Genomic DNA, 254662 nt, shown 5'->3' with positions numbered 1-254662 from the left:
AGATGTGGGATTTCATTCCTATTTATGCACTACGCCTGTCAGAGCATCCCACAGAACTGCTTTTGGGAGAGTGGCTCAGCTAAGCACAGGGAAATCCAACATTTCCTCAAAGGAAGAGCCACAAACCCACAAAATAAGTGATTTATTAAGATTATCCTTTAACTGAATGCACTGCCCTCAGAGGATAGGAATCGTCTGATGGATTTAGGGATGATTTAGGGCAGATTTAGGGATGCTGCCATCCATCCTGGCCATTCCTGTGGCACAGGAATTGCTGTGCTGGGCACACGGCAGAGGTGGCAGTGGGACCCTCCTCCCCCCAGAGCTGACAAAAATCTGACCCAGCCTAACACAGAGCAGGCCAGGCTTTGTTGTTGGGTGTTTCTGTGCACACAGCTCTGAACATATCCTAAACATCCCAAAACTCCAGCTGTGACCAGGCCCTCCAGCCCTTCTGTTGATTCCATGAGTAGGAGACGCCAGCTTTTCCCGTGGACACAACTGACTCGAGCGTGTTGTGAGCAAATCCTGCAGAATTCTTTCCTTTCTCCCAGAGCCCCAACACATTTTTATAGCCAGAAACTGCAAGACCACAATAAGGAACATGCCCTCAAATTATCTCGCAGCACTCAGCATCAGCTGTATCAGGTTAACAACGCCTGAGCCAATTCCAACCCAACATTTCGGGGATCAAGTGTCCAAATTTTTGTGCAGCACAGCGATGAAGGCTCGCTCACACGGGCTGGGATTTTGTCCAAGCGTTTAAGGGTGATTTAATTTAATTGTGAATGATGCAATAGACATATGGCTGGGAAGCTATATGCCAGGAAACATGTTTTCTATAAGTATTTTAGCAGGCAGATGGCACACAATGGTTTTGGTGTAGTCATTTCCTCACCTCTCAGAAGTTACTATTTTGGACAGATGAAATAATCCCATTCCCACCATCGTCCCAAGGCAGCAGCACTGCTGACCTGGAGGATGTGCAGTGTTGGAGGGTTATTTCTGTGCAAAAGCACATCAAATAAATCAGCCTTACACCCACCTCCCCAGTGCCAGTTGTGTTTCAAAGCATTTTAATAACTTTCCCACTTAAACTGAAGGAGCAATAACTCTCCACAGCACTTCCAGAGGCACGTGGAGGCACTTGGAGCAGGGCCACAGCACGGGGAAACCCCAAAAGACACAAATTCAGCATCCCAACCCTCGGCAGACTGCCCCATTCCCAGACAGAGCAGCTCCTTCTGGAAATGACTCCCCTCCCCTACACCCAGCACGCTCAGCCCCCAAAAACTGCTGATGGAGGAGGAGGACGAGATGCTGCAGGAGGAGATCCAGCTTTGGGGATGGTGGGCAGCCAAGCAGAGCATGGAGCTGCAAAGAAAATGGGATTTAGTGAAGTTTGGGTTGTTTCTCCTAGGAAAATGCTGTTGTGATCACATCCGCTTTGGTGCAGCACCAAATCCTGGTCCTTTCCTTCCTGGAACCTTTGGTTGTCTGCAAGAGAGCACAAACTCTGCCCTGAGCAGGCAATTCCTGAGGGATGGATGGATGGGACTCAGTTCCTGAGGGATGAACAGGTGGGATTCACCTAAAAAAGGGCCAAGAGCCCCAAAGCTGCCCCGGCAGCATCATCCTTATTGTGAATTCCTTAAAAACTTGTCACCCGTTGTTTTTCTCGTGCTGGGATTTGCACGGTGGTGTAATTATCTTGTAACTCTGGGGGCAGGAAATTTCCTTCAGAACCTCCATCCCAAGGCTCCTGCCAGGGCATCCTTTGTGGAAAGGCAGCTCTGGAGAGGCTGCTGCCTCAATTTCTGCACCAGAGTGTCCTGAAGCACAAAAGATCCTGAGAGGTCTCCCTGAATCCTTTTTTTTTTTTCTCCTCCAGGCATTCCCAGGACTTCAGTGAGAGCCTTTCCCCCCTCAGCACCAAAACCACAATTTGAGGGGGTTTTTGGGTGACTTGCAGGGCTGTTGATGGATTTTCGTGTGCCCTCAGCTGAGTTTTTGCCGTTCTGATGAGGAGATAGCATCTCCAGGGACCTCCTTCTTCCCGTCCGAAATCCAGGAGGGATTCCTTCCCAGGACAACAAAGGGCTTTATTTAGCCCTGGAGCTGGGGCAGCCTCGCTGGTTTCCTGCCTCTGCTGCCCCAACTCTTCCCAGGTCACTGCGGCTCTTCCAGCCGAGCATCTCCCGCCTCCGTGCCCATCCTGTGCCAGAATTCCATTCTCCCACCCAAAAACTCCTGCTCCTGCGGCCGGGAAAAGCATCCCCTCCCTGCTCCTTCTCGCCTTGTTTTTCCAGGCAGTTCCTCCTGACTCGCTCCAGGAGAATATTCCGAATATTCCGAATATTCCCCAGGGGCTCCGGCTCGGATTTGCAGCCTGCCCCTGCAGCGGGGTCGCAGCGCTGCCAATGGCCGAGGAGGCAGAGAAGAGCATCGCCTTCCCTCCATCCCGCAGCAGCCTCAGAGTGAAAGTCCCAGCCAGAAAACCCTCCAGCAGATGGTTTGCCTGTGTGTGCACCGCGTATTCGCTTTATTATTTGAAGATATTGATTTTAGCAGAATGATCATCCCGAGCAATTTGTTTTAATAGACCGCTTTTATTAACAGTGTGTTAGACTTGCAGCAGCCATGAATCTTTCTTTCTTTCTTTTTTTTTTTAAGAATTCCAAGTGCTTTTTGGAATAAAATGTATGAGCTGAAGAGCAGAAGTCTGAGATTCTGAAGGTTTTTTTTTTTTCAGCTGTTTTGTCTTGGAGAAATGATTCTGCCCTGTGTAAGTGGCTAAGTAGTAGCTGTGCAAGAGGGTGATAAATAGCAGAGCACAGTTAAATGCAGTTGGAAGGGTTATGAAGAGGCAAGAGTTTGCTCCAGTTAAAAAAAATAGAGAAAAAAAGATAAGCCTTATATATGTATGGATTTTAATTCTAAAACCAGTATTTCAATTGCTGTCTCATGCCTGGAAGGGTCCAAGGCCAGGCTGGACAGGGCTTGGAGACACCTGAGAGAATGAAAGATGCAGGAGTGGAGCTGGAGGATTTTCAAGGTTCCTTCCAACCCAAACCAGCCTGGAATTTGATGATAATCCCGTGGGAAGAGTAAATGAGTGAATGACCCATCTCTGCAGGGTGCAGCTGTACCCCTGTGTGCCATCAGCTGCACCAAGTGGGATCTTGGGCAGCTACTCTCTGTGTGTTGAGGTACCAAGCCACCCTCAAAATCTGGTTTTCTTTTTTTAATTTTTATTTTTCTGGAAATTTCCCCGTTAGTTTGAATGTTCCGAAATGAGTTGAATATCCCAGGAGCAAGAGGGAGCTGCAGGAATGTGAGAGGGCAGAAAGGAGAGGACAGAGCTGGACATTCCTGTCCCCATCTGTCAGAGCCTCCGATGATGCCAGAGTCTCGTTAACCTGATTTCATTAATTGCTTTCCCCTCCAAAATGTTTAACTATAATAAACAGCAGCACCATTAAACACTGATAAAAATCATTAAAGCATAAGTCTGGTAATTCAGGGCGAAGATTGGCTCCTCCATCCAGGTGTGCAGCCTGCTAATTGCAATTTATTTCTCTGTTTTTGGGCGTCATAGGAACATGTGAGCTGGATTCATGGCTGGGGCATGAAATCCGTCTTGTGGATGCTCCAAGTGAGCAGAGTCTGAGAGGGATGAGATATTTAATTTAAAATTTAATTCTGAATAAACACTCTTTGCAATGCTGCTCATTCTAAATGCAATTATGGAATCGTGGAATTGTTTATATTGGAAAAGAGCTTTGAGATCAACATTCCCCAGCATTGCCAATGCCAGCCATGGCCTCACGTGCCACATCCACACACCTTTTAAATCCCTCCAGGGATGGAGACTCCACACACCTTTTAAATCCCTCCAGGGATGGAGACTGCACACTGGGCTGTCTTTTCCAATTCTTGACCAACCTTTTGGTGGAAAAAATGCCTCCTCTTGGCTGCTTTTCTGTGTTTAATTTATTGTCTTTACAAATATACTTCAAATGCAGCCACCTGATGGGTCTCCTTGTTGATCCCAAGTTTCCACTTGCCAGAAGCCTGGCTGGCTCCTGCTGAGCATCCCCTGTGCCCAGGGAATTAGGGGAAGAAAATCTCACTTCCATTGCCTTTGTTTCCAGGGAGAAACAAAGGCAATTCCCCTCCAGCTGTAATTCATGCAAAGGAAGCACAGCCTTAAAAATACCAAAAAAACAAAAAAACACAACTTTGGTGGTGTTTCTGAGAGAGAAACCAAAGGTGTAATTAGGAAATAAAGGGATGGCTTTGAGTAAATAGCAGCTGAGTGCCAGGAGCTCCTGGAGCAGCAAGAGGGGATGGAACCCAGCAGAGGGGATGGAACCCAGCAGAGGGGATGGAACCCAGCAGAGGGGATGGAAATGCAGCAGCAGAGGGGATGGAACCCAGCAGAGGGGATGGAAATCCAGCAGAGGGGATGGAACCCAGCAGAGGGGATGGAAATGCAGCAGCAGAGGGGATGGAAATCCAGCAGAGGGGATGGAACCCAGCAGAGGGGATGGAAATGCAGCAGCAGAGGGGATGGAAATCCAGCAGAGGGGATGGAAATCCAGCAGAGGGGATGGAAACCCAGCAGAGGGGATGTGAGCCCAGCAGAGGGGATGGAAATGCAGCAGAGGGGATGGAACCCAGCAGAGGGGATGGAACCCAGCAGAGGGGATGGAAATGCAGCAGAGGGGATGGAACCCAGCAGAGGGGATGGAAATGCAGCAGAGGGGATGGAACCCAGCAGAGGGGATGTGAACCCAGCAGAGGGGATGGAAATGCAGCAGAGGGGATGGAACCCAGCAGAGGGGATGGAAATGCAGCAGAGGGGATGGAGCCCAGCAGAGGGGATGGAGCCCAGCAGAGGGGATGGAAATGCAGCAGAGGGAATGGAAATGCAGCAGCAGAGGGGATGTGAACCCAGCAGAGGGGATGGAACCCAGCAGAGGGGATGGAAATGCAGCAGAGGGGATGGAAATGCAGCAGAGGGGATGTGAACCCAGCAGAGGGGATGGAAATGCAGCAGCAGAGGGGATGGAACCCAGCAGAGGGGATGGAACCCAGCAGAGGGGATGGAAATGCAGCAGAGGGGATGGAAATGCAGCAGAGGGGATGGAAATGCAGCAGCAGAGGGGATGGAACCCAGCAGAGGGGATGGAACCCAGCAGAGGGGATGGAAACCCAGCAGAGGGGATGTGAACCCAGCAGAGGGGATGGAAATCCAGCAGAGGGGATGGAACCCAGCAGAGGGGATGGAACCCAGCAGCAGAGGGGATGGAACCCAGCAAAAAGCAGCGGAGCAGCCCTGGGGGACGGGGCTGCACAAGGCTCTGGGCTCCACCCCAGCAATTGCTGCTGCTGAAGTGCTGCTCCTTCCTACCTGGGAAATGAGGTCCCAGAGGGACGAGGCTTTTCGGTGTTCAAAGGAGGATTTGTTCAAATGCAGGGACGGAGCATCCTCGGTCATTACCGACTCCTGCTGCTCCGACCCGCTGCTCTGCAAACCGCCTCCCAAGCCTCCTTTTGTCTGGGGCTTGAAGTCCTGTCCTTGTTCTTAAAGGGATAAATAGAAAAGAAACAGGAATCTAAGAGCCACTTCTTTGGTTTGTCTCCTGAAGGGAAGGATGCGACAGCAAAACTATTTTAACTGCAGTGCCAGATGACCTGAAAAAATGACAGGGCTCTGCCAGCAGTTACAAGTCACAGCTAAATTCAGACACCACTTATTTATTGATGTGTTTGTACAATAGGAGTGGCTGGGAAGGCTGCAGGCTCCCAGGTACCTTCTGATGGCTCATAATAAGCGCAGACAACACAGACCCGTGGTGAATAATAGAACAAAAAGCTCCCGGGATGGCTGGGAATCAAAGTGCATATGGAAGTAGATGGTATCCAGTGAAACCTCCCGGGAAGGGGAGCGAGGGGCAGCTCAGGAGGAGTGGGACTCACTCACACTCGGTGGGAACATCCCACAGAATTAGCATTTTAAATCACTCTGCTGTTTTACCCCACAAATCACGGGGTGTCTCACACAGTGCTGCCCGCAGGCTCTGCCTGAAGGAGCACTGAGAGGGGGTTTGGGTGGAATATGGGGAATAAATCCTTCCCTGTGAGGGTGGGCAGGGTGCCCCATCCCTGGCAGTGCCCAAGGCCAGCTTGGACAGGGCTTGGAGCAGCCTGGGACAGTGGAAGGGGTGGGATGGGGTGGGCTGGGATGAGTTTTAATGTCCTTTCCCACCAGGCCATTCTATAACTCTGTGAATCCATGGCTGCATGAAAAGGCATCCAAATTGTGGGCGCCACCCCAAACGTTTCTTCTCAGTCTTGAGGTGCAAAAATAGATTTATGAGAGAATAAAAAAACGCACTAGGAATGACCAAGGTGCAGAACTTCCTGCAGGAGCAGTTAATGACTCTGGGTGCTCCCAGAGCAGCTGGGAGGGCTCCAGGCCCAGGAGAAGCTTTCCTGGCACAGCCCAGTGTCCCCTCCACGCCCAGGGTGGCACCTGGGTGGCCACAGCAGGGTCTGAGTGCTGCTCAGTGTGGTTTGGTGGGACTGAGGGAATTCACACGGGGAGTTAGGGATGAGGAATGCTCTGAGCTGAGTGTTTTTTCCACCTAAAAGGACTTTCCCTTCCCTCCTGTGGGACACAGCTCCCCCAGCCCCATCTGTTATCTCGGGGAGGCGTTGGTGATGGGAGGTGACGCTGCATCATTTGCAGAAAGCTCTGGGGTGGCAAAGGCCACACGATCGATGTGGGCAGGCTCAGGCTCCACCACTTAGCAGGAATGCTTCAGAGAGAGCCTTGGAAATGCAGAGCCCGTCCTGGGACCTCTCCCGGCCTGTTTCAGATTAATTGTTACACGTTTGCAGGTCTGTTTTTACGGAGGAAAGGAGGTTTGTTTGCTTTTCCTCCCCCTGGAGTTTAACCATCATCTTTTCTCATTAGGAAGGTGGCAGGAGGTCAATAGAGGCTCCTGCCTGGGTGAGACTCCTCCGTAATTTGGAAGGGAAATTTCCAGAGCTGCAGTGCCCGGGGCACCTTGCACAGAGTGTTTGAGAGGAACTCTGGCCCACACAAGCCCTTCTCCAGACCAGCTCCTTGTTAAACACAAAAGCTTTACAATTACCCAGGCATAGGGGATAAATTGTGGCTCTGCTGCTCTCCAGGATCAGCTGCTGCCTCCCTGCTTGTGGAATTTTATTGCCAAGCCCAGGAACAAAGGACAGCAAACCTCCCCAGGCAGGGTTTGTCAGCCCGTCCTGCCCAGAGCACGGGTCGAGAGCTGCCTCCCCTCCCTCTGCTTCCTCCTCCTCGTCATCGCTCTTTCTGCTTTTTGATTCCCTTAATTATTTTGGAATCTGGAGAATAATCCACAGTCAAATCCTGCAGAACAAATTGAACGTCAGGTTTCCAAGCCCTCCCGATAAAGCAGATGGCATCACAGGCCCGTGAATCTCCTCCCAGCTTCCAGGGCATCCAAGGGCTGACAGATTATCCATTAAGGGGCAGATTAATCCTGAGCTGCACAAACAGAGGGAAGGAAAAACAGGTTTTTGTCTCCCAAACAGGGAAGAGGAAGATGCTGGTGTGGAGAGGGGCAGCTCCAGCTGTGAGGAGCTTGTGGAGCAGGAGAGGAGCCCAAGCCTGGGTGTGCTCCAGCCCCCCAGGGGCCAGGAGAAGAAAAATAACTTTGCACTGGGCAAGGCAGGGCTGATTATTTCAGCTCCTGGTTATTTCTCTCCTTTTTCCAGCAGGGCCCAGCCTTCCCATGGATCCTCTCCCCATTCTTTTTCCTGCTGGCCATTTTAGCCAACTCTCTTTGTTCCAGCAGCGGCCACCCCACAGCCAAGTGAAGGGTTTTTGGTGTTCCATGAACAGGCAGGGTCCCCCCAGTGCAGCATCAATGCCATCCCCTCCCCTCCCTGCCACTGATTTGCTTGGCAGGTGTGAAATATTAATTGCCTCGCATGGGAGCTTGGCTCACTGTCTGTCGCGTTTGACTGAAATATCATTCTCTGCTGCAAATATAATTACTGGGGGTCTGGATTTTAAAAATAGCCTCTCGCCCGTCTGTTAATTAGGAGCCACGCTTTGCTACACAACGAGATATTTTGGTTAATTATAAAAGAGAAAAGGACAAATTTGTCACGTCTTTTGTTTCCGTTGCGCCGCGGCTCCCGGTGGCGGCGGAGGGGAGCTGTGATGGAGCTGCTCAGCCGACAGCACCAGATGTCCCCAAAACGGGGAGGGGGCCAGGGCTGCTGGGGGCTCGCAGCTGAGGGGGTGCTGCTGCCCCCCCTCAGCGCAGAGGAGTTCCAACAAAGGGAGGAAAATTCACTCAGAGCACAGAGCTTCGCCCAAATCCTCCCCACGATGCCCAAGGAGCCTCATGCAAACCTGAGTTATTCTTATTAAATGTCCAAAGGGCTGAGCTGAGGCAGCTCCAGCGCCCAGCAGAGCCTCTCCTGCCCATCCTTGGGCTGCCGGAGGTGACACAGGTGACACAGGTCCATCCTTCCCCCCATCCTTCTCCAAGTGAGAAATTCCATCTTCTCCAGATTGCCCACACCACTCTTGACACCCATCCCTGGTTTCTTCCTTAAAAAAAGAGGAAAAAAATCCCTGTCCAGCACAGAAGGAGGTGATGAGTTTGGGAATGGTGAAGGTGCTGGCAAACCTCCCCTCGGCCTAATTAATGATGTGTTAATTACCCCCCAGGAGATTCAGGATCAATAGAGGTGCTGCATTCCTGCCAGGCAGCAGCACAGGGAGAGGGAAGGGCCCAGAGTGGCTTTGCTGGCCACAGGATCCCAAGGAATTCCCAGTTCTTGGCCACGGGATCCCAAGGAATCCCCAATTCTCAGCCACGGGATCCCAAGGAATTCCCAGTTCTCGGCCACGGGATCCCAAGGAATTCCCAGTTCTCGGCCACGGGATCCCAAGGAATCCCCAGTTCTTGGCCACGGGATCCCAAGGAATCCCCAATTCTCAGCCATGGGATCCCAAGGAATCCCCAATTCTTGGCCATGGGATCCCAAGGAATCCCCAGTTCTTGGCTTGTGCCAGACACCAGGCACCATTCTGGTCAGGAAAACCCATTTTAACACATTGAAGTTGTGGAAATAAGCAGATCACCCCAGGGACAGGGAGGATGAGGAGGAGCCAACAGTGGGAATTTATGGAAAATCACCTATTCACGGTGCCATGGATTCCCTCCTCTTTTCCCAAGTTTTAGTCCTGGGTGTATAAAGGATCAGCAGCTCTGCTTTGCCCTAAAATGCACTGATAGATTGTTTCCTAATTATTTATGTAATTATCCAGCATTTCAAAGAATCCATGATAACAGCTCAAATTGATGTAGTAAACAAGGATAATAATTATTCCAACAATATTGAACGGCTGTTCTGTCAAATAATCATTTCATATAGATGAAGAAGGCGTTCAGAAACAGCACCATAATTCATGATGCTTCCAGATTAATGTCACCAGAGTTCCTCATCCCGTTCCTGGAGACAGGCAGAACTTTCTGTATGGAAAATTAAATATGTATACACAGAGCATATCGGAAGGTATCATACATCAAACTCCATAAGAAGCAATACAAAGAGAGGGGAGAAAAAACCCACTTTTTTAGCCTGGAATGGTTTTGCAAGGATTTCACTGCTACAGAGAATTCTGCAGGTATCAAAGTAATCAGGAATAGAAAATGTTGTCTCTAAAACAACAGCCTGGAGGACATCTTTGGGTTCAAATTTCATTCCAAGTCTTCCCTCAGTAGTAGGTATAATAATAATAATAATAATAATAATAATAATAATAATAATAATAATAATAACAATAATAATAATAGTTCCAAAAGAGCACTGGAAAATCCCACAAAATGAACTGCAGCAAATCTGCACTTCCCTTCTCCTCCTGCTGATCCTTTAGGAACACTCATAAAAGTGGCACAAATTTCATGTCCTTGTGATGAAGACTGGAAAATAAAGCCTGGTAAAAAACTGCCTGTGAATTATTGAAAGTGTAGCTCATTATAACGGGAGAAATGAACCTTTATTTTCAGTAAGTGACACAGGAGCAGAAAAACGTTGGGATAATGATGCTCAGGCAGAGCAATTATTTTTTTTTTGTGATAGAGAAGCATAAAGTTGATCACTTTGGTCACTGTCTGACTGGGGTTGTGGTGTGCCCAGCTCGGAGATCAATAAATCAGGAGGGTTCCTGGAGCAGGAGCTTCTCCCTGCTCGGAGCTGAGGTGCTGGGGCGTGTTGTTGTAGGACACGTGAAAGCACGACACGAGCCACTGCTGTTTGCAAGGTAAAGAAGAGAATTTATTTCTCTGACTTCACCTTTTATACTTTCCCAAAGGTGACAGTGGATTGGAGAGTGAATGGGCCACCTCTCCAAAGACGTTGGACAAACCACCAGTACATCAAGTTTCTCCACCCCCATAGAGGAATGCAAAACGATATGTTGTTTATAGAAATGGTGTGGGAAAGTTCTCCAACAGAATGTCAACTCAGAAGGCTTTAGGAAATCTTAAGAATCAGGGTGACAGGGGTGGGTGCCTGGGATGCTGCAGCCTCACCCTGCATCCTGTGCCCGAGTCTCTGACAGCCCCAGCTCCTCATTTCACAACTGTCTGACACAAACACTGTGATTTGGACAAAAGCTCAGGGTTTGCACGTCCCACCCTTGGCCGAGTCCAAGCTGAGGGTGTGAGGCTCTTGGTACTGATCAGAACCAGCTGCTGCAGCAGAGAGGGGAATCTGGGGGCTCTTTTTTGTACTGAAAAGGACAACAAAAACCTGCAGGGGCTCGGGCTGTGTGGCTGGAGCTGTGCTGGGCTCACCTTTCAGGGGGATCCTCCCCAGGGAGCAGGGGGAAGAGCAGGGAGCTGTGGCACCTCTGCTCCTGCTCTTTTCCCAGCACTCCTCTCCCCTGGCTCTGTTTTGGTGACACTTCCCCCATAACCCGTGTCAAGAGTGACGTGACATAACTTTTAGCAAGGGGAAATTTAAGGCTTAAGTGCCTTTAAAATGCTGGCATCAGTCACCAGGCTGTGCTCTCTCTCTCTGAATATTACACCCATTATATGTAATTCTTTCTCCTCTTGGAGAAATATTAGCATGTACTTTTCTCCCTGTCAGTCATTTCTTTTGACCTTTGCACCAGCAGCCGCCTCCAAGAGGGTCCCATTCATTCTGATGTGCCTCCCTGAGCCTCTGTGAGCAGCACTGGGGAGCCAGGTGGGAGCAGGATCCTCCTGCTTTACCTGGGAATGTTCCCTCCAGGGAATTCCAGGCCCTTCTGGCTCAGAGGGAGGCTCCCCTCACTCACTGAGAGGAGCACACTCGGAGCAGCCCACGAAGTTGCTGAAATGCATTTATCCCGTTTACTTCACGGGTTTCTTTCTGCCACAGCAGCAGCTGGTCCTTGCAGCGTCGTGGCTGTGCTCTGGGGCTCCCATCACATCTCCAAAATCCAGCCCTTGCTGGCCCTCATAGCCCAACTCCTGCACTGCAGAGCATCAGGGCAACTCAAGGGGCTGATCCAGAGCCCCTAAAGCGTTTTGGGGTGAGAACCATCCCCCTGAGCTCATAAATTCTCACTGAATTTTACCTTTCTTTTCCAAATGAGGCAAAAACCCCTTAAAGCTCAGAAGGAGGAAGATACAGAGCCTTGTCCCAGCCCCAGGTGCCACTCTGAGGACGAGCTTTCAGATTTTAAAGCCAGTCCATTTACAATCCCCTGCCTCTAGACACAGATCAGGATTTTTATTCTTATTCTTTGGTTTTGTTTACCATTTACCATTTGTTTACCATTTGTTGCTCTGCTACAGATGCGGATCTGAGCTGGCAGCTGGGCTGGGAGGCCGGGACATGGCAGATCATTATTCCAAACCTTGTCCTCGGCTTCATCCCCGGCGTCTCCCGAGCTGGAGAGGGCTGTGTGTGTCCGTGTGCCCGGGCTCAGGAGCACATTTGGGCATAAACAGGCAAAAGTTGGGCCAAACAATATCAGAAAGTTCTGTGCTAAAGCAAACTGATACAAACCCGATCTGAGTCCGGCGTCAGTCCCCACCCAGTGCGAATCCCCGGATCCCTCCCAAGCCTGGCAGCGCTCCTCTCCCACCCCAGCTCCGAGGCAGCCGCTCCAGGAGCAGCGCAAACAGGGAAAAACGTCCAGGGAAAAACGTCCAGGGAAAAATATCCAGGGAAAAACATCCAGGGAAAAACATCCGGGGAGAAATGTCCAGGGAGAAACGTCCAGGGAGAAACGTCCAGGGAGAAACGTCCAGGGAAAAATGTCCAGGGAAAAAGGTCCAGGGAAAAACATCCAGGGAGAAACGTCCAGGGAAAAACATCCAGGGAAAAAGGTCCAGGGAAAAATGTCCAGGGAAAAAGGTCCAGGGAAAAACATCCAGGGAAAAACATCCAGGGAGAAACGTCCAGGGAAAAACATCCAGGGAAAAACGTCCAAGGAAAAACGTCCAGGGAAAAACGTCCAGGGAGAAACGTCCAGGGAAAAACATCCAGGGAAAAATGTCCAGGGAAGAACATCCAGGGAAAAATGTCCAAAGAAAAATGTCCAGGGAAAAACGTCCAGGGAAAAACGTCCAGGGAAAAACGTCCAAGGAGAAACGTCCAGGGAAAAAGGTCCAGGGAAAAACGAACTCTGGGAAGCCACCAGATGGCAGCCGGAGCGGCAGGATGAGAGCATCCGGAGCACCTGCTGCATCCCCTGCATCTCCTGTACCCCCTGAACCTGCTGCATCTCCTGCATCTCCTGTACCCCCTGAACCTGCTGCATCTCCTGCATCTCCTGTACCCCCTGCACCTCCTGCATCCAGAGCGCCTGCTGCAGCCCCTGCACGTCCTGCAGCCCCTGCACGTCCTGCATCCACTGTGCGTCCTGCATCCCCTGCACGTCCTGCATCCCCTGCACGTCCTGCATCCCCTGCACGTCCTGCAGCCCCTGCGCCTCCTGCAGCCCCTGCACGTCCTGCATCCCCTGCACGTCCTGCATCCCCTGCGCGTCCTGCATCCCCTGCACGTCCTGCTGGCACGGGCAGCGCCGGGGGGCACGGGCAGCGCCGCTGTCCCAGGCTGGGGGCACGGACCGGGCGTCGCCCCCGGGGATCGGAGCTGCGCCCTGGGCGCCCGGCAGCAGGAGCGCTCCGCTACCATCAGCCGCGCGCATGAATTATCCCTGTAATTACAGCGTGCGCAAATGGCCCCGTGTTAATCACTCCAGGACGCTAATTGCTGCGGCCGCCGCCCCAGCCCCCGTTCCGCCCCACAGCCCGAGGTTCCGCTGCTGCTGCAATCCCTGCCCTGTTTGCGGCGGGGATGTGCAGAGGGGGCTCCCCAAAACCCGTGCTGACCCCACTGCCGGCCGGTGTCCCCGAGAAATCCCCTCGCTGCCTCCGCGGCAGGCGGTGGCCGGAGCCGTTTGCTCTAATGAGGCTCTTTTGTGTTCTGCTCCCGCGGCTCTGGGGCCGCAGTTGTGGCAACAGATGCTGGGGGAGAGAAGTTCCAGTCTGGGAGCTCTGGTCCTGCTCATTACAGCCTCTGCGAGAGGCCACTTGCACCCCAAAGCTGCTGTTTAATGAGCCTCGCTCAGCAGCCAGCATCAATTAATCCTCAAGCACCTCGGCTGGGGCTTGATAAATGCAAAGCCAGTGAGTTAAAGCAAAAATAAATGAAGAGCAAACCCTCCTGAAATGCCCCTCCACAGCAATCCTGGGCTGTGCCATGGGGTGCTGTGCGTGTATCCCACACCCCACTCCCTGTCCCTGCAGTATTTCAGAGGGTTTTTCCCTGAAATGCAGGGCGAGGAGGAGCTGCAAAGCCGCCCAGAGTGGAAACAGGGACCTGTGCAGATGTGCTCAGGGCTCGGAGCAGCTGCGATCTGCCAAAGCAAGTGGAAAATGCGAGAGAACGTTTTACAGCCCCTCGCAGGGCACAGGGCCGGGCACACGCGTGGGCAGGGCTGGCCCCAGCCCCCAGGGCCCCTCGAGTCCTTGCAGGCTTGGAGCAGCGTTTTTGTGTGCTGGAAGGAGAGGATTTGCAGCTCTCAAATCCCCCCTGCCAAAGGCTGCTTTCATCCCCAGAGCAGTGAAAGGCAATTGAGGGGGACTGAGCCGAGCTTTGAGCTGCAGGGAGGCCACAAAGCACTCGAAAGTCTCCTTCCCTTCTAGGTCAGTGCTTTGCAGACGGGTCAGGGATCCACCTGCACGTTTAACCCCTTTTTGAAGTGAGAACCCCTCGTTTCCAGGGCTCGGCAGAGGTGGGAAAGCTCAGTGCACTTCAGAGCTGTGCAGTGGATTTTTCTGCCCTGCAGCTGAGCTGAGTTCACCGAAGGTGCCCCAGCTGCACAGGGGTGACTGTGGCAGTGCCACCACGGTCAGGATCCCTGCTGGGGACAGCAGCTTCAGGGCTGAGGTGAAGCCACACACCTGGGAGCAGTGCAGGGTCACCTGCCAGCTGGGGCTGGCAGCTGTCAGACATTCCCAGAGGTGCTCCAGGGATCTTCTGGCATTCTTCACCCAGCAGGCCTGAATGTGTTCCCTGCTGTGGGTTATAAGAATTCACTCTTACACTCTAATTTAATGAGGTGTCTTAAATGTGGATTTAATCACGGCATTAAGGTAATGGTCACTGCGCTCCCACTGCAGAGTGCAAACATCTTTCCTGAGCAGACAGCTCTGCTGCATCCTTATTAATCCAAAAATCATCTCCATATTAATCACTCCACAGATTATTACTCTACCCATATCCATTGCCAAGCTGCTAATCCTCCAGCTCGTGCACGGGGGGCATTGGCTCCCCACCAGCAGCTCCTCCGCAGAGGGAGGGAGGGAAGGAATTCTGCCTTGTTCCAGAGGTGCAGCCTCGGGAGCTCCCCAATGCACGGCTCCCCGCCAATTCATTAGTGTGTGTGTGTGTGTAAATGAGGTGTTTGTTTGAGCCCTGCAATTAGCACTGCATTTCCTACACCCGCACCCTGCCCAGGCACAGCGAGCTCCAGCAGCTCCGGCCCGGGAGGTAACAGGATGCAGGAGTTACAGCATCTCCAGAGGGCGATTTGCCTTCCAGAAACACTGGTCTCCTTAATTCCCAGCAGGGGAGGTGAATTCCATCCTTCAGCACGGTGAGGGCCATCATTCCTCGCTCCCAGTCCTTCTGGAAGCATCCAGCCGTGCTCCCGTGCAGGGAAGAGGCCAGCCAGGCACGCAGCATCCTCTGAGCTCCCTCCCAGGGTGCTTGGAGCATCCCTGCTCCTTGATCCGTTCCTTCGGTGCTTTGTTCCGTGCGGCTTGCCTTGAGCCACGTCCCTCCCAGGAAGGGTTTGGGCACGCTGCCCCGGTCTCCACCAAGGCTAAGATGTTATTTGAGCACATATAAAACATGCACGAGGTCCGTGACCCGGGCTGTAAATCCCTGTACGGCCCGAGGCGATGCCTTTGTGGGCAGCTCAGAGGCAGCGCAGGTTCCCGCTGCAAAAATCAAATGAACGTCAAAAGAATCCTAAAAAACGCGTGCGGGAGCGCCTCTCCCCTGAGAGCATCCCGACACTTCCCTTTGTGCGGCGGAAAAAAGGAACTTTTAAGCATTCCCATCTTCTCCTCAAAGCTCAGCCTAATTGAGTGCGAACAAAGGAGAAAACGCTTTCTCCTCTGCAGGCAGGCGGCGGCTGGAGCGGAATGACAATGCCAGGCTGTGAGACAGCCAGCCCCGGCGTCACCCGGCAGCTCTGCCACCCTCCGGCGCCCGGCACGGGGGTCCGTGTGCCCAGAGATAGCCCTGGCATGTCCTGGTGGCTCCTGAGCATCCACTGCCACCTCAACACGGGGGTCTGTGTGCCCAGAGATAGCCCTGGCATGTCCTGGTGGCTCCTGAGCATCCACTGCCACCTCAGCACGGGGGTCTGTGTGCCCACAGCCAGCTCTGGCATGTCCTGGTGGCTCCTGAGCATCCACTGCCACCTCAGCACGGGGGTCTGTGTGCCCACAGCCAGCTCTGGCATGTCCTGGTGGCTCCTGAGCATCCACTGCCATCTCAATGCAAGGTATCCGTGTGTCCAGAGATAGCCCTGGCATGTCCTGGTGGCTCCTGAGCATCCACTGCCATCTCAGTGCAAGGTATCCGTGTGTCCAGAGATAGCTCTGGCATGTTCTGGTGGCTCCTGGAGAGCACTGCCACCTCAGCACAGGGGTCTGTGTGCCCACAGCCAGCTCTGGCATGTCCTTGTGGCTCCTGGAGAGCCACTGCCACCTCAGCACAGGGGTCTGTGTGCCCACAGCCAGCTCTGGCAGCTCTGCCCAGCATCCCAGGGACCCCCGGCCATCTCCCACCCCTTTGACATGAGGGGTCCGTGTCTCCAGCCAGGATTAAGGAACGGATCCATCTCTGGTGTTTCTGCAGTGCTGAGGCTCTCAAAGTGGAATTAAATCTCCCAACACCCTGGCACAGGTGCCCAGAGCAGCTGGGGCTGCCCTGGATCCCTGGCAGTGCCCAAGGCCAGGCTGGACAGGGCTTGGAGCAGCCTGGGACAGTGGGAGGTGTCCCTGCCAGGGCAGGGGTGGCACTGGATGATTTTTAAGATAATTTCCACCCCAACTCATTCTCTACCATTATTCCTGGTGCTCAGCCCACAGACAAGCCCATTCCCAGGAGCAATAAAGGCGAGCAGGCATCATAAAACTCCAGTAATCAAACGTGAAAAGAACAGCCCAATTCATTAATAGCCAGACAAGCTGATAGAGACATTCCTAATTATCAGATATTACCATGGAGTTCATTTTTACCTGAGTTGTTTAAGCCTGACCATCCTCCTTCCCTTTTCCTACACACGTTGCCCTGGGGCAGCATTGAACATTTGTAATTAGATTCCTTCACTGGAGTTAATTATGAGGTGACAATAAAGCCTGAGTGGTTCCCATTTTCCTAAGTGTAATTTGGGAGTAAAAACAACCCCTTTGTTTTGGCATCAATATTTGTAATTTTAAGTTTAACATGAACCTCGGGGTGTACTCTTGATCCAAATAGATACAGACACGTTCACGTTGGATTATGCTGTACATCTATTTTATATTGTGTTTTATACTTTCACATTATTTTATATCCACTTGCCTGCACAGACCTGTCAATATTCTGGAGCATAGACAAGACTTCTCTTCAGGATGATCTCTAAATTAATTAATGAGTTTTCATCATGTCAATGTCAGACTGAGACAACATCGATATTTTGCAGATTCCAGGCTGACCTGGCAGCCAGGGTAATGTTTTATGTTTTATTATTATTACTTTAAAATTTTAATTAAATTATACTTTTTATAGCCCCAGCAGGTGAAGGGTCCCAAATGTCCCTTGGAAAGAGTCTGGAGTTGAGAGGGGGGGATTTAATGTGGGTTTTAGTGATCTGCTCCACTTTAAGCACTGAAGTGTCCAATAACACAGAATTAAATTTCCATAACAAATGAGTTGGCCACTTAAATATAGCCAGACCCTGCATAAATAACGAGCAGGGTTTTTGTGGCCGTTCTTGCCAGTCTGAGATCACTGTCTGATTCCATACAATTCCATGTCACCCTCCAGCTAAGCACTCACAGAAGGGAAAAGATGCTGAAATTTAAACAGGTCAAAATTAATGCCACGACTGTATTTGATAATTGGAAGTGTCACCTCCATTAGCTCGCCCTGATAACCAGGCTGGAAAAGCCAGCGCCAGGACGTCCAAAATCTGCTGCACAATCTGCAGAGTGACAGTGATTAAATCCAGGAGCATCCCACGCTCTGCAGGTGGAACAGGAGCTGGCCAAGGGGGTGCAGGGGTGGCCGGGACAAAGTGGGGGGTGAGGGGAACCTCCAGGATATTCTGCTGCTCTTTCAGCCCTGGCACCCCCAAACTTCCAGTGGAAATTCCAAACCTGCTGTCCTGACTCTTTCTTCGCTCCTCTGCCCTGGATGTGGGGGTGATGGAGGGATCCAAGCCATCTGCATTTTATATAACCTTTATTAAGCATCACTTGACCTTGTCAGTGCCAATAAAGGCCTGTGAAGTGCACGCCAGATAAAATGTAATTTTTAATTGAGTATCCTTATTACATCTATTAACAAGGTGCAGATGAATACAAATGACCCCCATGGTCGATGCTGTCGATTCGTGTTGGAATTTCTTTCTCCTTTGCTGAGCTGAAGGAGTCAATAACCTCCCAAAGGGTCACAGGGAGTGGAGATTTTCCTGGCAGCTGCTGTCCTGCCTCCAGGCTCCATCCTACAGTGCAGTGGCCATGAAGAAGCCAGTACAGGATCAGCATCACTGAAGGTAAAAAACCAAAATGCATCTCCCCCAGCCCTTAGGAAAGCTCTGGGAACCGTAGCTCCTATTTAATTCTTTAAATTTAGACTTACCCGAGGCACAGGTGAAAAACAGGAGGCTCCTCTTTTATTCCTTGATTCACAAATCATGTGAAAACTCTGCTCCACTTTGGGTGGCCGCAGCACTGGAGTGGTTCCAGGGCTCCCAGCAGCAGAGCCCATGGGAGGCTGGGGAGGTTAAAACCTGCTGGTTTCCAGTGGGACACAGCAGGATGTGGCCAAGCTGCTCCCCTGAGGTCCGTGTCAAGCTTTGGTCTCAGTTTGAGGGAAATAAGCTGGAATGGCCTGCCTGAGGAGCAGAGTGCTGCTCTGACATGATGGATTTGCATTCCCTTCAAACAGGAGCAGCTTCCCCTCTCCCCATCAGCCCTGCACTAAAACCAGAGGATTCAGGCAAAAACTCCATCCTGGGGCAGCACTGAATTCCCTGCTGTGACCCACAGTGTGCCAGGCCTTCCCCTTCTGCCTTAGATTTATCCTTTTTAGTACCTAATTTGGAAAGGAAAAAAGAAAAACCACCCCTTGAGATCCTCCAGGAAAAGCAGTGAGACCTCTTGTTCCGTATCCACATGCTTCTTCTTTAATGCTTCCTTAAGGGTCTCCGTTTTTCTGTCACTTATCATCATCCAGAGTAATTTTGGGCTGTTAGAGAAAGTTCATTGCTATAATTGCGACCATATTGGTCATTAAAGTTGACAGACAGCTGCTGGAGAAGTCACTCGCTGCTCCTGCTCCTCAGCAGATGCCTCTCAGCGTTTGCTGAGATGTTGGCTTGAATTTATGAAATGGAAGAAAAGCGTTTCCCCCCAAGGACTGAGCGTTTCAGAGAGGGGAAAGCACGAAGAACTCACCCAGGTCTTGGTTTACAAGCAAGGTTTGCTGCTCCTGCTCCAGCTGGAGTGGAAAGAAGTGGAATTCCATGCAGGCCCTAAGGCTGCTCCTGCCTGCAGGTGTTGGGGACCCCCATCCCGGCTGCACCCCAGTGTGGGAGTCCAGGGCTTCCCTCTGGCTGCCCTGGGACCCTGGCAGGGGTCAGGAGCCCCCCTGGACAGAGTCCCCAGAGACACTGGCTGTGATCTCTGTCCATGGAAAAGAGTTTTCAATCTCGCAGGATCAATTACCAGCTCTGAGTGTTTGATATCAGTAATAATTAAGTGTGGCACGGGTGCAAAAGTAAAATTTTAGGATTCTAGATGAGGGGTCCAAAGGGGACAAGATGGAGGAAATTGGGTGTGCCTTGTCCTTTTTCTCCTTCTCCATGCCCTCCATGTCTCACTGTGGTGTTGGCATTTTTCTGTTGGTTCAGGCTGGGGACACACTGTCCAACGTAGGTGACAGATATTGGCACGTTCTTGTAAATGCAGCCCAGGGAGTTTCTGGTATTTAATGTTTGTCACATCCCACTGAGGGCAGAGCCCCACACGCTGCCCTGCAGGACAGAGCTGGGCAGGGCAGCAGAACATGTGAGAGATAAACAGAATAAACAACCTGGAACCAGCACAGACCAAATATGGCTTCTGCTTTGGCAGGGGGCTGACAGACAGAGACTTTCTACAATCCCAGAATCATCAATACCTCAGATTCCATCACCCCAGTTTCACCATCCAGGGGTTATTTCCAGATATCCCATCCCTGGCAGTGCCCAAGGCCAGGTTGGGCAGGGTTGGGATGGTGGAGGTGTCCCTGCCCATGGCAGGGGTGGCACTGGATGGGTTTTGAGGTCCCTGCAAACCCAAACCAGTCTGGGATTTCCACTTGTCCCTTTCTTGCTGCTGGGATTCAGTAAATAAATATTCCTCACACAATAAATGCCACACAGCACATGCTGGAACAAGGAGCCACTCAGGAGGGCTTTTTTAACCAGTAAACTTTATTTATATATAACAACAGTACAAAGTGAGTCCTTGGCTTGCAAAATAGGAGTGTTTCATATTTACAATAGGTACACAATAATATATTAGAATAATAACAAAACCCCCTTTTATTTCCTTGGAACATTTTTAAATACTTAAACTTTCTTACATTTTTTTTTTCCACAACACTTGTAAAAACAACAAAAAACAGACAATCATCTTAAAAAAAAAATATAATACAGAACTCCAGTGTGTCAAGTATAACGGGGAGGGGAGGAGCCAGAGAACGATACGGTGGAATGGGCACAGATACAAATCAATTCCTTGTTCTGCCAATACACAAATCCCCTAAAAACTGCTGGGGGTTGTAAGGAGAAGGGGAAGAAGAAATCAGGATCTGTTCCATGGCTAATACCTCTACATTCTGTGACGTTTTTGGGGGGACTCCAGAAGTTTTAGTACCTGTACATTCCCTTCCCCTTGCTGCTTCTCCCAGCGGCCCCCAAGGTACCATCAACACCAAAACTCAGCAGTAAGAGAAGCACATTTTTACTGCATCTTCTGAAGCCATGAAATAACATGGCAAAATCAGCTTTTTTCCCTCCCCATGGCTCCTCGTGTACCTTGGTGTGCCCAGTCCTCGGGATGGGAACGCCGGCTGGAGAAGCTGTTGCATAAACTTCCAAGCTTATTCCAAAGAGAGGTATTGAAAACCCCAAAGGAAAGGCCATACAGGAGATGCCCTGTTTGATCTGGCAGCCTCGGGAGGCCCGGCGAGTTTGGGGTGTTTGGGATATTTATTGTCCGTGCAACTGGATGGACCCTGTGGGGCTTTGGAGCACGTTCCTCAAGGCTGCAGCAAGGTCACAATCTTTTCAGGGTTATATTCCACGGTTACAAAGGAAGGAGAGGGATGGGAAACACAGGGACAAGGGGGATCTGAAAGAACGAGCACAGAGACACTGCCATGCCCACAGCACAGCCACAACACCGCTGGCTGCCACCCCAGCAAGGCGGGCACCGACACCCTGGAGGGATGGAGTGGCTTTTCCAGCATGGAGCAGCGGGGCTCTGCCAGCCTGCACTGCCCCACCCTTCCACCTCCCCATCTCTGAGCCCAGCACGGCCCCAGCACCCCACAGAGCACCCCGGGGTGCAGGACACGCACCACAGACCCCCAGGTTTCTTCCAGAAGGCACCGGGCACCACCCATAGCTGGGGTTCTGGCTTCTGCTCCATTGCCTGCCCAGAACAGGACCAGCCCCCCAGTCTGGGGGAATTCAGGGTGAAGGGGCTTTGCACAAAGCCTTCCAGACAGCCAGAACTGGTCCAAAGGCTCCCATCCTCTTCCCCTGCAAAACTAACCTGGCCAAACTGCTCTGAAGCTGCACATTTGGGGTTGCTCAGCTCAGCAGCTCCCCAGCAGCACACGGGCATCTCTTACTCTGATGGTTTCCCCACTGAAGGTCTCATCAGGAAAACCAAACCATCCTGCCCACGCAGGTGGCCTCAGAGCTGTCCCCAGAGCTTTGCCCTCAGCCTCTGACCCGCTGGTCTCTGGTTTTGGGTGCAGGCTGGGTGTTTTTGCCAAGGACGGGACTGTGCTCCGAGCTCTTCCTCACACACAACTCTGTACAATGTCACAGCCCCCTGCACTATTGCCTTGCAGTTCCTGGTACAAATGTGGATCTGGAATAGGATGGCTGAAGCTCTGTGGCATTTTAATGCATCTTTGATGTCAGTTATTTACCCTCCTCAGAGCATTTTTTCTTCTCTCCAGGGCAGAGTCACACGTGAGCTCTCCCTGATGGCCCAGCTTATTCAAGTCAGTCTCTTTTAGTTTCATTTAGTTTGGGGAGCTGAGTCCCTGTGACAGGTGAGCTCTGACAGCAATGGAAACTGGATGGAGAACAGCCAGTGACAGGAGAACGTGGCTGGGCTGCTGCCAGGGAAGGGGCTCGAGGCTCTGGAGCAGCACAGGGACCGTGCTGGGAGCTGCTCTGCCCTGTGCCAACCTGGCCTTCCTCATCCCTGCTGGCTTCTGGGGACTTCTTGGAATGCGACCTTGTTTGGAGGCTGTGCCCACTGGAGCAGGGGCTGCTCTGACCCTTTTTTCACACAGACTTAAACACCAAGACCCCCACGAGGAGCTCGGAGCCAGCAGCGTGCAGGATGCAACCCCAGAGCCTCAAACCCTCTCGCCTTTGCCCTCCACGTGCCCACCCAAACTGTTTCCTACGTTGGGACGTTTTCTGTGGAGTCCAGTGGAAGGCAGGAGGGAACACCGACGTGGGGATGGGCCACCAGGATTTTAAGACAGAGTGTGGAAGGCACTGCTGTGATGAAGGTCTCTGCTGCACTCACCATCCCCAGCGTGTCACAGCCCCAGCCCTGTGGGGAGGCACCACTGTTCCCACGGCCATCCTTCAGGGAAAAACCTGAAATTCCAGCCCTGGAATGCCGCTGGGCTGCAGCGAGGCCGTGGCAGCAGTTTTGTTCCTCAGCGCTGCTCCTCACGGTGTGTCCTCACTGCTGCAGACGGGATAGCCAGGCTTCCCAGGGATATCCATGCAGGATTTCACAGGTCTCCAGCGCTTTGGCCGTGCTGATCCCTCCTGCCTCCCTTTAAATCCACCCTTTCTGGCAAAGCGTGGAGCTGTGGTGGCTGTGGCTCCTCCGTGGGGCTCTCGCCTTGCCCGCGAGCTCCGCTCTCCTCTGCGGGGTTTTAATAAAGGCTTCCAAGGTGGAGAAGCGTTTGATTAGCACCTCGCTCCCCCTCAGAGTGGGTGCTTTGATAGCTCATGAGCAGAAGATTAAACAGAATTATTCAAGCGGTGACACCAGGCGGAGAGATCCCGGCGAGTGACGTCTCTCACTTTGATGTTGGAATACCTGAAACGGAGCGAGCTGGAGACTCCAAACTCCGAGCGGCCTTGCAGGAGGAAGGGGGCAATGAGAGGGACGTGAAATCATTTCATCTAAGGCAAGTGCCCCCTCCTGACCAAACCTCCAGTCCAGTTTGCTGCGAGTGTGAAGAAAACATCATTTTAAGATCTGAAGCTTCCTCTTCCCGAAGGAGGAATGGAAACGTTGGATGCAAACAGGGCAAGAGATTCCCAGCGCTCTGCCCCAGGGGGATATGTTGCTTCAATCCATATAATTGCCTGTAAAGATCCATAATTAATGTCAACCACCATGAGAAGATACTTGGCAATGTATTTCTAGGCCACCCCTCCAGCCAGGACTGTGCTGCTCCCTCTGCCATCCTCCTGAAGCTTTTCCAGATGATGGAAGAGGTGTTTTTGTTGTTTCCTTCGGAATTCAGTCAGAAGTGTAAGAGCTTATGGGTTTGCAAAGTGCTCCTGCTGCTCCTCCCTTTTTCTCTCTGCTCAAATGGTCCCACAGCACAGAAGATGAACTCAGCTGTCCCCTTGTCTCCTTAATGTTCTCCCAGAGAATCCAGGGGGTGTGTGGGGACCTCCACTTCTGCTGAGAAAATACAGGGGAGTGGGGAGTGACACAGCCTTGGCTTGGGGGGTGCTCCTGGCCAGAGGGGAGAGAGCAGGAGGAGGAAAGCAGGATTGAAAGCTGCACAAAAGCCTCTCAAAGAGATGCAGAGAGGAGCACCATGAGGGCTGTTGGGCAGGGACACTGTCTCCAGGCCCAGGTGATGCACAGGCAGGCCTTTGCTTTGGGCCGTATTCTGTGAGTCCTGCAGAGGTAACTCCCCAGACTGATATTTGGAAGTGTCTGGAAATCGTTCAGGAGCTTTTTGGAGCGCTCTCTTTGGGTTTCAGAGTACCATGAGAACTTGGTGAACCCAAACCAACAACCACAGCTAAAACAGGTCTGGCAATCCATCACCTAAGCTGTGTGATGGATCACTGTGAACAGCAGGAACAGAACCTGCAAAACACCTGCAGGATTTCAAAGCCTGACCCTCTGCCATGTCCTGTGGTACCTGCAGCAAAGGGCAGGCCAGTAGGGACTGCTCCAGTGGCATTCCTGGTGCTGGGCTCCGCAGTGCCTGACTTTTAGTAGGATTTTTGCACATTTTTTGCCTCAGAAATGAGATTCACCGTGCAGGAGTGGGATCCCTGGGAAGGGAACTCTCAGATAACAAGCAGTACAAACACTGCTCTGCCTTTCAGTCTCTGTTTCTGCCACTCTCCCCCTGTCTCAGTAAATCCAGTGCTCAGGCTGCTGTAAATGTCAAGAACTTATTGCACAAGGTTGATTATTATCATCAGTATTTTCTGCTTTTCAGAGAGACTCACAGAATTGGATTACCAAAAGAAAGTGGACTTGGCATGGCTTTTACTGAATGGTAATTAAACCAAGTTTCCTGAGTATTTCTCTACGTGCTTCTCCCCTCCCCTGGTGCTGGACTGCAGGACACGGAAAGGCAGCAGCTCTCTGGGAGCCCTGCTGGGCTCCTCCAGGCAGGAATAGTGGAGGAGGGGGATGGAGATGGAAGTGGATTTTCCTTCAACACACACTGGCTGCAAACGAAGGTCCCAGTCTGGTGTGACGCTGCCTGGGAACACCAGGAATTATTTTGCTGCCACTGCCAAGCTCCTGCAGCCAACTCTTGTATTTCCATCAGGCCTCCTCTCCCTGCCCTCCCCACTGCAGCCTGCACGCGTTTCAATATTTACTCCAGAGAGAGATATTTACAGCATTCCTTCCCCTCCTGGCACTCTACAAAGGGACACACATAAGCTTTGGTGTCTTTGAAAGAAATAACACTCACAAACATTTGCCTGTCCCTGGCCACAGGAACGTGTGCCGTGGGGGCCAGCAAGGAACTGAAGAGAACAACGAGACGCCGACACAGAGACACGACAGCAGAGCTGGCTGGCCCGGGGGTGCTGGTTAAGGTTTGCTCTTGCCTGGAGCAGAGATTTCTCTCCCTTTCCCAGTGGAATTGCAAATCCTGGCAAATGCTGCTGGAGACACCCAAAGGGAGCCTGTGCCCAAGGACTCCGCACATCCAGCAGAAAAACAAAGATCTGCTCTGCCAGCGTCCAGGCTCTTCAAGTATTGTCACCGTAAACATTGGGGTTTGGGGGGGTTTGCTGTCAGAAATTGGAGGTGGCTGCTGGAGACCCCCAAAACCGACCCTGGAGGTGTCAGCCCAGCTCTGCCTTGGCTCATGCGGCACTTGCAGGAGCCAGCAGTGGACACTGCTGGATCACCACGGACATGCTGGACACTGCTGGACACTGCTGGATCACCATGGTCATACTGGACACTGCTGGACACTGCTGGATCACCATGGTCATACTGGACACTGCTGGATCACCATGGCCATACTGGACACTGCTGGACACTGCTGGATCAGCCAGTGAGGTGGGATGGAGGTGGAAAAGGAAAGAGCAATGAAATTCAGATCTTCTTCCCTCATTCGACAGCAAATGCGATTTAAAAAAAAAATATATATAGACACTATATAAATACATGGATAAAGCTGGGTTTCAAGACAGGTCGGATGATCGGATGGTTTTGCAATTCAGGTAAAGCTCCTTCTAGTGCCTCTAAGTCACTCAGCCACGGGACTATTTTCAGGCAAAACTGCTATTTTGCTTCTGTGAAAAGGTGTGGTGCAAACTTGTGCTCGTATTTGTTGTAAGAATCCCAACCGAAGCCATTTTGGTTTTCCAGACGTTCCAGTGGGTGTGAGAGTCTGCTCGCAGAATGCCTGAGCTGTGTCCTCGGAAGGCTCTCAGGGACAGGATTCAGGGCTGATCCTTCTTGCCAGGATTATCTCTATGGCCTCTGTGGTTTTTGCTCTATTTATTTTTTTTCCTTTTTCTTCCTTTTTTTTTTTTTTTTACAAAAAAACTCCTTTAAATAAAGTTTTATTTTCTAATATACACTAAACAATTTTCATGCAAAGCAGCACTCGTGGAGACATCCAGATTTTCCAGGTTCTTTCCTTTCTGTGTGCACTCGAAAAAATGATCCACCTTGCTTGGACTTTGATTGAGATGCTTCATCTTCCTCCCTTCCTGCCCTTTCAAACTGGATCCTGTATGATTTTTGAACACAGCCAGTCCTTGAGGCAGGCTCTGCTCTCTCCAGAGGAGCCTTGGGGGTGTGTCCAGTGCCTTCCTTGCTTGTTCTGCCTCCAAATTCCCGGGAGTCCGTGCGATCCTCTGCCCTTTGCCGTCCGTGGCCTTTCTTCAGCTCTCGAAGGACATGGCCCCAATGAGTTGCTCTACTTTGTAAGCCAAGCGCTGCCTCCGAGCCTGCTCATCCTGCTCCAGAGCTCCGATGAGCTGGGGAGAGAACAGGAAAAGGGGGAAAAATTGAATCAGGGAGAGAAATCAGCGTGAGAGAGGGGGTAGGGGAGGTGGGTGGGCAGTGAGATGTGAGCAGCTCCATGTGAGGAGGTGTGAAATCCCAATAAAATAGCAAAACAACGAGGCTGTCGTTGGTTTGTTGGATCCCTCAATACCCACCCAACAAAAACCACTCTGGTGCCTTGGACTCCACATTTCTTGTCTCGTTTAGCACGAAAGTGATGAGATTTTTCAACCCTAATGGGAAAATAGCCGTGGCGTTGTATCACAAATGGCTACATGCAGTTCAATGACAAAACCCTTCCGTTTCACGGACATAATTACAAAATCGGTTCTTCTTGCAGAAATGAAGGGGTGGAACAGATGGCGAGAACTTGGTTTCAAGTGATGCATTCATTAAAGGAGCTCAGGCTGCCAGGAAGCCTTTGCAAACAGGAGCCTGTGCCACTACCACGGAGATTTGGACCGTGCTGCTCCCAAAGGACACCGAGGTTTCTGGGGAGCTTTGATGGGTCAGGAATATTTTCCACAGCACTGGGTGCATGCCAGAGCTGAGGTATCCAGCTGCTCCCACAATATTTCATCTCTCAATCCTCCTGGGGAGGATGCTACAAGTGTGGCCAATCCCAAACCCCTCTGTGAGTGAAGGGAACAGCGGGGCAGGAGCGGTGCCAGCTACGGCCGGGCTGCAGCCAGGGAAGGGAGGGCAGGGAGCTCTGGCAGGCAGCAGAGGATCCCTACACAAGCCAGCACTGCAGCTGCTCTCCCACACACCTGCCACGGCGCCCTGTCACCCCCAGGACACCGTGGCCCAGGGGGCACCATGGCCCAGGGGACACCATGGCCCAGGGGACACTGCTGCTTAGAGGACACCATCACTCCAGGGGACACCACCATGGCTCAGGGAACACCATGGCCTAGAGGACACTGTGGCCCAGGGGACACCATCACTACAGGGGACACCACCATGGCCCAGGGGACACCATGGCCTGAGGAACTCCATTGCCCAGGGAACACCATTGCCCAGGAGACACCATCACGGTCCAGAGCACACCATCACTCCAGGGGACACCAGTATGGCCCAGGGAATGTTGTTTCCTAGAGGACACCATGGCCCAGAGGATACCATGGTCCAGGGGACACCATTACTCCAGGGGACACCACTATGGCCCAAAGAACGCTGTTGCCCAGGGGATACCACCACTCCAGAGGACACCATGGCCCAGGGGACACTGCTGCCTAGAGGACACCATCACTCGAGGGGATACCACCATGGCCCAGAAGACACATGGCCCAGTGGACACCATCACAGTCCAGAGCACACCATCAGTCCAGGGGACACCACCATGGCCCAAGGAACGCTGTTGCCCAGGGGATGCCACCACTCCAGGGGCCACCATGGCCCAGGGGACGCTGGTGCCCGTGCCCACCTCCTCGCTGTACTTGCTGACATAGGAGTAGATCTCGTTGAGCGCGCTCAGCATGTTGAACTCCACGGCGTGCAGGCGCGACTGCTCGGCGAGGTAGGCGTTCATGTCCTGGTCGCTGATGGCCGGGAGCTTGGCGATGTCCGCGTAATACCTGCAGGAACGAGGGCCAGGGCAAACGTGACGAACAGGAGCGCCCCAAATGTCCCTGCTCCCCCTGGGATTTAAGCTAAGCTCTGCAGGAATAAGAACATCTTCTGCTTTGTGTTTACATCCAGCAAAAGAGGATTCTGGGCTGTGATGAGCTGAAAACAGGAGCAGCGATGCTTGGCGGGGCTGAGAACCACCCTGCAGCACCACTGGTGGTCCTTGTGCTTCCCTTCCGCTCAGGATGTTCTCTCCTGAGATCCATGGGGATTCAGAGCACCCTGCACCCACACTCCCACGGGCTGCCCTCACCTCTCCACCCAGCTCTTGTAGCTGGGGATGTCCTTGGCGTACAGCAGCTTGTTGGAGGGGGAGTCCTTGCCCAGGCGGTGCTCCGAGGTGGAGCAGGAATCCATGAAGGTCTGAGCCACCACGGAGAGGCAGGCGTCCGTGATGCTGCCCTTGTGGATGTCGAACACGAACTGCGGGTTTTTGATCACGTTCACCCAGAAGCGGAGGGGAAGGCTGGGAGGCAAAGCCAGAATTGAGAGGAAATGAGAAGACAAAGGCAAGGCAAGGGCGCTTGCTGTGGATGGTGCTCCCAGGCAGAGCACCAATGGTGGGAAGAGCAAGAGAAGAATTTAAACAGGAGCTGGGCCAAGGCCACCAAGCACCAGTTAGCCCAGATGGCTGCTGGTGCATCCTGCCATGCCCGGGAGCTGCTCTGGGCTCGGATCCCACACGGAGCAGTGGAGATGAGCAGGGCAGAGCTGGGCAGTCTGGGGGAACTGGGGGAGCATCTGCAGGAGGAGCCCGTTAGGAGGAGCTCAGCAGGGCAGGGCTGCAGTGTGGGGTGAGCCCTGGCACTGAGCAGTGCTCAGCACCCACGAGCTGGCAGCAGGAACCACAGGCTTTGTCCCCAAATCCTGGGGCCTTTGCAATCAAAGGGGAATTATTATTCCTTTTTTTCTTCGGCTGTATAGCAGGATCAAAAAAGCAGCTGCTGCTTTCTATTACCTTTCAAGTCGCAGCTCTCTCTGTCTCTCCAGCTCGCTGAAAGGCTGCAGCCTTAACTCTTGCAGTGCTGCAGGAGAGCAGCTCAGCCCCAGCCACCCCAGCTCCCTCTTCCAAGCTTCCCTTTGCTTCTGCCTGCTCCAGGGGCAGCCTTCTCCCACATCCCCACCAAAATTCCCTTTCTGGAAATGCTGCAGAGCTCAGCTGAGATGGGGAGAAGGAAGGTCCAGGCCTGGTGGGGCCTGTTGCCTCCGGCAGACCAAACTCTGGTGGTCATTGCTTTCTTTTTTTCTCATAATTTCTTGTGATTCTACAGTTTTTATCCCAATAACTCCATCTTCTAAGGCTTTAAATGAATTGTTTTGAGCTTCCCACTGCCTTAGCAGGGAACCAGCTTTTGCAGCCATGATGATTAGAGGCCTTTTAAACCACGAGGGACTCAGGGGAAAATACAAGGTCTTCAGGGAAAAACCATTCGTTGTGCTTTTTTATTCCTTTCTCACAGAGGTAAATTTCCAACCCACAGAGGTTTTAATCCTAAAATAGCAGCAGAGGCAGAGATGTGAGAGCTCCCACTGTTTGGAGAGGCTGGTCCTGGCTGCAGCCCATGCCTGAGGCATGCAGAGCCGGCTCCTTCTCCCTGTGCCACCTCCTGCTGGTGCCCAAATGCTCCAGGTGCTTCCCGAAGTGATGGGAAAGGTGCACTTGTGGCACAGCAGGGCCGTGCAGCCACTGGAGCCTTGCTTCCCACTCTTCCCAAGGTCCATTCGGGCAGATCTGCAGCCCGAGGGCAGCAGCCAGGAGTAAGGAGTAGCCAGGCTACCTCCCTTCCCTTCCAAACCAGGATTTTAGGATCCTGTGAACACTGGCAGCCCACAGAGGCTCAAAGCCCAGCTTTGTGCCCCACTTTGGGGCTTGGCAGCCCTTCCCAAAACAATTCCCCACACCTTTTTTTTGCCCAGAATCACGGAACACCCAGCCTGCCTCCCTGCCCTCTGTGGCAGGCCCATTCTTCTCTCTCAGAATTTTTCACAGAGGAGCACAGAGGAAAGAAAGAGAAAACAATTTCTATTTCTGCTCCTTGTTTTCTTAGTCGAATGTGCTTGGAGAATTGTTTACCTGGGGTGATGGCTTGGTTGGATTCTGGTGAGGATTGTTGGAGCCTGGTGGCCAATCCAACCCACTTGGGGCTGGGCTCTCAGAGTGGGTTAGTTAGTTATGGTACTTAGAGTTGTTAGTTAGATCTGGTACTAACAACTAACAACTTAGATTGTTAGTTAGATATGGTACTTAGAAAAGTAGGTTTGTAGTTCCAGTATATTAAAAATAGTATATTGATGTATTATAGTACAGATATAATAAAAAAATCATCCAGCTTTCTGTTACCAGTTGCTCTTCCAGGTGTGCCGGACGTCGGTGTCGTGGATGCCGTGCTTGTCGGCCTGCTCGTCCAGGAAGTCGAACATGTACTTGATGGCGAGGGGCAGGGCGCTGCCGCGGTGCACCGTGCTGAACAGCGTCTCAAACAGGTCGTCCACGAACTTCTGCAGCGTGCCCTGACGGCAGGACGGCAAATCAGACAGCTTCCAACCGCTTCTTTTATTGTTTTTAGGCAGGGGCTTGTTTTCGCCTCTGCTCAGGGTGGGGGAAACTGAATGGAATCGAATTGAACTGAATTTCTCTTAAAAGGCTCAGTTACAATGAGGGTTTGAGGATTTCTGGGCTTCAGTCAACAAAAAGGAGATTCCCAGAGCCAGAAGATACAAAGGGGATAAATGAATATTGACAAACATCACCCCTGGTGTGAACAGAGACACCTGGTCTGGGAAATGATTGATAACAGAACCAAAGCATGGGGACCAAGTTAGCACTGAAAGGATCAATAACCAATAGGAAATCGAATACTAAGAATTGGGCAATTTAGAAGCAGCAAATGTGAATTTCATTGGAGGTTTCATGTATAAATATGTGAAAAATGGGGTAAAAACCCATGTGTGATGGAATGATTTTCACTGCACAACCTAGCCACGTGTGGATGAAATAATTTCTATTGCACATCCTGGCCAGAATAAAGTAATACCTAATTCTCTAATATTGAAAAGATGCTGTTGGAGAGTTTCTGTTTTCCCTGCAGTTTTGGTGACAGGAGCAGCAATCCAGGGGGCGAGGGGAGGGACAGGCACTCCCCTGCCCAAGCAGTGGTGGCAGGAAGGGACACCAGATGTTACCAGACCCAAAAAGTGCCACCACAGATCCCACGGGAATAACTGAGGTCAGGGTCTTTTGAAAAGCTCCAGCCTGCAGCTACTCACTCATTTACTCTTTATTTCTAACCTGAGATAATTATTTTTTTTTTGCTTTCCAAAGCACAGCTATGTTATCCACGCTGATAAGCATGTGGGGAAAGGCAGGAAAACCGTGCCTGGTCGAGGGAATGGGTAAATATTTCCAGGCACTACTTCATTCACCAATTTGTGAACAGTTTTAACAGTTTTTAAGAAAAAAAAAAAAAAAGGAGAATTGCAGCCATTGCCTTGAGTGTGAGGAAATCTGGGCTGGACTCTCCAAATGCCAGGAAAACCCAGCCAGGTTGGGATCTGAGCAGCACCAGGACCCCTCGCTGAGCTTCCCCAGGAGAATTCAGCTCAGTTACCTTTGTCGCCAGGAGCCTGGTCAGGTAGATCTCAGAGACCATCTTGCTGCCCCTGTCCCCTTCCTTCTGGTCGCCGTGGTCGTGGTTCTTGACCAGGTGCCAGACCTTGACGCCGCTCTCCAGGTCGGGGGTGATCATGGGCGCGCGCGAGCGGAGGCTGTCGGGGCTGCCCGTGTAGCGGAACGTGGAGTCTGGGCAGGGAGACAGGCTGCTCACCCCTTCTGCACCTCCCTCAGCACCCTCACCACGGCTGGACACACCCAAATTGTTGGCACTGGGGTTTTTGGGGTTTGTTTTTTGGTGGGGAAATGAAATGGAAAACCACCACGGTTCTGTTTCGCGCGCGTTCTCGTTCTGCGCCGTCAGAGTTTGGCGTTTGCCCAAAATCCGTGTTGGTCTCCAACAAAAAAACCTCAAAATTCAGCTTTTTTCCCTCCCCTATATGGCCTTTCCTGCCCCATTTGAATCCTTTCCTGATGAGAACTCCTCGTACAGAGGACACAGAAATCCTCCCTGACTCACGGCTCACACACACGACCCCGGGCACCGGCTCCCGCAGGAGCAGAGCCCTGGTTTCAGGATTTTGTAAATAATGAGGAGCTGCTCAGCACAAAGGGCAGGAGAAGCTGCTGAGCTCGTCCTTGAGGTTTTCAGGGGAGCAGTGAGGACTCAAGCTGAGCATCAGCAGCAGAGCCTGAGGCCAGTCCTGCACCCTGCGCCATCCCTGGGCTGAGCAGAGCCAGCCTCATGCTGTCCCTGCTGTCCCTGCAGGGAAAAGGGAGCTCAAAGGGCACCAGACACTGCCCTGAACTGCTCAGAAACCATGGGGGGATGTGGCACAGGAATTTAGATATTTCACTTCCCAAAGAATGTCCCTCCCTGCATCCCCAGCGTGTCCAGGACGAGACACGAGGCTGAGGAGCCCAGAAGTGCCTTGCTGGATTTCCCTCCTGCTACATTTCTTTGTTCTCTGGGAATCTCATGCATTTTCTCAAGTTTAGCCTTCAGTTCACTGCTCACCCTCCTCGTCAGGAGTGTGGGGATCGATCGTAAATCAGCTGAGGGAAATACTCAAGTCATTACCAAAGTAGCTGGATTTTCATCCCTGATTAAGGCTTAGATAAATGAGTGCTCCAACTGATATAATTAAGGAGACAGACAGGGGGACAGCTCAGGAAGCATGCAGTAATTCTATTTTTAAACATATCTCTGCACTGATATATAACAGGGGAAGTAAATAAGTATCTAATTTAAATTCTGCCGGCACAATTAGAAATATTAATCTCAACATGAGCAATGATGGCTCGTATTTGTGCTTTGCAAAAGCTTTTGCAGCTGACAGAGATCAATGAGCACTGAGGGCTCAGGCTGCGAGACCCAGCCCTGCTTTTTCCATCAGCTGGACTATGGGATGTGTTGGACACGTGTGGACCTACACTGGCAGGGAGAAATGCCTTTTCTCCTGGTTTTTACCTCAAGACTCCCCTGGTTTTGGCTCCTCAGAACACTTGCTCGAGCTAAAAACCAACATTATTTTGGGAGCTATAAACAAGAGGAGGAGATGGGTTTGTCGGGAGACTTTTTGCTGGTAAAACACTCTGTGAAATGAACGATAATGAAAGATCAGCACTCGAGAGATTTTGCCACTGCTGCCTTTTATGGAAGTCTATTATTACAATTATTGTGGATTTAGTGCTCCAAGCATGCACCTGGCACCTCGCAGGCTCATTTTCTCAGGCTGCAGCATCTTCAGGGACCCTCTGGAATGTGCTGAGCCCTTCTATTATGCAAATCCGGAATTCCCAGGTGTGCACATCCCTGCACTCTGTGCTAAGATTGCCCTTCCCCATTTGTGACCCATTAGCTCAGAGCTCAGGATCCTGCCCTCGGGGAGGAACAGGGGAGGATCAGATAAATCAGGTTTATCTGTGGTGCTGCCCTGCTCAGGGGCTCAAAGATCCTCTCCTGCACCACCCATCCCCTCTGAGCCCTTGGAATTGTCCCAGGCCCCACATTCCCAAAGGCTGCTCTTAGCTCTCCTGTTCTTGGCATTTCCCTTTCCCCCTTCTCACCTTTCCTGGTCCTTTTGCTGTTCTCACAGCTGGAAAAGCCTTTGCAATCCAAACCAGCAGCCAAGGATGTCTTTCTGTTTGGATTTACATTTGTTTTGGGTGGTTTTTTGGGTGGAGCTGATGCTTTTTCCCCACTGACATGCCAGTGTCAGCCCATGAGCCGTCCCTGCCCATCCCAGTTCTTACCATATCTGCTGATGGAGGTGCGGGAGATGCTGGCAGAGGCAGGGATGTTGTAGGAGGAGGTTTGCTTGGGAACCAGAGCCACCACGGAGCGGTCTGACACCTGGGGAGGCAAGACAGCACCAGGTCAGGGGATCCCAGGCTGCTGATCCAGCAAATCCTGGGAAGGGCAGCCCAGGACACACTCCCAGCCTGGCTGAGCCCCGTGCTGGGTCCGGCTACGGCCGGAGCTTGAAGGAAATGAGGGATAAATCAAAGGATGTGGTGAAGATGCTTTTGGTCGTTCTGATTTAAGATCACGCCTTACCCAATAAAAATGAGAATCTCAAGAATTGTTGTGATCCAATTAAAGTAACAATGCAGAGGGAATAAAAGGGCTGTAATAACGTTATGGGCCATAAAACATTCCTATTAAACCATTTTTTATTTTAGCAATTTTTACGAACTTTAAAAGTTTGATTTACAGCGGAGCAAGTCATAAAGCCATCTTTCAGGGTATTTAATTGTTATCCCTTTACTGCTCCAGAGAAGGAATTAAACACTGGGAAGTCAAACTATAAATGAACATTAGCACTAACAAGGTTTTGTTACAGCAGATTTTAGTAGCCATGTTTAATTTTATCCTCCCTATAAATCTGGTAGTCACTGGAAGTTTTCTAACTTATTCCCCTTAATTAAGGAGCTGCAGGTTTCCAGGGAATGGGCCTGAGTAGCTTTTAATTTTGAACTTGTGACCTGTGGTGCAGCACAGTGAGGGAGCAGAGAGTCTTGCCAGGGCCCAGCAGATATTCTTTAGAGGCTCAGCACAAAAGAAATGCCTCTTCCTGCTGCAGGAATTGCCTTTTGGGGCTAAACCCTGCATTATCTGCTGGGAGTCTGGTGATGGACTCAGCACTGACCCTATGAAAGGAGCTTTTTGCTCCCCCAGCAGCTCCAGAGCTCTGAACACTATCTGCAGCCCCATCCAGATGAAAGGTTTCACTGAAATCCGAGTTATTATTGTTGCTGGTGATAGTGGAAATAATAGTTACTTGTGTTTCGTGGCACAAAAGTGAGATTTTTCTACACAAAACACTCCAAACACCTCCATAATTTCCTTTGCTGCTCCTGCCTCACTTCATCCAATTTATTAAGTCAGTGGAAGAAGTGATCAGTGCTGATATTATTTTCTTAGGCTGTTCTTAGCTGCCACTTCAGCTCCATCTCGCCAGGGAGAAACTCGAGCCCAGGGTGCTCCTGCGCCGGATCCGTTTCCACCAGGGCTGTGCTTAGGTGGGAGAGAGGCACTAAAACCTCCACACACACACACACACACAAACACATGCACACACACACACACACACACACGAGCCCTCTCACCCAGTAAATTTTGGGTGGAACGGCTGCTGTCAGCTCAGCCCCAGCAGCCTCAGGTGGAGCCCGCAGCTCCCCCGGGACACGCTCCCAGCCGCTCGCCCGCTTTACAACTTTATAAATATTCTGATTATTCCACAAGCTGGAAACACAGAGCACCATAAAGACAGGGGAAAGGAGACCTGGGGGGGGAAGGAGGCAGCCCAGGCATGGAGCTGTGTCTGCGTGGGGCAGCGAGGCCGCGATGGCGATTCCAGCGCCACATCCACACCACCTTCACTTCCTAAGCCTCATTTTCCACCCAAACCTCCCCCTTCTCCTCCTAATTTTTCATTTAAAGCCATTTCCTGGTCTCCTGGCCTCTCCAGACTTGCAGAGGCTGACAGGTATTCATGCTCTGTTGCCTCTGAGTTAACCCTGCGTGAGCCACTGTAAATCATTCGATATTAAATTCAGTGTTTCATTTTTCCTGAGTGAAACCACACGGGGTAAGACTCTCCCATGGAGTTTAATAGCCATGAAACCAAAAGGATACGACACAAATGTAATACAATTCCCTGCCACGTATAACAGCTCCGGAGAATTTAACAAAGAATTACACTTATTTAAGCTACACATCTATTTTTATAAATGAAGAAATAAGCAGGAGGCGCACAGTGCTCTCTATAATTTCATAAAGTGGTTCAAAACTATTAGGAAGGTGAACATTTCTCTTTAATTCCAATTTGGGTTTTGTATGTGAAGGCTTCCCATGAAAAATGCATTCGATCAGTTATTGTATCTTTGTGATTCTAATGCAGAAAACAAAAGCAGCAAAATCCAGCATCCAGGTGTGGGGCACAGCGAGGAGGAGGAGGAGGAGGAGGAGGAGGGTGGTTTGGAGCCCTGGAGCTGCAGGAATGGATCCCAGGGATCAGGGAATGAGCAGCAGGAGGGCCCTGCAGCCTGCCAGGTGCAGCACCTGTCCCAGGGACACACCTGGAGCTGCGGGATGGAGCCGGGCTGAGCATCCCCAGCACAAGCCCAGGGATCTCCCTGCCTCCAGGGCAGAATAAAGAGAAAACAGCTCCGAGCAAAGGGCGGGCACAGCTTTGCACAGCAGCTTGCATTTCTTTCCCAAAAATCTAGAAATCACCTTTCCTGCTCCTCTGGAAATCCACGTTTCTGTGAATGGTTTGAGCCACACCAGTTCACGTGTCACCCTGCTGTTCAGCGGTGAGAGCACGTGGAACTCCAGTGGTTTTATACCCTCCTGCAGCCAGGCCTTTACCCAGTATGAGTTTCACTGCGTAATCCTGGAACATCTGGTTTTGGATACCTAATGAAAACTTCTACTCCAACAGAAAAAAAACCCAAATCGGTGAGAATTAAAAAAACCCAAACTAACTAACAGCAATGCATACATATATATATGTATATAAACTAACAGCAATACATATATATATAAATATATATATTTAGTTTATATATATAAATATCTAGTTTATATATATATAATATTTAGTTTATATATATAAGATATTTAGTTTATATATATATAAACTAAAAGAACAGCAATATATATATATATGTATGTATGTATGTATGTATGTATGTATGTATGTATTGCTATTAGTTTATATATATGTATTGCTGTTATTTTTTGGCAAAAGCCTCACCTTGACAGCATTTCTGCTGCAGTGAAGAGAATTTGGCTTCTCTTTAGTGATGGAGACAGCTCCGCTGGGCTGAGCAGAGCCTCGTGTCCCTACCTGGCTGGATGTTTGCCTGCCAACTTCTCCTTTCTTCCAGAGCAAACCTGACATTCCAATGGCAGCAAGAGCTGCAGCATCTCGAGTGCTGCGAGGATTTTGTTTATTTTGAGGGGAAGCTTTTGGCTCAGGCTTTCCCACAGGCACTGGAACAAAAGTGCTCCCTCCCCCAGCACCCAGCACACATCAGACAAGCACAGCTTTCACTTGTGACTTCCTCACGATGACTTTTAAAGATCAAGGCATAATAAAGTCTCGCTGCTTCCCTGCATGTTGGTTAATCCCTTGCAACTGTCAGGTAAAACAGATTTTTAGGAACAATGGAATTAATCTGCGCAACTCCTCTGACATTTTACGGAAATCTGTGTTTAAATCCTGCGGGCTGCTCAGAAAAGTTGACCCTGGAGGTGCTTTTTAACATGCACTGTGCATATTGATGGCACTCTCCTGCCTGGCTCCCTGGTTGCAGGGCTCCTGTCAATACTGGCTCCCGTTCAAGTCCCCCAGCGTGAGTCAGGCTGATGGACTGGAGATGCTGGATAAACAGGGAGAGATGCCAGATTAAATACTAAACACTTCTGGGGAGGTGGTGATGGACAGGAGTGGGTTACAGTCCCAATTAATGCACTTATCCCGTGTTGCAGACAGGCTGGGAGGGAAAGCTTTGACTCCCTGCAGCCAAACCTTCCTCAGCCCCCTCCTTGCCTCTCCTCCCATCTTTTCCTTTGATTGCCTCTAACCCAACCTTCCTCAGCTCCCTCTCTTCCCACCTTTCACACCGTGAGGAGCCCTGTCCAACAACCTCTGCCCTATCCCGAAGATGACAAGGATTTCTTAGGCCTTCTCAGCCACCCTGTCTGAGCATTTCACCACCTGGCTCCACTTTCCTGTGACTGTGCCTCCCCTGCTTCCCTCCAGGCTGTCCCAGAGCCCAGACAAAGTCCTGAGCCCCCCATGTTGCCCTCCCCAGGCCCCTCATCCCCAGCAGTGTCAGCTCAGCCCTTGCACTGCTCCCTCTGCCTCTCTCCCATGGCCGGCAGGTTTAATTTACCCGATTTTCACCCCTGCTGCCTCCTTTGAGCTCCGTGTCAAGGTTGCTTTCCCCCCTAATGCTACAGCACATGGAAGCCTTCTGGTTTATCACCCAAACGTGACCTGCCTGTCTGCCTGGGCAGAGCAGGCACCTGGGAATGAGGTTCCTGCTGCTCTTTTCCCTGCTGGGAGCTCTCAGCGGGGCTGCTCCCTCACCTGGTAGTGCACCAGGGTGTTGAGGCGCTTCCAGTCCCCCTCGATCTTGGTGGTGATGTCCTCATCCTGCAGCACCACGCGGGCGATCCGGCCCTGCCGCCACTCTGGGGACAGGAAAAAGCCACGCTCAGAGGGGGCCAAGCTCTGCAGACCCCACCAGGAACGGCCCCAGCCCCTCTGATCACCCCCTCCCACCCACCGGGCAGGGCAGCTCCTACCCAAATCCATGTCAACAGCTCTCGGCCTCTGGGAGTAGGGGACGTTTTTGTACACGGCATCCAGGATCTTCTCCTTGACTTGGGTGATGGTGTCGCAGTTCAGCACCTTCACGGGGATCTCCGGGCTGTTCTCGTTGTCTGGGTTCACACAGTTGAGGATCTGCAAGAGAAGAGCCACCCACGCTCTAAAGGAGAGCTGCAACCCCGTGTCACAGCTTAAAACACCCCAGTGCAACCCTGAATGCATCACTGCTATTGCACCTGTAATATTTACATAATTATTGCTGGGAGGAGCCCTGGATGCCCAGCTCCACTGGCTGCAGGGCAGTGCCCAGAGCACAGGCAGATAAAACATTCCCCTCACACCTGCAAACTGGGGCACACCTGCCTGGGACACGGGTCCTTACTGCCCAGCAATGCTCACACCTCAGGCAGCGCCCTCAGTCCTGCTCCCAGGCCAGCCCGGCTGGCTGGGGACAGCAGATTTGTCACTCACCAGCGTCTTGTACTCGATCTGCTGCCGGATGAGCTTGTCCTCGCTCAGCGAGTACCGCGCCTCTCCCGTGATGGCATCGATGGGGCCCTTCTCCATCTGCTGCTTGATGGCACAGTAGAGCATGAACAGGGGCTCCCCAGCACATTCCTGCAGCACAGGAGGACACGGAGCCGCTCAGGGTGGAGCTGCCTCTCCTCCAGTGCCAGCCCCGTTGGCACAGGGCTGCCCCAGCGCAGCTCAGCCCCACTGCCTCGGTCCTGAGCACATCTGCAGCCCCCAGCAGCTCCTGGGGAGCTCAGCCAGAGCCCCGAGCTCCCCTTCTCCGTGGCTGTGCTGTCTTTGGCAGGGGAAATCCCTGCTGAACCTATATGGCTGTAAAAAAATGAAATTTGGGATCTCGATCTCACCATTCACTCCCCTGGAGCAAACTCGGTGGGGCTTCCAAAGCCACAAATAAAGCTAAAAACTATCGAAGCTGAGGCACGAAGAAGTGAGAATTTCCCTCAAGTACCACAGAGGTGTAACAGAACCTCCTTTAGTGGGAATTACTGTGGGAGACCCGAGGCTGGGGAAAGCTGTGAGCCTGGAGCAGCAGCCCCAGAGCAAATTTCCACCTCTCCTTCCCTGCTACTCCATCTTTCGGAGCCTGACAGAAGAGTTGCAGCCCGGGGGTGGCTGGAGGGTGAGACAGCAGAGCTGGGGTCCCACTCCACCTCTCCTTACCTTGAGGAACCTGTGGAGCAGGAAGGCAAACCAGTTGGTCAGCATCTTCTCGGCCACTGACTCGGTCCTGGGGGAGGCAGGAGGGCACACATCACACACGGAGCCCCCACAGCTGGCACAGCGCCCTGGGCAGCAGCGCGGGGCCAGCGCTGTCCCTGTGGCTGTCCCTGTCCCTGTCCCTGTCCCTGTGGCTGTCCCTGTCCCTGTCCCTGTCCCTGTCCCTGTCCCTGTCCCTGTTCTATTCCTGCCCTGTCCCTGTCCCTGTCCCTGTCCCTGTCCCTGTCCCTGTCCCTGTCCCTGTTCTATTCTTGTCCTGTCCCTGTCCCTGTCCCTGTCCCTGTCCCTGTCCCTGTCCTGTCCCTGTCCCTGTCCCTGTCCCTCTCCCTGTCCCTGTCCCTGTCCCTGTCCCTGTCCCTGTCCCTGTCCCTGTCCCTGTTCTATTCCTGCCCTGTCCCTGTCCCTGTCCCTGTGGCTGTCCTGTTCCCTGTCCTGGTCCCCGTCCCATCCCTGTCCCGTCCCTGCACCGCAGCCAGCCCGTTCCAGCCCGATGGGATGGTGACATCCAGCCCGGTGACATCCAGCCCGGTGACATCCAGCCTGGTGACATCCAGCCTGGTGACAGCCAGCCCGGTGACATCCAGCCTGGTGACAGCCAGCCCGGTGACACTCGGCTCCCCGCACGTGGTGCAAATTACAGCCTGGCTCAGTAAATCACTGGGATTTTCAGCGCTCCTGGCAATCAGGGACAGCCGAGTGACAATGGCAGGGAAATTGCAGCTTTCTCCCCAGTCCCACCCCGTGTCCTCTCCCCGCTTTGTGCCCGAGATTATCTCTAATTTAAATACAATGGCTCCTAATGGCAGCTTTGAGCGCTGCCTCTGCAGGACCCGGAGCTTTCCCTTAAAGCTCCACAGCCGCTTTTCCTGGCACGGCACGGCTCCGGTGGGGGTGTCTGATACCGGAGCCCCAGCCCCGTGCAGGGGACAGCTGCTCTGCCGCAGCCTGGCACCTCTGACCACGACCATGCCCAGCTCTGACCACGACTCTGTCCACCTGTGACCACAACCCTGGCCAGCTGTGACCACAACCCTGGCCACCTGTGACCACATCCCTAGCCAGATGTGACCATGTCCCTGTCCAGCTGTGACCACGTCCCTGTCCAGCTGTGACCATGTCCCTGGCCAGCTGTGACCACATCCCTGTCCAGCTGTGACCGTGGCTTTGCCTGGCCCAGCAGCACCACCCTTCCCCTCCTGGACACCAGGATCAGGTCCAATTCCCAGCAAGCAGAGGGATGAATGGAATTCCCGGCCTCCTTTCCTCTGGGGACTGACGCCTCTGCCCTGCCATGAACCTGACCTCCTCCCTGACCTGGAGAGGGTCACATCTTGCCCCTGCCCCATTTTTCCGAGTTTTCCCCTTAAATGAGGTGCTGCCTCTTGCTCTGAAACCCCACAGCATTCCAAGTGCTTGGAATTACACACCGAAGAAGCACAGGGCTTGGTTCCAAAGACAAGCAGATCAAGAATAAACAGGAACCAGAGATTTCAACAAAAAAAACTGACCCCAGCCAGCCAACAGATCTGGGGTAGCATCATCCATCATCTCCTAGGATGGCAACATCTGTCAGGAATTTGTGAAAATGTCTGCAGATCCCCAAAGAATTTAAGGCTGAATTGATTAACTGCCTAAAAATTCACCCTACAAATTGACACACACATCGTTCTCCGGCTTGAAATATTTCAGGCACCCAATTAAAGAGAAGAAGCAGCAGTGCCCTTCCAAACAGCCCTAGAAAATGGGAGAGGCAGTGACACAAGCCACAGAAGAGGTGAAAAACTCAGGAAATAATACATTCAGGACTTCAGGGGGAATATTAATTTAATAAACTATGTTAATAGAATATTAAATGAAGGACCAGCAAGTCTCCCAATTAGCCCTCCCTGGGAAGCTGCTGTGCCCTGTCCCTGTGGGCTGCTCAGGGCCTGACACCAGCTCTGCAAAAAGCACTGAAATTGGAGTGACAGAGAAGCTGGGGCGTTTTGGAGGGGAGAATGGGATGGGGTGGGATGGGATGGGATGGGATGGGGTGGGATGACCATGAGATATTTGCAGTGCCTCAGTCCTGGGGACAGCCAGCAATGGAGTCAATGCTGGGTTCCCCTGGTTCAGAGGGGCAGCTCTTTCCCTTCCTGGTGCTGGGAACTGCTGCATGGAGCATCCCTGCCCTCCTCTGCCTTGGAAATGGGAAATTCTGCCTCACAGCCCAGGGCCTGGCCTGTCTCCTGCACACAGAGGGCTCTGCTGGGTCCCCAAATCTGCTGAGCCCCCAAATCTGCTGAGCCCCCAAATCTACTGCCAGGTTTTGAGCTGCCCCTACCAGCACCGCTCTGTGCCATCGCTGGCCTCTGGATACTGTTAAAGATCTGCTCCAAAAATAAAGAATAATCTCCTGGAGATCACCAGAGCAGAAGAGAATCCCTAGACTTGGAGCAAACCCTTCCTGTGCTGACCACAGAAGGATCCAGAGATGATTTTCCAAAGGAGCCTGATGCCAGCGCCCAGCTTTGGCTGCTCTGGCAAGAAAACAAACCTAAACAAAACGAGCTGGGAGAATCTAAAAGATAAATATGTATTTTATTAATTCTTCCTGCTCCATGTAGGTCTCCAAACTGCTGCTGCCAGCAACCAGAGCAGCTGTTTGATTTAACATCAACTTTCTTGCTGTCTCCCGCGAGGGGCAGTCGTGGAAGAAAGAGAGAGGGGAAAGCGAGGAAGAAAGAAAGAGGGAAAGAACTGAGTGTCAGTTATCAACTGCTGCCACCAGAGAGCCCAAAACATTTTTAAAAATACTGTTTCACTTCATGGCTGATCACTCCTTATTAAGCCACAGCAAGGAGCTCCAGGCTGGGCTGGAACAGCCGGGCACAGGGGTGGGATGGGGCTCCAGCCTGAGGTTTAATAGGACCTGCAGTGTGAGGACAAGGAATAAAGCTTTTAAACTAAAAGGGAGTAGATCCACACTAGATATAAAGCAGGAATTTTTATAAGGTTGCTGAAACACTGGTCCAAATTGCCCAGATTGGTGGTAGCATCCCTGGGAAGATCCAGGCTTCCTGTGGAATGGGTAAATCCTGGTGCAGGACAGACAGCCCGAAGGACAGACAGGCCGAAGGACAGACAGCCCAAAGGACAGACAGCCCATGGCCCTGACTCCTCGCTGGCTGTGCAGGGAGGAGGGGCACAGCCCTTATCACCATCCCTGTGTTTTTTGGAGCGCCAGGAAAAGTCATTATTGATGGCTGAGGCAGAAGACGCCTTCCCAGTGACTCGTCAAACCACGGGGGAAATTAAGGCGGCTTCCTTTGCCAAGATGAGTTATTGCCTCCGCAAACACAGCCAGATTTAAAGCAATTTCCTGTCAAGTATATTCATTGTGGCTGCAGGGACCCCTGAAATTTTCCTGGAGCTGTGAAATCCTCCTCTCTCTCCAGTGCGATGCCAGCAGAGCCCCGGCACAGCCGAGGGGCAGCACTGGCCAAGGCCAAGGACGTGGAGAACAGGGGGAGCCTTTTCCTTGTGCCCACTGTTATGCTCCACATTAATGCATTTTTCCCCTATTTTCTTGCTGGCACTTCCCAGCTCTGCCTTGGGTGAGTTGCTCAATCCATCCTGAGCTCCTGGCCCGCTGTGGCACACGAACGCTGCTCTCCAGCCAGGCAGAGCCAGAGGATCTGGTTTGAGACCCTGTCCAGCCATCTGTGAACTCCCACATCCCGGAGTCAGGCAAGGAAATGGATGGGAATCCTCCATGGAGAGCAGCAATTCTCTTCCAACCCCCTGTAGAGCCCTCAGACCACAGAATCCTGGAATTAGGTAGGTCGGAAAAGACCTCTGAGATCATCAAGTCCAACCTGTGTCCTATCCCCACCTTATCTGTCGCTGTCAAGGCAGGATGGGAATGAAGAGACTTTGATTAGAAGGCTGCTGAGAGTAAAACTGATTTATTCAAAATACTGCTCTTTTATACAGAGCTTCATGAGGACCAACTCTATTGGTCCTGGAGTGAAAACACTTCACACCATTGGTGCAAAGTGCTTGACGCACAGTGATAGAACTTAACTATAAACAATGTGAACAACAAGAGAGATAAAGAATTATTTACATTATTTCCTAACCCTTTCCCAGGCTTCTGCCTGGCTAGAAACTCCCGTTTCTCTCTTGGACTGAATCTGATACTCACCTTATCAACACGAGCAGACCCTCCAGAGACTGCACCACCTCCCTGGGCAGCCCTTTCCAGGAAGGAACTCCTCCTGAAAATCCCACCAGCGTGGCCACGCCGCCCACAGGACCCGTCCCCTGCCCGTGCCCGGCCTCACCTGCGCAGGAGCAGCTTGGGGTGGTTCTTGTTCTCCAGGTTCTTCTCGATGAGGTCGGAGAGCAGCTGCTTGAGGACGTCGGTGGCGTACTCCAGCTTGCCCTGCAGCCCCGTCATGATCAGCGAGGCCACGTTGCCGCGGTCGCGCATGGAGAAGCTGCGCTGCAGCTCCAGCGTGCGGATGAAGGTCAGCAGGAACACCTTGTTGTTGAGCAGCTGGGCAAAGAGCTTCAGGGCCTTCTCCACGCTCTGCTGCCCGTTCCCTTGCACCTGCAGGAGGAGATGGTGGCCGTCAGCTGGGTACGGGGGGACAAGGGACAGCGGGGCAGCGCTGCCAGCACCGGGGGAATCACAGGAGCAGGGAACGGTTTGGGGGGAAGGGACACTAAAAATCTACTCATCCCACCCCCTGCCATGGCAGAGACACCTTCTGCTATCCCAGGGTGCTCCAACCTGGCCTCAGACACTTCCAGGGATCCAGGAGCACCACAGCTTCTCTGAGCACCCCGTGCCAGGGCCTGCCCACCCTCACTGGGTGTAATTTCTTCCCAAGATCCCGTCCAGCCCTGCCCTCTGCCAGTCTGAATCCATTCTCCCTTGTCCTGTCCCTGCAGTTCCTGATGAACAGTCCCAGCTCCAGCTCTCTTGTCACCCCTTCAGACCCTGGGAGGTGCTGGGAGGTCTCCACACAGTTTTCTCTTCTCCAGACTGAACATTTCCAACTCTCCCAGCTGGTTCCAGCCTCCTGAGCAATTCCTGGCCTCCTCTGGACTTGTTCCATGCCCTTCTCACGCTGGGGGCATCAGAAATGTGCACAGGAAGGTTGCACTCATCCCTCAGGCTCTCAGCATCCCTGGATGTGGTTTTTGGTCCATCTTGAGCAAACCTCCCCCTCCACAGCTGCTCTGAACCCTGGCTGGGAGCTGCACACCAGAAAGCAGCAGCGTGGAGCCCAACGGCCCCAGAAATGACACCCACTTCTGCTTGTTCTGCACAAAAAGTGACACTCTTGTAAGTAAATTAAATACTAATTTAGACTATTGCTTTATTATGGGCCAAGTGTAAAAAATTAATTGAGGCTTTCAGCCAGTTGTGGATTCAAGTAATTCATTACGAGTGAAAATGATGAACGGCACGAAGAAACTCTTTACCAAACATCTTGGAGAGTTATGTATTGGTTTTACTAACGTTACATAATTAAGCAACTGTGTAATTGGCAACACATTTATCACTTCTGCAATTCTGTTTTTCATGAGTAGAAAAAGAAAAAAAGCATTCATATTTGTTTGCTGGAGTGTCAGCTTCTTTGGCAAGTCCAACAGCAAACCTAATGCATGGAGCTGGAAAACTCAGAGCAGGAATGGACTGGGAGAGGCTGCTCCTGGTTTAGCAACTCACAGCGACTGCTGGGTGCTGGTGGCCGAGGAAAGGAACCCAAATTTTCACCCAAATTTGGATGCTTTAATGTGGGAGTGCCTGCCTGCAAAAGGAATCCAGCCCTAGAGCAACCAGGACTCCTCCCTCCTACACCCACCCTGCTCTGTGTGGAGGAAACCGGATTTCAGGATTTTCTGGGGCAATCCCAGACCCTGAAAAGCTGAGCCGAGCCTCTGGAGATCCCACACGGAGGATGGCAGCTCCATCCCAGGGTGGCATCACAGCCCCACCCCAAGGAAGGCCAGCAGCCCCAGCCCAGGTGTGAGGTGATGTTCACAAAGCCCCATCCTTCTTTTGGCCCCCTCCCAGGTGCACTGATGGACCCCTGTGCATCCCAATTCCTCCCTACTCCCAGTGGAAGTTTTTTATATGTTTTTGCACATCCTGGTGGGAAAACCAGGGAGATGGAAGCGCTGGAGAGGCTGGAATGCCTGGGCATTCTCCTTGCCCTCCTGTGGACACGCGAGGGAACAGCAGAGGATCTCCGGGCAGGATGCTCCGGGCAGGATGCTCCGGGCACTCATCCATCCCCTGCCCCACCAGGTGACTTTGGAGGACTTTAAAGCATACCACAACTGCTCTGCCCTGCTCTGCCACTGCCCTAGAGCGATATAAAACCTCATAAAATAAAAATAAACCAACACCAGGGAGGAGAAGCCGAAAGGAATCCGGCGATGTGGGGGGAGATGAAGCTCCAGGCTGGGAGTTAAAATGAACCCGGGGCTCAGCCTGCTGACCCCAGGGCACCCGAAAACGTTTGGTGTGGAGCCCTGAAGGTGCTGCAGGGCTCGGGGGAGCTGGAGAGCAGCAGCAGAGCCGAGTTTACCTCCAGCTCCCGCAGCACGGGGTGGTCCTCGATGCCCGGGAAGAGCACCCGCATGGCGTAGGTGCGGTAGTCCAGGTAGGGGATCCCGGAGCGGTCCAGGTCGCTGGTCAGCTCGTTGATGTCCGTCTGCAGCTCTGCAAAAGCTGTTCAGGGGGAGAGAACGGGACAAGGACAGCTCAGCTCCTCAGCTCTGGGCTGGGCTGGCTGCCTGCTCTGCCCGGGGCACGGCTGGAGGGGCAGCTCGGGAAAGGATTCCCTGGAGCTCAGACACCCCCGGAGCTCTGACACCCCCGGGGACCCCGTGTCAGCAGCCCAGGGTGGGAGAGCAGGCTCTGCTCCCACAGACACTGAGAACAAAGCTGTGGTTCATTTGTATGCGCTTCACACCTGTGCACACACACCTAAAGCACAGAGAGACAGAGATCTGTTTTCATAACTTGGCACCTCCCTATTTTCCTTCTTGTTTTCCTCCTCTATCAACAGTTGCCAAGATAATCAAATCTGATGCAGATCAAATCTGAGCTGCTGCAGGGGTCAGGAAGGGATTTATTCTTCCTCTCCCAACACCGTGTTGTACAGCTGGATGTGTCTCCTCGTGTTCCCTCTCCAAAGTGTGACACGCTGGCTCAGGGAAGCCTCTGTTCCCAGCTGGGCTGTGCCAAGCTGAATCTGTGGTTTCTCCTAAATACATCTCAATTTTTGTGAGCCTGTGCTTTCAAGGCTGCCCTTGAATTCAGCTGAACAAATCCAGTGCAATGCTCTCTCTCCGCTATGAAATGTGCAGTTATTTATTTTACTTTGATTATGCCCCTTCGCAGGTGGGAGGAGCAGGGAACAACAGCAGCACCCCCCAAAAATCCACCTTCACCTGCGGGGTGAGGAGGGCTCGGCTGCCTCCTTGCAAGAGACAGGACTTGTCCATGTGGAAACCATCAAGCAGCAGCTCTGGATGCTCCAAGTAACACCCAAAATTTAGGCATGGTGCCTGAGCAGGATCAAGCTCTAATCCTTCTCTGCACATCAGAGCCGCGTCTGCTGCTCATGTGCTGCTGGCTGCCACCCTCCCGCGGTGGGGCAGGGGTGGGAACCCCATGAGAAACCCACAAACCCCATGGGAAACCCACAAACACCAAGGAGCTCCCCAAGGAGCACCCAGAAACCCCAAGGAGCTCCCACAAACCCCAAGGAGCTCTCACAAACCCCATGGGAAACCCACAGACCCCAAGGGGCACCCACAGCCTCCAAGGAGCACCCAGAAACCCCAAAGAGCTCCCACAGACCCCAAGGAACTCCCCAAAACCCCAAGGAGCATCCACAAACTCCATGGGAAACCCAGAAACCCGAAGGAGCACCCACAAACCCCAAGGAGCACCCATGGACTCCAAGGAGCTCCCCAAGGAGCTCCCCCAAACCCCAAGGAGCTCCCCCAAACCCCAAGAAGGTCCCACAAACCCCAAGGAGCTCCCCCAAACCCCAAGGAGCTCCCCCAAACCCCAAGAAGGTCCCACAAACCCCAAGGAGTTCCCCCAAACCCCAAGGAGTTCCCCCAAACCTCAAGGAGCTCCCCCAAACCCCAAGGAGCTCTCACAAACCCCAAGTAGTTCCCACAAACCCCAAGGAGGTCCCCCAAACCCCACGGAGCTCCCACCCAGCTCCCAGCTGCACACCCTGGGGCACTGGCAGAACTGGGACCCCGCTCATGGCGCTGCAGCCCCCGGGGACGCCCGGCCCCGGCAGCACTGACCCTCCTTGCACTCCAGGGCCACGCGGGACTCCAGGTTGTCCATCTGCATCTGCAGCCTCTTGAGGGTGAGGTCGTTCTCACGGGACTTGCGCTTGTAGGCGATGAGGACGATGATGACGATGATGAGGAGCAGGGAGCCGCCGGCCGCGATGCTGACGATGGCGGGCAGGGTCAGGAGGCTGTCGGAGACGATGCTCACGGAGCCGGGGGAGAAGGTGACCCCCCCGACACGCACCTGCAGGGCACAGCACGGGTGAGCAGCACCTCGGGGCGTGTCCCCGTGCCACCACCCCACCACGGGGCCCTGCAGGTCCTGGGGAAGCTCTGAGCCACCTCTGCTCAGGAACAGAAACCCCAAACTGCCTCCAAACACGAGGGGGCTGCTTGCGCGAGCACAGGGAGGCTTCAAGGGATGATAAATGTGCCAGCCCTTCACTATCTGGGCTTTGTTCTTATTATCTGATGGCTCCATTTGACTTTCATTTTATAAGCTTTCAACTCCTTTTGGTAAGCCACGGACGTTAACAAGCCCCTGATCATTCCACTGACAAGAAAGCAGAGTGACTGCAAGGGCAGAGCAGAGAAGGGAGCAGGAAGCCCCACGTGAGAGCTGTGCAGCAAACAGGCTGGAGTTTACACCAGGACAGGCTTTCCTTGGATGTGCCCTGGCCACAGATGTGAGCGGCTCTCAGCCCGCTTGCGCTGCTGGGAGTCACGCTGTGATCATCTGAATATGTTTTGGATGCTGAACTTCAAGGGAAATAAATCACAATTACAATCTCATCTGGGCTCTGCTCAGGCAATTCGGCAGCTGGGGCTTGGTCTGCAAGAGGAGCAGAGGAAGCAGCAATGCCCAAACCCCGAGCAGAGGGAGGCACTGAGTGCTGTCCTGGATGAGGCTGTTGAGCCAACCACTCCAGCCTTCAGATGTTCCTGGCTCCTGCTTCGGGAAAAGGCAAAACCTTTCCATCCACTTGGCAGCTCAGGTCTGTCTCCGTGGGCTGATTAAACCCCTCCAGGAGAGAACACTGGGAATGGTCTCAACTTCATGCAGAGGAAGGATGGCACCCAGTGCCAAAGGCACTGCCAGAAAGATTTTGTTCCTTCTAGAAGGCTCCGAGGGTTCCTTCTAGAAGGGAGTGACTCTGAGGGAAGGACAAAGTCTCTCCATGCTAATCCACACCAGTATTTTAAACTTCCAATCAGACGCCCATAAAATTGAAAATCCTGCTGGGGATTGTGTATCCAGGCGAGTCGGGGGGCTGGAGGAGGAGGAGGACGGGTGGGCAGGAGAGGGGAAGGGGATGCTGGCGGGACACGTGGCCCCTCACCGTCACTCTGTGCTGCCCGGTGAGGGTGGGGGGCTCGCACAGCAGCTGCGTCTCGGACACGGTGACGGCGCAGGGCGTCTCCCCGATCAGCACCGTGTAGTTGAGCTTGGCTCCTCCCGGGGCGGGTGGGCACAGGTTCCTGCCCTGGGGAACACGGGGACACAACACCGACACACATGCAGCACATCGGGTCTCTGTTTGGGGCAGCCCATCCTCCGCAGCAGGGAGAACCCCCTCCCTCCTTCCCTCCCTGGGGCTGCCATGAGCTCCCCACGGGCTGAGCGAGGCTCTCCTTACCTTCAGGATGATGGGCGAGCCCGGCTTCTGCTCCAGCACCCCGCTGGAGCTCAGCATTTCGAAGGTGGGGTTGGGGTAGTAGATGAACTTGGTGTCGTTGTAGACCAGCAGGGACTGGACGTTGTTGAAGATGAAGCCGAGCTCGTCCGGGCGCTCCACGGCGTCCAGCCCCGGGCGGTACTCGGCGCTCAGCGGCGGCGCCAGGCAGGCCAGGGCCGTGGCGTTCACCACCCTGCACACCTGGAGTGGAGAGGGAAGGGATTTCAGAGACACGGCAGGGAACACTCTGCATTCACCACCCTGCACACCTGGAGTGGAGAGGGAAGGGATTTCAGAGACACGGCAGGGAATGCTCTGCCCTGGTTACAGCTCTGCCCATGGCCATGGTGTTCACCACTGTGCACACCTGGAGAGCTGAGGGAAGGGGATTTCAGAGATATGGCAGGGAACACTCTGCCCAGAGCTCTGCCCAGGGCCGTGGCGTTCACCACCCTGCACACCTGGAGTGGAGAGGGAAGGGATTTCGGAGACATGGCAGGGAATGCTCTGCCCTAGTTAGAGCTCTGCCCATGGCCATGGTGTTCACCACCCTGCACACCTGGAGCCGAGGGAAGGGGATTTCAGAGACACAGCTCTGTCCCGGGCTGCACCGCCAGGCTCTGGTGGCTGGGAAGCCCAGTGGGTTCATGCTTAGCTGGGAATGTTTAATCCAGGCTTGATGGTCTCGGAGGTCTTTTCCAACATTACAGATTCCGTGAGGCATTACAGCCGTGATTTGGGGTAATTTGCTTCTCCTCCACTCAGCGTGAAGGCACTGGGGTGGAGATGGAGGGTGAGCCCAAAATGAGCCGTGTTTCAGTGGAGCTAAAAGCTCACACAGCAGCTCTTACTTATTTTTCTTTGGTTTTTTTTCCCATTTCTTTCCACTTTCCTCCTCTCTAGCTCTGAAGCAGACCCCTAGGGAATACCTGTTCCCTGCTGCAAATGGGTGATTAGAGGCCATTCCCAAATGCCAGCCAGGGAATGTGACACTGGTGGGCAGGAGGGAACATGAAGGTCATCTCCTGCTGGGCTTGGACACCCACAGCTCCTCCAGCCCTCAAAGCAGGGAAATCACTGATTTATGGGGCTCTTGCCTTGTAAAGCAGCAAGAGCCCAACCATTTGGCCTCCCTCCATAACTGAAAGATTTAATTTCACTCAATTTTGTGTCTTCAGAATTATTTTTGTAGCGCTATAACTGCAAGTGCTAGCAACAAAATTAGATGTCTTTTTAAAAAGAGCTCAGATGAAAAAGGTCTTGAGGGGGAGAAAAGGAATAGGAAAAGACCGCTCAGTGATTTGCCCTTTCCAAGAGAATACAGACTCAGTCACGAAGATCACTGCATAGAAACAATATATTCCAGTTTTACTTGGCCAGAATAATTCCTGAAGTCCTGGGAGTACAATTCTTACTTGCAGCACACACAGGACCCTCTCTTAGTCCCCATTGAGCTGGGGGTTCACCTCAGCTTCTCACTCAGGGGCTGAGAGAACACAGACAGGGGAAGGAGGCAATTTCACATTTTTGCGTGTCAACTTCCCTCCTCCCAGTGCCCCCAGTTTTTGGGAGCAGCTTTTGCCACGGCAAACCTCACCAGACAGGCAGCCCTGGCAGCAGCACCCCCACCCAGGGGCGCAGGGTGATGCTCCCAGCCCTACTCACGTTGACGAACTCCTTCCCGTTGTACTTGACGCGGATGCGGGGCTCCTGGATCACGTCCAGGTTGGAGCCCGTGACAGTCAGGGGCGTGTGTCCGCTGTGGGAGGCAGGACAGGCCTGGTCAGGGCTGGGCTGTGCCCAGAGCCTGGGCCCCAGAGACAAGATGCCAGCAGGGCCAGGCTTGAGAGGGTGAGCACAGCCCCGGGCTCCCAGCAGCAGCCGCCCCGTTCCCCACACTGCCTTTTGATTATCACCAGCTTCTCCCTTCCTTGCTGGCTGCTGGGTTTGTTGTGCTCCAGAACCACAAGAAGGAGACTTTAACGAGCTGCTGTGCCCTCCTGCAGCAGAGGGGGTGAGCTGGGCTTTGGCCGAGCCCCCAAACTCTTGGTGCAGGGTTTGCTGTCGCTGCCGGGCTGAGCACAGCCTCCCTGGTAACCCCAGCCTGAGCTGTGCTGAATGCAAACCCCACAAACACCCAGCCCTGACCGGTTCAGGATGCTGGGTGGGATGTGCATTCCCAAAAAGCCACTTTTTTGGCCTGGGTGTGTGCTGAGGAGCCCCCAAGCAGGGCAGAGCCGAGGAGGCGCTGTCAGAGCTGTTACCTGGCGATGCTCCACTCGGGCTCGATGTGCTGCACCTTGGGGTCATCGATGTACTCAAACAGCAAAGTTCTCTCCAGCTGAGCCCTGTCCACGCTGACAGAGACTTGAACAGCCCCCAGGCCGTGGGCTGAGGGCGCTGACACACACACGATCTCATTCATGGATCGCCTGCACAGGAGGGGAACGGGCAGTGTTAATGGGGTGGGGGTGCAGGGGCAGAAACAGCTTTTGTCCTGTCCTGGGGCAGCTCCTAAAGGGCTGAGCCTACAGCCAGCCCAGACTGGCACCTGGGAAGCTGCTGAGATGGGCAGGGGGTTTGGCATGGAGGGCAGGGTGGGGAGCTCTGCCCCGAGCTCTGCCCAGCGTGAGAGCAGCTCAGGCTCCCTGAAATCCTTCTCTGTGCCAAGCTGCAGCTCCCGCATCCCCCTGAACCCGCTGCCGTCTGCTGGGCCCGTGAAAACAGATGGCTGCCTTTTCAAGGGGATGCAGAAGCTCAGTGAAAAGCCAAATTCCTCCCCTCCCCACGCCGGTGCACACACCAGGCTCTTGTGTGCAGCCCCTGCCTGGGAAGGGGCGCCGCTGCCTCGCCTTTGTCTGCCCATCAGAGCGGGGTGACCCCGGCTCAGCCTGCCTGGCTGGGCACAGCATACCATCTGCTGCCACCAGAGCCCCGGAGAAGGTGGAGGCAGCGGCGCAGTGAGGCACTGCCGGAGCACAAAGGCACCGGTGGGTGGAGGGATGGAGAGGGGGAATGAGATCTGAGCATCCAGAACAGAGCTGGGAGGGACCACACGGCTCCTTGGACACCGATCCTACAAAAAGTGCTGGAGGCACATTCCTGGCAGGCCAGTGCTCCTGCACAGCCACCTGTGGTTGTCCTTCCTGCCCAAACCTACCGTGGCTCGCTGGAAAGTCAGTGCTTTTTCTGTGCCTCCTTTAGTTTTGGGTTCCCCCAGGGGAGAGGACAGGCGGGTCTGCAGCACCTCACGGCCAGTCTGGTACTTAAATCAAAACCTGGCACTCCTGAATGGGCAACCTTCACCACCCTCACCACCCTCAGAGGCCTGTGCAGGTGCCTGGGTGGCTGAGGCTCAAGTGCAGCGTGTCCCTGCTCCCAGCAGAGCTCTGAGCGTGGCCCTGCCAGGGGGACAACGTGTGCTCCTTTCTGGGCGTCCTTACACACCCCCTGCCCTCCCTAAGGAGCACTGAGGACATTTAGGAGGGCACGAACAGCAGGTACCACATTGTTCCTAGCTCACACCTTGGCCCTTCCACCCCCACATCCGAGGGGACAGAAACAACCCCCTCAAACCTCAAACCAGCTGCACTTGAGCACTGCTGCAATAACATCCACCCCTTCCTGCCCAGCCCCGGCTCCTTTCCCTATCCTCACTTGATTTTGTCGCATCCACCTGGGTTTAATTTAGCCACAAAGGCTAATTTTAATCTTCCCTGTGTGAGGATGGGATTCTCCAGCCGAGTCTCGGGGTGGTCCTGTGCAGCCTGCCGGGTTCCTGCCCTGCTGCTGCCCAGCCTGTGCCTGCCTGGCGCTGGCACGAGCTCGGAGCGGCGCAGGGCTGCTGGCAGAGCAGCTCCCGGCTCCCTGTCATCAGCTAATTAGCTTTCTGTGCTATTATTGTGTCGTCATGGTGAATCTACCCACTCCTCCGACCAGAGAGGGGAGAATGGGGGAAGCTGTAATTAGAGGGAATCTCATTAGGAGCCGCTTCATCTCGTCAGGCTCCCCCCACGCCCTGGAGTACAATTGGAGTTCGCTGCCTCCAAAGAGTGCGAGGCAAAGCAAGTGCACAGCGAGGCCACACGTGAGGTTTGGGGCACTGCTCGCTGTCCTGCTGCTTCAGCACAGCCAGGGAACCCAAAGCTCCCCCAGGTTTTGCAGGTCAGGAGCTGCAGGTTGCCTGAACAGGATCAGGTATTTGAGGGATGTCGTTCCAGGGCTGACCCTGCACTTCTGCTGTCCCTGTCTCCATCTGAGGGAGCAATCTGGCACCTTTGTTTTGGCTGTGGAAGGAAATATTGGTGGGGTGGTTTCACTGCTTAACGCCTGGAGGGCTGAGCTGCACTGGAAGGTTCTGGAATGCCCTGAGCACCATCCTGGGATGGATCCAGAGCAAGCCCTGCTGATAACCCAATGTGCTCCCACACCTGAACGCCCACAGCTCCCACGTCCAAGAACCTCTGAGGCTTTTGGATGAGAAATTCACCTCCAGGGATCTCTGCTGTCCCAGAAACTTCCTCAGCTCCTCCTGGGCAGCCTGAGTGAGGATCTGGGAGGCAGAATCCCTTTGGATACCTGGTGGCCACCCAGGCTGTGCCCACTGCCAGCAGGGTGGGCAGGACTGTGTACTGATACACACAGAGGTAAGCCACACATCTCTTTTTTTAACTAAGCCCCAGGAAAACCCATTAAACCCTGCAAATGTCATCTCTGTGTTTACACTGCTGGGGAAAAAACAAATTTGCCATCAAAACCCCAGCAGAGATTGATGGCTGTGCAAGTTCCTCAGCAGGAGGTGTGAGCAGACCCTCGCCTTGCTCTGCCCTGAGGATCCCAGACCATTTTTAGGAGGTCGAGGCACCTGCAGCAGTGGCTACATTAAAAGCAATGCAGGTCTGTGAAAAGAGAAAGGAGATATTTCATATAAATGTTCCATTTTCTTCCGGGCAGCCAGGCTGGGGGCAGGTACTGATGACCAATATAAGCATATTTCCATCCCAGTGGTGTTTCACTGTGATTTTCAGAGCAGTTACCATTGGAACAGCATTAAAATGAAATAATGAACTGCACTGACACCGATGAATCCCTCCCTTGCCATGCAAGCCTCCATCACAATAAAAGAGAAGATGGTTTCATGCAATAAAAGAGGGAATGGGAGCCTTAGGGGCTCCCAGATGGATTTTTGCACATTCAGCTCCAGCAGATCCGTGCTGGGAGGGCAGCGGGAGGTGCTGCAGGAGCCCGTGCTGGTCTCTTACGCGTGGAATTCGCAGGTCTGGTTCCCCAGGAGCACGGACACGCGGCTGCCAGCCCCCAGGTGGTGGCCAGAGATGGTCACCATGGTCCCTCCTGACTCCGGGCCGCGGCTGGGGCTCAGGAAGCTCACAGCTGGGGTCTGCAGGAAGGAAAGGACAGCTCATAGCTCCTGCTGCAGCCAGGAGCTGCTGCGGCTGCCTGTGACAGTGCAGGACATCCCTTGGACAGCTTGGACAGAGGGCTCGGAGCAGCCTGGGCTAGTGGAAGGTGTCCCTGCCCATGGCAGGGGTGGGACAGGGTCTTTGAGGATCCCTTCCAACCCAAACCAGTCTGGGAATTCCACAATTCACTGTCCCCACAAAGCTGTGGGAGCCCTGGTTCATTCACAGGGCGAGCTCTGGATCCTGCAAGCTGTGCTTGATGAGTGGGCCACCAAAAATTGCTCAACATCGGGGGGAAAGCCCCATAATAAACCCAGCAATTCCAGAAGTGTGTTGTGGAGCTGAAGCCCCTCCGTGTGGCAGGCTCAGCTCCCAGAGGGGGGCCACACGTGCTGTGCCCAGCAGGACACTCACCACGAACATGTAGTGCTGCGCCGACTTGGCCGTGAACTCGGGCTGGCACTCCCCGATGCACAGGAGCACTGGGCCGGAGCTGATCCCTGGAAGCGCCTGGCCCATTTCACAGACGATCCTGGAAGCAGAAATGCCGCAGGGAAGCTTTGGCAGGAGGTGCCAGCAGTGCCCTGCACGATCCTGGAAGCAGAAATGCCACAGGGAAGCTTTGGCAGGAGGTGCCAGCCGTGCCCTGCACGGCTCCATGCCGCCTTTATTTCTCCTTCCTCTCCCCACCCCTCCTTTTTAACTTTGATATCTGCCTCTTTGGAAGAAGTTAATTACTGAGTCTATTTTTAACCCGTGTAGTAATTTAAAGGGGAAAAAAAAAATCAAAATTAGACATAATTATTACAAGCTGTAAACTCCAGAGCAAAGCAGAGCACTAATGGCAATATATTAGCCAGTAGCAAAGTGAGTGCGAAGTCCTCAGAGTAACAGATGAGTTCATTAAGGGAACAGCTCACACTGCAGACTCCCAGTTAATCAAAACTGGAGAAACCTGCTGGGAGATGATAGAGACAGCCCTGGAGAGCAGCTCCTGCTGGGGGACAGGGCTGGCTGCCCTCGTGGTGGTCACAGGAGCTTGTCCCCGTGCTCCTGGTGCGGTCCTGCTCAGCCCCACGGGCACATCCTGAGGCTGGGAAAGCTGCAGGGCCAGGGAGAGCAGCTGGGGTTAACCACAAGTGATGGATGAATGACCCCAAAATCCCAGGGCAAAGCTGCAGGGCCAGGGAGAGCTGCTGGGGTTAACCACAGCTGATCACTGTGGATGAATAACCCCAAATCCCAGGGCACGGGGGATGTGTGACACCAGCTGGGGATGGGATCAAGCGGATGCCAGTCATGCCAGCAGGTCTGGGGGAGGTTTTCAGAGGGGCATCAGCTGGCAGGGCTCTCCAGATGGACCTGGATGCTGCTTGCTCCCACAGCAATGCTGGGAAGAGAAATTCAAGAGCATCCCTGCAGCTCTGGGAAGCTGAGGGCGGGAGGAACCTGCCCCAGGCTGGAAATCTGAGAGGGGGATTGGAGACCTGGGGGTGGGTAATTGGCCTCAGGGAGGAAAAGCTGGAGGTAGGAGTGACCTGCCTGAGGCAGGAGGTGCAGTTCCACCCGGGAGGAGATACCGGTGGGGGTCTGACCCTGGCACTGGGAGCAGAGAAGAGCCAGAGCAGCCTCTGCCTGCTGAGGCTGAAGGAGAAGGAAGTGCTCACTCCTCTGCCCATCACACACAAAGACATAAAAGGCCCCAGTTTGGGGAGGCAGCATTTCGAGCTGCCTTCGGCAGTACTAAATTCACTGCAAATAAAAAATAAAATAAAAGAACATAAACCACGAAGACTGAAGGAAATAAGAAGCTGCTGTGCACAGGTGATGCCAGGAGGGCCGAGGAAATGCACACATGCTGGTAGGGAGCTGGAACGTGCACGTCCTCCTTGCTGCACATCAAAAGGGGCTGCCTGGAGAGACGCTGCCTTTGGAGAGCAGGGATGGAAGCGTCTCAGCTCCGAGCCTTTCCTCTGCCACTCTGCCTTTCAAGCAGGCATCGCCCTGCACCTCTCTGCCTGTTACTGCTTCACCTCTCCCTCCTCCTCCTCCTCCTCCTGCAGGCTGGCAGCGGGGAGAGGAGGCCACTCTGAGCTTGGGGCAGACAAAGCTTGGGGGGTGATTCCTGGCACCCCAAGGGCAGGAGAGGAGTGGGGAGGTTCTCCCTGCTGCAGGGGAACACCAAACCCTCAATCCTGCGGGGCAGGGCCGGGTGTGGCACAGGGCACAAGTGATGGGGACACCTGGTCCGAGTCCTGCTCCAAGCCAAAGCCCCAGCAGGTACCTTGTTACAAAATGATGCATTCGGCAGAGCTGTAGGGTGCTGATTGCCGGGCTAAGTGGCCCTTTCACCAACATTAACCTAATTGCTGGCTGATAGATTGCGGGGCTGGAGCATATGGCAGAGTCATTACAGTCTTGGAATTCAGTCTGCCCACAGAACCCTTAAGAGGGTCCTTTTATCTGTATTCATCTTTAAAAGGCAGCTCTCATGCTAACGCTTGCTGTTATCTGCCCAGGGTAAATGTTTTAATGATGTTAACAAACTTTGAAAGCTCAAGAGCCGTAATTAGAGTCATGATTATAAAATCAGGGTTTCATACCATCAAAGGGGGATAATTTCATAATCTTCCATCCTTTATTTGAAAAATAAAATATAACGAAGTACTGCTCAGCAGAACAGCCCCAACTGCTCACAGTAAGCTTGGAGCCATTCCTGCAGCAGCCCCGAGCACCCTGCACCCCGTGATGCCACATTCCCTGGCACCCTGCCCTGCCCCTCGCTGCTCCAGAGGGATCAGCAGTGCCCCTCCTGCCTGACAGATGGGGAAGGAACACCAGGAATGGACAAAACCCAACCAGGGCCACCACTGCTGACAGGTCCTGGCTCTGCTGGGCTCCAAGTGGGAGCCACCAAGTGCGTTTCCCAGCAGAGGACGAAGCTGGGGCAGATCTGAGCTGCTGGGACCACCTGCGGCATCTTGGACAGCCCCACACTCACAGTCCTACAGGGCAGGACACCATCCTGTCCCCAGCAGGGCATGACACAACCCAAGGACACACATCACCCCTTTCTGCTGTCCCACCCAGCGCAGGTGTCCCCCAGCACCCCCCCAGCCCCGAGGGGCGGGAGAGGATTGGGTGCCGCGCCGTGGGGCCTACCCGCCCGTCCCCTGGTGCAGGCCTGTTCTCTAATTTTGGGCTGACATTTTTCTTAGTGAAACAAATGGATTGACTGCAGTGGAGCCCACTCGGATTCCAGGGCTGTCACCGCCTCGCCCGCCTAACAAATGGCTGCGTGCAGCCGGCGGCGCCGGCGGAATTCCAAGCGGGATGGGGAGGCGACGGCAGCAAGGTGCTCATCAGCAAAGGTGCTTAGCCAAGCAGGAACCGGGCGTGCAAGGAAACAGAACCTTTAATGAAAGCTTCGAGGGCTGCTTAACCCCTGCAGAGAGAGTCCAGAGTGTGGGAATGCGCGGGAATGCGCGGGGATCCCTTCCCATGCCCCCTGCCCACCTCCACAGCCCTTCCTGCAGGTGCCCGGGCTCCGGGTGAGCTTTTGGGCTCCTGAGCGTTGGCCGGAGCTCAGGGAGGAGCTCTGCGGCGCCCGGCCCTGGGGACGCGCGCTGGGGACAGCGGAGGGGACACTCACTGCTCGGCCACCACGTAGTGCTCGGGCAGGGGCGTGCACTGCACCCCGGCCACCTGCACGCCCCGCGCGATCTCCGAGAAGTCCAGGCCCAGGTTCACGCCGCGGATGGTCACCCTCGTCCCTCCTTCCGGGGGCCCCGACACCGTCAGGATCTGCAGGGAGACAGGGAAGCCCAGGTGACGTCCCCACCATGCCCGTCCTTCAGCCCCGCGCCCGGTTTGGAGCCACTGCTCCTGCTGCCAAACCAGCCAGGGCCACCCCTCATGGCTCTTCTGGATGTCCTGGAGGAGCCCAAGGATGCTGAAATCCCCCTGTGCCCTGCTCCAGGAGAGGACTCCAAGGTCCCTGAGCTGGCCAAGAAGAGTGGGCAGTGCCATTCCCAGAAATCCTTGCAGAAGGGTAAACCTGGCTGCTATCTCTATCCACAGCAGGGTAAGTCACCTTCCAGAAGCAGCTTGGTGCTTGGAGAACTTTACCTTCTGCCTTGGCTGTTCTCTGAATGTTAATGTCACATTTTATTAGTGACTTGGCACCTCAAATGACTTAAAAATGTTAAAGGGTGAGGTGTGTGCTTTCAAGCTGCCTGTTTATAGCCTGCCTCAGCCATAATCATCCCTGCTTCCCTGGACTTGCATTAAGGACAATCTCCTCTTCAATTAGGAGTATAAATTTCAATAATGCATGGTCACAAAATTTGGACCCAGGACTCTCAGACAGTTATCCTGAATCTGCCACCGCTCTGTTGTTGCTCTTGGGTGAGTTTCTAATCTTCCCCGTGCTGCAGCTGTTATTAATAAATAAACACAATCCATAATAATGCAATTTAATTAATTTAATGGATAAATCTTGTTTACGCTTCTTTGTTCCACCCTTGTCTTTGGCAAAAAAACTTGAGCTCTTCAGAACGTTTTCCTCACTGTTTCCAGGTGGATGGGTGGTTTTTTCCACCTCCTCAGGAGTGAGGAAGGCAGTGCCACCAGGACACCCCATCCCAGAGACCTGCCCCACAGCAGCCTCCGTGGGACACCCCTGTCCCCATCACTCCTGTGCTTCCCAGCTCCCCACAGCATCTCCAAAAAGACATCCAAGATCTTCCAGAAGGAATCCCACCATCCCCACTAAACCAATGGCCACATCCACTTGGTTTTTGAACACTGCCAGGGCGACTCCAACACTTTCCTGGGCTTTCTGTCCCATTTTTGGCTGAGGTTATTCCAACTCCATGCACCCTGCCAGAGCCACCATTCCACCCCCTCCTTCCTCCACATCCTTTGATTCCCACCTCCCTCTCCCCTCCACCGCCTGATGGAGGTTTTTAATTTATTCACCATGCACTGCCTGTTGTGCTGCTGTTCCCTGTAACTCACACCATGGCCTGTCTTGTATCATTTAGCTCTGGGAAGCTCGACGTGCTCATAAACCCACTACAAAACCAAGCTGGGTTGTGTTACACCGAGTCCTGGAGGCCTGGCAGTGTTTACATCGCTGGTGGGGAATCACCTGAACTCGCCTGGCAGTTACAACTGTCCTCTGCAGCCCTGGATGATGTTAAAATCCATTTACTGGGGCACTTACTCCGCCGTCTCGTTGCCTCATCACTGCTCAAAAAAAAAGAAGTCGCCGCTTGCCATTTCCTGACCTGAGCAGAAGCAGCGGGGCCGAGCGGCCTCCTCAAACAAAGCCCAGCTGATGCTGTATTTTAAAAATGTCCTGACCTGGAAAATCCCCAATATGGAACTCCACTCGACCTAGATTTTAGTGGCCACTAATTGAACAGTTTTGAAGTAACTGTGCCATAAAGCAGCCCCAGGGTTAGAACAGATGCATTCAATTAATTACAGCTGGAGAGATTCAGTCAAAATCGCAGAAAGAAGATAAGTCTTAAAGGTCCCGGTGCACCCAGAGCTGGGCACCCTCCGAGCAGCATCCCGGGCTCCTTGCTGGGGTGAGGATGAGGCACCTCCAGCACAGCCAGCCCCTGGTCTGCCTGAATCCCACTGGGCTGTGCTGGGAGCTGCAGGGCTGCCAGTCCAGATTTCTGATCTGAGACACACAGCATTAGCCAGAAATATTCCCCAGTTTCAAGAAAATTGCTTCACTAGACTGGCTTTTCACTTAGAGCTCTGTGGAGGATGAAAAGGGCCTGCACAGGCAGCTGAGAAAGAGCAAGGCCACTGCCAGGAATTGGACCTTTGCTGTTTAGGAATCTGCACCTCTGCTGGAAGTTTTTTCAGGTTGTTTGCTAAACTGAAGCAGCTTGAAGGTGGCTGAGCAGGGTGTGGGAGGCAGAATTACCTTGAGCAGGTCTCCTCTCCCCACTGTAGGAGGCACATCCCAGCCCAGCCCCTGGAACAATGCTGGCCAGGAACAGGTCTGGGCAGTCTGTCCCAGCTGGACAGGGCTGCTCAGGGGTGCAGCTCTGTTCATAAAACGGACTGGCTACAGGGATGAGGGGGTGCCAGGAGCTCGGTCAGCCTCACACCCTGCCCTTGATCAGGGAAGGGTCGCAGGTGCCCCAGAGCACTTCTCTTTTTGCTGCTTTTTACCTGAAACCAAGGCAGGGACCCCCGAGGCTGGGATCCAAGGGGCCCCTGAGGCTGGAATCCAAGGGATTCCCATGGTTGGGATCCAAGGGACCCTCAAGGCTGGAATCCAAGGGACACCCAGTGCTGGAATCCAAGGGATCTCCAAGACTGGAGTCCAAGGGGTCTCCAAAGTTGGGATCCAAGAGACTCCCAAGGTTGGGATTCAAGGGACCCACAAGGTTGGGATCCAAGGAATCCCCGAGGTTGGGATCCAAGGGATTCCCATGGTTGGGATCCAAGGGATTCCCAAGGTTGGGAACCAAGGGACCCCTGAGGCTGGGATCCAAGGAAACCCGATGTTGGGATCCAAGGGATTCCCATGGTTGGGATCCAAGGGACCCCCGAGGTTGGGATCCAAGGATCCCAGGCATCCAGGAGCCCCAGCCCAGTGCCAGAACCCTTCCCCCCGCAGCCTGCAGAAGACACAGCTCCACCAACGAGGGATAAATGTTCTCAGTGTCATGCCTTGCTGCTTGAATCTTTCGGCATGTCTGACATGAAGCAACATTTTGCCTGCAGAAGAAGTCGCTGCGGAGCCGGGGCTGGCCCGGAGCTGCAGGAAGCAGGAGCCCTGCACAGCAGCCCACAGCATCTGTTCGGGTCTGCACCCGACCAGCGGCACAGCCCCTGCCCCCTCCCCAGGCCCATCCACCTCCATCCTCTTTGTGCTTTTCTGCTCCTGCTCCAAGGCCTGGGTCCCAGCTGATGAGCCCAGCGGGGAAGCCGCACATGAGCATTGTCATCCCGGCATGATCCCTCCTGCCTCTGCCTCGGCTGATGGCACATTCACAACCTAATTGTTATCTCAGCAGAGCAACTCCATTATTCAGCCTGACACTGCCCCCCCTTCAGCTGTTTGTTGCACTGATGTTATATTAATGAGGCCTGCAAATAAATGAATAGGAGATCAGAGCGCCGCTTGTTCCCAGAAAACTGATTTTTATTTATTTATTGCTAAGGCCACAGACCGGGTGGAAGTTTTAAGCTGCTGAGGGGACATTGCTGGGGAGGGCTGAGCCTCTCACGCAGTGCAAGGACTGCAAATATCCCACTGCTCATTTACTTTTAGAACTATTAAGACACAATCTCTTCTTATTTATGCATCCCCTGAAGGCACTGGCGCCTGGGAGCCAGGCCCTTGACCTTGGGCTTGTCACAAAGAGTGAACCTGGCCAGATGAAGCAGGAGGAGTGGAAACCAGCCCATATTAAAGGATCTTATAGTCTGGGTGATCCAGGCTGCAATGTGAGCTGCAGCATGAGAGCAAAGTCCTGTCACTGCTGGTGCCCAAGGGATGGGGGACCATCACCAGTGCCAGCTCTGGACCTGCCAGGGCCAGGTCAGCCCCAGCAGGGCAGGGTGTCCTCCCAGCTGTGCAGCTCTGCAGCACTGGGCACTGCAAAACGGCACCCAAAATCCTGAGAAAGCTGAGATGGAAACAGCAAGGAAAGCTGGGGAGGTCTCCTGGTCTCCTCCACAGCCTCACTCTGAGGCTGAGACAGACCTGGGGATGGAGTCGAGAAATCTGTGACTGCAGAGCTCTGCTCTTTTCTGCTTGGACAGAGCCCAAAAGTATTGCTTTCAAGTTGGACAGTGATAAAACACTTGGTGGCAGTGCCCTGCCTGCAGCCAGCTGCCAGAGCCAGCCTGGCACTGCTCACATGCAAGTCACTTGGTGGCTGGAGCATGGTGCTTTTCTCCTTCTCTGCCCAGCTCAAGGAGGGGCAGATAAATAATTCCAAGATTTCTTTGACTTGACAGCTTTCTGCATGGTTTATGGGGAAGCAAATCTCAGTAGAGGATGTTTTGCTTCCTGCAGCATAATCTTGTGCAGCAGAACAGAACTTGGGCAAGAGAAGTTTGGGTTCTGCCCAGTGGCAGGGCAAGGGGAGGATCCAGGGAAGCCTTTAAGGATCATTTTATCTTTTGGTAGGACAGCTGGGACTTGGAAAACAAAGAGATCAATCAAGCAGGGAAAGGACAAGGTTCCAACCCTTTTTAATGCTTTCCCATCCCTGCACAACCAACCCCAGCAAATCCCACCACCTCCACTCTGCCCTGCACAAAACACTGCACAAGAGAAACACCTGCAAGGGAAACACCTGCCCAGCAAAGTAGGGCAGGAGGCCTAAGGCAGAAATACCAAAAGTCTGGTGAGGTCCCTGAGGATGGATGGACCCTCTTCAGCAACATCATTCTCCTGCCAGCCCTACCCAGCCCTGATACAGCAGCAGCCTCGGTGCTTCCTCCTCTCCTCTGTAGAAGGAGGTTGATGCCTCCCTCCCACAGGATCTGAGCCAGTTTAGTTAAACCAGTGTAGAAACTAATTTAATTTAAGAGGAGATTTCCACACTCACTTGAGTTCTGATCCAGCTGGCAGATTTTGGGTGCTGAGCAGCGCTGCCACCAGCATTAGTGTAAAAGACAACTCTGCTCCTCCTGTGTTACACCTTTTGCACTGTGGACGCACACCCGGGGCAAGGGAGGCATTTTTTGGGGGATTTAATTAACTGAGAAACCCAAACCTTCCTTCATTCCCACCTGACAGGAGCATCATTCCTCACAGCGGCGTTAACGGAGCGAATGCAGTTTCACTGCTGAAAATGCTCCTGGGACACATTTTGCATCCCTCAGTGGGCTGAACAGAAATATCAGAACCACCAACTCCAGACTAATTAGCTCCCTGGTTTAATTAGCATTCCCGCCACAGTCCGTGGCGGTCACCGTGGCGTGGGTGGGGTGGAAGCTGCAGACTAAAACCGTCCCAGAAAGTTCCGGAGTGTTTTATCAGTGTTTTATCCGCGTTTTGTCCACGTTTTGTCCATGTTTTGTCTGCGTTTTATCCGCGTTTTGTCCGCATTTTATCTGCGTTTTATGTGCGTTTTATGTGCATTTTATCCGTGTTTTATCCACTTTTTGTCTGTGTTTTATCTGCGTTTTGTCCGCGTTTTATCCATGTTTTATCTGTGTTTTGTCCACGTTTTATCCGTGTTTTGCGGGGCCGGGGGGATTTTGGGACAGCAGAGGGGCCGGGGCGCGGGCTCACCTCGGTGATGCGCGGGTTGGAGCACTTGACGTTGTGGCTGGACCAGTCGAGCCAGGGCTGGGCGCCGGGGGAGCCGCAGTGGGGCCGCAGGGTGCACCTGGCCTCGCCGCTGCACCAGCCGCACTCGAACTTGGGGTCGGCCTTGAGGCACAGCCCGCAGCTCTCGCGCTGCGCCGCGCACTTGTACAGGTGCACTGCGGGGACAGGAACGGCTCAGGGCCCGGGGCTGGGGCTGGGGATCGCCTGGGGACATGGGTGGGACTGGGGGATTGCCATGGGACATGGCTGGGACTGGGGATCGCCTGGGGACATGGGTGGGACTGGGCAATCTCCTTGGGACATGGGTGGGACTGGGGGATTGCCTCGGGACATGGGTGGGACTGGGGGATCTCCTGGGGACATGGGTGGGACTGGGGGATTGCCACAGGACATGGGTGGGACTGCGAGATTGCCTCGGGACATGGGTGGGACTGGGGGATCGCCTGGGGACATGGGTGGGACTGGGAGATTGCCACGGGACATGGGTGGGACTGCGAGATTGCCACGGGACATGGGTGGGACTGCGAGATTGCCACAGGACATGGGTGGGACTGGGCGATCTCCTTGGGACATGGATGGGACTGGAGGATCTCCTCGGGACATGGATGGGATTGAAGTGTTTCCTTGAGGTACAACTGGGATATACCATTGAGGTATAGCTGGGTTTGAGGGACTTCCAAGGGAAGCAACTAGGATGGACAGATTCTCTTGGGATACAGCTGGGATTGAGGTATCCCCTCAGGACACAGCTGGGATTGGGGTGTTCCCTTGGGATACAGTTTGGGATTGGGGTATCCCCTCAGGACACAGCTGGGATTGGGGTGTTCCCTTGGGATACAGTTTGGGATTGGGGTATCCCCTCAGGACACAGCTGGGATTGGGGTGTTCCCTTGGGATACAGCTGCTCCTGGACTTGCCCACCCCAGCACAAGCTCAGCTTTGCCTCCCCAAGCCGCAGTGCCCCTGCACAGGTGGGTCCCAAAGCCAAGGCTCGGAGAGCAGCAGCAGGAGTGCAGGGAGCTGCTCTCCTCCTCAGGGTGACCCTCAGTGGCCACGATGTCTCTGCTCCTCTCCAGCCCCCCACCAGCCACGGCCCCGAGGCAGCTGAAGCAGATTTTACCTTTCAGATTCTCTGGGTTGTCAATGACGAAGTTCCCGTTCCAAACCACGGCAAAGTCCACTGCCAAGTTGCTGATGTCCATCCCATCATAGAGGTACTGCAGGGTGAGATCCAGAGTGAAATGCTTGGGGAGACAACTCTCCCAGACAAAGAGGTTTTTTTGAGAGAAACCATCTTCATTGCCTGCTTAAAAACACCTGCTGGTGCCTCAGACACCACATTTTTACACTTCATCTCCAGGGTTCTGCTTTGAGTCCCTTCTCCTCACCAGGAGGAGATAATTAAATCAGATCTAGTCCTTGTGAGAGGTAACAGATTAATTACTCCACTGGCAGTGGCTGCTCTCATCACTCAGCCTCTGGCTTACCAACACAGCCCCTCCAGTTAACCAGACTGGGACTGCTGCCTCCAGGCTGCTTCTTGCCCAGTTTGTTCACCCCAGTGTGACTGGGAGCTCCAAACCCCACTGCAGAGCTTTGCAGGTGGAACAGGAAACAGCTGAGCAAAAAGAGATGGTGCAGAGCCCCAGCCTCCATCTCAGCCTGCTCCGGGATAGAACTGGCTTGAATTATTCCCCTTTTTATGGCTGAGTGAGGCTGGATGCTTCAGCTGAATTCCCAGTGAATGCTGACATTCCCATTATCACACCCAGCACTGGCCAGGCCTCACTCTGGTGCTCTCTTTAGGTCAACCAAGAGCTGCTAAAATGACTTCAAGAGGTGAGTGAGCATTGCCATCCTCTCCGGGATGAAGGAGTGGTGGATAAAGCAGGGCAGGCTGCTCTCCTGTCCCTGGGCAGGAGCTGTGCAGTTTTAACTCACGTTTGACTGTACTGGTTCACCCTGCCTGGGTTTTTCTAAGCTTTTTTCAAGAAGCTGTGAGTCCAGAATGGCCCTCACACCCTCCCCCTACCACTTCCTGTCAGCCCAACAGCAATAAAAGTGCTTCTCTAATGCTTATAAATCACTCTGGATAGGAAAAGTACTATATTCTATTAATACATTTATTATCCACCAAGCTGCAAGGCCCAAAGATGGCCAGCGATGTATAAATATCCAGTAAAACTTTTAAAAATTCAAAACTTCATTAACAATTTAAGACCATCTGCACTGAATATTCAAGTGGACCCTGTTCTGCTGCCTAAAACAAACTGACTGTGCCCTTTTTGCCCAGGGCCCTTTCCGAGCACACGGTGAGCAGAGGAAGGTCCCTGCTTGTTCCCCAGCTGTGAAGGGACACAGGAGACACAAATTTGGGCCGTGGATCAGGATGGGGGTGCCTGCGTTTGCCATTTGTGTTTTGGCACCCCAAGGCACCCACCAGGGTGACTTTGGGGTGCCCACGGCGAGGCTGAGCCCCGTCCTGTGGAAATGGGGATCACCGTGCCCTGCTCCCGGGCAGCATCACCCGTGGATTCCCCTCCCCAGCCCTGCTCTGCTCTCTCCCCTGGCAGTTTCCCTCTCCCCCTCCTTCCCCACTGCTCTGCTCATGCAGCCACCGTGACCTGGGATCTGACAGCTCCCCGATAAGGGGTCTGTGATTCTGCTTATCTCCCTGCTGTGAATTAGCCTGCCCTAACACCTCCTGCATTCCCTCCTCCTCCTCCTCCCCTCCCCAGGCTGACCCCCCACGGCAGCCAGGGCATCTCCTCCCCCGGGTGTGGGATTCCCTAAAATCAGAGGGGTTTGGGCATGTTGCACAAGGCAGGCCTCAGAGACAGCAGGATGGTGATTTAGAGCTAAGCAGTAGCTATGAGATTTGTCAGCAGAAAAATTATACAAGAAGTAGAAAGAAATGACAAATAGAACAAATGTCTGTGTATGAATGCTTGGGCAGAATAACTCCCTAAGTTGCAGAGAAGTATATATGGTGAGATACTGGGAAGTTTTAAGCTTAATAATGGAGCTCTGTGCATTGTATCTTAAGGCTTACAAGCAGGCATTGTATTGAAAATTAACAAGCATTGTTTTAACCAAAGGTATGTGTGCTTATACTGGCTGGATAGAACTACTGTCAATATGCTTTTGCTTTGTGTGATTGGCCAAAAAGCTTTTAAAGTTGTAACATTGAGTTCTTAGTCTGCTGCCTGAGATGTGAGCTGCTGGCATCTTCCCATTGTCATAACCATGGAATGAGATGCTAAAAAAGAAACAGCTCGAGACTGGAGACGCGTTCCTCAGCAGCCCCGTCCCGCTGGTGCCTTGTGCAGCCCCCAGCCAAGGACAGCAGGCACTGTCCCAGCTGGGACTGGGGGTCAGAGGGATGTCCCAGCTGGGACTGGGGGTCAGAGGGATGTCCCAGCCCCCCAGCCCTGCTCACCGAGCTGTTCTGGCACTGCACGCTGGAGCTGTTGAAGCGCAGGGCGGGCACCCTGTGCACGATGCCCTGGATGCTGAGCACGCACTCGTAGCCCCTCTGGCCCGACTGGGGCTGCGGCAGGTTCCTGGCCTTCAGCGTGATGGGCTTCACCTCTCCCACCGGGATCAGGATCTCCTCCGTGGGGAAGAGCTGGGGGCAGTCCTGGGAGGCAAGGGGAGAAGGTGGGAGGTGGTGGTGGTGCCTTAGGAGTTCAGCTTTTGTGGTTTTGATCTATTTGTAACCCCGCAGTTCTTCAGCGTGCAACTCCACACACACTGAGAGCTGCTGTTCTCCCGTTTTGGTCCCATTTCCCACGTTTGGGAAACAAGGACACCTCACTGTCTCAGGCCCCCAGAGATGCAAACAAAGCCATGCCACCTTCCCATCCAAACCACTTGTGATTCTGTGAAACACTGCTGCACAGATCTCCAGTTCGCCCAAGCACAAACCAAATGTCTAAATGAAACCCTGAGACAGACCACAAAAAAATGACTTATCAGCTCCTGGTAACTGTGTGCCATCCCTCCTGTGAGATCTCAGCATCCCAAACATTATCTCTGCACAACACACTGGGAAATACGATTTTTCTTCAATTTCTACACCAGGGACTGCAACAGCATGAGACAAAGGCTCTGACCATCAGCTGTATTTACATTCTGCTCAGCTCTAATTTGCTTTGATCTCATGGAACAAGGTACCTAAGTACCTGTAAGCACCTGACACGGAATGATTAATCCCAGGCTAAAGCAGGAGTTTAGAACAAACACGTCTGTCTCTGTTCCCTCTCCAAATCCCAGGCTGGCATCCCAAGCCCTTTGCCCTCCAGCCTGGGGATGAAAGGAAATCCTGCTGCTGGCCATGGCAGGCACCATCCTGCCCAGGATCCTGCTGGGACAGCGTGTCCAGGGGCAAATCCCCCCTCCCCAGGGCAGGCTTCCCCTCAGCTCCCAGCCAGGGCCACGGGAAGTTGTTTGAGCACTGGCTGCAGCGAGCTGTAAATGAGAAACAGATGCTGTGCTCTAGAGGAGCCTCTAACTTAAACTGCAGCCTCGTAAACCTTTTTAGTGGCACTTTTCCGTATATATATTTTATTTTATTTCTAACGGGGACTTTCACGGATTAACAGCCAAGAGTGACTTCAAACTCCATCAGCTGCGCTGGGGAGGGAAGGGAGGCCCTTTCCTGCAGTGGAGTGGGTTCACAGGCTGGAAGGGAATGGCATTCCCTGCTTCCCACTGACCCTGGCTCCATGGACGCAACCCAGCTCATCACCAGCAAACTCCCTGGATTCTCAGCATTTCCCATCCAGCTCCTCCAGGCTGACTCTGCACATTCCTTCCTCTCCTGAAGCACCTGTGCCACCTTCCACTCCACACCTGCCTGCATGGAAGGTTTGCACTGCACCTCAAAGTCCCGTGGAGAGCAGCAGGAGACGAGTGAGGGAGAGGGGCCCAGCCCCTGGAATGCCCCTGGGCTGGAAGGAAAAGCAACCTGGAGCTGCAGAATCCTTCACCCTGTCACTGCTGGAAACAAAAAATCTCCGCTTGCATCACCAGTGGGAGAGCTCCAGTGCACAGTCCTGAAAATAATGAATATGTTATGGACCATTATCCTTCCTGGCCAGCTCCGTGAGGCGACTGCTAAGGAAAAGCTCCTGCCTTCCCTGGGAAGGGAGTGGGAGAGGACTCCCATCCCCACATCTGCTCCCGGTGCTCAAAACGCTGGCAGCAGAAATGGTTCTGCCATCATTAGAGACGAGTGGAGCAAAATAGAATTTTTACTTTTAAATTTATTTTCATTCCTTTGGTTCCAGCAGAAGGCAAATGTCACATTGGGATTGTGGCAAGCGAGGCAGGCGCAGCCTGAGCAGAAGCGAGGCGGCCCCTCCGTGCTGGCTGACAGCTGCAGTGATCACACTAACAAGGGATCCACATTTGGGGATGGAGAGATCCGTAGGAAGATGCCAGACTCCAGAGAACCCCCCTGCTCGTGGGCAGCCACCCTGCTGCGGGCAGTGGCTGCTGAATTGCTCAGCTGAGCGAGTGGAGCTGCTGGGGCTGGGCCGGGCTCGGGTCAGCTCGGACCCTGCACGTCCTGTGAGCCATTTCCAGCCTCATTGCTCAGCTTTCAGGGCTTTTCTTTTTCCAATTTGTTTTTTAAATTGCTGCCTCAGTGATGGGCACCTCAAATCTCTGCACAGCCACATCCCTGAACCCCAAATCTCTGAAAATCCATATCCCTGTACCCAAATCCCTACACAGCCACATCTCTGCACCCCAAGTCCTTTCAAGCTCATGTCCCTGCACCCCAAATCCCTGAAAATCGATGTCCCTGTACCCAAATTCCTGCACCGCCACATCCATGCACCCCAAATCCCTGAAAACCCCTGGCCCTGTACCCAAATCCCTCGACAGCCATGTCCCTTCACCCCAAATTGCTGAAAACCCATGTCTGTGTACCCAAACCCCTGCACAGCCACATCCCTTCACCCCAAACCCCTGAAAACCCCTGTCCCTGTACCCAAATCCCTGCACTGCCACATCCCTTCACCCCAAATCCCTGCACTGCCACATCCCTGCACTCAGCCCCTTCCCACAGACCCTGAGTGGAGTTTTGGATCTCCCACGGCTGCTGCAGAAGAGCCTGGCAGGGCACTTTGTCCCTCCACCACCTCTCCCAGCTGCTCCCCGGAGGGAAAGCCAGCATTCATGGAAATTATTTTGTTCAGGTGCTGAGCAGGGTCTCTATCCATGCGGATTCCCCTGACAGGAATTTCCCAGTTCATGGGGAAGGGGCTGGCAGCACCAGCCCTGCTCCTGCTCCTGTGTGGCCCTGGCCAAGGTCCCCGTGTCCCTGCTGTGTCAGCTCAGCCTGGGTGCTTCGGGAGAAAACACCGAATAAAGGCGGTGGAATACACAACTTGTTCCATAATCAGTTTGCTTTGTTTTTTAATTCATGAGAGGTAAATCCTGCAGCGAGTTAGAAAGGCCATTATTGCCTCCTCTCGCTAAACAAACAGGCAGAATCCTCTCATTATCCTCCTTGACTTCCCCGAGCCAGAATAAACACGGATCAGATCTGCTGCAGGAAGACAAGGCTCCGATGTGGAGTGGCACAGACTCTCGGGGAATATTCTGCCTGTGAAGTATCAGCACACACAATTTACAAAGACATTTTATGCTTCTCCAACACTTTTTAGCCTCAAAGACTCCAAGGTCTATAAATACCTTAAAGACCCGCGTTCTGCAGCTGTCTCTGGAGCAGAACAGAGCACCCATGGTTATTATTTGTGTTTAACCGAGCAGTTTTAGTAGGTCAAACCTCCTTGCTCTTATTTGGGAAAAAAAAATTGCCTAGAAATGGCAGGCAATTCTTCTGACTACGGGATTTAGCCCAAATGGCTAAATAGACTGTTTTTGTACTTTTCATCTTCAAAAATCCCCCGCAAACTCCCCACAAATGTTAACTCGCTGCACAGTATTTTAGAGTTATAAACATAACCCGATCTGGCACGTGAATGTAAACCCCCTGTTCACAGCCGTGTTCCAATGATATAAATTACAGTCCCTGTCACTCATGGAAACACATTATCCTTCATTTATGCCACTGGAAAGGAGAGCAGACCCTGTTCCTTGGAAACCAGAGATGAAAGGAAGGCGGCTGGAGCCCAGCCTGGTAAATTCCTTCCCCACACCATTAGCCCTGAGCTGCGGGCACGTGCCATAACCTGGGCCTGCTCCATCAATTTGGGAGGCAGGGGGATATTTGGGGATATTTCCAGCCACGGAGGGAGCCTCTCCCTCCTGTAAACAGCCCTTGGCACGGGACGGGTTCAGGCAGGAGCATCTCCCTGTGCTCCACAGCCCTTCCCCAGCCGGCTCCTTCCCACCCATGGCACGGGTGATAAAAGCACTGCCACAGCTCGAGCTGAGGGAGTTTTGCTGAAACAGAGCTTTGAGTTCCTATCTCAGGCCAAGGCATCTCCCCAAAATCAGGTGTGACCCTGCAAAGCCCTTGGCTGGCTTTGGTGGCCTCTGATGGGCTCTGAGGCACCTCCGGCTCATCTCGGCTCTGCTGCCCTGGGGATTGGCAGCTTCTGGTTGTGTTTTCTTTCCTTCAAGGCACATCAAGCAGCACTCGGCACCCAAGGGCACAGCCAGGGGCGAGGGCGTTGCCATAAAATCAGTGGGAATTCAAAGGAGCACTGAAATCCCCGGATCTGAAACTCTCTGTCCCCAGATCTGTTCCCCCAGTGGAAATGGCATTATCAGCACACGCTGGACATCAAAGAGAGACGGGCTCTGACATTCTGGGGAGCTAAGAGGATTTCTTTGGTCCTAGCTCTCCTCTGGGATGGGGTGGAAGGATGTTTATGAATCCACATTCCTCCTCGTCTGGACGCTTCAGACATTTAGAGAGAGACATCATCAAACCTCACACACACACAACCAAACCACATCAGGAGCATCAAAATGGTATCACTGCCTTGGTCTGTGGTTTTGGGAGGTGGGACAATCAGTGCTCCATGAGAATCTCTTGGAGAAATCCTGATTTAGTGGGAGCAAGGTCTGAGCAGGCACTTTCTGCTGACAGTGAAGACTCTGACCAGGAAAAGGATGGGAAAAGAATTGCTTCTCTAATTATTAACTCCTAAAGAATTGTCTACCTGGAAATGGAGAGCTCAGAGGAGTTGGGTTCCCCCATCTCAGAAATTCCCACGAGAAGGAGGGTACCAGGAGCAGCCAGCTCTGTCCTGCAGGATCCCTCTGCTGTAAAGGCTGTTAAATATCTGTATTCATTGACCGGTGACCCCAAACAATGTGGGCCACTTTTCCTAAAGCACCCACACACCTCTGGGGCTTCCTCTGCTCCCCACATCTGTCCCTGAGCTCTGCCCTTGGATGTGAGCAAACAATTCCTGTGGGCAGGGCAGCTGGAGGGGTGAGGAAAGCTCTCTGTATTTCCAGGGCAGGCAGCACCCAGCCCTGTCAGTGGGGGCAGAAGCTCCAAGGAACAAGAGCACAGCTCATGAAGAAGGAATTTCTCTCCCCCATCTCCTGGTGAAGTGGCTGAGGCTTTGAGCTCTTCCTCCTCCAGACAGACAACTCCTGGGAGCATCAAAGGGAGCTCGTTACACATCCAATCCCACTGGGACGCCAGTTCTGATGGGCCAGGAGTAAAAGGGAATATTCAAGATATTTTCCCTTGAATTAAAGATAAAGATGTGAGCAAATTTGCAGGCCCGTGTGAACACGTGTGTAAACCTTACGTAAGGAGAGGCACAGGGGACTGAAAGTAGGGCACAGACACGGAGATCACCCGCTCCAAACACCACTGGCTCTGCTGGGGAGGCAGCCAGGCTGGGCACAAACAATTCCCTGATAGATCAGGCCGTGGCATAACGATCTGAGTTGGTTTAGGAGAGGAAACTCTTCATGAGGCATTCACTAATTTCTGTTGGTGAAGGGCCCATAGCAAAGGCATTATCACCGTGCTGTGTGTGAAGAGGAAATTCATGGCTCCTAAACAAGCACACACATTTATTTGGGGTGGTTTTGCCCGTGCTCAGAGGTCTGGGGAAGAAATGATAGAGAGCACTCGTATCATTATCATCAGCCCTTATCAAAGCTAATCACCAGGAGGGTGGGAGATCCCAAAACATCCCTGGAAAGAAACAACCTCTGCAAGATGAAGATGACAGAAGAAGTTCTTTGGAGACACACAGCCCTGTGATCCCAGCAGGAACTTCCAGGAACACCAACTGCTCCACTCGCTCCCTCTGTGTGATCCCAGGCAAGTCCTGGGTGCTCCCAGGAGCACAACAGAGATAATGGGATTGTCCTGCTTTGGCAGAGACTTGTCAGACACTTCTGAGATCTCTGGGTCCCCAGCCCTGAACTCCAGCTGTGCAGCCTAGGAGGACAGGGATGCTTGGAGTGTGAAGGAGAACCCACCCCCATCACTCAAGAGGAGAAGCAAAGGGTTTTGCTTTCTCTTGATATGCAAAAAGGAAGTTTCTTGACTTTGAACTGGATGGAGAAAGCTTTTGGTTTGTTCCTGGGCTGGATGCTTCTCTTTGGGCATCCATTCCCATCCCAGGCACACTGCCCATCCTTGCATTTGCAGATTCCCAGCCAGGTCCTTGCACAGGCAGCTCAGAAGTGACTCTCTCCTTTCCCTCTGGATCTCCTGGCAGCATTGTAGCCAGGAGAGTAAACTCCCAGAGGGGAGTTTACTCCTGGTTTAGCAGCAACCTGGCTAAACCTTCAGTCACTCCTTTTTGACAGCTCAGGGTTTACACCACAGACTGATCTCTTCTGTTTTCCTCAGTGCCCATCACTCACTGACAAGGATTTGTCTGGAGACTGGCACACCTTCCTCTCCTTTTCTTTCTCTTATTTGTAGACGTCCTCACTGCTGCCTTTCCCACTTTCCAGGACTCTCAGGATTTCCAGAGCATCTTTTAAACCATTTTCCCCTCGCAGCTTTAGGACCTGCACTCATTTCAGGTGCTACAAAGCTGTTTGCAGGAGCAGAGAGGGGCAAAGACCAGGAGCCTGCCAGCATCAGGAGCCCATGAAGAGGAAGCAGGTAGGACAAGGAGGGCAGAAACCCCAGAGCAAGGGCTCCTGGTGTTATAAATGTTCAATTTGTGCTAACAAAGCCCTTTCCTCCATGGATCCCTCAGCCCTGGGACACACAGGAGAGCTGGCAGAGCCTGCACGGGCTGTGCCTTTCCAAGTGTTAAAAGCATTTTTGGATGGGAGCCCCACACCTTTTATGAGCTGCTAAGAACGACGGCTCCGGGTGCATGCCTGGAACCCAGATCAGCTCCCTTTTCCAAACCCGGGGCTGTGCCTTTGGTAATTCCCTCCTCCATCAGCCACACTCAGGCTCTGCCACAAATCCCAGCCCTGGCAGTGCCAGGCACCGGCCAGCCCAGGCAGAGCAAAGCCCTGGAGCTGGGGCTGCCCGCAGAGCTGCTGAAAGCTGCTGGGTCTGAGGAGGCTCTGGGAGCCCTGGGGGGAAGCAGCACCCCAATTATTGTCATTAATGAAGCTGGGCACTCCCACCCAGCAGGGGAAGGCTCAGCCCTGGTGCTCAGATCAGGGCAGCACTTCAGTGACAGCAGCACTTCCCTGCTTTGAAGCTGCATCCGCACTCCCGGACACCAGAGAGACCCACAGACCTCACAGGAACATGGTCGTGCTGCTTGTGGCATGGAAGAGCAAAGGAAAAATCCCAGCGTGGTACCTCGGAGACGTTGATCCTTCCCTCCTGGAAGGAGCAGGTGGTGGGGTCGTGGGTGCAGAGGTTCCGGTACTTGCACCAGTGGCAGCGGAAGGCGCTGTTCACACAGGACAGGCACCTGGGGGAAAGGAGGGGTCAGCACAGGGCTCAGCACCTGGCCAGGGCTGCAGTCACCTCCAGGCCTTGCCAGAAATCCAGCCTTCCTGGGAAAATCATTGCTGTGGGGGAGGGTGGTTTGGATAGAACAAAAAAACCAAGAAACAGGTTTGGGAAAACACAGACGCTCAAAAGACAGAGCTGGGGCAGGCTCACATGTTATTCCAGAGCAAAATGCAAGCTGGGATTTTATTGCACGTCGTTGGGTTGGTGTAAAACAGAGCAGGGTGTTGCACAGGCACCAGGCTTGGGCTTTACTTTTAGAAAAGAAGGCAAGCCTGGCAAAAATGGGATCAGTTGTTCTGCAAGTCAGGAATGCTTCAAGTCAACAGCAGCACTTCTGCCTGGCCTTGGAGTGCAGAGGGTGCAGCAAGTGCTTTTGATTCATGACAGGGAAAAAAAATAACTGTTTATGAAATGTTTTTGAAAGAACACAGACCCTTTTCAGCCCCAGGGGACCCAGCTGCCAGCAGAGTGGCTGGGTGGGTTTTGTTCCCCTCTCGCTGCTGCCACAGAGATGCAGGAGCTGTGACAGCTGCTGATCCTGGCAGTTGCCACCTCCTCCATCTCCGAGGCCACCCCGGCTGCCACGTGGCAGCTCTTGGTGGCACAAGGATCAGCTGTGCCCGTGGATTCAGCCCCGTGCCGTAGCCTGGCTCAGGGCACCGTGGTGCTGCCTGGAGAGGGAAGTGCCCGGGACGTGCTGGAGCAAGGCCAGGCAGGCAGACAAATGCCACCAGGGAAGTGGCAGCGTGGCCCGAGGCGTGGAGCCCTGGAAGAGGAGCAGAGCAGCTCTGCAGGCAGGGCAGTCTGTGCCAGCTGGGCACAGGAGCAGGGCAGTGGGTGAGCTGCTGCCACCAGAGCAGCTCCACTGACTCAGTTCTGCTCTGCCTCTGACATTCCTGGTGACCTCGGTAGCCAGGGGAGCTTATTCCAATCATGCACAGGCAAATCCAGGGGGGAGCACCCACTGCTGCGAGCTTGTTCAGTTACTCATTTGTCTGACCCATTTCTGCCCCTCTTTGGGTCTGCAGCACCTCACCTCACCTGGCCTGGCCTCCAGCATTCCCAGCAGGGGCTGGGGAACTCCCAGTTTCTCCTCTGGGGGAGGAGGAGCTCCCTGGCCACCCAGGCCAGTGGTTTGGTTTGGTCTAGTTTGGCATCCCATTCCCATCCCATCCCCAATCCCATCCCCATTCCCGTTCCCATCCTGTTTTCATCCCCATCCCCATCGCCATCCCTAATCCCATCCAATCCTATCCCCATTCCCATCCTGTTTCCGTCCCCATCCCCAATCCCATCCCATTCCCATCCCCATCCCCATCCCCATCCCATTCCCATCCCCCATCTCCATCCCCATCCCATCCCCATTCCCGTTCCCATTCCTGTTCCCATCCAAATCCCATTCCCATCCAAGCCCATCCCCAATCCCATTCCATCCCCAGTCCCATCCCATCCCCATCCCCATTCCTATCCCCATTCCCATTCCATTCCCCTCCCAATCCTATCCCATCCCCATCCCGTTCCTCTGCCCAACCCCATCCCCATCCCGTTCCCGTCCCTCCCGGCTCCAGCCGCGCTCAGTTGCGGGATCGCGCAGCTTGGGGGCAGCCGCAGGTTGAGGTTGTTCCCGGCTCGCTCCTCCGCCTCCTCCGGGGCTCCAGCTCCGCCCGGCCCGGAGCCCCGCGGAGCCCGGGGCTATGCCCGGTACCCAACCACCCCCGGCACCGAGCCACCCCCGGTACCACCCCCGGTACCACCCCTGGTACCGAGCCACCCCCGGTACCGAGCCACCCCCGGTACCGAGCCACCCTCTGGAACCGAGCCACCCCTAGTACCGAGCCACCCCCGGTACCGAGCCATCCCCGGTACCGAGCCACCCTCTGGAACCGAGCCACCCCCGGTACCGAGCCACCCCCGGCACCGAGCCACCCCCGGTACCGAGCCATCCCCGGTACCGAGCCACCCTCTGGAACCGAGCCACCCCCGGTACCACCCCCGGCACCGAGCCACCCCCGGCACCGAGCCACCCTCTGGAACCGAGCCACCCCCGGTACCGAGCCACCCTCTGGAACCGAGCCACCCCTAGTACCGAGCCACCCCCGGCACCGAGCCACCCCCGGTACCACCCCTGGTACCGAGCCACCCCCGGTACCGAGCCACCCTCTGGTACCGAGCCACCCCCGGTACCGAGCCACCCCCGGTACCACCCCTGGTACCGAGCCACCCCCGGTACCGAGCCACCCCCGGTACCGAGCCACCCTCTGGTACCGAGCCACCCCCGATACCACCCCTGGTACCGAGCCATCCCCGGTACCGAGCCACCCCCGGTACCACCCCCGGTACCACCCCCGGTACCGAGCCACCCCCGGTACCACCCCCGGTACCGAGCCACCCCCGGCCGGTGCAGCTCCCCACATCTTTCGGGCTGGATTCCGGCTGTGCCGGGGTCGGGAAGGGGCACTCACAGCTGGTGGGCGCTGCAGTTGTAGAACTTGAACTCGGTGCTGACGAAGGTCCTGCCCGTCTCCCGGGACCTCAGCTGGAGCACGACACCGAACCAGTCTGGGGACAGAGCAGAGCCCGTCGCTGCCGCCGGGGCCGGGGGGAGCAGCAGGGCCGGGGGTTCCACTGCCCACCGCGGAGCCCCCGCTGCTGGGGCACCTCGGGGTGTCACCTCCCACTGCCCTGCAGCCCCCCGGGTGCCTCTGTCCAGCAAAGCCTCCAAAAACCAGCCCTGGTGGCAAAATGCAGCAGAGATGAGGGGTGAAGCTGCCTTTTGGACCGTCACCCTGTTCCCTCATTCACTGTCCAGTGTAAAAGGTTCTGAGAGACAGCCCAGGACCAGAATCCTGGAATCACGGAAGGGTTGGGTTGGAAGGGATCCTCACAGACCCAGTGCCACCCCCTGCCATGGGCTGGGACACCTTCCACCATCCCAGATCGCTCCAAACCCCATCCAACCCCATCCCTGAGCACTTCCAGGGACTGGGCTCCACAGCTTCTCTGGGCATCGTCTCCCAGAGTTATCTCCTAGAGCAGGAGCCACTGCTGGAAGCAGGTGAAAAGCAGTGCAGCTCTCTGGGAGCCTGAGCTCTGGGGTAATTACGAGCAGATTGTTCTTTTGGGGCTGCTCTGGGCAGCCTGTCCTGGCCCTGCTGCCACGGGGCTCTGCTCCCTGCAGTGTTCCCCAAGGCTCAGCTCCATAAAATGCCTCAGAACCACAAAGGCATCACCAGGGAGGCACTGTGGACACCTGGAAGGATGCCAAGGGGAAAATGAGCTCCGAGCCAGCGGTGCTTCAGTTACAGGAAGAGAAAATATGACAGTGGTGACATTAATGAGGAGCCAACCCAAGGATGGGCACCGAAACAGAGAAACTGCAGCCACCTACTCGTGGGTGCTGAGCCAGGCCCAGGGGACATCTCTGCTTCCCAATTCACCCAGCCTGGCAGGGCTGAGAGCTCCTGGCCAGCCCTGAGCCACCCTGGAGGGGACAGACGGCTCCTGTGCTGCCCTGGGAGCTGTCTGGCAGCACAGGGAGGGAGTGAGGACAGGGCAACACTCCCTGCTGCTGCTGCCAGCCTGTCCTGCCCTGCGTGGGATGCATTTCCTGGGCATGAAGCTCCCTGGGTTCAATGGCTCTGAATTTCTCTGGCACAGCCCCAAAGGCTCGGCTCAGCCGATAGTCCCAGAGCTGCCCGGCGCTGTCTGCCACCGTGGCACTGCCCAGGATCCATCACTTACCCTGATCCTCGGGGATGGCAGGGACATCCTTGGCTGCTGGGGACACGCAGAGCACCTGGCTGCCCGACACCTGCCCCTCCACCTCGCTCAGGTTCCCGAAGAGGCAGCTGACACCGGCACTCAGGTCTGGGGCATCACTCACCCGCAGGCTGAGCTGCAGCAGGGCACCAGGGAGCAAAGCAGAGCTGTGAGCAGGCAGGGCAGCCCCAGTCGCCTCCAATTCCCACTCCTGGCTCTTTTCCCCTTCAAAATTACCCCCTCAAATCACCCAGCTGCCTTTCCATGGGGAAGGGAGGAGGAAAAAGGAAGGCAAGGATGTTCTTTGTGGATACAAACCCACCTTGGGGTGGCAATGGCAGATTTTTGTCCCCTGGCTGCTGTGCAGAAGCTTTGCCACCCTCAGTGCCTGTGCCAGGACCCTGAGAGCTGCAGTGACCATCCCCAAACCTCTGAGGTCAAACCACCCCTGTCCCCTGCACCGATGGGGGACACCAGGACAGAGTCCCCAGTGTCCCCAGCATGGCTGGGGAGTGTCCCCATGGCAAAGCAGGGCCTGGAGGGCTGACCCCCCTGTCCCCACAGCATTTTTACACGGGGGGCTGGGGGCAGCAGCTGCCACGGGGGCGTGGGGGGCTCTGGCAGCGACAGCTGGGAAGCTTCGGAGAGCCAGGCCTGAGCACAGCTCACAGAGGAGCTGCTTGGGAAACAAAGCCTTGCCTTTCACCAGCTCCAGAGACAGGGAAATGTGAGCTGAGGCACCAGGGGAAGGGGAATTTGTTTCTGCCACCCCCCTCCATCCTCTCCCCCGGCTCGGGTGACCCCTTGCCTCCCCCATCCCTCTGCGAGCGTGACTGCGTGAGAAAACATTTGTGCCAGAGGGAAGGGGGAAAGGCTGGAGCGTGGAGTGGTCCCTGCTGGAGGTGGCTGTCCCCTGTCCCCTGTCCCTGCCCCTGCCCCTGTCCCCTGTCCCCTGTGCCCTGCCCCTGTCCCTGTCCCTGTCCCTGTCCCTGTCCTGTCCCTGTCCTGTCCCCGCTCACCAGGAGGCTGTGCTCGGACACGGAGATGCTGCTGGGCTGCACGGCCACGCTCAGGCACTGCCCGATGCTCCCTGCGAAGCGGAACGGCTCCTCTGCCCGCTCACAGCGATCCCTCGGGGAGCACCTGGCAACAGGAGCACTGAGAGCACGGAAAACAGCCCCGGAGCACTGAAAACACCCCCCAGAGGACCAAAAACACCCCCAGAGCACTGAAAACATCCCCCAGAGCACTGAAAATACCCCCCAGAGCATCAAAAGCACACCCAGAGCACTGAAAACACCTCCCAGATCACTGAAAACACCTCCCAGATCACTGAAAACACCCCCAGGGCACAGAACACACCCCCCAGGGCACAGAACACACCCCAAACCCCTGGGGAGATGCTCCACAGCAGGACATGGTGATGCCCCAGGTAGGGAGCAGGTGTTGGGCACCAGGTTAGGACCAAAAATATTCCGTGTTCAGCAAAACCACAACGCCTGAGTATCCCGTGAGTGACTCCTGCAGCGGGACAGCATCCAGAGCTGCTCATCCCCAGTGCTGGGGGTGCCGGGGGTGCGGGGTGAGCCATGGGCTCATCTGCACACCCACTACAGCAGAAAGCAGCAACAGGCAGGGACAGGATGATGCCTCGGTCCTAATTAAAAGCACACAGCTCACTAATCATCTCCTGCTGGAGCTGGGGGTGACACCCAGCCAGGGGTGGGAGCTTCCAGCTGCTGCCAGCAGTGCTTGGCAGCTCCCAGCAGCAGGGATGGAGCCTCCGAGCCTGCCAGGGTGGCTGGGGCTGAGCACTCCACGTGCTCCAGCACGGCTCCTCAGCCCTGCTTTTACTGCAGGTGTCCCTGGAGCAGGGGCAAATCCAGCTGCTTCCAGCAGGCACCCACTGGGAGCCACGGGAGGACGTCCGTGCTGCAGACCAGGCTGGCATCCCTGCAGGATTTCCTGCTTTCTGTCATCTGGGGAAAATCCTTTCTTTCCAGCCTCCCCTCCATGGGTGCAGATGACAAATTCGCCCTTAAGGTCCCTTTGAAGCCCAGCATTGTGGGATTCTGTGGAACAGTGGGGGTTTGCTTTAGATGGAGGTAAGTGAAGTTTCCACCCTCCCTTTCCAAACCACCCCCATGATCCCCAACAAACGCTGGGGCTGCTCTCCTCACCCTCTCCCTTTTGTACCTTTTCCTTTGGAGCATAAAGGAGCGAAATATGAATGGTGCCAAAGGAAGAAATATCGAGGTTTAAGTGAATCTCTGAGATAGCCTTAAAGTGAGCTCTTGACTGGAGCCTTTATCTCATTGACTCGCTGGAATGGCTCTTTTTTATCATCCTATTTATGGCCACAGCCCCAACAGAGATAAATAGGCCTGGAGACAATAAGACACTTGCAGAGAGCAGCACGGGGAAGTCTTGCAGGCTTCGCATCCCACTGGGCTGGAGAGATCCTGTAACAATCCCCTGGAGGCCTCTGATGGCTCCCGAGGAGCAAAGGATCCTTCTGTCCATGCAGAGGGTGAACAAATCACCTCCTGCTCCACCCTCAGCCTTTCGACACCGTGTGAGCATCACCCCCTGACCCAGCACCCTTCCAGGGAGCAGCTGGAAGCAGGAACGGGTGAGAATGAAAGGGAAGAGGTGACAAATTAAACCCAAACACTCCAGCACTTGGGGCCTCCACACAAAGCTGACAGGGGCTTCGAGGAACAGCAAGATAAACTCAATTATTTACAATTAAAAAAAAAAAAATAAAGCTAAAAAATGATCACTGCTCCAAAGTGCAGATGCTTGAAGAGAGAGCTGAGAAATCCCATGGGGAAGAGCCCTTGTTGGGAATAGGTTGATGCTGAAATGTCACGGCCAAAAGGGCAGAGGAAATGACACTTTTCTCTCCTCTTGTCATCGAGGGTTTTGTCTCTGCAAAATGAAGATAACAACCTTTACCTGCCTCCCAGGTGGCTTGTGAAGGCTCAGCTCATTAGCATGGGGGAAGTGCTGGCTGATCCTCGCAGAGGAGCTGCTGCAGGGGCAGCACCAGACAGCCCCAGTGCAGCTCCTGCTGCAGCACCCCCTGCCCGCCCTGCTGCCCCCGGGATGGAAATAATTCCCTTCTGACAGGGGGTGGAAATAATTCCCTTCTGACAGGGGGTGGAAATAATTCCCTTCTGACAGGGGGTGGAAATAATTCCCTTCTGACAGAGGAAGCCTTTGGGACAGGACTGCACGAAGGGTGGCTCAGCTGTACGGCTGGACAGGCTCGCTCGGAAAGGAAAAAAGCCAAACGACCCCAAAGGATGCCCAGAGTGCTGCGGGATGCTCCGAGCTCTGCTGGTACCCCCAGCACCCCCCGAGAGGAGCCTGTGGGATGCTCAGGGGCAGCTGAGCTGCTTCTCCTGCCCCTCCCCGAGGTGGCCAGGACCCCGACCCGCGGCGGGGAGCTGCTGTGCCCCGCAGCCCCGGATCCAGGCCGGGTTTGTGGAGGAGCCTGCAGCTCCCTGCAGCACCTGCTCCCCAGGCAAGGGGCCAAGCCGGGTCCCTGAGCGCTGCCTCCCCATCCCCGTGCACCAAGGGGCTGCTCAGAGAGCTGGCATGGCGCCGGGGGCATTTCTGTTCCTGCTGCAGCCTCCTCCCCGAGCTCGCTGCCCGGTGGGCTCCTTCCGCCCTAGGAAGTGCTGGTTTTTATGGCAGGCCGGAGGAAGGAAGGGCACGGACACCTCCTGAATGCAGAGAGGCTTTCCTGGAGCTGCCCTGCAGAAAAGCACCCTCAGCCCTTTGTGGCAGCTCCCGGCCCTGCTGCCGGATCCCCCCGGAGCAGCCGGAGCCGGGATCCCCTGAGCTGCCCTGGCGGGGTTGAAATCTCCCTTTTGGGGCTTTAAAGGGGCTCCGTGCTCTGCTCTGCTGCTGAAACCTCGCTGCGAGCAAAGCCCCGCTCACAGGGTCATATCTGCCGTTAAAAATTCCACATTATTTGGGATTTGCACCTGGGCAAAGAGCAGGAGGGTGAAAACACCAGGAGGGATGTGCAGACCAGCAGGCCTCCCTTGCCACCAGTTCAAATCCTGGTTTTCCATCGTGTCCACATCACCCTGGGATGTGACGAGTTGATTTCCCTTCACCTCTCCTCGGGAGCTCAGGGATCTCCCCTGACATTCCTCCCAGGGAATGTCCAAAGGGGAGAAAAATGGACTTGAGGAGCTCCAGCCTGACTCTCTTTGCTTTGTGTGGGAGGCTCCGGGAAGCTCCGGGAGCTGCTTTTGTCACCAAGGAATGGCCAAGGCCACACTTACATGTGGTGCAGGGAGCACCAGCCGCAGTGGGGGTCCCCCGAGCTCAGGCACTCCTGGCAGGTCGTGTACTGCTCACAGGACTCCACGGGCACCCGGGACACCTGCAAGGAACACACACACTGAGTGCTGCTGTCCCCAGCACGGCCAGAGCAGCCCCAGAGCCCCCTGCGCCCCTCAGAGCCACACTGCAGCAGATCCCAAAATGAGTTTGTTCCCACATCCAGGAATGGGAATTATTGGGGGCTGGGGGAGTCCTGGGCATGCTGAGCCCCAGCTCTTCCTCGGGTTTTCCTGGGACCCCGCTGACAGAGCCTCCCCGGGGCTGGAGCCTCCCCTCCCCTCCCCTCCCTGATTTACTGATTCACGCTTTGCTGCCTCACCCCGCACCCGGGCAGCTGCTGCAGGGGATAAATCACTGGCATGGTGGCAGCTTGTGGGGTCTGGGGGGTGTTTCACTCTGAGCCCTTCCAGCAGCAGCCACTGGGGCCCCAGGCCTGGCCCAGCTGTCCCCTCCAGGCAGGGATGCCACAGGTGGGAGAACCCCAAAGGCTGCTGCAAACCCTCTCCCACCACAGCACACGAGGAAGGTCCTGCCTGACGCCGAGGAGCAGCACGGTCCTGACCTATTTACCAGCACTGAAACCCCCAGAGGCTTCAACACAGCACCAGGCTTCAGCCACAGGTCACTGCCTGGCCCCAGCCAAGACATCGGTAACCTTTTTAACCACTTCAACCTTTCCAACCCATCCTGTTCCACCTCCAGCATTTTTAACCACTTCAACCTTTCCAACCCACCCCGTTCCACCTCCAGCAGCAGGGTGGGCTTGCATCTCCAGCTCCTGTAGTGTTCCCTCTACAAAATGTGGAAGAAATTCCTTCCTGTAAGGAGGCACTGGAACTCAAGAGACTGTGGACTCCCTGTCCCTGGAGGCGTTCAAAGCCAGGCTGGACAGACCTTGGCACGACCTGGGACAGCGGGAGGCCTCCAGGTGATTTTTAAGCTCCCTTCCGTCCCAGGCAGTTCCATAATTCCGCGATTTTATTCCCATTCCTCCCAGCTGCTGCAGATAATCCTCTGCCAGCCTCCCCGTGTGAGAACCCCTGGGCTTGGTCTGGGGTCTCATGTGGTGATGAAATCTCTCCTCCAACCTGAGCTTTCAAAGAAAAACTCCGCAGCCTCTTGTTGTTCGGTCTCAAGGCAGTTTATTGTGAGTTATATAAAAGATTTTCTTCTCGGGCTACGGCTGTTGGGTCAGCAGCCCAGGCAGAGGCACACACACACCCTGACATCCTCTCTGTCTGTGTCTTCTTCTCTCCCCACCCAGGGCTGCTGCTATCTTTTATATGATATATTATGTGTTATGTTTACAGTTTTCCCCAATACCTATTACCTATGTTAAATGGTGCTTTTCTACTCTAAACCAATCTGTGAGTGCCAACATCACCGAGAACATGGAGGCAAGGAAGAAGAAGGAGGAAGGACAGGATCAGCCCACTTTCCTCCATCTTAGAACTTCTGACCCCCATGTACAAAGTAAACACCCCCCTGTACAGGTGCTAAAACCCCCCTGTACAATACTAAAAAAATTTCCCCTCTGTTTTGTAACTACTTTTACTATACTATCTAACCCTTTGTGACTGCTTGTTCCACCTTCAAAGCATGACTCAAACTCAAAATCACAGCTGTTTGCAGCTGCCTGCCAGGGTCTCAAATGCTTCTGACCGAGGCCTGGAACCTCTAAAAATGTCTGAAGGACATTTTGAGTTCCAGCATCCCCACGGCTCTGGGGCCCCCGGAGCGCTGCCTGCGACTGGCTGGGAATCCCAAGGGGCGCTGGATGCTCCGGCTCCGTCCGTCACAACAGCACCCGGCTCGCAGCGGCCGCGCTGAAAGGAGCAGTGTCTGCCACACAACAGCCACTGTCCCACCGGGTGCTGCTGGCACAGTGAGAGCCCAGTTCCTCTCCGAGCACCGCACCAATAGGGCTGCTGTTCTTCTTGTTTCCTCAGCCCCGCTCGACAGCTTTTCCTGGAACAGAAATCGCCGGGGTTGGGGTTTTGTGGCCGTGGTGGAGCCCTGGGGAGAGCGCAGGGCTCGCTGTGGGATGCTGGAAATGAGGGACAGAGCTGGCAGTGCCTTCAGCTGGATGGGGAGAGCTTTGGGAACGGAGAGCAGAAATTCGGGTCAGAGGTGCGGATGGAGGGCTGGGGTCTGGCTGCTGGCTGCAGAGGGGCTGGGTGCCCTGGCAGGGGCTGTGCCCAGCTGGCCACAGGTGATGTGCTTTTTGCTGCTTTGCCTCCTCCTTCCAAGGAGCAAAAAAGCACTTTACAGTGCTAAAATAAAGCTAAAAATGATGGGGTGGGAACTAGCCTAGGGGCCTGATGACAGAAGAGCCGCCCAGGATGCCCAAACAGGGCTCATTCCTGCCCAGGCCCAGTGAGCTCCCAGCACTTCCCAGTGCAGACCATTGCTGCAGCTCTTGGCTGCAGAACCAGCAGCAAACACAGGTTTTTCACACCAAAAAGCTCCCTGTGGGAGACACCAGCCAGCACAGGATGCGCCCAGGGATGTCGCTGGGCTTCCCCTAAAATCAGCCCAGCACGCTGAGCAGCCTGGGGGTCAGGACAGCCCCAAAATCCCCCAGCACTGCGGATCCACCGCTCAGAGGGAGGCTTGGCAGGATCTGTGCCCGTGATTTAAATGCAGCTCAGGGCTTGTTTCATGTTTGTGAGGAGCTGGATGCTCTCGCTGCGCTCTATAAATAACGGAGGGTTGGAATTATGTGAATAAGAGTTCATTAGAGATGATTTGATGTTGAGCGCTTCGTTTCTTTTTCTGCTCAGGAGCTGCGGCTTCTGCACATGATAATTCTTTAAAAACCACACAGAGGTTTTGAACAGTGTCTCTGGAGGAGCATCTGTGTGAAGGACAGCAGCCAAGGATCCAGTGCTGCTGGGGATCTCCTGGCTCCTGAGGGCACAGCCCTGCTCCCCCCAGCCCAGCTGTGACCTCTCTCCCTGCCCTCCCTGCCAAAATGGACCTGCTGCTCAGCCATGAAATGAAAAAGCCTCATTATTACTGTCACTGACTGCCTGACCTCTAACACCAGCAAAATAAAATACATTAAAAAAACCCACAACAAAACAAACAAACAAAACCTCAAAAAAACCCCAATACAGACTCTCCAAAACACAGGAATTTCTACTCTGCCAGCCCCAGGAACAAAAAACTGTAAGAAAGCAATTCAAAATAAATAAACAAACAAGCGAATAAATATTAAATAAATACTAAATAAATAAATAAACACAGCCAAAGCAGAGTTGCCACAGCTTTTGCGTGCTACCAGCCCAGGCCTGTGACCTGCTCTGGCTGGAGACAGCCCCTGGAGCATCTCACAGCCACAGCAGGCTGCCCACAGACCCCTCAGGGGGCTGGAGTTCAAACAGAAAATCTATTTTTAATGACTTTGGAGAGTGGAGTAGAGATGCCAACTAGTTCAGTGTAATTAAAGCCATCTATCACTCACTGAGCAGGAGCCCAAAGTTGATGAACTTTCCAATGAGATTTGATTCTTTCCTTTATTCATGAGCAAACTCTGCTTTGTGCCGGGGCAGGAGACGTGAAAAAGTGTGGGAAGGAGCAAGGAGGACGCCTCAGCTCAGCCATTAATGTGTCAGGGTGACAGGGAAAATAAAGTCAGACTTTCCCAAGGGCTGTGAAAAGTCTGACAGACTCTTCCCCCTGCTCCTCCTCCTGTGCCTCCAAGCAGAGCTCCAGGTGCAATATCCTGCTGGGCACCTTTGCCAAAAAAATCCCAGTGTGCAGGGTGGGAACGCGCTGGCTTTGCTGAGCAAGGCACGTGGCTGCAATCTGCCTCGGGCTGTGGAAATCCCTACCTGGAAACTGGTTCCAGACTGGAAATCCCTACCTGGAAACTGGTTCCAGACTGGAAATCCCTACCTGAAACTGATTCCAGACTGGAAATCCCTACCTGGAAACTGATTCCGGATTGGAAATCCCTACCTGGAAACTGATTCCGGATTGGAAATTCCTACCTGGAAACTGATTCCAGACTGGAAATCTCTACCTGGAATCTTATTCCAGATTGGATATCCCTACCTGGAAACTGATTCCAGATTGGAAATCCCTACCTGGAAACTGATTCTGGATTGGAAATCCCTACCTGGAATCTTCTTCCAGATTGGAAATCCCTGCCTGGAAACTGATTCTGGATTGGAAATCCCTACCTGGAAACTGATTCCAGACTGGAAATCCCTACCTGGAAACTGATTCTGGATTGGAAATCCCTACCTGGAAACTGATTCCAGATTGGATATCCCTACCTGGAAACTGATTCCAGACTGCAAATCCCTACCTGGAAACTGATTCCATATTGGAAATCCCTACCTGGAAACTGATTCCAGACTGGAAATCCCTACCTGGAATCTTCTTCCAGATTGGAAATCCCTGCCTGAATCTGCTGCTCCTGCCTGGTGGAGATCTCAGACACACCCAGAGTGTGGAAGGACCAGGAGCCAGTGGGATGCAGGAAATGCATCCATGGGGCACAGCCAGGCCACAGAGGAGAGGGGAAAAGGGAATTTTAAGCACAAATCACCGAGGAGCATCCCAGGGATGCTGTGGAGCTCCCAAAGCGGGGAAGGGCTCCAGCATCCATCCCTGTGGCACAGGAAGGCCCGGAGCAGGTGAGGGGCAGCAGCTCTGCTGTCCCACGCCCCCAGCACAGCAGGGAGGTCTGAGAGCCCCCGCCGGGCTGTCAGAACCAAATCAACGCCGGGAAGTTCTGGCAGAGAGGCAGCGAGTGGGAGAGGACACGGAGACAACGTTGCCATGGCTACGAGGGGATTATTTAATTACAGCACTGCAGAGGCACCGGAGAGCCCCTTCAACTCTGATCCAGGCAGCCTTTGCAGCCTTGGCTTTGCTGCTACAAGAACCTCATTAACATCTGAGGAGGACAAGCTGTGCTGGAGCACGGGGACCCCGTCACTCTCCCAGCGAGGGATCAGATCTGCTGCAAACATTCCCAACCCTGGGCACCCCCAGACCCTCCCCGTGCCCTGCCAGCCCCCCGAGGGAGGCGATGGAAGCAGGGACAGCCTCCTCTGGGAAGCAAGACAGACTGAAAAAATAGCAAATATCCCGAAGTCAGGCTTGCTGAAGCAGGAAAATCGCCCTCAAGCCAGAGTTTCCTGCCTCCATGCGGCCCAGCATCGCGGCAGGGCTCGGAGCAGCCTCGTGTTCTGGCACACGGGCTCCTGCAGACAAACACTTTCCTGTGGTTTACCACGGCTCCAGTTAATCATCACATCAATATGGAACATCTGAGCGGGGTTTGTTGGAATAACAGAGTGCCAGGCAGAGATCCCAGCCCCGCTCCCAGCGGCAGCGCAGAGGGGAAATGATTCCCATCTCCAGCGCGTGACCGTGCGTGGCACGCTGCCTCTGCTCGCCCTGGCAGCCCCTGCCCTGCTGCCAGCAGGTGACAGTGACCCTCCGGGGCTGCAGGGTGGGCACGGGGGCAGCTGCCCCTGCCTGGCACCGGCTGGGCCATCCCTCACCCCTCCGGGCTCCCAGCTGTGGCCGGGGGCTCAGCCCAGCCTTTGGGGTCCCACTCTGGCATCCCCCCCCTGCTCGGGCTGGCACAGCGGTGCCAGCTCGGTGTGGCAGCCACAGAGTGCCTGGGGCGCCCCAGCTCTGCCTCCTGCTGTCGGAACTCAAAATGTCCCTCAGACATTTTTGGATGATCTGGGCCCAGGTCAGAAGCATTTGAGACCCTGGCAGGCAGCTGGAAACAGCTGTGATTTTGGGTTTGAGCCATGGAATGAGTTACCAACTTTGCAGGTGGAACAAGAAGTCACAAAAGTTTAGATACTAGAGTAGAAGTAGTCACAAAGTAGACGGAAGAATTTTTTATTATTGTACAAGGAGTTTTAACACCTGTACAGGGGGGTTTTTGCTTTGTACATGGGAGTCAGAAGTTTTAAGATGGAGGAAAGTAGGCTGATCCTGTTCTTCCTCTTTCTCCTTCCTCACCTCCATGTTCTTGGTGATGTTGGCACTCACAGATTGGTTTAGAGTAGAAAATCACCATTTAATATAGGTAATAGGCATTGGGAAAAACTGTAAACATGTCACACGTAATGTACCATATAAAAGACAGCAGCAGCCCTGGGCTGGGGGAGAGAAGAAGAAGACAGCAGTCAGAGAGGATGTCAGGGTGTGTGTGTGCCTCTGCCTGAGCTGTGAGCAAACCACAGCAGCCCCAGAAGAAAATCTTTTATATAACTCGCAATAAACTGCCTTGAGACCCAACAACAGAGACTGCTGAGCCTTTCTTTGGAAGGAAGGTTGGAGGAGAGACTTCCAGCACACAGAGCCCCTGAACCAGGGCGGGGTTCCGACATCCTGCCTGGCACAGGACACCTGCACTGGGGCTGGCACGCACGGCACCTCCACTGCTCCTCAGTGGTTTGTGGTTAAAATCCCCCTCTGCCCTCTCCTCTGTGTCCTGGCTCTGCCCCTCATGCCTCTCCTGTGCCCGCTGCCTCCAGAGCTGGGCAAACACCCAGAACCGGGAGGGAATCCTTCCATCTTCAGCGCTGAAATGGAATCTGGGGCACAGACCTGGCTGAGGAATGCACAGGAGCTCCTGGAATGGCAAATGCAGCCAAATTCGTGGATTAAACAATGAGGTGCAGGCTCCTCTGAGCTGCTCCTGCCCCGGGGTGCTGGTGACAGCTCGGTGTCCCCACACAGGGAGGGCAGCTGGGGAGGACAGGACCCCCACAGATCCTTCTCCTTTGGGACCCTAAACCACTCATTTTCTTGCAGATCTGACCCACAGAACCTCTCCCTGACAAGAAAAGGGGGGGATGAGGGTGCCAATAATGAGGAATGTGATGCTAAAGGTCTCCCCTACAGGGACAGAGCTCTGCTGTGATGGATCCACGTCCCTGGATCCCTGGGAAGACACCACACCTCAGGGGAGTGACCATTTCACTCCTGACTGCACAAAAAGGGTGGAAGGAGCTCCTGGAAGCCGTGATCCAGGCAGGACCTCCCCTGCTCCTCACCTGCCAGGGTGCCACAGCCTCCCTGCTCCCGTGGGAGGCCCCTGTGGGATTGCAGGATGATGTTCCTGGAGCAGCCGGGGCACAGCCCCGTGCTCCTGCCAGGGGCCATCACCGCTGCCATCACAAGTGGCTCCAGGACGTGTTGGCACCATCTCCTGCTGCCACCCCGCCGTGGCCACCAGCTGCTGAGCACTGCCCTTTGATTGGCCCAGGCCTCAGGGGAACTAATTAATCAGGATAAAAGGGGGGCAGCCTTCCAAAATTTCCGGGCTCAGGTGGGGATCAGTCCAACACAGCAAACTTTCATCTCGCACCAGCTCACGGCCTCTGAGTCCTGGGCTTTGCCCGGCTGCCATGGAACTCCTGGCGTGCTCCCTGCAGTCAGCTAAAAGTTTTAACAAAAGCTCAGAAAGTTAATTAAGGTGAATAATTATAAAGTGTGCGCTTCTTCCCCTCTCTGTTTGGCGAGAAAGCAGCAGAAATGCAATTCGGAATGGCTTTGGAGCAGTAACCAATGTAATTAGGTGTTCAATGAGTGCTCACCACTGGGCTCTGCTTATAAAAATTACTGTTTTACTCCCAGCATTTTGCCAGAGAGGCGTGAACAGCACAGAGCTCCCCTTCCCCGGGACTCTAATTAGGCTTGGACGCCTCCAGCTCAGGGCTGCCCAGCCCTGCAGGTGATGCCTGGGCTCCCCCCGGCTCCAGGAGGGGAGCAGAGACAGGGACAGAGCCCCTGGCACTGGGCAGTGGGAGAGATTCCACTCTGGGAGGGTGGCACACCCTGGCACAGGTGCCCAGAGCAGCTGGGGCTGCCCCTGGATCCCTGGCAGTGCCCAAGGCCAGGCTGGCTGGGGTTTGGAGCACCGGGGACAGTGGGAGGTGTCCCTGCCATGGCAGGGGGTGGCACTGGATGGGCTTTGAGGTCCCTTCCAGGCCAAACCATTCTGTGGTTCTGTGACACCCTGAAGGTGGGGATGCCTTAGAGGGGAACACACCCTGTGAGGAGCCAGAGCAGCCAGCTGGAAGCACCCTGAGCATTTATCAGCAGCATCCCTGCTCCGAGCAGCTTCCCGGGCTGCGTGGGCACGCTGCAGCTGCAGAGTCCCAGCAGGGATAGCCACGCTGGGGAGCACAGGCAGCAGCTCTGCTGAGGAGCCCTGCATCCCGGGCTGTGGATCCCAGGCAGACTGTGAGTGCCTGCAGTCTGTTTCTCCTGGCTCCCAGGAAAAGCACACGCCAGACAGCAGAGCCCCTTCCCCCAGGCTGCCAGCCTGCAACTCACGGATTCACTTCAGTCCTTAAAAAGGATTGTGGCAGGCTAAGATAAAACAGTATAGTTTAAAATGATAAACAGACTCCTAAATGGGACTGGAGTCTTAATGAAAACAGTAATGAATGAATGAGGCAAGCAAATATTCCCCATTAATATTAGACAGATAGATTAGATCCCTGGGTGCTGCATTTAAAACTGACATGAAATTACTTCAATTACTCTGCATTGATAAATAACAAGGCCGTATTTACTGTTAAAACACATTTCCTCCACGCTCCCCCATGCTTGCTTTGGCTTCTGCTTCTCCAGAGGGAGAGGGGATCACTGAGAGGATGGGAAATGCACCGGGCTGGAGCTTCCCCCTGCCCACGGGAGAGCTGTGCTGCTCAGCACCCGGCCAAGGTGCTCAGGGCACCCGGCCAAGGTGTTCAGGGCCCCTGGCCCGGAGGAGCAGCCCCATCAGGCTCAATCACCACCCTCAGCCCTGCTGTTTCAGCCCTGGCAGTGCTGTGCAGGAGGCAGAGCAATCACTGACAGCCACTTCAAACCTGATGCTCGCAGCATCCTTCCCTCTCAGAGAGTCACGCCGCTTCCCCTTGCTGGTGGGTACAGCTGCTCAGCATCCTCCTTTCCACGCTGGGAAAGTGAGATTAACCTGATCAGAGGCCTCTTCTGATGAAGAGATCATAGATGGATAATTCCTGGGTGTTTGCTGGCATTTACATGCTAATGATGAAAGGCACTCTGGTAAAGGTAATGTCAACACGAGTCCCTTGTCCTTGCATCTCAGCCTCCAGCCCAGCCATCTGTTCTCAGGGTTCAAAAAGCTCTGGAGAACAGGTTGCTGCTAGAAAAGCTGCAAAAGCTCTTCCCAGCTCTGCTGCCTCAGCCTGTGAAGCTCCATGCCTGGCTGGAGTGTCCTGGAAGGCTGGGGATGCTCAGAGCACTAAAGCACACCCGGCTCTGCTGGCAAACCACCGATGTCTTGCTGCTAGAGGATCTGAAATATCTGCTAAAAAAACCCTCACTCAGCCTCATCACATGTCAGTGTACAAGAAAGACATAAAAGATCTCATTTCAGGGGTACAGGAGCAGTGAAGCATCCAGAGATCCTGAGCCCAGGTCACTGCTGCAGATCCAACATCCCAAATTTCCTGAGGGAGAGGAGGGGAATAACTCCCTGCTTCCTCCCAGCTGGGATGCAAGCCCCCGGGGAAAGGCCAGCCAGCAGCTCCAGGGAGCTGCAGCTGAAATGCTGCTGCTGGGGGATTCTCTGAGTGTGGGAATGGGGCAGGAGGGCCCAGGGGCTCTGTGTACCAGGCAGGGATAAATTCACTTCCCAGGAGGCAACAAAACTCAGGCTTGGTGCTTCCCCAGCCGAAACCAGGGTAAAACAGCCAAGTGGAGAGGGAGGAGTGCCCAGAGCTCTTCCCAGAGCTCAAGGGCTGGATGACCTTTCCAATACCATACCTGTATAAATCTTACTTAATGAAATAAAAAAAAAAAAATACGATGAAGGTTAAATCATTCCCTGCAGCAGATTTACACGGAAAACAAGGCCTGCTCAGATAGCGGTGGGTTTACACAACAGCCCTTTAACATTCCTTTCCTAACGACTGGGGTGACTCCTGAGCAGCCCTAACCACAGCATGAGTGATCCCAGCCCCAGCCAAGGGCAGCGTGCCAGGACGGAGGCAAAGGAAGCAGCTCCAGCCTGGGCTTTCTTAAACACACAATTGGGGGTTTTGCTGGGTCACGAGTCACAGCACGGCGGTTTTCCCCCATCAAACCCTGCCCACAACATCCCCGGCCCTCGGGACATGACTTCATTTGCGGTGCCACCACAAGTGAGCTCTTTAAACACCCCCTGCCCTCGCCTCCCCTCCAGAGCAAACACGGCTGCCTGCGGCTTGGAAGAGCCCCTGGGAAAGTGGAAGCACCAACCACAGGCCTCCCGGTGTGGGAAAGGAAAGCTGGGATGGTTTTTGTAGCCAGGCTAGAGGGTTTAGCTTTGATCTTTACCTGCTTCTCCTTGGGCTGCTGTTGTGCTGCATGGGAGATGCGGAATCAAAGTGCAGCTCTGGGGCTGTGGCGCTGCTCTGACGGGAGGCAGGGCTGGCAGGAGCCCCGAGCCTCCACTCAAACCCCAGAACTGCTGCATTAACACTCCCAGGGCTGCCACGCTGCTCTGACGGGAGGCAGGGCTGGCAGGAGCCCCGAGCCTCCACTCAAACCCCAGAATTGCTGCATTAATACTCCCAGGGCTGCCACACCGAGGCACTTGTCCCTGGCAGCCACCTCAGCTCCTGCTGTAAGCAGTTGCTTTGACATTAACTTCTCAGTGGCCGGATCTGGCTCTCAGAACGGTGGCGTTTTGGGCAAATAATGCCACGAGACTATTTCTGCTCCACCGGAGCCTGAGGAACTTGTGCATGCATTTCCATAAATATCACTGGCGCCAGTACAGCACCAGACCCAACAGACTGCGAGGGGGATCCTGCAGACTGCTGCCGAGCCTACCTACAGATAGCTCCAGGAAAAGCTCTGGGCAGAGGGCAAAATTCACCAACTTCTGTGGGGAATGGAGCCCTCAGCTCCCAGGGAGGCCGGGAACAAGGCGAATTATTACCCCAGGAGGCTGGAAGTGGATGGCACTGAGCAGCTGGCAGGGATCAGTTCATTAAGGACAGCAAAAAGCAGGGCAAGAGCTGGTGGATCCACGACCTGCTCTGCCTTCTGCCTCTGGCAGGGAGCAGGGCACAGGGACCCACCAGGGCGGCTCTTTGTGCCGCGTGAAAGGTGTGAAAGCACCACTTCTGGACCAAACGTGGTCCCTGGCGTGATGCTCGTCAGCTGCAAAGCTCCCACCGGGGGCGAGTGCCCCTGGCAGTGCCCCAGCTGCCGTCCTGCTGGGAGCAGCTGCTCCAGGGGCATCCACCGCAGGCTGGCTGGCAAGGGACGGGGTTAATAGTCCCACTCCACGTGTGACCTCTCTTCCCCCTCTCCAGAGCTCCTCATTACCCAGCTGAAGCAAGAGGGGCAGCCTGGGGCTCTGCCAGCCCCGGTGCTCAGGCTGTGCTGATGGCATCGATCTGCGCACGCCGGGAGAGATCCCAGGGAAGGCAGCTCCTGCCATCCCACCCAGCTAATCAGGGCCAAAACCCGAGGAAAACACGGCAGCAGCAGCGGGTCCCCCCTCGGAACAGGAGAGCAGCTCGCGGGGATGAATAAAAACGCTGCTAATGAAAAGGTGCCCGCCACGGCTCGCTCCCCGCTGCCCCGGCAGCCTGACAATTGGCAGATGAACCTCGGTGCTTTATGTGCTCCCCCTCTTTATTCTCTCTCATAAAACTGGCAGGAGCAGGGGTCGGACAGAGCTGCCGGCGGCAGCTGTGCTCAGGATGAAAAATGAGCAGCACATGCACGGAGGCAGCTGGAGCGCAGCGAGGGACCCCGGGGTCCCCCGGGTTATTTCCCCCTCTCCAGAGGGGCCCTGAGCTTAACCCTTGCATTCCTGTGCTGGAGCAAAGCAGCCAAAGGCACAGACCCGGGTCACGCCTGGTCCCCAACGTGGGGTGCGTGTCCCGGGCCTGCAGAGCGTTCCTGGAGATGCCAGAGGAGCTGCAGCCCTGCTAGAACAGGCATCGTGCCACCCTGGTTTTTTAAAAGTTTTAAAGTTCTTTTAAAAGTTTCCTAAACTTTCTTATGTTTACAAATTTCTACTAATGTTTCTCATGTAGTGTTCATATAAATAATGATTATTTTATATTCTTCTTTGTAAGAAGACAGAAGTAATAGACTGTTAATTTGACCAGTGTGGTTGGAGAAGTAGCAATTTCATCCTCCAATTCATTTTTAAAGTTCTATAAATTGCGAGGTCAGAAATAAAATTATCTCCTTTTTTTCTTTTACATCTTAAAGTAAGTAGGTGAGTTATTTCACATCACAGTGCAGCAGTGCTCACACAGCACAGCAGGGCACAGCTGCTGCCAGCAGCGAGGAAACACCGTCCCAGCTCCTGGGCGAGGGAGGGCACTGCAGTGGGGCACAGCACGGGTGGAGGGCCCTGTCCATCCCCAGAGCCTGCTGGGCTGGCACTTTCACAGGGCACACAGGCAAGGTGTGCCCCAAATCGCTGCCAGCACTCTGTGCCCGGCCCAATGTCCCCAAGCCACCCATGCCCTGCCACCCGGAGCTGCCTTTGCCTGGCGGGGAGCAGGAATGTTCTGCTGTCCCACAGAGCCCCTCAGTGCCTGGCCCCCTGCCACCCTGGCATGCAGGGGGACGGGGAGGCCACATTTGGTTTGCCCTCCTCGCTGAGGAGCCGGCCCAGGCCGTGTCCTGCCGCCCACCGTGGGCAGCAGGGTGGGCACAGCCCCACATCTGCCCACTGCCAGCAGCCTCCCAGGCCGTGCTGCGCCTCAATGCCGGCTTTGTTCCCGGGCCTGGCACGTCCCAGGGTGTCAGTGACACTGAAAAGCTTTGACTGGCCCTTTCTGTTTGTTTTCTTGGCACGCGCAGGCATCGCTCCACTGGCCCAGCCTCGGCTCTGCCCCGCGCCTCGCGTGTGCCCGGCAGGATCGCCGAGCGGCAGCTCTGCCCAGAGAAGGGGCTGGGCACCCGCTGGTGCCATCCGGCCCCTCTGCCTCCTTCAGTGCCCATTTCCCTCTGCCTGCTTTTCCAGCACAGCACCCCGCATCCCAGAGTGGGCGACCAGTGCTGGGCACTGCCCAGGGAATGGGCACGGCCCCGAGGCTGCCGGAGCTCCAGGAGCGTTTGGGCACTGCTCCCAGGGATCCACGTGTGGCATTCACACTCTCTGGACACAGAGACACGATTCTGTCTCTCAGGAGAAGCACAGGGAGAAGAAGAGAGAACAATCTTTATCTCTGCTCCTTGCTTTTCCCCATGTGGGATGTGGTTGGAGATTGTTCACCTGCAGGGATGGCTGGGTTGGATTCTGGTGAAGTTTTTGGGGTCAGTGACTGATGGGATACAGCTGGGTTGGACTCTCAGCACAGAGTCACGAGTGTTTTGTTAGGTAAGTAAGAAATAAGTATGTAGAATAGTATAGTCTCTCTTTAAATAGTATATTAATGTAATGCAGTGTATTTTTAATAAAGCTGTCCTTCAGCCTTCTGATCTGGAGCAGACATCATCATTTCTTCCCTGAGCCGGGGTCTGCCACATTTTTATGATATGCACAGGGTGGGACTTTGGGGTGTCTGGGCAGGATTTGGACTGGATGATCCTTGTGGGTCCCTTCCATACTTGAGGATTCCATGAATCCTGGCTGGCAGAGCTGCAAGGTTCATCCCTCAGAGCCCACATCCCACGAGATGCTGCCTTTCCAGGGGAACTCTGTGGCAATGCTGGGGACATTCAGCACAGCCAGCCCAGACCCTGCTCAAATCTTCTCCAGAGCCACAAAGGCTGCTGCACACAGGGCAGGCACACGAGCAGCCCTCAATTCCCCATTTCTGAGCCATTCAGGCTTCTTCAAACTGTTCAAACACTGCAGAAACCTGGGAGGAACGTGCCAGGCATGGCAGGTTTGTGTAATTTTATAGAGCCTTGGAAATCCAAAGCATCTGAGTGCCCTAAGTAGCTTTAAAGGTCATGGAGAGGTGTCATTGTGCTTCCACAGCCTGGCGAGGGCCCTGCCTTGTGTTTGCTCCAGGAACTCTCCGCAGTCTCCACGGCTTTTTAGCAGGGATTGCTCTCCAACTCCATCACGCTGTCCTTGCCAGTCAATTTTCTGCTACTCCATCACTTTCCCATTTGTATATCATTACACGCGGCTGTCAAAAATAATTTAGGAACCTGACGGGCAGCGTGAGGAACGAGCCATCCTAAGCATATCCCAAACTCCCGAGTTCTGGAGGAAAATGAGCTCTAAGCCCTTTTCCCACAGAAGGAGCCGGGCATGGCTGGGTATAGGACACGGGTCTGTCCCCACCCATGGACACATCAGTGGGGACCAAGGAAACATCTCAGGAGACACCACAGCCAAGCTCCAGGGCCACAGCAAACCCAGGGAATGCTGAGAGCCTCCAGAACACAAGGCTGGATCACTCTGAGGGGATCCTCCCTCCCCGCTGTGCACACCAAATCAGGCTGGGCTGAGGTTTAACACGTTGTTTGCATTGGAGACTGGAAAGTTCATTGGATTCTCCCAGTTTACTCCTCTGACAAGGCATTTTGCTTTTCCCATAGGGAAGACAGAGCTGGGCTGGCCCTGCCCGTGGCAACCTCGGGCATCTCAGCCTGTGATAAGGTGCCAGACTTGGCTCAAGGCTGAAGAGGAGCCCTGAAGGGATGGTTTAGACTCCAAGAGCAGATTTACAGCAACAAGGGCATCCTGCTTCTCTCTCTCGATTCCCAGGCTGTGGAATTCCAGTGCAGAGGGAGCCTCAGCAGCACTTTGTACAGGCAGGAAAAGGATCAGAGAATCGTGGCCTGAGCTGAAGGGACCCACAAGGATCAATTCCAAACCCTGCCCTGCACAGACACCCCAAAATCCCACCCTGGGCACCCCTGGCAGTGCTGTCCAAATGCTCCTGGAGCTGTGGCAGCCTCAGGGCTGTGCCCATTTCCTGGGGAGCCTGGGCAGTGCCAGCACCTCTGGGGGAAGAACCTTTCCCTAAAATCCAACCTAAAGCTGCCCTGACAGCTCCAGATCAAACCCCTGAGTCCTCTCAGGGCACCCACAAAGGGGAGCAGCCACTGGAAATTTGGGGGTTTGTGATGGGTTTGCTGGGGAGGCTTTTCCTCCTGCACGGGAGGTGTCAGCAAAGCCCTCAAAAGCCACCACAGACAGATCCAGCCAGGACCACTGCAGCTCCCATTCCTTGGAGGCTTTTCTTCCTCCCAAGGATGAGCCAGGCTGCTTCTCCCCATCCACAGCGAGCCACGGCACAAAGCTGCTGCTGCTGCAATGCTTTAACTCATTTTCATACATTTATGCTGAGACTAAATTTGTCCCTGCATATTTTCCTCCCAAGCCTAGTAATCAGTAGTGGAAATAATTTGCTGTTGTCTGCTCTGATGTTGCCATCTCTTGCACACATCCAAGTGACAAAGACATCAGGCCCTCAAAGTCCGATTGAAGAATAATTGGAAATCCAAAGTGGCACTAAATGTTATTTTCTAAATAAAATGCATTAAATTACAGAACATGAGGCTGTCAAGCATTAAAAAAGATTAGTTAGAGGCGGAAAAGAAGTATTGTTCAACCCTTCAGAGACTTCATTACATGCACAGGATACCCCTGTGTTCTTTGGGACAGGCAGGGGAAAGGGAAGGCAAAGCTATGGAATATTTCCAGCAGCCTGTGCTGTCCCAGATGGGCCTGGATGCCTCTGCATGGCTGAATTTGCATCTCACTTGTTGGATAAATATGTAGGGAGACAGATATATGGATATATAGATAAATATAGGTGAGAAAGGCAAGATGGGCAAGGGAAAACCAGATAAATCAAGAAAAAGCAGAGAGCAGAGCAATCCCTGCCTCCGTGCCTGCAGGGAGGATGAGGCCCAGCACAAGGACAGGCTGGGACAGGAGGGATCCCGGATCTCTGCAGGGATGGGGATGGCAGCCAGCCCCGGGTGTCCAAATCACCCCAAACCTGCAGAGAAGGGACAAATCCGGGCACAAATCCAGCAGCTGGAGGCCAGGGCTGTGTGTCTGCCTGGTCTGGGTGTTAATAAACCCAAATATTGCAGCAGCTGCGCTCAGAACCTCAGCAAAGCCCAGCCTGGCTGCGGAGCACAGAGACAATCGTATTTCATCCGGTAGGAGCTGCTAAATTCACACTCAGGGCAATAAAGGCACAGCCAAACAAACATGACCCGAGCGGGACCCATGGCTGGGGCAGGCACGTCCCAGCCTACACAAACAGGAGAGCTGAGGTGCATTTATCTCAGATCCCTGCTCCCAGCAGCTTCCCCAAACAGCTCCGGCCCCTGGAAAGAGCACCCAGAGCCCAGCAGGCTGCAGGGGCACACAGAATTATTTACATGGCTGCTCCCCCTTCCTGCACAAGGATTAAAGGCCAGGTGAGGTTCCTTTGAGTGGCAGTTTTTATTTTGGTTTTGTTTTTTTATTGTGTTTTTTTTTTCTAAAAGAGAAGGCAGTTTTCACCTGGAATTATGGAGGTGCAGATGCACCAAAAGCTGCTGAGCTGGGGCTGCTCCCCGGGTGGAACACCCCCGTGCTGGGGGAGAGGGCAGAGCAGCCCACACACAACTGGAGATGGATTTATTCCAGCCCAGCTGAGGGCTGGGCAGCCAAATCCCACTCTCCCAGGGTTTCATTAGCTGGGAATGGCTTTCTAACGAGATTTCCACAGCCCAGCCTGGAGCCTTGCTCTGCACCCAAAGACAATAACCACGGGCAGCTCAGGAGGGGCCCCTGTTCCTCATGTCCCCCATCCTCCAGCAGGGTGACCCCACAAACCCACTGCAAAACCTGCCTGGCAGCAGGGCTGCAGCCTGAGCTGGCCCCAGCAGGAGGATTTATGGATTTATGGCCCTGGGGGCACACCCAGTGCCTTGGGAAGGATGGCTAATGGCCAGCTGGCATCTCAGAGCCACTCCGGCCACTGGGCACTCCAGCTGGATGAGCAGCACTGCTCTCCATGCCCACAGACACCTCAGGAGGGGACCTGGGGGCTGCTCTGGGGCTCTCCCTGCTCCTGTGGTGCCCCTGCAGCCCTGCGAGGGCAGGGAGAGCCCCAAAACCAGCCACCAGCCCCTGGGCACTGCCAGCAGCACCCTCGGAAGCCAGGCCAAGAAGGGCAGGGGCGATGAGCTTCTGGTGCTACAGCTTCACAATCCTGCTCGTGCCTTAAAATGCCCCTAAAATAACCAAAAGTCAGCGTTTGGACACTGCTCTCAGTCATTGGGTGGGATTTTGGGGTGTCCTGTGCAGGGCCAGGACTCAGTGATCCCTCCCAGTTCGGGGAATTTTGTGATCCCCTTATTCCCTTGGAGGGCTCAGGTTCTTTTTGGGTGGGATCCAGCTGTTCTGGATCTCTGCATCGCCCAAACAAATCCTGAACCCAGCCCCCAACCCCTCCTGCTGCCTCTCAGGGAGATTTCTGCCACAAATCCAACACTTCCTCCAGCATCCTGCTGGACCAGGTGCCAGGGACGAGCCCCGGCCACCAGCCTGGACCAGGCAAAGGCCTAAAATGGAAAAATCCAGCTTGTTTTTACTGACTGGAGCCTGCGCTCCTCTCTGCAGGCACGGGAATGCTGTTTCTGGCACAGCTTCTCCAAATAAAAGTGTGGTCAGCTCTTTTTTGGACGCATTTTGAGCAAATTGTTTTTGTGGGCAGCGCTGTCTGCTCACTCGCACCAAGGCCAAGCCACACAGGGAGGGTTATTGTTAAACTTTCCCCTGCTCACTCCACAAAGAAAATTAAAACAAAAACACTTAGAACCAGCTCTTAGTGAGGTGTTAATAGCACCCAAGGCACCGAGAGTTGTGAGTCCCTTAAATGGATGGGGAAAGGCCCAGAACAGCTGCAGGGGGCAAAGGAAACTCCCTGCTGCTCCCAGCGCTGTCCTTGCTCCAGCAGTTTGGGGGGAATTGCTCCCCTCGGCTCCAGAGACTGCCCAACCAGACAGGCAGCACTCCCTGCCCAAATCCCACCCTGAATCTCCAGGGATTGTGGCCAGTTTGGTTCTGATGTGGCTCTGGAGGCCGTGGCACCAGCGGGGTTGTTAAGGGTGTCACTAACGAAGCAAAAGGCACATCCTGCCTCTGAGAGCCTGAGAACCAGGGAATGCTGGAATGGTTTGGCTTGGAAAGGGCCTTAAATCTCATCTCATCTCATCTCCTTCCACCTCCACCAGCCCCATCTTCTCCAGCACCTCCAGCCACCTCAGCAGCTGAGAGCCCCTCAGCGCCTGCGGCTCCTTTTTGTCCCCAGACCCCCCTGTTCCCCCACTGCTGGGATGGCATTCCCAGGGGGGCTTTTAATTCAATTATCTGGAATGAAATGTCTCTGGAGCCCCCCACGCTGCCCTGCCCAGCAGCTCCTGCTCTGCACAGCCTCTGCCTGAGAGGGAAACCCAGCACAGGCAGCCAGAAGGGCACGGAGCAGATAAATAAATATGTGCCGCAGGAGGAGCTGGAGAGATGCTCTGAAGTACAGCCAGGGAGGAGGGGAGGAGGCAATGTGTCCCTGCTGCTGGTGGCACGACTCCAGCAGGGTGCTCGTGCCTTTAGAACACCCCCAAACCCACCCAGAGCCGGTGCAGTGCGAGAAGCAGCTCCCTGAAAACCTTCCCCCTGCTCCTCCCTGACCTCCACAGCCTCCCTGGCCTCAGCAACGCACATCTGGAGCACTGTTTTGCTCCATCTGAAGGCCAGGTGAAGCAGAGCTCCCGTGCCAGCTTCCAGCACACTCCAGAACACCTGTGCCAGCTCCTGTGGGCTGCAGGGACAGCCATCCTCCAAAAAAAAACCAGCCTTTTCCTGCCTCCTGAGAGGAGAAAACACGCAGCTCCCCCAATTCTAACACAGGCCCTCCTGGCAGCAGGGGTGGGCTGTGCAGTGCTCCTGTCTCTCTGTTCCCTTTGCAAGCACAGCCCAAAGCTGCTGGACCAGCCCTCAGCACAGCTTTAAGCCCCAGATTCTGCAGCTGGGATGAGGGAAGCTGCTCTGTGTGCACCTGGGAGGGGCAGAGCCCTGGGGATGCTCTGTGAAACCGGGGCTCCCACGCAGGAGCAGCAAAACCCGCCCTGAGCTTCGCTTTTTTTGCCATCAAACCCAGAGGTCTGGCTCTTCCACGGTTCAAGGAGGTTGGGAGGAAGGAGAAGAGGCTCAAGGTGGGGAGGAGAAGAGCCCAAGGTCTATAAATACTCCCAGGGAGCTGCTGTGCACCTGCAGGGCTGCCAGCACGGATCAGCCCCTGCTCAGCCAAGCCTGGAAACGCCGCCGGCCACGGCCACTTCCAGCTGCTCTGCAGGGAGGGAAGGAGCTGCCCCAGCTCCCCAGGGACCAGCCCTGGTGCCCAGCACACCCGGGTGCCCTGCCAGCAGCATCCCCTGCCTCGGGGACAGGCACTGGGGCGTCTGCTGCAGCTTCCAAGGGCATTATTGCACTGCAGTCAACTTTTCGTGGACATTTACCCATTCTAGAGGCTCCCTCCAAGGAGTGCACAGGAATGGCTGCAGCTGGGAAGGTGATGCCTGGATTGATGGGGTCTTTGTCAATAACCTGGCACTGCAGAGCACACCCAGTGCCTTCTCTTCCCTCCTTGCAGCATCGACCTGGACAGAGTGAAGTGAGGAATGGCCCTTGGCTGTGGGGCTGAGGGTCTGGGGGCTTTCCCAGGATAGGTCACGCAGCATCTCTACCCTTCAATCCTGATTAAAAAGTGATATTGCTGCTCCATCTCGTAGGGAGGATAAATCTGGGAGTGAAGAACAAAACGTTCACAGCCTGGTGGTGGCTGCTGCAGAGAAACCAGTGGAAAAGGCAGAGGGGAAATAAAGAGGGAAAACAACAATCCCCCTGTGTGAGCAGCACGTTCCAAGCTTGATTACAATAAAAATAATTTCTTTAACACCCACACAGAAAGCTCCAGGCCAGGATTGCTGCTCCCCCTCTCTGTCTGGCCCCCAGCACTCTTGGCAGGGCTCTGGGCAGGGCTGGGGCAGGGGGAGCAGGCAGTGTTTAGTCTGCCAGGCACATTCCTGCTTGCTGCTCAAATAAATACAGGATTATTGATGGAGCTGCCTCCCCTCCCCAGCAGCAGGCAGAAATGCCACAGTTATGGAGTGGCTCCTCGGAACAGCACGGGGATGGGGCTGGAGGGACCTCGGGGATGGAGGGACCCCCGAGGCTGGAGGGGTTCCTGTTCTGCCCCAGGGCTGGTGCTCAGCATTTCCATTTGGGATGCTGAATGTGTTCTCATCCCTGAGAAATCCGTGTACCTCCCTCCAGAGCCACGCTCCAGAAAATATCAACACTTTTTGCCACAGCAAAGTTATAATGGGAAATATTTTTCCAGAGGAGGAGGAGGGAGAGCAAGAGCAAACCTCACCAAAGTTGTTTTTTTTCTGCTTTACAACCAGCCTTAACTTTTATATTTAGTCCCAGCTTGCAAGACCATTCCAGCCACTTTCCCTGGGGCACATCCATCATTTTCAACCTATCCGGAACCTGCAGGACCTTGAGTCAAGCTGCACCTCATCTGGGGAATTTTCAGAGCCTTCAGGGGAAAAGGAGAAAAACGCAAAGGGTTTAAGAGTCAGGGTGGATTTGAACTCTCTTAAATCCTTCTGCCCCTTTGAGCCTCTGATTGAGTTCAAGCAGGAGCTGGAAGCCTGGAGAGGTCAGTGCTGGGGGGTTCCCAGCCCACACAGCCACCAGAAAAATCCCACATTGTCCCTGGATTTTGAGGGGACCAGGCAAAGCCTGATCCAATGGAAGCACTGCAGGATAAACTTTGACCTTGGCAGAGTCAGACCCAGGAATGGTTTGGGTTGGAAAGGATCTTAAACCCCCTCCAGTGCCACCCCTGCCATGGGCAGGGACACCTCCCACTGTCCCAGGGACACCTTCCACTGTCCCAGGGTGCTCCAAACCCTGCCCAGCCTGGCCTGGAACACTGCCAGGGATGAGGAGAACACTTCCAGGGATGAGGCAGTCCTCCCAGGGACCCAGCAGGAGCAGCTCCTGCACACTGTGTGCACAAACCCCACGGTAATAAAGCACTACTCCCCACCGCAGCCCTTTTTCCATTTCACCCTTCGCTGGATCATTTTATGCATCTATTCCCATTGCTAATTCAAACTAATTAAAGTATAAAATAGAATAATTTGTGCAATTTCAGAGCTCCCCTCAGCATATTGTGAGTTATGTCTCCTTTCTGTTGGTGCCTGATGTGAGCAATTCCCGGCCTCGCCGGCTCAGTGCCCGCCAAATTCATCTGCTGGGGACACAAACTATTCCAGGAGCACGGGGATGGGGGACGAGGGCAACTTTAAAGAGGAAGAGGAACCCAAATTTGCTTTTAAATTTCATAGCTGAGCACTGAGTGTGACACTGCAGATCTCTCCTTCAAGCCCTTTTCCCTCCTGGGGACTCTGCTCTCTCCTTTTTCTGCTGGTGAGGAAGGCCTGGGTCTGTCTGTCCATCCAGACAGGAAATCCTGCAGCATTCCAAACCCAGCCTTGAACATCAGCATCCCCCACAGAGCTGGAGGAGGCTCTGGATAGCCTGGGACAGTGGGAGGTGTCCCTGTCCACTTCCAGTGGATGAGCTTTAAAGTCCTTTCCAACCCAACAAATTCTGGGACTCCATGAACTCTGCTTCTTACTGGATGGAGCAGGGGTGGTGGCACCAAATTTGGAGGGACACCAGAGCTCCCCCCAGCTCCTGAGGATCACAGAATCACACAGAATAATAGAGACCTCTAAGATCATCAAGTCCAACCTATGCCCTAACACCACAATTAGACCATAGCACCAAGTGCCAAGTCCAGTCTTTTGTTAAACATATCCAGAGATGGTGATTCCACCACCTCCCTAGGAAGACAATTCCAGTACTTTATTATTATTTCAGTGAAATTTTTTTTCCTAATATCCAACCTATACCTTTCCTGACGTAGCTTGAGGCTGTGTCCTCTTGTTCTGCCAGTTGCTGCCCGGTGGAGGAGATCAACCCTCACCTGTCTGCAACCCTGCAGGAAGGATGCCCCAGGTCCCTTTAGAAACCACAGCACTGGGGAGCTGAGGCTCTGTGCCCGTGGATGTGCACGTAAGGGAAATTCTAGAAATACCTCAGCACTGTGGCGGCTCGCCTGGAAATGAAACAATGGCTCTGTGGAAGAGGAGGAATTGGAAAGGGAAGCAAATGCCGAAGCAAACACGTGGGAACCCTGTGGCTGTGACTGGCAGGGGAAGAAACAGGCCTGATACAAAGAAAAAGCAGAGCAAAACAAACAAACTGAACAAACTGCAGGCAAAGGCAGGCAGCGTTTGAAAGGAGCCAGCACACGAGCAGTGTCTGCAATAAAACTCACGCAGCAAGAACAAACCCGCTGCCCCCCACTCACACAGCAGCCTCTTCCACCCAGGAAAGTTCATTCTTCAAGGGTTCCTCACCTCAAAGGTTCTGCCCCGAGCTGCCCGCGTTTATTTTGTGTCTGGACAGACACCCCAGGGTCTGGGGGGCACGGGGGGCACTGGGGCCAGCAGTGAGCCCCAGCAGGTCCCACCTTTTGGGCAGTTGGCGTTAATTAACACATCCTCCTCATCAGGAGGCAATTGTTAATGAGCGTGGACAAGTTTTCAGCGGAATTTCTTAATTATTCCTCATTGAGCACGGGGAGGGAAGGGGGAAAAGGCAGAGGCGGCGCTGAGTTGGGAATTTTGGGAGGGAGGAGGAGGAGCTGTGCACACACCCCAGGGGCACAACCTTTCCTCCAGGGGCTCCTGTCCCTGTCCCAGCCCATGGGCACAGGATGAGCAGGTGGAGGGGACAGGGAGGCAGGATTTTGGACACCACTGGTGGGATTCAGCTGAGCCCTTCTCCCTGTGCCAGTGTTCAAAGTTGGCTGAGATTATGTCCAGCTAACTGGCTGTTCAACTAGCAGATAATGTAGTTAAAAATTTAATCAGTTCATTTTTTCCCTCTTGATGACTCCAGACCCTTTTATCCACATCTCCTGCATTTTTTATCATGTTTTCTCAGTTCTTTTCAGGACACCATCAGTATTTACAGCTCTGCTGCTCCAGGACTGATGGGCTCCCCTGTTTTTCTCACCCTCACTCCAATCCAACTTCTCCTAAATCATCTGGGCAGCTCCTGTCTGCCTCCCCCTCCCTCAGCATGCAGCAGGTTCAGCCCAAAGCAAAGCAGTTTGCACAGAAACCTCTCGGGGTTACAGGACAGGGGAATGCACAACAAATCATCCCCGGAGAGCTGCAGCTCCTGCCACGGGGGCACTTGCAAAGCAAATATTTCACTGCTCCCAGAGCAGACTAAAAGACAGTTTCTTTACCTAAAGCCAGAGTGATGGATGTGGAGGGGGAGGGAGGAATTCAGACAGTGGAAAAGTAACAGGTCTGGGAATAAACGAGGAGGAGCTGTGGCTGCCCCATCCCTGGAGAGCTCAAAGCCAGTTTGGATGGGGCTTGGAGCAACCTGGGGTGGAATGAGACGAATTCCAAGGTCCCTCCCAACCCAAACCATTTTGTGGTTCTCTGATTCCATCAGAGAACACAAAGCTGTGCCCTCCAGAGGCACAGAGGGCACCTCCAACACCCCTGGAGCAGCACGGGCTCCCTCTGAGCTCTGCTGTGCCCGTTGGTACTCAGGGGGTGGCTCTGGGCTCTTATCTCTGCCTGGGCAATGCTGAGGTTCCCAGCCAGGGCTGCTGTGTCCCATTGCCCAGAAAAGCAGAGGGAAATCTCCCCCGTGGCCAAATCAGCCCTGGCTGGGCTGGGAGCAGCTCCCGAGGCAATGGAAACTGCAGGGATTGTGGAGGACATTTCTGCAAGGTGAATTTTGTGCTTGCAGCACCCTGGGCAGGTGCCTGCTGAGGAGGGTGCTGCTGCTCCCCCAGCACCTCGCCCTCAGGGCATTTCACAAATGGCTGAGGGGTCATGGTTGGGAAAAGAGTGGGAGATTCTCGATGTCTCGGGGTTCTGAAGGTCAGGGTGACCCCGAGATTGTAAGGAGTTTTTGCTTCCCTAGCCCAACACAGCCAAAGGAGGAGCCTGGAATACTCCAATTGCATTTCAAGGTTGTTTATTTCTTACCTAAACATTCTCTCTCTGACCTGCTGAGCTCTGCCTAGCAAGGAGGCCATGGCTTTCTGTCTGCCCTCAGGGCGGTGTTTACCTTTTATATCAAAAGTCTGTTTACAATTTATTACCAATTCCCATCACCTATGTTAGACTGTGAATCTCTGTCTTAAACCAACAGAAAAGTGTCACCATCACAGCAAGACATGGAGGGTAAGGAGAAGGAGAAGAAGGTCAGGACATGCCCAAATCCCTCCATCTTGTACCCCCTGAACCCCATTCTAAAAATCTAAAATTTCTACTTTTCCACCCTATATTAATTCAACTACCATGCTACTCAAACCCTTGTGGCTTGTAGTTCCTCACACAAAGTTTGCAGCTTTTTCCACAGGCTAAAATGGAAGCCACAGGTGTTTTTGATTTTGTGCCAAGTTCTGCGAGCCCCTGGTGGGGTCTGTGGACATCCAGGGCAGCTGAGGGATGAGCTGGGCTCCGACAGGAAATAAGGAAGGGGAAATTCGTGTTGGCACAGTTGTTTTCAGGCAGGGAAGAGGCAGTGAGGGCAGAGGCAGAGCCCGCTCAGCTCCAGCTCCTCTGCCCCTGCACTGCCACTGCTGCTCCTGCCAGGAGCCCTGATGCCCAGGCTGGGTGGGAAGGTCCCTCCTGGGGTGTTTCCCTCACCACTAACACGAGGATCTTCCTCCCAACAGCGTTTCCTGCAAGCATTTAGATCCTGCTGATGTGAATTCCACGTCTGCATCCCTTGATTAGGTGGTGGAATCTTTTGGAGCTGGCAATCCCTGCCCCGGGTTTGATTGAGCTCCTCTCGCTCCTGCCTTAAAAATAGCCAAACTCCTTCTTCTGAAGGAGCTGCGAAAATCTTTGGCCCCAGTTTTGCTGATGCTTACATAATGGCTGTGCCCACAGCCCTGGGGGGAGCAGCAGCCAGGGCAGAGCTGCTTGGGGAGCAGAGGGGCTCCTGCAGCCTTGGGGCCATCAAATCACCCAGGACTGATCGAGCTGGGGCTTTCAGACACCGAAAAAACCCAAGTGCCTCGCTGGCACGCAGACAATTAATGCTCCTGGGCTGAATTACAGCACCAGCAGCCCTTCTCCTGAGAGCCTCTGCCCTTCCCCCTGGAAGGGAGCAAGCAGAGATTTTCTGCACGTGCAGGGCTTGTTGGTGTGGGCTGTGTGACAGACTCAGTGACAAAATGGGAATTTTTAAATCGGGGGCGTTGGTGGCCCCACATTTGTCAAACATTGCCATTAACCCCTCACCTGCTGTTTGATCCCCACGTCTCACCAGTGAAGCAACAACGTGACCAACTCCATGTCAATATTTTATTTTTTTGTGGTTTTTTTTGTGTTTTGGGTTTGGATTTTTTTTTTTTTTTTTTTTTTGATAGAAACTGTTAATTGAATTTGCCTGTGAAAAGTGAGGCAGCTCACACTGGGCAGTGGCTGAGGAGACCCATGGTCCCCTCACTGTGGCTGTGCTGGTCCCCCCACCACAGAACCCATGGTGAATTTGGGGATAGGACCCAAAACCTGGGATTTTGGGGAGATTAACTCTGCCAGCACCTGCCCAACCCAGTGCTATTCCCACCCTGGAACCCCACAAAGCTCCTGCAGTGCCACCCATCTCAATCTCCATCATCTCCATCATCTCCATCATCTCCATCCAGCTCTCCCAGAGCCTTGCTCAGCCTGTGTGCAGAAATGGGCTTTGTTTGCTCCACCAGCACTGAGAAATTAATTCCTGCTTCAAACACTGTCAGAACCAGCTCTTCTTTCCCCTCTGAGTGTTTGAAAGGAGGTGCTGTGGGAAGGGAACCTGAAAGCTCCTAAAACCACCCTTAAACCGAGTGGTTCAAGAGCTCTCTGAGTGCCTGGAAGCAAAGTTTCTTTATTCCTCTCTCCCCCAGACTGGGCTGTGCAACTGTTGCTTCTGTGCTTTGTGGGAGTGAAATCAAATGTCAAATATTCTGCTTTGGAAGGAGTTGGCAGCGAGACATGAAAGGCTCAGGGAGAGCTCAAAAAAAGAGGGAGGAAAAAACTGGAGCAAAGCACAGACAGGGCTGGGACAGGAGCCAGGGGATGGGGAAGGGCTGTGCCTGCAGCCACAGCTCCAGATCTGAGCAGGGAGAGGCTCTTTTCCCTGCATTTCTGCACAAAGCTGGTCCTGGCTGCTGCCTGCACAGAAGGGAGCTGGGCTCTGTGCCGAGGAGCTCCCTCCATCCTTTGGGGAGCATCCCCACAGCCCCAGGGCTGCACCCAGAGCCCTTCTGGGGCTGCACCCAGAGCCTGGCCTGGGGCTGCACCCAGACCCCGTCCTGAGGCTGTCCCCATGCCCAGACCGTGTCCCAGGGCTGTCCCAGGGCTGTCCCCATGCCCAGACCCCGTCCTGGGGCTGTCCCCATGCCCAGACCGTGTCCCAGGGCTGTCCCAGGGCTGTCCCAGGGCTGTCCCAGGGCTGTCCCCATGCCCAGACCCTGTCCCAGGGCTGTCCCAGAGCTGTCCCAGACCCGTCCCAGGGCTGTCCCCCTGCCCAGAGGGGCTCAGGAGGTGCCAGCAGCTCTGTCGGGGGCACCTTGCCCAGGTGAATCGCACAGCCCCCGCCGTGCCTCGAGGGCCGTGTGTGGGCACAGCACTGGCCTGGCTCTGTCTCAGTATCACACCCCAGCTCTGGGCAATCCTCCCCCCACGCTGACTGCAGCACAGCCCTGCAGGGAGCAGCTGCTCTCCGTGGCAAATTTCGGTTTCTTCTCCATTTCCAGCCTTCAGAGGCCATTTTTTGCTGTGTGCTCTCCGTCCTTCCTGCACCTCCCACCATTCACAGCCTGAGCCCCCTGGAGCTGCTGGACCTCCCTCCTCCTCTTGCTTCTGACCCTTTTCAATCATCAGCCTCCTTTATAGAGAGCCAGGGAAAAATATATTCTTGGCTGCACTTTGCTGACCTATCAGACTGCAGGATGGGGGCACTGGGGTCGCAGGAGCTGACAGGATCCATATGCATCAGGTGCTGGGATTTTGGGACCCAGAGCACGCATTGCTGCAAGGGCAACGGGCAAATCCTGTGGCAAATCCTGCAAGGAATGAGAGGCAACAGCCCCCAGCTCCTGGAGCCTCCCCAGGGCAGAGCCGTGGCTGGAAATGGAATTAATGTTCCAGGAATGTCCTATTATTTGCTAATTCTCTTCACATCTTTTTGTTTCACAATTAAGCAAATTAGTGCTTTGATGAATATTAAGACGCTCTTGCCTCATAAAAGATGAGTTAGAGGCATTCCCCCTGGACTTTGCTCCTAATGAAAACAGTTCCTCAACTGTTTGAGATCCACACTGGGTCCTTTCCTGCCTGGTGGGAGCATGGGCAGCACGTGCTGCTGCGCAAAGTGACCAAGAATTAACATTGAATCAAATAATTCAATTGCAAAGTTTGCACAGATCCTCATTATTGCCATCTAATCCCCGCCCAAGCTGCGGTGGGATGAGAAATCTGTGGCTGCTCATGCAAGTGTCTGTCCCTGAGTGGCTCTAACAAGCACAAAATGCTTTCTCAGCCTCAGGGATTCGCTCACTCGAGGCTTTCAGCAGGGAGAAGACTTTGCCCTCTTTTAAACATTTCTTCCCTGCTTTCAAATGGCTTTATAACCAAGGAAAGGATTTCCCAGTTTTTTCTTTTCTTGCTGTAGGTCAGAAATGCAGTTCTGCTGGCTCTGGGAGGAGCTGGGAGCTCCCAGTGCAAGGCACAGGGAGAGCTGCTCTCCACCTCAGAACATCCCTGGCCACACCAGCACCTCCCTGCAGAGCTCAGGGCAGCTGGGAGGGAGGACGGGTGGAAAGCTGTCACTGACCAGGGGTCTGCTCCAAACAGAACAATTTAACAGCACCCAGACACCTCCAGGTGCAGCCCCTCCCCTGCCTGCAGCGCCCACAAGGCTCCAGCCCTTTTATCTGAGCCCTCAGGTGTGAGGAACAGCCAGGAAAACGCTCAGCAGGGCCCGTGAGCCCCAAAATCTGAGTGCTGGGGGCTCCATGGGGTTCTGTGCCTCAGAGAAGAACAGAAAGCCCCAGATTATTGGCATCACTCAGGCTCCCCCAGCAGCAGCCTCCCGGGGACTGCCAGCCATCAAATCCCATCACAATCACTCGGGTTGTGCTTTTTTGGGGTGGGCAGCACCCCGGGGCAGGAGCAGAGGGAGGTTAAGGGGGCTTGGCCCTGCCTCGGTGCAGCAGCAGCATTTGCTGGCAGCCCCTTCAAACAGGCTGGGAAATAACAGACAAAGAAACACGGAGAGAAAGCAAGGCAGCACCAGTCCAGCTGTTCCAGGGAGAATTAGTTCACAGAAAGGGCGCTCAGGCCTCGGCAGGGGCTGCCCAGGGAGCTCTGGGGTGCCCGTCCCTGGAGGTGTCCCAGGAATGCTGGAGGTGGCACTCAGGGCTCCGGGCTGGGGATGAGGTGGGGAGGGGGCACAGGATGGAATCGATGACCCTGCAGGGATTTTCCAGCCTCGGGGATTCTGGGGTTCTGTGCTCAGGGATGCTCCCAGACATCCTGCACGAGCCCTGGAACCCCTGCAGCTCAGAGCCCCAAACCAGCTCCGTTCCCACCACTTCCAGCCAGGAACCAGCAGGTTCAGCTCTCCCCCAAGCACTGATGCCAATCTCTGCTCAGGGGCAGAAAACCCCCAGCTCCTCCCGGCCCTCCAAGTGTTGTCCCCATGGCAGCACCTCGGGGACAGCCCCAGAGCTCAGGGATGAAGGAGGGGAGCTGGGATCCCCATGGCAGCACCTCGGGGACAGCCCCAGAGCTCAGGGATGAAGGAGGGGAGCTGGGATCCCCATGGCAGCACCTCGGGGACAGCTCCAGAGCCCAGGGATGAGGGAGGGGAGCTGGGATCCCCATGGCAGCACCTCGGGGACAGCTCCAGAGCCCAGGGATGAGGGAGGGGAGATGGAATCCTCATGGCAGCACCTCAGGGACAGCTCCAGAGCCCAGGGATGAGGGTGGGGAGATGGAATCCTCATGGCAGCAGCTCAGGGACAGCTCTGGAGCCCAGGGCTGAGTGTGAGGAGCTGGGATCCCCATGGCAGTACTCAGGCACAGCTCCAGAGCCCAGGGCTGAGTGTGAGGAGCTGGGATCCCCATGGCAGTACTCAGACACAGCTCCAGAGCCCAGGGCTGAGTGTGAGGAGCTGGGATCCCCATGGCAGCACTCAGGCACAGCTCCAGAGCCCAGGGCTGAGGGAGGGGAGCTGGAACCCCCGGCAGGGCACAGAGCAGGCACTCACCTGGCGCTCCGACATGACGTACAGGAACTTGTGGTCGGTGGAGAAGGCCATGTCCCGCAGCACCGGGCTCCCGTCCTTGAACACCGGCACCACCTCGTACTGGATCCCGCCCTGGGGCGGCCCGTCCGCCCGGATCTGCGGGAGAAAACACGCACGGCTCAGAGGACACCAAACCCCGCTTGGCTTTGGGGGGTGGCGGGGTCAGGGGAGGAGGGAGAGGTGGGAAAAGGAATGAATTCAGAAATCTCAGCTTCAGCCTGCAGACAGAGCAGCTTGGAGCTGAGAGGAGCAGGAGGCAGCACGCGGGAGTGGGAGCTGGAGCAAAGGTTCCGTCTCCACTGCAGCCAGTGTGATTTTGGCAATCCAGGAGAAATAATGAGAGTTTTGTTGTTGCAAGGTGAGCACAGAGACCAGCAGTGAGCTATGATTGACCATCCAGGGGGAAGGAAAATTGTAAACTTTTAAGATTCTCTCTAAAATGAACCTGAAAGGAGACCACAAAACTCTACAGCCAACAGCAAAGCCAAGACACCGCAGAGGTATTTTTTAATTCTCTAGACACCTATGGAGTGACACTTGGATAATCTCCATCACCTCTTCCTGCCACGGAATCCTCCTGGAGCATCATCCCTGCTTAAAACCTGGAGATGCTGCTGCCACTTTCCCGTCTGCAGGACTCAGTGAGGTGGAATTCCACCTGTGAGAATTAGGATGGTCACAGCCCCCGTGGAATACCAAGAATTAATTAGAGGCAGAATCACACCAGTATGAACCAGTGCCTCACTGGCTGCTGCCCCCTGAGTCACCCACGCTGCTCTGGGAGCCACCAGCCTGCAGCAGGGACAGAGGGACAGAAATCAGCAGAGGAATAAAGAGCAGGAGCGCCGGGCTGTCAGGGATCCACAGCCAGCACCGCAAACTGATTAATGGCCAGACGGGAATGGAAACGCTGGACATGAAGGATCAGCAGCCTTTGTGAAAAACAACTGTTTTCCAGAGCTCCCTCAGGGCGCCAGCAGCTCGTTAAACTCAGCTTCCTTCTAGTAATGAGGTCAGACAGGGCTAATAAAGAGAGATACCACCGGACAAGGCCGGCGCAGACCAATTCCAACTGGGAATTCAGCTCTGGGCTGGAGACAGTGCCCGGACAGCTCCTGCAGCCCGGCTGAGGGCTCGGAGCTGTGCCTGGAACGGGAGCCTGGGATGGCCCTGGTGCCTGGAACAGGAGCCTGGAATGGGTTTGGTGCCTGGAACGGGAGCCTGGGATGGGCCTGGTGCCCGGAACGGGAGCCTGGGATGGGCTTGGTGCTTGGAATGGGAGCCTGGGATGGGTTTGGTGCCTGGAACAGGAGCCTGGAATGGGTTTGGTGCCTGGAACGGGAGCGTGGAATGGGTTTGGTGCCTGGAACGGGAGCCTGGGATGGGCTTGGTGCCTGGAACGGGAGCCTGGGATGGGCTTGGTGCCTGGAACGGGAGCCTGGAATGGGCTTGGTGCCTGGAACGGGACCTGGGATGGGCCTGGTGCCTGGAACGGGAGTCTGGGATGAGCCTAGTGCCTGGAACGGGAGCCTGGGATGGGCCTGGTGCCTGGAATGGCAGTTTTGGGGCACAGCACAGGGTGCTGGGCGCTGCCTGTGCCCACCGAGGCCAGGGAGCAGCCCTGGGGCTCTCAGGGACTCTGTCACCGTGAGGTGGCCCCAGGAACAGGACAAGGTTCCACCCTCGCTGGGTGGGTGCTGAAGCCCCAGGTCCCCCAGAGCCCCCTGGCACAGCCCAGGCCGAGGGCACCCCCTGACACCAGGATGCTCTGCTGCATCTCTTGCTCAGGGCTCGGTTTCCGTGGCAACAGATGATGATGTCAGAGAAGAGCGATGATTTCTGTGGACGAGGAAGAAGAAAGGGATCATCTCACACAGCAGGAAGCTTCTTGTTGACGTTTGGAGAGGGAAATAATTCCTCTGCTTCACGTATGGGTGCCCTCCCGGGGCCTGGCAGCTGCTGGAGCAGGGGTGGGACCGGTCCTGCACCTCTGGGCTCATCCCCTGCTCGGGCAGGGGAGCACAGGGACGGGGCTGGAATGCAGTGGTCCCATCTGGCTCTGTCCCCTCCCTGTCCCTGACAGTGTGATGGGCGTGGGAAGGGTTCGGGAGAGGGGCACGGAGGGAAGCAGGGCACAGGTGGAGCGCAGGTGTGGGCAGAGGCAGCTCAGCGAGGGACAGCAGAGCTCGGGAGGACACACCACAGGCTGCCAGCTCGGACAGGAGCCCGAGGAGCTGCCCGGGCCAGCCCCAGCCCTTCCCTCCTGCTGGGTGTGTACAAATGTCCCCTGAGAAGAGCCAAGGATGCACTGTGCAAATCCCAAGCGATCCCTGCTCGCAGCCCCTGTGCAGGAGCAGGATGTGCTGGGTGCAGGGAGCTGCAGCCCTGCAGGGCCGGGCTCACACTGAGCTCTCTAATACCCCCACAATGCAGCTGCAGGCTAAGCTGCCCTTTAGCACCAGAGATTAGCAAAATACCACATTGTGGCTCCGTGTAGGAGCCACTCAAGGATCTAATCTGACATGAAGCTGCAGCACAGCTCGTGTAGGAAAGTTCCCCTCAGGTGTGGAGCCCAGGCAGTGCCAGCGGTGGGACAGCTCTGCCTTCCCTCCCAGTCCCTCCCAGCAGGCTCCCATTAGAAGACATCGAATCTCTTTGCAGGAACTTTCCACGATTAAATTACCTGTCTGTTTTCATTAGCGGTGTTTCCACCAGGCTGACTCAGGATGGAGTTCCTGATGCCAGAAAAAAACAGCTGAATAAGCCCATGCATGAGGGGACTGATCCCCCAGCCCGGACCCTGCAGCAAGGCCACCCATGAACTCCTGAGAGCTGCAGCTCCTCCCCACCTCTGCAGCTGCCTGGGGTCCCAAAGCACTTTGGGCTTCCAAAAGAGCCAGGGAGGCAATGGAGGGGCTGGAAAGAGCCAGGGAAAGAGCCAGGGAGGTGATGGAGGGGCTGGAAACAGCCAGGGAGGTGATGGAGGGGCTGGAAAGAGCCAGGGAAAGAGCCAGGGAGGTGATGGAGGGGCTGGAAACAGCCAGGGAGGTGATGGAAGGGCTCCTGAGAGGATTCCCAGGGCCAGGAGCAGCAGGCACTGCCTGAACTTGCTGGTTTTTGTAAAGGCAGTGAAGTGAAAATCTTGACCTGTGTGACACTCCTGGTCCTGCATCCTCTGACCCCCACAGCAACCTCCAGGAGGGGAGGATCCACCACTGGAACTGCAAATTTTTACCCAGAAAGTTTCCACTGGAGAGGTTCTTTCCTCCTCCAGGCCTTTATTTCTCTCTCCCACCCTTCTGCTCCTCCAGCCTGGTGCAGGATGAGGCAGGGAGGATGGCAGAGGCACCATGCAGAGCCTAATCAGCAGCCCCATGGCTTTAATTTATTACTGCATGAGAGGCTCGTTTAGAACAAAGCTGCCAGTTCAGGAGATCATTCCCTGAAAAGACTTTTTATTTGAAAAGCTGTCAGCTCACACCTTGTCACAGCCCTACTTGCAGCAGCAGAACTTTAATAACATGCCACCTCATGCAAATGAGCTGCTAATTAATTAAGTAGTATTCTTCCGGGATGGGTTCATTAGAATGAAATTTGGGCTGGCGAGGCTGGATTGCTTTGGATGGTGCTTTAAATCAGCAGCATTGTCTTCTCCTGGAGCCCCAGCTCTCCCTGCCATGCAGAGAAGGATGCTCAGGGGAAGGAGAGCGGGGCCGGGTGCTGAGCCTCAGCTCTGTGCTGGACACAAAACACGAGAGCAAGCCCAGAGCTGCTGTTCTTCTGGTGTTATTTAGGGCGAGGGAGGCACCAGGATTCTGCTTGTCACAAACCATTTGCAGCTCTTGCCCAAAGCCCCCAAAATAGCCTTGCATCTGTGTTATCTGTCCACACCTCACCTGTGCCCTTCCAGCTGAATAATCCTGCACAGCTCCGTGTCAGGCTCTCTCTGCCCCCAGGAACATCCTCCTCCAGCTCTGCATTTCACAGCTGAAGGGATTGGTCTTGCTTAGTTTGCTTTGTTGACCTTGATTGGCCATGTAAAATGGCATCAAAAGCCACTTAGACAAGACTGTCTAATGTGAAGTTTGCTCTAAACGAGCTTCAGTGAGTCGTGATTCTCCCCAAGGAGCAAAAAACTAAATGACTGTCAAAAATTGCCACACAAAAACCCTGTTTTCTCCAAAGCCACGGCTTCCAGCTGATCAGGTGGGAGCCACAGAGTTCCTCAGGAAATATTATTCTGTTTCCTTTTTGAAAACATCATGTAAGCAATATGTTTGAAATGGCTTCGATTTCCTGCCCAGCACCTCCTGGGGATGCTGGAACACGAGCCAAACTCGGAGCTGCCGACGGCCGAAACCCAGAAGGAAATAAGATAATCCAAATTTTATTGTTTTTGGGGTTTATAAACCCGTGGATAAAGCCTGCCTGGTGGTTCTGTGCCGCTCTAGGCCAGGCAGGAGCCATCAGGTGAGCAAGGAGGCCGTGCATATTTTTGGTTTCACTCGTGCATGCAGAGGCAGTCGTGTGTTACTGATCAGATCTAACCTTGCTTGGGCAGAGGATGTGAGAAAATTCCCGAGCCCTCAGCTTCGCTCAGATCCCGGGCAAGGAGCCTCTCCCAGGTCCTGCTGCTCCCCCAGGGCACTCCTGCCCGGCAGGACAGAGAGCTGCAGGTGGCAATGGGCATTTTCTGGTTAGAATTTGGGCAAAGCCTCACAAAGGGCTCAGTCCCCATGCCCAGCCCTGCCTGACCCGCACAGGGAGCAGGAGCAGCCCTGCAGGGAGGTGCTGTGAGGACGCAGAGCCCCGGGCGAGCTGGCACTGCCCCAGGGCTCCCTCCAGCCCTGCCCAGCCTGCCTGGGCTGTGCAAAGTCCCAGCAGGGGCTGGCTCCGTGTCCAGGCTGCCTCCTCACCCCTGGGCACGCAGGAGCTGCAGCCATGTGTCACCTGCAGGACGCACCAGGCAGCGCCAGCAGGGGCCCAGGGACATGGGCTGGCTCATTCCCTGTCCTGGAAGCACTGAAGAATCCTGATGGGAGGCTCTAAGGTATAAATCCATGGGGCTGAATCTCTCCCTGTCTGCTCATCCACGCCCCAGTCTCCATCAGACAGAGGTCTGAGTTGGCTCAGGTTCCTGGTGTGTGAGGAAAGCTCCTCCTGCCCCTCTGAGCTGCTTCCCCTGTGCTATTCTGGGGCAGATCAAGGCTAAAAATAAAAATAAAAAGCAAAATCTCTTGCATCTCTGCACTGTAACTCCCTAAGCCTTCGGCACATGCCCTTTGCAGCATCTCAGGATTGATCAGCAGATAAGCAGATGAGCTGGCTCTGAATAATCTGTGGATGCAACACATGGAACGCTGCTCAGCACGGCCTTGGATGCAGTGGGGTTTGCTGGGCTGGGCTCAGAGCACATGTCTGTCCCTGTCCCTCTGTCCCTCTCCCTCTGTCCCTGTCCCTGTGTCCCTGTGTCCCTGTCCCTGTGTCCCTGTGTCCCTCTGTCCCTGTCCCTCTGTCCCTGTGTCCCTCTGTCCCTGTCCATCCCTGCCCTGGGATGTTGGAGCTGCAGCTCCCCAGAGCTGGTTCAGCCCTGCCCTGCCCTGCATGGGTGGCAGGATCAGCTTGCAGGTCCTCAGATACCCAAATTCAGAGTTTAATAGTTTAATTCAAGTTCAGCTGGGGAGGGGAGGCACCCGCAGGAGCTGGTGCTCTGTGTGCAGCTCTGAAGCTGGACTCGGGGCTGGGTTTGGCACTTGAAGCACTGTGAAATTCCCTGCAGGGCAGCCTCAGCCCTGTCCTGTCCTGGCAGGGCACCCAGAGCTTCCCTCTGCAGCCCTGCACGGGGACATCCCGCACAAAGAGCTGAGAGCAGAGCAGGGCCCGCTGCTGGCCCTGCTGGCAGTCCCAGGGCACTCACTGGTGCCACAGCTCGCTGCTGGTGCCCACGGGGACATGAGGGCAGGTGGAGAAGCAAAGGCAAAGCTCCAAGGGATCTCAGACACCCCCAGACCAGGAAGAGGGAGGGGGAAAGGGGCTGTGGCTGCAGGGCTGGAGCTGAGGGTGGGTTTGGAGCACACCAGCAGCACAATGTGAACGCCCAGGTCCAGTAGGGCACAGCAGCCTGAGCTGGCTTCGTGCTGAGAGGTTTTGCTTGTAGACCCTGAGCAGAGGAGAGGTGGGACAGAGCTGCCCCAGAGCTGTCACAGAATCACACAATCACAGAATCACAGAATAAAGAGGCTGGAAGAGACCTCTAAGATCACCAAGTCCAACCTATGCCCTGAGACCTCAACTAGACCATAGCACCATGTGCCATGTCCAGGCTTTTTTAAAACACATCCAGAAATGCTGATTTTACCACCTCCCTGGGAAGACAATTCTAGTATTTTAATATTCTTTTGGTGAACATTTTTCCTAATATCCAACCGAAACCTTCCCTGAGAGCTCGAGACGGTGTCCTCTGGTTCTGCCCAACCCCATGGAGCAGGACAGAGGCAGCTGTGCCCCCAGCCCTGCTCTGCTTCCCCAGCACAGCCAAACCCTCCTGGTGCCCAGGGCAGCAGCAGGAGATGGGCTCAGGCTGGGGCAGGGATGGCAGAGACAAAGCCCCAGCACATTCCTGCTCTGCTCCCATCACTGACCTGCAGATAAACACATGGCTCCCACCCTAATCCCCTGCAGCCTCGTGAACATCAGCCACGCTAAATTTTTCATGTAATTAAGAGAAAAACCCTAATCCAGTGTAATTAGCTCCCTGATTGCCAACGTCAGGCAGCAGAGCAGTGTTTGAACAGCAATTCAGGTCTAGCTGGTTAGGCAAACACTGCGTGTGTGGCTCAGTAATTCAAGCCTGGAACTCCCCCTGTGCTGTCCTCACGGGTCCTCACAGCCCTGAGAGCTTTCATTGCTGCCAGGGGCCTCATCTGCCCCAAAGTGCTGCCCCAGCGAGCTCCAGTCCCATCCCCCAGGGCTGGGCATGAGCAAGGCCAGCAGCTCACCCAGAGCCCCTCTCTGCTCTCTCGGAGTGGTACCCCCATCTCGGGATTTTGGGGCAGCACCAGCCCTGCCTGCCTAAACTCAGCATCTGAGAGTCACAGCTGAGACCCTGGTGGAGAAACCTGCTGTCTCCTGGTGGGGGATGCTCAGCGCCAGCCCCCCAGCCAGGCAGAGCTGGAGTGACCACACCTCCGAGGGGTTTTGTGCTGCAGATCAGAATTTATCCCAGCCACCGAGCCCTCACGGCTTGCAGTGATATTTTTCTCTTTCATTCATATACATGAAGGCAAAATTTTAGGAGTGAAATGTTTGAATTTTGGGAAGGGGAAGCAGATGGGAGAGGAACAGAGAATGTGGATGTGTGTGCCAACAGGGAGGCAGAGAAACCAAGAAAGCACAGAGACAAGACACCTTCACTTAACCGTTTCATCCATCCCCAGCAACAAGGAGCTGAGCTGCTGAAGCCACTGTCAAATATTTCCATTTCCCTTTCTTTCAAACTACAGACACCTCCAGCTCTCAGCAGTCACACCTTCATCTTCAGACTCAACACCATTCTCTCGAAACACAGGTTTGAAATTGATATTATTATAGGAGCGTTTGTTGAGTGTCTCATGGAGGATTTTCTCCCTCACCCTAGGCCGTGTCACAAAGGGCTTTTCTGCTTTTTGAGAAAGGTCTTGGGGGTTTTGGTTGCTGCTGCTGTAGAGGCAGAGTTTTTGTGCCTGGGACACTGCAGACCCCAGAACCAGCCCCTTTGTGTGAGGAGTGAGCTCAGCACCATCACACAGCCCCGGCCTCGCAGCCCGAACCCCACAGAGGTTCCGAGATCCCTGCAGGGGCAGGAACCCAGCCTTGGTGTTGGTGCAGCCAGCCCAGGAATCTCGGGAGTCCTGGGCTCACCTCTGGCAGGAGATTTGCAGGAGTCAGGGAGAGGTGTCGGGATGCTGAAAGGGGCAGAGGGAGGTGAGGGAGGATGGGGAGCTGCTCAGTCACCTGCAGACAGCTTTGAGGTGACCTCAGGGACCCCACCGGGGCTGTTTTCCATCCCCTGCCCCAGGAGCTGCAGCTCTAACAAGGGCAGGGCTTCTTTGAATTGCTCTCACTAAAAAGAGACCAGGTATCAAATGTTCCTAAAGCTTTTAAAACAAGAGCTATGCACTGAGCCAAGGCTCAGAACTGATATGGAAAGTTACCTCCCAGGACAGATTTTCCCAGCGAGGGAGTGCTGGCAGCCACAGCAGCCTCTGTGCACGAGGCCACTGCTCAATGCCAGAGGAGCTGAGCTCCTTGCCTTGCTCTTCCCATGGCTGCAGAGCCAGCACAGCCCCCCTGCACACCCACACATCTGCAGAGAGCAATCTGCTCATGATTCCAGGCCCCGTGCTCTGTCACTGCCATGATCTATTGCTCGTGTCGTGGTTTGCACTCAGCTGTGAAGAAATCTCGCCGTGACCTAAAGCCACGAGACTCCAATTTTCCTGGTGCTGGAGGCCTCTGGCCTGGCCAGCCCAGCCCAGCAGGTCTCTCCCTGTCACTTTGTGCTTCCAGAGCCTGGCTGGGAGCCGGGTCCTGCTCTGAGCATCTGGAGCGCTGTGGTTTGTGCCTCCACCAAAGGGCTGAGGCAGCCACCAAAGCCCCTGCTCTCAAGGGGCTCTGTGCCTTGAAAATGCATTCTGAAGCAGCTCCAAACCCTCCAGTTTTCATTATTAATATGACTCCTTTCATCAAAGTCCACTCATCTTTCTGCTTTCTATTTCTGTCCCTACCCTTTCATTGTTTCCTTGGTGCTTCCATGGGAATGGCACCGAGACCCCGACCCGGCAGCAGGAATTCATTCCATCAAAGCTTCCTCCTGCAATCGAGGGTTTGTTGTGGGGTTCCCCCCCTCTTCGTTTTAATTCCATCTGTATTTAATCCCAGACAAACACAAACAACAATCTCAGCTCCCTAAGGCCATCGCTTTCTAAATCAGTTACAGCCAACTCCAATTAGCAGGCAGGCAACATGAGCAGCTCCTGGATCTTTGGGAACGAGCCAGCCCAGAAGGTCCTTTTACCCAGACTGTCCCTTTTTTCCTTCTGAAGGACTTGCACCATCATTAGAGGCACAGGCTGCGCAAGATAAACCCCCTCCCCTTTGCTTCTGCCACCGCAGGGATGGTGTTCCACGGCCTCATTAATGCTGTTTGCGTTCTGTGCTCCAGCACCTGAGTCTACCTGCAGGCTTTGATTTATAAGAGGATCCCAAAGGCTCTACAAGTGCTGGAGAGAGACTTCATCGGTCACTTTAGCTTCCCTCTCAGCCTGCACTTGAAACTGCTCCTTAACAGCCTCTCTGAGCTGGGCTGAGGAGAGGCAGCTCCTGCCAGGCACAAACCTGACCCTTCCAGGCATGAGAGGATCTCTCAGAGGTACCCTGGGGAAGCCTCTCCCTTCTCAGGCCGTGACAGAATCTCCTGGAATTACCCTGGGGAAGAACCCGCCAGCCCTCAGAGGAACTCACCACACTCAACATGGAATTATTTGGTTGAACCTGACTGTGAGTTCACCGTCCTCAGGTTGTGTTGGTGGGAATTGTCTGATCCTGCAGGCTGGTGGGATTTTCCTGGAATTACCCAGACAGGCACTAGTTCTTTAGGGCTCAGAGCTGGTGGTGTGCCCTGCTCTGCTGCTGCTGCCCCTCTGGAGGGTGCTGGGGCACTGGTGGAGCTCAGTCCTTGGTGCCCTGGCTGAAGGGACGTGCCCAGGCAGGACAGTCTCACTGTCCCCCCCAGCCACCCCTCCCTCCATTAGGGAGCAGTTTCAGGCAATGATTTCAGATGAAAATCTGTATTTCAGTAACGATGGGTGTGCTTTGCTGCTGGACTCTATCAATGTGACCACGGAGGGAAGGACAGAACCCAGCTCCAGGAGGTGTCACTCCCTGCTGGGACACATCTGTCACCAGGGCTGGCCATGGCCAAAGATCCCCCCTCTCCTGTGGAACACAGAATCCTGGAAAAGACCTCCAAGACCACCAAGCCCAACCTTCAGCCGGTGCCACCGTGCCCACCAAGCCAGGTCACAGTGCCACCTCTACTCCTTTGGTGAGCGCTTCCAGGGATGGCGACTCCACCATTCCCTGGGCAGCTGTTCCGATGTCTGAGCACTCTTCCAGTGAAGAAACTTTTCCCAATGTCCAACATCTCCTCTCTCTCCCCAGCGAGGGCAGCCGTGGCACGGAGTGGGCTGTGCCCAGCCCGGCCCATCTGGAGACGCCGCTGGCTTTCCCTGCCCTTCCCACCTGGCGGGGAATGCAGGAGGCAAATTGGGCACTGCTGGGCTCCAGCTCAGCGTGCTGCCAAGGGGACAGACAGGGAGGGAGAGAAAACCTCCTGCATTGCTGCAAACCCCTTCTCCAGCCACGCTTCCCCAGCTCGGCGTCCGGGCTCGCTCCGCGCCGGCAATCCCGCGATTTCTGCACACGCACGCCTCCCCAGCAGCCAGGAAAAGGATTTCCCCACTCCTGCCTTTTCCTGCCGTGCAGGGCTATCAGAGAGAGCAGCGTGTGCAGGCAGACTGATTTATCCACCTGCCCTACCTGGCAAAACTGATTGGGTTTGACAGACGTGCCGGGATGTGCCGGCGCGTTAACGACCGCTTTAGCATGGAAACGAGCAGAGCTGTGCTCCTCACTGATGTTAGGAGGAGAAGTTTATCTAAAGCATATTTTATGGCTGTGCAGAATGTATTAGATCAGCAGCCTCAAGAAAAATCACTACAGGCTCCTTCCTTAACAAATACACACAGATTTTTAAAATCAAATAAAACAAAACCTCCCCCGAACAAAGCATGACACGTTTTACAAACCAAATTCTCTGCTGCTGAGGTGACTTCAGCTCTTGGGTGAGGACTGAAGAGATCACCAGGAAGGAGAAAGGGGTGAGAAGCACCCAGTCCAAACCACACAGCCCATCCCTGCGGATCAGCCATTCCCAGGACCTGCCTTCCCTCTCCAAGCAAATGATTTAAGTCCTGTTATTTTCGAGAGATCTCGAGACAGAGCAGCATTAATGGGCTCCACTGTCTGCAAAGTGCTCGTGCTTAGACACCCGCAAAGCTGAGCAAGAGAGGCACCAGGCTAAAAAATGTTCCCTCTCAAGCAAAACAGACTCGCACTTGGATTGCACAGAAATTAAAGCAACAAAAGGTCTCTGAAGCCAATTGCCATCTAGCTGAGAAACAGGCTTGACACTTTGTACACCCATCTGGCAAGGACATACTTTCCATTTCAGCAAGTGCGAGGATGGGTGGACAGCGAGGGGAATGTGAGAACAGCAAAGAAAGGAGAAGAATGCAAACCTGCGGGACAACACTGCTGCCCTGTTATGAATACTGTACTCTATTCATATGAAAATCCATACGGCTGCTACTGTTGCGTGCACCCTTCTTACACAGCATGAAATTAAAATTCCTCCTCAGTCTCACATTGCCAGCACTACAGAGCAACTCCAGAGCAGGCGAGCAGACAATTTATCCTTTGGCTTCCTCAGACGGGCTTGTGCTGGGATTGGAAGCCACTGGGGTGAGGGAGATGAGTCCATTGCCCACGGTGACAGATTCTGCTTCCCAAACAAATCCCAAAGAAATATTGCTGGCCTCGAGTCTGGCTGTTGGTGCTCCTTTCCCAGCGCGGTTTCACGTGTGTAATTCCCCCCAGGCCCCCCTGCCACTTCCCTTCTTATCTTCCCAGAACAAACTCAACGTGCGGGCTAATTTCAAGGAGTGTTTCACCCAGAGTCCAGCCAAATGTCAGTGGATCTGCTGGAAATGCAAATTGAGACAATCATGCAACAGAGGAGGGCTTATGGATTGTGCAGGAGGGCAACAGAAGGCAAATAAAAGCTGACAGGGAGAGGGAGTGGGGAACAAATCTCCCGTCTCAAGCTGTTGAGCATTTGCACAAATGCCCATTGAGCAGCAAAGACAGATTCCCAAAAATGCCCAAATCCCATTGATTATCCCTGCTAAATTGCCTGCGTGTCTCCAAACCCCACCTCTCGCCGAGCTCCTAAACCAGCATTTCACTCCCACCATTCCCACCCACTCCACGGGGTGTAAGTGACAGGGAAGAGATGGAGAAGGGATCTGGAGCAGAGCTGAGGAGCCTGGGAGGTTTTTTTTTTTTGTGGTTTCCCAAATTCCAAAGAGCCATTGAGTTGTCAAAAGCAATTGCAGCTCTCACAGAAAGTGTTTTATTTTGTGCTTTTGAGAAAGTCGGGATAACTGTGAGATCATCTGGGGACAAAGTGAGGGGAAGATGCTGGAGATGAGAACTTGATTAGCTCAAACCCAGCCACAAGAGCTTTTCAGATACAAGCAGATTTGTTCATTATGTGTGTAAAGAAACAGCAAGCAGGAGGACAGGATCTATACTATGTGTTGTAACATGATATAGAATGAATCCCCTCGGGTTACAAAATTCCTTATAAATTGTAAGGGGATGGTATCTGCTGTGTTATATTTTATCACACTTTCTGTCAAAATATCCCTGGCAGGGAGCCTTTTTGGAGATGCAATAGGCACCAAAGCTTTGTTTGGGGAGGAAGATTCGGACTAAACAGCAGCAAACTCCAAAATGCTCCTTGGGAGAGCTTAGGAGAGAAACCCCTTAGAGGAGGGTTAGTGGGGTCTGGCCGTGTTAAATCACATCATTTCATGGCTTTGCCCAGCCCCATGTGGAGCAGGGATGCTCTCAAGTTCTATTAACAGCGCTGCTAATGTGGGCTGGCTGCTCCCACCCGCCCTGAGCCCGCGGGGAGCACAGGACACTTCCTGAAAGCATCCCGGAGAAGTTTGGCACCTCCCGGGTGATGCGGGGCAACGCTCACAAAGCTCAGGTGGCCACCAGCCCGTGGAGCAGAGCAGGGCAGGGCTGGGCTGCTGGTGCCACTCGGGCTGGGGACACCGCGTGGGGACACCGGGCTCCTCCCGGCGCGCTCACGCTTGGCCGCTCCCCGCACTTGGTGAGGCGCTCCGGTGTTTTTGGCAGGCACTGAGCTGGAAGGAAAAGGCTCTGATTATCTCCTCCAGCACCTCGGTGCTGACCCAGAGCACTGACCCCTTTCCTGTCACTCTGCATTTGCTCTGGATGTTTTACGCAGCGAGGGGGCAAAGGCTCCACGATTGATCCTGGCTGCATCCGAAGGCTCCGCGTGGTCCCGGCCTCGTCTCCCAGGAGCTCGGGGCTCTCAGCTGCCTTAGGGGAGGGATTTGGGGGCCGTGCTGGGGTCAGGACCTCCAGCACAGGCTGGGCAGTTCTCATTCACACAAAAGCTTCTCCATTCCAGGGTCTGTTTAAAGGCCATAAAATGCAGCCTGCGTTTACGCCAAAGTCATCTTTGCCACGCCTCAGAATGGTTTGGGTTGGAAGGGAACCTAAAGATCATCTGATTCCAAACCCCCTGCCATGGGGGGTATTGTGAATGCAGGTGAACCCGGTGGGAAGAAATGCTGGTGCCTGACTCCAGTCCAGAAGGCTGAATGATTTTTTATTATATCTATACTATAATACATTAATATATTATTTAAAGGAGATACTAAAACTACAAACCTACTTTTCTAACTCCCATATCTAACTCACAACTCGTGCCCCTCTCTGAGACCCCAGCTCTAGGTGGGTTGGATTGGCCACCAGGCTCAAACAATCCTCACCAGAATCCAACCCAGCAATCACCCCAGGGAAACAATTCTCCAAACACATTCCACATGGGAAAACAAGGAGCAGAAATAGAAATTGTTTTCTCTTTTAGATAACTTGCAATAAACTGCCTTGAGATGGAACAACAAGAGCCTGCTGAGCCTTTCTTTGGAAGCACGGGTTGGAGGAGAGACTTTTCCACCACACGGAGCCACCCCTGCCCCAGGATGAGCTCTGGCACTGCCTGCTGCCAGCACAGCCCTGCCAGCCCTTCCACGGCTCCAGCTGAGCCGGGCGTCAGCAGGTCATGGGGAAGATGAAGAAGAACCTCCAGATTCCTGCTCTGGAGGAAAGGTTGTGGAGAAGGCTCCAGCACTCCCAGACCCCTCACTGAAGGTGGAGCTGAAGTTCCTGGCTCTGGCAGATGCCCCTGGATGCTCCAGCTCCCACCCCAAACCCTCGGAGCTGTGGGTGGGATGTGGAGCTGAAGCCAGCTCTGAATTTAGTGTTTCAAACCTCGTCCCTGCCCAGCAGCACAAAGTCTCCAGCACGGAGCAGCACCACCAGGAGAAGCAAGAAATGGAAAATCGAAATGCAGGGAGGCCCAGAAATAAGGAGGGAGGGAGCAGTGAAATGTTTTTCTTTGTTATTCTAATGGGATGTGAGCTGGGGGAAAGTTCCCAGAGGGCACGTGAAACTTCTGCCAGCCCCATTTTCCCTTCAGAAACCCCAGCCTGGCTGGCAGAGCCCTCCAGATTAAGCAGGGATTTGCTCATTCTGGGATTTTGCTGTAATCCAAACCACAATTCCCTGATAAGCCGTTACCACGTTTGTGAGCCAACGTGTCCCAGATGCTCGGGCTGCCAGGAGAGCCCACAAACCAATTCCTGCTGGGAATGGTGGCAATTCCCAGCGCTGCCAGCCTCCCTTTTCTGAGCAAACCAGCAGGAGCAGCACAGCCAGGCTGGAACACGACAGCCCTGGGGTGTCTGGCACGTCCCAGGGCACTTTTGCAATTTTTATCTGCCTGGCACATTGTGCCACGTGTGCCTGCACTGCCAGGGACACACAGGGGAACACACACAGGTGGGGGAAGGCTGATTTGGGAGATCAATCCTCCAAAAAGCACAGGGGCTGCAAAGCTAACAAGCTCTGCTTTTCTAAAAATTACTTCTTATAGGTGGATTAAACCTCCTTTAGAGTTTTGGCATTTGATTGCCTTTAAAAACCTCCTTTGCCATAGCGGTGCTCACATAAAAACTCAGCACCCCTTTCCTTTCCCTTCCAAGAACACGAGCCTCAGGAAAGCACAAACCTCACGTTTAAACAAAGGCTGACATGCCTTGAAACAATTATTGCCCATCCTGGGGGAGGAGAGGGCTGGTAAAAGATTATTTTGGGAGATTAGGTCTAGAGTGACTGACAAACTGATATGCAACAGCGTTTGTTTTTAATCTGAAACAGGTTTGGGATAGAACTGAGGGGAAAAAGCTGCAACCACCCACGGAAGGGGAAGGGAAGGGAAGGGAAGGGAAGGGAAGGGAAGGGAAGGGAAGGGAAGGGAAGGGAAGGGAAGGGAAGGGAAGGGAAGGGAAGGGAAGGGAAGGGAAGGGAAGGGAAGGGAAGGGAAGGGAAGGGAAGGGAAGGGAAGGGAAGGGAAGGGAAGGGAAGGGAAGGGAAGGGAAGGGAAGGGAAGGGAAGGGAAGGGAAGGGAAGGGAAGGGAAGGGAAGGGAAGGGAGGCTCAGAGGTGCTGGCTCCCCCATCAGCATTCACTGCAGGTTTCTCCCCGCCGGGAATCAAAGCCTCATTGATATGTGAATTATGAATGAAACATTAAGCTTTTAAACTTTTAACCTGTGCATTTCTAAGAAAGTCTTAATTTAGCCAGAGACACGGCAGGAGAGAACAATGGTTCAGGGGAAGGCACTGGATTTTCTGGGCTTTTAAAACACACGCTGGTTTCACATGAATATTTTGTTTGCTGAGCTGTTCCCAGGGTGAAAGGAGCTGCCGATCCCCCTGCCCAAAGCTGCCCTCAGAGCCAGGAGCCAAGCGAGCCAGGGAATCCAGGCTGCGAGGGAGCATCCCGGGGGAAGGAGGCTGAGGAGAAACCCCAAACTGAGCAAACCCCAAACACAGCCCAGGGGGAGCACACAGGAGGCCCAGGGCACAGAGTCCCAGGATGGTTTGGGCTGGAAGGGATCCGAAAACTCATCCCACCCCACCCCTGCCATGGCAAGGACACCTCCCACCACCCCAGGCTGCTCCCAGCCCCGTCCAGCCTGGCCTTAGGCACTGCCAGGGGTCCAGGGGCAGCCCCAGCTCCCAAAAACCAGTCTGAAATCATTGTGTGGTTCCTCCAGCTCCCAAAAACCAGTCTGAAATCATCGTGTGGCTCCTCCAGCTCCCAGAGGTGCAGGACCTGTTCCAGGTCGGGGTGGAGCAGGGCTGAGCACAGAAAGCAGCCAAGGAAGGCTGAAGAGGGGAGATGTGGTCCAGGATGGATCTGGGGCTTGCCCACCCCTGCTCCCACTGCTGGGGCCTGGGGGAAGCAGAACTGGGGCAGAACTGGGGCAGGAGGGGCAATGCCACCCTTGGGAGTGCAGGGATTACACACCATGAGCCAGCAAAGCTCCTCGTTTTCAAAGGATGGGAAAATAAAACCTTTAAAAAAAAGGTAAGAATCAATCAGCCACAAATTATAAATAAAAGAGATGAAAGTTGAGAGCGAAACGAGACAAAGCCCCAGGTGGCCTCTGCCTGGGGCACTCCTGCTAATTTTAGTTGCTCAGCTCCTCCTGGAGCCGTCTGCTTCCATGACTGCACAGTTTTAGAGCATTTCCTGCAGCTCCTGAAAATCTCCCACCCTGGGATGGTCCAGCCTGGCTGGGGGTGGCAGAGGGGCCTGTGGGACCCGTCCCTGCTGTGGCCCAGCCTGAGCTGCTGTGGGGTGGCCCAAGGGCTGGCTGCTGGCCGTGGGGATTTGGGAGCATCCCAGTGAGGATGTGCCTGACCCTGCAGCCCCCTCCCGCTCACCCCTCTGCTGGGATTCCCTCCCCCAGCCCCCCACTCTGTGCAGAGGCTGAACAGAGCCCCCCAGCCCATTCCTGCTCCCCCTGCCCAAACCACGCTGGCTCTGTGGGTTTTGGGAGGTTCTGCAGAGCCTTTGCAGCCCCACCTTTGTTCCGGGGAGAGGAAGGGCAGCACCTCCCTGCGAGCAGCACCCAGCCAGCAGCACGGGCTGAAATAGGCAATGAAGGGACAAATCCGGGAGCTGGGGACATTTACCGGGTCCTTATTCACACACAGAGCCTTTGTGGGGAGGGGGCAGCCCCTGCCCGGGGCCCGCCGCTGCAGGGGTGGGTGAGGAGCATCCCATGGAGGGAGCCTCTGCCTGCCGGGGGGATTGGGTGCTGCCAGGGGGGATTGGGCACTGCCAGGGGGAATTGGGCACTGCTAGGGGGGATTGGGCACTGCCACAGCACCCCAGAGCATCCTTCAACATCTCAGAGTATCCCACAGCATCCCGCAGCATCCCAGAGCATCCCACAGCATCCTACAACATCCCAGAGCACCCTATAGCATCCTGCAGCATCCCACAGAATCCTGCAACATCCCACAGCATCCCACAGCATCCCAGCCATCGCTTGGATCACAGCTTTACCTCCCCCACCTCCTGTCCACAGCCAAACTCATCCTGGCCTTTCCCTGCCCTTCTGCCTCCCCTCCCTCCTCCATGGTACCAAAGGTCGGGTTTGAAATTCAGGGGTCAGGAGGAAGAAATGGAGCGGGGTCAGGGGTGAGGGAAGCACACGGGGAGGAATTTCACCTCACCAAGTGTTTGCTTCCATGGATCAGCAGCTCCAGAGCTCCTGCCAGGGGTGGGGGAGCTGAGCTGGGCAGGACAGTACAGAGGGGACTCGTGGGGACAGAGCAGGGTGTCCCCTGCCCCACAGCTCCTCCCTCCTGAAGCTTCTTCCCTTTTCCTTTGGCTTCTCCCAGGCTTCTCAAGGTGCCAGCAATAAAACCCTGGTGGATGCCAACCCCGAAGCAGAAATGGAGTGAGAGGAGATCAGAGATGTGCTCCACACACCTGGAGCTCCCTGGGCCCACCTGCGGGGCCAGGCACAGCCAGGGGAGGCCCTGCAGGCTCCTCTCCAGCTGCTGCTCTCAGGGGGGACTTTGGCTCCTGCTGCTCTTCCCAAGCAGGGCTGGAGTGCATAAATCCATCATCCCCCAGTGCTGATGTCATCACTGTGCCCCAAGCAGCAGCCGCTGGGGTTTTTCCTGTGGGTTACATTAGCACTGCACTGTGTCTGCCAGACACGTCCATTCGCTCTCCCTTCCCAAGCTGCTCCACAGCCCGGGCCGGGCACTTTGGGAAGCCTGGGAGGATTCCTGCCTGCTGGAGGCTTTCACACCGGCCTCTCTCTGCTGGGAAGGCACAGATAATTCCTGTGCTCGGGCGGGGAGGGAGGCACCCAGCATCCCAAGGTGGATGAAGAGAGCAGAGAGCCAGGGGTGAGCTGGAACATCCCCTTGGAGCACAGCAGCTGCCCCGTGTGGAGAGGGAGCATCCCCATCCCCACCCCTGAGCCTGGCAGCCATGCCCAGCAGAGAGGGCAGCCCCATTCCTCATTCCCATTCCCATTCCCATTCCCATTCCCATTCCCATTCCCATTCCCCATTCCCCATTCCCATTTCCATTCCTCATTCCCATTCCTCATTCCCATTCCCATTCCCATTCCCATTCCCATTCCCATTTCCATTTCCATTCTCATTCCCATTCCCATTCCCATTCCCATTCCCATTCCCACTCCTATTCCCATTCCCATTCCCATTCCCATGCCCAGGGAAGGTGAAAATCTCCTTCCACGCAGGAAGTGCAGCTGCAATTGGGAAATGTGCTGCGAGAGCAAAAAAAAAAAAGAAAAAAGCTGTTTTCATGTAAATGTCCCTAATAAAAAAGCGAATGAAGAAAGCAACACATCCAAACAAGAAATAGTACATTTGTGCTGGAGAAGCAAAAATGGTTGTAAAAAAGAGAGCTTTATCAACAATTTCCAGAAGGCATCGGCTGCTCTTTAATGCTCCTCGAGGAACAGCAGAGCTCCTGCTGGACCTGGGCTGCCTGCTGCCTGTGATCACAGAGCCGGGCTGGGCACGGCACACTCCCAAACATGAAACTTGTTTGTTTTCACTCCAAAACATGAAACTTGTTTGTTTTCCCCAGCAAACCCTGAGCTGCCTTTCTCTCCCCAAAGCCGGTGTTTGTTCCGTGCTGTTTGTCCTGTTCCTGCTGCATTTCCCCACTCTGGGGCTGCTGGAATCAGCCTCATCCAGCCCCTGGCATGGCCAAACTCCCCTAAAATCAAGGGAAAATAATAAAAATGTGCCCCGTACCATGGGATGTGCTTTGCTCCAAAATATACAATATTTAAGCATATTCATCAGTTGATTGCTGACGGTGAAGGTGAAGCCATACACAGAATAAATAAGACTCCACGGCTTGGGGTAGTTCAAAGGTCAGTGTTGATCTTGCTTTCTTTGCACTTTGGATTGCAAACCCTCTGCTGAACTCGCTGTGAAGTCGGAAGGTGCAGCTCTCCCTCTCCCTGCTGGGAATCCAAGGGCAGGATCAGCCTGTGTGCCCTGGAAACTCCTCAGCCTCCCTTCCACTACACCTGCACCTTCCAGATATTCTGATTATTTATTTCTCTGCAACGAGACCGAGTTGCCAGTTGCACAAAGAAGAAAAGCAGAGAGGGTCGCTGCCCTTTGCCTTCAAAGCTCTGCAGAACGATTTAGCCCAAATATACTCCAGACCTGAGACTGGTCTGAGAGCCAGAGGAAAGGGGAAGGCTGGAGGAGGGACTCTGGTTTCATCCCAGCTCTGTTACTCACTAATTTCAGTGAGGCCAGGTGCGAAGTCTGAGAGGGAGGAGTTGGAGGGAATCACAGGCAGAGGGGAGGGGAAGGGCAGAGGGGAGGGGAGGGCAAAGGGGAGGGGAAGGCAGAGGGGAGGGGAAGGCAGAGGGGAGGGGAAGGCAGAGGGGAGGGGAGGGCAGAGGGATGCTCTGTTCGGATGCTCTGCCCTCCCTCTCACCAGCACTGTCCGGGGAAGGCTGGTGAGGGCAAACACAGCGTTTGCCATGTGGAACACCTGGATTTACACCACGTTTGCCATGTGGAACACCTGGATTTACACCACCTTTGCCATGTGGAACACCTGGATTTACATGGTGTTTCCATGTGGAACACCTGGATTTACACCGCGTTTCGTGTGGAACACCTGGATTTACACCTTTGCCATGTGGAACACCTGGATTTACACCACCTTTGCCATGTGGAACACCCGGATTTACACCTTTGCCATGTGGAACACCTGGATTTACCCCAGCGGCTCTCCCTCGCCCTTTTCCCTTTTCCTTTGCTCTCAGCAGCTCAAGGGAGCCGCTCTCCTTCTCTCCGGGGCTCTGTCACCGGCATCCTCCCCAAGCCAGATGCAAATCCCGCTCTGAGTTGGTGGCAATGGCCAATTTACGGTGCCATTAATTAACTCTTAATGGGCTGGCAGGGGCAGAGGGATGGAGGCAGGACCAGCAATTCCCACCTCCAGCCCCCAGCGCCCCGTGCTGCTGCCTCCCCCTTTTCCAGGATGCTCAGGCTGCTTTGCCCAAGGCCTGCAGGCAGGTTTATGAGATTAAAGCCCGGCACACAATAAATAATTCAGCAGCTAACCACAAAACAACCCCTTCCCGTGCTGCACAGGAGGCTGCATGATGTGTACATCCATTTTAAATGCACACCACTTCCATGCACGCGGCTCTGTTGGATGCAGGGCTGTGCAAGGAGAGAGGAGCAGCAGCAGAGGCGCAGGGCAGTGCCAGGGGCTGGCGGGACAATTGCTAATGAAGCCTCTTGCTAATTATTGCAGCCTTGCCCTGCTGCTGCCTGTGACCCCCTTCTGCATCCCTGTCCGAGGAATCACAATCCTGAACCCTGCTCCTCCAGCAGCTCCTGGAGGCTCCCCAGTACGAACTGGGAGTGACTGGGGGCCTCTCCCTCAGCTCAGGAGCAAACCCCAGCTGTGGCTCACCCCCCGGGCACTGCTCAGGGTTTTGCTGGGTTTTTTTGCCCAGATCACAGCCAGGAGAGCTCACGGCCCTTGCCCAGCTCCAGAGAATTCTGGTGCAAGATCCCGCGGGCAGCTGCGCCCCGGAGCAGGCAGGGCTTTCTCTGCCTCCCCTATTTCCAGGCTGGGCTGCCTGCAGAGAGCTCCCCGAAGGAAAGGCAGGGATGGGCAGGAGGGAAGGCAGGGATGGGCAGGAGGAAGGGCAGGAGGGAAGGCAGGGATGGGCAGGAGGAAAGGCAGGGCTGGGCAGGAGGGAAGGCAGGGATGGGCAGGAGGGAAGGCAGGGATGGGCAGGAGGGAAGGCAGGAGGGAAGGCAGGGCTGGGCAGGAGGGAAGGCAGGAGGGAAGGCAGGGCTGGGCAGGAGGGAAGGCAGGGCTGGGCAGGAGGAAAGGCAGGAGGGAAGGCAGGGATGGGCAGGAGGGAAGGCAGGGCTGGGCAGGAGGGAAGGCAGGGCTGGGCAGGAGGGAAGGCAGGGCTGGGCAGGAGGGAAGGCAGGGCTCTGCCCAGCCGAGCAGCTCGGCAGGAATGGGCAGAGGCTCGGAAAAGGCAGGGAGAGGTGTGGAGCATCATAGCGGGACTGATGGAATCGTGCTGGCCGTAAATACCGAGCAGATGCTCTGGCGATGGATCCGCCAGCCCAAACCCCGCAGGGCTCTACAGCCCTGCTTGTTGCTTGCTCACTGTCTGCTCACTGCCTGCTCACTGTCTGCTCACTGCCCTACTCACTGCCTTCTCACTGCCCTACTCACTCCCTCCTCACTCCCTGCTCACTGCCCTACTCACTGCCTTCTCACTGCTCTACTCACTGCCTGCTCACTGCCTGCTCACTGCCCTACTCACTGCCTTCTCACTGTCCTACTCACTCCCTGCTCACTGCCTGCTCACTGCCCTACTCACCCCCTGCTCACTGCCTGCTCACTGCCCTACTCACTGCCTTCTCACTGCCCTACTCACTCCCTGCTCACTGCCTGCTCACTGCCTGCTCACTGCCCTACTCACAGGCCACTCCTGGCCACAAGGAGCCGTAAGGTCCGCCAGGGGATGGAGGGAATGCTAAAGGCAGCATCATCAAACACCCAGGGAAAGCCTCCAGGCATCCCCACCTCAAACCTGCTCCTGCAGGGCACCGCAGCCCCCATGCTCCATAAATCCCAACCTTTTTGCAGCAGCAGCAGCAGCTCAGGGGCTGTGGCAGCGCCTAGGACTCTCCCTGCACATTTGTGGTTTCCACATTTGTTTTTACTGCCTCGAGGAGGCATTTAGAGAAGCAACGTAGCCCGGGCTTCTCACAGTATTTCTTGCCACCAGGGATTTAAGATCTTACAAATGGACCAAAACCTGTGTTATTTTGACCTCTGAGGAGTTTAAAAGCCTGCAGAAAAATATGTTTATAGTAAAGAAAGCATGAACTGCTTGACTCTGACACTGCCCTAACCCCAAACCCAACAACATCCAGAACAGCAACTCCTGCAGCTTCGCACTCCAAGGAAAGCAGGGGCAGGCAGGTAAACTAACAGGAGTTCACCAAAGAATTTGGAATTTTGTGATATTTTTCACCAGAATCACTTGAAGTAGAAACTCATTGTTGAGCTTGATGAAAACGTCGTGAAACGGAGGAGGAATAACTTCTGCCTCACTTGATGCTCATAAGGGAGATAATACCTCTGAGAGAAGGTGTGGGGAGAAAATAGCTCAGAAATTCAAAATGAAAACCTTGTTTGGATGGGGTGCTGAGCAGCCTGGTGTGGCTGAAGCGTCCCTGCTCATACCAGGACTAAATGGCCTGTGAAGGTCCCTTCCAACCCAAGCCATGCCATGATTTCAGAGGCAGGATGGATTCCAGCAAGGATGGATTCCATGGATAAGTTGCTCAGCACTCACAGCCTCCTCTAACCCCACTTGATTTAGAACTGAACCAAACGTAATCGCTGCCCTCCAAAATTTTGAGTTGATTTTTCAAGGTGCCTGAACCTGCATAAAACCCAGAGTCATCCCCATCTCCTGAGCCAAGAAATGAGATTAAAGCAGCCTCCGAGCTCACCTGGCTCCATTTCACATCCCCAGCATTTCCTGAACACCTGCCCCTTCCCTCTCCAGCAGCTATAAAAATATAAAATATAAAAATATCTGCCAACTTCTGGCTTTTTTCTGACGAGACTTGCTCTGGCAGGCGCCGGATACCAGACCCAGGGAAGGGATGCTGGGAGAAGAGAGGACAATTTCATGCCATTAAGAGGTGACAGGGACATTGCTGAGTGCTCAGACCCAATCTAGAGGGACTTGGCAGCTCTGCCCCTTCTGCAGCCTCCAACACCCCCAGTGCTCTCCTCTGGCTCCCAGCACTTCTCCTATTCACTTGCACAAATTCCAATTAATAATAGTCCAACTTCTGGCTATGAAAAATAATAATTGTGGGGGACCATGGAGCATTTTGGGGACCCTTTTCAGTGCAGATGGAAACAAAGGGGAATTACTTTCTGAGGCTGGAAAATCCTTGTTTAGGGAGAAAATAAATCCCAGCTCCTCCAACCACAGCAGCAAGTCCAGTACTGACCAAACACCCCCTTATTTCACATCACTGGGCAAAAATCAGACATTTTTTCTCAGACTTTTCAATTAAACAGCTTCTTCAGGCAAACAAGAACCATCTGCCCTCTCACACCTCTGCTGGAACGCGGGTTCGAGGGTGATGGATTGATCATGGAGCCAGCAGAGCCCCTGACCTCCCAACCTACAGCTAAAACCAGACAAATCCTTTGGAAGGCGCCTGCAAATGGATGATTTTCATCTGCTCAATAACAGCCTGGTGTCCTTTTGGCTCCTGCACAGGCTGATGCAACCGAGTTTCTCCCGAGGTGTCGCGGGATACGCGTGCGGGGGCGATAATGAAGGATAAATCACCGGGATGAGATAAGCACCCAGAAAATGAAGTCATCTAAGGACAGGTTCGGACATATATATTTCATTGTGAAAGACCTCCTTTATTCCCACTAATGGAACAAATCAAATCAGCCAAGCTGAATAAAACTCTCACGTCCCAAGACGTAACAAGGCACTTAAAAGTTCTCCGCTCCTCTGGCAGCGCAGTCCAACCACTCGTGGCTGTGCCTTGGAACAGTGGAGGAGCAAGGACAGAATCTGGGAATTCTGCAGGTGGCAGGAGTGTGTTCCCATCACGAAGAGAGGGCCAGCACGGTGCATTTCTCCGTGGCACTCCTGCAGGCTGACCCTGAGCAGCTCTCTGGAGTGACCTCACAGCCCAGGAGGGATTTGAGGCACATCCAGCACCCTTGGGACAATGTCACAGGTGGCCAGGACAACGTGTGACACCCCTTTTCCAGGAGATCTGGGGGTGATTTCATTCACACACTTTATCCTTCACCTCAGGGCACCTGAAATAACCACACCCGGGCCCTTGCCTGCAGCACTGCAACACCTCCAGGCACACAAATTAAAACCTTTTCACCACTGAGCGACTCAGCGCTGGCTGAAACCCAGGCACAACGTCACTGTTCCAGCTTTTCCCTCGCCTCTACCACCCAGGAGCATTCCCAGCTCGTGGGGAGGCAGGCAAGGCTGCAGGAACTGCATTTTTCCTACAGCCAGCATAAACAACATGATGGAAAAATAATACCTAGATGTCGGCTGGCAGACAGAGCGCAGACATTTATTTATTCTTGATCACAAACAATGTCCTGCATTGACAAGCTGAATGAAGGGCACTTCACTGATTTATTAGACCTAATAAGAAACAGACCTCTCGGGATGAAATACAAGATTGATTTTTCGTGGTGAGCCTCGCTGCCATGCCAGCACTGAGCTCGGCTGATGAGATGGAAGCAGGGACACGGGGCTGACCCGGCTCTGCTGGGGCAGGGCAGCAGATGGGAGGATTGGCACGGGCAAGGGGAGGTGGAGTGGAAACCCAGCAGTAACAGCCCTGCAATCTCCTCTTTTCCCCCTGCAATCCTCCTCTCTCCCACCCAGGCTGTGGATCCCAAGGGCAGCAAACCACTGGGAAGTTCAAGGGCAGCTCTGGTGGAATTCCTGGGAAACCTCTGAGCCAGAGCCTTGCAGAAACCTCCTCTGCCTTCCAGAGGAGCCCCTCTAAGCACAGCCAGTGCAATTTCCACGTCAGGCTCAGCACCTCCCGGGCACTCTACATTAGCTGAGTTCCGTGGATGCCGTTTTCCATCAGGAAAAAGCCAACTAGCACAGCAGTGCTTAGCTTGAGGCCCTATTAATAGCAGTTCTAATTATATGGCTGCAAATTTAATTCATGGCAATGATTAGTGTCAAAATCAAAGGCATCACACATCAATATTGATAGAATTGTATGGAGCCCATAAACAGAACAAGCAAGCTGACACATCTCCCCCCAGCACTTAGCTGCTGTTAACTGTTGCATTAATGTCCCTTCTCATTTTGCTTGATGGAAATGGTTTTATTGGAGGAATCCCCGATTCTGAATGGTTGTGTCTCCAACATGGGCCCCTTTCCCCTCCTTCCCACAGCCAGGAGGCCGAGGTGCTTTGGAAGGAGAGCGGGAGGGAGAATTCCATCCCACTAGCCGTGCTCGAGCCAAAGGGCCGCAGCACCAGCGGCGTTTGCTTCTCACCCACCCTGAGACAAGTCCTGGGGAGCAGAACCAGCAGGAGCTGGGATGTGGCAGGAGCAGTGAGGTGAAGAGCTCAGGGCACAGGACAGCGGAGACACAACCCAGTGTTTCCAGTGGGGAATCCTCGCTGGGGGAGCACAGGCAAATCTGAAAGGTTTCGGAGCCATCTCCCTGACTTTCCTCCAGATACACAAAAATGCCTTCCCTGAAAGCCCAGACGGAGCCAGCAGCTTGTTTCCAGAGGAAATCAACAGCTGTGGGCGAGGGAAGAGGTGTGACAAAGCTTGCAGACATTAATTGTGTGGGTAGATCTGAGCCGGAGGAGGACACGGAGGAGATCAGGTGGAAAAGGCGTCTGCACAAATCCCTGGCACTTACAGAGGTGCTGAACGTTCCCACCATCGTTTCACAGATGGGGAAGGAGAGATAAGGAGAGAGTCCTGAGCATCCTGAGCACTCGCTGACTTCCAGACACGTCTGGTTGTCTTGGAACAGGCGCGAAATCCAGAGACAACCTGTTAACTTCCCCTGGGTCTCGCCTCCTCTGCAGCCAGAGCCCCTCGGCTCGGCGCAGAGCTGCTTCCTACGCCTCACCTGGGCTCCCTCAGGCCATGGAAAAGATAATCCCACGTGTCAAATGAGGGGAAATCTGCTAAAGGTGTAGACAGAGCTGGGAGAGGGAGAACAGCAACATCCTCAGCCCCACACAGGGGAGGACGGGACCAGGATTGTTCCAGTTAATTACAGGGGGTACGGATCCCATCAGCTGCAGGCAGCTCTGCTGTTAAATCAGGGCAGGTGCCATGAAAACCTGGCTGCAGTGAATGTCTGGGATGAATTTACTTCAGAAATGGGCCAGTTGTCATCCAGCAGATGAAGGATTGCAGGTGAAGGATTGCACAGCCCTCCCTCTGGACAGCGGAGCATGGATAGATTAACTTTGCATCAGAAAGCGTCCAGTGTGGGCTGGCACCAGGAATTAAACCCTGCTGGAGAGACTGCTGCTCCTGTAATCCTTCATCATTCATGGAACAAGCCCGAAAATGCCTCGTGTGCAGGCACAGGCTCGTGGCTGAAGGAGGAGCCTCCCCTGTCCCCAAACCCTGCACAGAGCGAGCACCAGGCTGCATCCCTGCTGCATCCCAGGCTGCATCCCAGGCTGCATCCCTGGCTGAATCTCCAGCTGCATCCCTGGCTGCATCCCTGGCTGCATCCCTGCTGCATCCCAGGCTGCATCCCTGCTGCATCCCAGGCTGCATCCCAGGCTGCATCCCAGCTGCATCCCACGCTCCAGGCTTGGCACAAGCGTTTGGGATGTGCTGAGGGCTCCTCTTCCTTCCATTTAGCTAAAAACCCTCGTCTCTCCCCGGTGCCAGGCACGGAAGCAGGGAAGTGGAGGGCTCTGCTTCACAAGCTCCCTCTCCCCCACGTTCAAAATTGCCCCACTGACACTCGAGAGGCACCAGGGAGGCACCTAATTTACTACTACTCAGCACTTGTAAAGTGCTGAATGAATATTAATGAACTGATGTAATTAAAATGATGCCGACATTCAAGTGTAGTATCTGCCTGTCCTTGTATCTTCCTGGATAGATGAGGAAGAAATTCCCTGCTGCTTAAGGACTCAAAAAATTAACAGCCTGCTGTTGATTACATTTGTTAACTCTTTCCCTGGCAGGAAGGTGCAGGGGCTGCATTTAACAGGTTCACCTAGTGCTGTCATTTAGAGCTGAGGTTAATTGGAAGGGTCTCAGCTTGCCAGAGCAGCAGCTCCAAGGCTGCTTTTGCTGGAGCTGGATCAGACCCACTGCTGAGCTGGCTTCCACCTGCAGCTCCAGCTCCAAAGGCCAACAAAGGCTCTCACACACCTCTGTTTATTTTAAATACTTATTTTAAATACAGAAGTCCTCAGAGAGTTCCCTTCCAACTCAGAAAATTCTGTGATTTTGTGACTCAGAAGTGGGGAAATCCCAGCTGGGCTTCAAAGGCCTAAAAGTCACTCAAGATCATGTTGGACAGGGCTTGAAGCAACCTGGGCTAGTGGAAGTGTCCTTGCCCACATCCCTTCCAACCCAGAAACGTGCTGTGGCTCCCACCGACAGAGGACAAGGAATGTTCCAGGGCTGATCGGTCACCCAGCAGGAGGGAAGAGGCACAGGGAGGCAGCAGAACTCTGCCCTGAGGCTTGGTTCCAAAAGCAGCCACATGAACCCGTTTCTGTCTCTCCACGACCAAAATCCTGCCAGCACCAGCAGCTCCAAAGGTTTTTTTACTCCGTCTCCTGCAGCAGTTGCAGAAGGATTGCCGGGAACCAAAACTATTGCAAGACTTCCATCTGACCTCCTTTGGTTCCTTCCCCAGGACCGTCCTCCAGCAGCTTCAACTTCCCCTTTCCCAAAACCTGGCACTCCAAAACAAAACACCGAGGGCTGCACTCTGCCTCTCCAACACCAGCTGGGACCCAAACCCTGCGATTTCCACTCCTGCTCCGCTCCCAGATTCCCGCTGGGAAACGCCCGTAAGGCGCGGCAGCCGCGAGGCGCTCGGAGCATCCCGAGAGAGACAAGCGCAGCTCCCGGCTCTCCACAGCCACGCACAGGCCTTACCTTCTTCAGCCTGCCCGTCTTGGTGCCCACGAAGACCACGCTGTAGCCGTTGTAGACGTAGGAAGCCACGGAGGTCATGCGGTCGCGGCTGGAGGTGAAGAGCGGCACGCCGTCCACGGGCACCGAGCCGCCCAGGGGCTGGTTGATGTCCAGCCCGCAGAAGTTGTCATCGATGGGGACTGGCTGGAAAGACAAGGTTTTGGGGCAGCTGTGAGTGAAGCAGAGCCCAGGGCGGCCCCACGCACTCGAGGTGGTGTGGAGGTGAGGGCCACCAACGTGTTACCCCTGCCAGCTCCAGCCACCTTCCCCAGGGCTCCTGCAGCTTCCAGAGCCCCGGGTTGGGAGTTCCCAAGACTCCCAGGAAGCTGCACACCTTTATTCTGACTTAACACCATCCCTTCCCTCATTGTCATCTCACTGCAGGATGAGAGGATGGATTAAAGGCAAAGAGTGCTCTGAATTTAGGGAAACTGAGGCACAGACGGACTGATCCTACTCTGCAAACTTGCTTCCATCGGGGCAGGGATTGAACCCGGCTCTCGAGGGCTCCCACAGCCAGCAGCCAGCGCATCCTTACCGCTTTGGTGCACTGCACATCCTTCCCCAGCAGCCAGTTGAGCTCCAGGTTGCCCTCACCCTGGTAGCAGGACCGCAGGCGCTCCTTGATGTGGGCGTTGACGGTGCGGATGGGGAAGGCGCAGAGCGCGGAGTCGTCGGGGGGGTGGTGGTACTGCTTCTGCCCCTTGGAGAAGATGGCAAAGAGCACGTCCTCCTGCGCCGTGATGTTGAGGGCCCTGGCCAGCACCTCCCCCGGCTTGGACAGGTAGGCAGCCTGCAGCAGCCGGTACTCCGTGTCGCCCCTGACGCAGCCGAAGGGCAGGGACACGTACGAGTGGAACTTGGGGTCGTCCTTGCACAGGCGGACGATGCGGGAGGTGTAGAAGAGGTCGCTGGCGGAGTTGATGGAGACGCCCTCGGGGGTCTCCGGCTGCACCGTCAGGAAATAGACGAAGTTGCCGCTGGCGAAGCCGTAGATGTAAAAGATGTCGAAGTGCGAAACCAGGGCCAGCGTGTCCGAGGGGATTTTGATGAGGGACGAAACAAAGTCGCTGTGGAGCTCGTAATCCAGCATGGCCGAGGACTCCGGGTCGCGGGGCAGCTTGCGGCTGGAGAGGGTGGGGAAGTAATCCTGCTTGCCGTCCACCGCCGTGCCGATGAACAGCTTCCCGTCCTCGCCCTCGGAGCGCACGATCACCCCGTACATGGTGCCTGTCTTGTTGACGCTGGAGAGGTAATGCTCCTTCTTGTGCGAGGGCTCCACCAGGATGAAGAGGTCGTCGAGGCGCAGCAGCTTGCAGACGCCCTGGTAGAGGCTGCCGCAGGCCAGCAGCCGGTTCTCGGAGTAGTCGATGATGAGCAGCTTGTTGACGTTGTTGGTGAGCGTGAGGACCTCGCCGCAGGGCTGCACGATGAGGGGCGGGTAGCAGGATTTGTTGTCCTCCTCGGGACCGGTTTTGTGAGCCACCAGGATGGTCAGGTTGCCCGAAAGCTTGTACACCCTGTTGATGGCCCCCACGTAGACAGCCCCGGTGCCCCGGTGCACCGCCAGGTGGTTGAACGTCCAGTCCCGGTGCTCCGAGTGGAAAGTGTTGAACAAGGCATTGCTGGACACGTTCCGGGAGAGCGAGGCCAGGAAGAGGCAGAGCAGAGCCACTGACCAGCCATCAGAGTTCTGTCCCCGAGGCCAGTTCCTCCTCTGATCCATCCTGGGAAAGGCAAACTCCGTGTCCCCCGCGCGTGTCCTGAGCCCCGGCAATGTCCCTCACATGGTTCTGTGGAGAGAAGAACCACCCGGAGCGAAGGATTAGATCCCGTGTGCCCTGCAGATAAAATTCAAAGGAGGCTTTCTAATTACACAGTCCTTGAGATAAAGGGAGGATGTCTCTAAGCACACTGAGAATTGAGCAAGTCCACAGCTGAGTGGAGAACAGTTCAGGCTTGATGTTTTGCCACTTGTTTCAGCCCCTGCATCTTGATTTGTGGTGGGGTTTGGCTGTTTAGAACATGCTCTGCTCAGACAGGGAGGGGAGAATCAGCTCCAGCCCAAGACAAAGCCTGCGGCTCACAGCCCCAGCCATCCATCTGCAATCTTGGCTGAGAGGATGTCTCCTGCAGGGTGTGTTGCTGGGAGCAGCAGAGGAAATTAGAGCTGTTCTTTACCTTAAAACCCTCTCTGATTTAATTTGGGAACCTGAGGAAGAAGCCTCATGCAGGCAAGTTCATGGAGCACGAACACACTGAAGGTGGTGACATCTCCCCTCAGACCCTCCTCAGAGCCAGAAGTGCCTCTCCAGCAGGTGCTTTTCAGGCAGGAACTCCTTCACGAGGTACTTTCCTGCCAAAAAAGCAGCTGCCACCAAGGTGGGAGCACATGGTTAGATCCACCACCAAACCCTGCCCGCAGCAGGGAGACACCAGCCTAGAGCAGCTTGCTTGACCTGACCACGGAGGTGTCTGAGTGCAAGAAAACCACCACAAAGTTCTCCTTCATCCCAAATTATGCATTCCTTACGTACTCCGGGCTGGGCAGGCAAAGGAACCACTTCAGAGACATCGTCCCTCACCTGGGGGTCCCGCCAGCCCTGGGGAGAGGCTGAGGATGAGGCACCACTCTGCGGCCATCGCGTCCCAGCGGGGCCAGGCCAGCCCCACACACCCCATGGGAGCCCCTGCTGCTGCTCCAGCTTTGGGTTATTTCCATTTACAGCGATTCCCAGCTCTGCAAAGCTGCTCTGAGCTCCGCGTGTCACCACAGCCTCTCTCGAGGCTTGTCCCCGAGAGGTGACAAAGGAGCTCTGTCCCTGCGCCGTGCCACTGACGGGAGACACGACAGGAGAGGCAGGCGTCGTGGCTTTCTCATTCTGCTCAGGGAGACATTTCCCAGCTGCTTCCCCCTCGCCGCCAGGCTCGGCATTCCCACCTCGGCTGCAGCAGCTTGTCCGTGCTGGGGAGGACACGGAGCCTGCCACCCTCTCGGTGTCACTGGGACCCTGCCACCCTCTCAGTGTCACTGGGACCCTGCCACCCTCTGGGTGTCACACGGAGCCTGCCACCCCCTGGGTGTCACACTGACCCTGCCACCCCCTGGGTGTCACAGGGACCCTGCCACCCTCTGGGTGTCACAGGGACCCTGCCACCCCCTGGGTGTCACAGGGACCCTTGGCTGTCCCCCCCTGCCAGGGGCTCAGAGACCTTGGCACCAAGTCACAAACTCCTGTGGCTTTGATTTTAACCTGTGGAAAAAGCTGCCAACTCTGTGTGAGGAATTACAAGCCACAAGGGTTTGAGTTGTGTGGTAGTTGAATTAACACAAGGTGAAAAAGTAGAATTTTGGGGTTTTTAGAATGGGGTTCAGGGGGTACAAGATGCAGGGATTTGGGCGTGTCCTGACCTTCTTCTCCTTCTTCTTACCCTCCATGTCTTGCTGTGATGGTGACACTTTTCTGTTGGTTTAAGGTAGAGACACACTGTCTAATATAAATGATAGATATTGGCACATTATTGTAAACATACTATACGTAATTTATGCTATAAAATGTAAATGCTTCCCAAGGTGACACGTAGAATGCCATGGCCTCCTTGCTAGGCAGAGCGCAGGTCAGAGAAAGAACGTTCTAGATAAGGGAAAATAAACATCCTTGAGAAGCTGATCCTGCACATCCAGACTCCTCCTTTGGCTGCAGGGCTGGGAAATGAGGATTTTCACACTCTGGGGGTCCCCCAGCCCCGCAGACCCTGAGACAAGGGGAGCCCCGAGAGGGAGAGATCCCACAGGGAGCAGTGAGAGCCTGCACACACAACTTCCCTGCTCAGCGGCTTCCAGCTCCTAAAAACTTGTTCCATGGCAAAGCAAGACAAGGAGAGGGCAGGCTAGAAATGAATCCGTTTGAGTGACTGAACATGACACGATCTGGATGGGTGGGACCACAGCAGTTTGAGGTCTTTTTCAGCAACGTTTCCATCCCAAGCAGCCAGCCTGGCTGCTCACGAACAGCCAGCGGCGAGAGGCATCACCCAGCAAGGAGAATCTGCCCTTCAAACATGATCTGAACATGCCAGACTGGCCATGAGCTGCCGTCCCCGGGTCTGTGTCCTGTCCCCGGGCTGGGGACAGCCTGGGGCTGCAGGGTTGGGCAGAGCTCAGCAGTGCAGACACCGAGCAGCCAGAGGAACCCGAGGAACCCGCTCCCTGTGAGGCTTAGCTGGGATTCTGGGGAGGAATCCTTGGCTCCAAGAGCAGGGAGAGGCTGGCAGAGGTTGCCAGCTGTGGCTGCCACATCCCTGAAGTTCCAAGGCCAGGTTTGGAGCAACCTGGGATGGTGGAAGGAGTCCCTGCCCATGGCAGGGGGTGGCACTGGATGAGCTTTAAGATCCCTTCCAACCCAAACCATCCCTGTGGAGGAGGCCAAACACCTGGGGAGTTAAACACCAGCAGAATGGGTGATTTTAACTCTGATCCTTAATACCATTTGATCATTAATTTTCTCTCTCTTTCTTTCTTTTTTTTTTTTTTTTTTTTTCCTGAAGAGTGTTTTAAAATACAGCCTCAGAAGCAATCTGCAGCTATTAGTAACGCAAGGTGAAAGAGAGAGTAAATTCAGGGACACAATATAAACCCAAGCAGCTGAAAGGCCTCAATTAGGCTGAAAGGAGTTATCTGGTATTTAAATAATTATTAGATTGAAGGAATAATCACAGGTCTGAGCCGATTTTTTCCCCCACTGTCATCCTAATGGAGACTATAATATTATTATTCAAATGCCCATGATTCTCATTGAGGGGGAAAGAAAAAAGGGCTCATTTAATCTCCATGTGACAGGGCTTCAGGAGGCACCATTAGTCATTTCTCTCATTTCAGCTGTCACTCACTCATGGGCACCACAGTTTGTCATTAGCGGCATTTTGTGCAGACCCAAAAAAAAAAAAAAAACCAACAAAACAAAACAAAACAAAAAAACACCAAGAAAAAAAAAAAAGGAAAATTAAAGCCAAAACAACAAGAGAATCTCCTGTGGCAAATGACGGCTCAAAGGCACAGTTCTGATGTCACCAGTGTGGCAGCTGTGTTTGCCTGGTGGTGGCCGGGCCTTTTCTCTGCTGAGCAGTGATTTACCCTCAGCACTGCCCCTGCCCCCTCAGCTCCTCTTTCCTGGGGTATTTCACCCCTCTGGATGTTCCCGGCACCCCCAGGACACAGCAAAGCTCCCCAGTGCCTCAGTGACCCCACATCCCCACCCATCCCCTCACCCCCACGCTCCCAGCCCCACAGGCTTTTCCCTGCCTGTCCTTTTTCTGTCCCTGTGCCTCCCCCTGCCCAGAGGCCACCAGGGTCCCCAGGCGCCCGCAGGGGGAGCAGATTGGGCCATAAATCCCACTCTGGCTTTGTGGGGGCTGAACAGACCCTCGTGAGGAATGGCAGGGCCAGGAGGGGCAGAGGGGCTGGGATTGCTCTGGAAGGAACCTGGGGCTGGGTTCTGCCCTTTTTGCTGTTCAGAGCCCCATAAGATTCATGGCCGGGAGTGGGGACAGCAGCACTGCCCTCCCTGTGGGCCACCAGGCTGTCACAGCCCCCCAGAACTGCCCAAAATGTCACCAGGCTGTCACAGCCCCCCCAGCACTGCCCTCCCTGTGGGCCACCAGGCTGTCACAGCCCCCCAGCACTGCCCAAAATGTCACCAGGCTGTCACAGCCCCCCAGCACTGCCCAAAATGTCACCAGGCTGTCATAGCCCCCCCCAGCACTGCCCAAAGGGTCACCAGGCTGTCACAGCCCCCCAGCACTGCCCAAAGGGTCACCAGGAGGACAGGCTGCAGGTGATGACCCCAAAGGCAGAACCATCCCTCTGGAAGAACCTCAGCCTTGCAGCAGCCTGAGCTTTTCCCCTCCCGCTGGCTCCATTTGGGATCTGGGAATGAGGGAAAAGCCCCGGGTTTGGCCATTTTGGGAGCACAGCTGCTGGAGCCTCGCCCCTCAGCAGCACAGTGGGAATTTTCCTGTGGAACCTTCCCCAGCACTGGAGCTGCTGCAGTGGTTGATCCCCTTGAAGGATGACATTCAGCATACATTTGTCAGCTATGAAGGAAGACCTCACAGTAATTAATAGGGTTTGGATTTAATTAGACAAAAAGCCACACCACCCACAAGCCTGAGCCCAGGGCAGTTACTCGGTGTGGAGAGCTGGAATTCTGTTACTTGATGTGGAGAATTGGAATTCTGTTACTTGATGTGGAGAACTGGAATTCTGTAACCCAGAGGCATGAGGATGGCTGCCACCACCTCTCCTTGGCCTTTTTTATTTGATATTTTCACTCCAACAACAATAAGAACAAGCTGTAAATCACCAGTGAGGAACCTGGAGCCAGCTCCAAGGTTTCTCCAGAGGTTTCCCAACAGGGATGACAAATAACAAGCTTTTCCTAAGACACAGCCTGAACCCTTTGGGTTTTGGAGCAAAATCCACCTTTCTGACAGCCCTGGGCTGCCTGTCCCTGCTCTGTGCTGGCAGCCAGGGCGGGACCCGTGCCAGGACCCGTGCCAGGACCTGTGCCAGGAGCCGTGCCAGGACCCGTGCCAGGACCCGTGCCAGGAGCTGTGCCAGGGGCTGTGCCAAGACCTGTGCCAGGGGCTCTATCCCCCTTCCCGGAGCTGCTCGTTCCCAGGGCTGGCATTCCACAGCCTCGGCAGCGTTCTGAGAAAGAGTTAAGAGGGCAAAGCACAGCATTGTGATTATTGCTTCCTCCAGGCCTGGGACAAGGAAGAGGAGGGGAAGAACAGAGCCCAGCCACGAAAAGGCATTTCCCTGATAACAAACAACATCACAGGAATTCTGCACAAAATTTGTCCAGAGCCCAGCTGTTTGTTTATCCAGCACACACTGTGCAAAGCTCTGCCCTCCACCTCCCTCCTGTGCACACACATCCCGACAGGTCCAGAGGAGCAGGAGCCCCAGGAGGTGCCAGCTTTGGAGCTGCAGTTTTTGGGAGGACACGGCACTTCAGGTGCCACCCCTGGCGCTGTCCCACGTTTGTCACAGGCCAGGACAAGCCGTGCTCCTCTGTCCCCATCCCCGGGGAGATCCAAAGCAGCAGCACAGCTGTGGCTGCCCCCCAGCTGTGCCTCACAGCTGGAGACATTTAACCCAGCACCCCCACGGGAAGGTCCCTAAGCCACCCTGGCACAGGAATGGGACACCTTGAAATGCGGATGAAAAATTAAACTTTATAATTAATTAAGTTAAAATTAATTATCTTTTAGTGTGGAAATTTGCATTCTTTTTCCGTAGCTGGGGTAGTTTGGCTAGGGCTGCAGTTAGCAGAGTAAACAGCACATTTAGCAAGCTCAAAGTGGCACATTTCACCTCAATCCAAATGGATTTCTACCCTGTTAAATTTTCACTCTGTCTCAACCTCCTCGGCCAGCTGTGCAATGGCTCAGAGATGAGCTGGCTGGGGAGGGGAGCGGGCAGGGGGGTCCCACTGCCCGGGCAGTGCCCGGGGACAGCTCGGGGCTGGGCACAGCCTGAGAGCAGACAGACCCTGCCTCTCCGGGCTGCCTCTGAGTCTGACACCATGGGGAAATTCAACACTTGAGAAGCTTCAAAGCTGCTTCGGCCAAGTTTTTGGGAGGCTGGGGCTCCGCCAAACCTGTGTAAACAGGTCAGTGGCTGTGGGTGATGTTGAAAGAGCTGGAGTTGGACGGAGAGCTGCGAGTGCCTGGCAGCCTCCTGCTCAGGGCCCAGCTGCTGCAGCCATCACTGCTGTGCTGTTCCTCTAAAGAGTCCTCAAGGAGCCCCGAAACACAATCCACAACCCCTGCAGGCAATCTGGGTCAGCTTTACGTGCCTCAGAAAGTGCTTTTTCTCGTTTCCTACCTGAGCCCTGATGGACTGAGCTTTATCCACCTCCCCACCTGAGCATTGCTTGATTATTCATGGGCTTTATTCCCAACAAAATGGAATTTAATGGCTGCTGACCTCAGGTGCAAGCAGATTAAACGATGAAATGATTTGCCCAAGGCTAAGCAAAAGGTCCCAGTGGCAAGGCAGGGAGTTTTATCTCCTGAGCCTCAGCCCAGCCCCGTGTCCCCAGGTGACGTCCAGCTGCAGTTTATTGCAGGAGAATATTGCAGAACAGCACGAGGGAGGATCAGAGAGCAGCCCCCGACCTGCAGGAGGAAAATGAGCAGCAGCTCCTCCTGGCCTCACTCCAAGGTGAGTGAAGAGCCCCAGCTTCAAGTGAAATGGGTCCCCAGGCACTCCATTAGCCAGAGATCCTGCAGATCCTGCAGGTCCTCACCAAGCCTGGCTTATCTCCCGGGATCTCACCAAGCCGGGTTTATCTCCTGGGATCAGCATCGAGCTGGGTTTATATCCCAGGATCAGCACCAAGGTGGGTTTATCTCCCAAAATCAGCACCCCAAAGCCTGGAGCCACCTCCCCTGCATGCCACCAGCAGCTGAACATCATCTCCTCTCCCAGAGTGTTGGGACATCAATGTCTGCTTGAGAAAGTGGCTCCTTCACACTCGTGTGCTCCCTGCTCCTCTGCCCTGCTTTTCAATTTCAGAGCTCTGGCAGATCTCTGATTAATTCAAGCCTGTTTAATAACCCTTCTGTTTAGATGAAACGAGCTGTCTTGTTTTCTTTATTTTCAACACTAACTCTCGTCTCTTTGCTAAGGATCTCTGTCATTTAAAACCTCTCTCTCTCCAGCCAAGCTGGTTCTGGGATGGAGAAAGCAGCTGCTGGCGTCCACATCTGACATCAGCCAGAAGCTCTGAGGCTAAAGAGGGGCTGGAAACCTTGATGGATGAGATATCCCAAAAGCCTGAGCACAATCAGGAGCTCTGCCAACCCCTGTGTGGCTCAGGGCAGGGCACAGACAGCGGCACTGGGGGACAATGGGGGTGACAGGAGGGGAGACTCGGGAGCTGCAGCACCCACCCAGGGAGGGTCACCGTGTTTCTGCCTGTGGGGGTGGAAAAAATCCCATAAAAGCCCCTGGAAGCTGCTGCTCTGCTGGGGCTGTGTCCCACACTGTGCCCCTGGCGTGGCAATCGATCGGCCACGGGCTGCTCCAGCTGCTCCAGCTGCTCCCAGCCTGGCAGGGCACCCAGCCTCTCCCTGCTGCCACCTTCCCTGTCATCTGCTCTGCTGTGCCATCCTCACCCCACGGGTCCCGAGGCTCCGTGCCACTGCCCAGCCCGGCAGGAGCAGCGGGCACACCGGGAATCCCCTCCCTGCAGCTCCCAGCTGCACTGGAGAGAAACTGAGTCACGTCCTCCAGCTCCAGCCTGTCAGATGGGCTCCAGCCATGCCCAGAAAACCAGAAATCCTTCAGGGATGTGTGAGGCTGTGTCGGAATCTGAGGTATTGATGATTCTGAGATGTAGAAAGTCTCTGTCTGTCAGCCCCGCTGCCAAAGCAGAAGCCATAATTGGTCTGTGCTGGTTTCCAGGTTGTTTATTCTGTTTATCTCTCACATGTTCTGCTGCCCTGCCCAGCTCTGTCCTGCAGGGCAGCGTGTGGGGCTCTGCCCTCAGTGGGATGTGACAAACATTAAATACCAGAAACTCCCTGGGCTGCATTTACAAGAACATGCCAATATCTGTCACCTGCGTTGGACAGTGTGTCCCCAGCCTGAACCAACAGAAAAATGCCAACACCACAGTGAGACATGGAGGGCATGAAGAAGGAGAAAAAGGACAAGGCACACCCAATTTCCTCCATCTTGTCCCCTTTGGACCCCTCATCTAGAATCCTAAAATTTTACTTTTGCACCTGTGCCACACTTAATTATTACTGATATCAAACACTCAGAGCTGGTAATTGATCCTGTAAGATTGAAAACTCTTTTCCATGGACAGGGATCACAGCCAGTGTCTCTGGGGGCTCTGTCCAGAGGGTTCCTGACCCCTGCCAGGGTCCCAGACCTGCCAGGGCAGCCAGAGGGAAGCCCTGGACTCCCACAGGGTCACATCTCTCAGGGTGCTGCCAGCCCCTCGCACCCCTGCATTCAGCCCTGCTCAGGGAGGGGTCCCAGCCCGGCCCCAGCCCCATCCCAGCTGTGCCCAAATCCCAGGGCGCTGCTTTGGACGGGGATCAGAGCCACCCTGTCACCCCTGAGCGGGCACATCCCCAAGGTGGGTCAAGAAATGGCAGGAAAATTCCATCAAATGCCCAGAAGATCCCACGGGGAGAGAAGCCACGGCTGGATTTGGGGCAGGGCTCCCTTGGCAGGCCCGAGGACGCATCACAAAAAGGAGTTTCCTCCAAAAACACAACAAACAACTCGTGAGGGCTGGGGCAGTGCTCTCAGCTGGTTCAGCTTTACAAATCCCCCTTTGCAACCACAGGCTGCTCCCCCAGATCCCCAAAACGTTCCCACGGAGCTCGAGGACTGGGGGGCAAAGCCAGAACTCAGCAACGGGAGCTGTCTCTGGCCCAAAACCTGTGGAACTTCCACCAAAACAACCCAGCCGAGACGCTTGGCCAAAAAGAACCTCCCAGACCTGAGGAAAGCTGGTGATTTTGGGAAATCCAGGAGCACTTGAGCGCTGCTGCCTTTGTGTTTTTTGAAGCCAGAAGCAAAGACCAACTGCGTTACATTGAGGATCACAGGACTTTTAACCAAATGATCCCACACAGATGGGAACAAACGCAGTGACAAGGAAATTAATGTGATATTCCCCTCAGTAACACGATGGCTAAAGCAGATAATCTGCCCAAGTGTCATGTTTATAATGGGAATTTGCAGAGAATGGAGCAGGAATTCACAGGGATGAACAAATGAGCCAATATTCTGCTTCTTCTCACGTTAAAATTTTGCAGTTTGGGATAAAAATAATGGGTTTTTTTAAATCTTGGGAGGACAAGGAAATTAGGCCAAAATAGTTTGGTTTCCAATAGAAATCTGCAGCTCAGAGGGGGTGGGAGCAGGTTCTGCTGGGGCAGGTGAGCTGCCCAGAGCCCCGTGCCAGCAGGAATCACCCCCGGGGACACCATTCCTTGATTAAAAGTCAATTAAATCTCAGCTCAGTGACAGCGCTGACACAGAGCTCACTGGGGCAAGGCAGTGAATGGTTCAAATCCAACACATCCAGAATTCACTCCCAGATATGAAAAACCCCTCTGAAAGTCACTGCAGCTCCACCCACCCTGTCCCTCCTGAGCTCCAACCTCCCCGTCACCCAACACCCTGGGCTGGGCTAATTTTTATAGATACTTTTTAAATATATTTTTAATATATCTATATTTTTATATATATATCTATATCTATCTATTGATATCTCTATCAATATTGATATCAATATTGACATATATAGGTATAGATATAGATATAGATACAGATATAGATATAGATATAGATATAGATATAGATATAGATATAGATATATAGATATGGATATGGATAGATGTAAATATAGATATAGATAGATAAAGGTAAATATATATTTATTTATATTATAATTAATATTTTTATAGTTAGTTTATATTTTATAGTTTATATTTTGTTTGATATATTTATATGTATATATTTTTATCTTATATATGTTATATATTTATATTTTAAATTTTTGTGTGCTTTATTTTTGTTTTTGTTTTTCTTTTTGGGGTTTTTTTGTGTGTTTTAACCAAGTTATACAACACCCTTGGAAGTGCTCACAAGAGCCTCTGCTTTTATTTCTCTCCGGGAGTTTGTTCTGGCACTGCTGAGCTGAGCCCAGCACAAACCGTGGCCGCCTCGACTCCGGGGAATTCATCTGGTGGAGCCAAAGGGGCTGGCTTGTTCCTGTCCCACAGACTTGTCCCTGCACACAGACTTTGTCCCTGCACACAGACCTTGTCCCTGCACACAGACCTTGTCCCTGCACACAGAACTTGTCCCTGTCCCACAGACCTTGTCCCTGCACACAGACCTTGTCCTGTCCCACAGAACTTGTCCCTGCACACAGACCTTGTCCCTGTCCCACAGAACTTGTCCCTGCACACAGACCTTGTCCCTGTCCCACAGAACTTGTCCCTGTCCCACAGAACTTGTCCCTGCACACAGACTTTGTCCCTGCACACAGAACTTGTCCCTGCACACAGAACTTGTCCTGTCCCACAGACTTGACCCTGCACACAGACCTTGTCCCTGCACACAGAACTTGTCCTGTCCCACAGACTTGACCCTGCACACAGACCTTGTCTCTGCACACAGAACTTGTCCCTGCACACAGACCTTGTCCCTGCACACAGAACTTGTCCTGTCCCACAGACCTTGTCCCTGCACACAGACCTTGTCCCTGCACACAGAACTTGTCCCTGCACACAGACCTTGTCCTGTCCCACAGACCTTGTCCCTGCACACAGACCTTGTCCCTGCACACAGACCTTGTCCCTGCACACAGAACTTGTCCTGTCCCACAGACTTGACCCTGCACACAGACCTTGTCCCTGCACACAGAACTTGTCCTGTCCCACAGACTTGACCCTGCACACAGACTTTGTCCCTGGCACACAGACCTTGTCCTGGCACCAGTTCCTGCCCTGAAAAGCAGAGTTACAGACGCCCTTGCAGCAGCCCCTCATTGTGGCCAGGGACAAGCCCGGGGCTGCTGCCTCTGTCCCCGAGCTCGGCGAGTTTGGCCCCAGCTCCTTGGTTGCTGTGAGATTTTTAAAGACAGCCTGGACCTGCCAGCCTTCGAACACAATTCCTGCTCCAGGAGGCTCCTCAGCTGCCAGTGCAGCCAAACACTCCAGGAGAGGGCTGCTCCTCCCTGGGATTGACTCCTTGAGAGCTGCAGGGGAACTTCACAGCTGGGAGAGGAAGAAGCTGCAGTGCCCCTTGCTCTGCCTCAGCATCTCCCAGCCAAGCACATCCTTTTTCCAGCCGGCCCCCCAGCTCCAGTCTCACAAGGAATGCTAAATTCACTCAGAAATCCAGAGGGGCAGACAGCAAAAGTCAGGGGTTTTGGAAGGTTTAAGGCAAACACAAGAGCCTTCCTCCCTCCCTCCAAGGTGGACTTTGAAAAGCTCTTAGTGCCAGTTTGCTTACTCTGGGTTTATAGTAGAATTACAGAATGTTTTGGGTTGGAAGGGAACCTTAAATCTCATCCAGTTCCAACCCCTGCCACTGTCCCAGGTTACTCCAAGCCCTGTCCTGCCTGGCCTGTCCAGGGCAGGGATCTTTAAGGTCCTTTCCAACCCAGACCCTTCCAGGTCTATGTTTTAACTTCAGAGCAGATTTCAGACCTGTGAAATGGCATATTTGAAGCACAAGAATAATCGAGGCACTTAGGAAACCTCCAGGCGCGCTCCCTTTTCCTCCCCACCTCTTCACACTTCCATTAACATCAAAAGGAAATTCGCAGGCTATTTTTTTTTTTTGTTGTTGTTGTTCAGATAACATTCCAGGAGGTGACATAAGCCAGCAAAGACAGGAAATATGATCATGAGGGCAGAGCTCCATCCTCTGCTCCTGTCACTGCGACTTTTTGGGGACTTGGCAAATGACTGAGTAGAGGAGACAGCCGGCGTGTTTTATGGAGTTGAACTGTAACATCCCTGTTCCGCAGCCAACTCCCCGTTCCTCTGCTCTGACACCAATAAATCTGCCCAGCCACGGGGAACAAAGCTCTTCACACGAGCTGGCCACACGTGAACCCCTCATATTTGGCTACCTGGGCAAGCACAGAGCCTCTGGGCTTTGCTGTGTGTAAATGTTTCCCAAAAAATGGGAAACTCTGCATTTCAGAAGCATCCCCTGGGGGGCTGAACCCTGCCACCAGCACACATTCACCACAGCTTCCCCAGCTGCCAGCTCCCAGAATCTCAGCCTCCCATTCCGAGGGGGAAGTGGCCACTTTGGGCTGGAAGGAAAACCCCGCCAAGGCAAACCCCGAGAGCCCAGAAATCGCCAGGCAAATCCCAACAACCCAAAGCCTCCTTCCAAGCGCTGTCCAGGAATAACCTCAAAAGCTCGGAGCACAAACTCACTTTTCGGAAGCTCATTCCCAGGTGAACAAACCAAAGCAGGGAGATTCAGGAACACCTGGAAAACACCTCCAGATTTCTGCCCTTCTCTCGCCAGCCGCCCGGCGCCCTCCGGCAGGGCCAGCGCACACGAGGGATGGCCGAGGGCTCCAGCCGATGGCAGAACTGCCACGGAGGAGGAACTGCACATAAATCTCCCTGCAGGAATCTGTTCCCAGGCTGGCCCAGCCTGGAAATGACAGGAGGAACTTCTTCCACGCTGAGTCAGGGAGTGACGGCGGTGGCCGCGCTTCCTCCGGGCCCGCGTCAGGAGCCGGCGCTGCCCCACGGCTTTCCTGTTCTCCTGCGCCTTCCCCAGGCAGGGAAATGAGCTCCAGAGCCTGGCACTGCAGGGGTTAAACTGCGGGTGTGCAAACGCTGCCAGAGCCACACAGGAGCTGAGGAGAATGAGCAGTTTGGTTCCACCTGCACGCAGCAGGAGCGGCCTCGCCAAGGACGCTCGCTCTCCCAGCCGCCGTCCCTTCAGCAGGAAAATGGGATTGGATTTGCCTGTGCGTCCCAAGGGCTGCCCCACACACAGCCCAGCGTTCCCACCACTGATCCCCATGCAGGAGCCAAGCCCAGGGCAGCTGGAGCTGCTGGTCCAGGCTGGAGAGCCCTGCCAGGTCACAGAGAGGGGCAGAGGCTGGAGCCGCACTCAGCTCTGCCTACCTGTGCCCCCTGTGCGAACACAAAGGGACTGTTCCTGCTGTGGGCCCCCACAGAGGCTCCTGCCAGGATCTGCCCAGGACCTGGCTGGACTGGGACCCAGGGATGTCCCACAGTGGCTGTCACACTCACAGGCAGAGCTCAGGGTGACCCAACAGCCACTGACCGCAGCCAGGCCGGACCCTGCCCTTCCTGTCCAGCTCCAGCCATGGGACACAGGGCTCGTGTTCCACCCTGGAGCCCCCAAAACCCCCTGAACCCCCTGCTCCCGGCACAGCCCCGGGGAGGCAGCAGCAGCAGCGGGAGGAGGAGAGGTGAGAGGTCAGGGCAATATTTACTCAGACGTCACCTTTCACTTTTATGAAGTGGGGAAACGGCGCTGGAGCAGGAAAAGGGCTGCGAGGGACGTTCCCTCCTGGGAAGCTGCTGTCACAGCAAACACAGCACGCAGCTGGCTCCGGAGAGCCAAAGCCTGGCTGGGACGGGACCCTCCAGCCCCCCACGGGGCTGGGCACGGCTCCAACAGGCTCCACCTGGGAGTGGATGGACAGCAGGAGCTCTGCAGAGCCTCTCCTGGGCACGGTGGGGTCATCCCTGGGCACCGAGGGTGTTGGGAACAGGGCAGAGCAAGCACGGGAGCAGCTGGGTGGCAGAACTTGCACAGGGAAGAACTGAGCTCTTGGAAGAGCTGAGTGTGCCCCTGGCACGGAGCTGGTCAGGGGCAGGGCTGCTCCCAGGGCAGTGCCCGGCAAGGAGGGGCAGCAGCGGCTGCCAGCCGGGCACAGCAGAGCCCTGCCAGGGCTCTCCCGGGCTCACCCTCCCCGTGCCTCCCGAGATCATCTGGACTTTTTTATATCGTGGCTCTGCCGCCCTTTATCTCCAGCTCTGAACGCAATTTTAGCCCAGGCAAAGCTGGATTAAATTTTCATAGTAGGATACATTTATCTCGCTTTTCACTCCCTCCTTCCCTCCCAGGACCATTTCAGCCGAACAGAAGCTGCGATTACGGGGAGAAAGATGAGATGGGCGCTCTCTGATAAGGAGGGGAGGGCTCCTCTTTCCCACACCCCATCCCTGCAGCATCCCGGTGGATCGCAATTCCCGGTGCAGCCCGGCAGGGAGAGGCGGCATCAGCTCCATCCAGCGCGGGCACGTGTTGCTCTCGTGTGCCCGGGGAAGTGTCGCTTCCTCGGCAAAGCCTCGCCCCGCCGGGCAGAGGAGCCGCGGGCACGGAGCGGGGCCAGCGGCCTGGATGGGCCGGGGATGTGTGAGAAGCCCCGAGCCCCCCGGGCTCCCTCTCCGTGCTGCGTTCAGCGAAGCCTCGGGGGCTCCCCAGCCCCGCGCCCGCCGGAGGCGGCGGCTCAGCGCAGCTGCGCTCCCGGCTGGGCTCGCGTTCGGATTTTAGCTGGATCCAGAGCATCCCCTCTAGTGGGATGAGGAGGAATTTCAAGGCCACATCCCACCCCCAGTTCCACCCCCGGGTGGGTGCTGGGCTCAGCAGCTCCTCTGCCCCTTTTGCCATGTTTCCCACTGGAGGTGCAGCCCAAACGGGGCTGAAATGCGGATGCCGGGGCGGGGGGACAACCGGAGAAAAGAGAAGCGCTGCACTGCATCAGGATGAATGCCTTCGCGGCCGCAAAAGGAGAGGATTTCCACCAGCAGAACACCTTTGGCGATGCGGGGCCGCCTGTCCCGCGTGTGCCAGCGGCACTCGGAGCTGCGGGAGGTGGCAGGGCCACCCTGTGCCACAGCAGCACGGGGGACACAGCCCGGGGCTGCCCGGCGCGGGCCCTGGCGGCACCAGCCCGCAGTAAATCCATTTATTCTCGCTGCAGAAGCGGCTCTGGGCTCGGGCTCTGCCCTCCGCTCCCGCTCGGCTCCGGGCCCGCTCCCGGCTGAGGAGCTCCCGGGGATGCTCCGGTGCCACCGACACTTCAGCTCCTTCAGCCGCCGCCCCGGAGAGTTGGGAGCCCCTTTCCCCCTTGGTCCCCCTGCCCTCCCCTTTGCTGTTGTGGCGGTGGCCTCCCAGCCAAGCTGGTTAAGAGATTAACACTCTAAAAACCACATTTACTCTAATTAGCCATGAAATCTTTGTAACTAAGTGAAAAAATGTTTCCCTTGAGGGATTTTTGTCCATTCATCACTGTTTGAATTGCCGGGGAGGGGGGTGGGGAAGAGAAAAGAGGGGGGGACGAGAGAAAAAACCCTCAGATCTAATGAATTAATAGCAGAGTGCCCCGAGGGAGCAGCGGCTTCTCCACAACACGGGCACCTCAAAGGGGGCTTTTCACAGCTCGCCGAAGGGACGCTGCTGAATTATTTCGAGTTAACAGACTGTAACAGCTCTGCTCCCGTTCGAGCCGGGCAGCTCGGCCAGCGCTCCTCCCTTCCCTTCCCTTCCCTGCCAGGGGGACGGACAGACGGACGCCGTGCCCGGCCAGCCGGGTGCCCCTGCCCTGCAGACAGCGAGCGGGGCACGGGGCACTGCTGGCAGCACCCCCAGTGCCCCCCGTTCCTGTTGTACCGGGAAAAACATTTCGGAGTTAGGTGGGAGGGGAGGCAGAGAATCTTGCCACAACTTAGGCCCATAAATATTTCATATCGCTGGAAGAAGAACGATTATATTCCTGCCAGCACTTTTCTTGTGTATTTTAAATGTGTCACCGCCTTCTACTTTCTCCCCCGTTTGTGTTTCTTGTAACAGGCCCATGAAATAAAGATTAGCTGAATAATCAAGAGTGTTTAGAAATGTGAAGGGGCCTGTCTCAGGAGCACCGCATGCTCAGGTTCATCTTTTTCCAGGTTTTTCCCCCGCTCTTTTCAAGGATGCCAAAGGCAGGTGGGGGAGCGCGGGGACGGGCAGAGCGGCGAGCACGCACTGCCCCGTCAGAAATGACAGGCTCAGCGCCGTGAGGAGCAGCGGGGCACTCTCCCCCATTACATATTTATCCTTCAGGCTGCAGAGGGGCCAATTAAAACAGCTTGATCGCCGCCGTGTTGGAGCCGCCGCGGATGTGCTGGGAGAGGCGGGATGAGAGGGGCAGGTGCGCACGTCGCTGTTGGGATGTGCTGCGGTCCCTTCTCCGAGAGCCACGAACCAGCCTCGGTGGGCACAGGTGTCCCTGCACCCCAGGATCATCCCTCGGGGAGCAGAGGTGTCCCTGCACCCCCAGGATCACCTATCAGTGAGCAGAGGTGCCCCTGCACCCCAGGATCTCGAGCAGAGGTGTCCCTGCACCCCAGGATCACCCATCAGTGAGCAGAGGTGTCCCTGCACCTCAGGATCATCCCTCGGGGAGCAGAGGTGCCCCTGCACCTCAGGATCTCGAGCAGAGGTGCCCCTGCACCCCCAGGATCACCCATCAGTGAGCAGAGGTGTCCCTGCACCCCAGGATCACCCATCAGTGAGCAGAGGTGCCCCTGCACCCCAGGATCACCCATCAGTGGGCAGAGGTGCCCTTGCACCTCAGGATCATCCATCAGTGAGCAGAGGTGTCCCTGCACCCCAGGATCATGAGCAGAGGTGCCCCTGCACCCCAGGATCATGAGCAGAGGTGCCCCTGCACCTCAGGATCATCCATCAGTGGGCAGAGGTGCCCCTGCACCCCAGGATCACCCATCAGTGAGCAGAGGTGTCCCTGCACCCCAGGATCACCCATCAGTGAGCAGAGGTGTCCCTGCACCCCCAGGATCACCTATCAGTGAGCAGAGGTGTCCCTGCACCCCAGGATCACCCATCAGTGAGCAGAGGTGTCCCTGCACCTCAGGATCATCCTTCGGGGAGCAGAGGTGTTCCTGCACCCCAGGATCACGAGCAGAGTTGTCCCTGCACCCCCAGGATCACCCACCAGTGGGCAGAGGTGCTCCCGCACCCCCAGGATCACCTATCAGTGGGCAGAGGTGCCCCTGCACCCCAGGATCATGAGCAGAGGTGCCCCTGCACCCCAGGATCACCCATCAGTGGGCAGAGGTGCCCCTGCACCCCAGCAGAGCGTCACGCTGGCACCCAGCAGCCAGCCCAGCTTCCCACCTTCAGCTGCTCACCACTCACGCAGTTTCTAAATTCCGGCTTTGCTTTCTCTCCCGGTTCAGCTCCTCATCTCAGCTGCCCACGGCATGAGACAGTCTGCACCTACATCTGCCCTAGCTTTTGGGCAACCTTTCCCAGGCATGCTCGAGACTCCCACATTTGGCTGCACCAGGAGTTCCCTGAGTAAGTTCTGGAAAGCCTCGTGGCGGTGCCTAAATGGGAGATGTGGGGCAGAGCCTGCAAATCGCACATTTCCCTGCCACTGCAGAGGGGCTGCCGGCAAACTGCTCCAAATGTCATCTCCATTTAGCTGCTTCGCGGGCCAATTTGTCACGTCCTAACGCAATTTGCTGAGGAGAGTTAAAGAGCGCGGGGCAGGAGCAGCCGGCCCTCCCCTCTCCGGTCCCGCGGGCAGAACGTGCCTCAGTTTCCCTCCCGCAGCCCGCCGGAGTTCTCAGCGCAGGGAGCTCAGGGTTAACCGAGGAACGAGGCAGAGCTGCTCCCATCCGCGGTGGGTTCTGTGCAGCTCCTGTGTTACCTGATCCACCGCACCGACTCCTTCTGAGCCGGGAGGGGGAACCTCCACAATTAATTGCATCAAACGGCACCATAAAGACAGAGAGGAGTAAATTGGGTTGCTTTATCTTCTTGCCACAAGCGCTGGGGATGCGGTGGGAGAGTCGGCAGGGATGGCTGCCTTGCCTGATAAGGCTTTGCACAAGTGACACCGTTGGGTCACGTCCCCCGCTGCTCGCACCGAGATTCTCGAGTCAGAGCTGCTTTATCTGGTCCCCGGCACCACCCCAGAATCCCACCTTTGAGCTCCGAGGGTCCTCAAAGTGACAACAAATGGCACAAGGACGGCAATAAAGACCAAAAAAAAGAGCCCTATTGAGTTCTAAAGGATCTAACACCTCTGTGTTAAAGGTAAAAAGCCAAACATCTGTTCCGAGGCTGGCACAGATTCTTGCGAGGCATCTGTCCCTCAGCTGTAAGTAGGTCATCTCATTTCACTTTAGTCACCGTTATCAATGAAGCCATCCAGAGCAGGGGGACAGGACCACGTCCCCAGCTCAGCCCAGGTCTGCCAAGCACCTCGAAGCCACCAGTGAAGCATCAAGTGCCCAGCAAAGAGCAGGAGCAGCCTCCGAGCAGTGGTTTCACATCATGGCACTCTGAGAACTTCGCGTTCCCTCACCTCCAAGCCTCAGCTGCTGCTCACGGACGCACAGGGGATCTTTTCCCTCTGCCACTTACTATTCACCTCGCTTAAAATTAACCTATTGACTTTCTGATACCCCTTAGAACACAGATTAATTGAACATCACTCACTTCACCTCCAGGAACGTGCGAGTATTGGCCGTAGCGTGAATGGAGACAAAGCCGGGAATGCGTGACCGTGCCGGGTTAAACGGAGGTCACACCGGCGAGGACGGCTCACCGGGGCAGCCCCGACACCCCCGGGAGCCCCGGGCCGCGGAGAGCGGGGCCATCACCCGGGAGCTGGGATTTCCCGAGGGAGCACAAGTGCACTCGGTATCTCTCCCCTCACCACCTTCCAAAAAGGGTCTCGCGCGGATTTAGGAAAGTTTTAGCGGGGATTTTATGTCTTTTCCCCTAAGATTCGGGGGTGTTTTCCAAAAAAGTGGCTCCTTGCTAACAGGAACTTTTTATGGGGGTGAATTTATCCCGCTGCGTTGGCTCCAGACCGCGACTGAGCGGTACCGAGCGGCCGCAGAATTAACGAGGAGACAGCGATGTGTAACGGGAGCGCGGAGCAGCCCGGGGAGGCGGCGGGCGCTGCATTCCCTGGAACCGGAGCGGTTCCTCCATCCCTTCCCCAGGCACCGCCGGCATCTCCGCGCTGCTCCGCGGGCACGGCCGGGGCCGGAGCCGCCGGGCACCACCCCGCGCTCTGCAGCCCCGGTGCCACCCGCAGCCCCCGGTGCCACCCGCAGCCCCCGGTGCCACCCGCAGCCCCGGTGCCAGCCGGCTCGGGCAGCTGCGGGCGGCACGGCGACAGCGATCCCGCGCCTCCTCCCCGCATCCTCCGGCGGAACCCCCACCCCGGGGACCCCCGCACCCCGGCGGGCAGCAGCCCCTCGCCATCCGCCGCCACTCACCAGCCCTCGGCGCTCCGGTGCCGCCCGCCTCCCGGCTCAGGGCGGGGGGATGCCGGCGGCCCCCGGCACCATGGAAATCCGGGGCCGGGCGGCCGCCGCTGCCCGCAGCCCCTCCGGCTCCCCCGGCGCGGCGCGGCGCGGCTCGGCTCGGCTCAGCCCCGCCGGCCTCTCATCGCCTCCGCAGCCGCTGCCCGAGTGCGGCGAGCGCGGCTCGGCTGCGCTGCGCCCGCCCCGGCACCTCCCGCCGCCCGCCCGGGCGCGCTCCCGGGCGCGCTCCCGCGTTAACCCTTCCGCAGCCGGGGCGCCGGCAGCGCCGCTCGCACCCCCTGCCCACCTCACCTGCGCCGCCGTGTCCCGCGGAGCCGCGCCCGGGGAGCGGCTCGGCGCTGGAACAAAGCCCGGAGCGCCCGGGGCTGCGCGGGGCTGCGCGGCCGGCCCGGCACAGCTGCGCCCGGAGAGCCCCGCAGCTGCCCCGCAGCTGCCCCGCAGCTGCCCCGCCTCGGGGGGGCTGCAGGGACAGGAACGGAGCCGGCAGGTTCTGCCCCCGGCTCTGCCCCCCGCTCAGAGCACCCCTCGGCTCCAGTTCTGGTGGCAGGAGTGACGCCTGAGCGCTCCATTCCTCAGTTTCCCCGTCTCTGCAAGGGCTGGCAGCCTGGTTTTCTGCCAAGGGCGGGTCACCTCCAGCACAGCTAGAGGTGGGCATGTGCTGCAATGCCCCTGAAGCCACTGACCCCAACAGCTCCTGCCAAAATCTGCCAGAAGCCAACCACAGTGGCCGTGGCCAGCTGGGACAGGGAGCCCTGTGACCACCCACTGGGAGCCACAGAACCCCTCCTTGGGCTCGAGTGCTTCAGCCACGGAGCCACGACCTGGCCTTGGCTGCTGCCTCTGCACACGGAGAAACCCCTGGAAGCTGCAGGGTACCCAAAGGGAGGAGCATCTTCCAGCACCTCACACCCCTCTGGCCGCCTGCTGCAGCCCACAGGGGTCTGGAGCACCTGGAGCCAGGGAAGAGAAGGCAGTGGCAGTGCCACAGCAGGACACTGCTCCTGAAAGGCAGGAGCACCACGGCCCGGCTGACCCTGACCCTGAGCCAGCCAGGCTCTGGGAATGATTCCGAGCAGAGCAGCTGGTGGAGGGGATCAATACCATGATGGATTGCTGTTCGGATCTTGTCATCAGGAGTTTTGTAACCATTTTTCTGTTACACATTGGGACAGTTGCAAGAGAAAATCAGAGCCATCATCCTGGGCCTCGTCCACAACAAACCTGAGTGACGGAACCACCCCAATTTCCTCTCAGAGCTCCCCTCCAGCCCAGCCTGTGTCACCCTCACTGCTGTCACCATGGCCACAGCAGTTCCCTGCCTGGTGCACCTCAGCAAGGCCCTGCAAGAGCAGTTTTGGGTGGCAAAGGTCCCGGCTGGGGTTGGCTTTGCTCTTTGCCCCTGCAGAGGATTCAGGATCCCCTTGGAGCCGGGAGAGGTCTCCAGGCTGCAGCTGCTGAGCTGGGGAGAGGCAGCAGCGGGCACTCAGAGGATGGCAGCATCGGTTCCTGAGCAAGCTTTTCTCTCTGCCAGCCCGTTCCCAGAGCAGCTCCTGTGCTGCAAGCTCCCACGAACGGAACCAAGCCCCCAGCAAAGCCAGCTTTGGGTGAATCACATCCCACCAAGCAGCTCCTCGTGAGAGCCCCACAGGGCAGGGCAGCGCATCTCAGCAGCCCTTCCCCTCCTCTCTGCAGGCCCGTGTCTGCAGCCTGCCTCCTGTTTATCATTTACTGATGGTCACTGTGCTCCTGGAATCACAGGCTGCTCCCAGCTGATCATCCCAGCATTGCCGGGCTGGGGAGCAAAGCAGCAGGGGGAGAGCAGGCTCTGCTGGGAGCCCCTGGGTCACGGGTGTGTCTGACCAAGTCAGGAGTGTGTCTGACCAGTCACGGGTGTCTCTGACCAGTCATGGGTATCTCTGACCAGTCACGGGTGTGTCTGACCAGTCACGGGTGTCTCTGACCAGTCATGGGTGTCTCTGACCAGGTCAGGAGTGTCTCTGACCAGTCACAGGTATCTCTGACCAGGTCAGGAGTGTCTCTGACCAGTCACGGGTGTGTCTATCAGGACTTCCAAGCCTGGCTCCACACTCCTGGAAGCGCCGGTACCCAGCTTTGGACACCACCTCGGGCTCTTCCCTCCCTGCCCAGACCCCAAATCAGCCTTTGCTCCACCTTTGCCATCCCCAGGGCAATAGAACAGAGTCGTGGCTTCCCAGACAAGCACGGCAGGGAAACAGCGCAGGGAAAAGAGCCTTTTCCCCCATTGCCGGGGGGTTTGGGACACGGGGAGCCCATCCAGGCGCATTTTTCGGCGTGGAGCGGCTGTGCGAGGCCGAGAGCACCATCTATAGGCACCGTCTATAGGCGCCGGCAGCTCCCGCTGCCGCCCAGCCCCGCAGAAACCCAGCGCAGCTAATAATTATTCAGCGCTAATCACTACAATAGAAGAATCATAGGCAGTTATTTAGAAATGATTGTTTCCCCTCGGTTATTACTTATGACAGTGAAAGGAAGTATCAAGTAGTCAAACCCATGTGTATATGGGAAGCTGAGTGAAGGATCAATGGGAATTTAACCAGCACTTTGCACTATTCTTCCTCTTTAGAAGAACCTTGTCAAGTGATTTTTTTTCTCTCTCTGCTGTTCATCATGTCTTCTTGGGAAATGAAAAGGATTTTTCTTTTCCTAGCGCTCCTTATCCCTTCCTCTCCTCGGATTTTCCCATAACTCCGAGCTCCAGCTCCTGCCTCCGGATCCCCTGGTTTGAGCTGAGCTGAAATTAACTCTGGGTTTTTCTTTCTCAAACAAACTCTGGTTTCATTAAGTGCAAGGGCAGGAGAACAGAAAGTCTCCGGATCCTGAGTTCCAGAGTGTCTTGTTACTGTCAGAAACACAATTGCCTGTGCCGGGGTTGTGTCAGGAATTCCAGGTGCAGACAATGTGCCATTTTTAATCATCTTCCCACAGCTGAGAGCTGAAAGAAAGGGGATCATACAGAGGAGAGCACAAAAATAACCCTGGAAAGAACTCAGCAATATTTAGTGATGTTCAAAAATCAAATACAACATGAAAACATTGGCCAGGCTGGCCCGTACCAGGAGTGACGGTGTCACCTTCTCCTCTCCTTCCCTTGGCTCCTCAGCGTGACCCAAGCTCTGCACACCACTCCCACCTCTTTTTAAATAAATATTTGCTGCATCCTTGCGTTTCCCCTGCCAGGAGCAGGGAGAGGCTCCCACCTCGGTCACAAGCCAACGAAGCGGCCGAGGAAAGGTCACCTGGAGGGGCTGGCAGCCCCCGTGGCCTCTGGTGCCCCTCTGAAGCACAGCTGTGTTCCAAAGTGTCCCCAGAGTGTCCCCAGAGTGTCCCCAGAGTGTCCCGTGAGCCCAGGGCTGCCCCAGAGAGCGGGCACAGGGGCTGAGAGCGGGGAGCTGAGCCTTCCCCAGAGCAGGCCATGGGACTGGGCATCCATCCATGGCTTTTGGAACATTCCCATCCCAGCTGTGACCCAATCCAGCTGTGCTGACCCCGATCCAGCTGTGCTGCCCTGCCCCAGCAGGGCCCCTCCAGCTGCTGGACAGTGCCTGAGGCCAGGACTGGCTTTGCTGGAGCCTCCCAGGGGCGCTCAGGGCTGGGCAGCCCCTCCAGCCCGGGGCTGGGGTCAAAGGGGGTGAGGAGTTAATTATTGGCCCCTAATGAAGGAGTGTCCACACGTGCACAAAGACCCCAAAGGCAGCAGGGCCCGTGGTGACACCGCTGTCCCCTCTGGAGGGGTGCAAAGGGAGCTTTTCCAGGGCTCTGACTGGGGCTCCCCAAAATCTCTGTCTGAATTTCCTCAGGGCCGGCTGAATTCCCCTGCAGGGGGGAATTCCCTCCCCCAGCTCACTGAAGGGGTGTCTTGGGGCAGAAGCATCTCCACAATTTCGCTCAGGTGCTTGCTGTGATTAAAAACATGCTTTAGCAATAAATCTCCCCTGCCCGCTCCCTGCTCTGCGCTCATTGGAAATCTTTAGTTCCTTCATCATAAAGAAATGAGTATTTCAAGCTCCCTGTCCTAATGAAGGTAAAATACAGAGCATATTGTCAAGCACGCTGTGGCTCTGCCTTCCCTTCCACAATAATCTTTCTAATTCTTCTGCAGGCGCTGTGTATCACTGACAGCGCCGAACGGAATGAAATGCAAACCTAAATGATTTTAAACCCTAATTTCATCTCTTTTTTTTTTCCCTCTTGTCTGAGGAGATGGAGATTTTTTTTCTCCCCCTGCATAATAGGTGGGAGCGGGGTGGAACTGGAAATCCTTTGATTTGTGGCTCTGGCAGTGTTAATCTGTTGCTGCAAATTCTGCACAGCTTCTGGAAGTGATGGAGGAACGCACGTTGCTCCAGACTCTTTCCAGGATTCTTAGGAAAGGGAGGGGGATGCTCACAGTCAAACACAAGCCCAGAAGTTTATAAAACTCCTTCTCTTCAGGTAGCTCAGCCAGTACCAGACAAAGGCAGAACAGGCACAAACTCACTTTCAACACCGTTTTCAGTTTGTTACCATCACAAAGAACAGAGATAAAAACAACAAAAGAAGAAAACTTCAAGGGCACCAACCCTTCCATTTCCCCCGAATTTCCATCTCACCTGCTTCTCCAGCAGCTCCTTGCAGCTCTCTCGGTGCCCGGGGCAGAGAGAAGCAGGCTGGGCTGCAGCCCTGGCACCCTCCGGGGCTCCCCTCTGCTGCCTCCCCCTCCCCAGAGGCTGCCCTGGCCTGCAGAAACGTGGGACACACGCAGAGATTCATTGCACGTGTGCGAGAGCCGATTGCAGCGAGGTGCTGGCCTTGATTGATGTCTTGGGTCATGTTGGGGAGTGTATCCAGGGAGTTTTCACCTCACAGATGTACAGAGAGGGACCTCCTCTGGCTCCTTTCTTCGCCTCAATACCCAGCAAGGGGCCCAGGAATATTGGGGGATTAATGTCACAACAGAAGGAAAAAGTCTGCCATTCAATCTATTTAAACATTTGATTTCACCAGTGCACCAATTAGACATTCCCTGTCTAAAGAGACCACGGATTAAAGCAACAGCAACACTGAAAAAAATCATAATCTCTTTGGAGATCTGTCTGTGGATGGATCTTTTCTCTCAAATGATCAAGGCAAATATATGAAATTGAAAAAAAAAATAAAAAGAAAAAAAAGACCTCTTAGAAGTAAACTTTAGGGCTATGTGAATAATTTCCCCGTTCTTGTCTGAGCTCCCTTTCATGAGCTGCTTTTCCTTTCCCTGGCACCTTTTTCCTGGGGCCCATTTGCATTCCCCTAATTAGGGAGCTGCCAGCCCTGCAGATGCCACTGGCTGCCCTCGCCGGGGTCTGCAGGAGCCTTTCAGCTGCTGCTCCCAAAGCCCAGGGCTGGGGCAGGGGGATGAGCCCAGCCCAGAGCGGGTCCCAGCTCCTGCTGCCCACAAACCCGGCCCCAAACCCGGGAATCCACCGCAGCTCCCCCAGCACCAGGGCACAGCTTGCCTTTCCTCCCGGGACACCCCCAGAGGTGGCACTGGTGTCTCCACTGAGCTGCTGGCACTTGGCAAACTGCTCTGCTTCCAGCAAGTCTCCTCCTGACAAAAGGAGACCCCAAAATCTCCATTTTCCCCTCCCCAAAGCCACTCGGGGCGGTGGCGATGGCACCTCCCTGGTGACCGGGATCTAGGATGAATCCTGGGGTATTAAAAAAGGCAAAAGCACGTCCTGAGGAATTAAAAAAAGCCCAAAACTCCTGTCCAAGCCCCCGTGTCATTCTCAGGCCGGGACTGGCAGCAGAGAACTCCCAGCTCCCCGCGCTGTGCACCAGGAAAAGCAGGGAGGGTTCCAGACTGACAGGGCAGGAGGGCACCACAAAAGCAGGAGACCAAGTGGATTATTTCTGCCAGCTCCCATCCCTCCTGGCTCTGCCAGGACCTGCTTCCAGCTCCTCTCTCCTTATTTAGATGAGTGGAAGGTTTAAACGGGGAAGTTTTCCTTGGCAAATGTGTTCTGGCAGCTGAAGTGGACCAGTTAAATATACCCAGCCCAGACAAAAGGAACAGGCTGTTTCCAATCAGGAGCACTGGGGTTTTTCTTTTCCATCATTTCTGGTGCTCCTTGGGTGAGGGGTTTGCCTCAGGGAGAGGGGAGAAAGGGCAGGGAGAACCCAAAAGTGCAGATCTGCTCAACATCTGAATTCCTCAGGCTCCAGTTCCTCGGGCTCCAGTTCCTGTTGCCTTGCAGGGCTTTAATCACCCCAAGGTGCCCATGGCCAGTCCAGACCCAAGCCCCAGAGCCCATTCCTGCCAGCTGGGCAATTCCCAGGCCAGCAGAGCCCTTGTCTGGGTCTGGCTGCTCCTCACAGCCTTGCAGGAGGCACCAGAGGCTTTTCCAGGAGGATGTGACCCTTCCCTCTCTTCCCTCTCCTTGCAGAGCTCCCCAGCCTGGAAGCAATCCAGACAAAATTGAAACAAGAAGTAACTCGGGCGGGCTGTCCCTAAATCCGAGTATCTCACTTGAAGATTATTTTATCCTTTATTTCTTCTCTGGTGCTCTTGCCAAACGTGAGAGCTCCTGGTGCCCGTTCGGGAGGGAATTTCCTTCCTGCTGAATTCCCCAAGGCCCACGGAGATCCCAGCTGGGATCCCTCGTGCAGGACAAGCCCCAGGCTGGGAACCTGCCCAGCCCCAGCCCTGGCAGAGAAAGGTGTGCCAGGCACGTTCTCCTCTCTTTCAGGACTTTTCACAGAGGAGCACAGGGAAAAAAGAGAGAAAACAATTTCTATTTCTGCTCCTTGTTCTCCCGTGTGGAACAAGTCGGGAGAATTTTTTTCCTGGGGTGATGGCTTGGTTGGATTCTGGTGAGGGTTGTTGGAGCCTGGTGGCCAATCCAATGTGGCTGGGCTCTTAGACAGGGTCATGAGTTGGGAGTTAGATTTGGTAGTTAGAAAAGTAGGTTTGTAGTTTTAGTATCTCCTTTAAATAATATATTAATGTATTATAGTATAGATATAATAAAGAAATCATTCAGCCTTCTGAGCTGGAGTCAGCCACCAACATTTCTGCCCACCGGGCTCACCTGCATTTCCAACAGGAAGGAGCACAGGTCATTACCAAACCCAACAAAAATCACCAAGCAGAGCCAGGAAAGCTCAGCACTGGAGAACAAAAGGAAAGGGAACCGTTTGTCACCTCATAAAGGAACTGGAAAAGAAAGTCTCTGACGATGAGGGAGGACGATTTGCTCTCATGGGCCAGTGCACAGCCAAATATCTACAAGCTGTTCGCGCAGACTGATTGCAGCAGGGCCAGAATGCCATTGTGCGTGCTCTAAAAAACAGGAGGAGAAAGCCACCACCGCAGAGAGGCACTTCAGAAATAAATCACGGCCTATTCATTAAACCAGATTATTTTAGTGAAATCTATTTCCCCCCTCTCTTTATTGCTTTGTTTTCTGTTATGTTAATTCTGCGTCTGCCTCAAGTTGAACTCCTTGATCTGCAACATCTTTAGCTTTAATTTTAATTTTTCCCCCCCCCTCTCTTCTCCTCTTAGCAGCGAAATGAATTCCAATAATTTGCATTTATTGCAGAGAACATCCAGCCTCGTCTGTAGCCTTTGGTGAGACTGAATTGCTTTTCTGCTTCACGGGGCACACGGAGTGGCTGCAGAGCCCCTCACCACCCCGGAATCATCTCCCTGGCACTCCCACGGTGCTGCAATATTTATCATATTGATCCTCCATAAAATAAATAAGCAAAATGATATTATTGGAAGCAATGATCTGATGAACCCAGGGACTGAATCAATCACTTGGCAGCGACTTTAGAACAAGCAGCCGTTCACTCTCAACTGTTTCCAGAGCCAATTTTCCTTACAAATGGGTTTCTCATCAACCTAAGCACCTCACAGAGGGAATGTGGCCTTCCACTGGATCTCCTTGGAAAATAGGAGCGTTATATATGTGTGCTATACCAAATCTAACTCCTTTATAGCCACACGCTTCCATTTCTTAATTAACTTTAAATCCTCTTTAAAAAAGAATTGATTCATTTCACGGATTTAGCTCAGAGAGAAATTCTGGAATTCTCTCCAGTGCACAAACCCAGGGCTGGCTTCACACTGGTTCTGTTTGTTGGAAGAGATTTGTGACAATCAAGGATCCAAACGCAGGGAATTGGCACAGCTTGTTTTCTGTGATGCTCTCCTGTACCTCGGGAACAGGATTCCTCCTGTACCTCGGGAACAAGATTCCTCCTGTACTTCGGGAGCAGGATTCCTCCTGCAGGGCCCAGGGAGAGCTCCTGGGGCTGGGGGCAGGAAATTGGAGCCGCAGCCTCGGACAGCAGCAGAAGTGACCCAGCAAACCCAGCACCAAAACCCTGAGCTGGTCCCAGGGGCTCCATTCCTGCAGCAGCTCCCAGCCCTGCAGCCCCTGCCCTGGGAAACGCTTCTGGAGCAGCGATGGAAAAGGATGGGAGAGGTTCAGGGGAGCCCTGGAACCCGAGGAGAGGAGAGGAGAGGAGAGGAGAGGAGAGGAGAGGAGAGGAGAGGAGAGGAGAGGAGAGGAGAGGAGAGGAGAGGAGAGGAGAGGAGAGGAGAGGAGAGGAGAGGAGAGGAGAGGAGAGGAGAGGAGAGGAGAGGAGAGGAGAGGAGAGGAGAGGAGAGGAGAGGAGAGGAGAGGAGAGGAGAGGAGAGGAGAGGAGAGGAGAGGAGAGGAGAGGAGAGGAGAGGAGAGGAGAGCTGCTGGGGCTGGCTGGGATCTGTGGGAACCTGGCTGTGGGGAAGAGCGCAGCAATTCCAGGTCTGGGGCCATGGACACACGGTCCCACAGCACCTGGGGACATTGCCAGGACCTCTCCAGCTTTTCCCCCTGTTCTGAGGAGGGAGAGGCGGAGGACTGAGGCAGGAGGGGACAGGGCCAGGAGAAGAGGCTGGAGGTGCTGGCAGTGATCTCACAGCACATTCTGTGCTCATCATCCAATGCCACAGCACCCACCCACCGTTCCTGTAACTTCCAAGGAACAGAATTCACAGTTCCCCAAGGGGCAACACCTTGGGTTTAACCCCTTCTTTGCTGCCTGTCCCTATAAACCTGGAGGATCAGCCAGTGAATCCTGCCAGACCCTTCCCTGTGTCACCAGGACCCAAATCCTCACCTCTGGTGTCACCAGGACCCAAATCTTCCCCCATGGTGTCACCAGGACCCAAACCCTTCCCCTGGTGTCACCAGGACCCAAATCCTCTACCCTGGTGTCCAGCTCTCACCAGTGACGTCTCATTTCACACAGCAAAGGAAAAAAATTCCATGAAAAATCTGCCTGATTGGGGATAAGAGTGAAACTTATTGATCCCAGCAACAGAAGTACACGGTGCCTGTAATTAAACACGTGTAGGCTGGGAGCTGCTTGGCTGCCCTTGGGTTTATTCCTCGAGTGAGCTGCACACAGACAGACAGACAGACAGACAGACAGACTGCTCCCTCCCTGTGACTGCAGGCCTGGGGAGGAGGAATAAATTAATCAAGCTTACCTCTCCTTGCAGGAAAGCCAATCAAGCTGGCTTTTCGAAGGATAACTGCTATAAACCCTGCATAAAAAGGGGAAAAAAATACAGCTGGGACCTCCACATTGGCTTTTTAACAGCTGTTTGTAAATATGTCTAATAACTCATCCTGTCAACATGCTGGCTTGGCCATTAGAAGGAAATATTCATAAACGCTATTCCCAGTGCTGATGGCTCCATTTCCTTAATGAAATCCACAGAGTTTGCTTTGCAAAGTTTAATTGCTGGAAGAATGGGTGTCGGGTTTCTGCAGCCGACCTGCTGCCCTGAAATCCTTCCAGCTCCCATGTACAACAAGGAAAGAACTTAATGGAGCTTTTGCAGCAGTGGCTTAGCAGCTAAGCCACCTTTAAGCAATAATCCCAGCAAATATAGGTGGAGATGCTGGAATCTCCAGCCTTCCAGGAGAATAGATTTTAAGTAATATGAAATTCAGTGCTGCTAATTGACTGAGCAGGGGATTTCTGGGGGAAATGCCTGCAGCATGGCAATCCATGGCAATCCAGGCACTGAGTGCATCTCCTGGATGTGGAAGTGAGAAGAAGGATGGAGCTGGATGGGGAGAGGGCAGGGCCAGGCAGGGGTGGGCGAGAGCACTGTAACCCCTGTGCTGGTAACACACACCCCAAGCCCTGGGGATTGTCACCTTCCACCTTCCACCTGCTAAATCCATCATCAACAGCAGGCTGAGATTGTTGGAATTCCTGTGGAATCTCTGATTTCCCTGACTCTGATTGAACTCCTGCATTTCCCAGCAGCCAGGAGCCCAGTTCCCCTCAGGGACCTGAAACCATGCCCAGGGGCAGAGCCCAGGGCTGAAGGTGTGTTTGACCACCCAAACCCCCTGCCCAGGACCTGCCAGTCCCACCCTGCTCCCATTCCTGACTCTCAGGGTGGCAGTGGCAGCTCCAGTGATTCACCTGACCCCCAACAAACTGGGGGAGGCTGAAGCCCATGCTTTGGGGCAGCCCCATGGCACCTGGGCACTGCCCGGGGCCAGGGCAGGGCTGGGAGCCCCGCAGGCACAGCCTGGGGCTGTGAGCAGCCAGCAGCAGCTGGAGCTGAGCCCTGTTTGTTTTCACTCCTGACTCCAGCAAAGCAGAAGCTGATCATATGTGAGAGAGGCAGGATTTGAACAAGATCTCCGACAAGAAAAAGGGCAAGGCAGAGGAGCCTGCAGGAGGAAGGATGATGCAGTTCTGTTCCCAGATGGAGGCTTTCTCCGCTGCCTCAGATGCTGGGGTCAGAGGAGGACAAGGAGCTGAATCTCCTCCGAAGCTCACAAGGTGAGTGCCTCTCGTGTCCCCCTCTCTGACAGACACACGCATTTCTCTACGAGCCCCACAGGGGTGCACAGCAGAGAAAAGCTTTGAAAAATCACCCTGAGAAGGCTGTGCCTGCCCAGGCTGCTGGCTGTGGATGTGCCAGGCTCTGCCAGCCCAGCCCAGCCCAGCCCCAGTCCCACAGCCCAGCCTCTCCAGCAGGAGCAGAGGCTCCAGCTCGCAGCATTTTGGGGAGGAAGAGCTGTCCAGCAGCTCGGCTGGCAGAGCTGAGCCCTCCCAGGGCAGCAGCCTGCTCTGCCTCCTCCCAGTGCTTCGGGTAAACTGAGGCAGCTCCTGCTGTGCCCACAGCCCTGGGAGCTGCAGGGGATGGACACTGGGGGTTTTTGGGGTGCCATCCAGGAGAGCAGCTGGCTGAGAGTGGGGATGGGGCTGTGCCTTGCTGTGGGCTGCCTGAGCACTGCCCAGTCCTGCTTCCCCACCCAAAATCCCCATTCCAGTCTTCTCCTCTCCTCCTGGCTCTGCACAGCTCCCCTGGCCGTGCCACAGGTGCTGAAGGGGGGGGTTTGTGTAGGAAATCCACCTCTCCCCCTCTCATCCCACTCCTCTGTGCTCACACTGGGGTGATCCTTGTGGATACTTGTGCAGGATATTTCATATTCCAAGGAATATGGAATAAAGCCCAACTGGTGTTAGGAAAGGAGCAGGGAAAAGAACCCACCAATAATCTCCAGCGTGGCCTCACAGAGATAAACCTGTGCTGTGCAGGGGCAGGAGGGATTTGGGAGCCAAGAAGGGATGTGAACCCTGAGGGTGTGGCTGGCCCAGCCCCACAGCACCCTCAGCCCCTGAGCCCAGGTGTCCCTCTGCCCCTGGGGCACAGTGACACAGAAAACCAAAATCCCAGCTCGTGCTGAGGCCAAAGCCCAGCCTGGAACATCAGCCACTGATGCTTTTACCCTCATGCACCTGAGGCCTCCCCGGTGCACAGGGCAGCTGGCAGAGCCCCCCAAGCACCTCAACAACTCCATCCATCCCCAAAGCCCAGCCTCTGCCCTAGGCACATGCTGCCATTTCCCAAGGAACCTTTTCATCCATTTTTTATGCAGCTCACTTTCTTCAAAGGCAGATTGGGGCTGGATGTGAGAACGGAAACCAATATTTCACTTTCCTCCTGCTGCATTTTAATCCTGGAGTCTGGCACTTGGCTGAGCACTGCCCCAGCTTGCCAGGGAGGACATCAGGAGCCAGTGGGTAACTGAGCTCAGAGTCATTAGTGCAGAAGAGGACAGAATCTGGTTAATTATTTTAAAGGTTATTCCTTTATAATTTCATTTTTTCCTGCTTTATTTTAAAAATCAAGTTTGCTCTCTGCTCTTTTCCTGCCATCCAGAGCCCTCCTCCCACCCCCTTCCTCTGCTCCCCCACTTCTTTCCTCCTCTTCATCACTCCTTTCTGATAATTTATTTTAAAGTGCTTTCGTTTTAATTAAACCCATAAACAGGTACAAACAAACATGAAGAAAGGAAAGATTAAAGTCTTTTATCTACTAATTATAGTCCAGATGAGAGGTTTCAGATAAATGATCAGAGCATGGTGTATTTATGGAGCTCATCAGCCTGTAATTAATTCAGCATCGGGGTTACACCCGTGTGGGCTCTGTGGCACAAATTGTTCCTTCCTCCTGCCCTCAGTGACTCCAGCTCGGGGCAGAACAAATCTCCCTTGGCCCAAACGCTGTTTTCACCTTTGGGGGGAGTTTCTTCCTCCTGCTTCTCTGCTCAGCATCACCCAGGCTGGGAGTCCAGGGCTTCCCTCTGGCTGCCCTGGGACCCTGGCAGGGTCAGGAACCCCCTGGACAGAGCCCCAGAGACACTGGCTGTGATCTCTGGCCATGGAAAAGAGTTTTCAGTCTTACAGGATGAATTACCAGCTCTGAGTGTTTGATATCAGTAATAATTAAGTGTGGCACAGGTGCAAAAGTAAAATTTTAGGATTCTAGATGAGGGATCCAAAGGGGACAAGCTGGAGGAAATTGGGTGTGCCTTGTCCTTTTTCTCCTTCTTCATGCCCTCCATGTCTCACTGTGGTGTTGGCATTTTTCTGTTGGTTCAGGCTGGGGACACACTGTCCAACGTAGGTGACAGATATTGGCACGTTCTTGTCAATGCAGCCCAGGGAGTTTCTGGTATTTAATGTTTGTCACATCCCACTGAGGGCAGAGCCCCACACGCTGCCCTGCAGGACAGAGCTGGGCAGGGCAGCAGAACATGTGAGAGATCAACAGAATAAACAACCTGGAAACCAGCACAGACCAATTATGGCTTCTGCTTTGGCAGCGGGGCTGACAGACAGAGACTTTTACAATCCCAGAATCATCAATAGCTCAGATTCTGACATCACCCCAGTCTGGGAATGCACACCCTGAGTGCCTTGTGATGTGCCCAGCGCTTCTGCCCCGTGCCCATCCCAGCTTGTGCTGCTGGAACACCAGCTCGGATCAATAAACTCCCCTGTGCCAGCTGGAGCTGCTCAGGCAGCAGCCAGGGAAGATCCACAAGGTGTCATTAATTCAGGATTAGTTCCAGAGCCATCATTTTTTTCACTTTATAACTGTCTATCCCTTCCCCGATCCATCTCTGCGCAGTTTTACATCATGATCATTTACCAAAATATCCCAGGGCTGTTATATTTTGAGCCTTTTCCATTTTTCTTGCTGGTGGCTCTGGTTTAGGCTGTGGATTCCCAGCAAAGACAGATTTGCCAGGCAGGGAATGGAATGGAGCTGCTGCTGGGAGAGAGGTGCCCTTAACCCTGCCAGGGCCACAGCAAGGGGCCAGCACACAGAAATTGGGCTTTTCATCAGATCTTGGTCTGTAATTCACATTAAAATGCTTCTCCTCGTTGTCAGTGCCCTCCAAGCACATCTGTATTTAATTGGGGGCTGGAGGAGGTGAGGGAAGAACAGAACCCCAGAACTGGAGGAGCCACCAGAGCACCGGGGAGCTCGGCAGGAGCCAGGCCTGGATACCCCGAGGAGTTTTCCTCACACCTCGTGGTCCTTTCCATCCCCCAGATCTCCACTCCAACTCTTTTTTGTTTTCCTTTCTTTTATTTTTTTAAGGAAACAAATTATTCCCACATCAAAAATTACCCCTGTAAGGAAAACATCAATCTTTATTGTCCGTTTCTCATTATTTCTGTGCTGAAAAGCAGAGGAAAACCCTGCAGTGGAAGGCAGGTTTGGGATGAGGCACCTGGGGTTTGGTAGCTGGATCTGTGCTCCTGGCTGGGGCTCTGCTCTCAGGGCAGTCCCACAAATCCACCTGAAAGCGTTCAGGAAATGGGAGCCCATCAATTTTAGGGGTTGAAGGACACTCGGCGTGCCCAGAGGTGCCTGGGGAGGTTTTGTTTTCAAAGTCAATGTGCCCACGGGGGTTTTGCTGGGCCCCATTTGTACCGGGGGTTGTACAAACACCTTCAGCAGACCCAGGGGCTCTGCTCAGGAATTTGAAGCTTTCCTTCAGTCAGGAGGAAAGTCCAGGGGCTGAACCCTGAGCCAGCACCGGGACGGAGCTGTGGCAGCTCCGCAGGCACAGAAATGCTGCTCAGAGCAGCAGAACCTCCCTGATCCTCCTGGGCTGGAGGCACAGGGGCCTGTCAGACCCAGGCAAACACAGAACAAACAGCTCAGGGAATGTCCCAGGAGGTGGGAGCTGTGTTACAACCCAGTTTATAAAAGCAGAGCTGTTAACAATGGGAAACTGCAGGATTTTCCCCATTTTAGCCTCCCTGGCCTGGCCCTGGATGGTCTCTGACCAGCTTCCCACACAAACCCAGGCTTGTGCAGACACACAGGCACAGAAGCAGCCAATCCACCCAAAGAAACAATTAAAAACGGAGGCCATTAGTCTGCATTAACACCAATAAGTCTCAGAAATGAGGGAGAAATTGCTCTGCATTAATTCCTCTGCGTCTCCTCCTGCTCCGAGCAGGGCTTTAATAAGGGCCACACTGGTTGGAATTGTTTGCTGATCACTCATCAGACTTAAAATGCAGCTCCTGGCAGGAATTTCTAACCCTTTCAGCACGCTCTGACCTTGGAGGGAGCTGGGATTTGGGCAAGGACAGCCAGGTGCCAGTCCCTGGGACAAACCCTCTTCCAAAGGGACAAGGGAACGGCAGCCAAGGGGCTCAGGAATGGTTTCCTTCCACAGACACCAAACAAAATAAGTTGTTTGTAAAAACCCAACCCAAAGCCAGGTTTTTGCTGGTTTTCAGAGCCTGCCTCTTTGCTTGACCAGGGCTTGAGAGGCAGCAGAGCATTTTCAGCCTCTTTACTGCACACAGAGTGTTTCCTGCAAATGGGTTAAAAATCCCCTTTGCTTTTAAACTTTAATTCCTTCCTAAATACTGCGACTATAGAGAAAAAACCTCAAGAGAATGGCTGCAGATTTAAAAAGGGAATGAAGGTTTGTGCACAGGGCTGGGAGCAGCCCCTGGCTGCAGTGATAGCACCAGCACTGTCACCCCATCACACAGAGCTGCAATTGCTTGTCCCCGTTGGCTTTTCCCCCCCCTTAATCCTTTCCTGCAGCTTTCCTGAGTTCTTTGCTTTCCTTTTATTATTTCTGGGGGCTTAAGTCAAGTTTTCAGCCAGGCTTCAAAGGGTCTGATCCATTCTGAGCCTGTAATTCCTGGACACCGACAACTGCCACAAGAAGGTTCCTGGGGTTCTGGAGGGGGATGAGACCCCCACAGCCGATCCCAGTCGCGCTTCCCAGGGGCTGCAAGGAGGAATCCGAGTCCCCAGATGGCCTGGGCGAGCTGAGGCTCTGCAGCAAATTGGGATTTCCACACCTTGGAGAAGGAGCTGACCTCAGGTGAGGTCACCCAGAGCATCTCATGGGGTTCCAGGCACAAAATCTGTGCTGGGGGAGAATCTGCTCCTGGCCCAGGAGGAGCCTGGCTGCTCCTGAGAGGTTGAGATCCTCTGGAATTCTCTGGGCTCCTCTGACCCTGGGCAGGGCAGGAGTGAGGTGCTTCCCTCAGAGCAGAGTTCTCCTGGCACAGACCTGCCCTGCTCCCCTGTGCCCAGCCCTGCCCCAAACCCATCCCCAGGGCACAGCAGAGCTGCCAGTCTCTGCCTTGGGATTTTAGCTCTGATATTTTCCATCTATTTATAATCCTGCAATTCTTTAGTGTGTAACTCCAAACTCCACACACAGTGTCAGCTGCAGTTTCCCCTTTTTGACACAACAATTCCTCTCCAGGCCTGAAGTCAAGGACACCTCACTGCCTCAGGCTCACAGAGATGCAAACAAAAGTGAGCTGGGGGGAGAAAACTTGGGGTAAATTACTTCATTACCTGAAGCTGTAATTGGAAGATTAACCCCCAATATGCAAATGGCCCCGAACATATAAAAGTGTGAAACCTGTGACCTGTGGTCCATTTTTGGGTGGGTTTTGTCTGCCTTAAATGTACCTGAAGGCCCTTCAATAAATATACCTGCTTCTCATTCCCTTAATTTTGTCTGGCCTGTGTTTTTAGGGAGCCCCAAAAGGCATCAGCAGAGCACGGGAGCATCCCCAGCCTGCAGCAGGCAGCACATGAATTATTACCCAAACTTCCCTGCTGTCAGCACATTCCTCTCCACACAGCTTCCTATTATTATTATTATTTTGTTTGTTTTTGGCACACAACTCTGAAATTTTAAACAGCTCAATCTTGCTCAAGTAATGCCACTGCCCTCCAGCCTCGGGGTTGAACTTCCCATAAAAATCAACAATAATCCTTCCACGGAGGATAGCAACCCACCCCCAAACAAGCCTTTCATGTTTGCCTTTGTTTGTTTTGTTTGGTGTCTTTAGCAGCTCTGACTTCCACCCTAATTCGCACTAAGAGCCTTTGAAAAAGAGAATTAAGGCATCCTTCAGCTTGGCAGGAGAGGAGGGAGCAGCTCCCAAGTCAGGGCAGGGAGGGAGGGTCGGCTCAGCTCATGAAAACCTGGGGTTCCTCCTGCTCTGAGCCCCTTTGTGCTGCTGGGATTCCTCCAGAGAGCACCGGGAGCCTCCAGGAGTGGTGGGAAACCTCGTGGGGAACGAGTCCCATTGCTGGGGGAGAACTGAGGGCTGGGGAGGCAAAAAGAGAGGAAAGAGAGAGAAGAAAGAGGGAAAGGAAACACTGCAGGAACCCAAAGCAGCTCAGGGTTTGGGCAGATGGAAACACCCTCAGCACCCCTGAACCTGAAATGTCTTTGGAACAAGAGGGCACAGGCAGGTGTGTCAGGCACGTTCTTCTCTCTCTCAGGACTTTTCACAGAGGAGCACAGAGGTAAGAAAGAGAAAACAATTTCTATTTATGCTCCTTGTTTTCCCATGTGGAATGTGTTTGGAGAATTGTTTACCTGGGGTGATGCTTGGTTTGATTCTGGTGAGGATTGTTTGAGCCTGGTGGCCAATCCAACCCAGCCGTGGCTGGACTCTCAGAGAGAGTCACGAGTTGTGAGTTATGCTAGTTAGAAAAGTAAATTTGTAGTTTTAGTATCTCCTTTAAATAGTATATGAATGTATTATAGCATAGTTATAATAAAGAAATCATTCAGCCTTCTGAGCTGGAGTCAGACATCAGCATTTCTTCCCACCGGGTTCACCTGCATTTACAATAGGGAATGTATAGGTTGGATATTAGGAAAAAAATTTTCACCAAAAGAATAATAAAGCACTGGAATTGTCTTCCCAGTGAGGTGGTGGAATCACCATCTCTGGATGTGTTTAAAAAGGACAGGACAAGGCACTTGCTGCTAGGTGTTAGGGCATAGGTTGGACTTGATGATCCTTGAGGTCTCTTCCAACCTCATGATTGTGTGATTGTGTGATTGTGTGATTGTGTGATTGATTGTGTGATTGTGTGATTGTGTGATTGTGTGATTGATTGTGTGATTGATTGTGTGATTGATTGTGTGATTGTGTGATTGATTGTGTGATTGATTGTGTGATTGTGTGATTGATTGTGTGACTGTGTGATTGTGTGATTCTGTGATTGTGTGATTGTGTGATTCTGTGATTCTGTGATTCTGTGATTCTGTGTGTGATTTCACGGACCCAAGGAAGGTTTTGGGTGGGAAGGGACCTTAGCAAGCCTCTCATGCCAGGGACACGTCCCTCCGTGCCAGGCTTCACCCAGCCCAGCCCTGGCACTGAGTTTGGGGAGCTGTTTCCTCACTGCCCACGTCCTGGGCAGAAGGAGCAGAGCTGCGTTTCACCGAAGGTGGAGATCCTGCCACCAGCACGTGCATCAAAGCTTTCACGTCTTCAGCGAGCACATTACCTTGATAACTCCTCTGGTTATAAAACCCAGGTACACAGATTTCTTCCAGGTCCTGAGCAGCACATGTGCTCTTTCATAATTAATAGATTGCACAGTTTATAATCAATCATGGTTGAATTTACAATGCAGACTTTTAGCATCGCAAAAAACCCACGCCTGATTATCCAAAAATATTTATTCAAGATTAAAAAACATGTAGCATATGAATATTTTAATAAATATTAAATATTTATTTCTCCTTTCCAAAGCTTTCATAACTGGGCTTTTAATTAATCTGTCATTAAAAATTTATAGAGCCAGGTAGACTTTTAAATATAATTATTAAATGATAACTTTAAGCTGCAGGTACTGACTTCTTTCTCATGGCAGCACGGAGCAGGATGAGCTCCAGCAGGAGCAGATCCTGCTGCAGGACAGGGATGGGTGGGAATGTTCACAGGAATGTTCTCTGGGAATGTTCACAGGAATGTTCACTGGGAATGTTCACTGGGAATGTTCTCTGGGAATGTTCACCAGGAATGTTCACTGGGAATGTTCTTGGGAATGTTCTCCAGGAATGTTCACTAGGAATATTCACAGGAATATGCTCTGGGAATGTTCTTGGTAATGTTCTCCAGGAATGTTCACAGGGAACGTTCACTGGGAATGTTCTCCAGGAATGCTCACAGGAATGTTCTCCAGGAATGCTCACAGGAATGTTTTATTACTTCCATTTCTTCTATTACCCCCATTTCTTTTGTTGCCCCCTCAGTCTGCCTGCACAGACCCCTGGGCAGGGACCAGCTCAGCTTCCCTGGGTTTGGACACCCTGTCCTCCCTTTCCCACCTTTCTCCAGCCTGGCTCAGGGCTGGGACCCCTCAGTGCTGGCAGCAGCCGCCTGCAAACACCCACAAAAAAACCCCTTCAATTCCCTGCTTCCAATTTTGCCTTCCCCTGCTCTCCTGGGTGCTGGGCACCTTCCTGGGCCACAGACAAACTGCTGCCCCCAGTCCTGCTGCAGGGAGGGTGGCAGAGCCAGCTTTGCACGGGCAAAGCACTCGGAGAGAATATTAAACTAAATAATAGCAATTAATTAGGCTTGTGTAAAGCTATTAACCTTCAAATCCCTGTAGAAATAATAAGTAATGCTCAGACCCTGCGGGATGCACGTGCTGTTCCCCATTCCAGGGAAGAGGCAGGCTGCAGAGCAGGAGAATGATTTCTGATTGCTGATTTCTTGTTTCTGCAGTGCTGCAGCAGCCTGGGATGGCTCCCACCCCACAGACCCGCTGCTGCTCCAGAGGAGGAGGGATTCAGGGATGCCCCCAGGCACAGGAACCCCATTTCCAGCTGTTCTCTGCAAACGGTGCTTGGGGAGCACCTCAGGAATGGGATTTTCTGGACAGATGACCAATAAAAAAACATTATGAGCCTTGAGGAGTCAGTTATTGGGTTAGAAAGGGAAATTATCCAGCTGTCACTTCTTAATTGGGCAACTTCGGTTTTGATTAGGCTTAAAAGGCCTTGTGGCACGAGGTTGTTGGCCATTTTTGTGCTGTTTTCCTGCATGCAGGGTCTGGTGCAGACAACAATACCCAGAAGCTGAAGACCGAAAAAGCCCTGTGCATCTCCTGTTCCTGACACAGAACTGCTCCAGGAGGGTTTCCCCTGTCAGGGAGCCCAACAAAGCCATGGGTTTGGGCACCCTGTCCTCCCTTTCCCACCTTTTTCCAGCCTGGCTCAGGGCTCCAGGCCTGGCACACCTCAGTGCTGGCAGCAGCTGCCTGCAAACACCCACAAAAAAACCTTTCAATTCCCTGCTTCCAGTTTTGCCTCAGCCCTCCCTTGCTGCCCGGTGTGGAAACAGCTTCAGGAGTGAGATTGGCCCAGTCCCAAACCTGTTTATTGGAACGTGAGCTCCCAGTGCTGTTGTTTCCAGCCTAACTCTGTGTTTCCCATGGATTTGAGGCAGATTACAATTAAATTTTGCCACTGTGGCCCATTCTCAGTTACCACACAAGGAAACTTCAGCCCGTGGCTGGCTTCCCTCACACACAATTAAATTAAGCGGGGAATTAATTAAATAACAGCTCTCCCCAAAGCTTTTTGGGGCTGGAATTGCCCCTAGGTGACTCTGGGGAATCCTGGCTGGGGTTGGTGCTGCTGCTCGTGGAGATGTTCTCACACTGTGCTGGGCACCTCTCAGGGTCTCCGGAATCCCAGAGGGTGGAAGTCCCTGTTCCCCTTGTTGGCCTGGAATGCTTTGATTGTGTTTGCAAGGTTGTTTATTTTTCCTTATCTAAACATTTTTTCTCTCTGACCTGACGAGGTCTGCCTGGTACAGAAGCCATGGCAGCCCCCACAATATACACTCAAAACTACGTGTGTATATTTACAGTTTTTTCACCAATTCCTATCACCTCTGTTAGACTGTGAATCTCTGCCTTAAACCAACAGAAAAGTGCCACCATCACAGCAGGACACGGAGGGCAAGAAGAACAAGAAGAAGGTCAGGACATGCCCAAATCCCTCCATCCTGTCCCCTGAACTCCTTATCTTAAAAAAACTCAAAAATTCTATTTTTTCCACCCTGTGTTTGTTCAAATATCACACTGCTCAAACCCTTGTGGCTTGTAATTCCTCATACAGAGCTGACAGCTTTTTCCACAGGCCAAAATGGAAGCCACGGGTGTTTGTGACCTCCTGCCAGGGTCTGGGGACAGCCAGGGGGATGTCCTGGGCTCTGACAGACACCCATTCTGGCTCTGGGGGCTCCGTTCCCTCCAGAGCAAAGGCTCTGCCCCAAAAGGTCCCTGCACAGCCCCAGAGCTGCTGCCAGGGCTGCAGGGAAGGAGGGCTCGGGTGCAGCGCAGGGCACGGTGACAAGGGCAGGCTCAGCCCTGGCTCTCCAGGGCTGCAATCTCCTGCCCTGCTGGTGGAAGTGCTCTCCTCAACAATCTGCCTTTAATGGGGTTACGATTGCAGAGGGAAAGCATTTTATATGGAACCAGGTTTACATTATCCCGCTATTCGGAGATCTAGCTTGCAATGCTGTTCAAATCCTTTAATCCATAAATAGGATTCCAGCCAGAGCTGGGCTGCCTTCCAAAACTGTAATCTCCAGTATATGAATTATTACAAAAAGATTAGGGTGTTTCAAGTAATAACATTTCAAATAAATCAGCTTTCATGAAGGAACAACAAACTAATATCGGAAATAACAATATAAAGACATTTATAGAGCCACTTGCTGGAATAACTTCTCTAACCAGGGGGATTCTTTGCTCATTTACATTTTAGGCTTTTTTATTTTATTTTTTTTTTTAATTGGAGGAGCAGACCTTTGCTTTGTCCCCTCTCTCCTGGGCAGAGCAGTGAAGGTGCTGCTGGCTCAGATGTCCCTTGGGGTCACAGCTCTGTTTTTGGGCACAGAGGGATGTGCTGCTGCTGCTGCTGCTGCTGTCCCTAATGGTCAGATAATCCTGGAGGCCACCACAGCTCCATTTTAATCACGATGAGCCAGGAGTTTAATTATGATTCCTGGTGCATTTGCAAAACCCCCTCCCTTCCACACCCCCCCAATGCAGGCAGAGCTTAATTCTCCCCCCTTGATTATTTCCTGCCTCTTTTGGCCACAGTTCCATGATAAATTCATTGTGCTCTGCTTCCCTACAAACTCTATGGCTTCTGCAAATCTTCTGTGGCTTTTTAAAGAAAACTTATTCCAAACCTGTGCATCCTAAAAATAACCCAAGCCTGGGGCCAATTAGGAGCCCCTGGTTTGAATTCAGGCCTTGTAACAGCATTAAAAAGGGGGAAAAGCTCCTGCCTGGGGTTGCTACCTGCTGGGCTCTGTCCTGGCACCACCAAACCCCAAAAATCCTCCTGGCAGCCCACTCCCATCAATCGTTGTGATCCTTCTAAATGAACCACCCACAACCCAAGCACACCCAAAGCCCCTGAAATCAGATCTTTAATAAAAGATACTCTGGCTCTTATCAGAAACAGCTCCATTGGATGTTTTATATATATTTAAAAAAATAAGTTTGATGGCCTCCATGATTTGTGGAGTTCCTTCAGCCACCAGCTGTGATTTACACAGGACATTTTGCCCTTTGTGGGATAAATGACACCAGGGCCCAGAGGAGAGTGAGGAGCCAGGGACCCAGACTTCCAAATTTTTATTCGAATGCAGAGGATGCAGGACAAGCCTGAAGCCACCCAGGTGATTTCCAGAGCAGCCCCAAACCCCCAAACCCTCCGAGGGGCAGCCCCATCCTTAAAACCTCTGCCTTAAAGCCACTCCAGGCTGGAACAGTCCCAGCTGAAGGCTGAAAACACAAACAAAGCCCACCCTGCCTGCTCTCCTTTTCACTTCTGATGGCCAGTGCCACAAACAAGCCATAATCACAGCAAATAGAGCTCTTTGTGCCAGCCTATAATTTTTATTTATTTTTTTCTGGTGTGTGTGAAGGTGCAGAGCAGCACCTTGGGGAGGGCCTATCAGCACACACAATGTTATTTCTCCCCGGGAATTCATCTTTCAGGCATTTCAAATCGAGCTGAAGCTTTGACATGCAGGCTGTCAATTCGGGGAAGAATTATTATTATTCAGAGAAAATTAAATAAATCGGGTCAGACTTTACCACCAGCTCAGAGCAGAGAGCTGCCAGCCCCTGCCCTGCTCCGGAGCACCTTCCGCTGACACAAAGCCCAAAATTCTGCCCCAGGAGCATTTCCCAGGGATCTGGGCACACCCAGCTCAGTGAAACTCAGCGAAAAAACCCAAAAAGAACTCCAGCAAAGCCCAGAAATAAGGAGGCAGAGGCATCCGTGGATGCAAGGGCTCCAGCAGAGCAGCACGAGCCCAGTTTGCAGCTTTTCCTGCCTCCTCAGCCCTGCTTGCCCCTGGGCCAGCAGCAGCAGAGCCCTTCCCCTCCCAGGTTCACCAAACCCCAAATATTTCCTTCAGCCACCTCAGGGCACGCACAGCCAGGATTTCCCGTGGTTCTTCACTCCTGCACCGGGCTCTGCGCTCACAGCAGGAATCTCTGGGGTTTTAGCCATTTTTCCTCACAGCTTTTTTATTTTTTGGCCAGGGCAGACGAGCTGCTCCCACCTGCTCTGCGCTGAACCCCCAGGGAATCTCTGGCTCTTTTCTCCAGGGTGTCCTCTCAGCCAGAAACCCCCTCAGGGGAGCTGCCCTGCCTCAGTTTACCTGAGCAGGGCCAGGACCACCCCTGGGCACCTGCAGGAGCTCCTGGGGGGACCTGGATGCTCCTGGATGCTCCTGGATGTTCCTGAATGTTCCTGGATGCTCCTGAATGTTCCTGGATGTTCCTGGATGCTTCTGGATGTGCCTGAATGTTCCTGGATGCTCCTGGATGTTCCTGGATGTTCCTGGATGTTCCTGGATGTTCCCGAACGTTCCTGGATGTTCCTGGATGCTCCTGAATGTTCCTGGAGGCTCCTGGATGTTCCTGGATGCTTCTGGATGCTCCTGGATGCTCCTGGATGTTCCAGTATGCTCCTGGATGCTCCTGGATGTGCCTGAATGTTCCTGGATGCTCCTGGATGTTCCAGGATGTTCCTCCCAGCCCTGCTGAGGACACCCCCGGGGTGATTCTTACCCCTATTAACAATTCTCATCGACTCTCATTGTTTTTGGGGTGGAAGGAGCTTCTCTCTAAGGTCCTTCCGGCCCATTTTGTGATTTATTAACTCCTCCTCACCAAGCTGAGCTGTGAATTCCCTGGCAATGGGATTTATTATTTCACGGATAACACTGTCTGCCATCCCCACCCTCCACACAGAACTGCCAGGGCCCCTGTGAACAGGAATAAAGTTGTTTCCCTGCATTTGCCAGTGTTTTTAATGACTATCATTAGGGCCTTATTGAGGCAGATTAAATAAAAGCCATCTTGCTCAGCTTTCCCCTCACTCCTCCTGTTTCCACCTGACTCGAGGAGTCAACGAGGCTTTTATGCATATTTTACACTGGGATGTGGCATTCAGATAAAATAATAACAACATCTGACAAAGTTTATTGTATTAAATAGAAGGTTGAGAATTCTTTTAACCTGCCCTACGTGCCGAGCAGGCTGTGGAGTAACAACAGAAAATAGCAGAGATCGCTGTGAAATAATTTGCTATTCATTTAGCTGTCAGGTGTGCTTGGGAGCAGCACTTGCAGCACCATTCAACTTTAATAAATAAATGCTTAAAATCCACTTTGCGCTCTGTAACCATCTCCTGGCATTAAAGCTAAACCCTCAGTCAAGAAGCCCAACGACCCCAGCCCTGCAGCAGGTTTTGGCATTGCTGAGCCCTTTGTGTCCCGTGAGCAGTGCCAGGATTCTGTGCGGAGCCTGGGGCTCGTTAGCGTTTCAGACAGGCTGTAATTAGCACAGGGTGGCTTCTGGAGCTCCAGCCTGAATCTGCTGGAGTCCAGCACATCCCCCTGGCTGCCCTGGATGTCCCCAGACCCTGGCAGGGGCTAGGGGACCTTGGCACAAAATCAAAACCACCTGTGGCTTCCATTTTAGCCTGTGGAAAAAGCTCTAAACTCTGTGTGAGGAATTACAAGGCACAAGGGTTTGAGTTGTGCTGAGCCCCTCCTGGGCAGACCCTTCCTGCTCCCAGGGAACCCCAGGCCAGGTGAGGTGACAGCAGTGCCTCTGTCCCCTGCAGCCAGGTCTGGGGCTGGGCACTGGAAACTCAACCTCAAATTTCTTATTTTAGGGTTCCGTGACAACGCTGTAGCAGGATGTGGTGGACTGAGGAATGCACTCAGTGCCCTGGAGGAAATCAGTGCCCAAATTGAGCTTGAGAGGTCCAGCGAGGTGACAAATCTCTTAAAAACCTCCTGGTTCCAGCCCCTTTCCATGGCAGGGACCCCTCCCCTGCCCAGGAGGCTCCCAGCACTTCCAGGAGATCTGGTGCAGCTGATCCAGTGTGGGGTGAAGGCCAAAACCCCTTTACCTGAGCAGCTCTGAGCCTTCCCAACCCCTTGCAAACCTCACCCAGGACTGCAGCCCCTGGCCACCCTCCAGCGCTCCTCAGACAGGACCTCACCAACCTCTGAAGTTCCTTCTGCCACTTCCGTGCCTTTTCTCAGTAACCTTTTCATTAGTTAGTCTTTTTTAATAGAGTCCCTTTGCTTTGATCCTCACAATTTTCCCTCCCAGTGCCTCTGATAATTTTTTTAAGGCTTCACGGTAACTTTGAAACCTTCCCCACGTCCTGGCTGAGATTCCTCCCAAACCTTTAGGAATTGTAAATGTGACCTTGCTGAGGAAATGCAGCGAGTGTCATCTCTTCTAACACATAAGACAGGCAAAGACTGTAATTTATAAGGCTGAGTACAAAGGGCTGTTTTTCTTTGAGCTAATTAACTGGAAGAAGAGGATAACTAATTAACTGCAGAGACACCCAAGGAAATACGAGGCTGCAGCCAAGCCCTGTGACTGTGGATGCTCCTTTTTAATCTCGTGGATGGGTGGGTGCATGGCCCTTCCCTCTCCTCCCTGTCCCTGAAAACTCCTGCCCTGGAGGTTTGGGATCCCAAATCCCACGGGCTGCACTGGGAACCCCACTGGGATGGAGTGGGGGTTGCACTTCCCAGGCTCGGGCTGGAGTTAATTCCCATCCACAAACCCAAATAATTCCCTGATCCCTCCCAAACTCGGGCTGCTGCCACTGGGGTCTCAGCCCAGCCCTTGGCCTGGCACCATCCCAGGGCCCATCTCCAGATCTTTGGAGTTACAGCCAGGGAAACTGAGGAAACTCCAGTGCCTGCCCTGCCTCCCTCCCCTGGAAATCCATTAAAAGGCACTTCTAGGGGAACAGGCTTCAAAAATAAGCAACCAGTGTGTATGTGCTTGATAAGACCCACAGAATTAATCACAATAAATGACACTGTTTAATGGGGAAAGTGGTACCTGCCGTGGCTGTTACCCAGGAAGGAAGTGGTTCAATTAAAAGCTACCAAGATATTTAGGAATTTTCTGGGCAGATACAGCTTTTTGCTGGATCCTTCAATCTGGCCCAGGCTGATAAAAGGGCAGCAGGGAAATCTGTGCAGGGAAAACCTCTTGTCTTGAGGAGAGAGTGATTCTGTGGGCTGGCTGCTGACAGCAGGGCTTTGCTGGGTTCCCACTGTGGGGCAGGTGCAGCTCCCGTGTCTCTCAGCGCTGTTTTGGGGTGATTCTGAGTCACTCTGAGTCCCCAGGTGGGACTGCCACTGCTTTTCCTAGGAAAAATTCCTGATCTGCCCCATTCTCTGAGGCTCAGCTTCCTTCCAGTGCCTGCAGCCCAATCCTCTCCCTCAGGGGGACGTGTGGCACCTCCCAGAGGGTCACACCTGGCAGGTCCAGCGGGGATTTCTCCCATTTGGGGGACCCAAAATGTCTCTGCAAGGGATGTTTTGCAAGCCCTGGGTGTCAGGGGCCATAAAAGTCGGAGGAGCCCACGAGCACAGCTCGTTATTCCTGCTGCAATTATTGCTCCCTGTGCCACGGGTGAGGACTGCCCTGATCCCAGGGATCTGAGCTGCTCCTGGCAGTGCTGGGGACCTTCCCCCAAACTGTCAGCAGGGATTTAATGGCTGCAGACACATCCCGAGCTGCCTGGGGCAAAGCTGAGACAGGGGGATGCTGCTCTGCAGCCCCTCCGAGGATGCAGCTCCGGGAATGTCACAGCCAGGGGGGTTCTCCATTGCATTAAATTCCAGAAATGCCCCCATTCCTCCTGCTGCTGCAGTGTGCTCCCATGGAGCCCCAGCCTGAGCTGTCCCTGGGGCAGGAGGGACCCCAAACCCACCCCAGCACTGGGGTTTTTGCTGATTCGTGAGGGAAAACCTCTGGGGAGGGACACAGCACGTAAAGCTGGACCACGAGGGGATTTTCCCATTTTCTGGCCACAGGAAAAGCAGCCCAGGATCTCCTTGAGGGGCAGAGGGAGATTGTCCTGCCCTGTGCCACCCCAGGCTCCTGTCCAGGCTCTGATCTCTCCCGCAGCCACGGCGATCTCATTTCCATCTGCTCTGACATTTTCCTTTCCTTTGGTACCCAGGGCCTGGAACAATTTGTCCAGGTGTTTTGCCTTTTCTTTTCTATTCCCACAGCAAAGTGAACGATAAAAATCCCTGAAATTAGAGCAGGGAAAAGACCTTTCAGGCCGTTCCAGTCTCCCCTCAGGGCAAGAGCCGCCAGGATTCCCACAGTCTGTTTGCAGGAGCTTTAATCAGTTCAATTTTCATACTGTGGGTCACAGAGGATTAGACAAGAGGAAGGGCTGGGGAAGCAGCTCATCCTTTGTTTTTATCAGCAAAATTCTGTTCTGGGCTGAACCAGCGGGAAACCAGGAGTGTTTTGCTGAATGCTGGATAATTCCGGGTTCCTGTGCCAGGGAGATCACACAGAGGTGTCCTGAATGTGAAATCCAGCTTGGTTCAGGCTGCTGGTGTGGCTGCTGCTCCCAAGGACTGATCATTACCTGTGCCTCCAGCCAGGTTTGATGTGCTGGTCCCCCCTGGCAGCTGTCCCTGTCCCAGAAAAGTCATTAAATCAGCCCAGGATGGGCTGCAGGGAACTTGGCAGAAGATAATTGGAGGATTTAGAACTTAATTCCCTCTGTCTGTCAATGGCATGTGATACCTGTCACTGGTGAGCACAGGACCCAGCTGCTGTGCTCCCTGCTGACATTCCTGCCAGGACTGGGCCCAAATCCCTCTGAGCTGAGCGGGAGAAGGTTTGGGCACAGCCCAGCACATCCCAGCACAGCTCAGAACATCCCAGCACACCCCAGCACATCCCAGCACACCCCAACACACCCCAGTACATCCCAGCACATCCCAGCACATCCCAGTACATCCCAGCACATCCCAGCACACCCCAGCACATCCCAGTACATCCCAGCACATCCCAGCACATCCCAGCACATCCCAGTACATCCCAGCACATCCCAGCACATCCTAGCACATCCCAGCAGCTCCAGGGCTCTCCAGAGCTGCCCAGGGTGCTCAGCCCTGCAGCCATGGGAGTTACTCAGAGCAGGGAAGCAAAGCACTCTGTACAGACCAGCCCAAACTGTGCTGCACCTGGGTTATTGAATGAAAATGTGATATTGAATGAAAATGTGTCATTTAATGAAAATGTGTCATTTAATGAAAACATGTCATTTAATGAAAACGTGGGTTTGGAAATGCCTGAATAAGGACAAGATGGGCACACCAGGGAGGAAGGCTGGTGAAGACCAGGAGAGTTCATCTCCTGCTTCAGTGGAGCTGTGTTGGACTCCAGAACTGCAGCACTGGACGTGTGTTGGGAGCAGGGATTGTGAGGTGTGGGAGCCCAGCTCATCCCTCAGCTGTACTGGATGTATCCAGACCCTGGCAGGGGCTCGGAGACCTTGGCATGAAGTCAAAACCACCTGTGGCTTCCATTTTAGCCCGTGGGAAAAGCTGCCAACTCTGTATGAGGAATTACAAACCACAAGGGTTTGAGTTGTGTGGTAGTTGAGTTAATACAGGGTGCAAAAGTAGAATTTTGGGGCTTTTTAGAATGAGGTTCAAGGGGACAAAATGTAGGGATTTGGGCATGTCCTGACCTCCTTCTCCTTCTCCTTGCCCTCCATGCCTTGCTGTGCTGGTGACACTTTTCTGTTGGTTTAAGGCACAGACACACTGTCCAACACAAATGACAGATATTGGCACGTTATTGCAAACATGGCACAGTCAGTTTTTGGTATAAAATGCAAACACTGCCCTGAGGGCAGACAGGATGCCATGGCCGAGCTGCTGGACAGAGCTTGACAAATCAAAGAACGTTCTAGATAAGGGAAATAAACACCCTTGAGAGCTGATCCTGCACATTCAGTCTCCTCCTTTGGCTGCAGGGCTGGGAAATAAGGATTTTCACACTCTGGGGGTCACCCCGACACACGGACCCCACGAGTGAGGAGGCAGAGGAGGCAGAGGAGCCCCAGTTCCCAGCCCGGGTTGCTGGAGAGGCAGGGGAGGAGCTGGATCAGGGCACTCGGGGCTGGGGCTGCCAGCACCCACACCCGGGTTTGGGGGTCCAGGGGGAGAGGAGGAGGATGAGAACGGCTGCATCCCACACGGATCCTCCTCCAGACAGGGAATGAAGGAGGGTTCAGCTCCCTGGAGCGGCACCAGCTCGGGGCAGGGCTGGGTTGTTCTGATTTTGACCTGCTGTTGTAATTATCGCTCCTGCAGAGACAGACGTGTTGTTTGAATGTCCTCTGATTTGCTTTCAGAGATCATAAACCCTCTTTATTATCTGCTGCCATGTACTACAGACAGATAATGACTGACTTTTGCCTTCCCACTCAGAAAAGTGCATTTAATTTGGTGAAATAATGGAGGCATTTGCTCATCTTGAATACCATTTTCTGTGCTCCGTTCCCTTTTCCCTCTCGGAGGAGCCTCCCTGGGAGTCCCCTCCTGTGGTTCCTCCTGCTGCAGCTGCTGGGCACTGCTGTGGGGATATCCCTCAAAAATCCCATGAGAAAACTGCTCCCAGGGCATCCCAGGAAAGGATCTGCTCCCAGGTTTGACCTGTTCCATTTGATGCCTGCACAGCACCAACACTTTTCCCAAATTCCTGCTAATCCAGTCGTTGGTCAGGGCAGGATGAGGGTCCCGCTGAGCCCACCCTCAGCAGGATGGGACACAGCCAGCAGCAGCCCCCTGGGACTGGAGGGAAAACCTCTCCCCAGCCCAGCACAAAGCGCCCAGCCCCAGGGACAGCTCGGCTTTTCCACGTTGCCTCCATCTGTGGGTTTGTTGCACTCAGATATTGCCATGAAAAAAGGGCTCCATTCCATCATTCTGAGCAGATCTCAGCTCTGGCTTTATGCAGGCACAGCACTTTTTTTCCTGGATATTTGCAAAGCTTTTAAAAATATGAAATAGTTCCTGCTCATGCTTTGGCGAATGTATCAATTATTTTTAATTTCTCCAAACTGCTACTGTAGCATACAAATAGAGCAGAAATTAGAGGGTTTTTTTTTCCCTCAAGAGGAGGCTTTGAGCATCCCCAGGCAAATCCAGAGGGGGAGGAGAACTGTAACAGTGGCTTGTTCCCTACGTATTTCCAGCTGCTTTTAAGGCAGTTGCTGTTTGTATATTCTATTATCTGGCTAATTGTTCATTCTCTCCGGGGCACTGAGCTTTGCACTGGGTATTTTATTGTTGTTTGTGTTGCAGGGTGTTTGTTTAGGAACTCTGCAGACACCCAGCAAGAGGCAGGTCTGTCATCCTCAGAGAATCCTGGGAGGGTTTGGGTTGGGAGGTGTGGGAGTCCAGAGCTTCCCTCTGGCTGCCCTGGGACCCTGGCAGGGGTCAGGAACCCCCTGGACAGAGCCCCCAGAGACACTGGCTGTGATCTCTGGCCATGGAAAAGAGTTTTCAATCTCACAGCATGAATTACCAGCTCTGAGTGTTTGATATCAGTAATAATTAAGTGTGGCACGGGTGCAAAAGTAAAATTTTAGGGTTCTAGATGAGGGGTCCAAAGGGGACAAGATGGAGGAAATTGGGTGTGCCTTGTCCTTTTTCTCCTTCTTCATGCCCTCCATGTCTCACTGTGGTGTTGGCATTTTTCTGTTGGTTCAGGCTGGGGACACACTGTCCAACGTAGGTGACAGATATTGGCACGTTCTTGTAAATCCAGCCCAGGGAGTTTCTGGTATTTAATGTTTGTCACATCCCACTGAGGGCAGAGCCCCACACGCTGCCCTGCAGGACAGAGCTGGGCAGGGCAGCAGAACATGTGAGAGATCAACAGAATAAACAACCTGGAAACCAGCACAGACCAATTATGGCTTCTGCTTTGGCAGCGGGGCTGACAGACAGAGACTTTCTACAATCCCAGAATCATCAATACCTCAGATTCCAACAGGGAGGGACCTCAAATCCCACCCGGTGCCAGCCCTGCCATGGCAGGGACACCTCCCGCTGTCCCCAGTGCTCCCAGCCCTGTCCAGCCTGGCCTGGGCCATTCCAGGGATCCAGGGGCAGAGCTGAGGATGGCATTTCCCAGAAGTGCCCAGAAATTTGGGACACCTTCCCTCATTTTGCTGTCTGTAATTGCTCTGAGGCCAGGAGCTGCTGGCAGATTGAATTTTATAGTCTGTGACACACCAAGGCCTCGATGCAAAGACTCCACTCCAATTATCCACATTCTGCCGGTTCGGGTGTTAGGGATAGGTGCCCATTATCCCCAGGGAAAAGGATTTGCCAGCCAAGGGAGAAATCAGGGATTAAAGCCAGCCGTGAAGGTGAGAGGGAGCAAGAAAGGGGAAAATCAGCAGGGAAATGCAGCCAGAATTGCACAATTCCAGGTCCCACCCCTGCTCCTGGAGGGGAAGCTCGGGAACACTTTTAACCCACAAAGCAATACTGCCAGAGGATAAAATGCATTAACCATGAGGGGTTCTGGGGCTGGCAGGGCTTTGCTCAGGAGTGGGCAGAGAGGTTTGAGCAAGGATCAGCCGTGCCAGAGCCCCGTGCTCAGACTGGCACCCTCTGGGATTCTGCACGCCAGCCTGACTCAGCAGAACGGGGTTTTCTGCCCCAAAGCAGCACCCAGGCCCTGCAGGAAGGGTTTTGCTGTGCTCTCCCCAGGAATCCTGTCAAATTTGTGCTCCAAACCCCCCCAGCCCAAACTGGAGACAAATCCCAGCATGGCTCAGCTGGATGGGTCCCTCCCGGGGGGGAGAACACGGATGAAGCGTTTTCCTGCATGAAATTCTTCTTTAAGAAAAAGAAGAAATTTTAATTATGCTGGGAGAACATTCATTTGCTTGTTAAGTGAAATTTGAAGGGGAAACTTTAATGATGGTAGGAAGAAAATCAGATCTTCTTGTTAAAGTACGCTCCGAGAGAACTCGTGCTGGACAGCACATTAAGCATCAAAGACTCATCAGTGATTCATAGAAGAGTTTTTTTTCTCAGTGACATGAATTATTTTCACGGGAAAAGATATGAAGATATCTTAGATGAAGAAGAGGAGTGAAGACTTTTTATTTCTGTGCTTGGGAAAGAAATGGTGTATAAATAAATCTTCGATTTAAAGGCCATTTGAAAAACAACCTGCAAACTTATATTTATTTTTCATTCCGTTAGCATAGAAAAATCGGTTCTAATCCCTCAAATTCAGCTTGGAATTGCAAATTAGTTGATGTGTTTGCAACTGAGCTGTGGGAAAATGGATATACAGTGCAGGTTGGTTTGTGTTTTTCCTTAAGAACTCCTTGCTCAGAGGATGGAGCAGATTTATCCCGGGTTGGGTGGGATCTGCCCCCACCTCCCAGTGCTGCTCCTGCTGCCCTGGGGTGCTGTTAATCCCTCCTTGATTTATAGGTACTCATCACCTATTGATAAGAGTTCAGCTAAAGCCAACAGCACTGGAATAATAATATTATTGTTGCTAATAATCCCCTTTCTGAGGCAGGATCTTGCACTGTTAATTAAGCATGACATAAATAAATTAAGCCTCCCTTCACAGCAGCGTTTACTGGAGGTTCTCTCACAAAGAGGGACACTGAGGCACGGAGAGTCAATCTGCTTCCATTTGCACACTCCTGATGGGGGAATATCCCTGGAAACATCCCCACAAATCCGGGACCCAGCTCCGACGAGCAGGAGGCCCTGCAGGCCTGGCCCTGGGGCTGGGCCATGCTGGAAACTCGGGGTGGTGGGAAGGAAAACCTCTGCAAACCCACCCCAAACACCCACTTGGAATTCACCTTAAATACCCGGTTAGAATTCACCCCAAAAACCCAATTGGAATTCACCCCAGAAACCCACTTGGAGTTCACCCTAAATATCCACTTGGAATTCACCCTAAAAACCCACTTGGAATTCAGCCTAAAAATCCACTTGGAATTCACCCCAAAACCAATTCTGGTTTCATCCCAAACACCCACTTGGAATTCACCCTAAAAACCCACTTGGAATTCACTCCAAACACCCCTTGGAATTCACCCCAAATATCCACTTGGAATTCACCCCAAAAACTCTCTTGGAGTTCACCCTAAATATCCACTTGGAGTTCACCCCAAAAACCCATTTTGAATTCACCCAAAATATCCACTTGGAGTTCTCCCCAAACACCCACTTGGAATTCACCCTAAAAACCCACTTTAGGTTTACCCCAAGGCCCACTCTGGGTTCACCCCAAACACCCCTTGGAATTCACCCCAAACACCCCTTGGAATTCACCCCAAACACCCTTTGGAATTCACCCCAAGGCCCACTCTGGGTTCACCCCAAACCCCCTTTGGAATTCATCCTAAACACCCCTTGGAAGTCACCCCAAGGCCCACTCTGGGTTCACCCCAAGCACTCTGGGCTCCTTTCAGAGCCGAGGTCAGGCACGGAGCTCCGTGGGGCTGTGACACCCCGGAGGTGCCCGTGCCACCACAGGGAGCTGTGGCAGTGCCACCACCACTGTCCCCATCCCTTGCCCAGCACCCGAGCTCCCCGTGCCCATCCATCGCAGTGTCCTGCTGCTCCTGGGGCCCACCTGAGCATCCAAACCCCCAAATCCCAACCCCTGCTCCCTCCTCCTGTTCCGGGCAGCACTGGGAATTCCTGGCCGGGCGAATTCTCCCTGCCAGCTCCGCTCCCCTCGCCAGCCCCCAGCTCTCCTCCCACCCAGGAGTTATTAGATGACATAACAGTCGCTTTGCTGAAATATATTATTCAAACTGAGTGGCTTAAAATTGAAATGCTCCCACGGTCGTGAACCCTGGCTGCAGTTAAAAATAAATCCCTTTATCCGCGTCCCCGGCTCCGCGTTTTCCACCAGAAACCCTTTCAAATACTCCGGGCCGGAGCCCGAGCGAGATCAAATGTGGCTTGTTAAAAACAGGAGGCCTGCTCCTCTCCCTGGGCCTGCTCGGGCCCACAATGGGAATAAATCTGCTCGGCGGCCCCTTCGTGGGCCAGGCTGCCGAGGCCATTTGAGGTTTGCCGTGGAAAAGGCACCTCACGGCACTTTTGTCACCCCCGCAGCCCCCAGCACAGCTCCTGCGTGGAGATTCCACGGAATGACCCTGCTGGGGAAGCACGGACAAATATTCTGCTGCAGGAGGGCTCAGCGGGGAACGGAGCTGCAGAGCCGGGCTGGGGGACACGGGTGGGTGCGAGCAGACCAGGCTTTGTCCTCGCTGTGCTGGGGGACACGGGTGGGTGCGAGCAGACCAGGCTTTGTCCTCGCTGGGCTGGGGGACACGGGTGGGTGTGAGCAGACCAGGCTTTGTCCTCACCCTGCTGGGGGACACGGGTGGGTGTGAGCAGACCAGGCTTTGTCCTCACCCTGCTGGGGGACACGGGTGGGTGCGAGCAGACCAGGCTTTGTCCTCACCCTGCTGGGGGACACGGGTGGGTGTGAGCAGACCAGGCTTTGTCCTCGCCCTGCTGGAGGACACGGGTGGGTGCGAGCAGACCAGGCTTTGTCCTCGTCCTGCTGGGTGCCACAGATGTGTGTGAGCAGCAGACCAGGCTTTGTCCTCGTCCTGCTGGGTGCCATGGATGGGTGCGAGCAGACCAGGCTTTGTCCTCACCGTGCTGGGGGACACGGGTGGGTGCGAGCAGACCAGGCTTTGTCCTCACCGTGCTGGGTGCCACGGGTGGGTGCGAGCAGACCAGGCTTTGTCCTCACCGTGCTGGGGGACACGGGTGGGTGTGAGCAGCAAACCAGGCTTTGTCCTCGCTCTGTTGGGTGCCATGGGTGGGTGCAAGCAGACCAGGGTTTGTCCTCGCCCTGCTGGGGGACACGGGTGGGTGCGAGCAGACCAGGCTTTGTCCTTGCCATGCTGGGTGCCGTCGTCCCCCAGCCTGAGCGGGGCTCCGGGGTGCTCAGGGGTGGCACCCGGGGCTGTTGGCATCCCTGCCCTGCTCCCAGGGATGTCCCTCTGCTCGGTTCATTCCTGAGGAGGTGACATTGCTCAGCCAGCACCACCTGAGCGGTTTAAAGTGAGGGCTTGAGCTGGGAATGATGAAATATAACAACAGAATAACACAAATGCCTGCTTGTGTTAGAGGCCAAGGCACTGAGGTGTTAATTACCAGCCCCTGGGTACAAGGGAAGTCACCAAGGAATCCGAAATTCTGTAGCTGAGCCCTTGGAATTTGGCCTCCGTCTACCCACAGACATATGGATCCTTTTCCTCTACCACAAACTAAAAGCTAATCCATCCTGTAGAGACAGCAGAAAAATCTGTATAGCAGATTATAAACAGATTTAGATGATCAGAGGACAGTTCTGTGCTTTTATATGGTTATTTTTTAAGGTTTAAAATCAAAAGAGAGATAACTTTACCAACGAGAGCTCGCAGGCAGACACTCCTTTATCTTGCCATCCTACACACTCCCAACCCAGAGCTTTGCTGGAAATCTTTGCTGAGTATTTTGGGTAGCAAATGCCTGGTGAGGAGACATTCTGAGCATGTCAAGTGGAGGAATTTTTCTCACATGCTTTAAAAAAAAAAATAACATTCCTCTCATGTTTTGAGAATTTCACATCTGTGAGGGTTTTATTTTTTGAGGGTTTTAATTTTTGAGTTCTAGAACAGAACCCAGGCTGCTGTCTGAGGATGTGGGGCTTGATCCTGGGATTGCTTCATCTCGGGGCCTTGGCAGTGTCCCTGCCTGACACTTGTCATTACCATTCCTCTCCATCCCCCTTCCCCTCCCTGGCAGCTCCTCCAGTCATGTCAATACTCATTTTTCTTTGCCACAGCAAGTTGGTTAATCAGACCTCTGAAAGCAAACTTTCAGCTGGGTATTTGTATGCAGCCCCTCGACAGAAATGCAGATTTGAGGAGGCAGCCATATGCAGGCGTGAAGGGAGCAGCTGTTCTACAATCAGGGGTAATTTAAAATCAGGGGGAAGGTGAGAGAAGGACGACACGGATCCAAAGTCAAGGTTTTTTTCTTGTTGCTGCAAACACAAAAATGATGTTTTACTTCACGCCTCCTGGTCCCACGGAGAAAACACCGCTTGTCTTCTGGGTCACTGCCACCAAATGCCACCTCTCTGTTGCCAGGTGTCATTTCAGAGCTGTGCCGTGGCCTCCTGCACTGCACAGAGAACTCACCCCACACCTTTTCATCTTCCAGCTTTTTGGGAGAAAGAGAATTCCTCAAAGTTCACCAGTTCCAAGCCCTGCCACGGGCAGGGATCCCCTCTGTACTCTGGGTGCTCAGAAAGGCAGAAGTCCCTGGGAGCTGCTGGGTCTCTTCCTGGCCAGGAAACCCAGCAGAAACAGGATCGATTCCTGTGGAACCTATGGATCAGTGGGTCAGGATGAGGTGAGGGCAGAGCTTTGGGCTGGCTCCACACCCAGGACTTCTCCTCCCCACTCCTTTTAGAGCTGCCAGCCTTCACATCCACAGAGATCAAGTTTTGCCTTCACTCATTCTAAAAGGATCAAGAAAGGAAAATAAAAGTAATTTTTTTTTTTTTTTTTTTTTTTTTTGCAATTCAGTGCAATCCTAATCAATTGTGACAGAACCTAGAGAATATTTTCACGGTGCCAATTACTTAAAGGGCAGAGATGCCACAGTGCCATTAAAGGAGCAGCTCCTGCAGCTCTCGGGGACACGGCAGAACAAGGTACTAAATGTTGTTCCACTCGTTCCATGAAATAAAGGATTGGGTCATTAACCTTACCAATGTCAATGTGTTGTCACTATCAAATTCAGCTAAATGAGTGTCCAAGGTAATGGTGAGGAGCTCACTTCCCACTGAGCAATGCATTAATACATTAGTGGCTGCTAAAAACGAGAGGCTGGGTGAGGAGCTGGGAGCTGAGAGGTGGCTGGGGCTGGAAGGGACAGGGACAGCCTGGGTGGGACAGCCAAAAATACAGGGGATGGCCAGGTGGGATAGACAGAAATGCAGAGGGATGGCTTGGGTGGGACAGACAGAAATGCAGGGGGATGGCCCGGGTGGGACAGCAGCAGATTGATGCACTCACACTTGCACTCTACAGCCCATGAAATGGCTAAATGGGAAATTTATGGAAGCAGCTCCGGAGCTGTAAACATGCATTACAGGAGCAAATGTTTGCAAACTTCCTTTGCAGCAGGGTTTCAGCTCAGGATATAAATATCCTGAGGAGCTGCCTGTGCATCCCTGAGAGTCACCTCTGCTCTGCTCCCCCAAAAATGGCATCTGCAGAGCTAAGGGGGCTCCACTCTGCTGGGATCCCCCAGGGAAGCTCTGGGGGGATGCTCTGGGATCCGTGCCAGAGCCAAGGGATCGATTCAGGGACGGCTGAGCTCAATAACCCTGGCACTGATGTGTGTGGAGAGGGGAAAAGCATTTCTAAAGAAAATGGATGCTGCTCCTAAGAGAAAAAAAAATGATCAAAATACTAGGTCACTGTAAGATTTCAGTATTTTCAGGTAAAAGGCAATGTTCCTTCCTGATCATTCATGGAGCAGGGTAATACAGCCAAGAATCATTGGATGTTTTGGGTTGAAAAGGACCTCAAAGCCCACCCAGTGCCACCCCTGCCATGGCAGGGACACCTCCCACTGTCCCAGGTGTTCCAGCCTGGCTTTGAACGATTCCAGGGATGTAGCCAGAGTTTCTCATAGCAGATGTCCTTCAATCCTTGCAATCCTATTCCAATTTTCCAGTGCAATGAAAAGCAGAAAATACGCAGATTTAAGATGTGCAGAGGTGGAAAAAACCCACCAGGATACCGGGCAGCACTGCCATCATTCCTGGGCCAACTTCTATTTCATAATTAATAACTTAAATGGGGTAATTTAAAATTGCTAATTCTTTTCACAGAGCCTGCACGAGCGCAGGTGATGTCAGACACGCTGTCAGCAGGAAGGTTAAATACTCCTGGTAGTTGCTAATTACCTAATCACTATTACCATCTCGTATGGATTCTGCCCAAAGCGCAGGTCGCGTTCTGCCTGAGCGGGGGCTTGGGGAAGGGGCTGCAGAGAAAAAACCCTCAGTGGCTAGAGAGAAAAAAAACCCCATGGCTGCAGAGAAAAAAAACACAAAACCCCAATGGCTGCAGAGAAAAAACCCCATGGCTGCAGAGAAAAAACCCCAATGGGTGCAGAGAAAAAAACCCCATGGCTGCAGAGAAAAAACCCCCAGTGGGTGCAGAGAAAAAAAACCCAATGGCTGCAGAGAAAAAACCCTGATGGGTGCAGCACTCAGGGGAGAGGAGAAATCCCCCCGGATTTCTGCTCAGGGTGTCTGTCCCAGCACGGGCCGAGCCTGGGGAGCAGCAGCAGATCCAGGGATGGCTGGAGAGGCAGAGGTGGGGTGATGGGAGGGACGGTTCCCTGCCAGGATGGGGAGGTGGGAGCCTGTTCCAATGTCAGAAATTGTTCCCAATGTCCAGCCACAGCCTCCCCTGGAGCAACCCGAGGCTGGCAATGCTGGGTTTGCTTGAATCCCCGTGGCTCAGCTCCCTCCTGGGCTGGTGCTGGTGGCCTGGCCATGCAAGGGGATATTAGTTCCCCAGAGCAGAGCTGCCCTGTCACCACCCACCCCTCCAGGTGTCACCAGGAGATGGGTGTGGGAGCCCAGCACATCCCTCAGCTGCCCTGGCTGGCTCCAGACCCTGCCAGGGGCTCAGAGACCTTGGCACCAACTCAAAAACACCCGTGACTTCCATTTTAGCCCATGGGAAAAGCTGCCAACTCTGTGTCAGAAATTACAGACCACAAGGGTTTGAGTAGGGTGGGAATTAACACAGGGTGGAAAAGTAGAATTTTGGGGGTTTTTAGGATGTGGTTCAAGGAGACAAGATGGAGGAATTTGGGCATGTCCTGACCTTCTTCTCCTTCTCCTTGCCCTCCATGTCTTGCTGTGCTGGTGACACTTTTCTGTTGGTTTAAGGTACAGAAACACTGTCCAACATAAATGACAGATATTGGCACGTTATTGTAAACATGGCACAGGCAGTTTTTGGTATAAAATGGTGACACCAACCCAAGGGAGGGAGTCTGTAACTGACCTGCTGGCCAGAGCTCAGAATGTTCCAGGTAAGGGAAAATAAACCACCTTGAGAAGCTGATCCTGCACATTCAGACTCCTCCTTTGGCTGCGGGGCTGGGACAAAAAGACATTTTACACTCTGGGGGTCACCTCGACCTCCAGCCCCCGAGACTGGGGCAGGCTGGGTTCGTGTCCCCCCGCAGTGGCATCAGCTCCGGCCGTGTCCCCGTCTTGCCACCGCCCTGGGGAGTGGCACAAGTCACAGCCCCAGCTCCTCAGGGAGCTGCCAGCAGCACTTCCAAGGCAGGGGGAGTTCATGGCTGTTTTTAGTGCTGTGCTATTAATCTGCACATTTGATTCAAACTGAGTATTAGGGGATGGCAGCTACGGAGCTGCAACCTTTTGAAATGCTAATTGTCAACCCAAAGTTTAGAAAGACTCTTTCAAAGCGAAGTTGCCACTATTTGGAGGATGTGCTCTAAATGCAAGAGCTCAATTATCTGGAGTGTCAAACTTCAGACACCTCTGCTGATCCATAAAAACAAGGGAGATTAAAGAGTTTTCTGGAGGAGAATTTCATTTTTATGCTCAAGGTTATTTACTGAGTTATAGATTGTGGCCAATCCCAAATCCAGCTCGGTGATCAGGTAAATAAATATTTATTTATGGTTACCCAGAGCACCCCAGTGAAGGGACAGCATCAAGTTTGCAGAAACACCCTCAGCGTTTCACTGGATTTTTCCAAGCCAAAGTTCTGTTTTTAAGATTAGAGGAGAGGAGCACTGGTGACTCTTTTCTGGCCATTTTCCTAGAGACAACAAAGCTTTTCCTTTATTGTTGCCTTGATTTTCTCTGCTGTTAGTGCATGGAAGAGCCCAGGAGTTTCTTAGGGGACAGAAGCTGAGAGTTACCTGGAAGATGAAAGGTGCAGCGTGGAGATGCAGTTTTGGTGGGGATTTGCATTTGCAATTCAAGGTTCTGTGTCTCCTGAGAGCAGAGGAGGAGACTGTGAGGATGAGTTTTGCCCGGGGAACCTCCAGCCAAATCCTCCCCTCCCAGAGCAGCAGAGCCCTGGCAGCTGGGGGAGAAGCCCTTACCAGGGGGTGAGAAGTGGGCAAGGTCTGTCTCCAAAACTCCTGCACGAGGCCCAAGTGCAGCTTAAATCCCACTTGTGTCGGGGTGTGATGGTGAACATTGCCTGACAGCAGCCTCCTCCACCAGGGAACAGCTCCCGACAGGACCCTGAGCTGTTCCAGGTGGGACACCTCCACCAGCAGCATCGACCTCACATTGAAGCCCAGCCCTTGGAGCAGAGCCCTGCCAGCCTCTGGCACAGCCCCCAGCAGGGCTCTGAGCCCCCAGCTCTGGCACCCGCGGCCACAGGGGCTCAGGCTGGGGCAGAGCTGCAGCTCCAGGGCTCTGAGCAGCTCCTAAAGGGGCAGGACAGGGAGCCACGGCCCCTGCTGCACCCCCAGAGCCCTGCAGGGGCTGGAGCCCCCCCAAGCTCACCCCAGAGCCCCTCTGCCAGGATGGACGGTGCCAGGATGGACGGTGCCAGGATGGACAATGCCAGGATGGACAGTGCCAGGATGGACAATGCCAGGGGTCAGGACAGCTCTGCCAGGATGGACAATGCCAGGATGGACAATACCAGGATGGACAATAGCAGAATGGACAATGCCAGGATGGACAATGCCAGGATGGACAATACCAGGATGGACAATGCCAGGATGGACAGTGCCAGGATGGACAATGCCAGGATGGACAATACCAGAATGGACAATACCAGAATGGACAATGCCAGGATGGACAATGCCAGGATGGACAGTGCCAGGATGGACAGTGCCAGGATGGACAATGCCAGGATGGACAATGCCAGGATGGACAATACCAGAATGGACAATACCAGGATGGACAATGCCAGGATGGACAATACCAGGATGGACAATGCCAGGATGGACAATGCCAGGGGTCAGGACAGCTCTGCCAGGATGGACAATGCCAGGATGGACAGTGCCAGGATGGACAATACCAGGATGGACAATACCAGAATGGACAATGCCAGGGGTCAGGACAGCTCTGCCAGTATGGACAATGCCAGGATGGACAATACCAGGATGGACAATAGCAGAATGGACAATGCCAGGATGGACAATGCCAGGATGGACAATACCAGGATGGACAGTACCATGATGGACAATACCAGGATGGACAATGCCAGGGGTCAGAGGTGCAGGGCATCAGGAGAAGCCAGACCATGGAAAAGCAGGGGACAAAGGGACAAAACATCATGGAATGCAGCTCATGGCAGAAAGGAGCCTAAGGAGCTGCTGTGATGTTTTAAGATCTAATCCACCAGCTTTTCTTCTCACTCGCCTTTTAAATTTTTCCGTCTTTCAAATTTTTTTATTATTTTTTTTTTAACAGGGCAATCTCATAAAAATAGATTTGGCTCTTGGACGTTGGTGCCGTGGGGAAAAGTAGATCAAAGGCAATAATACAACTCATGGAAACAAACTTTACAGCAATAACTGGTCAGGAGCACAGGAGGAGCCCCCAGCTGAGGGCTAGGGAAATGATGTCATCTTCTTATTTTCTACATTTTTTTCCCCCCTCTGGCACATCAGGGCATGGAACTCAGATGTGAGGACACAGGGACAGACGAGAAAGACAAAATGAGGCATTTCAGAGCAGCAAGGCGACTGCAGAGCCTCGTGCTGCAGCTCCTGCCTCCATTCTCCTGCTCGGTCAGCTCCAGCTCAGGCTGGGCTCGGGGTTGGTGCCTCTCCCCAGGGACTCCCCCAGAGCTGAGCAGCAAACCCAGCATGTTCCATGAGATTAAAGCCTGGCATGGAATCACAGCCTGGCTGCTCACAGCTTTTAGCACCCATGCAGAAGTCTGGGGATTATTGCTGCAGCCACAATGGATCATTTTGGAATGATGTGCCTAACAGGGGCAAATCCTGCAGCCAGAGGAAGCCATCTATTAAATGAACGAGGATATCCTCAATTCCTCCAAAACAGAGCAGGCTTTAAGCAGCTCTCCGAAGCAGGGCAGCAGGTTCCGTGTCTTTAGGAGGAATTCCTGCAGAGGGGATGGTGGCTTAGGGCAGCCTGGAATCCCTTTCCAGGAAAAGCAGCCCCAGCACCCCGAGCCCTCCCCGGTGATGAAGTTTGTCCTTCCTCCCTCGTCCCCCCTCCCCTGTGGTCCCCTGGCTCCAGCTGCAGCCATTAGCTATGGAATTAGTCCTGTCTGCAATCTGCAGCAATGCTTATTTGGGCCTGCAGGCAATTCCCTCACCTTCTAAATGCTGCTGGGGAGTGCTTAGAATCCTTTTTTTTTTCTTTTTTTTAATAAACCCAATTTCAGTTAATTTAATTATAGCTGGGATTTCATGTTTAAAAGCCATCAGCTTACTAAGTGCCAGGGATGTGCACCATTGTTATCAGCATCTTTGAAAACTGCTGAACAATGCCTGTGCCATTCAGAGATGCAGAGATGGAGCTGGAGATGGCTCCACGCAGCTGCCCCAGCGCCAGAGGCACCTCCAGCCCCGGGCTGGTTCCACATCCAGGGCAGGGCAGGGATTGCCCCCTGCTCCCGGGAGCCTGCTCAGGGCTGGGGCCCTCCTCACTCCTCCAAAGTCAGCCCAGCCCAGCCCAGCCCCATTTTCATTTCTTCTGAGCCCAGGGTGCTGTGGAGTGGGGAGCTGGCTGAGCTCTGTCCTGAGCCCTGGGGCCAGGAGAGCGTGTGCCCAGGCAGGAGCGCGGCCGTGCCCACGGCAGCTGGCACCAGGGCACCCCAGAACCCCTCCAGAGCCTTTCCTGCCCCAGGGCTGAGGCTCAGCACCGATCTCTGACCCCTGTCCTGGAGCTCCTCATCCCAGATCCCCCGGAGCCCTCATCCCTGGGGAAAAGGGGGTCAGGTTCTGCTTTGGGCCAAAGTCGGGGGCTTCTGGCCAGCCAGAGGAGTTTGGGAACCCCTCAGAGCCCTCCCAGGGATGGGCTGAAGCTGTGCCAGGACCCAATTCCCTCCTGCACACTCACAAAACCCTCACTGCCAGCTCAGGGGGTTCCTGCTGCTCTGCCCAGGGTGGAAATCTCTGCCCAGGGTGCAAATCCCTGCCCAGGGTGCAAATCTCTGCCCAAGGTGGAAATCCCTGCCCAAGGAGAAATTTCTGCCCAAGGTTGAAATCTCTGCCCAAGGTGGAAATCTCTGCCCAGGATGGAAATCCCTGCCCAAGGGAAAATCCCTGCCCAGGGTGGAAATCCATGCCCAAGGTGGAAATCCCTGCCCAGTACAAATCCCTGCCCAAGGTGGAAATCTCTGCCCAAGGTGGAAATCTCTACACAAGGTGCAAATCCCTGCCCAGGGTGCAAATCTCTGCCCAGGATGGAAATCCCTGCCCAAGGTAGAAATCTTTGCCCAATGAGAAATTTCTACCCAAGGTGGAAATCTCTGCCCAGTACCAATCCCTGCCCAGTGCCAATCCCTGCCCAGACACAGAGCTCTCTCCAGGCACAGAGCTCTCTCCAGGCACAGAGCTCTCTCAGCTCTCTCTCTCCAGGCACAGAGCTCTCTCCAGGTGCAGGGCACAGCTCAGCTCTGAGTCCAGGAAGGCCCTTGCTGCACAAATGGCTCTGCTGAGAATAACAAATTATCATCTTATCTCCACTGATGCTGCATTTTATTGCTTCTTAATATTTTTCCTGGGCTGCCCATGGCCTTTTATCATCTCTCCTGCACTTGATCACAGCTTTATGGCCCTGCTGTTCCCTCCCCATTTTTTTTACCCTCTGTCTCATTGGTCTCTATTTCTCCCTTCCAAACAAAGGCTTTTTGCAGGCCCCTCATCCCAGCCTGGCTGCAGATATTCCTCAAGGTTCAGTTGCTTTCTGCATTGTTATTTGCAATTTATCTGATTCCAAAACCTGACATTATTCTTGGCTGTGATATACAGTTGCCTGGCTCTTGCCAACCATGTGCAAGCGCATTTTTCTGCATTGACAAATTTTATTTATTTATTTTGCCGCCCTGCCCGGTTCAGAGCAGCATTCACTGAATTACGGATTTTGATGTCTGCAAATCATAACCCCATCACGCAGATAAGACAGAATTCATTACTGCAGGCCCTGCCATCTCATGGAGGAATTTAGGTCAGGCTGCTTTGTCCTTGGACAGCAGCCCTGCCTTTCAAACCCAGCGTCCTCCTGCTGTTATTGGGCACAAAATGAGTATACAGAATCTTGGTAAGTTTAAAAGATAAAAAAGATTTAGTTTTATTTAAACATTTGGTATTTACAGAATTCTAAAGGTGACTGTGGCTTGGAGGATGGAATTACTACTCCTCTAATTACACTGATCTAGAGATCAATTATTTCTCTTCACCCACAGAGAAATATGTAAACTATCCTATTTATACATGAAATTGTGTGGGAACTTTAATTCTCAAACATGTAAACATTATCAGAAGGTTAAAGAAGTTTTATAAGAACTTTCAATCTTTCAAAAAAACTGTAAAAGAAAACTTAAAACTTTCAGAAAAAAGTAGCATCCTTCTCCTGGCAAAATCTCTCTGCAGCACCAAGGAAACTTCCCCTGTTCCAGCTGCTCCAGCCCTGCCCAGGCTGGCCCTGGGCACTGCCAGGGATGCAGGGGCAGCCCCAGCTGCTCTGGGCACCTCTTCCAGGGCCTCCCACCCTGCCAGGGAAGGATTTCTTCCCCAAATCCCATCTGCACCCCCTTTCTGTCCCAGAGCATGCGATGGTGGCCAGGCCACCTTCCAGCTTTTGCTGCACTGCTGACCTGGGGGACACCACCAGCCCCTCTGCTGCTCACTGCTGCCTTGGTGCTTTAATTCTAAGCCAGGCTTTTAGCCAGTATAAATTCATTCTATCCCTTCCCTACTAAATTTCCCTGCGTTTTCTGCCCTGCTGCTGTGTCCTGCCAGCAGCTCCAGTGTGCTGGGAGCCACCCCGGGAGTGCAGAAAGGGGCACAGCAATGGAGAGCAGAGCACTGACCTCTGACCCTGCCCGGAGTCACTTTGCAAAAATCCAAAAATCCACCAAAAATCCAGGTGATTTCAGCTCCCCAGTTATGTTTTCTCCAGCAAGATAAGGAAGTGTTCACATTTCCCTTTGGAAGCTCATAACGAGTAAAATATGGGATGGAGCCCAAGGAAACTGCAGCAGCAGCACCAAACCCTGAGCAGCTGCATTGTGATTTATTCCCCTTGCTTCGTGCCCGATGGTCCCGGTGATAATCTGAATTTGTCGTTGCCTGAATTCTAACTAAAAAAGGTTTTCCTTCCCCTGAGGGGAGCTGCTCCATGGCTGCAGTGCAGGGCTCTCCTGGGTGGCATTCCCTGGCTGGGGGGCACACGGCAGTCCTGGGCAGGAAGGGACAGAGGGACAGAGGGACAGGGGGACAGAGGGACAGAGGGACAGAGGGACACAGGGACAGAAATACCCAGGGACAGAGGAACAGAAACACTCAGGGACAGAGGGACAGGGGGACAGAGGGACAGAGGGACACAGGGACACAGGGACACAGGGACACAGGGACACAGGGACAGAGGGACACAGGGACAGAGGGACAGAAATAACCAGGGACAGAGGAACAGAAACACTCAGGGACAGAGGGACAGAGGGACACAGGGACAGGGAGCTGCCATCTCTGCAGGCTGCTGACACACTTGCATTTCCTGCGACAGCAGCAAGCATCCCTGCAGCAGAGCCAGGGCACCGGGCGCTCCTCGGCTCCCTCCGAGGCAGGGCCAGGGAGGAAGGCTCCTTCCCCAGCCCGTGTCCTCAGAGCCCGTGCTCGTGCTGCTCGCAGTGACACCCAGGGCTCCTCCTGAGCTCCGATTCTGAAGTGGCTTCACCCCAGCCCAGAGCTTTCCTCCAGCAGTGAAAGCAGGGATGCTCGTTCAGCCAGTGCCGTGCCAGCTGCAGCAGCACAAAAAGCAGCTTTCAATTGAGTTTTATGGCCCCTCTCTAAAAGCATTTCATGACAGGTGTCACAGTGAGCCCATGGGCACTCTGTGCCCCTTCCCCATACCCTGTGGCTCTGATCAGATACCCCTGGACCCTCCTTCCTGCCCCGGGGGAGAGCCAGGGAAGCCCACCCTGCCCAAAGTCTGTACAGACCCCTGACATTTCCTGTTCATCCTCTTCTGCCCCGCTCTCCCCTTGGACACCACAGAATAAAGAGAGCTGGACCAACATATCTGGGGTAAGAGCCTCTTTTGGGAATCTTTGCCATCTCCTGATATTCCTCCCCCAACAGCCTCGGACCTCTGAGCTAGCCTAGGATATTTTGGGGGGCTGTGCAGAGCGGGGAGCATCAGACTGGGATGTTGCAGAGGATGAAGTTTCCAGCAGCAGGGACATTTATTTGCTGGGGATGAGCAGGAATTGTTCTGGGCTGCACTCGAGGGTCAAACCCACTTTGCTCAGGCTCCCCACTTCTCCTTCCCTTCCCTCCTCAGAGACAGACTGGGCTGAAACTTCACTGCTGGTGCTGTTTGGTACAGGAGTTTTGGGACATGAAATGGGGTTTTTTTGGTCAGTTCAGAAAATTTAGGGTCTAGCATGGGGCATGGCCACCAAAATATTCTGAGCAAAAGGAATTTTGGTTGTGCTGTTTAAATAAACAAACAAATAAATAAATTGTAAAAGTATTGAGAAAAAGTTTCACTGTAACTGAAGCTCTCAATTTGCAGCTGGCAAATAAAACCAACATATTTTAACCAATTCTTTTATAGCATCTGAGCCTTGAATAATCCAACAAACTCAGAGAGGAGTTCCTCAACTGTATTCTTAAATAATCCAGCAAAGTTGGACAGGAATTCCAAACTTGTGTTCTTACCCCAATTTACACAATGTCCCCGGAATACCCAAGCTGGCTGACACTGCAATATTCCCAACTATTAAATTGGAGCCAAAGGAAATATAAAAAAGAATATTTTTTGAAAGCCCATTCTGGGTTTGTTTTTCCAACTGATTATGTGGAGTACAGAACCAGAGCTCAGCCACTGTCCTGGCCAAACTGGAAAGTTACTCTTGGTGTAATTGCTACCCAATAAAGAAAATAACTAAAAATATATAAAATATATCTACAAATATAAAATATAAAATAATAAAATATTTATATTTATATATTTATATTTATTTTAATATATTTTATTAAAATAAAATGTATAAAAATAAATAAAAGTATACAGCCTGGTCCTTCTCTCCAAGTCTTCACATTCCTCCACGAACGAGTCTTTCCCCTGTGGTGTTGCACTGAACAATCTGATATTTTATTGCTTTTAGTGTTAGAAATCCACTCTCTATATTATGGACTCGAGGAAAAAAATATTGGAAGAAAAGATTTGTGTCTTCTTTGGAGAGTAAAGCCAACAAATCTCTTCCAGCTCGGTTAGAAAATACAATTAAGCAGACTGTAGTGGACTCTCTGGCAAGAAAATCGTCTGGATTGAGATGTGAGCAGCCTAAAAGGCGAAGGTGTGAAAATCGATCCTTCCCTCCGGGGACAGGAGCGCTCGGGAGAGGTTTGCTCTGCCCTCCCCTGCCCTGGGCGAGCGCAGAATTCCTCCAGCGAGCCGGGGAAGCCCGGAATGAGAGCCCGAGGCTGCCACAGCCTCCGGTGGCAGCTCAGAATTCGGGCTGGCGCTCGGCACCTCCAAAGGGACACACCTGGGCAGGTTTGGGGCACATTTGGGCAGATTTGGGGCAGATTTGGGGCTGATCCCTTCAGCCTCTGTCCCAGAGCAGCACCAACAATATCTGAGGATAATTCTGAGCATCCCACCTGCTGCAGGGACAGCTCAGAATTCGGGCTGGCTCTCAGGATCTCCAAAGGGACAGATTTGGGGCAGATTTGGGGCAGATTTGGGGCAGATTTGGGGCAGATCCCTTCAGCCCCCATCCCAGAGCAGCACCAACAATATCTGAGGATAATTCTGAGCATCCCACCCACTGCAGGGACAGCTCAGAATTCGGGCTGGCTCTCAGGATCTCCAAAGGGACACACCTGGGCAGGTTTGGGGCACATTTGGGCAGATTTGGGGCAGATTTGGGGCTGATCCCTTCAGCCTCTGTCCCAGAGCAGCACCAACAATATCTGGGGATAATTCTGAGCATCCCACCTGCTGCAGGGACAGCTCAGATTTTGGGCTGGCTCTCAGGATCTCCAAAGGGACACACCTGGGCAGGTTTGGGGCAGGTTTGGGGCAGATTTGGGGCAGATCCCTTCATCCCCCATCCCAGAGCAGCACCAACAATATCTGAGGATAATTCTGAGCATCCCACCCACTGCAGGGACAGCTCAGATTTTGGGCTGGCTCTCAGGATCTCCAAAGGGACAGATTTGGGGCAGATTTGGGGCAGATCCCTTCAGCCCCCATCCCAGAGCAGCACCAACAATATCTGGGGATAGTTCTGAGCATCCCAGCTGCTGCAGGGCAGAGCCAGGGCTCTCGCCATGACCAGCCTGGACCTTTCCTGCTGGGGCTGCACTTGAGGCTGTGCTGCTCCAGGCAGACCCCATCCCATGAATCATCAGTTAAATATATGTAAAATCAATTCCATCCCTCGGTGCGCCCTGCATCTTCACCCGTGCCATCTTTCATCTTCCTAATGGTCCAGAAGAGCTGGAAATGATTCAAAATCGCTCTGGAGGGGCCAACCTTGTCTTTGCTTTTTCTTCTGCAGAAAACTTGGATTAAAACCACTCTTGATGTCTCTAAACTTCCAGAAATAAAATGGTGCTGAAATGACAGCAAAGCCATCCCTGATGTTTCCTAACAAACCACGGAATAAGTGGATTTGGCCTCAGCCATTTCTAGGAACCCTGCACTTCCTAGACAAGCTCTGCTAGGAAAAAATAAAAAAAATTAAAAAAGGGGAAAATCAATCGATATTAGATTAGCTGCATTTCAATTTGGACTCAGCTCCTCAGGCTTGGCCAGTTTTAGGCAGATTAAAGTCCCAGAGTTGGATCCCTCCCAGATTTCAGGTCATGGAGCTGACCTGTGGAAGGTCCATGGATCAGGGGATGGGAAGGGATGGATGAGGGAATGGAAAGGGTTGGATCAGGGGATGGGAAGGGCTGATCAGGGATGGGAAGGGCTGATCAGGGAATGGCACACGTGCTGGTGTCAGGCAGGAGCTGGGTTGCAGCTGCAGCTCAGAGCTCAGCCACTCTTCTGCTGCTGCTGGAAGCCTGAGAACCTCAGTTCCTCTTTCCTGAGCAGAAGGAAGGCTCCTCTCCAAGCAGGGATGCTCTGCTGAGCCCCTTCAGGAGCTGTTTGGGTTCTCCTGCTGATTTCTGATGTTGTTCTTCCCCTGTGCCTGGGGTAAAAGCTGCTGGTGAGAATAATTCTCCTGACAATATTTAAATTAATTTTCCTTGAAAGTATCTCAGGGCAGCTTTGGAAAGGGAATGCCAATGGCTGACACAGAACCTCTGAACTCCACCTCAGTCCAGGTGATATTGCACTCATTTACAGATTTTTGGGGCCAGAATAATTTGGAATTCTTGCATCCACCCTCCTGTACAACAGTGGCTGTTGACTTTGCATCCTCTGTCACCCTTGCTGTGAAGCTAAGGAAAACCAGACGAAGGTGACAGGCAGAACTCCAGCAGCTTCCCTGGGGATTCTGGGCAGTGATTCCCTCCAGAAACGACCTCCACCAGATTCCTGCCCCCAGGTTCCCTCCTCTAGCCTGGAACACCAAAACCTTGAAATGAGAGCAGGGAACTCTGCTGCTCCCAGCCTCACCTGGGCTCTCCCATCCCCTGGCAGCAGAACAAAGCCAGGCCAAGGCTTTGTAATTAATTAATAAAGCTGTAATTGATGACTGAGCCCGGGGGCACGGTGCCATCCTGGCCTTTCCCCAGCCTGCCCCTGTGCCACTGCCAGCAGGGCCCTTCCCTCGGCAGCTCTGCACGCCCAGCAGGGCTTGGGATGGGCAAAACCAGCCCCAAAATTCCCTCAGACCCTTCCCTGGAACTGCTCTGCATTAAAGCCAGGGAAAGGGAAGGAAGAGAGGCAGAAATGGCCTCCCCACCCTGTTCTGCAAAGGTTTCACCCTGGTTTCATCCCTTTGGCAGCATTTGCAGAGGAAGGAGTTTGGTTCAGCCCTGGCCTCCCCACGCAAATGCACTGAAATTAAATATTTCCAGTGCCTGGCCCTCACAGGGAGCTGAGTCCATCGGCTCCGAGCCTGTGCTTTGTAGTCTTGATTGGAAATTGTTTTCATGAGACAGAGAAGGTGCTTAGGAGAGTAAAAAAGGATCATTCAGTGGGTTAGAAAATTACTCCAACTTCCAGACCATGTCAAACTAAATAAAACCCAAACAAACTCTGGCAAAGGAATGAATAATTTCCAGCAGCAGCTCCCGTGCCTTGGCAGAGAGCTCTGTGCTCTGTCCAGGGGCTGCTGCTGGAGCCTCTCTGCTCCCCCTCAGAGCCTCCTGCAGCCACAGCAGCCCCCAAAATCTGCGTTCTCCTGTGGTTTTGGCCCTGGTGGGAAGCAGCAGCTGCAAGGAAGGAGCAGCAGTGGCAGCAGCCACCCCTGGCTCTGACCCTGAGCACACAGACCCGACCTTGCCACCTGCATTCTGTGCTCCCCACCCTTCATTGCCCTCCTTGCAGGGGCACAGTCGGTCTCCAGCTGTGCCCAAAGCAAGCCCTGCCAGGCCCTTGTGTCCTGTGGAACCCCACACTCCCATCTCACGCTGATCCATGTCCTGTGGAACCCCACACTCCCATCTTATGACCTGATCCATGTCCTGTGGAACCCCACACTCCCCTCCCACCACCTGAACCATGTCCTGTGGAACTCCACATTCCCCTCTCATCACCAAACATTTCATTTTGCCAATAGATTGTTTACTTCAATAAAAACTAGGGAGGCAGTAAAGAGCAAAGATTAGAAAGGACATTTAAATTAAGCTATAACCATGTCCTGTGGAACCCCACACTCCCCTCTCACCCTGCACCGTGCCCTGGGTGTGTCTCTGGGCTCTGCAGCCCTGCTCCACACATCCCAAATTCGGGATTTCTGCCCCTTGTGCTCCTCACTGAGCTGCTGGGAAAGGCTCCACATCTCACCCCCTGCCAGCCCTCTCCTCGTGCTTTGGGGAATGCTGAGGAGGAGGAATATCTGAGATAGGGAGCTGGAAATGTGTCATCAGGAGAAACAACATACGGAAGAGACGAAGCAAAGAGACAGAGAAAACACAGGGAAGGGTAATTTCCATTTCCTTACAAAAAGCAGCATGAAAAATAACCAGGACATAGGAGAGGGAAAAAAGCCAAATATGAAGCTTGTTGCGTTCAACAGAGAGCTCCTCCTTTGCTTGAGCAGCTTTGAGGCAGAGACGGCGATGAAGGAAAGGAACCAGGACCTGAGCTGGGATAAAAGCAGGCAGCAGATGCCAGGTTTGTGCCGGGGCGATGGCTCAGTGCTGATGGATTGCAGAGGAGGAGCCAGGAGCGATGGCAGAGGGCTCCTGGCCCGGGGCCAGAGGCTCTCAAGGATTTGGCAGCCTTTAAACTCCCACCATTGGTGCAGGGACCGGGGTAACTTGTCTCTGCCAGGCTGTTTATCAGGACAAAAATCCCTGAATGGGAAAACACAATCTCTATTACGTGCCTGTGTGTAGCATTAATAATCTGTCAGAGCAGATGACAACAATCCTGATTAGAAAAATGGAAAGGAGGAAGGTCTGGGGGGAGATTTATTCAGCTCTGCTATTCCAAAATTCCCATGGTTTGCTCAATGCTCAACCAACACCGAGCAAAGGCTCCCTGAGAGGTGAATTGAAGCGGGAGCTGGCTGAGGGTTCACATCCCGACTGGTTAGAGACAGGGAACAACATTAATGCACATAAATACTGATCAGAGGCAGACAGAATCAGTGTGGAGGCTCCCCCCTGCCTGAACAGGAGCACCTGAGCAGGCAGCAGGAGGGGAAGGGGGCTGTGGTGCCCAGAAAGGTGTGGAGCAGGCAGGAGGATGGAGAAACGGGACAGGAATTGCCCAGAGCTGGGATGGAGCTGTGAATGATGTGTGGACTGGAGACAAACACAAAGCCCCAAGCAGACAGGCAGCTAAAATTAAAAGTACACCCCTAACAAACTCCCCATTAGCACAGAGCCACAAGAACACCAGTTTGTGTCAACAGAGAATTAAAACAAACTGTGCCCGTTCTTATATTTATGTTCTCATAAAACAGTTGTCTCTGTTCTCATATTTACGTTCTGCAGGAACAGAAATCTGTCTCAAAAGCTTTTAACTTCTCCAGTAAAACAGCCACCCATGTCTGACCAGCTAATGCAAATAATTCCAGGCCTGAATTTCCCCACAGAGGAAAAAAACCACCCTCCTATTTTAAGCATTTCATTTTGCAAATAGATTGTTTACTTCAATAAAAACTAGGGAGGAAGTAAAGAGTAAAGATTAGAATGGACATTTAAATTAAGCTATAACTATTTGGCATCCAATCTGTCCATAATAATAAGATGAGGATCTGCAGCTCCAGGAGCTGGAGCACGCACAGGCGCTGAGATTAGGAGCCCTCATGCTTCAGGTTATGAAATTATGGAGGTCAGGAAGCAATTTTCTTGCATATATTGCTGACAGGCTGGGGACAGTGCAGGAATTTTTGCATATTTTTTGAAACATCAGTTGTAAGTCACTGTCAAGAGGAAGGGCCCAGACAAGGTGGATATTGCTTTTTCTGTCGGCGCATTTCAAACGAAGAGCCGGCCTCTGCAGCTCTCACTGGGACAAGAGTGCTGCCAGGGACAAAACCTGCAGCAGCAGGGGCAGGGACAGCACCCAGGGTGGGCAGTGACAGAAGCAGTGACAGCAGCAGTGACATCACCCAGTGAATGAAAAGTGACATCAGCAGTGACATCACCCAGGTGAGAGGGCAGTGACAGCAGCAGTGACATCGCCCAGTGAATGAAAAGTGACAGCAGCAGTGACATCACCCAGGTGAGAGGGCAGTGACAGCAGCAGTGACATCACCCAGTGAATGAAGAGTGACATCATCCAGGTGAGTGAACAGTGACATCAGCAGTGACAGCAGCAGTGACATCACCAATTAAATCACCCAGTGAATGAACAGTGACATCACCCAGGTGACATCCCCAGTGATACCCCCAGGTAGCTGGGCAGTGACATCACCAGTGACATCACCAGTGACATCACCCAGGATGGGCAGTGACATCAATGGTGACATCACCAGTGACATCACCCAGGTGACGTTCCCAGTGGCATCCCCAAGTGGATGGACAGTGACGTCATCGGTGACATCACCAATGACATCACCCTGTGAATGAACCGTGACATCACCAGCGACATCACCAGTGACACCACCCAGGATGGGCAATGACATCACCCAGGTGAGATGGCAGTGACGTCAGCAGTGACATCACACAGGTGACATCAGCAGTGACATCAGCAGTGACATCCCCAGTGGCATCCCCAGGCGCAGCGCACACAGTCCCGTGCCAGGAGAGGAAATTCCTTCTCTGCGCCCGTGTGCCAGCCCCTCTCCTGCTGGGGGAGATCCATCCCAGCCCGCCCAGAATTCCTGCCAGGACAGGGGCCAGCGCCTGCAGGGACACGGGAATGGAGCTGGGAGTGGGGGATGTGCCTTCGTGTCTTTGCGAGGAAAGGAATAATGCTTTATAAAAATAAATCTCTCTCCAAAGTGAAGTGAGTCATTCACAGCAGCCTCTTGAACACGACAAACAGCTCGTGGAGCAAAACAAAGAGGAGATCTTCCAGCCTCATTACCGAGGCTGAATGTGCTCCCCGAGCTCTGAGAGCCACTTATGATTTATGCTGCTAAAAATCAATTGTATTGCATTGATTCTCAAGATTAAGAAACAACAAAAAAAGTTTGGTCAAGCCTGGGGAAGGGTTTTATCTTCAGGGCTGAAGCTAAAGCTGGCTGGGATCCTGGCAGCCTCCAACGCTGCCAAGGCAAATCGGTCAGGAGAAGGGTGGGCATGTATTTCACATGCAGAGCTGGATAGCTCACGTGGAGCTACCAAAGGATATCAAACTTCGGGTTTACACCACGAAATTCCTGTCAAGGAAATCCCAAAGTCAAAGCCAAGGTCATTTCTGATGCCAAGATGGCAGAATTTCACCCAGCTGTGGAGAAAGAGGGGGAAGAAAGAGATTTTTGGCAGTTTGGGTTTGCATCGATCGTATTTAAGCACTTTGAAGCCTGACTCATGACTGGTGCCAGATGCTCTCAATGCTCATAGGAAAAGGCAGCCTTTGGTCCATAAATCAATATTGCACAAAAAGCCAGGCAGCCAAAGCTGCGGGAGGGAGCAGGGAGGGTTCCCTGTGTGACAAAGGGGACACCTGCACCTCAGGAGAGTGCTGGGAATCACCTGGGCCCAGAGAATCTCTGGGAATCATCTGGACCCAGAGAATCCCTGGGAATCACCTGGGACCCAGAGAATCCCTGGGAATCACCTGGGCCCAGAGAATCCATGGGAATCACCTGGGCCCAGAGAATCCCTGGGAATCATCTGGGCCCCGGCCATGGAAGAGGCTCCCGAGGCCTTGGGGACAGAGGGACCATCCTTGGATGTTCCTTTGAAGCATCACTATTTCAAATAATATTTCCTTCCAATGTTTTTCTTGCCCTGATCAAAATACTGTAGGGTCTGAACATCCCTTTTAACTTCAATGAAGGAACTGCTATCAAATGTCCCCCACACAGGTCCGAGTTCAAACAAAACCCTTCCAAATGTGCCTGGCTTGGGAGCAGGAGCCAGCCACATAATGCAGGAGATATTTTTCCATCTCCCTTTCATTTATTTAGCTGCTCCACATTTCAGCCTTCAAGTTGATTAACATCACCTGCTGAAGTTAATTAAAGTATATAGGATGTAATAAGACTAATATGTTTGAGTTCTATCAATCACAGAATCTGGTGAGTCAATATTTGAAATTAATATATCACAGAGGGGAAAATCCTCGACATGGAGCTGAAATTAAAGGAGGAGGAGGGAGCGCAGAGCTCAGGGGGAGAACATTTTGGGGAAAGCAGAGCTGAACGTGTCCTGCTGCCACACCCTGAGGGACAGGGAACTCACCTAAAATCCTCCTGGTGGCTTTTTAGGATATCAGGGACAGGTCAGAAAGCTGCAATCAGAGCCAGGGCTACCTGGTGGGTTTAAAATCCCTTGCTGGGTGATATTTCCCAAAAAACATTCCCTTGCTTCCCCAGCCCTGTCCCGTGCTGCTTCCCAGGCATCCCAGGAGAGACGGGGAAAAGGGAAAGTCCCAGGGAGCTCTGCCCGGGTGATGCCAAAGCCTGGCAAAGCTCTGCTGGTGATGCCAGGGAAAGCTGGCTCCCACAGTGCCCACCTTGGGAGAGCCATGAGGGATGGATGGATGGATGGATGGATGGATGGATGGATGGATGGATGGATGATGGATGGATGGATGGATGGATGGATGGATGGAGGGAGGGATGGATGGATGGATGGATGATGGATGGATAGATGGATGGATGGATGGATGGATGATGGATGGATGGATGGATGGATGGATGGAAGGATGATGGATGGATGATGGATGGATGGATGGATGGATGGAAGGATGATGGATGATGGATGGATGATGGATGGATGGAAGATGGATGGATGGATGGATGGATGGATGGATGGATGGATGATGGATGGATGGATGGATGGATGATGGATGGATGGATGGATGGATGGATGGATGGATGATGGATGGATGGATGGATGGATGATGGATGGATGGATGTATGGATGATGGATGGATGGAAGATGGATGGATGGATGGATGGATGGATGGATGGATGGAAGGATGATGGATGGATGATGGATGGATGATGGATGGATGATGGAAGGATGATGGATGGATGATGGATGGATGGATGGATGGATGGATGGATGGATGGATGATGGATGGATGGATGGATGGATGATGGATGGATGGATGGATGGATGGATGGATGGATGATGGATGGATGGATGGATGGATGATGGATGGATGGATGTATGGATGATGGATGGATGGAAGATGGATGGATGGATGGATGGATGGATGGATGGATGGAAGGATGATGGATGGATGATGGATGGATGATGGATGGATGATGGAAGGATGATGGATGGATGATGGATGGATGGATGGATGGATGGATGGATGGATGATGGATGGATGATGGATGGATGGATGGATGGATGGATGGGCGGATGGATGGATGATGGATGGATGGATGGAAGATGGATGGATGGATGGATGGATGATGGATGGATGGATGGATGGATGGATGGATGGATGATGGATGGATGATGGATGGATGGATGGATGGATGGATGATGGATGGATGGATGGATGGATGGATGGATGGATGGATGGAAGGATGATGGATGGATGGATGGATGGATGGATGGATGGATGGAAGGATGATGGATGGATGATGGATGGATGGATGGATGGATGGATGGAAGGATGATGGATGGATGATGGATGGATGATGGATGGATGGATGGAAGGATGGATGGATGGATGGATGGATGATGGATGATGGATGGATGGATGGATGGATGGATGGATGGATGGATGGATGATGGATGGATGGAGAGAGCCTGGAGGAGCTGAGGACCTTTGGAGGGGGCTCTGGGAGCACCTGGAGCAGAGCTGCCCCCAGGGGCTGTGCACAGGCTGCCTTACTCACAGGCTCCTTCCCGCATGAAATATTGCAGTACAATTGTATCAGCCATTCGAATCAGCAGCTACAAGATCCAGCCGTGCCGTACGGCGGGGCCACGGTGCATTAATATTTATTGGGCTCGATTTGTTTAAGGAAATACAGCGAGCTTTTGGCGTAGGCCATTCTGTGGGATCAAACTGTGAAAGGCATTAATCACTGTCAGCGAGGTGTGCAGGGCACACAGAGCCCCTGGAAATAAAGGCTGGAGAAACACACGCCGTGGGACGTGGCTGGCAGTTGGAGGGGCAGGTGGTTGTGTTTAGGAACCAGGGAATCCCAGAATTCCAGCCTGGCTTGGGCTGGGAAGGCACCGAAACCCCAAAACCCATCCAGTCCCCCCAGTGTCCATCCTCCCCCCTTGGCAGGAAACCACCCACAGCCAGAGCTGCAGGCTGCGAGCCCTGGGGCTGCCCCAGGCCCACGGGTGTCCCTGTGCCCCGTGGGTGACCACCAGGACCCACCTCTGGGCCTCAACCGGGGCCTTTCCAAGGAATTTTTGGGAGCAGCCTGCCTGCAATGCAGCTTCTGCAGTGGCCAATAACGCTGTGGCCATGAGGATGCTGAGTGGCCACTGAAATATGGCATTTGTGGTTTCCATGGCAATTCCGTGAGAGGTTAAGGGGAAATTAGAGACACTTTCATTCTCCCCTCAACATCTTTTTATTGGGCTTTAAATGAGAGTGCTATTAAGAAAGAGAAAGGTTTTGGGATGTGTATGTTCACAGGGGAGCTAAGCTTTAAACAGAAAAAAAGTGTTAATAAAGCAATTTTAGAATTTAATCTGGGAGTTTATTTTCTCCTTTGCTGCCTTTCCTCCCCTGGGGATAGATTTCCTTCTTGCCCTGCTAAGGATTTAGGATGAAACCTTTTAAATTTTTGGAAGCAGCGTGAGACGGTGAGAAGTGAGAGGAGTTTAGCAATTCAGAGGTCAAGGAAATGATGGCTGCTGAGCCCTTTGTTCTGAGCCACTGGCTCAGACAGACCATAAACATGAGGGACACCCACCCCTGCACCCAGCCTGGCTGCGAGGCTCGGGTAAATTCAGGTAAAAATAATTTGCACTCTCAGTTCCACTTCTGACACTTCCCAAGCCCATGGAACGAGCTGGAAATGGAAACCCAAGAGTGGTGAGGAAGCTTGTGCAGCCTCTGCTCGTGCCAGGGCTGACCCCAGCAGGGAGCTCTGGAAATCTCATCAGGACCCCACTGAAGGTGAGATTTCTGCTGTGCTGCTCGGGTCTGATCAACCCACAGGGTTTGGTTCGGGGTCTGCGCCCAGCCTGGAGCCCCGAGGGTCCTCGGGACCAGCAGCACCGAGCCCTGGAAGGTGTCTCCTGTTCCTGACATGTAAAATGCTGATTTTTCCTCGCCCCTGCCTGGCTGGGGTCGGGCAGGGAGTCCCAGAGATGAGGAGGAGGGAGGAGATTCCCTGATGGAGCCGAGGCAGGGACAGAGCTCTCCTGACTCGGGTTTCTGTGCTCCAGGGGGATGTGAGCTGCTGCCACAGGAACCTGAGTTTGTGCCTGCAGGGCTCCCCTGGAAAGCACAGCCTGGGAAAAGCTGCTGCTGCTTCTGTGCCACCACTCATGAACTGCCAGATCCTCTAGTTGAGAGCTATTTCTCCCTTTTTCTCCAAACTTTTACAGTGCTGGATGAATGAATTAATTTAATTAAACAAAGGTTACCCTGGCTTGCTGCTAGTTGTGAGCACCTGGCAAGTGGCACTTGGTGCAGAAGCAAATGAAAATCTCTCACACTTCGTGTCTGGGTTTTGGGTTTGTTTTTTTTCTCCTGATGTGTTTACACGGTTTTGGGATAATGTTGCAATAAAGGAAGGAACTGGAGAACCCCAGGGAGCAGCTTTGGCAGCTTCAGCCCAGCTGCTCCCTGCCTGCAGCCAGGGGTGCAACATCTGGATCCTGGGAGAAGGTTCTGAACGTGGCAAAGCTTTGTCTGGAGCAGCAGCTGCTGGGGGTGTCAGGGGTTCAGGAAAACAGAACAGACTTGGCCTTTGCAGGGAAAAACACCGGAATGGGGGGATGCAAAATTAAACCATTGCGTATTGACCTCCACTTGAATAATGCCAGATCCAATTAACAATCCTTAACGAGGCTCAAGGAAGGCAGGAGTGGCCTTCCCAAGGACCAGGTGAGCTTTGGGAGTTGCGAATTTGCACAGAACACAATAAAATGGAGTGCAGGAAGGCCAAGGTAAGGAGTGCAGGAATTCAGCAAACCCACATGGGAAAACCTCTGCTGAAATCTGCTCCAGAGCGAAGCTGCTTGGGAGACCTTGGAAATTCATTTGTGCAGATCAGGTGAGCCCTGAGCGTGTTCCAAGGGTTTAAAATGACTCTCATTAACTCCTTAAACGAGGAAGAGTTTCTGCAGTCTCAATATCGTGCCCAGAGGAGCAGTAAGAAGTGAGATTTAAGGAAACTTCAATCAAATGTGACTTTCATTTCAACTTGCATATGATCAGGGAGGCAGCAGTGCTCTGTGGTTCAGGGTGAGGGGGGCGGTGAGAAAACCCAGAGTGCCCAGAATTCCCCATTTAAAGCCCCTGTCCTAGGGAGGATAAAATCCATTTGTCTCCCACTGAGAGCTGGATTTGCCAGGACCTGAGGCTCCCTTGGAATGAGGGATGAGGGATGAGGGATGAGGGATGAGGATGAGGATGAGGATGAGGATGAGGTTTGGGCTGCTGAACACCCCAGCCACGATCAGAGTGCTGCAGTCCTTGGGGGTGGAAAAACCCTCTGGGATCAGCCCAGCCCAGCAGCACCACGGTGTTTCCCACTAAACCACGTCCAGGGGGTTCCTGGGGTGCAAAGTGAGGCTGGAGGAGCTGAGGGAGCTCTGCTGGGTGGGTTTGCAGTGTCCCGAGGGTGAGGAGTGGGCTGAACAGGGATTCCTGGGAGAGTTTTACTCCAAATCCTTGCACCAAGCCAGGGCAGCATTTCCCTCTCTGCATCACCCGCTCCAGCTCCAGCTCCAGCTCCAGCCCTGGGGTGAAGCTCCAGAACAGAAACCCCGCAGTCCTGCTGGCCAGGGAATGTTAATTGATCCTAATGATGCCTTTAGAGGTGACAATTCCCAGTCCATTATTCCTGGAGAGGGGTGCGGGCCATTAAACCCCTTTGTGCCAGCGATTTCCCGGTGTCCCAGCGGTTGTGCTGAAATAAAACCCCCGTGATCATTTCCCGAGCCAAGGGAAGGTGCTCAGGGAAAAGGAGCGCTCTGCTCCCCACACCAGACTGCTTGTTTTGGTTTTTTTAGTCATACAAAACTATCTTCCCTTTCTGAAATGTGGAGGAAAAGCCATATCCCTCCAGCTGTTGAGTTAAGCAGAGTCTTATTCAAATTATGTAGGGGGAAAAAAAATGTCATAACATAATGAGAATCAAATGTTGGCTCCAGGCGCCTTCATATTCCAGGGCTTTATAAAACAACAATAGCAACAAAACACTTCAGTCTTTTATCTGCCAGTGGAAAATGGTCATTTAAATAAACATTAACTAAGCTGGGGAACTTTGATGTTGCGGTGGCAATTGGTTTCTGACAGAGAAGATAGTTAAAGTCTTATTCTTTTTAATAGGCAGCGTTTTTAGAGGCAGATGAGCTGAGTTCCTGCCCATGAGTGCTCCCTTCCCCGAGCTGGCTCCTCCGGGAGAGCAGCTGGGCTCCAGGGCAGGGAAGGGCAGGGAAGGGCAGGGAAGGGGTTTGTGCTGGCAGAGAGTGCCACAAGGAGCCAAAGCATCCCCGTGTCCGTGCCCAGGGCTGATGTGCAGGGAGCCAATCTCCCAAACCTGGGCTTCCCTGATTTTGGGAACTGTGGAGTAGAGAAATCTCCCGTGGAAGGGCCAAGGGGGCTGAGCTGGGGTCTTTGGGGCCCTTCCTACTGGGTTTTTGTGATTCCCTGGAATTGTCTGAGCTGGGGTCTTTGGGGCTCTTCCTATTGGGTTTGTGATTCCCTGGAATTGTCCGAGCTGGGAATCTTTGGGGCCCTTCCTACTGGGTTTTTGTAATTCCCTGGAATTGTCTGAGCTGGGGTCTTTGGGACTGGGTTTGTGATTCCCTGGAATTGTCTGAGCTGGGGTCCTTGGGGACCTTCCTACTGGGTTTTTGTAATTCCCTGGAATTGTCTGAGCTGGGGTCTTTGGGACTGGGTTTGTGATTCCCTGGAATTGTCCGAGCTGGGGTCTTTGGGACTGGGTTTGTGATTCCCTGGAATTGTCTGAGCTGGGGTCCTTGGTGCCTTTCCTACTGGGTTTGTGTGATTCCCTGGAATTGTCCGAGCTGGGGTCCTTGGGGACCTTCCTACTGGGTTTGTGTGATTCCCTGGAATTGTTCGAGCTGGGATCTTTGGGGCCTTTCCTACTGGGTTTGTGTGATTCCCTGGAATTGTCCGAGCTGGGGTCCTTGGGGACCTTCCTACTGGGTTTTTGTGATTCCCTGGAACTGTCTGGGCACTGCCACACGAACTCCTCCAGCTCCTGCTCAGGCTGAGCCGTTCCCATGGCTGAAGCCCGGCCTGGCAGGGGCACCCAGAGCCCGGGATGGGAGCTGGAGCGGGGCTGGAAGGAGCCGAGGGCTCGGAGCACCCAGGACCCGCGAGCAGCAGGAGCCAGGGAAGGAATTATCAACAGCATTAATTGGCTTTGCAGCAGGGATTGCAGCCTCGCCACGGGCGGGGAAGGCTCTGAGCTGCAGGAGCCGGGGGATGCTCAGCACAAACCGGGAAAGGCTTTCCCAGGATTTGGGATGTCTGAGGAGCCCAGCACAGCGAGCTGGGGAATCCCGAACCGGGAATGAGCCAGAGGGGAAGAACAAAAGGCTCCTTTGATGTGCTCACCCGCGAAATGTTCAGCGCAAAATGCAAATGTTCCCTCACGCTGGAGAACACTTATCAATATTAAGGCATACACGGAGCAGAAGAAAGGAGGAAGAACAAAATACAACACTTAACAAGAGGGTAATTTAGCCTGTTGGCAAGTGCTTTAAGCCGAGCTCATGAAAAATTACTCACACCATTGTTTTGCGGCCTTTCTGGGGTTTTATGCATAAATGATGATGCTGATTCCGTGGGAGGCTTGCTCAGGTGTGCGGGGGGCACCGGGAGGGCTGGAGTGTGGAAATCGGAGAGGGAAGAACCTTTCCCCCCTGTCGCTCCTAAAGCTGAGTGTGTGCAGTTGTAATTAAAGCTCAGGACCACCCCGGGCAGCCTCCCAGGAGAGCAGCCAGGCTAACAGAGCTGCCAGGCTCCCCTCCTGCCTGCCTTCCTTAGGGAGAAAAACCCAGAGGGTGCAGGGAGGCAAAGGATGGCTGAGAGAAAGGGAAATAAAATCAGCGGGATGCTGCAGCTACAGCAAATGTCGTGGAAGTGCCAGGGATAACTCGGGGTGGGGGGGTTTGCTTTGTGGCATTCCTATTTCCATCTCCTATTTCCCAGCCACATTTCTAAAACTCCTGCAGCATCACCACGGGCACGGGAGGGTCAGCAGGGCTGTGCCAGGCAGGAGGGCTGGGAAAGGCTCTGGAAATGGGAACGGAGCATCCACAGCACCTGCTCGGGGGTGCTGCTCTCTCATCGCCTCCTCTCCTCGCCCAGCCCCAGCCTCCCCTGCTCAGGCACCTTGTCCTGAGCGCCCAGAGCCCAGCCCATGGCCTGGAAACTCCTCCTGACCCTGTCCTCCGTGCCCTGCAAGTACAAAATAAAGGCCTAAAGAAGCTCCAGGTGAAAAGTGCTGCAGTCCCAGAGAGCCCCAGCACTGACAGCCCTTCCTGCAGAACACCCTCATTCCTAGCAGCACCCCTCACCCTGTGCCAGCACTGCCCATTCCCTCCTCAGGTGCTTTCCTCATTCCCTCATTCCCTCCTGAGGTGCTTTCATCTGATTATTTCAGGGACAAATCCCTCCCGCACATCTGCAGCAGCACAGGCTCTCCAGGGAAAAGCCAAATGAGGTTGTGCCCTGGGCATTGACCACGGTTCCAGCTGGAGAGGGCAAATCCCAGCTGCAAAATCTGCCCTCAATTCAATGTTCTCAGAGAAAAGCACCTCAGTTCTCTGCTCCTCATTTCCCAATCTGCAAAGTGGGAATAAAACCACCCACTTCTGCTGGAAATCCTGGGGCTGCCCCCTGGAGAGGGCTGCACACTCCTGGAGTAAATGATACTGTTAGAGATGAAAGCATTTTGGGGTATTTTAGGAGATCATTCTCAGAAATGTCAGTGATTTGTGAGTTTCTGTATTTGTCATGCAGGAGAGACAGAATTGCCAGGACAATCACAGCCACGCCTGCTCCCAATCCGAGAGCAGGATATTGCTTTTTGAAGAGAGAAATAGAGCTTCTCCTTTTCCACAAAACCCTATTTGTTTTATTTTTATTCTTAAAATTACTTTGGGTTATTTAATAGAAGGAAAATCCATGCTAATTTTTGAATAATTGCTGCAGAATTTATCGAGAATTTTCGGTTTCACCAGCTGCTGCTTTTTGAGGACAGCAGGAGTTTTTTTCCTTGCTTTTGTTTTACTTCTAAGGGTTCACTGAAATGACAAACCCAAATCGCTGCCAACACCCAGTAATTCTCTTTAAAACAGAAGTGACATCATCAGGCACCACCACATCCATTCCCTGCTCTGTCTCACAAACCCTGCCCTGCTGAAATACCTGCAGCCACATTCCTGATGATTCTCTGGTGTTTCCTCATCACACGGAGCTGCCCATGGTGCCAGGACAGGCTCATTTTTAACAGCTCCTAAAGGGTTTCCCCCCTTCATTAAAGCAGAATAATTGTCACAGCAGAATGGAGCCTGACGCCAAAGCAGACCCCCCAGCCCCTCTCCCCTGCCAGGGTAATGACATTTTAAACCATGCCCTGTGCTGTGCTTGTCTCTCCAACACGGGGGAGGTGGTTTTGGGGAGCGATTTAAAATGTGGGGTTTGTGCAGGGGCAGGTGGGGAGCGGGGACTGAGCTGCTGAATCCCCAGCACAGCATCCCTGGGCCCAAACACCTCTGAAAGGTGATTTCAGCTCTGCCTTGCCAGGGGCTGATTCCAGAGCTGAGGGAATCAGCGTGAAACAGCCCAGACAGCCCACTCAGAAATGAATTTTTTCCATAATTAGGCCACAAAGTGGGAAAGTCCTCTTAACAGTGCATTACTGAGCACCTGAAAGGAGAGAATGAAAAGTTTCTCAAGGGGCCACCAGGCCTGGAAAAGCAAATCACTGAGGCCAACGAAAATGAGATTAAATTGAACCTCTGAAATGCAGTGTGTCTATTGACCTCCCTCATACTGAGTGCTTTCTTCGTGTTCCTGTTCTGAAAAAAAGGGGGAAAAGTCTCTCCAGAAGAATGCAGGCTGCTCAGCAGATAGCTGGAGGCTGAGTTGGATTTGAATTTTGATCAAAGTTTCTCTCATTTGCCATGCTTTCCTGTGTCTGCACTCCCAATCTGCCTCTTCTGCTTAAAATAATGCTTCCCATGCAGGGAGTCGGAGCTGCCACCCAAAGTAAGGAAACCTGGGCTCCTGAAAATGTCTTTTGTGCTGTCTGGGGGTTCTTCTCCAGAGCCCAGGCTGCTGGAAAAGGAGCATCAGGAGTCCTGTGGCTGCCCCTGCCCACGGGGGCTGCTCAGGGTGGGCACCCTGGCACTGCCCCCACACCCCCTCTGCCTCTCTGCACCCCCAGCTTCTCCCTGAGCAAGGGAGATGCTAATTCCCGGCAAGCTGCACAATTTCCTCACTCCTTCAGCTGGAATAACGTCACCTCCAGTCCTTTCTGCTGCTTCTGTAGCACAGAAGATGCAGGAGCAGCAAAGGAGGAGTGTCTCCCTTTTTTAAACATTATTTCTGAGATGTGAACATCCTTAATGTAACTTCATCTCAGAAACACTCCGGAGTGTTTCTACAGAATTTGGCTTTCCAGCAGCACCTGCTCTCCTTGGCTGATTTTTCCTTCGGAACAACTTCTTCCTTCATGGATTTGTTTTCTGGGGAAGGTCAGGGTATTACCCTGCTCTCTGCATTATCTCCCCCCCGAGTCCCTGTCCTTGCAACAATCCCACCTTCAGCACTTTCCTGCCCAGCTCTGGCACTCCCAAATCCAGCAGAGACTTCTCAGGACTTTAATTAATGAGATAACAAAAGGGAAAACTCCCGAAGACCGAACCCCCGAGTTGAAGACTTTATCTGCTCTTTGCAGCTGCATCTTTTTTTTCCTCTTTTTTTCCTTTTCAGTCCTTTTTTTGGGAGCTGCCTTCCCGGCCCATCAATACTGTTTCTCATTAAATTAAATAGCTTATTGACCAGGGAGAGCCGGAGCCGCGCGGCCGCCGGGCTCCGCGCGCGGCTCCTTCCCCGTGCAGGCAGCCACAGGTCAGTGCTTGCTAAATCAGCTGCTAATGGAGTTGGAACTCGGGGAATCACTGCCGTGTACCCTTTTTATTTGTTTTTAATTTGCACCGATGGTAATTCTGTCGCTTCCAATTCCCGTGACGGCCGCGGGTTGCGGAGCAGCGGAAGCGCCGTCGTGTTTGCCACGGGCTCAGGGCCTTTCCTGCTCTCCCTCCCTTGCTGCTCCACACCACCAGCGGGGTCTTTCCCCATGGAAGGGTTCTCAGGCCTTGCAAGGGGAGCCCCCAACCCTGGAGGCGTCCAAGGAGCTCTGGGCTGGTGGCAAGGCGGGGACCGGGCCCAGCTCGGGCGGGTGATTTCGGATGTCCATCCTCCCACCCCCTGATCTGCTCTCTCTGGAGGGGTGAGCTGGCCCAGCCCAGCTCCCCCAGCACATCCAGAGCTGCCTGGGGACCGCGGCGCTGGAACAGCTCCAGCCCTGCCTGCAGATGCTCCTGACTGCACGGCCATGGAGCGTCCTGTGATATTCCTGAGATATTCCTCTGAATACCCTGGGATATTCCTCTGAATACCCTGTGATATTCCTCTGAATACCCTGTGATATTCCTGTGATATTCCTCTGAATACCCTGGGATATTCCTCTGAATACCCTGTGATATTCCTGTGATATTCCTCTGAATACCCTGGGATATTCCTGTGATATTCCTCTGAATACCCTGGGATATTCCTCTGAGTATCCTGTGATATTCCTGTGAGTATCCTGTGGTATTCCTCTGAGTATCCTGTGATATTCCTGTGAATATCCTGTGATATTCCTCTGAATATTCCATGATATTCCTGTGAGTATCCCGTGTTATTCCTGTGGGTATCCTGTGATATTCCTGTGTATATCCTGTGATATTCCTGTGAATATCCTGTGATATTCCTCTGAGTATCCTGTGATATTCCTCTGAATATCCCGTGATATTCCTGTGAGTATCCTGTGATATTCCTGTGATATTCCTGTGAATATCCTCTGATATTCCTCTGAATATTCCTGAGATATTCCTGTGAATATCCTGTGGTATTCCTGTGAGTATCCTGTGATATTCCCACATGACACTGCCGAGCCAGGGATGGGTGAAACAACTCGCACGACTTCAGAAGGCAAAATGAGATTTTATTTAAAAGCACTTCTCTCTTTTATGGAGAACATCCTGAACATGAATTCCATTGAATTAAAGTAAAACCATTTCACCTGATTGGTGCACTGGGTTCAGGTCAGTGTGGTAGAACGTATCTATAAACAATGTGAATGGAGAACAAGACAATTGATTATTTACATTCCTCCTGGACTTTTTCCTTAGCCTGGCAGAAATCTTTCTCTTTTCTCTCTGGCTGGACTGAGAAGATCACACCCCCAGTGCTGAGGAGTCTGAGGGTCTGGGGGCTCTGGCAGAGGGAGCCCAGCTCCCGGGAGCCGTGTGCCTTCCCTGGCTGCAGCACGGGGCCGTGCAGAACACGTCTGCTTGCAGAGCCACACGCACACGTTTCTCCTCCACAATGTTTTGGGAAGCTCCTCAGACGTGTTAGGAAAGCTGTCACTTGCACAAACTTCCCTGCAACCGGAGTGTGATTTTTTTTCAGAGCTATTAGTGGAGGGCTAGAGTGGAACCAGCTTGGCAAAAAGGAACAGAAACAAACACCGGGGGACTCCAAGCAGGAGCCGAAGGAGAACTCCAGGGAGGTGCCCTGAGGAGTTAAAGCTCCACACGGGTGTTCCCACTGCCCAGGCCAGCTGGGGCTCTGTGCAGAGCTTTGGGCACCAGCCGCTGCCATCACTGCCAGCCCACCCTGCTCCCCACAGCCCCAGGGGCGACAGTGCCACCGCCACGGGGGAATTCTCTGCCACGGGCAAGGGAGGAAGGTGCTGGAGGGCAGGAGGAGCAGGGATGGCACTGGGAAATTTCCTTGGGAATGACTTTGTGCTGAACTGGCAAGGAACACAGCAGGAGGAGAATTCAGCTGCTAATGCGGGTCTGGAGCATGCCAGGAGCACTCCTGCCTAAAACCTGGGCTCTCCGAGGATTTTTGGATTGGCACAGGCTGAGCCTGGGCTATTTAAACCCTCAAACATCTCTCAGCCCAGGACTCCCCCAGGAGAGAGAAACCTTTGCTATTCCCTGTTCTTGCTGCGCTTTGCCTGCACCAGCTGAGAGCTTGTTCATTGTCAGTACTTGTGGGTTTTTAGGGTTTTAATGCCAATCAGCAGCAAATTCCAGCTTTGCATTGACTGGGGAAGAAAAGCTGCCTGCTGGACAGACCCAGGCTGCAGCTTGAGCAGCAGGAGAGGACTGGGGAGGGCTCTGTCTCAGCTCAGCGCTGCCCGGGGATGCTCCTTCTCCTGCCTTCCCTCCTCTGGCGGAGAACAAACCCAGCCAGGGGGTGGCTGATGGAATATCCACGATAAACCACGCACAGCTCGGCCCCCGCCACGCAGAGCTGCCAAAGTGTCCTGAGGAGGAAGTGCATGAACAAAACCCACAGTCCGCACACAAACAGAAAAGGGATGAATTCTTCAAATAAATGGCTCCCAACAAATAATTTGACCGGCTCTCATGAGCGGCTTAGGCCCTCGAGCATGAAGATTATCAGCCCCATGTAATTTTCTCCTGGCTGATGTAGCTGCAAAGACCATTCATATTCATATAAATGTCTAATGTCTAATCCTCTAATCTAATCCTTTTTTTTTTTTTTTTTCCCTGCTCATGCTAAAGCTTCCCAGCCCGGGCTCCAAAGTGCTCTGAGCAATGGAATTATTGATAAATTACTGCAGAGAGGAGGAGCACAGCAAAGACACCAAACCCACCAAGTTCTGCCTCCTCTGCAAGAGTTGGAATTCCTCTGTTGGGTGAGTTTGAAGGACAATTGCAGATGTTTTCCCTCCCTGATACTTTCCACATCGTGGTCCAGTGATGGAGGGAGGTGATTTCTCCTCCACTGGGCCTGTCAGAGAGCTGGAGGAAGGGTCTCACTTTGTCACAAGTCAATTAAGCTCCATTTGTGCAAATTAAAAATATAAACAAACAAAAAAAATAAAAATACAAAACAAATATATAAATATTTAAAAAATCCTCCAGAAAGTCACGGAATGGTTTGGGTTGGGAGGGCCCTCCAAGCTCACCCAGTCCCACCCCTGCCACACCTTCCACTGTCCCAGGTCGCTCCAGCCTGGCCTTGGGCACTCCCAGCTCCAGAAGCAGCAAAAGCCCAGCTCCCAAGCCCAGCCCCATTTCTGCCTCTCCCCTGCCCTGCCAGCAGCCCCACATTTATTTATGGACCTTCCTCTGTGCCCGCTCAGGGGGAAAGATTTGTACCATGGGCAGGAATTGTAAATCCAGGCACAGTCTGTGGCCTCTGAGCGTTTCTATAATAAAAATTATCATCCTGGAACTGGTTTTCATTTGGAATTAGGCTGAGGCTCATCAGTGCATTATCTCACTTAGACCAACAAATAAGCATCAGACGGGAGCTCCTTTCAAATCACGGCGGGCTTGGGCCAATCCTGAAATCCTGCCCTGGAGCAGCAGCTCAGGATCCCATTTATTGCTCCCCCAAGGCCAGCCAGTTCTCCATTAACTTTTACCTCCAACTAATGGCACATTCATAAGCAATTTTGTGGGTGACTCTGAGACTTTAGGCTGCTCTGGGGTTTTTTCCCCTTATAAATGATCTTTTTGCTTGATGATATGGAATTATTTAGATGACAACTCCCATTAAAAGAACCTGTGCTCTTATAGGCAAAGATGTTTTTTCCCAGACAACACCGCTATAAAATTGTTCTGAATGCATGGAACAGAGTTTTGCCACGATTAAAAAGGAAGGGAGACTTTTCCATTTGAATATTTCCCTTTTTGATAGCTCAAACACACATTTCCAAGTCAATAAGTTTTCAGCTTTGTTGTCAGATGAAGCTGGTTTGTATTATAATTCTGCCCGTTGCTTTTCACAGATACCGAATGTTTTGTAAATAGAATTTATTTGTAAAATGTCGCTTTCTGCGCCTTTGTTGGACATTTAGTGCTGCTCCAGCCTGGTCACAGACAGAAGGACAATGGCCCTGCTGATCCTGGAGCTGTTTCTGCTCAGCTCCATCATCAGCTGCTCTCAGCAGTGCTGAGGAGATTTTGTGTGGGTTTGAGTGAGTGGGGAGAGATTTCACTAACAGAAAGCTTTGGGGAATTTGTGGGGAGAGATTTCACAGACAAAGCTTTGGGGAATTTGTGGGGACAGATTTCACAGACAAAGCTTTGGGGAATTTGTGGGGACAGATTTCACAGACAAAGCTTTGGGGAATTTGTGGGGACAGATTTCACCCACAGAAAGCTTTGGGGAATTTGTGGGGAGAGATTTCACAGACAAAGCTTTGGGGAATTTGTGGGGACAGATTTCACAGACAAAGCTTTGGGGATTTTTGGGGACAGATTTCATGGACAGAAAGCTTTGGGGATTTTTGGGGACAGATTCCACCGTTAATGCAGAGCTGCAGAGCAGCTGAGGGCACAGCACGGGCTCACAGGGGCTCTGGGTGGGGTGGGACCTTCAAGTTGATTTAGGAGAGACAATCTCCACTGTCCCAGCGGGTCCTGCCCTGCCCAGCCTGGCCTGGGCACGGCCACACTGGTGGAGAGCTCCTGTCACTGAGGAGGGGACAGGGACAGAGCCCAGGTGTGACAGACACGGCCACAATGTCCCAGTGTGACAGAGACCTGTCCCAGGTGTGACAGACAAGGTCACCATGTCCCAGGTGTGACAGAGACCTGTCCTAGGTGTGACAGACACGGCCACAATGTCCCAGTGTGACAAAGCCAACATGTCCCAGCTGTGACAGACACGGCCACTGTGTCCCAGTGTGGCAGCCAAGGCAAGCAGAGCAGAGAGAGCTGCCCAGGAGCTGCCCAGGAGCTGCCCAGGAGCTGCCCAGGAGCTGCCCAGGAGCCCTGGCAGAGCCTCTGTGGGATGAATTGCTGGGCTGGAGACCCCCAGGGCTGGGAAAATCCCTCAGGACTGGGAGCAGGAGCTGCTCACCGTGTCCCCTCAGAGTTCACCGTGTCCCCTCAGAGTCTGTCTGTCTGTCTGTCCTTCCCTCCCCGAGCTGCAGGGACAGGGACAAAACCCCAGGAGGGGATGGAGCCTCCAGCACCTCCTGCCCTGGCGCCTGTGGCAGCAGGGAAGGGTGGATTCATGGATGGACATCCCAGCAGCTCCTCAGACCACTGACACAGCTCGCTGGTGCTTTCTCAGGCATTTTTAAACATCTTTCCATTCGTGTTCCAAGCGCTGACCTTTGGCTGTGCACAGAAACAAATAGGCACTCACAGAACAACAGTCTGTATGGGAAATAAAAATGTTGACATTAATAAATCATTAAAGGATTTTGATGCCCAACAGCAAGCACAGACCTTTCATCCCTTATTTCTAGCTCTGCATCTGGCAACTAACCTTGTGAAAACAAGAAGAAATTATTTATACTATTTTAGCATTCTGTGACTCAAGTGTTGCTGCGAGGACTGAGCTAATATTTTGGGAAGTGAGGATGGGGTTTGGTGTGGTTTGCTCCACGCACCAGATCTTTGGCTGGTGGGATATCAAAAGGCCAGGATGAAACCTAGAGCAGGATGGAGTCTGAAATGTAGGCAGCAGAAGGAAAGAATTGAGCAGAGCAGTGCCCAGTTTGGCTTTGTAGAGGAAGAGTTATGGGCTGCAGTTATTGTGTTTCTGTGAGGTGCCTGGCTTTTAAATGCAGATATGGGAATCCAACACGGCACCATTTGTTTGCTTGTGTCCCTCTCCCTGCACGTGAGAGGACATCGAGAGAGCTTAGCTGCAAAAATCCATCCATCCACCCTCTGCAGCTCCTGCACTTCCATCCACCCACTGCAGCTCCTTTATTAATCTACAGCCTAGCAGGGAAAAATAAAATAAAATTTAAAAAAAAGCCATATACAGCCACTTGTGTTTTAAAGAAACAGCAAACCCAGGAGCTACAAACCTCCACCTGATTTACATCCCTGGCAGAGCAGCACTCCCCGTTAGAGCCACCTGAAAAGCAAGTTTATAAACCCACTGCCAGACCTGCCACTGCAGCTGAGAGGGCCACGAGGGCTCCTATAAACAATATTTTATTGATTAGAATAGGCAGAAACTCCTGTTATTTACACCAGACATTTTCCCAGCGTTTATCGACGTTCCTGAGGCTCGGAGGAGATGGAGAGAGAGACCTGGAAAGTGGAACACAGCGAGCTGGGCTGCTCCTGGAACCCTGCCCAGGGGGAAGCAGCCCTGCAGGGCCCCGAGCCCCCAAACCCGTCCCTGGGCAGCTCTGATCTCATCCCACATCTTCCTTTCAGCTTTCCAACAATGATTTATTCATTCACTGCTCCACCTGCACCTTGATCAGCATCCAAAACCTCTCCAAAATCTCCTTCTGCTCCACGAGGCTCTTGCTGCATCCCAGTCCCTCTGGCAGCTGCAGCGGGTCCAGGTGCGGCTGTGCAGGTGGAGGAGGGCACTGGTGCCACTGGGGTTTGCCTTTGCTCCCTTGGTTTTGTGGGCACCCTTTTCCCTGGTCCAAACTCCCTCCCTGTGCCTCTGATCTCCTGCCCAGCAGCCCTGGCACGGCTTCCAAGGATGCCAGGTTTGGGCAGAGCACAGGGAGGCTGTGCCAGGTTTGGATGCTCTGGGATCCAGGCTCATCTGAGCCTGGCCCAGGCTCCACAGCCAGGCTCCCGGGCCCTGAGAGCACATTTGGAGCTGGAAATTCCTCTGGCAGGACACATCCCCTGCGGCCCTGCACCTCTTCTGGGGGCGAGAGGGAAGCAGAAGAGAGGGATTTCTTCAGGGCACGGAAATGTGGAAAATAAGCAGAGAGCTGCATCCATTTATCCTGAGCCCTGCAGCAGAACATTGCAGTTCCCTCCTGCAGCAGAACATTGCAGTTCTGTCCTGCAGCAGGAACACTGCAGTTCCCTCCTGCAGCAGGAATATTGCAGTTCTGTCCTGCAGCAGGAACACTGCAGTTCCCTCCTGCAGCAGGAACATTGCAGTTCTGTCCTGCAGCAGGAACATTGCAGTTCCCTCCTGCAGCAGGAACATTGCAGTTCTGTCCTGCAGCAGGAACACTGCAGTTCCCTCCTGCAGCAGGAACATTGCAGTTCTGTCCTGCAGCAGGAACATTGCAGTTCCCTCCTGCAGCAGGAATTTTGCTGTTTGTCCCCTCCTGCAGCAGGAGTTTTGCTGTTACCACGGCCACCAAAAATCTCCTTTTTTTTAACCAAAAGCAAGATGTGATGTGTCATTAATGCGCTGTTAAAAAGACCCAGCTGATTCGATGTGTTTTGACCCAATGTTTCATCACTAACGAGGCGAGGAGGGATTTTCCTGCCACAGGGACTGCGCTGGGCTTTGGTGGAGGCTGAGTGATTTGATGATTGTGACCCTGCTGCAGCTTTTCCTGTGCCCAGCAAAGGTGCAGAACAGCCCTGGGGAGGGATCTGGGGGTCTCTGCCTGCTCAGGGCTTCATTTCAGCACCGTTTGGAGCCTGGAGCCCTGCAAAGGTGATGCTTGGAGCTGTCACAGGGAGCAGCACTTAATGCTCAGATAGGGAGGCTGATTTTTCTTCTCCCTGCAGCCTGTAAGAAAATTAAATTCATGCCCAATGGGCCTAAACATTCTTGGTAGCATTGAAGTGCAAAATTGAGCTAATACCTTTCTGATGTTTAAACAAGTGCTCATGATATTTTTATGCCCATCAAGAAGCAGCTTTTGGAGCTGCCATCACAAACCAAAAGGGAGGGAAGGGAAAAATGTATTTATGGGTCATGGGGATGGATAACAGAGACAGGCCAAAAGGCCAGAGTGGTTCCAGAGCTTCTCCTGTGCTGCAGAATCCCCTGGTGGGACACACGGCAGTGGGAGCTGCTGGGGCTTCTCTTTTCCCTGCTGAAGCAAATAATCCCTTTGTGAAAACACAACAATTTCCTGCAGTTCTGGCCCAATATTCCTCTAGATCTTCATCTTCAGGGAGGAATTCGTCCCTGTGAGGGAACCCTGGCACAGGGTGCCCAGAGAAGCTGTGGCATCCCTGGATCCCTGGGAGAGCCCCAGGCCAGGCTGAATTCATGGGTAAACAAACAATGCCCATTAAAAATGGGCACAGTCCAGGGAGGGAGGGAGGCTGGAGAGGTTTCAGCCCCATCCCACCCCGGCCTGGTGGAGCACATATGGGCACAGGGATTGCAGGCAGGGAGTCGGGAGCAGATGGGAGCCGGGCACTGCCGACTGCAGCAGATAAAAGACAATTACAAGCAGAACACGGAGCTGCTGGCCACGGGCAGCTTCCACTTGGGATGTTCACTCAGCTCCTGGGATGAAGAGCACGGGGAAGAGGAGGGCTGGGAGCTGCTCTCCCGACAGCAGCGTCCCGTGCTGCTGATTCAGGCGTCCTGCAGCTCCTCGCAGACGTGGGGAGGAACCTTTGGAGGCTCAATTTGAGCCCTTTGTTTCTCATTTTCGAGCTCTCATTAAAATAATCTGTCCTGATTGTCTGGGGGAGCTATATTTTGTTCCTCTAAACGGTTGCAGAAGACAGCAGAGATTAGAGAAAAGAGCATGAACCCTGGTGAGGCTGTGACTCATCAAATCCAGCTCCTGCTCTGCTCCAGCAGCGGCCCCTGGAACGTGGCAGGGACAGGGACAAAACCCAGTCCTGCCCTGTCTGAACGAGAGGTTTGAGGAATTTTACCTTCATTGATGTGGGATTTGGACCATCCTCATCCCTGCCTGCACGGATGCTCCCTGGAAGGGCAGGTTTTCTCTCTCCAGGGCCACTCCACTAATTTGGGATGAAAAGGCCCTGCCTCCCCATGGCAGGATTTTATTCCTGCACTCAGAGCCCCAGGCTGGAGAGGCCCAGTGCTGCCAGCACCACCAACCCAGGGAAAAGGTGTTTGGAAGGAATTTTTAGGACACAAGCAGTTCTTTTCTATTCCAGCCACATGCAACCTCAGAGCCACCAGGAATTATGAGGGAGTGGAAATTCCTTCCTCCATTCCTCCCCTGTGACCGCCCCATCTGCCCCATCTCTGGCTGTCCTGGGGTTCCTACAGGAGTCATTCCAATTCCTGTGGGTTGCCATCCTGGCCTGGGCACTTGGAGCTCCCGACTCAAACCCAAGCTGAACCTTAAATGCCAGGGGACAGAGGATGCTGCCATTCCCAGGGAAAGCTCAGGGATTCCTGAGGGCACACCTGGACAAAGCCTGACCCCTCCTGCAGGTGCTGAGCCCTCCCAGACCATTCCTGCAGGAACAGCCCAGGAGGGGCTGGGATGTCCCAGCTGCACCTCCGGGGCTCCCAAGTGACCACCCCAAACTTGGCATTTGAGTGACAAAATGTCCCAGAGCGTCTCCCTTTAATTAAAACTCAGGGGCCAGCACCTTTCATTGCCAGCACAAAGGATTTCCAATTCTTACCCTCTTTCCTCTCCTCCTGGCTCCACAAACCCCCAGCAAATGCCTTTTGTTTCAGTGCCAGGCTACAGAGGGGCCGTTTGTTCTCTGGCCATTTCAATGTCCCTATCAGTGACATTTTTAAAGCTACGAGAAAGGATTTTAATTGGCTGAAATGCTGATTGCCATAACAACTGGCTAATGAACCATCTGTTAGCATATGTAATATTTATTTATACATTTCAGGAACGCGGCTCAGGATCCGGACAGGCTCTGCTGCAAGGGCAGGGCAGCCCGGGCACGGTGCAGATGGGCAGGGGGCACGGGGAGGGTCCCCAGGGACCCCCGAGCTCAGCCCTGAGGCTCAGCCTGGGCTGGGGGAGCCTCCCCAGCAGCACAGGGAGGGCAGTGCCAGGAAATCCGGGAAAAGATGGATTTGGGACCAGCGCCTCGAACAGTGAGAGTGGGAAATGCCCCCAGGGTCAGGGGCCAAACCCCACAAACCCCAAGCACAGTGTTCTAAATGAAAGGTTGTCCAGGCAAATTTAGTATGAAAAATAAAATATTTCTTTTGCTATCAAATTCTATCTAGGCAGCCACACGGAAAGGACAGAGTTGAGCCCGGGGTCGGCCCTGGGTGTGCCACAAGGAGTCAGCCTCAGGAGAAGTTTTCCCTGTGCCCACACACCTCCATCCTGGCACGAGCGGGTTTTATAGGGAAAATTCCGCCTGAGGCCAAGATTTGGCAGTCAGTCTTTTCTTCCATTCAGAGTCCATAGGTTAATAAGATTTTCTTTTTTTTTTAATGAGGAAGAACAATTCAGTGTCAGGAGTTGTTGAATCTCTTGATGAAATTTACTGAACACTGCATTCACATGGATCTGCCCGAGGATTTCCATGAGATCCATCTCGGGATCTTCCTGAGGATTTCCATGAGATCCATCTTGGGATCTGCCCGAGGATTTCCATGAGATCCATCCTGGGATCTTCCTGAGGATTTCCATGAGATCCATCTTGGGATCTTCCTGAGGATTTCCATGAGAACCATCTCAGGATCTGCCTGAGGATTTCCATGAGATCCATCTCAGGTCGTTCAGGTGATGATCAGCTTTTGGGCATCCCTGGATCTCTCCAGACATGGCCCATGTCCCATCTCCTGGCCAAGCCACATCCTTTTACGTGTAAATTGGTTCCAACACACACCAGATCTCGCCTGCGAGGCTGGGGGAATTCCTAATCCAAAGTGTACACTCCAACAAACATTCATATCACACCTCTCATACTAGAAGTGGTGTGAATTCTATCTCCTACCCGTAACACCAGCAAACGTGGCTGTGCTGCCCTGCTGCTCCCCTCGCTGCGCCGCGGGGACCCCAGCCCCAATTCCCACCCGGGAGGGGCTCGGGGGCTCCCGGCTGTCAGCAGGGGCAGCTCGGCTCCATCGCCCTGCCGGGCTCTGCTCCCCTCCCGTGAGGCCGGGAGGATGAGGATGCTGCGGGATGCTGGAGGTGCCTTTTTGGGTGTATTTGTGTATTTTTAGCCTGTTGATGGAGAGCGGGGAAGAAGGGAGCGGAGGAAGCCCCGCTCCGCAGAAGTCACATGCATATGCAAAAGGCTCCTAATTGCCCCTCTTTAGAAACTAATCATTGGGGATTTCACGAGGCACATTATAGAACCTGACATGCTTATTTTTCCTTTTATTATGTTTGTAAGCAGTGATCCTATTGAAAAGAAAATCAAACCCTATTTTTGCCAGTCACAACCATCTCCCTTTCTCTTTTTGCCGGCTTTATTTTATTTTATTTTCCTTTCTTTCCATCAGTTGAATAGAGCAGCATTTTCATGTGTATTAATTGCCCTGTAAAATGCCCTCGAAGTCATTAGAATTCCCCATTCAAAACTATTATCTGTGCCATTATGTCTTTGCATTATATTTATTTAAATGCGGCTCTTCTGAATTAGCTTATTTTTAACAGCTAGCCATGCCTGAAATATTGTTCCAGGCCAAGCTGTTCTCAAATCTTTATTCTTTTTTAAATGATAACTTCATGGAAACTCTTAATGCTTTATCCCAAGTGGAATCACAATTTGAGGCGTTTAACCCTCTTCCCTTTTTCTCTATTTTCAGAGGGATTGGAAGTTGCCTTGCAGAATTTTTCCTATGGAGCACCAAGACTTTCCCCTCCCATGGCTGCAGAACTGAGAGCTGCGATTCTTGGCTCTCACATGGAGTTAAACCTGGTTTAGAGAAAACTGGTTTAGGGAAAAATGCACCACAATTCCCTGACTGCCAGGCCAAGCTCTGTTACCTCCAAACCCGCCCCTATGGATTTCCCACCCATCCTGACGGGGATTTCGCATCCCTGCGGCAAGGTGAGGGAGCAGCTGGATTTTTGGGAGCGCTGGCCGGTGAGGGATGGAAGGCAGCTCTGTGGAGGTGTTTCCATGGACGGGCAGGGCTGGGTGGGAATTCCGCGTCCTGCCCCGCTCCGTCCCCCTGAGCAGTCCCGGCGCGGTCCGCGCGTCCCCGGGGCTGAGCGCCGAGCCCCGGCGGGACAAGGGCTGGGTGAGCAGGGGAGCTGGGCCCCGAAGCACCCCACAGCCCCGCTGCCCTGCCCGGCGGGGCCATCCCGAGCTCAGGGAATCGTTCCGCGCTTTAATGGGAGCAGCCGCTCCGCGTCCGCCTTCATTAACCGCGCCGCAATTAGCGCGGCCGGGCGCTGCCGCTGCGGATCCCCAGGAGCCCGTGCCAGCTCCCGGCTGATGCCCCGGGCACTCAGCGGGTGTTCCGGGCTGTGCCAGGCTGTGCCAGGCTGTGCACCATCCCCGGGATGCCCGCAGCTCCCGCTCATCCCCAGGATGCGCTGGGAATTCTCACCGCATGCGGCCCCGCCGCTCCCCGTGCTGGGGCTCGGGGCTGTGGGGTCAAGGATTTACCCGCACCAGGTCCTGGCACAGCGAGGGCACAGCCAGGGGGGCTCGGGACACTTTGGGAACGTTCCCTGCCTCCCTCCCTCCTTCCCTGCGGGCTGCGGGAGAGCCTCGGGCTGTGCGGCCGGGGAAACACGAACCGGCCTGGGCAGCTGAAATTGCCTCGCTCAAAACCAGGCTCAGCCCAGTGCACCCCAACTCCATGGCTGGGATTTGGGATGGGGCACCCCCCAGCCCGGCCCTAAATCCATCCAAACCCCAGGGCAGTGAAGAAAACCCTGACACGGTCTGGCACAGCAGGAACTCGGCTTGTCCCCTTCTCCTGGGCACAGAGCCAGGGGCAGAGGGGCAGAGGGGCAGAGGGGCAGAGGGGGCAGAGGGGCAGAGGGGCAGAGGGGCAGAGGGGGCAGAGGGGCAGAGGGGCAGAGGGGCAGAGGGGCAGAGGGGGCAGACGGGCAGAGGGGCAGAGGGGATTTTCCTGCAGGAAGCAAGGGGAGCAGGGCCCAGGCCGGGCAGGACCCCCTTCCTTCCCCTGCAGCCCCATGTCTGACCACCAGCACAGCCCATTGTTGTTTTACAGCTTTGCACAGAGCATCAGCAAAATCTCCCCATTTGAATCCCATCCCTCATAAGGTTCTTTTGAATATTTAAGAGCGAGAGCAGTGCTCAGATCCTATCTGCTGTTATATCCTCCTTCATTTCCTCTCGCAGGGATAACACTGACCCTCAAGGGCCAGCACAAGTCTATAAAAGATGGACAGATACTCCTGACACTGCCAGGAGCTCCTGCTTTGCCATCCAGCCAGAATTCCCTGCAATTTTCCCCTTTATTACCCCAGGATTGCTTTTTTACATGACGAAATGCCTTCATTACCAGAGCAGAGCACAGCACGTGGGGTTTAACCCTTGGGAGAGCGACAGCTCCTGCCCTGGATGCACCCAGGAGTGCCCCAGGCCAAGTTTCCAGCTGCCACGGAAGGATCAAGCCCATCTAAGGGGGAACCAGCTCCCACCCAGCCCCAGCAGGGCTCCCACCATCACAAAATGTTGAGTTTTTGCCACGAGATGGATTTGGACAGCCTGGAGCTGAGTGCCCCATTGCCAGCCCGGGCTCAGCAGGGGTGTTGGGGTTTGGGGTCTGCAGGGTGGCACACGGGCAGGGATGGCTGCACCCACCTGGAACTCAGCGTTTGCTGTCTGCTGAAAAGCCCCACAAGAAAAGGCAGCTCCAGCTGGGACTGGGCCCTTCTGCAGGGGCCACACGGGGATCCTGCACACAGGGACACAGGCAGGGACAAAGATTTGTCACTGACCCTGGCACGGGACAGCCCCAGGGGTGTCCCCAGCCTCCCCTGCCCCAACCTGGGCCACCCCGGCCCTGCAGCTGCCTCAGGAGTTCCATGAAATAATAAATATCAATCACATTGGGCAGGATATTGATCTGCAGATTTCACTGACATTTACAAATAAATGATGTATTGCAGTTTTCATTTTGCTGGCTGGGCTGACCCTAATGGCCTTTACATAATTTACTTTTGATTAAAGAAGTGCTTTGACGCAGGGAACCAAAAAAAAGAAATCGATACAATTATGAGATCAGCTTTCAAACAATGTTCTGTGGCAGGGGGGAAAAGGCAGATCCTTTGAAGATGCTCACGTGGAGCTGTGATGTCTGAAGACATTTCAGAGACCAACAGATTTTCTCCTTGCTGGGAGCTGGGAATGGGCTGGGGGGCACCAGGAGCTGCAGATGGATTTAATTGAAGGCTGGGGTGGGAATGGTCCCTCCAGCCGGGTCTGCAAAGGACGAGCAGCTCCACTGGCCCTCCCCTGAACATTTCAATATTCAGCGGGTTTGTGGTGCACACAATGCCCACTGCAGCGACTGGGAAGCCAACTTGGTTAGCAAATCAGGGGCTGGCATGAGCTAATGCGGTGCCATATGTTCATTAAAACACCACAACGCGCAAAAGAATGGTGACAGTAGGTTAAAGTCATATTCTGGTGAACAATATCCAAAAATACGATTTTTTGGCAACTGAACCGCGAGCATTATACATAATTAATGAGTGTTCTTGCACTTCCTATGCCCTTGCATACAGGGAATAACCACAACCTGTTTGCATTTGTGAGGCATGAAAAACCCCCACATTCACTTTTTTTACTCCTCCCCTGCTCACGACTCGAACTTCTTTTGCCTTCTAAGAAAAGCGGGGAGGAAAAAGTGGGATTTTGGAGCTGCAAGTCCCTGAGACGGCACCAGGGATATTCGGGAATTCGTGGGTGCTGCTTCCCTCCCCTGTGCTCTGAGAGCTGCAACAATTCTGCCAGGGAAGGGAAAAAGGGACAAAAAATGTAACTCAGGGGAGCCCTGGCTGTGCACGCTGATGGAGAGAGGCAGTCCTGCTCTCTAGGCAGCGTTTAGGAATTCCAGGGGAATTCCAGAGAGGGAAAAGCCCTCGGGGTGGGGAACCGAGGGTGGACAGGGCCAAAGTCCCCCGGGAATTGCTTTTGCCATGCGGGCGCGGATGGAGTCCTGGGCAGTGGAAGTGGGGAGAGAGGAGGGAATTCCCATCCCTGGAGCTCCCAGCCCTGCTCCTGCCCCTCGCCACGGCCCCGCAGCCCTTCCTGCTCCCCAGGCAGGGAATCCCCTGGGAATTCCGGCAGAGAGAGGATCAGCCTCGGTGCTGCTGGTCACGGTGGCTCCGCATCCCTCGGAGCAGCTCCTGCATCCCTCCGAGCAGCTCCTGCATCCCTCGGAGCAGCTCCTGCATCCCTCGGAGCAGCTCCTGCATCCCTCCAAGCAGCTCCTGCATCCCTCCGAGCAGCTCCTGCATCCCTCCGAGCAGCTCCTGCATCCCTCGGAGCAGCTCCTGCATCCCTCCGAGCAGCTCCTGCATCCCTCCGAGCAGCTCCTGCATCCCTCGGAGCAGCTCCAGCATCCCTCGGAGCAGCTCCTGCATCCCTCCGAGCAGCTCCTGCATCCCTCGGAGCAGCTCCTGCATCCCTCCGAGCAGCTCCTGCATCCCTCGGAGCAGCTCCTGCATCCCTCGGAGCAGCTCCTGCATCCCTCCGAGCAGCTCCAGCATCCCTCGGAGCAGCTCCTGCATCCCTCCGAGCAGCTCCTGCATCCCTGCCCGCTGCTGTGCCAGGCTCGGCATCCTGCACACCCTGCGGGGCTGGGCAGGGATGGGAATTGGAGCTGTGTCCATAGGGATGGAGCTGGAGCTGTGTCCCACAGGGATGGGAGCTGGAGCTGTCCCTGCTCCCATTTCCTTCACCACAAGTCATGATTGCAAAAAAAAAAAAAAAACCAAAAACAACAAAACACTCCACCAAAAAACCCAAGACAAAACAAAAGTCCCAGTTCTACATCCATAAAATCAAATAAATACAAACGCAATGACTGATCTGAAGGAAAACAATCAACTTCGAGCCAGTTGATTCAATCTGCCTAATGTGAGGAGGTTGCAAACATCCCACTGTTTACTCTGACTTATTTTTTTTTCCCTTTTGGCAGCAATAAAAACAAATAAAGCAGAACCACTTGCTATTCAATCTGAGGTCTGACTATACCCGGAGAAACAAAGCCAGCAGCGGAGAGATGGAAGGCATTTGGCCCAAACCCTTTTTTGTGAGGAATCCTGTAAAATGTCCTCTTTGTAAACCGAATTTAGGATTTTTTCCTCACTGGACGCCCCCAGGATTCCCTCAAAGGCTCTTCAGAACCTGGTCCCTGCTGGCTGCATCCTCCTGTCAGGGAGGTGGGGAAGCAGGTGTCCCCCCACACCTCAGGACAGATCTTCCAGGATGGATTTGTGGTCCCAAACACCTCCCTGGCATCGCTCAGCTCAGAAATCCTGGCTGGGCATCCCAGAGGAGGTGAAATACAGTCGCTTGTGAGGAGAGAACAACAATAAAAGGAGAATGAACGCTCCCCAAGTGCTTCCTAAAACCAGAAATTAGCTATGCAGCCGTGTGCCCACGCAGCGCCGGAGCCTTCTCGCTCTGAGCTGTAACAGATGGAATTTTCTCCCCCTGTCTCTCTCGGAGAGGAGGTGAACGGAGCCCTCGGGGAGAGCAGCCGGAGCTGCTGAGCTGGCAGGGCTGGTGCCAGGCAGCTGGCTCCTGGTGAAACCTGGCTCTGCCTGGGCACGGCCTCCATGCCAGCCTGTGCCGGAGCGGGGCAGCAGCTCCTGGATGTGCTCCTGAAGGCACGGAGGGAGCAGCAGCGCTGCGAGGAGATTGCAGCCAGCGAGGCAGGTTTGCTGGGCATTTATTGACGTGGCTGCTTTCCTTGGGAGCTGTCTGTGCTGCAGCTCCCGGCTCCTCCTGAGCTCTGTGCTCCTGGGGCACCTCAGCTGAGAGGGCACGGAGAGCTGGCAGCCTTCGCCAGGAACGGGGAAAAGGGAATGGGGAACAGGGAAAAGGGAACAGGGAAAAGGGAAAAGGGAACAGGGAAAAGGGAAAAGGGAAAAGGGAAAAGGGAAAAGGGAACAGGGAAAAGGGAAAAGGGAAAAGGGAAAAGGGAACAGGGAAAAGGGAAAAGGGAAAAGGGAAAAGGGAAAAGGGAAAAGGGAAAAGGGAACAGGGAAAAGGGAAAAGGGAAAAGGGAACAGGGAAAAGGGAAAAGGGAACAGGGAATGGGGAAAAGGGAAAAGGGAACAGGGAAAAGGGAAAAGGGAAAAGGGAACAGGGAAAAGGGAAAAGGGAAAAGGGAAAAGGGAAAAGGGAAAAGGGAACAGGGAAAAGGGAAAAGGGAACAGGGAATGGGGAAAAGGGAAAAGGGAACAGGGAAAAGGGAAAAGGGAAAAGGGAACAGGGAAAAGGGAAAAGGGAAAAGGGAAAATGGAACAGGGAAAAGGGAAAAGGGAAAAGGGAAAAGGGAAAAGGGAACAGGGAAAAGGGAAAAGGGAACAGGGAAAAGGGAAAAGGGAAAAGGGAAAAGGGAACAGGGAAAAGGGAAAAGGGAAAAGGGAAAAGGGAACAGGGAAAAGGGAAAAGGGAAAAGGGAAAAGGGAACAGGGAAAAGGGAAAAGGGAAAAGGGAACAGGGAAAAGGGAAAAGGGAAAAGGGAAAAGGGAACAGGGAAAAGGGAAAAGGGAAAAGGGAACAGGGAACGGGGAAAAGGGAAAAGGGAACAGGGAAAAGGGAAAAGGGAAAAGGGAAAAGGGAAAAGGGAAAAGGGAAAAGGGAAAAGCTGCTGACGGAAACAAGTGTGTTCTAGAAGGTCTCAAAGCTCTGTTGGAATATTAAAACCAGTCTGTACTCACAGAACCTTTACTTGAAACAAACACTTCATTTTAAGCTCGTTTTCCAGGGATGAGGCAGAAAAGAGGTTGGAGGAGGCTCGGAGCAGCGTGGGATGGTGCCAGGTGTCCGTGCCCACGGCAGGGGTGGGATGAGCTGGGATTTAAGGTCCTTTCCAAGCCAACCTTTCCAGGACTGTGGGAGGTGGAGGTGAGTACCTGACCTTTCCCTGCAGACACAGCAGCCCTGCCTGCGAGGTCACAGTCCCAGCAGCACGAGGCTCTGCACCTGCCGGCCAGGCTGAGCAGGGCACACCTGAGCAGAGCACGGGGCGCTCCTGGCACAGCCAGGGACAGCCTGGCACACACTCCATGGGAATTCAGCACTGGCACGGGCCGAGCAGAGGAATCCAGAGGAACTCGTGCAGTGCCCGGATTAAAACCTCGGCTCTGGCCCCCAGCCCACTCCCAGCTGCTGTGCTGAGCTGGGCTCCAGGGCAGAGCATTTCCAGCAGCAGCAGCTCCTTCCTGGCGGGCCAGGGGCTCTGCCAGCCCTCCCGAGGAGCTGCTGGCAGTCTGCAGTGTCAGGGGCTCTGCCCTCCATTCTTTTCCCAATCACAACACAACAAAGGCGTTTGGGTTTGTGAAATGTCAGCGTGCCTGCCCGGAGCCTGCTGCAGACAAGGTAATTATCCCTCCCTGTCACCCCTGCTCCTGCAGCTCGCTGCAAATCAGCTGCTTGTACCCAGCCTGTCAAGCTGCGTCCCAGGAATGGCTCTGCACGCCAGCTGCTGAGGGGACACTGGGGACACTGGGGACACCGGGGACACTGGGGACACCTGGGGACATTGGGGACACCTGGGGACACTGGGGACACTGGGGACATTGGGGACACTAAGGACACTGGGGACACTGGGGACACTGGGGACACTGGGGACACTGGGGACACTGGGGACATTGGGGACACTGGGGACATTGGGGACACCTGGGGACATTGGGGACATTGGGGACACCTGGGGACATTGGGGACATTGGGGACATTGGGAACACTGGGGACACTGGGGACACTGGGGACACATGGGGACACTTGGGGACATGGGGACACTGGGGACATTGGGGAAACTGGGGACATTGGGGAAACTGGGGACATTGGGGACATTGGGAACACTGGGGACACTGGGGACATTGGGGACACCGGGGACACTGAGGACACCTGGGGACAGGGAGGGGTCACTTGGTCACCTTGCTCCTCCCCAGTCCCTGCTGAGCTCTGGTACTTGATAGCAACCATAAGTTCATCAGGCTGCTGGAAAACCCCCATTTGAAAGGGAGGAAGAGCTTATCTTTCATTTTCTACGCTCGGTTTTGCGGCGTGTTGATGTATTTATAGTTTTAATACCCACCCATAAATGCCCCCTAAGCAGGGAATATTGCACCTCTCGATTACTGTTATTGCTTTATTGCTCCTGGGAACCATAAATTAACAGCTTCCCCCAGCAATGCTCACAGGGTACGGAATTACATTACAATGTACATACACGGGAGCCTATTAAGGCACTGCCATTCCATAAAAGTCTTTATAGTTTTTAAGTGTACACCTCTAAGTGTTTCAATTAAAGAACTACATGCTCGCCTGGTAATTGCCCTCCCATTTGTGATAGAGCTCCGTAGCAGAATGAGGAAGAAGCACGACTAAAAGGTGGAAAATTGGAATATAAAACACCGAATATGAAGCTGCCGTAAAAAGAAAACCACAGGTTTAAATTATGCTTATTAGAGTCGTTGGCAGGGTGGAACTCTCGCTGCCAGGAATGGGTTTGTTTCTCGCAGAGAAAGCCCGTCCCAGCCGAGCCGAGGCTGGCGGGGGTCGGGCACCGGCAGAAAGGGAATTTGCTCCCGGGGTCCCCGGGGTGCCCCGGGCGGCCCCGGCCCGGGCTGCGGCACGCAGAGCTGTCGGAAGGATGACATCTTGTGGCAGCACGGCTCCGAGGAGCAGGGACTAATTAAACCCGCAAATGAAGCTGCAGCAGCATCCTGCATCCTGCGGGAGCCGGGGATTCCTGCATCCCTCCGAGCTGGGGGGATGCTCAGCCAGCTCTGCTTCGGATGCGCTGATTCCACCGCGCAGGGAAGGGAATCCTCAGCCAGCTCTGCTTCGGACGCGCTGATTCCACCGCCCAGGGAAGGGAATCCTCAGCCAGCTCTGCTTCGGACGTGCTGATTCCACCGCCCAGGGAAGGGAATCCTCAGCCAGCTCTGCTTCGGACGTGCTGATTCCACCGCCCAGGGAAGGGAATCCTCAGCCAGCTCTGCTTCGGACGCGCTGATTCCACCACCCAGGGAAGGGAATCCTCCGGGTGCTTTGGAATCGCCTCCCCTGGCACCGAGACCCTGCAAAGCCAGAGGCTCAGCTGAGCTCTGCTGCGTTTTTGGGGGGTCACAGCCTCCAAAGTGAGCCTGGAAATGCTGGAGCTGACCCTTGGGTTTCGTTTCAGCCAGAACTGGGCGTTTGTGGCTTTTTAACCCCACTCTGTAGGCCCAGTGTTGCTAAGGAGTGCACGAAACTGAACTGGGAAGGTTCTGGAGAGCTAACAAGGAAATTCTTCACAGAACCACACTTGAAAATGGTCTCAGCTCCTCGACAAACCTCGTTTTACTGCTAAGTTTGGAAAAAAATTGTCTTGTTTTGATATAAGTATGGCACCAGAACCAAAATTTGACTTTTTGACCCTATGGAGATTCCCTGGCACCAGTGGGAGTTCCTGCAGCATTCCCGTGTGTAATTCCCCAAGAATCAGAGCGGGATGGAAGGGAGAAGTGGGCACCCCCTGATAAGCAGCAGACATTAATTAGTGCTCCATTGCAATGGAATTCAGCTGGGATAATGTATGGAGGCCACAGGAACAGTAAAGGGAAATTCATCATGGTTAATGTTATTACACTGAGTGTCAGAGGAAGCAGCGATGATTTGCCACTTACTGTGGGATGGAGTGTGATCTAAAAGCAATTGTGGCTGGATTGCCTGGAACATCCACGTGCAGGGGAGCTGGCAGGAAAAGCAGGATTCACTCCTCTGCCACGGCTGCTTCCTGGGACCCTGAACTTGCAAGTCCAGTTTGGGACGACGCCTGTGTTTGCCAAGGCGTGAGCAAGACAGATTTCAATCAAATACTCTGTATTTATTTATTTATCCTCCCCTTTTAAGGCTGTAACACTTGGGTGTGTTTAGATTCTACAGGGCAGGTTCTGGCATCCTTTTGGGATGACCCTGGAAAAGCAAATCAGCTCTTGGTGGCTTTTTCTCCTCCCCATCAGACATTTGTGCCCCATCCTCCTTCCTGGCAATCCTCTTCACCCACAGATGTTGAAACCTTTTCCAGGGAGGTTCAGGTGCCCATTTAGTCAGATTTCCCTGCAATTGGGAGCTCTGCTTGGCTTTGGCTCTCAGTGCTGGCACCCTGGGAGCAGCCTGTGGGCCCTGAGAGGCAGAGCAGGAATGATGCCCCAAAGGAATCGTTTATCCTCGAGAATAAAAGCTTTTCCCTTCAGAAATAACAACTCTGCCAGATCCTTCCTGATATTTCTTCAACAGAAAAAATGCCTTTTCCAGAGTTTAGTATTTATCTGGATGGTTTAAAGCTTTCCAGAGCAAAAGCCATCCACCAACGTTGTGTCTGCAGGATGCCCTGCACAGGGAGATGCTTTTGCAGGGAATTGTGCAGGATTTCTCCTGTCCTTCCCCACTTAGTGCTGGGTTTCACTGAGGACTCCTCGGGCACAGAAGTCAACAGGTTGTTGTAAAATCTCCCTCCTTTCCCCAGCTGTGTGACAGCAGAACTTCTAGGAGCCTGCTGTAACATTGTCCTGCAGCAGTGGAAGCCATCATCACACGTCCCCTTTTGGAATAAATAAAAAAAAAATCTACAGGGATTTATTTTCCTTTAAATATCTATAAATCAGCATAAATTCTAATTCTTTAAAGGAAATAGTGTCTAACATTTGCAGCTGATTCCATTCGAGTCCCACGCAGCTGCTCCAGGGCTGCTTTGTCATTGAAATAAAAACTCAGAGGTTTCCATTAGCTTTAGGTCTATGAAAAGAAATACACTTATGTATCTTTTAGAAGATTCTAAATAGTTATTATTTATTTATGCAGCCCTGGAAGCTTGCTAGGCATTTCACAGGCACGCAAGGAGAGCTCAGACTAAACCACAAACAAATAAATCCAGCAGAGAAGAGAAGGAGAAACAAAATTTCTGCTCTCAGTGTTGTCAGTCAGTGACACAGTGCCCTGCCTCTGCCACTTCTCCCCGAGTTTTGTCTTATTTGCAGCCGCTTCATCTTTTTCAGACCAAAGCAGGGCCACCCCAGGGAGGAAAGGGATTTCTGCAGGAAGAGCAAAGGTGAAGTTCAGGGGAGGTCAGCAATCAGAAAATCAGGCTGCTGGGGCTTGGGAGGACTGAAAGCCCATCCAGTGCCCGGGCAGGGCCCCTCCACTGTCCCAGGTTCCTCCACTGTCCCAGGTTCCTCCACTGTCCCAGGTTCCTCCACTGTCCCAGGTTCCTCCAGCCCCCGGGACCTGAGCTCGGTGCTCCAGCCCCTCCTTGTCCCCGTGCCCAGGACACTCCACCTCTGCCACGGTGCGAATGAAGAATCCTTATTTTTCGTTGTTTTTCACTCCCTTCCCCATTTAACAGCTCCAGGTCTCTTCCCAGCTATCATGCAAAACAAAACTCTGGACAAAACTCTCTCCTTTTCCTTTGAAGGAGCTAACGAGAGCCTGGGTGACATTAATGGATAATTAAAGGCAGCTCTGATGAGCCCAGTAGTTGCAATTTCTCTTTTCTACAGAAGAAGCCTTTTTGATCCAGGTCATCTTTGGTCACCAGCTTTACAGCTGTAACAATTTCTCCAGGAGCACTGTCAGAGGTTGTAAACTTTAATGACCTTTTACTTTCAGGGCCTTGTTCTTCCCTAGCTGTAATTAAGCAGGGCTGTGTGTATCTATACATTTAAAGGATTAAAAGGATTCATATTACAATAAAAATCATCTCCGTGCTCACCAGTACAAACTTCAGCAGCCCAGACTCAGCTGTGGCCAACAATCCAAAAGGAGTCATTACTGTAACTAAATTAGACCGTTTGTTTTCTTTCCCTCAAATCGAATTGTGGAGGAGCTGCTTTATTGCAAAACAGACATTAAAATTCCAGCTAGACCTCCGAGAGAAAGTAATTTCTATTTTATCAGCACTGTAAAGCTGTCTTTATGTTCTGAAGCAGGAAATATTGCAGGGATATTTATAGCTCCAGCACCAAAGCCAGTTTGAATAGAAATGTTACTGCGGTCGGCAGAGCTGTCACATTGCTCAGTGGAGCAGGGAATTTTAGTGAATTTGTGAATTACCCTTTCAGTCTTGACAAGTCTTTCAGTGAGCCTGGTGTGTGTCTGGAGCTGCTTTGCGCTCTCGGGATAATGATTAAAGACTGGGGAGATGTGCTGCTGCCTCAGGGATCAGCTGCCCCCGTCTCCGGGGAACCCCGGGCTCCCGAACCTTGCTGTGCCCCAGCAGCTCAGCCCGGGCTGCCCTGCTCCTCCTCGGCAGCTGCATCCTCCCTGCAGGTCCTGCATTGCTCCAGAATGCAGATTCCACCCTGCTGGCCCATTTCTCCAGAGGATTGACAACTCCTGTCCTTCTCTGCTCTGCTCCATCCATCTCGGTCCTCGGCCGTGGGCTCGGCTGGCATCGTCCAGCTGAACAATCCGGGGCCTGCAGGGAACAGCATCGTTTGTCTTGGCAAACTTCCTGCCTTGGTGGCACAGGCTGGGGAGTACCTCGGGTTTTCCACGTGCCCGTGACCCCCCTGGCCTTTGTAATTAGCCACGAGTGCAAATGGAGAGAATCTAAAGGAAATCCTCTCTGTCCTGACTGAAGCCATCCATCCTCACCCCGTGGGTCGCTGCAGAGAGCCACAGCAGAGGCCCTGAGAGAGCTGAGCCCAGCAAATGTTCCCATCGTGCTGGGGACAAAAGAACCTTTTCTGTGCTGCTGGGACACAGAGGCAGAGCCCAGAGCAGCTGGAATCCAGGCTGAGCCTCCCAGGCTGGATCCAGCAGAGGCAGGAAAGCCTGGCAGGTCTGGCAGTGCTGCTCCTGCCCGTCCTGCTCCACCAGGCTGGCAGAACCCAGCCAGACCCGCTCTGTGTCTCCAAACCTCTCTCCTGGCTTTGCTGGGAGGAGGAAAAACCCTCCAGCACTGCAGGGGAGCGAGTTTGGAGTGTCAGCAGTGAAACAGAGCCCCGAGTCCTCCCAGGGCAGCAGCTCCAGCAGGAAATGTTATCCTGATGGGTTTCCACTTTACTCTGGCCTTGATCTTTTGCCTGATTTGATTTTTGTTTCAGCTTGCCATTTCCCTCTTTTCACCTTTTATTCTCCTGCTTCTTTTTCATCATCACTCTCTTCCATAAATCTGTCTTCTCCCACCTCTCTTCCCTGTCAACCCAAAAATTTTCCAAATTCAACCCTAAAATGTTCCAAATCCCACTAAATCTTAGTCCCACCAAACTCACCTGTGAACCCCCCTCCCTGTCCTCTTCTCCCAAATATTTGGGTTGCTTTGGGCTTTCCTATACCATCCTGTTTCTGTTATCCTTTTATGCCACGTTCCATTGCTGATGAACACCCCAGACCGTACCCAGCTCTCCTGGAGCCTCTGAGCTCCCCCAGGGCCATTTTCAGGTGCTGACAAGGAGCAGGTTTGTACCTGGGGCTGAGGGGACAGCAGGCCCTGCATAGGTAATGCAATCATCCTGCTGGAATAAAAGCAGGAGCCTCCTGCTCCTGGCCTCCACTGGATGTGCTTCCCAAGGATCTGATAATCATCGGTTGTTTGAAAGGAATTTAGCTGCCTTTTCATTCTCTGCTTCTTTCTATCTCCACTCCATGAATTTTCTCTTGTGTTTAGCAGAGCCATTTATAAAATCCAGATTCCTATTGATTCCCAGGGAGAATGAACATTAATGTACTCCCGTGTCCATCCCTGCTCTCCCCCACATGGCAAGGAAGGATTTGTGTGATTTTCTGGGTGTGCTGCTGCCCTGCAATTGAGCCAACAATCAAGTCACACTAAATTAAACACAGAAATATTTCTTCTCCTGGCCTACTCCAGGACGCTGTGCCAGGCTGCCCCTGGGGAAGGCACATCCCTCCTTTAGGCCAGGAAAAGCCAAATTCATTTGACCAGGAGTGAATTGGCACCCAGAGAACACCTGAGCAGCTGGAGACCAGGCACCAGTGAGAGCTGTGAGCTGCTCCAGGGGTCTGGGGTGGGACCTTCCGTGCCCGAATACGTCCAGAATGTGCAGATACAGAATCCATGGGATCACAGGAGGGTGGGGACTGGGAGGGGCCTTAAAGCTCACCTAGTTCCAACCCCAAAAACCAAATGTGCACATATCCATGTGTGATAGGACCATAAACACACCTGGGAGTGCCCCAGGCCAGGCTGCAGCAACCTGGCACAGCCAAGTGTCCCTGCCTGTGGCAAGGCATGGGATAGGATGGGATTTAAGGTCATTCCAACCCAAACCCTCTTGGGATTCCCTGTGAACATCCAAACCCCTTCACCCCACTCCCCTGGGTGCTCTTCATCCCTTGGTAACTCTTCCTCATGAACAGTGAGCAGGAGCTCTCTGCTCCCAGCAGGTCCCACCCAGCCCTGCCACAGGAAAAGCTCTGGAGAAGGAGGAGTGGAAGATGCCACAAAACCTCTCCAGATCGATGGCTGCAATTCTTCCTTGAATACTCCCCAGCCATTCTTCAGACCCTGCCTATTCCCACGAAAAGCTCTTCTGAGGCCAACCAGAGGCTCTCCAGCTTTAGGATTTACAGCTGATTACAGACAGAAGATTTAGGGTCGCACCCTTAGGAAATTCATCTGTAGATCGTGGTGAAGATAAAGAAAAATATAAAGGACATTAAGATTAAAGGAGATGATCTGCTGCTCATTACTGCTCCATCCATTTCCTGGGAAGATGTGACAACCTCGCTGGCCCCTTGCACACAGGTCCTTGTCCCCTTGTCCAGGGTGACATTTACACAGTGCCAGGCACCAGCAGGGATGGAGCAGAGCGGAGCCTCATCCTCCAGCATTAATTCAGGTTCAGCCCCTGCACTGCCAGGGGAAGGGATAACAAAAGGGACAGGAGGGTTCACAAGCTCATAAATATGTGACGAGCAGCCTTGTCTTATTGCTGCTTTTAGCAGCCTGTGGAACTGCAATTGATGGTGTAATAGACTCCCAAATACACCGAGCCCATCAGCAGCTCTCGCGTTTTTATCAGACCTCATTTCTGTGCTGACAGAAAAAATTATCAGCGAAAGGCAAAAATGGGAGCTGTTTGCTACAGCATTAATTTTAAACATCTGGAATGGGGTATAATGTATGCAGATGTTTTGTAATGGAGACAGCTTACAAGGAAAATCAAATCTATCTCTCTGCTCGTTAATATAAATTGACATCTGCTGAGTCTGGAGGTGAGCTCTGTGTTCTCCTGCCATCCAGGCTGGAATAATGCTCCATCTGCTGTGCTGCTGCAGCTGAACATCCCCTGTCCCTTAAGTCATCCTTGATAGGAACAGACCTGGAAATGCTGCTCCAGATAATACCGGGCTTATGGATGGGCCTGATCGAAATATCTCCTGCAGCACATGCAAAACTGCTGAAAAATATCAGCTCAGGCTGCCCCAGCCAAGCTGGGAAATATCTCATCCCCACACAGCCTCCCTGCTCAGACGCTGAGCATAATTTGGGATTTATTTCCAGAGGAGTTATTTAGCAGCAGACAGTTGGAGGCTGTGTTCACAAGTCCAGGCATAAAATTCTGCTCCAACCTGTTAAACCATAATGGGCATGGTGGGCCCAAATGAGGGATTCACACACAGGGAGCCTTTTCCATGGATTTCTGACATTTCCACAGTGGTTTGTGGTGTTCAGCTGAAAATTGGGCCAGCAACAGCAGTGATAAGGAAATTTTAAATAATCAGATTTGATTAGATTCACTCAAAAAGAGGATTGAAGGAGCTGAATTTTTGTGTTTGAGGCAGGGACTTGCTGATTCAGCCAGCTCCAAGGTCAGGAATCCCTGGCACCTCCCCAGATCAGAACTGTCCAGAGCCCTCCAAACCCTGGAGAACTCCTATGGAAGGAGTTCACCATGGGATGCTCCTTCAGACCTTGGCTTCCCTCAAAAATCCCTCCCTAACTCAAAGAAACTTCTGCAAATTCATTCCAAGGACAATCCCCCCATGGCATCCGACCATGAGCTTTGGGAAAGGAACAGGAAAACCAGAGGGGAGCAGGGGAGCACAGCTCTCTGACAGCCCAAATTCCCTTTATTTTTGTTTTCTGGAAACCCCTCCAAAGCCTCACAAACCCTGGCCACAACCTAAAACATCACCGGGGGTTTTTCCCCTCGTTTGCTTTTAAAAATTGTTCTCTGATTGAATCCCCAGGGATGCTGAAGGCAGGAAAATGTGCTGAAATCCCTAAATGAGGCTGTGGGGAGAACAGGAGCAGCCCCACTCCCA

At 53.6% G+C, this 254662-nt stretch overlaps 1 protein-coding gene and 2 long non-coding RNA genes across 6 annotated transcripts; 2 read left to right on the top strand and 1 right to left on the bottom strand.

The window, feature by feature from the left end:
- Window positions 1-20275: 20275 nt before the first annotated feature.
- PLXNA2 (plexin A2) lies at window positions 20276-162201 on the bottom strand. Of its 4 annotated transcripts, none has more exons than XM_021536033.4 (32): window positions 162029-162201; window positions 141711-143013; window positions 141134-141316; window positions 113057-113191; window positions 83618-83718; window positions 80336-80459; window positions 79299-79452; window positions 78020-78116; window positions 75399-75513; window positions 68106-68306; window positions 65787-65883; window positions 64628-64821; window positions 58997-59148; window positions 55759-55876; window positions 55186-55322; window positions 52189-52356; window positions 51590-51683; window positions 49886-50125; window positions 49589-49732; window positions 48258-48492; window positions 46514-46656; window positions 44252-44520; window positions 39870-39936; window positions 39147-39293; window positions 38651-38810; window positions 38433-38536; window positions 34084-34183; window positions 31826-32016; window positions 30559-30728; window positions 28471-28683; window positions 28015-28165; window positions 20276-26560 (listed from the first exon to the last, which is right to left on the bottom strand). In XM_021536033.4, exons 2-32 carry the CDS (start codon window positions 142896-142898, stop codon window positions 26465-26467), a joined length of 5688 nt encoding a protein of 1895 aa, XP_021391708.1. In that variant the 5' UTR covers window positions 142899-143013; window positions 162029-162201; the 3' UTR covers window positions 20276-26464. The 4 variants fall into 4 exon arrangements, with proteins under 4 accessions (XP_021391708.1, XP_021391707.1, XP_085417206.1 ...); XM_021536032.4 differs by having other exon boundaries at window positions 141711-142965; XM_085561080.1 differs by lacking the exon at window positions 162029-162201 and adding an exon at window positions 155171-155398.
- Window positions 162202-172664: 10463 nt separating this feature from the next.
- Window positions 172665-181676, top strand: LOC146765241 (uncharacterized). The gene is made up of 2 exons (XR_014950132.1): window positions 172665-172939; window positions 181493-181676. It is a non-coding gene; the product is annotated as an uncharacterized LOC146765241 (long non-coding RNA).
- A 61231-nt stretch (window positions 181677-242907) lies between these two features.
- LOC146765240 (uncharacterized) lies at window positions 242908-249902 on the top strand. The gene is made up of 2 exons (XR_014950131.1): window positions 242908-244090; window positions 245148-249902. It is a non-coding gene; the product is annotated as an uncharacterized LOC146765240 (long non-coding RNA).
- The last annotated feature ends 4760 nt before the right edge of the window (window positions 249903-254662 follow it).

This window comes from Lonchura striata, chromosome 26, assembly GCF_050655825.1.
Source record: "Lonchura striata isolate lonStrDom1 chromosome 26, ASM5065582v1, whole genome shotgun sequence".
Lineage (NCBI taxonomy): Eukaryota > Metazoa > Chordata > Aves > Passeriformes > Estrildidae > Lonchura > Lonchura striata.
Note: the sequence above shows the minus strand (reverse complement) of the source record. Positions and strands in the feature narration are given on the sequence as shown.

Excerpts from the sequence above, each read along its gene's own strand:
- PLXNA2 (XM_021536033.4), bottom strand. The coding sequence starts at position 142,898 with ATGGATCAGAGGAGGAACTGGCCTCGGGGACAGAACTCTGATGGCTGG. Across the intron at positions 52,357-55,185 it reads CAGACCTGCGAATTCCACGC|GCGATCCATGAATGAGATCG; the intron begins GTAAGAGACCAG and ends CCTCCTGTGCAG. Across the intron at positions 49,733-49,885 it reads GCTCGCCCATCATCCTGAAG|GGCAGGAACCTGTGCCCACC; the intron begins GTAAGGAGAGCC and ends CGTGTTCCCCAG.